The sequence below is a fragment of the Myxocyprinus asiaticus genome, chromosome 45, assembly GCF_019703515.2.
Source record: "Myxocyprinus asiaticus isolate MX2 ecotype Aquarium Trade chromosome 45, UBuf_Myxa_2, whole genome shotgun sequence".
Taxonomy (NCBI): domain Eukaryota; kingdom Metazoa; phylum Chordata; class Actinopteri; order Cypriniformes; family Catostomidae; genus Myxocyprinus; species Myxocyprinus asiaticus.
The window spans coordinates 8,901,854-9,190,211 of NC_059388.1; the positions used below are offsets into that span (position 1 = coordinate 8,901,854).

The window sequence follows — 288,358 nt, forward strand, 5'->3', positions numbered from 1 at the left end:
TCAGCAGAAAAAGAAAGTCAAAAAAATCTGGGATGGCATGAGTTTGAGTAAATCAGAATCAGAATCAGCTTTATTGCCAAGTATGCTTACACATACAAGGAATTTGTCTTGGTGACAGGAGCTTCCAGTGTACAACAATACAAAAACAAAACAAAAACAGCAGCAAGACATAGATAATAATACAATTTTAAAAAGAATTATACACATACGTACGTACACACACACACATACACACATACACATACGTAGTGCAAATCTAATACAAATCTGTTATCTGTTATGCACAGTGCAAATGTTTTTGTTTTTTTCAGAGGAATGAAATGGCAGAAGAGGTTGGATGTGTTAGATAAATATAAAAAAGACTAAACTGTGTATTGCACATAGTTATTGCTCAATGGGGCAATTTAACTGTTCATGAGATGGATAGCCTGAGGGAAAAAACTGTTCCTGTGCCTGATGGTTCTGGTGCTCAGAGCTCTGAAGCGTCAGCCAGAAGGCAACAGTTCAAAAGGTTAATGGGCAGGGTGACCAATAATCCTCTTAGCAGTCCGAACTGTCCTTTGTAGTCTTCTGATGTCTGATTTCGTAGCTGAAACAAACCAGACAGTTATTGAAGTGCAGAGGACAGACTCAATGACTGCTGAGTAGAACTGTATCAGCAGCGCCTGTGGCAGGCTGAACTTCCTCTGCTGGCGAAGGAAGTACAACCTGTGCTGGGCCTTTTTCACAATGGAGTCAATGTGTGTATCCCACTTCAGATCCTGTGAGATGGTAGTGCCCAGGAACCTGAATGACTCCACTGCTGCCACAGTGCTGTTTAGAATGGTGAGGGGGGTCAGTGTTGGGGTGTTCCTCCTAAAGTCCACAATCATCTCCACCGTTTTGAGCGTGTTCAGCTCAAGGTTGTTTTGAATGCACCAGACAGCCAGCTGTTCAACCTCCCTTCTGTATGCAGACTCATCGTCATCTCAGATGAGGCCGATTACAGTGGTGTCGTCTGCAAACTTCAGGAGCTTGACAGAGGGGTCCTTGGCGATGCAGTCATTGGTGTAGAGGGAGAAGAGTAGTGGGGAGAGCACACATCCCTGGGGCACACCAGTGCTGATTGTACAGGTGCTGGAAGTGAGTTTCCCCTGTCTCACAAGCTGCTGCCTGTCTGCCAGAAAGCTGGTAATCCACTGACAGATACACATGGGAACAGAGAGTTGGTGTAATTTATTCTGGAGTATAGCTGGGATGATGGTGTTGAAAGCCGAACTGAAGCCCACAAATAGGATCCTTGCATATGTCCCTGGTCTGTCCAGATGTTGCAGGATATGATGCAATCCCATGTTGACTGCATCATCCACATACCTGTTTTCTCGATAAGCAAATTGAAGGGGATCTAGAAAGGGTCAAGTGATATTCTTCATGAGGTCCAACAGCAGTCTCTCAAATGATTTCATGACAATAGACATCAGGGTGACATGTCTGTAGTCATTAAGTCCTGTGATTTTTGGTTTCTTTGGGACAGGAATAATGATTGAGCATTTGAAGCAGCATGGGACTTCACACTGCTCCAGTGATCTGTTGAAGATCTGTGTGAAGATGGGGGCCAGCTGGTTAGCACAGGATCGAAGACACGCTGGCGAGATGCCATCTGGGCCTGAAGCTTTCCTCATATTTTGTTTCCGAAAGACCCGGCTCACATTATCTTCACAGATCTTAAGTGCAGGTTGAGTAGCAGGAGGGGGGAGGAGGGGGGTTGCAGGAGGTGTTGGTGTTTGTGTGAAGTGAAGGTCAGAGTGGGTGTGGGGTGTGAGATTGGGCCTTTCAGATCTGCAGTAGAACACATCCGGGTTGTCAGCCAGTTGTTGGTCCACCACAGGTTTGGGGGTAGGAGTCCTGTAATTTGTGAGTTGTTTCATGCCAACCCACACTGATGCAGGGTCGTTAGCTGAAAACTTATTTTTCAGCTCCTCAGAGTATCTTCTTTTAGCCACTCTGATTTCCTTGTTCAGTGTGTTCCTGGCCTGATTGTACAAGACTTTATCTCCACCCCTGTAAGCATCCTCTTTGGCCTGACGAAGCTGCCTGAGCTCTGCTGTAAACCACGGTTTGTTGTTGTTGAACTTTAAATAAGTCCTAGTAGGAATGCACATATCCTCACAGAAACTGATATATGATGTAACAATATCTGTGAGCTCGTCCAGGTCTGTGGCTGCAGCCTCAAAAACACTCCAATCCGTGCATCGAAGCAGGCTTGTAGTTCCCGCTCTGCTTCATTGGTCCATCTCTTTACAGTCCTTACTACTGGCTTGGTTGATTTTAATTCTGCCTGTAGTTTGGAAGAAGATGAACCAGAGAGTGATCAGAGAGTCCCAAAGCTGCTCTAGGTACAGAGCGATATGCATCCTTTATTGTTGTGTAGCAATGATCCAGTATGTTCCTGTCTCTGGTGGGGCATGTAATGTGCTGTTTGTATTTGGGTAGTTCATGTGTGAGATTTGCTTTGTTAAAATCCCCAAGAATAATAATAACTGAGTCCAGGTATTGTTGTTCTGTGTCTGTTATTTGATCATTCAGCTGTTGCAGCGCTGTGTTCACACGCGTTTGGCGCGATATACACACTCACCAGAATAAACGAGGGAAACTCCCGCGGCAAGTAGAACGGCTTACAGTTAATAAAGAGCGCTTCCTTTAATGTTGTTACATCTGTACACCAACTTTCACTGATGTAAAAGCATGTTCCACTGCCTCTCGTTTTCCCCGTGAACTCCGCATTGCGATCCGCTCTGAACAGCTGAAAGCCCGGCAGATGTAACTCACTGACCGGAATGGCTTCACTCAGCCAGGTTTCTGTGAAGCACAAGGCAGCAGAGTTTGAAAAGTCCTTGTTTGTATGGGTGAGGAGATGTAGTTCGTCCATTTTGTTAGGGAGAGAGCGGAGATTCGCTAGATTCACTGTTCGAAAGCCACACCGATGGAGCCTGACCAGCGCGCCTGCTCGTCTCCCTTGCCTGCATCTCTCGAACAACACAGCCGCGCCTCCAACTAAAATGTCTGGCAAAACGTCCGAATATTCAAAAACCGGGAAAAGGTTGTCTGGTATATGCTGCCGAATGTTCAGAAGTTCCTCCCTGGTAAAACTGACTGGAAAAATATTACTAAACACAGGACAAACAAACAAAAACAACAAAAGAACTGAAGAGCTACACACCGAGGCGGCCATCTGCGGCACCATCTTGCATATCTAGATAATGAAAGAATGAAGAAAGAATTTTCATTTAAGAGGTTAACTAAAGCATTGTCAGGTAGGTAATGTATGTGCATGTTAAATGGTAAAGTTGCCATTTGAAAGAATGCTATTGGAATTTTTCATTTGGAACTAATTTAAAAATAATTGAACAATAATAATCCTAGAATCAGTTAAGATGGAGGCGAGGGCATGGTCGAACATTCATCTGGGGACAGAGGAAGTGGCAAGGGTTTTTACCTGAGATGAATTGCTGGTAATTGCTGTTTCTATGTTTGCAGTGAGAGATGGGGGAGATAAAAGGTTCCCAGTACATAGAGTGCTCGAGAGAGAAACAGATGACACAAAGACTGTGTGTGTGTGCTTGTGACTGGGGGAGACACCTGAAGCTATTGTGTGTTGGCCATTGCTGTTGTGAAGCTTCACCATTGTGTCTCATGCAAACGTGATGAGAATAAATAGTGACATACCTGAGTTGGAATCACCATCTCCCACTTCCTCATTAATTGAACCTTGTGACACTGGTGCCGAAACCCGGGAAGAATGATACGCTGTCATGGAGTCATCGCCGCTGGAGGAAGTCTTCCGGTCCCTCGCCAGCATCCATCAGGGACAACACCAGGCCCTCATGGATCTTCGGAGAGAGCAGCTACAGCATTTCGAGGTGCTCTTTTGGACCCAGGAGGAGAACCGGAGGGTGCTGCAGAGCTTAGTACCCCAGGAGGGGGCGGCTGCCATGTCCCCGACAGCAGCGCATCCCTATGTGTTGCTCACTAATATGGGGCCTCAAATGGTCCGGAGGCACATCTTGAGCTCTTCGAGCACACCACCGAAACTCGAAGTGGCTGTCGGAACAGTGGGCGGTGCTCCTTCTGCCGCTGCTGACTGGGGAAGCCCAGATCACGGTGCAACAGCTTCCGGTCACCAACCTCCTGGACTACTCGGTGCTGAAAATTTGGCTTACAATGGGTCGGCCACAGCCCAGAAGAACACCGCCAGAGCTTCCGCTCCTTGATGCTGAGCGAGGTTGGCCGCCCGTTTGCCTTTGCTCAGCAGCTCCGTGACGCCTGCTGGCGGTGGGTACTGGCTAAGGAGGACAGCGACACCGATGATGTCATTAACCTGGTGGTGCTAGAGCAGTTCATCTCCCAGCTGTCGAAGTGGAGCAATGCCCGTTAATGGAGGTGGGGGCCTTGATCCGGATCCCCGACACCCCACAGACTGCCTCAGACCGAGCAGGGGCGTACCAAATACCAGTGAGTATTAAGGGGGGTACATACACTATATTGCCAAAAGTATTCGCTCACCCATCCAAATAATTGAATTCAGGTGTTCCAATCACTTCCATGGTCACAGGTGTATAAAATGAAGCACTTAGGCATGCAGACTGCTTCTACAAACATTTGTGAAAGAATGGGCCGCTCTCAGGAGCTCAGTGAATTCCAGCGTGGTACTGTGATAGGATGCCACCTGTGCAACAAGTGCAGTCGTGAAATTTCCTCGCTACTAAATATTCCACAGTCAACTGTCAGTGATATTATAACAAAGTGGAATCGATTGGAAATGACAGTAACTCAGCCACAAAGTGGTAGGCCACGTAAAATGACAGAGCGGGGTCAGCGGATGCTGAGGCGCATAGTGCGCAGAGGTCGCCAACTTTCTGCAGAGTCAGTCGCTACAGACCTCCAAAGTTCATGTGGCCTTCAGATTAGCTCAAGAACAGTGCATAGAGAGCTTCATGGAATGGGTTTTCATGGCCGAGCAGCTGCATCCAAGCCATACATCACCAAGTGCAATGCAAAGCGTCAGATGCAGTGGTGTAAAGCATGCCGCCACTGGACTCTAGAGCAGTGGAGACGCGTTCTCTGGAGTGACGAATCACGCTTCTCCATCTGGCAATCTGATGGATGAGTCTGGGTTTGGTGGTTGCCAGGAGAACGGTACTTGACTGACTGCATTGTGCCAACTGTGAAGTTTGGTGGAGGGGGGATTATGGTGTGGGGTTGTTTTCAGGAGCTGGGCTTGGCCCCTTAGTTCCAGTGAAAGGAACTCTGAATGCTTCAGCATACCAAGAGATTTTGGACAATTCCATGCTCCCAACTTTGTGGAAACAGTTTGGGGATGGCCCCTTCCTGTTCCAACATGACTGCGCATCAGTGCACAAAGCAAGGTCCATAAAGACATGGATGAGCGAGTTTGGTGTGGAAGAACTTGACTGGCCTGCACAGAGTCCTGACCTCAACCCGATAGAGCACCTTTGGGATGAATTAGAGCGAAGACTGCGAGCCAGGCCTTCTTGTCCAACATCAGTGTCTGACCTCACATATGCGCTTCTGGAAGAATGGTCAAAAATTCCCATAAACACACTCCTAAACCTTGTAGAAAGCCTTCCCAGAAGAGTTGAAGCTGTTATAGCTGCAAAGGGTGGGCTGATGTCATATTAAACCCTATGGATTAAGATAGGATGTCACTTAAGTTCATATGCGTCTAAAGGCAGATGAGCGAATACTTTTGGCAATATAGTGTACCAAGCCTTGGTGTATTCAGGTTGTAATTAAACCTCCATTCATCAAAGCTTGGTTCAAACCAGGGCATTGGAGGCAAATAATTGGGTGAGAATGAGGTGTGTGTATAAGGATATTCATGATTATCTTGTAGTGACGGTCACAGTAATGTTCCAGGGACAAAAGCATAATATTGAGGCAGTGGTTAGTCCTTGCCTCACCCATCCGCTAATTTTGGTAACTAATTGGCTGGCTTTTCAATCATTATTGAAGGGGTTGTGTGTGGATGGGTCCTGTGTGAAATTTAATCGGTATGGGATGTGTGAAGTGCTGGCTGGGGAGGCGTGGCCTGGGCCACTTGCGGCTGCTCCACATTAGTATGACGCTGGGGAAGGGGAGGTTTCATCCTCCCCCGCCCTTAGGGAATTCCCGGTAGGGGATTTCCCTCTAGAGCAGTTGTGAGACAAAACCCTGAGGCACGCATTTGACCAAGTGATAGTGATTGATAGTCAATGTCTTCAGCTGGGCATCGCACTCACATATCCATATTCTATAAAAGATTGGTTGTATAGAGTGACACAGGACTCTCAGACAAATGAAAATACAACCCAGCTGTTGATACCAAAGAGCCATCAGGAAATTTTATTCCAGGCAGCTCATCATAGTCCGATGACAGGTCACTTGGGACAGCGGAAAAAACTAAACCGTCTCATGGCCCATTTCATTTGTCAGCTGGTGAATCCGCTGGCTGCTCCAAAAGCACCATTGCACCCCTTCCATTGATGAAGTTACTATTGAACGAATTGGTATGGACCTTATTGGGCCATTAGAACGGACAGCACGCGGGCATCGCTTTGCATTTGTCCTGATAGATTATGCAACACGATATCCAGAAGCAGTGCCGCTGCACAACATCTCAGCACGTAGTGTTGCGGAGGCACTCTTTAAAATTATTTTATGAGTTGGGATTCCAAAAGAAATCCTCACTGATCAGGGCACTACTTTTATGTCATGTACACTATGCGAGCTGTACGAATTATTGGGTATTAAATCGATTCGGACAAGTGTGTACCACCCACAAATGGACGGCTTCGTCAAACGATTTAATCATGCATGAAGATGTTCGGAATTGGGATAAGTGGCTTGAACCACTGTTATTTGCAGTACAAGATGTCCTGCAAGCCTCCATGGGATTTTCCCCTTTTGAATTGTTGTATAGGTGGAAGTCCCATGGCGTGTTAGACATCATGAAAGAAAATTGGGAGGAGGGACCATCACAGAGTAAAAATGAAATTCAATACGTTCTTGACCTAAGAGCAAAACTCCACACCTTGGGGCATCTATCACAGGAGAATTTGCTACAGGCACAAGAACGTCAGTCCCGGCTGTATAACAGGGGAGCTCAGCTACAGGAATTTGAACCGGGAGATAATGTCCTTGTATTGCTGCCCACATCCAGCTCAAAATGACTCGCAAAGTGGCAAGGGCCCTTTGAGGTCACACGGCAAGCTGGGGAAGTCGACTATTAGGTGGTGTGTACGGATGGGGCGGGGCACGTCAGATTTACCACCTTAATCTCCTAAAACCATGGAGAGAGGAGGTCCCCATGTCATTGGCAATGGTAGTTCCGGAGAGGAAGGAGCTCAGACCGGAGGTGAATCTAAAAGCCAATCACTTCACCCTGGTCACTTGTGGAGACCACCTCTCACTGTCGCAACATATGGAAGTTGCCAGTTGCAAAATAATTTCTCTGATGTGTTCTCGCCTCTCCCCAGCTGCACTGATCTCATAAAACACCACATCGAGACAACCCCCAGGGTAGTGGTACGTAGTCATCCCTACCGCTTACTCGAACACAAGAAACAGGTAATACGGTAAGAATTAAAGGCCATGCTTGATATGGGGTTAATAGAAGAATCCCACAGTGATTGGGCCAGCCCGGTGGTTCTGGTACCTAAGAGCATTGGCTTGGTATGGTTCTGTGTGGATTATAGGAAAGTAAACGCAGTGTTGAAATTTGATGCTTATCCAATGCCTCGTATTGATGAACTGTGCTTGGACGCGGCTTGCTTTTATTCTACACTGGATTTGACAAAGGAATATTGGCAGATCCCGTAATCACCGATGTCCTGTGAAAAACAGCCTTCTCCACACCGTTTGGTTTACACCAATTTGTGACCCTTCCGTTTGGTTTGTTGGGGCCCTGGCTACATTTCAGCATCTTATGGAGAGGGTCCTCAGACCGCACGCTGTGTATGCTGCTGCCTATTTGGATGACACCATTATTTATAATAATGATTGGCAGCAGCACATGCAGCATCTGGGGCCTTTCTGAGGTCACTGCGACAAGCGGGGCTCACAGCAAATGTGAAGAAGTGTGCAACTGGGTGGGTGGAGGTACGGTATCTGGGGTTCCACTTGGGTCACGGACAGGTGCATCCCCAAATTGATAAAACTGCAGCGATTGTGACCTGCCTGAAACCCAAGACCAAAAAGGAGGTGAGAACATTCCTAGGGCTGGCTGGCTATTATCGAAGGTTTGTGCCTAATTATTCGGACATCACCATCGGACAGGGGGCTGGGTGCTGTACTGTCCCAGGTGGTGGATGAGGAGGAGCGCCCGGTGCTGTACATTAGTCGGAAGCTCTCTATGAGAGAGAAGAAGTACAGCAACATAGAGAAGGAGTGCTTGGCCATCAAGTGGGTGGTCTTCACTCTCTGCTACTATTTGTTGGGACGAGCATTCACCCTCTGTTCGGATCATTCCCCGCTCCAGCGGCTCCACTGCATGAAGGATGCCAATGCCCGGATCACTCTTTGGTATCTGGCACTCCAGCCGTTTAAGTTTGAGGTGGTCCACAAGCCGGGGAAGTAGATGGCTGACTTCCTCTCCAGAAATGGGGGTAGGGGTAGGCAGACCGGATGATCCCCTGCCCTGAGTCGGGCAGTGGGGGTATGTGGAGGCAAGGACGTGGTCAAGCATTCGTCTGGTGAGAGAGGTAAGGGTTTTCACTTGAGATGAATTGCTGGTAATTGCTGTTTCTATGTTTACAGTGAGAGACGGGGGAGATAAAAGGTGCCCAGTCCATAGAGTGCTCGAGAGAGAAACAGACGCCGCAAAGACTGTGTGTGTGCGTGTAACTGGGGGAGACACCTGAAGCTATTTGTGTGTTTGCCATTGCTGTTGTGAAGTTTCACCATTGCGCCTTATGCAAACATGTTTTTGTTGATGAGAATAAAGAGTGACATACCTGAGTTGGAATTGCTGTCTCCCACTTCCTCATTTATTGAACCTTGTGACAATCCCACTTGATAGGGTCAAAAAAATTATTTTTATTTTTATTTTTCAGAATTTCAGTTCATCCAGTAGGACCTTAAATGCTTTCCTAGTGGATTCATATTTGATCCCATAGGATTGGATCCAAATTCTGATAGAAATTCCATTAACATTCATTTAGAATTTTATGGCAATGGCTGAATGAACAATACCAGGAATCATACTGAAAAGTTGTGGGGTACTAGAACAAGACTGAAAACATGAAAACAGATTTAAAAGCAGTTTTTTTTTAGCCAGGCTTTGGCTGGGAGACTGAATTGCACAAAAACCTTTACACATCACAAGCTCTTTGTTATAACACACTCCTAAAATACATTGTTAAGGCCATTATGTTGGCTACATATAATCAAAAAAATTAAACATTCATTAGAATTAACTGATTCATCCACACAACTTTGACAATGTGCCCATTGCATTTGTAATTAAATACATTGTTTTGACTTGATTTTTTCCATCATCTCAAGCTAACAGAATAATATGACCACTGTGGACTTACAGCAATTCTTGCTCAGTATACTGCAATATTAGTAGAGAAATGACATAAGAAACAAGCATTTCCAAATACGTTCAAGGTATTTTCCACACACATCTCGACTGGTGTAACAGGTGTGACAGTATTTCACTCATGAACACTGTGTTTTGAACTTAGTGGTTCATGATTCTGTGAAAATGTGCTCATTAAATCTTCCCGACAATACCCATTTGTTTCAAATGCTGAATGACACTTATTAACATGCAATTGACCCTCTTTTAACCTGTATATGTGTTGGAGTCAAATCAAATATGAATCAGTTCTACAGGTGTAATAGAGTCTGTGGTAGTTAAATCTGCAGTATCCAGTCAGCGATAAAAGTTTAGGAGCCACTTTTCTCCTCAGATGTAGAAGTAAAATAGCACAAGCTTTCAAGTACTTTCTAAATTATTGTATTACTGAAGCAGTCAGCTGAGATATACAGTACACTGCAGTTATACAGAAATATGAAGTTAAAGGAATAGTTGAAAATTATTATTATTATTTTTTTTATCATTAACTCACTCTCATGTTGTTCCAAACCTTTTATAGAGATGTTTACCTGAATGTTCAACCTGCTCTTTGCCATACAATGAAAGTGGAAGGGGACTTAGGCTGTCAAGCTACAAATAGGACAGAAAGTACCATAAAAGTAATCTGTCTGACTTGTGGAAAATTTCAAGTCTTCTGAAGTCATATAATAGCTTTGTATGATTATTATTATTTATTTATTTATTTATTTATATCTTTATTTATTTTTTGTTGAATGAACTATCCTTTAAGGTAACATCTATGATAGTATGTAATTTACATAATCTCATACAAATGTATTATGTATGTTTGAGATTTGAAAGGAAATTTCAGGCATTTGTGAGCAGCTAAATCTTAGAGGTCCTGGTGCTGGGTAAAAGTGTAACTTTTAGTGTGTTTAAATTCCCTGTGTGAGTGGACTATTTCATATTTGACATCTTTGAAAATAAAAGCTGCTCACTTATGATTTATGCATGTCATGAACAAAAGATAAGTTGAAAATGTAAAACGTATCAAACCTTTATTCAATATCAGTTTAACTTGTTAAACTCTGAAGCAAGTTCTTGACATGCGTTCTTGTCACGTTCACTATAAACCTGACAACTGTCAACAGCCCATTAAAGGGGTCATGTCATGAGTAATCAAATTTTCCTTGATATTTTTACATATAAGAGGTCATTCTACTATAAAAAAAATAAATAAAAAAAAAAATACTGTAAATTCCAGAACTCAAAATTGAATCCCCAATGCAAGAAAAGCATTTTTTAAAACCAAGCTGCCAAAACGCCCCCTTCTCTACTTCTGCGACAACCCTATGTCACTTGGGGTACTCATTAATTCGAGATGGCCTCTACAGTAACAACATCAACGCCTATTTTAAAATCATCACACCCATGGCCCCGCCCACTGGTGCTCACTTGGCTTGTAAAAAGAGACAGAGAGAAGGACAAAAGGCCTACTGTCTATGGCCTAACTACTGAACAGGAAACTACTGAATTGTTTCCAGCGATGTGCACCTCAGTGCAGAATGAAAAACTGGATGAGTGCATCTTATGAAGCAGTCATAAAACGAGTCTATGCCAAGGAATTATACTGAAGTATATGGGACAGTTAAAAACACTATTGGACTTGATCAAAAACGTAAGTAAACATTTCCATTCATTAATATTTCAAATGTCATGATTGTTTATGATGCTGATATGCTGTCTACACTGGGCGCACCTGTTGACGTAACGCAACGCAATGTCTTGAGGCTGTCTACTCCGGGCGTGTCAACGTGAACTTTCTGAAATGTTTCTTTGTGTAGTTGGCAGTAGCATCACCAGCGCAAAATGGAATGGGACACCTGTTTGTTTGCTGTTGGAGTGACGCGCCACAATGGACGCTTCCATGGTAGACAGCATCAGTGATTATAGCATCCGGTGTAGACAAGGTGTGAGTGTTAACAGTTGTTCTTGAGATGAATATTGTAATATATTTGGATGCAATGTGTTGGATGTGCTTTATGTGTAAACCGTGAAATGTACGTTTCTAATGTTTTGGTGCTTGTTTATTCTCTTCTGACTGAGTTTCAAAAAGTGCTGAATTTGAGGGGCTGCACACTGTTAGCCAATCATAATAGAGGGCATTTACGTTGAAGTTTAAAGGAGGAGCTGAGGCAAAAATCCAACTTTTTAGAAAGATTGACAGAGACAGGGCGGAAAATTATCATATATTACAAAATTATGACTGTTTTGGTTAAAAAAACAAAAAACTTTACTAACATTAACAGTGGACCTCAGGGAAGATAATGAAACTATAAAAAAGAGTATTTCATGACCCCTTTAAAGGGAAGGTTTTTTGAGTTAAACATTTCTCACAAGCCATAAACTTGAGATATCTCATGTCAGAAGTGTTTACACCAGCGCTTTGTTTATCCAACACGCTACTGCTGATTCAAATGTGTTTGTCACAGATTATTCTCAGGTGCAATGACTCTGTCACTGTAACTTTCACCTAACTGGACATTAGGGCTGCACAATTAATCGAAAAACTAATCGCGATTATGATTACGGCTGCCACGATTATGTAATCGTGAAAACTGATGGTTACAGCGTTCAATTTAAGTCTGCTCCTGTTGTGTCAATGGTTTCTATTTACAATGTGTTTTTGCAGCAGTTGAGTATTCTAACCAATCACTAACATGTTTTTAATGAGAGCATTCACGAGAGTGCAGAACTTTGTGCGGAGCGTCATCGAGCTCGTGTCGAAATGCAGGTCTCAAACAGTGTAAACCTACAGTGAGTGACTGCAGTCATTGTAATGGGAGGGTTTGTCGCGTTGCTCGATTTCTGTGTACAATTTATTACAAATGTAATAACAGTTTTGTTTTGTCATGTTAATAAGTAGGCCAATATGAATTTGACGGTCCAAAATGCATATTTAGGGTCATCAAAATAATCCACACAACTCCATTCGACGAATAAAGTTCTTTTGAACCCAAACGATTGATTATTTTTAGAAACAAAACAATACTTATATACTTTTTAACTACAAATGTTCGCTTCCGTACTTCTCTGTGACCCGCGCTCATGAGAGGTGTATTCAGGCTCAAATATGTAGGGCTGGGCAAAAAACTCCATCTCCTCTTCTCTTCTAAAATCTAAACCCTCCGACATCGTGTTTGAAATTGTTTTGGACTGTTTTGGTTTGTGAATGACACTTGGTCTGTGGTCTGTGCAAGTTTCTCTTCTAAACAATGATGCGCTTCCTGCCTCCTCCTCCACGCATGACCTTACCAACGAGCTTCATCATCCCTCTCATGAGCATGCATCACAGAGATGTACAGAAGCAAACATTTGTAGTTAAAAAGTATATAATATTGTTTTGTTTCTAAAAATAATCAATCGTTTGGGTTCAGAAGAACTTTATTTGTCGACTGGAGTCGTGTGGATTATTTTGATGCATCCTAAATATGCATTTTGGACGGTCAAAAAAATGGAGTACATTCACTTGCATTGTTTAAAGGAGGAGGCCTGAAATGAAATCCTAAAAATCTTAAATTCTGTTTTGATGAAGAAAGAAACTCATACATCTTGGATGGCCTAAGGGTGAGTAAATTATCAGCAAATTTTCATTTTTGGGTGAACTATTCCTTTAAGCAATAAAACGTCCTTTAGTCACAGATCACAGGTGCATCGATGTGTACAGATGCTGTAGACATCAGGCCTGTGGGGATTCCAGATATATTAAATGTGTTGTACATCAATGGAACTCAGGTCTCTGTGAGGATGAATGTCAGGTTACACTCCCAAAACAAAGCCTGAATCTTCAGACTCTTCGGAGTCCAAAAAACAACATGCTGCTTAATTTCCCGCCAAACCCTTTTATACAACCAATGACTCACAGATGTAGACCAGGACTGTGCAGAACTCCAAATGTTTATGACAGAAAACTGGCTTTTTATTTTTCAATGAGTGTGTTTACATGCACAGTGATGTAATGGCCAATGGTCATACCTTGTTAAGTATTTCCTCTCAGTGTCGTATCCAGACCTTATTGTCAGACTCCTCATCAGTCTCTGCTCCCTCTCTTCCCCGCTCCAACTCTCCCGAGTACTGATTACCACTCTCCACCTTACCAAGGACACTATAAACACTCACCTCTAACTCCCATTCCTTGTCTAGTCTCGTTTGGACTACTCACGTGTGTACCACTCATCCTTGTGACTCTTCCTGAAGAATATCTCCTGTGTTTAAGTTAAGTTATTAGTTTGTTTGACTTCTCCTTTATTTTTGATATCCAGTTCTGTTCTCCGTATATATATATACCCCTGTTTTGTTTGTGTGCTTGAATAAATCTGCATTTGGGTTCATCACTTCTGTTGTCCTCTTCTCTGAGCATAACAGAAGACTAGACCAGCTACAGAATGAACGCAGCAGAAGCAACGTCTCACATCGACCGACTAACCGAACTCAAACATCAGCTTCAGCGACACAAAGGTATGCTTGATGAAATCCGGAGCCTCCTGGAAAGACTAGTGAATATTCCACCCATCACCTCATCTTCCTCTGCTCTGGACACATTCACAGATTCCAGAGCACCCGCAACAGCTCCTCCGCTCCTTCTGTTTTCTCTGGCATTAATCAGCCCAGCCCATTAATCACTGGCAAATTACTCTGGCTCAGCAGAAGAGTGCAGCGGTTTTCTTCACCAGTGTTCCTTGGTGTTCGAGACACAACACCAGTGATTCACCAATGATCGTTCAAAGATCGCTTTTATCATCTCCCACCTCACCGGAAAGGCTCTTCAATGGGGAGACGCGATGTGGAAACAGGGAGGCTCTGTCATGCAATCCATTGGGACTTTCACAACATACTTCCGGGACGTATTTGATCCATTTGCGGGGGATTTTCACACCGGTGAGCAACTTAGCCATTTCAGTCAAAGAAAGTTGTCAGTCCCTGAGTATTCCCTATGTTTCCGCATGTTAGCCTCAGCCAGCCATTGGAATGAATCAGCGCTGATTATCCGCCATCGGCAAGGTTTGAATATGGCTCCTCCCTCCTGGCCTTCCACGGCCTTGCCCTGCTGGCCTACCACGGCTAACTAGCCAATACCTATGCCTGCCACAGCCAATGAGCCAATGCCCATGCCTGCCACAGCCAACGAGCCAACGCCCACGCCTGCCACAGCCAACGAGCCAATGCCTACACCTGCCACGGTCAATGAGCCAGCATTGCAAGTCTCGTCCATCCCAGAGCCCATGTTGCAAGCCTCATCTGCCCCAGAGCCAGTGTTGCAAGCATTGTCAGTCCCAGAGCCAGTGCTCGCTGAGCTGTTAGATCTGGAACTGGTATCCACCCTGTATCCACCCTGAGTACCCTTCCTCCTCCTCTGGTTCCGTCCAGCCCTTCTGCTTCACTGGTTCCATCCAGTATTCTAGCCCTTCCTCCTCCGCTGGTTCTGTCCAGCATGATTGACATTCCTCTTCTGCTGGTTTCGCCCAGGACATTATCTCCTCCTCCTCCTGATCAGCCTGTTATTCCCAAGTCACCAGCTCGACCAGCGCCCCCATGGCATTACAGACAAAAAGGACTTTCAAACCTCTGACTCTGCTTAGGCCCTCCGAGCCCTCGGCTCCACCATGGTCCTCCAGTCTATCGCCTCCACCGGGGTTCCTCGGCCCTCCAGCTCCGCCTTGGTCTGTCGGTCACCTGGCTACAGCTTGGCTCTCCGATCCTCCAGCTATGCCTTGGCTCTCCGATCCTTCATCTCCACCGGGGACCTTCATCCCTACAGCTCCACCTTGGTCCTCAGTCCCACCGGCTCCACCTCAGTCTTCCGATCCCCTAGCTCCGCCTTGGCCCTCCAAGCCTCTGGCTCCACCCACTCCTTCGAGCCTTTGGCTACACTCCAGTCTCCAAGTTCTCCAGCTCTGCCTCCTGAGTCTCCTTTGGCTCCACCTCCCAAATCCTCCTCACCTTCCTCCAAGCCTTTCATCGCCGTCTCCAAACCTGATCCTCCTCCTAAACCTCCTGACCCTCCGCCAACTCTGTCCTGGCCTCCTGATCCTCCTCCTAAACCTCCTGACCCTGCCCCTGCCTTGTGGCCACCTCCCAGGCCTCCTGATCCATGGAACATGGAGCCACATATTAGATTAATTCCTGTCATGGTTTGTGCTGTTGGACTTGTGTTTACATGCATGAGTTTATCACACCAGTTTAAAAAAAACTGAAGCTCACAGGATGTGTTCACAGATGTGTTAAAACCTACTGTTATTTTATATCGGGGTGTTTGATACCACTTTATGACTATATTGAAAGGTGATATTAAAGGAAATCTACCTCTCTAAGACACATGCTTCACCTGGCAATTTACTAAAACAAAACATAAAGATTGTGTAAATTTCATATGCTTGTGATTTATGGAAACACAGTTCTAGGCAACCAAATGATATAATGTCCCTCAGGAATATAAAATGTTTATTGGTGACATTTTAAAATAATAATGATTCAAATTAATTTTGTCCAGCTGTGTTAGCAGATATCAACAGAGACCAAACCTTATAATATTTACAGTTAAAATATTGAATGTTTGATGTGCTTGTTTGTGCTTGTTTTATCAAGTCACTGAAGCCTGCATTGAACTTTTGGAGTAAGCTCCGTGTTGTGGCCAACACAGTGGTTTGCATATATATTTCTGTGTCGGTGTGTCTGCGTTGTTCTGTGTGTACTGCATGGACTAAAAGACATATGATTTTTTTTGCCTGCTGGTGTAACTCAAGGTCTTCAAAAATACAACCAGCTGAAGACATTCAGTGATTCAATTAAAATATCTAATTTTAGTTTAGAAGACTTTGTAGGAGCACAAAAATAATTTTGCTAAGCATATTGTAACGCCAAGAGATTGATTAAAATGTAAAATTAAGTGAGTGTAAGTGTGGGTGAATGAGAGATGAAAGAGAGAAATATAAAAAGTGGCAAAACCCATGTTGTTGTAAACAAACCACAAGACAATGACACTCTTGACTTTCTTTAAAATCCCTCCTCTTGGTTTGTAATCCAAGATGTTGTTTCACACATGAAAAGAGACTGATCTCCCTTATCATGACAAACCTAAATGCTGTATCAATTGCTCTTATAAATCTGCACCTTTGCTCAACAGAGAGAGACTGTGAGACACTCCAGATCTTCATCCTCAAAGGATCTGTAGCGAGATAGAGAAGAACACATAAATACAAATGCAGAGATTAGCAGCTGTCTTCACTGAGAGCTGTACGGCTCATCTACTATCTGTTTTCTCTTGCACCTCTGAGCTTTAGTGCTCTTTGCTTAAAATCCACATCGACTTAAATGCACATGGCGAAAAGCTAGTGGTTTTTAGTGTTAAATACCAGTTAAAGTGTTTCTCTAGGTTTGTGTGGGGGGATCTTTGAATCACACTGTTGCATGTATTGGGAAATGTAAATGAACTGATGGTGTGATGTCAACAGATCGATTTGACTACTAAAATGATAATGTGTCTGGGAAATCCTCCAGTGGGATGCACCAGAAGCATTTTTTGTCACAGCTGATAATACGTTTACTGCAGGCCTTTATTTAGTCTTCATTGACTAAATTGAGGACAACTTCATTGACTAAATAAACTGTCAGTAGGTGGCTCTATATATTATATTAATATATACATGTAATTTATTTTTAAAGGTTCATGTATTGCAAAATAATTGCAAAATTTTGCTAAATTAGCTGCAAAAATAAAGGGCATCTTGTGGAGCACTTGCTTCTGTTTCACACATGACAATAAAAGACTGAGCACAAGCTGGTCCTGAATAAATTATTTAATCAATTACAATAATGACAATAAAAATGTTTACTCTGTGCTTGTGAATTGTGGGATTTAAATGTATCCAAGTGGCTCGATGTGGTGTTTTGACTACAGTATGTTCACCAAAATTTGTTCAGATCCATTTAATGATTTAGTGACCATTTCTGGTGATGCCAGATGGTGGTGACAAATAAGTGTCACTGAATCAACGATCAAAAGTAAATTTTAATCCTTTAAAATTTGTATGTATACAGACCTACAAAGAGACTTTAGTAGAGGTTTTAAGCATTATAAGAACAAAGCAAATCTATAATTTCCCTACAGTTTGTGAGCTACTGAGCATGAATTTTATCAAAAGACCTCATTAATAGTCTTATAATAATTATAGTGAGTTTCAATAACGTCCGTAAGTTTTCATGTATAAAAAGTGGGTCTACATATCTATTCACTTCAGTAAAATGCGGTAAATTGTAATTGTAAGTAAAAAGTGTTCTAAGAATACAGCAGGGGGACAAAAATCACCTTTTTTAAGCATGCAGGGGACGTGTCCCCCACGTCCCCCGCGGCTGCTATGCCCTTGGATGGCACACAGTATATGTGTGTTCTCTGGGCATCTGATTGTCAGTGGTGGAGGCATACTTTGCTTGTCATGTTAAACTTTTAATTAAATTAATGTAGAAACTAGTTTGACACACTAGTGTGAAAATGGCTGTGTTTGTGTGAGTGTTTCTCACATTTTAATTACTGGTTGTTTTACATGAAAACATCTTGCTGGTTTCTGTGTTGGAGCTGCATGTGAAGTGATAAAATCGTTTGAAGAAGAAAGAATGGTTATAGGAATTATATCTCTAAAACATTGCTTGTATTTTAATCGCTACAAAAATACTTTTGTTGTCAGCCTCTTATTAAAGGCAAGTTGCAGTAATTACAGATCATTTAAATGCAAAACATGTGCTTTTTCTGCTTTCAAACCATTCATTGTTGTGAAAAGGGGACCTGAGTTAAGTATTCATGTTTTGTATATAAAAGGCAGTTGTGGTCTATGAGATTTTCCTAGCCAATATTTAGCTACAGGTGTTTCACACATTTATGTGTAATGTATGCCTTAAACTATACTACAAAACAAGTTATCAGCCCTGAATGCTCAGAAGTCTGCTGTGTGTTTGTGGCGGAATGACCCGCTCCACCCTCTCGTCATTGTCGCCCTGCCTCTTAGGGCCGTTCTTCAGCCAGGCTCACAATGGGAGTGGGCTTGAGATGAGGAGAGGCAAAACTTTGAGGCTTGTTTGGTTAGCAGATGATGAGGCACACCTGATGTGAGTGGAGCCTCATCAATGCTAACATAAAAAGGCAGCGCATGCCTCTTCTTGGATCCTTTCATGTCCAGGAGCAGAGCGGGGAGGGTACCAGCTAAATTAGAAGTGCGCCGGACCCACACCCCTGCAGGTTGACATTTTACCCTGCAGTTGGTTGAGGCTGTCATGTTTAACCCATGTTTTCTCTGTTTTCACCCAGGTGCAAGTGAGGTGGTAAGCTGGCCAGGAGAGGTATCCCTATATGCCCACTCAGACCTTTGGGCCTGGTTGAGGAAGTAGCATTTTCATGTGGGTGGCTAAAGAGTGTGCACCTACGGCTCCGGACTCCATGTTCGGATAGGGGCATGGGAGGATGCTTAGGTGGGGGAATATGGTACACAATGCTCCTTTACACCAGGAGGATGCCGAATCCCCCTTTATTTTGAAAACCATTTCCCATGGACACTTTTATTCCCCCTGTTAAATATTTTATGTTTATTATTATTTAAAATAAACGCCTCTCCGAGACCTGATGCCACACCCACTATGTTAGTCTCTTGCTCACCCCGCCACAGTGGCAGAGAATGCGGGCACTTTCGTGAGTGGAGACGGTGCAGATGAACACCAACAGTGATGTCACTTACACTCTTGTTTGCTGGTAAGATGGAAAGCCTGGAGTGGGATGGGGAATCCATGGGGGTGACCTCCCAATCACCGAAAAGTTAGGTGCCACTTAAGCATTTTAACCAGCAGTTGGTTGAGGCTGGCACGTTCTGCCCAGGTGCAAGTGAGGGGGTGAGCTGGCCAGGAGAGGTATCCCCTATGTGCCCACTCCGACCTTAGGGCCGGGTTGAGGAAGTAGCGTTTCCCTGTGGGTGGCTAAAGAGTGTGCACGGCTCCGGACTCCGTGTTTGGGTAGGGGCATGGGAGTTGGTGCCGCCGAAGCGAAACTTAGGTGGGGGAATATGGCAGAACGACCCACCCCTCCCTCTCGTCATCATCGCCCCGTCTTTTAGGGCCATCCTTCAGCCAGGCTCACAATGGGAATGGGCTAGAGACAAGGAGGGGCGCAATTTATGAGCCTCGTTTGGGCAGCAGATGATGAGGCACACCTGATGTGAGTGGAGCCTCATCAATGCTGCCATAAAAATACAGAGTGCACCTCTCCTTGGGCAGCCGGCTTCTATCTCCTTGTGTTCACACACTGGTATCCTTGCATGTTCAGGAGCAGAGCGTTGCAGGTACTGGCCAAGTTAGATGCTCACCAGACCCAAACCTCTGGACGCTTGGTGCAGTGTGCATGGATGCCGGGCTGCCCTTCCCCTCACACCGATACCAAGTGTGTATCTTACTTACTGCTTTATCTATCATTAAACAAGTCACTAGTCAGACATAACTTGGGTGAATAAAGTGATGGAAATAACTGAGTTGTGTTTCAAAAAAAATAAAAAAAATAAATAAAAAAAATCTGGTGGTTTAGTCAAGATTTAAAGTGCCATCAAAATGTTTGAGTTAGCTTACTCAATTTTTCAAGTTAAGAGCAATTAGCATGCTTAAGAAGTAAAAATCAAAACCTGACAGTTCCACTTACTTAAATTTTGAATTTATTAACTTCAAAATAGTATCAAGTAACTCAAATATTCTATAAACAAATGAATCTCCATTGTGATTGGATTAAATCATGTGATTGGTGTATCATTTGTTCATTTCATATTCAATTAGGAATTCAAAATCGGAAAAACAAAAAACGACTTATTTCATTATTCGTTTACAAAACCAATATTAAAAAAACAAATAATTACTTGTTTTTCGTAATTTCGATTTAATGCTCAAGTTAAAAAATATAGGACATTGGAAAAATAGCCACGGGACACTGTGCGTTTTGATTATTTGATTTCACTAATATATGGCTTGAATATTTGATTCGCACATATGGGTGGACCTGAAACGCACCTTTCTTCTGATTGGTCAACCTGCACCATGGTCTTCCTCAATGCTGTGAGACAAAATAAAAGTTCTCTGCTGTTTAATTGTTCAGATGAATATTAAATTCTTTACCATTTATTCTCCAAAACTCGCCACGTTTATTGCAGCTGAGCAATCTCTCTCATCAAGTAGCCAGATTTATCAGACAGCCCTACACATAAACCTGCTGTCTTTGACGTTGCTCTGGTTTGAAAAGGCATGAATGAAGCATATGCCTACATTGTAAAGACATAGGTTTATGTTTAACTGAGGGATAAAGTTAGTTTTAGGTTCAATATTCATTGGATATTCGCCTATGGTGCATAAGGGACCGTCTGAAAACTCCACTCACCGAAATTCCAAAAAATATCTAACCTAAAAATAACTTTACCCCGCTCTGTAAGCTAAGGTGCGAGGGACTTGCTCATCATGGAAATTATGCTAAAGGAAGTTAATGAATGCTCGTCTCTCAAAAGCTCGTCCAGTGAATTTAAAATCAGCATTTACACATAGCCTTCACATTTGTCTGATAATAAAAGGCACACAAAACTGCCACGTATACGACCCAGTAGGTAAAGACTACCCATATTTCCATTCATAAACATGGATGTCAGAAAGATCTGAGCTTGAAATTAGTACTCTTTGCTGCCATGTAAATACTTATTGTCTTATATTAAATATTAAATGTAATAATATCTTCCCATTTATTTGTTATTATTATTATTATTATTATTATTATTATTATTTATCATTTGTAATGTACTCTTGTAGCTGTTATAATTCACTGGCATGAATGCTCATCTGTCTTGGATGCATCCTACATTTAGTCTGTATATTCCTTGAACCGCATCTTGCCTTATTCATTGAACTGCAATATGTAAAAATGAAAATAAACCGGTTCTTTCAATACTCTTTGATGATTGCTTATTTTAAAAATGGACTAAACACTGATGTCAATTTAAAATGCTTATTTAAAGCAATCAAACTATAGCTGCCTTAAGGGCGTTTTCACACCTGGCTCGTTTGGAGTGTTTGATTCGGAACCTGGAGTGTTTTCTCCCTTGGTTCAGTTCATTTAGGCATATATGAACACGGCAATCGCACTCAGATCCGCACCAAAACAATCGATATGAGACCTCCTGAATGATGTGGTCTCGAACTGATTGCAAACAAACTCTGGAGTGGTTTGCTTGTGGTGAGAATGCAATACGACCCAACGGACCAACGCACCAAATAATATTCCTATAAAAACCATGAACATACTTGATGGATCTGCGGAGAAGAAATCTGTCGGTCAGCACATCGCTGTAATTCATAATCAAAATGTGAATAGAACCTTTTGGTGACTATTTTAGACATAATTGCACATTTAAAATAGCAGTTACTTTATAATTCCTGAGGTAAATAGTATAATTGCTTCTTTCTTTGGGATGGCGGCAAAACAAACACCGGTAGGATGACGTTAGAAACTTTATGACAGATGTAAAACATCTTTACTGTACGTAGCTTCACTCTTTCTGATGTGTGTTTGTATGTGTGCACGGGAGAGAGAAAGAGAGCTCTGTGTCCATGAGAACAGGCACTTTTCAATACAGAAATGATGCAAAAGCAGCTAATGACAGATAAAAGTAACCATGATGAAAATTTTACAACTTTACCAATTTTACCATCCGAGTGACAGATTTTATTTGCAGTGCAACCTCTGACTGGAACGCATATTTTGTGTCACGTGGAAGCTTTTTGCATAACCGTGACATAAACAGTAGTCAAAAATTTGTAACAGTTGACAAATTTATGCAGGTATATAATTTTAACCGGTATTTTGGATGTAAGAGCTAAATACCTGTACAGAACACAAACTTTGACCAATAAAAGGACAGTTTGCTCACATGTGACATTTATTAACACAGTTTTGGTCTGTTTTGAAATGTTACCTTGTGAAAGTGAACCGATCCAAGAAAAAAATGCAACATTTTTACAATTTATCCTCTGTTTTGGAACAATTTAAATGAGCTACAGGTCTGAAAATGCCCGTCTCAACTGTAAGTCCACCGTGACGTGGTACCTGACTTGCAAAATCGGGACTGTCCCAGTTTTAAAGTGACGTCTGGTCACCCTAACTGGAATGCCAGCTGATTCTCCAGTGCAGTGTGGACCACCAGTTGCACTGCATCAGCTGCACTGCATGGTACCACTTATAAATGAATAAAACAAGTTGTGTGGCACAAAGAAGGATAAATGTGAAAAGACATTTGGCATACAGAGCAAGGGATTAATCTTAATAAACATCTTAATAATGTGTGTGTGTTTGTGTGTGTGTGTGTGGGCATGTTTAAGTGGTTTACGAGGACTTTTTTTTAGGTAACAAACTGGTAATTACAAGGGTATTATGCTATAAATGTGGTTTACGAGGACATTTCTAGTGTCCCCATAATTCAAATCACTTAAAAAACATACTAAACGATGTTTTATTGAAAATGTAAAAATGCAGAAAGTTTTTTGTGAGGGTTAGGTTTAGGGGTAGGGATAGGGGATAGAATCTATAGTTTGTACAGTATAAAAATCATTATGTCTGTGGAGAGTCCTCATAATGATAGCTGCACCAACATGTCTGTGTGTGTGTGTGTGTGTGTGTGTGTCGCTATTATCAATTGCTTCACAGGCAATGACTGTCCTAATGCTAAATCACATGAAGACGAAACCCTGTCTGCATTCAGTGAACATTTTACGGTTGTGTGTAAGCACTGTGTCTGGCTATTTCATGAGAGAGATTGCTCAGCTGCAATAAACATCGCAAGTTTGGGAGAATAAATGGTAAAGAATTTAATATTAACTGAGACGAATTTATCTGAACAATTAAACAGCAGATAACTTTTATTCTGTCTCACAGCATTGAGGAAGACCATGGTGCAGGTTGACCAATCAGAAGAAAGGGGCGTTTCAGGTCCGCCCATATGTGTGAATCACATATTCAAGCAATATAGTAGTGAAATCAAATAATCAAAACGCACAGTGTCCCATGGCTATTTTTCCAATGTCCTATTTTTAACTTGAGCATTAAATCTAAATTACGAAAAACAAGTCATTATTTGTTTTTAATACTGGTTTTGTAAACGAATAATGAAATAACAAGTCGTTTTTTGTGTTTCCGATTTTGAATTCCTAATTGAATATGAAATAAACGAATGATACACGGATTGGATTAGTCAATGTGAATCCATTTTGAACATTCTTCATATCAAATCTATTCCCCCAATTTAGAAAAACAATGTGGACCATTTATGGGGGCCTTTAGCCCCTGCAACAGTGGGGCTTTTACCCCAAATACTATCCTTTCACTTATTGGACAGTTACAAAAATAAAAAATATTTAAAAAAAAACATTTGGTTTTATGACCTTAAACAAAACTGAAAATTACAAATAAGTATTTTGTCTCTAAATAAATGTGATAATTTAAGGTATTTTATTTATCTACATACATTTATAACATTTAAAAAAAGATGAAATATTATATAAAATTACCTCAAAATCAACTTTTATACATTACATGCAATTTATTGCTATTTAGTGTTTTGGGGAAGAAAAAAAAATCTAAAGTGCCTTTCATCCATGAGTTTGTAATCAGCAGAATTTTATAAAAGAATAAATTAAATGTCATATAAAATAATATAAATGTTGGCACATTTCTTGTTTGTTTAGAATTTTTGGTAATACTTTCTATGAAGTCCATATTCATAATGTGTTGTAAAGGCAATATAATGCATTAGTGATATCTCATAATACACCTTATACTATGTTATAACTTCTCATAAATAACTGCAACCACAATTATACCTATTCATAGTTATACTGTACCTTAGAGTATAATGCATTATAACAAAAGCAACATCCAATTTTATATGTAGAAGTTATAATGTATTATATATATTTGTAATATATATATATATATATATATATAAAACAGTCATCTCGACTCTGTGAAGTATTGGCACTATAGAACCACATGTTCCCTGTCTGTCACTCACTCGACGTTGTGTCGATGTAGTGACACTAGGGGTTCGATCTTGAGAGCCCCAATCACCTTTGCTTAAAATAGAAAAGGCCAATGAAAATTCGCGAGTGGAATTTTCATGCCACTCTCCGCCCCAGACATACGGGTATAAAAGGAGATGGCATGCATCACTCATTCAGATTTTTTCTTCGGAGCCGAATGCATGTGTGTTCATCCTCTCACTCTTTGCTACGCTGCTGGATTCTTACAGCGCATATCAGCAGTCACCCTCACACGGTTTAGTGCTGTGTTTCCCCTGGGCGCTTCGGCAGCCTGAGTCTGCAGGTGCTAAAAGAGTATATTAGACAGAGTATATTTCCTTGTAAAAGAGCACCCATCAGTTCTCGACGGTGAGAAAGCAGACCGAGGCAATTAAACACAACCTGCCGTCTGCTTCTCACCAGAGCTCGTTCCCCGGCTCCTGTACCATCGGAGCCCGCAAGCCGACCTCAGAGAAAAAGATCCTCCCATGGGAAGTCGGCTCCACCTGCCCGTCAGTCGGCCCCCAAGAACTCCAGACGGGCTTCGAGGCGGTCCTGACATGGCCAGCCCAGTGATAAAGTGACCGCTCCTGACCGGTCTGGCCCAGGACATCTCTCCAGCCCCACCATCACCCCTCTGGGCCTCAGCACCCACATGGTCAATAAAAGAGCAGTTTCCTCATTCCCTGGGCCAGCGCACTCAAACTGGCCAGGCAGTGGAAGTCTTTCCGGTCAATCAGGCGAATGCAAGTACTTCCCGTTCCCTCATTCTCTGTCGAGAGACAGCTGGCGAACAGGTAAATGTGCTGGTCTCTGGGGCCGCTCGCCTGCCCCAGTCACCGGCCACCGTTGTGGGCTTGTGGAGCAGCACGTTCCCCCTGCGCTGTCTTCCAGGTGGGGCGCCTGCTCTGCCTTGCCACGAAACACCCTGCCCGGGCCTGGTAAGTCTAGTCGTCCCCCTGGTGCCGCTGTCACGGAGGCTGGAGGCCTGGTTAGAGCTCTCCAGCCCCTCACAGTAGCTCATCAGGACAATGCACCTCGGCTATGCGATCCAGTTCACCAGACGCCCACCCCGGTTCAGTGGCGTCCTTTCCACTACGGTGCAGGGCGAGGGTGCCTCCGTCCTTCGGGCGGAAGTTGCCACCCTTCTGGCGAAGGGAGCAATAAAGCCCGTCCCCATAGCCAAATTGCACAAGGGCTTCTACCGCCCTTATTTTATCGTGCCCAAGAGAGGGGGAGGGTCGCGCCCAATCTTGGACCTGCGTGCCCTGAACAAGGCCTTACAGGATGTTAACGCAGAAGCGCATCCTGGCATCAGTACGACATCAGGATTGGTTCACGGCCATCGACCTGAAGGACACGTATTTTCACGTATCGATCCTTCCTCAACACAGACCCTTTCTTCAGTTTGCTTTCGAGGGACAAGCATACCAGTACGAGCTCCTCCCCTTCGGTCTGTCCCTGTCCCCTCGCATCTTTACCAAGGTCCAGGCCCCGCTAAGGGAGAAGGGCATACGCATTCTCAATTATCTCAATGACTGGCTAATCCTAGCTCACTCGTGAGATCTATTGTGTGCACACAGGGATCTTGTGCTTCAGCATCCTCGACTGAAGCGGGCTTCAGGTCAACTGGGAGAAGAGCAAGCTCTCCCCTGTGCAGAGCATCTCTTTTCTCGGTATGGAGTTGGACTCAGTTGCTCTCAGGGCACGTCTTACGACCGAACGTGCTCAGTCAGTGCTGACCTGCCTGAAGACCTTCAGGCAGAAGGTAGTGGCACCAGTGAAACAATTTCAGAGGCTCCTGGGGCATATGGCATCCTCAGTGGCGGTTCTCCCCCTCGGGTTGATGCATATGAGACCACTTCAGCACTGGCTACAGACTCGAGTCCCGAGGTGGGCATGGCGCCACGGCACCCGGTGTGTGACCATCACGCCACAGTGCCGTCAGACTTTCAGCCCTTGGTCAGACCTGGCGTTTCTATGGGCAGTCCCCCGTTTGAGTCTCCAAGCAGAGGTTGGCCCATTGGATTGTGGATGCCATTTCCCTCGCATACCAGTCTCAGGACTTGCCGTGCCCCTTGGGGATCCGGGCGCACTCCACTAGAGGTGTGGCGTTCTCCTGGGCACTGGCAAAGGGGGCCTCTCTAGCAGACATATGCAGAGCTGCGGGTTGGGCTATGCCCAATACCTTTGCAAAGTTTTATAACCTACGCATAGACCAGGTTTAGACCCGAGTGTTACGTGGTAACAGCAGGTAGACTGGGCGGCCGGTTGGGTGTACTACTTGCATTGCGCCTTTCCCCTTTTTCAAAGGTGATAATGTGCGCTTTTTGTCCACAACAGTTCCCCGTACCGGTGAAGTCCGGACGCCTCTTTAATTCTTTAGCACTGTCCGGTGACGAACTCGGTGGTGGAGTAACGCCACCAGGCCCAGTACTCGTGTTATTCCCCTTTTCAGGTGAGCCTGTGTGCTTGGGCTCAGTGCTCCATGCATGGTGATTCCCCTTTGGTAATACCATATGATGAGTTTCCACTGTTCGGTTTTCCCCTTTGGTGAAACCTGTGTTTCCCCTCGTCAGAGCTTTCTCTGTCTCGGCCACTGTGCTGCATACCCTCTCTGTAGATAGCGTCCTCCTGTGGTATCATTTCATATGTGTACTTCCCCGTTGGTAAGTCCATGTGAGGTATGCTCCACATGTTAACCTCCCTCCAGCAGGATGTGTTTTCCGTAGTGCTCTTCTTCCTGGAGAGGGAAGAGCACTTCCCAGCGCTATTCTAGAAAGTGCTCAGCGGGAGATTGCTTAACAGCAAATTAAGAAAGGCACCGCCGGTAGCCTATTTGGGTAAGTGCCTTCTCCCCCTTTAATGGGACTAGGGAGATGCCTTACCCAACTCGCTGGAAGGTCACGACATGGTTGAGCGCTCGCTGTGAGGCACGCAGCAGCTTGACCTGTGTCCACTCTTCCATGCCTCGTGACACGGTTCAGCGCCTGCAGCGTTTCCTATAGGAACCCCTAGTGAGTGACAGACAGGAAACGTCTTGGTTACTGATGTAACCTCTGTTCCCTGATGGAGGGAATGAGACATTTTGTCCCTCCTGCCATGGCGCTGAACCAGCCGCTGACATGGCCGGGATTCTCTATCGGCTCCTCAGCATAAATCTGAATGAGTGATGCACGCCATCTCCTTTTATACCCGTATGTCTGGGGCGGAAAGTGGCATGCAAATTCCACTCGCCAATTTTCATTGGCCTTTTCTATTTTAAGCAAAGGTGATTGGGGCTCTCAAGATCGAACCCCTAGTGTCACTACATCGGCACAATGTCTCGTTCCCTCCAACAGGGAACAGAGGTTACATCAGTAAACAAGATGTTTTTTGACCATTTCTACAAATGTAATACTTTACCTCTCTAAAAATATACACAGAAACGGGTGAAAACACTGGAGTGCTGGAAATTCAAAACAGGCGAATCGAGGAATATGTCCGCATTCAGGAAAAAGGTGGATTAAACAGCTGATTTCATAAACAAGTGTCATAAACTGACAAAAAATAATTGTATAGCGAAAGTATTAGTATGGTGCTATATAAATAAAACATTATTATTAGTAGTATTATTATTATAAACTGCACATCTTCTAAAGCTGCACTACGGAACTTTGATCTCTCTAGCGTCTAGGTTTTCTGAGAGTGCACACATGTACATACACTGAGTCACTGCACTTTGACAGTAGTTGTCATGTGTGTGTAGGTTGAATGAGTCCAGTGCATTTTCAGTTCTTATTTAAGCAGTTCACTTGATAAGAGGCTGCGGATCAATGGATTTGAACTTTTTTTTACTTTACTGAAAAATTAATTGACCTTGACACGGATTCGACCAATGCATTTGTTTATTGCTGCTTCATGTCTCTGTAGCTCAACCAGTGAGAGCTACTGCTGTTCACTTTCTCATTTCACTCACAGTCAGTTCTGTTGCTCAAAGCTTTTTAATTTAATGCTACTTAACCATTTTGTAATGTGTACATTATGAGTATAAAAGATGGTTATTTGGGCTGCTTTTATGTAAGAACATTTGACCACATTTAGCTCTGTAGAAATGTCCCTGAATCAGATTCACAGGCACCTCAATCTACTGGTGAATAAACATGTTTGCATCAGCTGCACAGTCGCACTGTACCATAGTGTCTTGGTAAAAATATCAATTCCCTGAAGTCTTACTGTGTCATAGTTACTACTTAGATAATATAATATCGGACTAACCATTGAATTATGAATGAGTGTCAAGTGAGTGTGTGTGTGTGCGCGCGTGCGTGCATGTGTGCGTGCACGTGTGTGGATATTTAGGCTCTCCAGCCAAATATCAAAATAGCCCTGGACAGAATCAGCAATCAAATCAAATCAAATCAGACATTCACAATAACAATAATTTTTCCATAACAGCTGGTTAATCTTGTAGACAACAGTATGCTAGAAGTTACACTGAACAAGAACATCTGTCTGCTTACTGAGATGATGTATAACAGCAAAGATTCATATGTTTCAGTGAGACTTCAGTGAGACATCCTTGGATAAAGGATGCTGCACTTCAAAGGCTCAGTTCTGAAAAAAAAAAACAAAACAAAAAAAAAAAAATTTACATTTATTTCCAGAGGTCTCAACTAAACTATGTCTGACGCACTGATATTGTCAAAAAGAGAACAATAAAGGATGTTCCATAAATGTATTTGTTAATATCAGGTGCTGCAAGCTGACACTCTGTCCATTGTTGCTTGTGACACTAATGCTAATATTACAGCAGAGGCTATTTGCACTAAGCGTAAAAAGCAACAAAAAGCATCTTTGCACTAAGTGCAAATAGCGTTAGATGCTATTTGCACTCTAGTGCAAAGAAGATGCTTTTTTAAATACTAATATACAGTATAGTGGCATCACTGCAGCATTTTTATCTTGTCTATTTGAAGTCCCACAGACACCCTACAACAACCCCAATAGTTAACCATGGTTTTACTACAGTAACCATAGTAACACCATGGTATTTTTCTAGTAAAATCATAGTAACCACAAAATTAAACATGGTTACTATTAACTACTGTTAACAACATGTTACTGTAACACCATGGTTAGTACATCAAAACTGTATAGTTTACACCAAAACACATGGTTACTACAATATTACTACAGTAAAACCATGGTTAATTGTATCTGGATCAAATCCTTCTCTCAACTCCCCGACCTTCACTGTGATCAAATCACTGTGAGGAATCTCTTTTATCTATTACTATAAGTAGTAATATAGGAAATATTAAGATTAGAGACATGGGAAAAAGTATGTCAAGGGGTGGGATTCAAACCCAGATCTCCAGCATGACAACACATACCATCATTACACCCTGAGCTACTACAGCTGCATATGGGGTTGTAGTTTGTCATAAAATCCTGTGTTTCCACCAGAATATCGGAGTGCAAATAGTCATTTAGTTATCCAACCTCTTAATCCACTAAATGTCTAACCTGTTAACCAGTTTAATGTCTCTGCCCCATAGCAAAAAATTAAAATGTGCCTGCCTTCATTTGATCAGCAGATGACCCGAAATAAATCTGTCCTGGCTGTCTTGACTTTGGTCTGAGCAGTGGTGGGTGGAGTTAGTGTAAATAGCCTCTGCCAAAAAGATGGGCTATTTGCACTTAGTGTAAACAGACCCTCCGTTATATTACTTCTGGACTGCAGGGGGAGATGTGTCTCTGCTCTGATTACATACTTACATTATAAACTGCACAAATATATATATTTCTTTCTCCTCTGTGTGTGCTTCCCTCTTTTTCCTCTCAGCAGAAATCCTCAAGGGTGTTTTACTAACAATTATTATTCAATTAGAACCCTTTGCACACCCTCAAGGCTGATCTATCATATATGTTTTCATTCATCTCTCAGTCAGCAGGAGGCACATGGTTCACACACATTTGCACAGCTTTTGTGTGCTGATGCCACATGAAAATAGCCTATTTTTCATTTTTATAGCAAACAGGTCTCTGCCTCCGTTTTCTTTTGATCCACAGGTCTAACAATCATCCTAGGACATTAAATCTCTGCCTTTTTGTTTCATAAGAAAAGATCATAAATTCCATCAGGGGTGCAGAAGATCTCGATGGGACGAGAATCTAAATGCATTTCCTGCCCGTTGTAGTTTAGATACTTTCAAACATACAATCAGATAGACTCGCCATTTCTTCTTTTCTCTTTGTCTCCCATCATTTTTACACCCCACCTTCTCTCTCTCTCTGCTCCTTCAAGGGTCTTCACACACTCACTACTCTCCTCTCACTGTGAAGTTTAACCAGCCATGCCAGCAGCTGCAAATTGAGAGTATTATTTGCTGAATGGAGCGTCACTTTGTTCAAAGAGCCACTGCTGGTCTACCCTTCATGAAACAGACTCTAAACAATGACAGATATACAGTACAGAGACGGCCGAGTGCTGTAAAATTAGGATGTAGTGTGTGTGGTAAAAGATCGCCAATGCCACAGGCAGTTATTTACGAGATGAAAAATTGTGAAACTCATTAAATTCATAAAACTGATTTAATGCTCCTGTTTGTTTCAGCACAACGGACAGCAGCCATTAACTTACAGTTGCAGCTCACATTATGAATATGATTCATTATATGAACATTTATGAAATAAACCCTGGCCAGGCACACAAATACAAACACACACACACACACACACACACACACACAATTACACAGCAGCAAATTGCTTCATACCTATTTATGCATGTATACAAAGGGAGTTGGGCACTCTTTTGACTGGCCAAACAATAAAGGATCTCAATGCATTTTACTGAATTAGTCTTTAAACCTCTTTTATAATGTTGTTTGTTGTGAAAGTACACAACAGTCATCTTCTAATGTTTTTGTGTGATGTGTAATAATAATTGTGCTGAAAATACTGAGTCACAGCTCAGCTATAAGATTTGACACATACATGTCTCAAATGCATATCTCATTTTCAATTACATTTAATTTGTCTGAGTTTCATTATTCAATTCAGTTTCACATTCATGCAATTGGAAATTATGTGTGTTAGGAATTAAATTAAACTGTCTGCATGTTTTCATCATTATGTAGGAAAATTAGCGATCTCCAACAATAATACATAGGAAAATGTATAATGGAATTAGCCACGTTCGACCATCATATAAGAATGATAAATGACAAATGGTCAGATTAGAAACCTGAATAAAGATTTTCCACCATTCAAAATGTAATACAACAGGCTTGTTGTACCTGATCACAATTAATATGTAAGGAATTTGCTTAATAAAGGAATTATGATTAATTCACTTATTGAAACAATTTCGATATACGTCTAATCACTCGGCCACGCAGAGTTGATATGACGCAGCTGTTAACTCTTTAGAGTAATACTATTCTCATGGCTATTGAAAATATTATCAAAAATATGTTTAGATATGGTTCGAGCTTCAGAGCACAGATCTTTTAAAAAATCAAGTGACGAGACTATTTATCAAAACATACCACAGTAAAATTATCTTTGAATCCAAACAGGACTTTATTGCTAATCTAAAACATCAAGCTAACTAACACATATAGATAAACATAAACAGGTTGGCGAGTGACACCTAGAACCTTGTAACAGAAGGTGAATGGAAATGATCTGTACAGAGAAAATTGAACTTCATGGAGTCTATAGACGATGCCTTGAGAACCATCGATACTTAATATAGAATAAATACCTTGATTTGCAGTCGGGTTACTCAAATTATATTAAAGAGACACCAGCACTTTCAGCAAAAGTTGGAGATGTACTTGCTTTTCCCTGCATGCTTTGGTTCTTTGTAGAACGTTCTGTTTGTTCCATCGATGTTTTGGACCTCTGTTTAGATCGTGGATTGGAATGATGAGGTGGGGCTTTGAAGCAAGGCCTCCCGCAAGGGAGACTCGTGACTCCCCTTCACGTTGGTGAGTCTTAGCACAGAGAAGAGAAGGGCTTCCTTGGAACTTTTCATTTTGAGCTTTCCTGGACTCTACATTGTGCGGAACCTGGCAGAGGAGTGCCGACGTGAAGCCAGCCGAGGAAGGGCTTAAAGGGAAGAGAACAAGCAAAGTTCATCCTGGGAAGATAGGTTTTGTTGAGTTGAGGTTGGCTGCACCCCAAAGGTGTCTTGAGCCAATCAGAAATGTCTTTTACTGGGTCAGGTGGTCATTTCTGTCCTCCCCTCAAGATAATTAATTTATAGCCCATTGTGTGTGAAGATTTCTGTTTCCCACTCAAAAAGTTAACATATTAATCATGAGTTTCATAGGAAAAAATATAACTGCAAATAACCCAAATATACCTCACAGCATCATTCTGGAAATTAACTATGGACCTCATAGATACCAAACATGAGGGTAATATTAATAATTGCAGTGGTAATAACATGCATGATAAGTGATTAAAAGAGTAATAAGAATAAATCATATGGTTAAAGCAAGGATAACATTACATGAGACATTCTCAAAGGTAGATACTGTATGCATATGAGAAAGACAAGAACAATGTTAGTTCCATGTATTTAAAAGTGCAAAATATTAGTAAACCCAATCTTGAAATTTCAAGGCTCCAGATCTCACTCTCTTGAGTGTAACGTCAAGAAGGAGGGGGGACCCCCTTTGTTCCTAGACTGAGAGCTTCCTAATAGGAAACTAGATGAAAAGATATAATGGTTACTCCATTAACTTTGAGCATGGTTATTCTTGATTATCTTGTAAATTATGTAGTCAGGTTAAGCCTGGTGTATAAAATTATATTGTATGTTTGGTCCAACAGAGAGCATGAGCATCTTGGGTTGAGATGCATAGAGAGTCAAAAGTTCGGTTTCTGCGTGGAAAATTTCAGAAGGTCATACTGAGTCTGCCCTATGTCACTGTCCTTAGGGGTGCCTCCTTGACCAGTGGCCCTTTTGTTTTAAATCATGCGGTTTTGCTGTTTTAGCAGAATGGTTAGTCTCCTGACCAACCATTTGGCACTCGTTAATTATCTCAAACCAAAAACATAAAAGGAGCTCCGGTCTCACAAAAGGGGACTCCCCAAGGGGAGTGCGATCTTTCTGACAATTCTTTTGTTTAGTGATGTGATGCAGGATGGAACTGGGAGAGGGCGCCTCAGACTAAACCAAATGTTTAGATTCACAGTTTTATGGCCTGGAAAGGCCCTACGGTTATTCCTCCAGAAGGTTATGCTTATTGCTTTGTGTGTTCTTGGGAATGTTTTGCTGCCTGGAGCACTTAATAGTCCTACTGGACAGTTTATGTATTTATGCATATTTCACTGTTTAATCAGCTGCAACTTCACAGAATACAAGGCAAAAGATGTAGATTACACACACACACACACACAGAGAGAGAGAGAGAGAGAGAGAGAGAGATAGAGAGAGAGAGAGAGAGAGAGAGAGAGAGAGTTCAGCAGAGAGGGCGATGGAGGCACAAGGGAAAATAAGAGCAGAGAACAGAAATTGACAGAAACACTTTTGTGATTGATCATGAAGCAGGTGTTCTGGAACTGAATCCACATCATACTCAGATGTCAAAGGAGAAATCATGGAATTGCGGGGAGGTGCACTGACTAGCGACTGATTCTAGAGGCTGTAGCCTTTAGCCTCCTCATTAGCATGCCCACCTCCCATGCTGGAGACCCCAGTTCAAATCCCACTCAGAGCAGGTTGAACAGGACTGGTTACAGTGGTGCCGTGACCCAAAAGGGAGTGAGGTTTAGGGGGGTGAGTGTAACATTATCCAGCTGGTTGGTAGATGTGCAGTGTGTAAACCTCACTCCCCTGGCCTCAAGAGGCACACTAGCAACTGACACTAGGGGCTGTTACCTTTAGCCTCCTTGTATGCAGGAGACCCTGGTTCAAATCCTGCTCGGAGTGGGTTGAGCAGGACCGGTTACACATGCAAAAAACTGAGATTCTATTCTTCATATAACCAGATAGTGTCTATTTTGAAAGCATCAACATACTTCATTGCTTTTAATTTAAAAGTGAATCCCATTTCAAATGCAGTGAGGATTCGTACCAATGGGTATTGAGGGCACGAGCATGAGGAACGGACATGTTCTGTCCGATCAGTGGGCCGACAGGGTGGGGGTCCGGCCCCGCACGACAGAACAGCACATCACGGTGCACAAGAGACTCGTGCTGGGCTTCACCATCTCCATCCTCACCCTCATTATCGTCATGGCCATCGCCATCACATTCAGCGTGAGCTGCGAGAGATGCACCGGGGAGAACTCCCACTAATGGCTCCTGTAACAGTAAAGTGAAACAGTCCCGGTACAGGAACAGCAGCAGATACTCAGAGGACAGCCAGCAGCCATGGAGACGTGCGCTTACCGGCCACCCTGCACCCTCGCCACTACGACCTCCAACTGTCCATGTACATGGAGAACTTTCCCTTCTCCGGTGAGGTGAATATTGAGTTTGAATGCATCTGTGCCACTAAGTTGATCGTGGTGCACACAGACAGGTTGGAGATGGAGAAAGTGCTGGTATATTCAGACAGTAAGAAAGCTGCAGGTGCCATGAGGATCTAGTGACGCTTCCATTATCAGCCCATGCAGGTGTATGTGATTGTGCTTCACAGAGAGATGAAGCCCCTCAGAACATAAAAGACCAACATTACATTTCATGCGCCCATTCAACATGAACTCTTGGGAGTTTTCTGCAGCTCATACATGCTGTGTGGGGAGAGAAGGTAATTGTTCATGTATTACATACACTGCAGCAATCCTCAACAATTATTGTCATACGTGATGTTCTACCTTTACTATGCTAATGTTCCCGCCAAACACCTTAATTACTACAGTTAATATTACTTCGGCAAAACAATAATCAAAAACTTTAAAAAGCTCTCAGAATCTCTCTGACACTATTTTTGATGTAGTATTTATTGATGATAGTGGTGGCTAATACAAAGTTGGCATATCTGTTTGTTGAAGCTGGTATTTTGGTTGAAGCTATTACCATGGTTCGTTCATTCATTCACGTTCATTCACCATTGTTAATTTTATTACAGCAACGGGAGTCCATCAAAACAACAACAAACAGCACGGTTTCCAAATATGGTTACAACATTAGCTTTTGTTGTAGTTACGGTTGGATTACGCAGCATTGTTGTCTTCGTGTAACTTTTTAGAAGCCTCAGTCTCAGTAACTTTCCTTGATCTGAATGATCATTTGTTAAACCTCACAGCTTTGTGTCTGATCACTACAGTCAATGACTCATTTACTGTCAGACATTGAAGGTCTTACAATATTACAGAAAGATTTCCAGCACATTGCTGAACTTCCGTAAATCTACACAAATTTTTTTTTACATCAAAATAGGCATTTATTATCTCACAACTATTTATTAATTCCCCAATGCATCAAAATAAACATAAGATTAGACAGTTATATTAAGGTGTTCCATGTGCTCTTGTTTATACTAAGACAACCCATTATGGTTCTAACCTATGGAATCTTCATATCTCCAAGTTTAATCTTACTGTATACAACTATATACGATCAGCTCATGTGTGTATTACATAAGAATGAAGGGTCTTATGTGTATTCCACAGTGTTTTCAGGTTCACCGCACAGAGTATCTACTTAGTTTTTAAGAAATGTTTAAGCCATTGATTTACCCTGAAGGGATCATTTCATGGCCACACTTCATAAATCTTTTGCCCATCTACTAGCTGCCCCTTTTGTCTTTGTAATAATCAGGTAATTGTGCCAACTTTTAGACCTGCTTTCAGTTGGAAACAGCTTGTTCAGTTCTTTTCAAACCAAGATCAGATCATTTGGTCTTCTGGTGATTTAACAGAAGTTTATCACAGAACTTTTTAGTCACCATTTCCTCATCCATCACCCTATTTGTTTGACGTCTTGTTGCATCTCAGTGATGTTATAATGATCTGCTAAAGCAGGGACAGTCCTGTCACAACAGCAGACAACAAACCAACAGGATTTTCACTCTGGTATCCTCTTCCTATGGAATCACCTCCTGTTGGTCTGTTTTCAACATACTGTATGCTGTATACCCTTTGTTCCCTGTCTGTCACTCACTCGAAGTTGTGTCGATGTAGTGACACTAGGGGTCACCCTTGGGAGCCCCAAACACCTCTGATATTTGAGAAACGCAGGGCAGTGGCCCTTCACTGAGGTAAAACAGACACTGCTGAGCCTAGGCGGACGCCTTGTGAACTGAATCACATGGCCGAGTCAGATGGTCCTGGTCAACCACTGGGGTGGCTTTCCCTCTGACGAAGGAAAGCCGCGACCACAACGTGGCCATGATCATGTTCTCGCAGTGAGGACATGACCCGTCCACGAATGCTGTCTCTGCATGGGTAGCGCCCAAGCACGTGAGACAGCGATCGTGGCCGTCGGAAGTGGAGAGGTAACGACCACAACCAGGAATTAAACACAGATGGAAAGGAAACTTTTAAAAGATGCTCTCCATCAGTGCCACTTTTTAGAAGGAAATATATTCTTTTATTGCAAGAATATATACTCTTTTAGTCTGTTGAAGCACCCAGGTGCATTCTCTGCACTCAACCAGTGCATGAGGGGGAGAAGCCGCTGTAATACGCCGTAAATCTAATAGCTTTCTCAGAGGTGAATGGAACGGCAGAGGGATTCAGCTCGCTTAACACAACCATTCGGCTCCGAAGAAAAAATCTGAATGAGTGGTTGCGAGCCAGCTCCTTTTATACCCGTATGTCCGGGGGAGTGGCATGCAAATTCCACTCGCCAATTCCCATTGGCCTTTTCTCAAAGATCAGAGGTGTTTGGGGCTCCCAAGGGTGACCCCAAGTGTCACTGCATTGACACTATGTCTCATTCCCTCCTTCAGGGAACGGAGGTTACGAAAGTAATCAGGACATTTTTTGATCACCCACCAACACCTACTGCCTGAATCTCAACAGTGACCTTTAAATAGTGTGAAAATGTTTAAGATTCAGCATCTTTCAATGGTAAACATGAAGAGGAATTAGACAGATGGGACAACATTTGCTTTTTTTTTATTTTATTTTTTTATCTTGCTGCATGAATGGCTGCCAATGTTAGTATAAAGTTGTCAAGAAAGTTCAAGAGAGAGCACAGTACATCTCCTGCCCTCTGGTGCTCATGTTGTGGGTAGCGGAGGCATAATCACCCTCTAAGATTTGAGTCAGGGTTGGGGTATCCATTAATTCAGCTCACTGGATGAACCTGTAACTGAACTTGTATGTGTGATGTTGAACAGCAGAATTATCACTAAGAATACAGCATACAGTAGTCAAAGCATGTGTCCCACTCTGTCTCCTCCCCTGACCTCTTTTCCTGCTCTATAACTTAACATCTAACGGAACATTTCTACAGTTCTGTGCAGTCAAACTCCAGACTCTGCAGTTATTCATGGGCAGCCTGATTTTGACATCCTAAATGTGTCTGTTTGTAAATTATTAATGTTCCAGTTAAAATGTGCTGCCTTAACCAATCCATTTACATGTAAAGAAACTATTCACTTTGGACAGCTCTATATATTTTTCTTTTCATGTGATTTGGTTCATATTGTCTGTTTGTCTTGACATTGTGCTGTCACAAATAGATTTAATGTGTACAGTTGTGACAGAAGCCTCAAAGACATCCAGATATATCTTTTTTGTGTGGTAGTGCTGCAGCACTCAGTCTCAGGGAATGTGGTATATTGTTGGCATTTGATGTGTAATAAGTGATTTAGTAGAAGCTGCAACAATTGTGTCCATCTTCACAGCAAGAAGCTCATTTATTGGTTTCTGGTGTGATATAAATCCACAGTGATTAGTACAGGGATGTGGTTCACCATTCAGAGCTTAATCTGTATCTGTATTTAGGAAAGTCAATACAGAGAGATTACTGCTTCACTTTAAACTCCTGGCCCACTTAAATGTCTTGGATTTATTAGAGAGGTTTTTTATATCTTATCTGTATTTCTCTCTCTCTCTTATCTGACTCGTTCTGTATTTCTTGCATTATTCTGCAGGTATCTTGCTGTGACGCAGTTCTCACCGACTCACCCCAGAAAGGCGTTCCAGTGTTTCGACGAGCCCATCTATGAAGCCACTTTCAGAGTGAGTTTGAGACACGAGAGCTTGTATCAGTCCATGACCAATGTGGCAGTGGAGGCCTCTACATTTGACCTGGACGGGTGGGTGACCAACCATTTCTCCAGGATGTCCCGCATGTTCACATACTACCTGGACTGGGCCGTGTGCAACTTTACCTACAGAGAAGCAGTCACAGATAATGGAGTTGTGGTGAGTCTCATTTGAAGCTTTCAGATAACATGATCAGAAGCTTTTAAAACTCCATTTATGCCAAAACACAAAGTTAGAGACAGCATACTGAGAATTGTTGATTATACATACAGGTGCATCTCAATAAATTAGAATGTCGTGGAAAAGTTCATTTATTTCAGTAATTCAACTCAAATTGTGAAACTCGTGTATTAAATAAATTCAATGCACACAGACTGAAGTAGTTTAAGTCTTTGGTTCTTTTAATTGTGATGATATTGGCTCACATTTAACAAAAACCCACCAATTCACTATCTCAAAAAATTAGAATATGGTGACATGCCAATCAGCTAGTCAACCCAGAACACCTGCAAAGGTTTCCTGAGCCTTCAAAATGGTCTCTCAGTTTGGTTCACTAGACTACACAATCATGGGGAAGACTGCTGATCTGACAGTTGTCCAGAAGACAATCATTGACACCCTTCACAAGGAGGGTAAGCCACAAACATTCATTGCCAAAGAAGCTGGCTGTTCACAGAGTGCTGTATCCAAGCATGTTAACAGAAAGTTGAGTGGAAGGAAAAAGTGTGGAAGAAAAAGATGCACAACCAACCGAGAGAACTGCAGCCTTACGATTGTCAAGCAAAATCGATTCAAGAATTTGGGTGAACTTCACAAGGAATGGACTGAGGCTGGGGTCAAGGCATCAAGAGCCACCACACACAGACATGTCAAGGAATTTGGCTACAGTTGTTGTATTCCTCTTGTTAAGCCACTCCTGAACCACAGACAACGTCAGAGGCGTCTTACCTGGGCTAAGGAGAAGAAGAACTGGACTGTTACCCAGTGTTCCAAAGTCCTCTTTTCAGATGAGAGCAAGTTTTGTATTTCATTTGGAAACCAAGGTCCTAGAGTCTGGAGGAAGGGTGGAGAAGCTCATAGCCCAAGTTGCTTGAAGTCCAGTGTTAAGTTTCCACAGTCTGTGATGATTTGAGGTGCAATGTCATCTGCTGGTGTTGGTCCATTGTGTTTTTTGAAAACCAAAGTCACTGCACCCATTTACCAAGAAATTTTGGAGCACTTCATGCTTCCTTCTGCTGACCAGCTTTTTAAAGATGCTGATTTCATTTTCCAGCAGGATTTGGCACCTGCCCACACTGCCAAAAGCACCAAAAGTTGGTTAAATGACCATGGTGTTGGTATGCTTGACTGGCCAGCAAACTCACCAGACCTGAACCCCATAGAGAATCTATGGGGTATTGTCAAGAGGAAAATGAGAAACAAGAGACCAAAAAATGCAGATGAGCTGAAGGCCACTGTCAAAGAAACCTGGGCTTCCATACCACCTCAGCAGTGCCACAAACTGATCACTTCCATGCCACGCCGAATTGAGGCAGTAATTAAAGCAAAAGGAGCCCCTACCAAGTATTGAATACATATACAGTAAATGAACATACTTTCCAGAAGGCCAACAATTCACAAAAATGTTTTTTTTTTTATTGGTCTTATGATGTATTCTAATTTTTTGAGATAGTGAATTGGTGGGTTTTTGTTAAATGTGAGCCAAAATCATCACAATTAAAAGAACCAAAGACTTAAACTACTTCAGTCTGTGTGCACTGAATTTATTTAATACACGAGTTTCACAATTTGAGATGAATTACTGAAATAAATGAACTTTTCCACGACATTCTAATTTATTGAGATGCACCTGTATACTTAGTTACATTTAATGCTGAAAAGTATAGATTAAATTTGTTTTACAAGAACTGTTTTGCCCAATATTTGGGAGTGCTATGTATTGTTATGCTTATTAGAGTATTGTGTTGTTAGCTTAGCAACATGCTAACATCAAACTCTATTGGAATCAATTGTGAGTCGAGTCTCACGTGTGAAGCACTTCTGATATATGAGAGTATGATGGTTATATAATGGATAATATATAATTGTCATATTGTCTTATTGTCAATCCAAACCTAAACAGACCATTCAGGTTTTATATAACTTGTAGGAACATGTTTTATATGAAGTTTAGGCAATTAGGTGACTGTAAAGCAGCCAGTAAATTAGAAAACTCAGTGAATCTTTCCATCTAGTTTTGATTGTCTTTGAATCACATTCATCACATGCACTTTAAAGTGTTTTTGAACATTTAATAATTGCCTGTGTAGCTCATATAATCTGTAAGTGCTGTGTGTCATATTAAACACTTCCTCGTGCTTTCTCACTGGCTCTTAATGTGTGACTGGCATCCTCCTCTTATTACTGTAATGAATCTATCTTCTTCAAATCATTTCTGCTATGCTGACTGTAATGTCTGCTACTTTCTAGAGCATTAAGACTCACAGCACGCACTAGTTTCCCCATCAATCATATTATAGTGCAGGGAAGTCCCCTCATGTCATCCATCATAAAGGTTTGTCTGTGTGGAGCAGGAGAAAAGATTGTCTAATTGTCTAATTACAGGTTGTTTTAAAATCATATTGATTTGATTGAGGTTTGAATCATTTCCACAGCTCTAAGTGCAGCTCATTCATCTTTATATCAGAGGCAATCAATACAGCAGCAACATGTGAGGTAAACAACAAATGATTAAATGTGCATTGCTGAAACAATGCCTTTCCTCCTGCTTGTTGTGCACTGTAACTCTGTTCAGCTTGATATGAGGACATTCATTCTAGATGGGGCTCGATCAGAAAGCTGTGCCGTGCATCAGCCTTTGGCTAAAAGAGCTCAGAGATCAATTTTACTGAGGGAATACATTTACCACAAAATGACACATCGAAAGTAGTTGTGTATTCTGATGATATTCTGATTATTTTTAAGCAACATATAAATAAAAAAATGTTTCATATTATTATCATAGTTATGTTATATGGAGGTTATATAATTTTTGGAGGGCTTCCTTTCTCTGATAGCTCCTCACATGTATTAGACTTTGAACCAAACCAAACAGCTCTGAGATTAATTACAACCTTTGATTTTAAGCAAAGGGATTTTTTACTTCTGGAACCCTACTTTTACACTCTATAGGTGACAGTAATACTTATAATATGCCTTGCACACTGGATAAGGGCTAGGGAAAATTGCACTCCAAAATGTACATGCTAGATGAAGGTGTTTGGGAAAGATATTTATCCTCAATTACTCTCAGAGCTTAGTCTTTCCAAACAGTTCTTTATCATTTATCGCCTGACACCCTTTCACTTTTGTTTCTCTCTTCTTGCATTATGTTGTTGTAGATTTGTCTGTATGCCAGACCTAATGCCATCCAGAGTGAATTGGGGGACTACGCTCTTCACCAAGGGACTTTGGCAGTTCTACCAGGATTACTTCAAAGTCAAATATTCCCTCCCCAAGTTAGGTAAGGCGAGCGGTGAAGTGTTTCAGCTTTGAATTGCTTTAGTGATGCATTTGAAATGGCCAATATATGTTCCTCTCATGGGAAAATGGGTGATTATTCATTGTTCAGTTTGTACTGCAGCTGGTTCTGTGTGACTTCCTGCTTTATGCTGGTGTAAAGGAGAAGTCAAGGAGTGTCAGTTGAAACTCTAGTTCTTGTGTTTATTGATCCTAAAAGCATTTTAGACCTATTGTGGTTGTTTTTGGTCTTGGAAATCAAAACACGTGTGTGAAGTTATAGTATAAGTTTGTCTGTGTACTGATGTGTTTGGATACTGTATGCACTGTATATGTGTTTTGTGTGTGTGTGTGTGTGTGTGTGTGTGTGTGTGTGTGAGAGTGTGTGTGATTGTGGTATACTGGCTTACATCAGACACTCTCTGTGTCTCTGTCTCGCTCCATTGGGTTTCTGTCAGTTCTCTGTATTCATTTGAATATACCCAGGGCTCGAGTTGAGGGGGGATGCGAAGGGATGGCATCCTCCTTGTTGCAAGAAATATGAAAAAGCATCCCCCTTGTAAAACCATCATCCCTCCTTACCACCCCCTTCAGATTAATTTTATCATGTATAACCCGGGTTGGGGAGTAACGGAATACATGTAACGGGATTACCAATTTAAAATACAAAATATAAGTAACTGTATTCCACTACAGTTACAATTTAAATCATTGGTATTTAGAATACAGTTTCATTCAAAAAGTATTTTGATTACTGAAGAGATTACTTTGCATTTTATTGTCATTTGTTTCATTTAATATTTTACCTTTCAGATGGAAAACATTTATACATATACTGTAAATGATGCAATCCAAAGAGCATTTGAACAGCGGTGAAACACTTTCTTATAATGTGTTACATTCATACAAGCAGACAGAGAAGTAAGTTTTAAGTAAGTTTGGAGCAGAAGAAATAGAAATAAACCTTGTGTAAATTGTCAGCTTTACATTAAGCTAAAATGCTATTTCTAGCCATTTTACATGCACATGTTACCAGGCACGATCATATTTTTTTTATCAAGAAAATTCATGTTAGATCATAATCTATTTTTTTCTAGTAAGACCTTTGATATTAGGGCAAAAATCATATCCTTGATAATAATTTTTTTATTGTTTTCCTGTAAAAATATCAAAAAATCCTTAAAACAAGATCAATTTGATTTATCTTGTTTTAGAAACAACACTGCATAAGATATTTAGGTTTTTCAGAGAATGTATTTTTAACATGTGTATTTTGTCTTACTGTACTGGCAGAGTTTTTATTGTCAAAACAAGTGAAAAAATCTACCAGTGCTGAAGAAGTAATCCAAAGTATTTAGAATACATTACTGACCTTGAGTAATCTAACGAAATATGTTACAAATTACATTTTACAGCATGTATTCTGTAATCTGTAGTGGAATACGTTTCAAAAGTAACCCTCCAAACCCTGTGTATAACTTAGAACTAATCATGCAAGTAAAATATAAAATGTTCTACATTTGATAAATAACAGACTTTAAATAATTGCGATTTACCAGCCAGAATTAGATTTTGATGTGTAAGTTTCTATAGATTTCTATAAGTGAAATTCCCCAGTCAGATCTTGACACCTGTACAGTTTGGATATATTCTGCCAGGGTGATGCTTTAGTCACGCAATCTGGCAACCTTGAGCTTGCGAGTACTCTCTCCACTGCGAAAAGACGGCGTTTTTTTTTCTGAAAAATGTTCTGGTATGTTGGAGTTTCATTTGTCCTTCCTAGTGTTCACATGAAACTTACGCCACTGAAGGTAATGCAAGTTTTCAAAAGTTTCGCACACTTTCAAAAATGGCCAAGAGAACACTACAAGGAAATATTTTGTTTTTCTTTAAAAAAAAAAAAAAAGGAGAACAGATTGTAAGTTATGACAAGTGTACAGTTACAATGTGTACATGTTTTTAACTCAAACAATTTTCAGGGTTTTGCCCATAAAATGCTTTTGTGTGTAGAACAACTTTTCTACACCACTGTTTAAGTATCCTTCATAGAAACAGCCAAAACTTATTTTATTAGTTCAGTTATTTTAAAAAATGCGTGTCTGTGACAGTGGGCGAGCGATTTAAAAAAATAAAAAAATAAATAAACATTTCCATGATCATAACATGGATTCTTTTCACAAGATTCATCATAAAATACAATAACAGAGGGTAACAGGTGCATATTATGGCCATGTGTCCTAAGGGTCAATGAAGTGATGCTCATTTTTGTTCAGATCTAATCAATTAAAAATACATAACATTTAAATGCAATTCACAGAAACCATTTACTTGAATAAACCTCTTCTATGATGAGCAGATTTTCAATTTCTGATTTTAAAGTCAAACTGATATTTTTTCTGGGGCTTAAAAGTGTCCAGACACACCGTCTCATTAAAGCTGAAATTCATGAAATAATAATAATAATCAGAATAATCAGAATAATCTTTTATTATTATTTCTTAAAAACATAAGCAATGATTTAAAAAAAATAATAAATAAAAAAATGCTTTTGTCCACCAAATCAAAGTTGTGGTGTAACCAACATGTAGGTAGACATTTTGTTGTTTATGTTGACCATAAAAACATAAAACAGAGTGGACACCTTTAGACCCTCAAGACTGAGCACGAAGTTTTAAAAAACATCTGATATTTATTTTGATATTTTTATGACAAGGCACATTTTGTTCAAGTCATGTGGTGTAACCCTGAGAAAACTTGATATTTTTGAGTCAAAAATGCATTATATATATATATATATATATATATATATATATATATATATATATAATGTACCTTGAAAAATTCGTTTGAAAACCTTTTGGAAATTAACGATTAAGTGTATACTCTCATGTATTCAAGGTGCAAATAAATTATTATTATACTTTTTACTTGATGGATACACCACATGACAATTTGGAAGATTTAAATTTTTTTTATAGAAATATTCATAGAATGGTGCAAACTGTGTAAATGCAACATTTTTGAAAATGCTTTCAGAATGTTCATTATCAGTTCAGGGTCACATGCAGAATGATAAAAAACTAGAATGGAAGTCTGTGAAGAATGGAGTGGGTAACGATACTGATTTTCCGATGAATCTTCATTTGAACAATCTCGAAAATCGATTCTTAAATCCCAAGATCGATCTTTTCCTGTATGCGCAACCAAAGTCCTGGTGCAACCCTTTACTACAATGAGAGGAAATCACTCAAATTAGCAACCAAATTTTATGCTATGCGACTACAATTTATATATTTGGCAACTTGTTGGTAAATGTTTAGATTTAGGTATAGTGATGGAGTATTCAGAAGCGAGATCCTTTCACTGCGTGTTGAGAGTAAAAGTTGTTCTGTGTAATGCTTGTCCGTCTGGTGCACAAACATTCAGTAAATTATGTATATCAAACAAGATGCTGCTCGGAGCAAGATGATAAAATGGCCATTAGTTGAAAATAAAGCCTTCTGAGCATGTGATAAGTGAATTGAAGAACTTCAGATACTTGGTTTGAAATTGTATATGCTCAACTCAAACAGGATTCACTTTTGTGTTAAAATTACACATGTATTTATTCTTAGTTACAAGTTGACTTGACAGTTGGTTCAGGATGGTTTCTGTTTGTGTCTACAGTCAATATCAAAATGTCAATATCAAAATTTCTATGAAGACTAATGGAGCACATCGTGTGTTTGGGATGAGAAAAGATACAGTGTTTAAAGTATCATTTAGCATGTGCTTTGAGAGGGAGGTGATGTATTTTAGATATTGATCTACAGTAAGTGTTTCTCAGAGAGAGATCAATGGTTAATCAAAAAAGGCTGACCCGCCCCAGTTTCTTTAACATCTTGAGAGCAGTGTGTGAGTAACATTTATGAACGAAAGCAAAAGGAAATCAGAACAGTCACAAATGTGGACATACTTATCCCTCTATACTGTTGAAAGTGCAGAAAATATCAGTATGTGTCTTTGATGATTTGGATATTGAGAAGAGATTCAGTCCAAGAGAATGCAATCACCAATCAATCAAATCCTCATGTCTGTCATTGGATTAATTGTTGTTCTTTTTTAACTTAAAGTGTTACATATACAGCAGATTATTTTATCCAGAGCTGTAAAGTGTATCAAACACTGTGATCTGATCTTGATCAAGTTAAAAAGTGTTGAGCCCTGAAGAGATACCTGCACTACGGTGTTCATTTTAGGACATTCTCAGACCTCAGCGTCAGTTCTCAGACTTCAGACAGAGCGCCATCGTGCCTCAGACTAAAATGGTTCAAGTCTCAGGAAAAACACTGTCATGCCTAAGGTCTCATAAAATAAGGCAACAGACCAAACGGCCTCAGACTAAAAGACTTCTGATGAAACCGCATCGGATGAAACAGCCTCAGACCAAAAGGTATCAGTCCAAAGGGCATCAGACTAAAAAGCATCAGAATTAAAGGTATCAGACGAAATGGCCTCAGACAAAGCAGTCTCAGAAAAATAATGTAATTATTTTTCAGAGGAAAACACAATTTTATGCTTTGTGTGTAGTCTAAAGACAAAGGTGACATATTTCTATATTATTGTAATGTACAAATGTCGAGTTATATTATTTTACATTTATGTTTACAATTTTTTGTTAATCCTGTGGTTTACTAAAATATAAATGAAGGCAAAAAAAAAAAAAGTCATTATTAAATTCAACTCGTTACATGAAGTTTAACTTCATACACAAACTCTGCCATTAAATTATAAATAAAAAGCTGTCCATAACATCCTAATATTTTATGGGTGCATGGTTGAATGTTGTGAGTAGTGGAGTACTTTTCATCCTTGAAAAGGATGAGTTTTAAGCAGCTCGTCAATGTTGAAGACAAATAATTAAGAAGCGTTATTGTATTTAATCAGTTTAGAGCTGCTGTCTCCTTCAGCCAATATGATTTACAGACTCTTTTCAAAGTTAAACATAATTCATCATAAGTTAATCTGGATCTCCCAGACATCATTAGCAGCAACATTACCTCAGGAGACTACAAAAATAATATAAATGTGTATAAATGACACCTAAAATGACTTATTATTAAATTATAATAAATAAAATAAAATACACTATTTTAAAATATTAAAAGTATGGTAAGAATTTACAAAAAGGTTGTATTTGTTAAAATAGTTAACAGTAGTTAATGAACAATGGACAATACTTTTTCAACATTTACTGTATTAATCTTGATAAATGCTAATGTATACACATGTTATTACATTTTCCACAAGATAGGCATATATGTTAATTAGTTAATTAGCATTAGTTAGTGCATTATGAACAAACAAACAATGAACAACAGTACTTTGACAAATTGACATTAAACATGCACTCAAGGCAAACACAAATGCATTCTATTATTATTAAATGCACATTATTAAATACATCATCATTATTATTATTATTATTATTATTATTATTATTATTATCAACATCATCATCCTATCCTCAGAATGAATGGTCTGATACCTTTTGGTCTGATGTCTTTTGGTCTGATGTCTTTTAGTCTGATGTCTTTTAGTCTGATGTCTTTTAGTCTGATGTCTTTTGGTCCGATGCCTTTTGGTCTGATGTCTTTTAGTCTGATGTCTTTTAGTCTGATGTCTTTTAGTCTGATGTCTTTTGGTCTGATGTCTTTTGGTCTGATGTCTTTTGGTCTGATGCCTTTTGGTCTGATGTCTTTTAGTCTGATGTCTTTTGGTCTGATGTCTTTTAGTCTGATGTCTTTTGGTCTGATGCCTTTTGGTCTGATGCCTTTTGGTCTAATGTCTTTTAGTCTGCATATTAGAATGACTTCTGAAGGATCATGTGACACTGAAGACTGCAGTAATGATGCTGAAAATACAGCTTTGATCACAGGAATAAATTGCATTTTACAATTTATTCAAATATAAAAAATATTTCACAATATCACTGTTTTTGTTGTATTTTGGATCAAATAAATGCAGCCTTGGTGAGCAGAAGAGACTTCTTTTAAAAACATTAAAAAATCTTACAGATCTAAAAACTTATAAAAGTCTTTATGTAAAGAAAATGTATAGTCAGATTACTTCTTTTAACTTAAACTTAATTTTGTGAATAAGCTACAAACAATACATTCAATCATTAAGTCTCCTCACATTCATTCTCTCTCAGGGGAGGGGTCTTTGTCTTCTCAGGTGTGAATCACATCAATATTCATGATCATCCACGCCTCCTCGCATATTGCCTTTCTAACACTAAAAGTGTCTTACAAAAGTTAAATGACTATATTGTTTTGTATGAATGCGTGATCAGGATGGTTTTCACATCATTTCTGTGGCAAAAATTATAGGGTACAAGATCCAGTTCTCAAAAGTCTTGTGAACAAATGTTTAGTATTTTTTATATGACCTTATTTCAGTGACTTAAAATTTTAGTTTTTTCAAAAACCACGCATGAACGTTATTTTCTCAACAATACAAACATGTACATACATGTTGTTCACATATTATTGTAGCCCAGTTTGTGCTGAATACAGTGTTATCAGACTTTAGCCATTAATATGTTTTTAATAACTGAAAAAAGCACAAATGTCAAGGATGGTCAAAACTTCTCCAGGGCCCAAAACACCCTCAGACCCCAGAGGGTTAAGCACAGGTACTCAGAGTTCAGATGTAGCTCATAATCACATGCATTTGACCTTCAGATTCATTACTAGCCCACCACATGATGAGAATGATGACATTTATCATGTTACCTCAGGGTCAGCTCTGCTTTATGAGGAGATTATAGTGGGAAGAGCATTCTGGGATGATCTGCAGTCTGTTGGAGGTTCAGTTGAGCATTCTTGTGAGATCAGAGCTGGAGATCAAACTGTATGTATTAATCTGAGAGAATGAGCATTACAGACTAAAAACAGGTCATCTCAGGACATCTGATGCTCAAGGACAGCAGACACAATATATATCATACTATATATCTTGAGGTGATTTATTTAGAGGTGGATACAATTTTCTTTTTCCTTCACATATTTTTGCAGTTATTGAAATCTTAAAGGTCAACTTTCACTGTGCAATTCTGGCTCTATCATTCACGTCATTATTATTTATTATAAACACAACCTGTGACACTGTCATTGCTTTTTCACTTTACCTCGTCTCGCTCCATTTCCTTTTCTCTCTCTTTCTTTCTCCTTCTTCCCTAACCTATTACAGTCACCACCATCATCTCTCACTATTTAAAAAAAACCTGAAGCATTAGCTGCATATCCAGCTTCTTTTGTGTTACTGCAGCGTGTTGATCACTATTTCTGTCTTCCTCTCTATCAGAATGATTCAGGTTGGGCCCATAATAAAATAAAATAAAAAATCCAAAGGATAATGGTAATCTCTTCTGGAATTTATTATATCTAATCATCAAGGTCAGATGGAGGGGCATTTTGAAAGCAACTCACTATCAATGTGAAAGTGACAATGAAGGTATTGCACTAGGTGAAAAATGAGGCACATTATAAAAGAATCACAAAGCTGCTGCTGCTGTGTGTATGATGAATGTTATCAGAGTGAACGCTCTCAGCTCCCTCTGCTTCTCTGAGGAACAAGTTAAAGAGTTTGTCACAAGTGTTTTCTCAAACATGGTCTTTGACATTTGGATACTAGCATACTATTTACTGCAATGCTGTGCAATATACACTGCATTCTGCCTACTCAGAATAGTACGTATTCTGCAACACTAAACATTCCACACAGTGAAGTTATACCAACTGAGGCATTCTACACAATACTTCTTTCTCACTCCTGTAATCAGAAAAGCAATTGGAAAAAGAGCATTTATGTTTAAGGCTCCCTCTGACTGGAATAACTTACCTTTTAATATACGTTCATTGACATCATTTCAAATGTTTAAAAATGGTTTGTCTTCTTATTTTGAGATACATTGTACATGTTTCAATTGAATTCATACCTATGTCCATATATAATACATAATGTACTGTATGTTCTACGTGTGTATATACATACATATGTGTCTGTGTATGTATTTCTGTATGTACGTATGTTTGCATGTGTATGTATAGGTATATACTGTATATGCATGAACATGTATATTGTGCTGGGCACATAGATGTTCATAGCCTCTCAGTGGCCATTTAGTGGTTGTGTTTACTAATGTACTCATTTTCTGATACTTGTGTGTTGATTGTGTTTTTTTTTTTGTGTGTTTTTTTTTTTTTTTTGTACTGTGTCTGTGAAATGTTAATTATTGTTTTGTTTTGTAGTATGTTAGGACCCCCTCGAAAACGAGATGGTTCATCTCAAGGGGTTTATCCTAATAAATAAAAGTGTCTCAAAAAGTTGGATTTTAATTGACATTTAAAGAGTAAGTCCATTCCTGAGCTTCATGGTTTACATGTAAATAACAGATAACTGTTTATTATAGTACATAACAGCCTCTTCCTCACAGAAACTTATTTAATGAAAATCTTCCAGCACTGACTGACACTTTTATATTGTTTTCCATTATCAGTGTCTCAAAGCCAGAATGTGCTAATAAGATGATTGTGTGGCATGCTTTAGGTTTCTGTTTATCAAAAAGCTGTTATATCACACAAGGTCACATGATCAAAGGTGATATTTTGACACTGATGCTGCAGGTATCAAATATAAGTCATTCTTTTCTGATTTGTGTTAATAAACATTCAGGTGTCTGCAACTTTCTTTATTAATATTACATGAAGTTTGTTCTGTGCATGTACATGAGTATGCATGTGTTTGAGCTGTACGTGTGTGTGTGTGTGTGTGTGTGCATATGAGCAGAATCAATGAGGTATTCCTACAGTAGTGCCAGTCTGTCAGTCTCATCTGTGGTTCTGTGTCTTCACCTGGCAGGAGAAGGACATTTATTCAGACTCCGAGAAGCTGATGGCCCAATCACAGCTCTCTGTCAGCCAGAGACTGTGGTCTGTGGCTAAAACAATGAAGTCTATAATACGCTGCTACAAAAAGCACATCACACACACACAGTGCATCCTGATGAGGGAATGACTGAGCACAGGGACCTCTCACCTTCATCTCCTCTTTAAAATAGACTGAAGATTATCCAATCAGCACACAGTGTAGTGTTACCCTATAATGACATCTGCTCTCAACTGGTTTGAATTACATGTTGCATTCCACCCTAAAGTCAAACGTGGGATATTTTTACTTGAAATCTGCTTTGAAGTTGTACATTTTGACTTTAGAATGCAGTAAATATCCTCTTTCAGTTGATGCTTGAGTCTTGAGAGTTTAACCTCTGTACCTGTACATCAGACCAGATTACATTGAAGACCACTATAATATACTATACTTTACTATAGTGTGTTTATGATTCATGACTATCTGTGTGCCTTGCCAAATTTTACAAAGCACATTAAACTCTTATGAGCCAATGAATAATAAAGACTTTATTTATTTTAAACTGAGCTAATTATATTTTCAGTCCATTAAACATACACCTAAACCTAAAAAACTATTTGCAAATACATTAATCAGTATGCTTATTTGCCATTTGCCAAATTGTTTCTCAGAATCATCAGTCAATTATTTGAGTAAATACTTCAATAGAGTATTTCCATTGCCAGTGTAATTCTGTCTAGACTTTGGTTTAATCTCAGATTTAAATCTGGCTCCAGTATTAAGCAAACTTTCACACTCATAAACTGCATAATTTCATATAAAGATCATCAATAAGCTATGAAATAAGATTGTCTTCTCTTAGATTATCACAAATAATACTTGACCTCTGAAAACCTTGTTTCAACCAAATGAATTCACACCTGCTGTGTGTGTGTGTGTGTGTGTGGGCAGTTCACCTTGATGATGATTTGTTTTGGCTGTAATTAACTATTTCATGCTTGTTTAGCTTGACTGTTGCTTTGGGCTCAAATGTATTTATATGATCATTCTCTCATAGATCACATTTAATGTCTGTAGCACTTTTTAATTCTCCCTGACAGGGCTGTTTATCTGTCTCAGCCTCTTTTTTTCTGTCTGTCTCTCTCTGTCACATAAATTAATACTAGACTGTAGGGCTGGAGCAATTAGAATACAGAAATTATATCTCAATATTCGTCAGCCAATTGATAATATTTGATAAACAGTGCTTTTTCTTCTGCCAAAATTTTAAGCCCCAAAAATCACATAGGTCAGCATAAAAGTAATCCATAAGACTCCAACGGTTAACCCTCTGGGGTCTGAGGGTGTTTTGGACACTGGAGAAGTTTTGACATGCCTTGACATTTGTGCTTTTTTCAGTTGCTTAAAAACATATTAATGGCTAAAGTCTGATAACACTGTATTCAGCACAATCTGGGCTTCAATAATATGTGAACAACATGTATGTACATGTTTGTATTTTTGAGAAAATAATGTTTATGCGTGGTTTTTGAAAAAAAAAAAATTAAGTCACTGAAATAAGGCCATATATCACATACTAAACATTTGTTCACAAGACTTTTGAGAACTGGATCTTATAGCCTAGAGTTTTTGCTACAAAATGATGTGAAAACCATCCTGATCACTCATTCATACAAAACAATATAGTCGTTTAACATTTGTAAGACACTTTTAGTGTTAGAAAGGCCATATGCGAGGAGGCGTGGATGATCATGAATATTGATGTGATTCACACCTGAGGAGACAAAGACACCTCCCCTGAGAGAGAATGAATGTGAGGAGACTTAATGATTGAATGTATTGTTTGTAGTTTAAGTTAAAAGAAGTAATCTGACTATACATTTTCTTTACATAAAGACTTTACTTAAAAACTTTAGACCTACACTACCGTTTAAAAGTTTTAGATCTGTAAGATTTTTTAAAGTTTTTAAAAGAAGTCTCTTCTGCTCACCAAGGCTGCATTTATTTGATCCAAAATACAGCAAAAACAGTGATATTGTGAAATATTTTTACAATTTAAAATAACTTTTATCACAGGAATAAATTGCATTTTACAATATATTCTAATAGAAAAGCTGAATTTTCAGCATCATTACTGCAGTCTTCAGTGTCACATGATCCTTCAGAAATCATTCTAATATGCTGATTTTCTAATATGGGCATATTTACAGCACATTTCACACATTTACACACGAACAGATATTTGCAAGCACAAGCTTCGTTGATGATAATGAGGCAGCATAAACACTAGTTAAAATATAATCTAAACATTCATATTATTTTTATATCATATTACATATCATATTTATATCATACAGCATACAATTTAAATACCTGCTTTAGCCAAAACAACATTTAAATGTAACTAAAACTTGCCTATTAGGGCATATTTCAAATGTCAATACTCTGAATCCTGGCTGGCAAGTCTGGAACTAGTAAAATATGTCCATGTTTATATAAAATAGCATGTCAACCAATATATAAGTAAAACTAAATGACTTACTCAGCCGAAATTGTATCCTCGGCTGGATCAAGTCACTCTTCAAAATGCAAACGTTCCTCGTTGGATTCCCACTCTTCTTCTGAGGAAAACATGAACTCTTCTTCACTATCCAGGAGCTTCCTCACCTGTGTAGCATGCCATCTTCCAAACGCGCAGAAAAGTGAATGAACTTGATGCTTTTTAAGGCATTGTTGGGGGCGTTTACCATTTGCATTGATCGCCTCATCACATTACCATTATAAATCGCGCAGAGGCGCGTGGGTGGGATCGCATTAGTGATAATTAGCTGAGCCAGGAGAAACTGTACATCGCTTTGTTTCATACAGATTACATTTGCAGGAGAATATTTGTTTTAAATTTGAATTGTTTTATTTAAAAGTAGACATTTTAAGCTTTCTTTAGACATATGTTTCATGTTTTTCTGATAAGTATTCACGGAGTTTCAGTTCATTTTTGTGACGTGTTTCAGAAAGATGCTCACGGAGACAGAGACGGCTGAAAGCGCACCCTGTTTATTTTCTTTATTTTACAAAAGCACAAGGTTTTGTAGTTATTGTGAGTGTACACAAATAAAAGTAGACCCTTTATAGTTTGTAATGATGTCTTACACTTATCTGTATGCCCAGAAATGACGGAGTATTTTAAGTTGTTTCCGCTGTTATGAAGAAAAAATCCAGCAGGACGTGCCGGCGCGTCCGTCGACCCCAGAGGGTTAAATCCATATCTTCAGAAGCGATTTGAAAGGTGTGGGTGAGAAACAGATCAATATTTTAGTAATTTTTTACTTTAAATTCTCCTCCCTGCGCAGTCAATCTCCACTTTAACTTTCATATTCTTCTTCTTGTGTTTTTGGTTATTCACATTCTTCACGCATACACCCCCTACTGGCAGGGAGAAGAATTTCTAGCACAAAGGGACTTAAATATAGATCTGTTTCTCACCCACACCTATTATATCCCTTCTGAAGATATGGATTTAACCACTGGAGTCTTGTGGATTACTTTTATGCTGCCTTTATGTGCTTTTTGGAGCGTCAGAATTTTGGCACCCATTCACTTGCATTGTATAGACCTACAGAGCTGAGATATTTTTCTAAAAATCTTCATTTTGTGTTCAGCAGAAGAAATAAAGTCACACACATCGGGATGGCATGAGGGTGAGTACATGAACTATCTCTTTAATAATCACATGCGTATGACCATGTCACAATTCTGATGTTATTTTGATTAACTGTGCAGCCCTGAAAGACTGTGAAATTAGTTTAATGATGCACTCTATAGGAAACATAGTGGCAAAAAAAAAAAATAAAGCACATTAAAATCATTGCGATATTCACAATATTGCTTTTATTGCTCAATTAGTAGCCGTCACATTCATACATCCTCTCTGCCAATCAAAAGATTAAGGATAATTGACCCAACTGCTGCTGGATGGATTCAAGCAATCTAAAAATGTTGTATTTTACAAATATGATTAATTAGTGGTGTTTGCTAAGACAAAAACTTAGGTTATGATCACTTTTTTCAATTTCAGCTTAGAGAGGAGTTATATATAACGTGTTACTAAACTCTGTGTCTCAAGTCTATTACTCAAACACACATGTTGGCTGAGCAAACCAGATACTTATTCATCACTGTCTCTGTGTGCACAGCTTCATGCTTCTGCCATTTTTAAGACTCTCACTCAAATGTTTCTGTCAAGCACTCTCGACCCCTCTCTCTCTCCCCCCATCTCTCTCTTGGATGTCTCCTATTCCTCCTCTGTAATTTCCCTCTCCTCTCTCTTTGTGACTCACTTTTTTGTGTTTTTTTTTTATCTTTATTCTCCTCTTCAAGCCATCTTGTCTTTGTGAGTGGTGTGATCTTGTCTCTGTTCTCTGTGAAGAGTGTCTGCTGATGTATTGAGCTTCAGGTCAGAGAAAAAAGTTTTGTGGTCTTCACTTTAGATATATCCGCCTGTCAGTTTCCCAGGCTCAGGGTCGCTGAGGGTCTCCGGGGGGGTCATCTGGTTTCACTCCTGAGGCTTTTGACAGCTTTACTGTGGTCAGTGCACAAATGTGAAGGGACTCGAGCATTATTCACATCCTTGCTGAAAGTTTAAACAACAACAACAACAACAACAACAACTTCTTAAACAAGCTGGTTTGATGTTGTTAGCTGATTTAAGAGGGGTTTGGCCACTTTTCAGCTTGTCAGGCTGGGAGACCAGCTAAGAATGTTTATTTATTTATTTTTCAGAAGGGATGGACAGACATAATCACGCAGGACCAACATGATGAGTGTTCAAACAGCTCAACAGGCTAGTTGACAGAAAGGTAGTTCTTGTTCCTGTGTGTGTTGTCCGTCTTCTCTTTTTTTTATTTTATCCCTTTTTCTCCCCAATTTTGCATGCCCAGTTCCCACTACTTACTAGGTCCTCATGGTGGCGCGGTTACTCACCTCAATCCGGGTGGCGGAGGACAATTCTCAGTTGCCTCCGCTTCTGAGACAGTCAATCAATGCATCTTATCACGTGGCTCGCTGTGCATGACACCGCAGAGACTCACAGCATGTGGAGGCTCATGCTATTCTCCATGATCCACGCACAACTTACCACGCGCCCCGTTGAGAGCGAGAACCACTAATCGCGACCACGAGGAGGTTACCCCATGTGCCAATTTGGTTGCTTAGGAGACCTGGCTGGAGTTACTCAGCACACCCTGGATTAGAATTCGCGACTCCAGGGGTGGTAGTCAGCGTCAATACTCATTGAGCTACCCAGGCGGTGTTTTGCACTTCTCAACAATAATAGATCTCTCCAGTTCACTCTTGACTCTTCAGGGGATTGTCTGATACGAGCTCTAAAAACAGGCTTCTGTCTCAAGCTGACAATGACGCTCTTCTATCTGTGTCCTTCCTCTCTTCACTCAGTATTTGTCTTGAGTGGTTCAGCAAATATTTATCCTCTGACTCTCAGATGTTTTAATTCCTGTTATTATGAGTTCTCATGTTGTGTCGGCAGAGAGCTCTTGTCATCACTAATTTAACAAGACACAATATCACTGTCTGTTAGATCCAAACTAAGTCTGTGTGCACATGAGCTTTCAGCTCATACATACTTTATTAGCTAGTGTGTCATTATGCTGGTGAAAAACAACTTTGGTTTATGCTGGTAATGACATGCCCTTAAAATACAGATTGGCATCATACTACCATGTTTTCCCTGTTAGGAGATCCAGCTAAAGCCATACAACTTAAGGTGTTATTTTGTTATATAGTTTCTAGCTGGTCATTAACTGTTTCAGCCTGGTTTAGATGGTTTATCAGCTGGACTACCAGTTGGTGGACTTGGTTTTGACTAATAGATCCTCTTGTTCAAGCTGGTTAGAGCTGATGGACCAACCTGGACCAGCCAAAATCTAGCTTGACCATCTTAAGATGGTATGACCTGTTTTTTTTCCAGCAAGCATAAATTCATTTCTATACAGTGTACAGCAGCAATCATCTCTGTTGGATTTTATTGTGATGGATTAAACGAGTGTGTTTGTGTGTGTGTTTGAGACTAACAGCAAGTCATGTCAAAGTGCAGAATCATGACAATACATTCACTCTCTCAGTCAAACAGCTAAAATAGCTTCTTTCCCATCAAATCTCTCATACATATTTAACAAAGAGCCTGACTTTTAGCTGACATGAGCTTGAGCTTGACACTGAAGCTGCTGTTTTTCTTTTTTTCTCTCCTTCCCTTCATTCTTGGGTTTTTTGTTCTTCTACACTTTTGCCTCATTTCTAGGACTTTGTAAAAAATATAGATTTTCTGATGCATCACAATCTTCATCTCAATATCGTTTCTTGAATCCCAAGATTGTTCTTTTATGCTTTGCGCAACTCTCTACATTGTGAGTTAATTACTCGCATATGAGACCAAATTTTGCGCAATACAACTAAAAATTTCTGTGATTAGCCACTGGCTGGTAAACATTCAGATTTTACTCACCAGTGATTGAGTAGCATATTGGCGAAGAAGTTCAGCATCCTTTCACTGTGTGTTTCGAGTTAAATATTGGTTTACGTTTTGACTTATTCTGTGTAATGTGTGTCCAAAAACGAGATCCACACAATCCATTTGTCATTGAATAATTTCTCTTTTAATACCCATTCTGTTCTTTACAGTCAATTGTTGATAAAAAAATAAATAAAAAAAAAGTTAAAACAAAATTACATTTAATTCCTTAAAGAGACAGTACTGATTTTTAGCAAGTGTTCTACAAATCAATGTAAATACTTGTAAATAGTATAAATTATGCATTAAACAATATAAATTTAACAAAATACAATAAATGCAATATAATTTTATATTTATCGATGGAATACATAGATTTGTAAATTTTTAAAAAGCTAAAATGTGACCAAAATGATGGGGGAAAAAAAGAAAATATAATCAGTCAAATTAATATTTTCGAAATTTACCTATTTAGAAGGTCCCCTGTATAATTAACAGTGTTAGAGCCATAATTTGAATAACTAAATCAAGAAAGAAATTATAAAAGAAATGGCTGAAGAAATCTTAATTTTGTAAAGGTGTTTGATATAAAAAAAATGTTTAGATAAATTTTAGATAAATTATTTGTGTATATTTGCTGGAACACCCCCCTTTTTATGCTGTATTGGTTTGCTCCGTTTCCCTATTGAACGGTTATTAAGAACAAGCCATTTTTGAGCTAGAAAGAATGATGGAGAAACAGTTTTTGACTGGAGTTTAATAGAGATTAACAAAGTTTGTATCTGTTTTTGTTTTGTTGTTTTGTAATTCATATACTGTAAGTTTCAGTAAACAGTTTTAACGTAAACAAAGACCCTGTCAATTCTTTGCCCGAAAGAAGAATATTGCTATTACAAACAGCATTAACTCTGAGAGAATCTCTTTCATGTGTAAGCAAAATGGACATTATAACTGAAATATACCCATAGTATAGGCTAATGAGATACCCATAGATATACCCAAGGCTTCAGTGCTCAAACACATGTCTAGTGCACAGACCATCCATCCATCCAGTATCTCACATCTGATCACTGATATTTATACTGTTACCAGGAACCATTTTAAGACCCTGTGTACAGTTTTAAGTGAACTTAAGATATGTAGAACTGAAGCTGAGGCAGAAATGCTACACACACAGTGTGCAAGCAGCAGGTCACATCACAGTCAATCAGTCAAGATGTCCAGATGAAAGACTCATCAGAGCTTCACAGAGAGAAAAAGCCAATGAGAGAGAGAGAGAGACAGGAGAATAATAATAAGTAATAGATTCAATTCAAGCTGAATCAGAATTCTACTCCACATACATTATTCAAGCTGTGCACACTGTAAGAATCCATCCGTGCATCAAACCCCAGTTTCCCATTTCAGTCTCCTGTGTCCGAAATCTCCTCCAGCTGATCTCAGAGCAGCACATGTGACTGATGAAGACAGTGGCTGATCAGTATGCAGTATGCAGTGTTCACTTCATTCTCATTTTGCTGCACATCCTCTGCTGACTGTGCTGCCTTCATCCAAACGACTGTGCTTGTGTTTTAGACCTCAGAGAAACACTTATTCAGCACTGAGATACAACAGACATACTGCACATTACACATTAAATAAATAAAGATTATACAGAGAACAAAGGTCCTACAGGGAAAATCAGCCATATAATAAATTAGGCCATGTGTTCAACACAAACATCTTTTTTCCCATATGAAAACTCATTGTTTGTCTGAGTGTCTTTATCCTAATGGCATCACTTATCAGCTTCAAGAATTCAACAATAAGATGTTTATCCATGTCTGAAATGCCTTTATCCCAACCCTAATGAACAAATGACAGTGTCTGCCAATACCATCAATCGTTTGAATCATCTGCCATATGAATGCTGTAAACAAAGAACAGATTGCCTTATTGAGTGACAGGATACAAGAAAAATAAAAGAATGTGTCATAAATGAAGGGGATTGATCACTTTGCTCAGTTTGTTTATCAAGCATTTGTTCTATTGAGTGAAAGTCCAATAGCAACAGAGAGTGAAGATCAGTTATAACAAGTCAGAACAGTGTTGAAAAAAAGTAGTACGAGCAGCTCAAAAAAGAAACATTTAAAAGTTTTTCACACACTGCATTGGTGTTCACCTCTCTGAAACTTTCCTTTCCTTCAGACCAAACAAAACTCAAAACTCTGATTAGCAGAAGGGTTTATACACCCCTGATTATGTGAGTCTTTATCTAACACTGGCCTTTTTATATGAGTTTAAATGTTGCCCAAACAAAATAGGGCAAAGCAGCCTTTATTCATGTGCCAAAAACTGAATCTCACCATTAGAAATTTGCCAAGAAACATTTATGAAAAGCTTTTCAAAAACAACTCGAGACGTATTTCTTCTTATCTTGCTTTATATTAGCCTGTAACAGTCGTCTTTGTCTTCTGTCAGACTAGCTTTAACTTGTTTGTTTTTATGTATTTATTCTTCATATGTCATGAAAAATTATATCATGTGTTTATAGTTCCTATCTGTCACGCTGTGTCGATTTAGTGACACTAGGGGTCACTCTTGGGAGTCCGAGACACCTCTGGTCTTTGATAAAAGGCCAATGAAAATTGGCGAGTGGTATTTGCATACCACTCCCCCAGACATACAGGTATAAAAGGAGCTGGTATGCAACCACTCATTCAGATTTTCTCTTCGGAGCCGAACGGTCGATGTTCACTGAGCTGACTGTTCATTCACCTCTGCTGGATCTGACGGCACATTTCAGCGGCTTCTCCCTCCTCTGCACTGGTGCACTGCAGAGAACTCCCCTGGGCGCTTCGGCAGAAATAAGAGAGTATATTTTTATAAAAGAGTATATTTCTCTAAAAGAGTGGCAAACACGGAACGTCTTTTTAAAGACGCATCTTTTTAAAGATGCCTTTCCGTTTGTGTGTTATTCCTGGTTGCAGTCGTTATCTCTCAACTTCTGATGGTCACGATCGATGTCTTTCATGTCTGGGCGCGACCCACGCTGAGACAGCATTCGTGGATGGATCATGTACTCATTGCGAGAACATGACCATGGCAACGTTGCAGTCGCGGCTTGCTTTCGTGAGAAAGCGAGCCACCCCAGCGGCTCCCCGCCTCGGTCCTTCTACCTACGGGTATGAGGCCAGCGCGGCTAGCACTGGGGGGCGATTTGGGGACCCCAATGGGACCACCTCCACCGGGTATCCCCCCACGGACCTCCCATTCCCCAGCACGCTCATCTGCCCTGATCGGGCTTCCGGATGAGTCCGCTGGCTCGTCTCAAAGCGAGTTCAACCTCTTCTTTGGAGCCCGTGAAGCTGATGAGCTCTCGAGTGCACCATCAGAGAGCAGGCTCGTCCAGTCAGACGCGGATGCCTCAGCTGGGCTCCCCCCCTCGGGTACGGTCGCCCAGTCACAGGCTGATGTGGAAATGACGGACATGCTTTCCTGGGCAGCTGCGAGCGTTGGGCTAGAGTGGAATCCTCCACTCTCCCCTGAACCCTCACGGCTCGATGATTGGTTCCTGGGCTCGCGGCGCCGCTCAAAGCAGGCATGCCCCGCTCCAGTTCTTTTCTTCCTGGAAGCGCACGAGGAGCTGACAAGGTCATGGGAGGCACCTTTTACTGCTTCAGCTCCCCCACCCTCACTACCCTTGATGACGGGGCAGCCAGGGGCTATTCGGTGGTTCCCCCGATGGATAAGGCGCTCACGGTGCACCTATGCCCGCAGAGTACCGCCACCTGGCGCGGGCGCCCAAATCTCCCGTCCAAGGTCTGTAGGTTTATGTCATCCCTGACGGCCAAAGCCTACAGTGCCGCTGGACAAGCCACCTCCGCCCTGCACACCATGGCTCTCCTGCAAGTCCACCGAGCCAAGGTGCTAAAGGAACCGCACGAGGGTAGTTACGCCCCAGATTTGATGCAGGAGCTGTGCTTGGCGACCGACCTCGCGCTCCGGGCGACGAAGGTCACGGCGCAGACTCTCGGGTGGGCGATGTCCACCTTGGTGGTCCAGGAGTGCCACCTTTGGCTCAACCTGGTCGAGATGGGTGAGGTTTGGAGTTGGACTCAGTCTCATTGACAGCGTGCCTCACGAACGAGCATGCACGGTCGGTGCTGACCTGTTTGAAGACGTTCATACAGAAAACAGCAGTTCCACTGAAACTCATTCAGAGACTCCTGGGGCATATGGCATCCTCAGCAATGGCCACCCCGTTCGGGTTGATGCATATGAGACCGCTTCAGCACTGGCTTCAGACTCTAGTCCCGAGATGGGCATGGCGCCGCGGGACATATCGCGTGGCCATCACGCCGATCTGTCACCGACTCTTGGACCGACCTCATGTTTCTATGGGCAGGCGTTCCCCTAGAGCAGGTCTCCAGGTGCATCGTGGTTATGACAGACACCTCCAAAACAGGTTGGGGCGCTGTATGCAATGGGCACGCAGCCGCCGGCTTATGGATGGGCCCACGGCTGCGTTGGCACATCGACTGCCTCAAGTTGCTGGCAATTCCGCTCGCCCTGCGGATGTTTTGGCCGTTGATCCAGGGCAAGCATGTGTTAGTTCAGACAGACAACACGGCAACAGTAGCATATGTCAACCATCAAGGTGGTCTGCGCTCCCGTTGTATGTCACAACTCGCCTGCCATCTCCTCCTCTGGAGTCAGCAGCACCTCAAGTCGCTGCGAGCCACTCACATCCCGGGTGACCTCAACACTGCATTGGATGCACTGTCATGGCAGATTACCCTCAGGGGAGAGTGGAGACTCCACCCTCAGGTGGTCCAGCTGATTTGGAGTTGATTCGGGCAGGCACAGGTAGACCTGTTCGACCTCCCAAGAATCCTCCCACTGCCCGCTCTGGTACGCCCTGACCGAGGCACCTCTCGGTATAGATGCACTGGCACACAGCTGGCCCCCTGGACTCTGCAAATATGCATTTCTCCCAGAGCCTACTTGCACAGACCCTGTGCAAGGTCAGGGAGGACGAGGAGCAGGTCATCCTGGTAGCGCCCTACTGGCCCACCCAGATGTGGTTCTCAGACCTCACGCTCCTCGTGATAGCCCCCCCTGGCAAATTCCCCTGAGGAAGGACCTTCTTTCTCAGGGATGGGGCACCATCTGGCACCCATGACCAGACCTCTGGAATCTCCATGTCTGGCCCCTGGATGGGACTTGGAAGACTTAAGCGGTCTACCACCCATGGTGATAGACACGATCACTCAGGCTAGGGCCCCCTCTATGAGGCGCCTGTATGCCTTTAAGTGGCATCTGTTCGCTAAGTGGTGTTCTTCCTGACGCGAAGACCCCCAGAGATGCACAGTCGGATCGGTGCTTTCCTTCCTGCAGGAGAGGTTGGAAGGGCAGCTTTCCCTCTCCACCTTGAAGGTGTATGTAGCTGCTATAGCGGCACACCATGACACAGTGGACGGTAAGTCCTTAGGAAAGCACGACCTGATCATCAGTCTCCTGAGAGGCGCCAGGAAGTTGAATCCCTTCAGACCGCGCCTTGTTCCCTCATGGGACCTCTCTGTAGTTCTTCAGGGTCTACAGAGAGCCCCCTTTGAGCCCTTGCAGTCAGCTGTGCTTAAGGCACTCTCTTTGAAGGCTGCCCTCCTGACTGCGCTCACTTCCATCAAGAGGGTAGGAGACCTGCAAGCGTTCTCTGTCAGCGAAACATGCCTGGAGTTCGGTCCAGGCTATTCTCATGTGATCCTGAGACCCCGACCGGGCTATGTGACCAAGGTTCCCATGACCCCTTTTAGGGACCAGGTGGTGAACCTGCAAGTGCTGCCCCAGGAGAAGGCAGACCCAGCCCTGATGTTGCTGTGTCCGGTGCACGCTTTATGCATCTATTTGGATCGCACACAGTTTTAGAGTCTCTGAGCAGCTCTTTGTCTGCTTTGGTGGACAGCGGAAAGGAAGCGCTGTCTCCAAGCAGAGGATCGCCCACTGGCTCAATGATGCCATAACTATGGCATATCACGCTGAGGACGTGCTGCCCCCGATAGGGCTATGGGCCTATTCTACCAGGGGTGTTGCGGCCTCCTGGGCCTTGACCAGTGGCGCCTTTCTAACAGACATTTGCAGAGCAGTGGGCTGGGCAACACCCAACACCTTTGCGAGGTTCTACAATCTCCGGGTGGAACCGGTTTTGTCCCGTGTAGTGGCAGGCACAAGCAGGTAAGTCTGAGACAGCTTGCCGGGTGTATCACTTGCGCATAGCGCCTTTCACCTCCCCTGAGCTGAAGACGTGCGGTGTTGACTCCCAGTAGTGTTCACAAACTGTGTTCCCTGGTTGATTTCCTCCGAGCCCTGTGGCAGACGAGTCTGCGGAGAAACTTGCTGCCGGCTCAGTACACGTGCTAACTAAGCCCTGTACTGGGGTAGGTGCTCCACATGTGGTGGTTCCCCATAGGTAACCCCATGCGAAGTATATCTTCCTCTAATTTGTTTCCCTGTTGGTAAACTGCGTCCTCCTTGGGCAGAGGCCCCTCTGCCCCAGTCACCATGCTTGTAGTAACTCTTCCCCTGTAGGGTAGGACCTCCACATGGCATACTTCCAACAAAGCTCGGCAAGACCATGTGACATATTTCCACTTAAATACCCCCCCACCCCCCCCCCCCCGGGTGGGGTGTGGTTTCCGCGGTGTCTTCCCCTTGGGAGGGACACCCCCCTGACTAGACCTGGTGGCCCCAGTTGGTTAATTCCCTTTTTTTGGGGAGAGGAAAAAAAGGGGATAAGAGGCCATGACTGGGCTAGCCTGTCTCTATCTTTTGGGTAGTCGACTTGTGTACCCAAAGGGCCATTTGACACTCATAACAGTGTTGGGGGAGGTTACATGTCAGCCTGGTGCGCTGGCTACGAGGCACACAGTGGTCTGCCCATCACACACCTCCAGTTCACGTAACACAGTTCAGCCAGTTGCGGCGTGTCGTATAGGGACCCCTAGTGTCACTACATCGACACAATGTAGAGTGAGTGACAGATAGGGAATGTTCTGGTTACTTGCGTAACCTCCGTTCCCTGATGGAGGGAACGAGATGTTGTGTCCCTCCTGCCACAACGCTGATCTACCAGCTGAAATGGCCGGGACCTTGTCTCGGCTCCTCAGCACAAAACCTGAATGAGTGGTTGCATACCAGCTCCTTTTATACCCGTATGTCCGGGGGAGTGGTATGGAAATACCACTTGCCAATTTTCATTGGCCTTTTATCAAAGACCAGAGGTGTCTCGGGCTCTCAAGAGTGACCCCTAGTGTCATTATATTGACACAACGTCTCATTCCCTCCGTCAGGGACGTTTTATATACAGTATTATGGTGTAAATGGAGTTTCAGCTTTGAGTGTCAGTTTTGGTTGGTATATAGGAATAAATCTTTTCCCTTTCTTGTTCATCCTGTTTATCATGAATTTTCTCTCTGTTTTCGCTGTCTGCTCTCACAGTAATGCTGAATGTGTCAGTTTAACAGCATCTGTCAGGAAAGTTTCTCTGCACTGCAGTTTTCCTCACATTCCATTTTTAACAATGTGACATTTTCTAACAGATGTGACAAACAAAACACAGAAATTGATGCTTGGTGGGTGACCAGTCTGTAAACCACAACACAGCAATGGCAAAAAAGCTCACAATCAACAGCTCATACACAACCAAAACACACTAACAAACTGGATATTTTCCTATACTACCCTAATCACCCTTAAACTGCCCTGTTTATACTAAATATTCATTGAGAGAGAAAGAGACAGTTGGTACAAGTTCAGGAGTTTTAAACAGAAATAGAAAAATGCTTCTCACTATTTGTTTTATTTTATTTTTTTTTACCTTTGATGTGAAATGGTGACATTTCAAGATGAAACAGTGTCAGGAAAGACAGGAAAAGAGTGAGTGTGTGTATTGAAGCAGTCTGGTTCATTGTCGGGAGAATTTGCTTTCAAATATAAGAGAGCAAAAGTGAAGATCTCAGTACCTGTGAGACGCTTCAAATACAGTAAGAGTGAGAAATCTCCACTTACACACTGTGACATCTCTTGTTTTTCTTCATGTGTAGATGAGCAGAAGTATCTCTTCTGTGTAAAGAGAGTCTCCATTTAGCAGTTCATCCAGAATGAAAAATCACTGAATCACAAATATACAGCTTGTTGTGACTCAAATGGGTCATATTCTTCACTTTTGTGTTGTAAATGTTGGAGTATACTTTAGATAGTACATCAAACTCTTTTAAAATAGTAAGAAAAAGTCCTCTTTTACATGATACAGCCCCTTTAAGAAATCGATACATCAAGTCTCCAGTATGGATTTTTTTTTTTTTTTTTTCTGTTAGTCTGTTTTTAATACTTTCCTAAAGGAACTAGTGACATATAATCACATTTTTAATACTAAAACAAGTTTATTTCAGTGTTGTCATGATAAATGGCTCTGTGTAGTGTAGCAAATTAGCTTAAAAGGGAATTATTTATAATTAATTATAACTGGTTATAATTAATAATAAATATTTAGATTAGATCTTAGAATTAACTGTAGCAGAATCGATATTACAATTACTTGATCTGTCCGTCCAGCGAGCAGACAATATAATTATTTATCAATTCTAGGACGATTACTTTCCTGGCCAAGGAACAATAGCCTTCCTACTTATACAGTGCTAGCAGTAGTTTAGCATGTAGCAAGGAGCAACATTCAGTGACTTTGAATTGTGAGCGAAACACAGAGACAATCAATTGTGAATATAAGGGATTTAATAAATGAAACTATAACTAACATACAAACAAACTAAGCAAAACATACATATATAGAATGAAGGAAAGTAAGGAAAAGAGAGAGAGAAGAGCACAGAATGGCAATATTTCACGTCAGTTAACCACAACCTAAATGAGAATCATCAGAGGCACAATTCACCTTAAAAGGGGTTCAAACTTAAACACGCATCTAATCAGTTGTAAATGGTTACTTGCATTGGTTTGTTGCTGAATAAGAGTCTTGATGCGGTAGACGAGGTTCTCGATGATTTCTTTAGGAGTGAATTGAAGAAGTCCACAGGAAATCCACAAAGTTACTTGAAGGTAAACACTGCCAGAAGGTTAAACTCAAGAGAGAGTTTTGGAGTGTGTTGGTCTCAAGAAGAAGAAGTTTTTGAGCGATGATTTCTTTGCGCTCTGGAGTTTTGATAGTTCATTGCCGCACCCATTTTGTGGGTGGAGTGGCCAATCAGAGGCATGCATTTTGAGTGGGAGAAACATCCTTTGTCTCCGTTTATGGCCCATTCGCATTTTATTGCTGATCTGGACCGCTAGTGCAGCTTTTAATTCAAAACATAGTAAGAATTGTTCGATGCATTTCACGATCACATGGTGTACATTATTGTGTGAGAAATAAAGGGAAGATCATTTTGATACCAAGAAGGTAACCTCCAGACGATATTAAAGCAGAGATACACTCATACACTTGAATATAGGCATTTAACGTCTAACTAATACAAGTAAAGGGTTTTAACTAAGTTAATATAATAGGGGAATATACATACAACACATGCATATAGCAGATACATTTATAACTGTTTACTATGGCCTAAATAGAGAAAATGTCTTTAGGTGTGTGTGTGACGTGTATTGGAATTACTGGAGACAGACAACTGCTCTGGTGCCTGGCACGGGGGGGGTCACCCCCCTTTCTGTGGAATGTGTTTGAAGCTTGATGGAGACACTTCAGAGGTGACCTGTTTTAGCATCCTTTTGATAGTGATAAAGACCATCTGCAATTTAGCACCCATATAAATGTAAACGTGGAGGCCAGGTCAGTAATTTATATGCAAATGTCAAAAGGCTAAAAGGTTTTTTTTCAAACAAAGTTTTTTTCAAACAAAGTGTAATTAGCCATCACTGATCTTACACAGACGTTACAGTAGATGTGTCATAAGTCTCGTCTCTTCTGTTATCCTCTCTCACAATGAGTGTTTTTCAGTGCTGGAGAATCTCGAGGGTTTGAGAGTCTCTATAATGGCTTGACTGATCTCAGACCTGCTCTTGAGTGAAGCAGCACACACACAAGCACACACATTGCACTTCATGGTTGTTCACACACACACTGTGTAGGTTGCATGGCCAATAGCTCACTTGACATTCACCACGATTAAATGTGAACATGGATCAGCAATAACAGTAATAATAATAAAAAGCTTACAGGACATGCTGAATGGACACAAGTCTCACAGTTTCACAGTTTCTCCTGAATAAATAAACCGTATTAAATGCTGGTGCTGTTGTTGTTGTTGTATCTTGTTTCCTCTAATATTAGCACTGACATTTAGTCAAAGGTCAACAGTGAGGTCAGAGGGGAAACTTGGTAGGGAGTAACTTGTTACCCACCAAGTGTTAATGATGTGTGTGTGCTGCTGTGTCGGGTGGTGTTGAGATCTATGAAACATCCTCTTGCCTTCAAAACAAAAATGATGCGAATGTTGCTGTGTTTATTAGTGGTGTTTGTGAGGCAAGTATCAATATTAATTTTATACGTAGAGTTTAGAGTTCAGAACACACATTTGTGTCTGGTTTGAGAAACAAACAACTGGAGCTGTAATAATGCTAATAGTGAAATTGTAATTGATTGTGTTATCAGTTTGAGAAAAGGGAGCGATGTGGGTTTGATAGAGGGCTGATCAGTGAGAGAGGCAGAGAGTGTGTCTGTGCAGAACACAGTGTTGGGGGTTACACATTACAAGTAACACAAGTTACATAATTAGATTACTTTTTCAAGTAAGAAGTAACCCAACACTTTTTCATCTCCTCAACATGTGCTTTCTACCAAAGCGGCAGATCAACTTCAGCAATGACTACAGGCACTGGACTTTCTTATGGCACTGGCCTGTTCTGTCTTGCAGTGGTGATTCGCTGCAGCAATCCAGATAGGCTTGCTTTTTTATTGGGGATGGAATGGGTAAAGCTCCTCTCTGCCCAACATTTATCACCGTCTGTGGTGTCAAGAGCAACAGCCTTATCCTTGATTGCTTTCACTGTGTCATCGAGATCCTCCACAAAATTTGCATTAAAACAAGGATCCACAAAACAGGAGATGTTTAGCACCCTTTTCATTTGATCTATGTATCTGTCTTATTTTCGCCTTAATATTTTTTGGTAATTGGACTGGCTCTTTCTTGATTGTTGAGTTCTTCACTGTATACAGTATGTGCTCCAGGACTGGCCTCAAGGAAGACTCATCTCTCAGAGGCTATGACATCAGTGAAATCATGGAGAGGGGCTGAGTAGTTTATTTAGAGCCTCTAGGATACTGATGTCATTGTCTTTAGGCATGAAATGCCATGTTCTTCAATTAGCTGCAAGCACAGCACAGATGGCCTGCTGCTGCTCCAAGAATCTAGTGACCATTTCAAATGTTGATCCCCACCAGCTGACCACATCGTGAATCAGAGAATTCTCAGGGATGTTCAAGTCTGCTTGTTTTTGCTTCAGTTCACATTTCTTCTTCTAACTCTGAGAAAACCCTTGTACTAAGTGTCAGCCAGCTTTTATAGCCTGTTCCACCCCCAAAATCTTGAAAACGTCATAAGGTTTGACGTGTTTTGCGTTCTGAGACTGTATTCTGCTCACTTCAATGGTACAGAGTGATTATCTGAGTTACCGTAGCCTTTCTGTCAGCTCCAACCAGTCTGGCCAATCTCCGTTAACCTCTCTCATCAACAAGGCATTTCTGTCCGCAGAACTGCCACATACTGGATGTTTTTTGTTATGACAACAATCAAAATCACTGTGATCACATTTTCCTCACTCTGATGGTTGATGTGAAGATTAACTGAAGTTCCTGACCCGTATCTGTGTGATTTTAGGCATTGCACTGCTGCCACACGATTGGCTGATTAGATAATTGCATGAAAAAGTAGGTGTACAGGTGTACCTAATAAAGTGCCCAGTGAGTGTATATACACAGAGACTAATAGAGTATTAAGACACAGTTGGAAACAATCAGGGAGGGAACCATGAAGGAAGACAGAACAAGGACTAAGAACCAAACTTCCAAATAAGAGTCTTGACAAAACTATAAATCAAAAGCACATGAACACAACACAAAAGATGTCCAAGACTCTGACAGTACGCACAGTGCTCCGACTAAAACATTTAGTTAATCAACTAAAAACAAGCCTGCACTGAGATGACTTCAGTGAAAAATATTAATGTATTCTTTATTATTCATGTTGGCTGGCATTCAAGTGGAAAAACAATTCATGCACAATTCTGTTATTGAATTACTTAATTATAAATATGATGTGAATTGACCTACTGATTGTAGCCATTCTAAATATCTAATGGTTTAGCATGTTGTTTTGTGTAGTACAGAGTTTAGTACAGTAGGTTACTGCCACTGTGAGAAGATAAATCCAGACAGTAACATAAAGCATAATAAAGATGAAGAAAGACAACCTCTGAGCAATAACATTTCCTCTGCATAATACTATTGCTGCAAGAATTTGAGCCCCAAACAGTTTACGACTACGTAATCTTTTTTTTCTTCTTTTTTCTTTTCTTTTATCCCCTTTTGTCCCTAATTTGGCATGCCTGATTCCCACTACTTACTAGGTCCTCATGGTGACGCGGTTACTCACCTCAATCTGGGTGGTGGAGGACAAGTCTCAGCTGCCTCTGCTTCTGAGATAGTCAATCCATGCATCTTATCACGTGGATCGCTGTGCATGACACTGCGGAGACTCACAGCATGTGGAGGCTCATGCTATTCTCCGCGATCCATGCACAACATACCATGCACCCCACTGAGAGCAAGAACCACTTAATTGCGACCACAAGGAGGTTACCCCATGTGACTCTACACTCCCTAGCAACCAGGCCAATTTGGTTGCTTAGGAGACCTGAATGGAATCATTTAGCACACCCTGGATTTGAACTTGCGACTCCAGGGGTGGTACCACAGCTGTCTTGTTGAGGGTACACCAAATATTAACAGACAAATGTTAAAATATGCAGTTCAGATAGTCATAAAATTTAGGTAAAGCAGTGAATTTCTCTTGTCATCTTCAACAAATGTGTTGAAATGAGGTCATTTGGTGAGGTGAAGTGTGTGATATGAAAACATCTGCTTGACCCTCTCTAGAGGCTTTTCTCCTCAGGCTAACAAGTGGGAGCCATGTGGTAGACCCAAAAACACTCCCTCTCTCTCTTCATATTCAGTTTTATCTGCTCCTGATGTTAATAAATGTTACCGTTAAAACAGGACAGACATTTCACTCTTTAATATGAAACATTTCATGACATTGTGTATGAGTGTGTTCTGATATGACATGTGTCTCTGACAACTCCTCTGAGCTGTATTGGGAGTTTAAATTTAATGCGTTTGAAAGGAGTGTCTGTGAATGTGTATTTGTGTGTGTGTGTGTGTGTGTGTGTGTGAGAGAGAGAGAGAGAGAGAGGAAGACTCCTCAAACTACAACACACTGAGCACATTCCCACAAGTAAATCATCCTCTACTGCACATGAACTAGAACAGAAGGAACAACAGTTTCTCTCAGAACTGAGCTCATGAAGTCAAACCAAATTATGGTATTTTATTAATGCCCAATGACATGAACATGGAGTCCAGGTCAAACTAGGAGACACAAACCAATATGAACACAAGAAACCTCAGCATAATTCAGTCTAATAACTCTGTACTCTGTAACTAAATACGATGCTTGGTTAGCCAAAGCTGCAGCAATTATGACAAGCACCAAACTGAGTCTCCACTTGCAGCGTTCTGTCATGTCTGGTTAGGGCACATTATAAACATTAACTAGATCATCAAACTAACTAAAACCAACATTTGGGAAAATTAAACTTAAACATGAAGGACATTAATTGCTTAATTTAAAAACAGAATATGAAGCAGATCATTACCACAATCACAGATTTGACAATCAAAGTTGAAATGTTGCTGCTGAATATGAGAAAATGAAACTAGAGGTGGAAGTGTGTGATGACTCAGTTATCAAAACTATATTTGACAGGGAGAAAAAAGAAAGAAAGAAAATAAAAACAAGACAGGGCTGTTTTAGATGCAGTATATCAGAGTTCACTGGTGTCTGTACATTTCACACATATTAAAGCAGCACATCAGTGTATTTTCAGTGTATTCAGGGTGCATATGTAGGTCACTAATGCACTGTCCACACACACGCACACACACACACACACGCACACACACACACACACACACACACATGCACACCAGCCTTGCTCATGTAAATTGAAAGCTTTTGACTTCAAACACACAAGCCTCAATGCTCATTAAATGCAGTAAGATGAAAAACTTAATTAAAAGTATTTTCAGTGGTTTAAGCTTGTTCCTCGCAGAGCTCTGTTTCTTCTGAAACAAATAAAATGTATTTATGGAGTTGTCCATGCCAGGTTTTTGTGGACAGAAGAGTAGATAAGAGCATTTTTATGCACTGAAAGGCCATTGTCAACTCTAATAAAAGCAGAAATGCCTTTCTTCAGTGTTCCACCAAAATAAAGGCCTGCATAGCTATGCTTCATTCAGGTTAAGAAAATATTAGGTAACACTTTATTTTACAGTGTCCTTGTTATACATATTACATGTAATTACTATAGTAATAACAGTAAATTATGCATAATTACAAGCAACTAACCCTAAACCAAACCCTAATCCCAACCCTAAACCTATAGTATGTTATTAAATAATATTAGTCAGTACTTACAGGTGCATCTCAATAAATTAGAATGTCGTGGAAAAGTTCATTTATTTCAGTAATTCAACTCAAATTGTGAAACTCGTGTATTAAATAAATTCAGTGCACACAGACTGAAGTAGTTTAAGTCTTTGGTTCTTTTAATTGTGATGATTTTGTCTCACATTTAACAAAAACCCACCAATTCACTATCTCAAAAAATTAGAATACATCATAAGACCAATAAAAAAAACATTTTTAGTGAATTGTTGGCCTTCTGGAAAGTATGTTCATTTACTGTATATGTACTCAATACTTGGTAGGGGCTCCTTTTGCTTTAATTACTGCCTCAATTCGGCGTGGCATGGAGGTGATCAGTTTGTGGCACTGCTGAGGTGGTATGGAAGCCCAGGTTTCTTTGACAGTGGCCTTCAGCTCATCCGCATTTTTTGGTCTCTTGTTTCTCATTTTCCTCTTGACAATACCCCATAGATTCTCTATGGGGTTCAGGTCTGGTGAGTTTGCTGGCCAGTCAAGCACACCAACACCATGGTCATTTAACCAACTTTTGGTGCTTTTGGCAGTGTGGGCAGGTGCCAAATCCTGCTGGAAAATGAAATCAGCATCTTTAAAAAGCTGGTCAGCAGAAGGAAGCATGAAGTGCTCCAAAATTTCTTGGTAAACGGGTGCAGTGACTTTGGTTTTCAAAAAACACAATGGACCAACACCAGCAGATGGCATTGCACCCCAAATCATCACAGACTGTGGAAACTTAACACTGGACTTCAAGCAACTTGGCTTATGAGCTTCTCCACCCTTCCTCCAGACTCTAGGACCTTGGTTTCCAAATGAAATACAAAACTTGCTCTCATCTGAAAAGAGGACTTTGGACCACTGGGCAACAGTCCAGTTCTTCTTCTCCTTAGCCCAGGTAAGACGCCTCTGACATTGTCTGTGGTTCAGGAGTGGCTTAACAAGAGGAATACGACAACTGTAGCCAAATTCCTTGACACGTCTGTGTGTGGTGGCTCTTGATGCCTTGACCCCAGCCTCAGTCCATTCCTTGTGAAGTTCACCCAAATTCTTGAATCGATTTTGCTTGACAATTCTCATAAGGCTGCGGTTCTCTCGGTTGGTTGTGCATCTTTTTCTTCCACACTTTTTCCTTCCACTCAACTTTCTGTTAACATGCTTGGATACAGCACTCTGTGAACAGTCAGCTTCTTTGGCAATGAATGTTTGTGGCTTACCCTCCTTGTGAAGGGTGTCAATGATTGTCTTCTGGACAACTGTCAGATCAGCAGTCTTCCCCATGATTGTGTAGCCTAGTGAACCAAACTGAGAGACCATTTTGAAGGATCAGGAAACCTTTGCAGGTGTTTTGAGTTGATTAGCTGATTGGCATGTCACCATATTCTAATTTTTTAAGATAGTGAATTGGTGGGTTTTTGTTAAATGTGAGACAAAATCATCACAATTAAAAGAACCAAAGACTTAAACTACTTCAGTCTGTATGCATTGAATTTATTTAATACACGAGTTTCACAATTTGAGTTGAATTACTGAAATAAATGAACTTTTCCACGACATTCTAATTTATTGAGATGCACCTGTACATGTGTAATTACACTGTAACAAGGACACTGTAAAATAAAGTGTAACCAAATGTTACATGAATATTGTACTGTTTTATAATAATACTAATAATAGTTTTTGTTTTTGTTAATATTATACATAAATATATTTCCATAAAAATAATAAGTTATCTACTAATTTATTATTAGGTTCCGAAAAACAATGATGAAAAGTGGGCTGATACACTATAACAAAGTGTACAAAAACAAGTACAAAGTGAACAGATATTTAATTATAACGATGATGATTATTTTTCTTATTATTTCTATTGGTTTTGATAGTAACATTGTAAATACAAATCTCATTAAGTAGCTTCAATGTAGCTAGCTACTTTTAGTAAATTGTACTGTAGCTAACTACTTTTTTAAAAAGGTAGCTTAAATTAAGCTAAACTACTTTAAATGATGAGCCGTTTGTAGTTTGTCAAACTACAGTTTCAAAGTAGCTTCCGCAACACTGCAACTGTAGTGGTGAATTTTGGTGTGTGTGAGAGTACCAGCTCATTTTCCATATTTAAATCATTGTAGTCCTACTGTTCTCTGACACACTCAGATATATTGAACTTTAACAGAGATGAATACTGTTATTGTTAAGGACAAATGAAAGAGTGTTTTTGCATCCAATGCCTGAAAATTCTCACATATTGAATTCAGCCACACTAGACTCGAGCTGCTGGCCAGTATGTGAAACTGATAGTATTTATATAGGTTTTAATGACAGATCACTTAATGGGATTCTGAAGATGCGGTTGGGTTGTGCTCACTTCTCTGAAACAGCACACAAGAAAGAAAGAAAGAACGAAAGAAAGACATTCATCTTGGGATCCTTTTACATTATGGAAATACTTTTGGTTTTGTTGTCAAAATGTTGAATATTCATGACTGCATAACAATATCACTACATTTTCATAAAATATCAAACAAATCTAAATGTAGGCGTACATGTGACTTAAAGTCAGAAAAGCTGGGAAAACATTAAAAGAGCGACATATACAGATTCATTTTACATTTATATTTACATTTATTAATTTAGCAGACTCTTTTACCCAAAGCGACTTACAAATGAGGAACATAGCAAGCAATTTGTCATACAAAAGTCAGCAATATAAGCAGTACCGCACTGCCAAGTTCTCAGAGTAGCTGGAGTAGTATAGAAGCTAGCACATAAGAGATCATCATTTAATGAGCTGAGACGGTGGGGTCATCTGTCTGGAATGACAGGTAAAGCTGGTAGGAAAAACCTTGTGCCTTTATGATTAGTTCAGAGAGATGTAGTGATATACTGTATATTATAACAGTAAAGTTGAAGTCACGTATGTATGTGAATGTGAGCAGGTGTGTGTGACAGAAAGAAGCTACTGTGAATAAATGTTTATGTTCATTTCCTCCTGCCTTCTGCATCACTTTCTGTTACCCCCCCCCTTAAAGAGAATAATACACACCTCCAAATATACCTGAATTACCTCAGGGTCTTGTGTTTGTGTGTGTGTGTAACAGTGCTGAATAATTGGTTTAATGTAGGTTCTGCTCTCTGAAAACACAGCTGTATGTTGCAACCCGGTGGGCTGCTGGGTAATTTGCAAGTCCTACAGGCAATATAGGCGGCCACCCTGGGCTACAACATGCCCGAACAGACCCCATTACAGAGTGAATATTCAAATAATGTTGTGAGGTGAAGCCAATAGTATGGCTTTTATGCTGAAAAACTGCAAAGACTTTTATTTTGAAATTGCTTTCACATAGTGCCATATATATGCAATAGTTATTTACCTCGAGTGGACCTCATTATTTGACATACAAATCACAACAATGGTGACAAAAAAAAAAAACAAAAAAACACAACATATTAAGTATAAGATGAGCTCTGAATAATCACAAAATGACAAATAACTGAAAATTACAACAAATACAATAACAGCAGCATATATACAATCTGCAAACATTAAAGCTATGAGCAGTACATAGTCATTTGCATAATTTATTCATACAGCAAAGCATTAGTGGGAGCTGAAGTGCGACTTGCTGAATAATGCTCACGCCTGATAAAAAAGTAGAAAATAAGTCATGAAAAATATTACTTCATGGTAATTTGAGTCTTTGAGGCTTACTTTGTTTAAAGGACAGCAGAAACAGTGCTTGTCAAAGTATAGGGCTTTTCTCTTTTTCTCAAGAATATTCTGGGGAAAGAATTAAAACACTGCAGATATAAAGATGCAACAAACTCACATAGAGTGAAAATATGAGCAATTAATCTGCAAAATATCTTTAAGATGTATGTTGTTTTACATATTTTTATATTTGTTTATATTTATATATGTACATATTCTGGCCAACTTTGTTGTAATACAATATGTGTAACTGACATGAAATTTTAAGCATTGTCATCAGTGTCCTACTGTGTGATACTTCCTTCATCTAACTATTTTAAACAACATTTTATGATCTTGTATAGCTATATATACATACACTACCAGTCAAAAGACTGTGACTGTTTTTGAAACACTTGACTGAAATGTTTCTCATGATCTTAAAAATCGTTTAATCTGAAGGCATATGCTTAAATGTTTGAAATTAGTTTTGTAGACAAAAATATAATTGTGCCAACATATTAATTTATTTCATTATAAAACTAAAATGTAATAATAAAAAATAAAAATAAAACAAAAGTTGTTGAAATTGATGACTTGGACCAAATAATAAAGAAAAGCAGCCAATAAGTGCCCAACATAGATGGGAACTCCTTCAATACTGTTTAAAAAGCATCCCAGGGTGATACCTCAAGAAGTTGGTTGAGAAAATGTCAAGAGTACATGTCTGCAAATTCTAGGCAAAGGGTGATTACTTTGAAGATGCTAAAATATAACAGTTTTGATTTATTTTGGATTTTGTTTAGCCACAACATAATTCCCATAGTTCTATTTATGTTATTCCATAGTTTTGATGACTTTACTATTATTCTAAAATGTGAAAAACATTTGACCGGTAGTGTAAATTTTAACCGTTAAATATACGGAAAATCATACTTTTTACATATAAAAAATGTACGTTTTACAACATTATACCATAAAACAACAATACTGTCTTTTTAAATATATATATTTTTTAAAAATGTATATTTTACTGTAATTACTCGTGATTTAGGAGTAATTACCATAAAATATATTTTTATTATTTTTATTTTTTATTAAAAAAAATAAAATAAAAAAATTTAAAGACTAAAAATGCTACAGTAAAAATATATAAATTGGTTTAATTTGTTTTTTTACTGTAGCATTTTTACAGTCTTTTACCATTAAAATGGTAAAATGGACATTTTTTACAGTGTATGATCTAACACAAGACCAAAGTCTATTTTAGGGATGTCAAAAGTACCATTACTTGGGTACCAAGTCCATACTAAAATAAAAAAGATGTCACGATTCCAGTGTTACTGCAGTACCGGTAGTACTGAGAACCGACTTAATTCGATATATGCTTCTGACTGACACATGACTGTTTATTGATAACACCAGAGTTTCCGTTAGCTGGTAATTACCTGTTTTTGACCGTTAAAATGTCCTAATGTACGACAAATTTAAACATTGTCGGACACAATGTTAGGTGAAAATATTAACATGATACCTTAGCTACCCTTTTAGTTGATGCCCCAAGTTTAGGCAACGGTGTGACGCTATGTCAGTGATAACAATGCTTCGCTGCCAAGAAGGTTTAAACTTTCCTGAAGCTTGCGGAGTCCTAATCCGCGGCTACAATGTGTTGTATCCCGCACATTGGCAAAAGCAGCCTGCATTCACGTCTCGCGTGTTTTCTCTTCAGAATCACATTTAAAAAGCCTTGCGTTGCTGCCTTCTGGAGAGATGGACTCTAGGCTTATGTGAATCTCAGGTTGTAGAGAAACACTGGACTCATTTGTCTTCACTTTGGCAGCAATGCTATGACCTAACGATGTGGTATTTATTTATTTATTTATTTATTTATAAACAAAAAGAGATGTGGCAAATTGTAGTTACGTTGTTTTGCCCCCATTGTTGAATTTATATATATATATATATATATATATATATATATATATATATATATAATGAAAGAGCAGCTATAATAAACAAATGTGACTTGATTGTGACATTATTAGCCTATATTACATTATTATGCATATTCCATCCCGTTTAAAACCCATTTCGGTAAATGAGATGACCAAATTATTTTCCAATTTGTCCAGCAAACTTTATCATTACCGGACACGTGGGCCAGCACCAAAATATCTTAGCAGAAAGCTCAATCATTGTGAAGTCCTCAACACATGCAGACTTTATATAATTAAATCGCAGCATAATCATACTGGGCAATGTAGTGAACTGCTTATCTGGAGGTGTAAAGCTTCTGTCAATAACACACGTCAAGAAATGCTAGAAACGTGAAGTTAAAGAAATTACAACATAAATATATTACTGTATAGTACAATGTATAATTCACTGTTATAAAAACTTGGGAAACTTTGAATACATTTGTTTTAATTTATTATTTACCTTGATATTTAACTTGTTAAATAAGCCAATGGAGTGTGTTTAATAGCAGATTACCCATTTTTTTGCTGTGGTATTGAAATTGGTATCGAGAATCTTGGAATTTTACTGGTATTAGTACCAACTACTGAAATGTTGGTATCGTGACAACGCTAGTTTCCATATTTCTAAAGTTAATAATTACAGCACAGTATCTTCACCATTACAGAGAAGTTGCAAAAATTGCATGACTCTGAACGGCAGCTTATCCACTACACAAAGTGACTCAGTGTTTGATGAATTCTGTAATAAGCTCAACATTTTCTATCTTTCATCTAATTAACCCTCTGGGGTCTGAGGGTGTTTTGTGCCCTGGAGAAGTTTTGACATGCCTTGACATTTGTGCTATTTTCAGTTGCTTAAAAACATATTAGTGTCTAAAGTCTGATAACACTGTATTCAGCACAAACTGGGCTACAATAATATGTGAACAACATGTATGTACGTGTTTGTATTTTTGAGAAAATAACGTTTATGCATGTTTTTTTGAAGTCACTGAAATAAGGCCATATAACACATACTAAACATTTGTTCACAAGACTTTTGAGAACTGAATCTTGTAGCCTAGAGTTTTTGTACAAAATGATGTGAAAACCATCCTGATCACTCAGTCATACAAAATCATATAGTCATTTAACTTTTGTAAGACTTTTAGTGTTAGAAAGGCCATATGCGAGGAGGCATTGATGATCATTAATATTGATGTGATTCACACCTGAGGAGACAAAGACCCCTCCCCTGAGAGAGAATGAATGTGAGGAGACTTAATGATTGAATGTATTGTTTGTAGCTTATTCACAAAATCAAGTTTAAGTTAAAATAAGTAATCTGACTATACATTTTCTTTACATAAAGACTTTACTTAAAAACTTTAGACCTACACTACCATTTAAAAGTTTTAGATCTGTAAAATGTTTTAATGTTTTTAAAAGAAGTCTCTTCTGCTCACCAAGGCTGCATTTATTTGATCCAAAATACAGCAAAAACAGTGATATTGTGAAATATTTTTACAATTTAAAATAACTGTTTTCTATTTGAATATATTGTAAAATGCAATTTATTCCTGTGATCAAAGCTGAATTTTCAGCATCATTACTGCAGTCTTCAGTGTCACATGATCCTTCAGAAATCATTCTAATATGCTGATTTTCTAATATGGGCATATTTACAGCACATTTCACACATTTACACCCAAACAGATATTTGCAAGCACAAGCTTCGTTGATGATAATATGGCAGCATAAACACTGGTTAAAATATAATCTAAACATTCATATTATTTTTATATCATATTACAAATCATATTTATATCATACAGCATACAATTTAAATACCTGCTTTAGCCGAAACAACATGTAAATGTAACTAAAACTTGCCTATTAGGACATATTTCAAATTTCAATACTCTGGAAATAGTCCAACTAGTAAAATATGTACATGTTTATATAAAATAGCATGTCAACTAATAAATAAGTAAAACTAAATGACTTACTCATCCGAAATTGTATCCTCGGCTGGATCAAGTCGCTCTTCAAAATGCAAACGTTCATTGTCGGATTCCCGCTCCTCTTCTGAGGAAAATGTGAACACTTCATCACTATCCAGGAGCTTCCTCACCTGTGTAGCGTGCCATCTTCCAAACGCGCAGGAAAGTGAATGAACTTGATGCTTTTTAAGGCACTGTTGGGGGCGTTTACCATTTGCATTGATCGCCTCAGCACATTACCGTATGAATAGCGCGCTCTGCTGGTGGGTGGGATCACATTAGCGATAATTAGCTGAGCCAGGAGAAATTGTACATCGCTTTGTTTCATACAGATTACATTGCAGGAGAATATTTGTTTTAAATTTTAATTGTTTTATTTAAAAGTAGACATTTTAAGCTTTCTTTAGACATGTGTTTCATGTTTGTCTTTAAGTATTCGCAGAGTTTCAGTTCATTTTTGTGACGTGTTTCAGAAAGATGCTTGCGGAGACAGAGACGGCTGAAAGCGTACCCTGTTTATTTTCTTTATTTTACAAAAGCACAAGGTTTTGTTGTTATTGTGAGTATACACAAATAAAAGTAGACCCTTTATAGTTTCTAATGATGTCTTACACTTATCTGTATGCCCAAAAATGACGGAGTATTTTACGTTGTTTCCACTGTTATGAGGAAAATATCCAGCAGGACGCGCCGGTGCGTCCGTCGACCCCAGAGGGTTAAAATGGATTGTCTGGCTCTTGGACAGACAGGTCTTGGTCTTGATCTGGGCTCAAACTCTGACTATCATTGTACTCTTTGATTCTGTATAAAAGCTCAATTAAAAGATCATCAAGTCTCTCACTTACAAAGCACATTATATATGGCCAATTAAACCTGCACTGTCTGCTTCTTTTAACAGCAGTCTCTCATTCTTGCCTTGCTCTTTGCTTTTTTATTCCCTTTTGAAATAATTCAAAAGCCTCCTCTCCTTGCAGGTGACACCATCATCTTTTACAAGTGTGTGTGTGTGCGTGTGTGTGTGTGTGTGTGTGTGTGTGTGGCTGTACAATCCTAAAACAGACTCTTTATTATCAGTGAAGTGTGTGACTGCTGTTCTCATTTAAAGCTGCCTAACTCGCTGTCATCTCCTCCTCGCCGCAGACATGCAGCTGCATCAGTCACCATGACGATTGCAATTTCCCTGTCAAAACTCTGCAGCTGCTTTCAGCTGAACTCAATGCATGCAAATAAGATGCATACATTCAGCCCGACTGATAATCATGTTACAGCTTTAAACTGTTCCTCTTCCTCTTTGACTCATTATAAAATCTGGATTTAACAGCGCCAGAGGTTTATCTGCTTCTTTTCTCATGGACATTTGAATTCTTCCTGTGAAAGGACTGATGGAGGTTTAAAAGTGGTTATTCACCATCTGCTGTACTACTGATGCTTTGACTTGAGTAAAGCAACTGTTTTAAATATGTTTGGAGGGAAATGTGATTATTTGAACTGTGTGTTTTGATGCTTTGCTGTGATTGGTTGATTCTCTCACTGCTTGAAAATTAGAAAAACTGAGTGTATGGTTTTGGGTTTGCGATTCAATGATATTCAATTACAGAAATTATATGATGAATATATCTGATTAAGGACTAATCATCATCACTTGTTATCTATTGGGATTAGAGCTGTGATACTGTACACTGTTCTCTATTACAAAAATAAATAAATAAATAAATAATCGTCTGGCTTAAGTGATAACATCAAATGAGCATTAACATGCAGTGGTATTACATGAAGAATACATTAAATATGTCCTGTTCTTTTAAAGGCTCTGACATTTAAAAATGTGAAAAGGGTGTTTCATATTTAGATTCTCAAGACAGCTAAGATAGTCTCAAGATGCTGTGGACAATCCTGGTCTATTGACCTCTGACCTTCCTCTGTGTGTGCAGATCTACTGGCTGTACCGAAACATCCGTATGCAGCCATGGAGAACTGGTGTCTTAGTTTGTTTGTGGAGCAGAAGATCTTACTGACGTCTCCTCCTCTTCCTATCAGATGGAGCTCACCATGGTTGTGGTGCACGAGATCTGTCACCAGGTAAAACAACCATTTACTTCACATAGTTTGATGGTCACAGCTTCAACTTCATCTTTATGTTGTAAAGGAGTTTACAGCAGCAGTATCATAATGCAATCTGTTAATAATAAATCATAATGGTCTAATTTAGTCCAATCATGTCAGTAGATCAGTCAGGGTGTCTCGTCTGAAATCTACTGTTGTTTGTAACAAGTGCTGCACCTCAATTTAAGATTCACAACTTCAATCAGTCCTGAAAATCAGTCATTCAGATATGTTTGAGAGTCTAATACATGCCTGTTCCTGCAGTGATTTATATACAGTTCAGCAGATATCTCTATAAAACATGATGCTGTTTAACCATCACACACATGAAAAAGCTCTCCTGCGTTAACTCAATATTTCCTGTCAATGCTGTTTATGAGGGTTGAGGTCTGACTCTGAATATGAATATTTAGAAATTAATATGAAACGAATCACCTCTCAGATCTGTGATTGCTGTTTTATCGTCTATTTCCAGAGGACAGACAAATAAACACAGAAAGAGTAAAATTGCAGAAGTCACAGAGTCAATGAGAGAGTGAAGATGGTCAGTTGTTCAGTTTAAGAGCCAAAAGGAACAGATGTAATTGGACATCTGAAGAATTTGAAACTGCTGAGCTCATAGAGAAAGTGTTTGTGTCCATTGGGATAGTGAAAGTTAATATTTCTTTCTTCACTAATCCCTTACTTACCTTCTTTATCTGTCTGTCTCTCTCTCGAGGGCTTCCCTCGTATAGTATCTGTGTGTCTTTATTTTGTTTAATAATCTATTTTTGCATCGTTGCAGACTGTTAGACATAGATCAAACAAGTAGTCAGAGATAAAACATATATATATATATTTATATTATTATTTTTATTTATTTATTTTTTTTTTTTGGTATGAAATGATGTTCATAAAGGGACTTTAACCTCACAAATGCATCATCTTCATTAATTATGAAGGAAACCATGCTAAAATTATTCCATGCATACCCTCATTTTTCAGCAGTGTTTGTTTGCGCCTCTTATGTTGTTGAGAATCGTGTATTTCCATTTGTTCTGGTGGATTATTTATAAGCTTGTTGAAGATGTTCTGCATTCACCAGTACTGTTCTGGATTCATCTTTTGAGTAGTCTTCCTTGTGTGTTGCTGAATCGCAGCTCTGCATTGTGTTATAGCTGGTGTTGCATTAAAAAAAAGCTCAATCAGTGGGTGAAATAGTGGATGCAGACCACCGTTACAGTTATTTTGCTTTTCTATTCGTTTTTTGTTTTGTTTTGTTTTTTGTCTAGTGTTGAAAGACAATTTCCGTCCCTCTCAATCTCATTTCTACAGTAGATAATACAGCTCTATCTGAACTCAGTCAGCTTTATAGTAAAACTACTCTTACAGGGACCATCAAATCAGGATATTGTCTGAGAAACAGTAGTTATGTGCATTTTTGATATTTTTAGAGCTGAAATTAATGAGGATAGTTCAGATCATGCAGTTCTCAGAATAGAAAGTCAGTTTTATGATCAAGAATAATTAAAGAAACAGTGGAGTTTTTAAATAATTACATTGACCAGTGACACTGTTTAGTGTTTTCAGACAGAAAACTGAAATATGTCGACACTGTCCTGCAGTAAATTGACATCTACACTGAATTCACTCCAACACCCAGTACTGTTATCTAAAACAACACACTTGCTGCAAGCTGTTTTACACATTTCCACTTATGTTTGTGTTTTAATTTGTCAACATTTTTCCAACCAAGTTACTTCCTAAGATTCACATCACCACTTCAGATTACAGTTGCAGTCATGTCCATCATTTTCTTATGGAGGTCAATGGCACACTGCTGATTGGTGCAGCAGTCGAGTTAGATAATTAGAGTGAGTGAAACTTGTGTTCATCTGATATCATCTGATATATTGATTGGCTCATTCATTGAGAATGCATTAGAAGAGTCAGAGTGGATGGGGCTTGTGTACATCTGACATATTGATTGGCTCATTCATTGGGATCACGTTAGATAAGCCTCATACAGCTCATATTCTGTCAAAAGCTCTGTCCTTGCACTAATAACTGGTGTCTGAAAAATCACATTTATAGCTCATGACTTGTGTCAGCTGTTGCAGTGAATTGATTAGTGGACAACAGGCTGTTTGTTGCTTGTGACGAGGAGGAGGGCGTGGCCGGGCTGTGAGGATGCACGCTAGGCGCTGAATTGTCCTAATCAGCCGGGAGGGGGATAAAGATGAGCCGGAGGTGCCAGTTCAAGGAAGAGAGAGAAACACGTGGCCGCTGCGTGTGCGTGTCTATGTTTGTTTAAGATCATTAATGTCATTAAAGATATACTGACTGTTCTGTCGGTTCCCGCCTCCTCCTTGCTCATCCTGAACCTCGTTACATTGCTCTACACTGATATTGTACATGTTTATACAGTCTCTCTCTCTCTCTCTCTCTACTGGCTATTTAATGTCATATAACAGCAGATTGTTGGTTAGTTTGCCCCCTGCCAGCGATGTGGCTAATATGTACATTTCAATTAATCACTCTTAATTTCTCGTCTCATTTCAGGATCTCAGAAAAGAATTATTGGGTGGCACTTGCACAGTCCTCCATATGCATTTTTTTAGCCATTCAGTCTACTAGAGACTGATACAGCTGATGTTGAGTTTTCTTATTTTCTCCCAGACTGTCTTGAAGAGAGATGACACTTTGATTCCTCTGACTGTGAATCAATTTGAGAGTGAAGATTCAGTTTGATACATCACATATATCTGTAGCATTAATCATGAAACGTGAGGATAATTGGCTGAGCTTGTGTCAGTCGTGTCCAAATGACTCATTACTGTTGGCTGCTCTTTTAATCTCTACTCATTTATATCAAAAATCTCTTCATTTATTAAATACAGGATCATGTGAAATTGGGGATTTCACACTGTCACTCTGAATACTGACACATAATAATGTATTTATTTATTTATTTTATGTTGATTTTAAATTATTTTATTATGGTTTGTTTTGGACCCCTTTTAGATCTGTATTTAGGGTTGACCACATGTGATTGGATCACCCGAAACTCATCTTAATACAATATGGAAACGCAGTGGCGATTTCTCAGGGCCAGCAAAGCCTTCTCTGCTGGCCTAACATGCCAAATAAATATTTTTCATCCTTTCATTCTCAATCACCTTTTTGCCTATGTATTTTTAATCGCTTTCCACTCTTAATTAATCTACAAACAAATAGAGAAAAATGAAAAGTTTATCCAGTCAGAATTTATTCCTTGATGCTTACAAGCAAAGTGTGACAACTGTTTCACAAATTGCATGACCGATGCCAAGCTCGTTAGCAGAAGCAGCACGTGAGTCTGAGCTCCACCCCCTCAGGCCTTCAGAATTTCTACAGAATCCCTCAACAGTGCAAATGAATGAGCAACTAAAGTCAGATTGTCAGACTCATCAGCCAAACAGATTGATTTATTTATTCTTGGTGGGTGTGATCTTTAGGATATGTCCCAGTCCATGCCTTCTTGCTGGCCTTGAGTGACGCAATCACACTTTAAGTGATGTACGTAATTCAAGAGCGAAAAGCACGCTGACGAGTCGGCTGTCACTGCCACATCACTACTGAGAAGGGCTGATTTTCACTTCAAGTAAATTGGTAAGTGCTTTTTGCATTGTTAAAGCAACATCAGGAGTTTTCTAAGCTTGAATTAGGCTGCTTGAGAATTTAGTGTCAGATCAAGTTTTGAAAAGTAGTGCTGTGTTCCATTCAACTTGGAAAGTCGGATTTTACAACTTCCTACTAGGAAAAGTGCAATGCAATGCATCTTTAATTCAGAATTACAACTTGTAGGCTCATGCAGAAATTCTCAACTCCGATTTCGCCGAGATGCATTGGCATGATCTCACACAAACATGTCGACACTCAGGGAGATATACAAAGTGATAAACATTCACTTTATTAAGTAATATTGATAAATGAGTTCGATCCACATTACATGATATTAAAGCTTGTTTAACAAACGCCTGCAGAAACAGATGTATAAAACATTATAATCTCTTTTGATAATCGTACACCTGAATCACAAATGCTAGTGCTGCAGCATTGTTTATCAGTTGGGTTGCAAGGAGACATCTCTAATGAGAGTCAAACCCCTGCTAAGCTAACAGGAATGTTGCAGTTTTGTTTCCTTAAACGTCATCTTCCAAATATCAGGGAATGGAATGCATTTATGGCCGGAGATATCAAGTAGGAATATCCCACATCCAACTTGAATGGAACACAGCATAACTGAGTACACTGATGAAACAAAATTTATTGCAAGCAACATTTAAATCGCAAATATTATTAGATAGATTTTTTCAGGTATTATAGACCTCCTTGGTAGATTCATATGAAAAATTATGATTTTTGAATGTCTGTTCGGGAGACGTTCATTTCACAAAACAGTCATGCTGCAGTTAAAATTAGGCTTGCTTGAGCATTAAGTGTCCTTTCAAGTTCTGGCTTTTGTGCATGGATGTGTTTTTAAAATGTCAATTGGTATTATTAGTTAGCGACATAATGTATGATGCCCAAAGGCATAGGGTGTCTTATTCATTGTGAAACTGTGTTTTCTTAATGGCATGAATCGCACTGTGGAAACGGGGTCTAAAAGCTGTGCTGATCAGCTGGCCCCATCTTCTCACAGATATTTAACAGATCACTGGAGCAGTGTGAAGTCCCCTTCAGCTTCAAACCCTCCACTATTATCCCTGTCCCAAAGAAAGCCAAGATCACAAGACTTAATGACTACAGACCTGTCACTCTGACATCTGTGGTCTGTGGTCAAGTTATTTGGTGTTGGCCCACCTGAAGGACATCACTGGACTCTTTCTGGATCCCCTGCATTTTGCCTATAGGGCAAACAAGTCTGTGGATGATGCAGTCAACATGGGAATAAATTACATACTGCAACATCTGGACAGACCAGGGATGAATGCAAGGATCCTATTTGTGGACTTAAGTTAGGCATTCAACACCATCATCCCTTCTCTCCTCTGGACTAAATTAACCCAGCAAGCGCAGAGTTTCAAAAATAAGGGAATTTATTTACACAACCAAAAAGGCAACAAAAAAAACAAAAAAAAAAAAAACAAAACAAAACAAAAAACAAAAAAAAAACTCCCACAAGGGGGAAAAAGAAAACATAAACTACCCAGCAGGGAAAAAGGTAATCCAGGCTGGGGCAGAGGGAACAGGACCGACCGGACAAAAACAGGAACCAGGGAGTGTACATAAACACCAACCAGCAGACACACAAGACTGACTGGATCACACAAAACCTACTGGAACAAACAAAATGAACTGGCACTGGACAGCACACATGAGGAGACTAAAATAGGGAGAGAAATCAAACATGTTAACAAGGGACAGGTGAGGCAAATTAACTATTTATCAAACAAGGAGGCAGGGTATGCTGCAAGACAAAGAGATACGCGGCAATACAGAAACAAAACAAAGCCACATGCTCTCACAAGACAACAAAACACCTGAATGGCATGAGCGCTCATTGCCAAGACAATAAGTCTGTGACGAGGAGGAGGGCGTGGCCGGGCCGTGAGGATGCACGCCTGGTGGTGAGTTGCCTAATCAGCAGGAGAGAGATAAAGGAGGAGCCGGGGATGCTAGAAAGAGGGAGAGATGCACACGACCGCTGTGTGTGTGCACATGTCTGTGTGTTTTATGTTATGTTTAAGTTCCTTTGTACCATTAAAGTTTACGTAGACTGCTCAGCCTGTTTCCGCCTCCTCCTTGCACATCTTTGAACTGCGTTACAAAGGCAATATACGTTCATGCCAACTGACAAACAAGATGAGAGAATGCATAGCAACACCAAACAAAGCGATGCCACACATTCCCACACTAAACAAAGGCTGAGCATACATCACAGGGCAAATGGCATGCGATGCACGCAACAGGCGACAAAAACAAGACAGCACACCTGTGCGAGAGTACGGCCACACACAAACCCGAAACCTCAGACCGAAGTGACCGAACCTCAGCACAACGTGATGACAGCTCGCGGTCGCGAGAGACAGAACAAATTATTGACTGAGCGTATCCCGCCAAGGTGACAAGTGTAATGCATTCACGCCAAGACATGGAACATGAGTGTCCGGATCCTGACACAGACTGAAACCGAACCAGACAGGAAGTCAGAATCCCACAAGACCATAGCATCATTGTCCCACAGACATGGGATGATGATGCCATGATGCTGTCAGACAAAAACCCAGACCGACAGAGTGACACTAATGTCTTTGAAGTTCATCTGGATTAACTGCAGAAGTTCACATAGATGCATTGTCCTTTGTTAGTTGACTGATGAAGGCTTTTGTTTGCAATTAATTGATAGTCTGTTTATTCAATTTTAAGAGTGTAGTCCATCATTAGACCAAGGTAATGCAGGCAGAGATCAGAGATCGCAGTTCAACCAGCAGGTCATTTTGGTGAGGTTTATCTTAAGTCCAATGTTCAGGCAGTGGCATATGAAATATCCTATGCCTTATGGTTGGAGCTGCAATCAGTTCATCCCCTGAAGTCCATCGTAATAGACTGAAGTGATGTCTGGCTGGCACCGGCTGCATTTAGTCATCATCACTTAGAGACACGTAGCAGTGGAGTCTGACACCAAGCAGGAATGGAGCAGGATATGAATCATGAAACAAATAGAATAATATTAGTGTAGATGCCATTACATTTTTTGCAGAGTAATAGATAATGATGCATGTTTCTGGTTCCGGCAGACCTAACTAAAGCAGCCTAATTGTGAGATGATGGATAAATTAGATGTATGCCTTGCTAAATAGATGAGTCTTTAGTCTAGACTTGAACTAAGTGAGTGTGTCTGAATCCCGAACAGTGTTAGAGACTATTCCATAGTTTAGTAGCCAAATAGGAAAAGAATCTACCTCCTTTTGTGGATTTTGATATTCTAGGAACTATTAATAGGCCAGAATTTTGCGATCGTAATGAACATGATGGAATATAGTGTGGTAGAAGGTTACTTAAGTACTGCAGAGCTAGACCATTCAAAGCTTTGTACGTAGTTAACAAAATTTTAAAATTAATATGAAATTTAAAAGGCAGCCAATGTAACGATGATAAAATGGGGCTAATATGATCATATTTCTTGATTCTAGTCATCACTCTGTCTGCTGCATTTTGAACAAATTGAAGTTTATTTATTGAACTTGCTGGACATCCTACCAGTAATGCATTGCAATAATCTAGTCTTGAGGTCATGAACGCATGAATTTGTTTTTAGGCATCAGCAACAGAGACCATGTGTCGTAACTTAGCAATATTTCTGAGGTGGAAGAATGCTGTTCTACAAACATTGGAAATTTGATTTTCAAAGGACAGATTGGTATCAAATATAACACCTTTAGTGTTCTTCACTGTAGAAGACGATGTAACAGTACATCCACCGAGAGTCAAATTATATTTTAGCTACTTTTTTTAGAGGTTTTTGGTCCAATAATTAGTACCACTGTTTTGTCAGAATTGAGTAGAATGAAATTTCTGGCCATCCAATCTTTGATTTCATTGATACACTCTGCTCATTTGGAGAATTGTGAAATTTTGTTGGGTTTCGCAGAAATATAAAGTTGGGTATGGTCGGCATAACAGTGGAAACTTATTATACGATTCCTGATCATATCTCCCAGGGGAAGCATATATAAGGAGAAAAGCAGAGGTCCTAAAACTGATCCCAGTGGCACTCCATACTTAGCTTTTGTTTGATTTGACAATTCCTTGTTTACACAGACAAAGTGGTAGTAGTCTGCTAAATAGGACATAAACCATGCTAATGCAAGTCCACAAATGGCAACATAATTCTCAACTGATTCAAGAGAATGTTGTGATCTATGGTGTCGAAGGCAGCACTGAGATCTAAAAGCACTAGAAGAGAAATGAAGCCACGATCAGATGATAAGTGCAGTCTCTGTACTGAGATGGTGCCTAAGTCCTGACTTAAATTGTTCATAAATACTATTTCTCTGTAGAAATAAAATGGATTACCAACTTTCTAAAGGATAGGCAGCTGCTAGTGTGACTGGGGAAATTTACTTCTCAGTCAAAACAAACTGGAGCTGATCACACTCAAAACAGTGAAAATGAACTCCCCCAGCACTTAGTACTCATTGAGTCTGTCCTCTGAACTTCAGTAACTGCCTTGTTTTGTTCAGCTACAAAATCGGACATCAGAAGACTACAAAGGACAGTTCGGACTGCAGAATGGATTATTGGTTCCCCCCTGCCCTCCCTCGAAGAACTGTACACATCCAGAATGAGGAAAGGGCTGGAAAAATCCCTCTGGACCCCACTCACCCAGCCCACTACCATTTTGAAATGCCAGGCACAAGAACAGTTATTTTCCTTCTGTCCATCCATCATGTGCAATACCCAGCTAACTCTATTTATTTTTATTTAACATATCCTACCTCTTTCTGCACATTACATTGCCTTACACACAACTGTGCATCTGTACATAACATAATTGTATTTGTAAATACGTTATTTATTTTTTTGGCATATTGTGTATTGTTATGTATACTGTATATTTTATATTCACTTATTTTATATTCACTTGTTGTTGTATTGTTTGTGCACTGGAAGCTTCTGTCACCAAGACAAATTCCTTGTATGTGAAAGCATACATGACAATAAAGCTCATTCAGATTCAGGATGCTGCCTTAGAAGGGAGCTGCCTATGTAGAGAGTAGACTGCAATGCAGCTGGCTATTTTAAAGAACAGAGACATCATAACACTACCTGCCTGAACTAATAAAAAAAAATGTATTTGTATTTTAGCTGTAAAAATGTGAATAATAAACAGACACACAAACAAGAAGACAGTCCAAAGAAAATACTCAAAAAATTGTCAAAAAAGAAAAAAAAAAAAAGAAACAGAAAAAAGAAAAACATCAATTAATTACATACACACCATTTAAACTGTCTCTCTCCACTGTTCCTCACTGGCATCCCTCCAAGAAGTCCAAATAAGTGCCCCACTTCTTCAAGCTTCCCAGCTGTCTATATGACATCTTTTCATAGGCCGCCACTGTGCCCAATTCGGTGCACCACTCATGAAATGAGGGTGCACCAGCTGACTTCCATCCCCCAAGGATCACTTTCCTGCCTATCATCACACTAGTAAGGACCCAGTTTTTAATATGTGTATTCCCTAAGTTAACCCCCGCCCCATCACCTAAAATACAAAGTCTGGGGCAGAACGAAATCTGAGTGCCCAGGATCTCACAGACATAACTCTGAACCCTCGACCAAAACTCTTGAATCTTAGCACAATACCAAAAAACGTGGGCTATGTCCCCATCCTCTGATTGGCATCGCCAACAGGTGGGTGCATCTTTAAGACCAAGCCTATGCAATTTAGAGGGAGTCCAATAAAAATTATGCAGAATCTTAAATTGAATGAGGCACATCCTTGCATCCCTAGACATAGACTTTTTTTTTTAAATCCTACCCCATTCTTCATCCTCCAGTACTAAATTCAAGTCTTTCTCCCATAACTTCTTGAGAGATGTCAAAACCCCGTCCCCTAGACTCTGAATTAGCCAGGAATAGTATGCTGAAGACTTGTGACCCTTCACTTTTATCATCTTCATTAAAAGCCTGCAATTAGATCCAGCATCTCCCGTCTCATCTCAGCAACGACATGTTACAGAAAAACTGACCAACATGGATCTAGTGGCTGTCAGAATTCTTCTGCTCAAGCAAGGGGACTGTCCAGTTGAGGATCACGTCCGTGAGTTTTTAGAACTAACGAATTTAGTGCACTATCCTGACCGCTCTCTGGTGGTTTTCTTCTGGACCGGTCTGAATAGTGCACTGAAGGAACTAATGCCTCCGGCTGATCCTCACTGGCCACTCTGTGAGTATGTGGAGAAGACTCTGGAACTTTGCGATTCCCTTTACACAGTGGATTTTGGCGGGAACCCCGGGCCAAAACCTGCATCCATGGACCATTGCTCCAAGCCTCCCACAGCTCTTTGCTCCAAGCCTTCCATGGCTCCTTGCTCTAAGCCTCCCACGGCTCCTTGCTCCAAGTCTCCCATGGCTCCATGATCCAAGCCTCCCACGGCTCCTTCATCCAAGCCTCCCACGGCTCCTTCGTCCAAGCCTCCCACGGCTCCTTCGTCCAACACCCACGCCTACCACAGCCAATGAGCCAGCACCCATGCCTGCCATGGCCAACGAACCATCGTTGCCTGCCTCGTCCATCCCAGAGCCAGCGTTGCCAGCCTTGTTCATCCCAGAGCCAGCGTTCATGCCTGTTTCAGCCCTAGTGGAATTTTCAGGGGGGGCCACCACAGCTCCACCCTTCGAGCCTCCCACAGCTGTGCTCATGGTAGTACGGAAGCGGAGGAGGAGAAGAAGGGCTCCTGCTCCCCAGACACTGCCCATGCTCACGACCATGGAGGTCATTCCCCAGTCCCTGCCAGTGCTCTCGACCATGGAGGTCAGTTCCAAGTCGCTAACGGCTCCGCCCTCAGAGTCTTCCACGGCTCCGCCCTCAGAATCTTCCACGGTTCCATCCCTCAGGCCTCTCCTGGCTTCACCTTCCTTGGCTCCGCCCCTTGAGCCTCCCTCGGCTCCACCTGCCTTTGACGAGCCTCTCTCGGCTCCACCCTCAGACTCTTCCATGTCTCTGCCCTCACTCCCTGAAACTCCACCTCCTACAGTTCAGCCCGCTCTGCCACTATCTCTACCTCCTGAGTCTCAAATCCCTGATCCTCCAGCAGCTCCACCTCTTGACCCTCAAACTCCGGCTCTTCCTGCGGCTCCGCCCGCTCTTCATCCTGAGGCTCCTCCTCTGACTGCTCCACCTGCTCCGTCTATGGATCCACTTATGGCTCTGCCCCCTTCCTATAGCTGCCTCCCAAACCTCCTGTCCCTGCTCTGTGGCCGCCTCCTAGACCTTCTGACCTGGTCCCTGCTCTGTGGCTGCCTCCCAGGCCTCCTGACCTGGTCCCTGCTCTGTGGCCGCCTCCCAGGCCTCCTAACCATAGCCAATGTCACAGGGACCACCTCCCTCCACAATTTTAGGAGGTTGAGGTGAGGTGACCTTATAATCGAGATCCCCCATTCGTCGTGTGACCTCAAAGCCTCGTGTTGAACCAAGCGTTGGTGAATAGTGGTTTGATTACAACCCATATCCACCAATGCTTGGTGAGTACCCCCCTTGACACTTACCAGTATCCGGTACGCTCCGGCCTTATCGGGGGCATCCTGCGGAGTGTTGGGGATCCGAACCACCGTTCCCAGCTCCATCACAGGGCATTGATCCCAGAAGTGTCCTGGATCCCCACAACTCCAGCAGACTGGCCCAGGCACCATGCCCGTACCTGCATCGGCAGACAATTCCACCTGAGGGGGAGAGCGGCAGGGCACTGTCGCTGTTGTGGGCTATGCAACACCCCGGGCGCGGGAAACTGGCTTCAGTGGCGGGACTCCTTGCCTCCGTGTGGCAGAAACGGGCTCTGGGGAGAGAGCAGAGTGAGAGAGAAGAGGGGAGGGGGAAGAGAACGGGGAAAACACAGGGGGAGGGGAGAGAGAGTGGGAGGGCTCTTCCGCCCTCTGGTATGCTGCCATATGGTCCTCCACCAATTAAACAGCCTCCTCCAGCGATGCCAGGCAGTGGCACTGGACCAATTCTGCCATTCCTCGCAGTAGCCGATGGACGAGCTGCTCCAATACCACCTGATCGATTATTCCCTCAATGTCGCAATCCCCCACCAGCAGCCATCTCTGGCAGGTGTCTCGGAGCCGTTGGATGAAGGCAAACAGGCGGCCGGTCGTCTCCAACTTCATTGACCGGAAGAACTGGCGATGCTGCTCCGGACTGCAGTCAACCCGCTGCAGGATGGTCTTCTTCAGGTCCTCATAAGAGGTTCACCACCGGCAGTTGTTGTGCTGTGAGCTGGGCTTCCCCGGACAGCAACGGGAGGAGCCTGGCTGCCCACTGATCACGCGGCCAGCTCCATATCTCAGCGGTCCGTTCAAACAAGTTGAGGAAGGCTTCCGGGTCGTCCTCAGCCCACATCTTCAGAAGCAGGGGCTGTGGTTGTCTGGGGAGGTGGCCGGGGCTCTTTCCTGGCTGAGAAGGCTCCGGATCGCATACCAGTCCTCCACTTGAGCCCGAAAGAATCTCAAAGAACCGGCGATCTTGATCTTGCCAGAGCTCAAGCAGGGATTGTTGGTGGGACTGGTGTAAGCCAGTGAGGGATTTGAGGATCTCTGCCAACTGGGAGGGCTCCATGGGGCGTACTTCAAGATACCGGGTTTTGGCACCAGTGTAACAGCTCACAAACAGAAGGGAAGGAGAACACAGGGAAGCAGGTTTTTCCAGGCTCAGGTAGGACTTTTAATCGGCCACTTCAATGCTTAACAACTTCACAAACTCGTCAGCTTCACAGGCACATAGACTTAAATTCATTAGCTTCACAGGCACATAGTAACTTAAACACATCAGCTTCACAAACATAACAGATTAAACGTAGCAGCTTCAGGAGCACCGTGACCTTCCTTGTGCCAGACTCTCTCTCCCTCTCTGCTGGTGGCGTGGCTGCTTATATGCCGCTCTCCCCATGCTCACTGGAATTAGAGACAGGTGTTACACATAATCTACCTCAGATGCAAGCGCCATTACAGCTTTCTCTCTAGACAGACACTTGACCACGCCTCCGCTGCTACAATATTATGGATGAGTAAAGAATAATTTGGTCCTGCTGTTTTAATGGTTATTATAAGCTTACTTGTAGTTTGACTTCATGTGTAGAAATCATCCATTTATTTACAGATCTGTTGTCGCACAAACCGGTGCATATGCCATCATGTTTTACTGTGTTTTAATGAAACTTACAGTACGTCTATTTATAGTCATCTTCTGATGTTCAATTAATGAAGAAATGTCAGAAGAGAGCAACTGAGAACACTGTAAGAGCACTGTAATATTACAGAGCCATAGATAGATTATCATTTTGATCATAATACATTCTGAACAACATCAATGTGTTGATGCACACTTACCTGTGTGTCACGAAATTTGTTACAATGATTTTAATGGAACAAGAAGTAATGAGAACATATGCCAGGCAGAGACAAACTATGTTGATAGTGCCACAAAATTACTCCTTCAAAATCATATAATTTAAAGAACATTTCTGTGACTCTGTCTCAACAAATCTACATCTTAAGCTTCACAGAGCTGGAATTTATGGCAAGACTGCCATTCTAAAACCACTTGTATCCAAGACAAAACACACAGAGACACAAAACCTACAGAACACAATCTAAACCTCTAGAGAATTTAAGTGAAAATTAAATATGTCTAGACCAATGACCTCATTTTTTGCATCCAGATGGTGTCACGTTTGGAGAAACACAAAGCATGCCTTCAGTTCTTAATGTTCAGTCAACTCACATGAGTCAGATGGTTCAGTGATTGCTCTGCATGGTTTATAACAGCCAAATATCATTAGGCCATTTGATCAGATCAAGTCTGCCGTATACTGCCAACTCCATCAACTCCTATGTAGCAGGATGATAACACACACATACACTCTGATGAACAAATCCAGGAGGGATTCATGAACACCATGATGAAGTCAAACACATTTCATGGCTTTAGTCACCATCATCTGAACATTATTAATGTTTTATGGGGATTTCTGGAGCTCAGAGTAAGATGAGAACAGGACATTAAACTTTTTCCCTCAAAAAAACAATTCTATTTGAAGAATGATGCAACATCACAATGCACACAGCTCAGTTACTTCCCCAAACTTTCCCAAAAACATTTAAGTGCTCTGTATGAACATATCACTTATATTTCTTTTGTAAAATCCACCTTTAGATCTATTACAGAAAAACAGCTTCATGAAATGATCTGAGAACAAACAGTTATTCCTCTAGAGCAGCTTTTGTTTGAGTGTAATGGTGCTAGCAATTAGCATAATGCTATTCTAGTCCAGACAAAATGCCCATCTGCTTGAGTGACCCATAATACAGCTGTTTTGAAGAAAACACTTGAAGCTCCACTAGTAAAATTAAATAAGTATGCAGATCATCAGCATAACAAAGCATAACACAGTTCTCAGATGTCACTGGTGGTCTTTACTGTGAATTTGCAGTTGTGCAGATTGAATTGTATCTAATGTAAAATGGGAAACTGATGTGCCCTCGACTGAAGACAGTGTACATTAAGGGCAGAGTACACATGGGGCGGTATATGCTAAAAGTATTTTATACCTCTCTGCTTAAAAATGGGACATCAGTCAAGCAGAGAACACTATTTAGGGAATGTCATTTCAGGAGTGATTGTGTCTTTCACGTCTGGCGAGTTTTGATGGAAAATCTTCAGCAGCACGCTGATCAGATGGCTGTAACCGTTTCCCTACCTCAATATGGATGATTGCTGCTTTAAAAGGGGTAGGACTCTAAAACAGGACTGAAAACATGGAGAAATATACTAATGTTGTGTTTCCTCTGCAAAAACCTGCCAAAGGATTGAAATGCTGGGTTTCCTATCCGTCACTCACTCAACGTTGTGTCGATGTAGTGACACTAGGGGTCACTCTTGGGAGCCCGAAACACCTCTGGTCTTTGAAAAAAGGCCAATGAAAATTGGCAAGTGGTATTTGCATACCACTCCCCCGAACATACAGGTATAAAAGGAGCTGGTATGCAACCACTCATTCAGATTTTCTCTTCGGAGCTGAACGGTCGATGCTCACTGAGCTGAATTCCCATGGCTGTTCATTCACCTCTGCTGGATCTGACAGCGCATTTCAGCGGCTTCTCCCCCCTCTGCACTGGTGCACTGCAGAGAACGCCCCTGGGCACTTCGGCAGAAATAAAAGAGTATATTCTAAAAAAGAGTATATTTCTCTAAAAGAGCGGCACACTCGGAACGTCTTTTTAAAGACGCGTCTTTTTAAAGATGCCTTCCGTTTGTGTGTTATTCCTAGTTGCGCTTGTTATCTCTCGCCTTCTGACGGTCATGATCGCTGTCTTTTGTGTCTGGGCACTGCCCACACGGAAATAGCATTCATGGATGGGTCATGTACTCATTGCGAGAACATGTCCATGGCAAAGATGCGGTCGCGGCTTGCCTTTGTAAGAAAGCAAGCCACCCCAGCAGCTCCCCGCCCCGGTCCTTCTACCCACGGGTATGAGGCCGGCACGGCTAGCACTGGGGGCGATTTGGGGACCCCAATGGGACCACCTCCGCCGGGTATCCCCCCACGGACCTCCCATTCCCCAGCATGCTCGTCTACCCCGATTGGGCTTCCGGATGAGTTCACCGGCTCGTCTCATGGTGAGTTCGACCTCTTATTCAGAGCCCATGAAGGTGATGAGCTCTTGAGCGCAACATCGGAGAGCGGGCTCGTCCAGTCGGTTGCGGAAGCCTCAGCTGGGCTCCTCCCCTCGGGTGCGGTCGCCCAGTCACAAGCTGACGCGGAGATGACGGAAATGCTTTCCTCCTCTCTCCCCTGAACCCTTGTGGCTCAATGATTGGTTCCTGGGCTCGCGGCGCCGCTCACAGTCACGCCCCGCCCCAGTTCCTTTCTTCCCGGAAGTGCACGAGGAGCTGACAAGGTAGTGGGAGGCACCTTTTACTGCCTGGTCCCGATCTTTCAGCTCCCCCGCCCTCACTACCCTCGATGGTGGGGCGGCCAAGGGCTATTCGGCGATTCCCCCCAGTGGATAAGGCGCACGCAGTGCACCTATGCCCACAAAGTGCCGCCACCTGGCGTGGGCACCCAAAGCTCCCATCCAAGGCCTGTAGGTTAACGTCGTCCCTGACGGCCAAAGCCTATGGTGCTGTTGGACAAGCCGCCTCCGCCCTACACACCATGGCTCTCCTGCAAGTCCACCAAGCCAAGGCGCTAAAGGAACTGCACAAGGGTAGTTCCGCCCCGGGATTGATGCAGGAGCTGCGCGGTGACTGACCTCGCTCTCCGGGTGACGACGGTGCGGTCTCTCGGGTGGGCGATGTCCACCTTGGTGGTCCAGGAGTGCCAGCTTTGGCTCAACCTGGTCGAGATGAGAGAGGCCGACAAGGCACGGTTCCTTGGCGCCCCCATTTCCCATGTTGGCCTGATCGGCGACACTGTTGAGGACTTTGCCCAGCAGTTCTCGGCGGTGAAGCAGCAGAAGGAGGCTATCCAGCACATCCTGCCCTGGCACGGCTCAAGATCCCGCAACCCGTCTGCTCGTCGCCAAGGGCGTCCCCCTGCTGTGACTGCACCAGCTCCGCCGCAGCCCGCCCCTGCGGCCCGGCCCCAGCGTGGAGCCCACCACAGCAAGCAGATGCCACCCGTCTCACGGCCGCTGCCAAGAACCCACGAAAGGGTTAGTTAACCCTGAGACGGGTGACCAGGGATGATGAAACCTGCTACTCTGGAGCTGGTAAGCAGACTACTCCAGCCCCTGGTGGAGGGCTGGGAGGAGAATCTTTTGTTACCTTTTCATTTAATTTTGCCGCATGCCCAAGTGACTGTGGTACCCAAGAGTTCAGCAAGAGTGGTTTCCTTGTTCCCTGGGTCACATACCCGGTGCGCATGGCCGTCATCACGATCACGTCCACCATTCCATTTTGGCAGGTTTGGCGCTCTCTCCGCCCCTGCACGCCCAGCTGTGGCACAAATCCGCCCCCGATGTGACGGTCTCCAGGGGTCACGAGGACAGGCCTCTTCCTTCCCTGTCCCTGACTGTTCCAGGGGTGGTCACAAAGATCCAGGTAAGTGCTTCGATGTCCCTGAACTCAGCACGGCCACGACACGGCGTGGCACCTCAGGTTCCGCCCCACCGCAAGGCCCCACCCACCTGTACATCCGATGAGATTGTCCCCTTGGTCCACCTCGCCCGGAGCTTGGACGCGTGGCTTGTGCTTTCCAACCCGTCAAGATGGCTGGTCCGGACCATCCGACTCAGCCACGCGATTCAGTTCACCAGGCGTCCGCCCAGGGTCAGCGGCATCCACTTCACCTTGATGAAGGGCGAGAACACTGCTACCTTGCGCAGAAATCGTTTTCCTCCTACAGAAGGGTGCGATAGAGTCTGTGCCCTCCGGCCGAGATGAAGCCAGGGTTTTACAGCCCCTACTTCATTGTACCGAAGAAAGGCGGTGGGTTGCGGCCAATCTTGGACCTGCGAGTACTGAACCGGGCTTTATACAGACTCACGTTCAAGATGCTGACGCAAAAACCCATTCTAGCGAGCGTCCGGCATCAATATTGGTTCGCAGCGGTAGATCTAAAGGTCACGTACTTCCACGTCTCGATTCTACCTCGACACAGACCCTTCCTGTGGTTTGCATTCGAGGGTCGGGCGTATCAGTACAAGGTCCTCCCTTTCAGCCTGTCCTTGTCCTCTCGCATCTTCACAAAGGTCACAGAGGCAGCCCTTGCCCTGTTAAGGGAAGTGGGCACTCGCATCCTCAACTATCTCAATGATTGGCTAATCCTAGCTCACTCTCGGGATGTGTTGTGTGCACACAGGGACCGCGTGCTCTCACACCTCAGCCGACTAGGGCTTTGGGTCAACCGGGGAAAGAGCAAGCTCCTCCCAGTTCAGAGCATCTCTTCTCTCAGCTTGGAGTTGGACTCAGTCTCGATGAGGGCACACCTCACGAATGAGCGCGCACAGTCGGTGCTGACCTGTTTGAAGGCGTTCAGAGAGAAGACAGCGGTTCCACTGAAACTGTTTCAGAGGATCCTGGGGCATATGGCATCCTCAGTGGTGGCCACTCCGCTCGGGTTGATGCATTCATGGATGGGTCATGTACTCATTGCGAGAACATGTCCATGGCAACGATGTGGTCATGGCTTGCTTCAGCACTGGCTCCAGACTCAAGTCCCGAGATGGGCATGGCGCCGCGGGACACATCACGTGGCCATCACGCCAGTCTGTCACCTCCTCTTCAGCCCTTGGACCGACCTCATATTTCTACAGGCAGGCGTTCCCCTAAAGCAGGTTTCCAGGTGCACCGTGGTTATGATAGACACCTCCAAAACGGGCTGGGGCTCTGTATGCAATGGGCACGCAGCTGCTGGCTCCTGGACGGGCCCGCGGCAACATTGGCACATCAACTGCCATGAGTTGCTGGCAATTCTGCTTGCCCTGTGGAGGTTTTGGCCGTTGATCCAGGGCAAGCATGTGTTAGTTCGGACAGACAACACGGCAATGGTAGCATATATCAACCATCAAGGTGGTTTACACTCCCGTTGTATGTCACACCTCACCCGCTGTCTCCTCCACTGGAGTCAGCAGCACCTTAAGTTACTGCGAGCCACTCGCATCCTGGGTGACCTCAACACTGCAGCAGACGTGCTGTCACGACAGGTTACCCTCAGGGGAGAATGGAGGCTCCACCCTCAGGTGGTCTAGCTGATTTGGAGTCGATTCGGGCAGGCACAGGTAGACCTGTTCTCTTCCCAAGAATCCTCCCACTGCCTGCTCTGGTACGCCCTGACCGAGGCACCTCTCGTTATAGACGTGCTGGCACACAGCTGGCCCCCTGGACTGCGCAAATATGCATTTCCCCAGTGAGCCTACTTGCACAAACCCTGTGCAAGGTCAGGGAGGACGAGGAGCAGGTCATTCTGGTAGCACCCTACTGGCCCACCCAGATGTGGTTCTCGGACCTCACACTCCTCGCGACAGACCCCCGGCTAATTCCCCTGAGGAAGGACATTCTTTCTCAGGGATGGGGCACCATCTGGCACCCGCGACCAAACCTCTGGAATCTCCATGTCTGGCCCCTGGACGGGATGCGGAAGACTTATGTGGCCTACCACCCACGGTGGTAGACATGATCACTCAGGCTAGGGCCCCCTCTACGAGGCGTCTGTATGCCTTGAAGTGGCGTCTGTTCACTAAGTGGTGTTCTTCCCGACGCAAAGACCCCCAGAGATGCGCAGTCGGATCGGTGCTTTCCTTCCTGCAGGAGAGGTTGGAAGGGCGGCTTTCCCCCCTCCCCACCTTGAAGGTGTATGTAGCTCTCTGTAGTTCTTCAGGGTCTACAGAGAGCCCCCTTTGAGCCCCTGCAGTCAGCTGAGCTTAAGGCACTCTCTTTGAAGACTGCCCTCCTGACTGTGCTCACTTCATCAAGAGGGTAGGAGACCTGCAAGCATTCTTTGTCAGCGAATCGTGCCTAGATTTCGGTCCGGGCTACTCTCACGTGATCTGAGACCCTGACCGGGCTATGTGCCCAAGGTTCCCACAACCCCTTTTAGGGATCAGGTGGTGAACCTGCAAGCGCTGCCCCAGAAGGAGGGCATTTGTTCACGTTTGGAGTTATGGTTTTTTGGGTATTACATTTGTAAATAAAACTGCACTTGGGTTCATCACACATCATTGTCTCTTCAGCCACGTTACAATCAGTTTGTATCTCTGGATCTTCACAGACTTTCAGCTGTATTTGCAGGGTTTGAATATGTTGGATGTTAATAAGCAGGATCTAAATGAAGGATCACTGGATGTAAAAACCTTACTGAGTTCAGCACATATGGGCCAGATGGAAGCTCTTCTCAGTGCACTCATTTTATAGCGCACATTACGTGACGCACAAAAAATCAGCTCAACCTCACCAGCTGCTGTGTAGCTCTCTCACTCTCACTCTCTCTCTCTTTCTCTCTCTCTCTCTCTCTCTCTCTCTCTCTCTCTCTCTCTCTCTTTCTCTCTCTCTCTTTCTCTCTAATTTTCTTATTCTTTCTCATTATATTAAAATTTGACATATGGGGGCTCGTCCGGGATCTGAACCTGGGACCTCTTGCGTTGTAACAGTGCTCAAATTTGGAAAACAGAAGCAATTAAAGTGAATGGAGCCTGAGACTGACATACTGTGCAAATGATGACAGACTTTCGTATTTGGGTGAACAATCCCTTTAACTGTGCATAATGGGTTCTTGTTTTGTTTGGTCTGTATTTTTGAAAGTTTGCTCACCTTATTATATTGACATAAAAACTTTGAACAGTTTTGATTAACATCATTTCTGTACATTGTTTGTTTGAACCTAAATCATTTGATTAAAATATCCTGTTCTGCTGGATTAATGTCCTAAATATGATTTGTAATTAAGCTGACCAAGCTTAAATGAACAAGGATTATTCATAATGGCTTTTATAAAGCATTTACTGTAGGTGTCAAACTAAAACTTCATTATAACACCTTATGTTTGCTAGCTTTGTCTTAGTTATCTATATTTAAATAATACATAGACGAGCAAGTCATAAAATAATAAAATCTTAATGAAGCTTCTTTTCAAAACGACATTATAAATTTGGTCAGTCAGCACAGGGATTTTGCTGGAGGGCCCATTATGAAGACATTTAGAAAATGAACTTGCAGTGTAATGCTTTAATATATAATACATGTGATTCATATTTAATCAGTTTGTATATACAGTTACTGGCATACTGCCACTATTATATGAATAACAGGAAAACAATGTGACTTCAGAAACATATTTCAAGTAATTATGTAGAAGTGTGGTACAACAATGATGGTATATTTAGCTAATTTTATCTTGACATATTTAGAAAGGAGAAGTTTTTCTACAAAACTGTAGCAGTTGATTGTCAGTCTATTAAAATGTTTAATATGAACATTAATATGGTCTCTCTTTCTTACAGGAGAAGCAGAGGTTTCTCACTGATGTTGATCTCTCAACAAGTGTTTGAAGCCACAGACATCGATAGAGAGTTTGACTGGATTGCATATAAGAAGGCAATATCTTTTCTTATTATCTTCTGTAGGGGTTATCTGTATCTTGAAAATTATTACGAATCTTGATAAAATAATAATAATAATAAAGATGACACTGATGTAAACTTTTTTGATAAATATACCCAAAATTGTACATAAATAAAGGTTCATCCATATTCCACTACACTTTTTTATTATTGCAAGCCAGTAGTAGTGAAAATAATTACTTTTCAGAACATCAGTGAGTCTAAAACACTGATTTATGTTATGAATTCACTGGTGAAAAGTTATCTTTTATTGAGTCCAGTAAATACCGTATTTAATGAGCTTTTTCCAGATGCAGAAAAAAATCGCTTTACTCCTAAACTTGAATCCTTCATTCATCCACGGCCTTGTCAGCTGTCAATCAACCCAGAGCTTGTTTGTGATTGGTTCTTGCATAGGGACTTCAAACTCCTCCCTCTTTGTCTTACAGGTTCTGTGGTCTTTTTAACTCAGTCAGTCATTGTGACACTCAGTGTCACTCATCACTTCCTCCTGACACTCTTAACACTGATATCAGACATCACATCACATTATTGAGTGCTTTAAAAAAAAGAGATAGAGCTTAACATTTCTGCTTTTAAACCCTCTGGAATGCCTTGCCCCATAGACTTCCATTGTAAATGATTTCCTGTGGTAATCGACAGCATGTAAAAGATTCTGTCCATAGAGATTAGCTTGTTTTAAACCTACAACATTTCTGGCATTTAAAACTCTGCATTTATATGTTCAGTTTTGTCTTTCTGTGAACCATAGAAATGACTACACTGGCTCAGGGATATTTGTGTCTGTGTAAACATAAGTTGTGTGTAGAGCAGGTACAGTATAAATGTGAGTCTGTTGTTGAATGTGTGTTTACTGTGTGTGTGTGCAGAGTGCTGCTTTGATCCGTATTCTGGCTAATGTCATGGGACAGCTGCTATTTCAGAGAGGACTCAGTGTAAGTCAATAGTTGCCCCTCTTTCACAATCTAAGTATTTTTTTTTTTCTCTTTTCTCTTTATAGTCACACAGACGCTTTTACACTGCATGTATGTACACAGGTTTTCCTCCTTGTCTCCTGGTGTGTTATGAATATGCTTATAAGGCTGTATGTATGAATTAAACACTATGCTTAATAATTACACCTTTAACCCTTTAAGCTCGGATGGGCCAGCGAGGAAAAAATTCATCAAAATATTAACAACTACAGTCTTGAACAACACAAAATAGGTATCGTTTGAAAGTTTAAAAGCTCTACTTTCCAATGCATCAGGCATTATTACAAGTGCTTTTAAATTTTCAGACAAATCAGAAATGTTCCTATTTGATAGTAAAAAACACAAAAAAAAAAAAATTGCACAGATCAAATAGCCAAGTGTCATATGTTGTTGGAAAGCTCTCAAAGAATAGAATACAACCAGCCTATTTGTTTTACTCAAGTAAACGGTAAGTATATGTATATGACAATTATGTTGGTGTTGCTTGTATGCCATGTTTTCACTTATAACTTTACGAAAAATAAATGGAACATTAAATATCACATATCATTATTTAGAAGAGGTGATTATCTTTCAAACAAGCCCACACACAAGGTAATTGGATACATAGATGGTTAGATAATCCACACAAAGCACAATGTTACATATGGCCACCAGCAGATGGCGCCAAGTACATGGCACAGGCTCAATGATGAATCAAATGGCACAGAATGAAACTCATTCTGTGAAATCTCATCACTAAAATCATGTCTCCATGCTATGCAAACTTTTAGTCATTGTTGTGTTTGCATGTGTAATTAGTCTTTTATGTACAATTTAGTGCTGTCGAAGTTAACGCGTTATTAACGTGGTAATGCAAAATTCGAATAACACCACAAATTTTTTAACACATTCGTTGCCATTGGGAAAACAGATGGTGGGAGACATTATACTAAGACCTGTGCCAAGCATTTTATCAATGTAGCACAACAGTAGAACATGCCTGCAATGGCGGCAAGACAGCAGCCATTTGAAAACCTGCCTTGCACTGCGAGGCGCAGTGCTAGCGCAAAGTGAAAGTGTGAGCGCTAGGCAATCGTCTGTGTTCCGCGACTGCTACCGGGTCCTTGATTAACGTATAACGTGTAAGTAAGGGCAGCTAGTGGAGTTTCTGGTGCCCCCCTAGCAAACTGCATAATATGCTAATAGGGAGTGGTGGTACTGATTACCGGCAAACAGAAACCCTGCTGCTCTCTCCAAGGTTCTGTCACAGTATCTCTGTTTGATAGTGCACTTGCCAATGCAGAAGTTGGAGACATTGCTGGAACCCTACAGGTAATCTACACTGTCATTTAATCCCACCGGTTACAATTGTGACCAGGGTCTAAAAGGAGTTTTTTGATATATTTTGCACAGAATCAATTGTAAATGACAGTGCAGACTTTTTTGCATTTCTGTCAAAACTCCATAAAAAGAAGTGAATAAATCCTATCATAATACACTTACAACTACCATATTTTGTACATAATTTGAATTGAGTTGTGCTTGTTCAACTCTGTTGGTGGGGTAGGTTTTGTGTGGATGACTGAAAAATACATCTGGATGAAGCATATTTTGTCCACTCATGTTTATAAAGATATTGCGATAAATCACAATTAACTACCAAAAAATCATGCGATTAATCACGATTAAATATTTTAATCGTTTGACAGCCCTAGTACAATTATTATGTTTTATTTGTTTGGAGAGGCTTTTGGACACATGGAGACATTTTTGGACACTATGATAAATTATTTTTGTAATGCTATAACGTTTGATTGTGTGAATGTTTTTCTCTGATACAGTTGATTGGGAACAAAACAAAAGCATTTTTTTATTTTGTTAAATAAGAAAAATAAGATAAAAAGTTAATTTTTGTATATATATATATATATATATGGTGATTTCTTAGGCTGAGAGTCTCAGAATTAATCATAATCTATATCATTAAAACATTTGAAAAGTTTCCTTTAACTGAAACAGGAAATCTTTAAAAACACCTTCAGAGCTTAATGAGTTAATAGGATTGTGACATAATATCTACAATACTTTCCAATCCAATTCCAGCTTCTAAATTTTGTTCTAAAGCTCTGTCTTTGTTTCATCCTGTAATGAACATATTCAGGAGAGCTGAATGTGTTACAACTAAATCTCACCATTTAAAACATCATGGTTACTTTGTCTCTGTTCCCTGATGGAGGGAACGAGACATTGTGTCGATGTAGTGACACTAGGGGTCACTCTTGGGAGCCCCAAACACCTCTGTTATTTTTTTAAAAGGCCAGTGAGAATTGGCAAGTGTAATTTGCATGCCACTCCCCCAGACATATGGGTATAAAAGGAGCTGGTATGCAACCACTCATTCAGGTTTTGTGCTGAGGAGCCGAGATAAGGTCCCGGCCATTTCAGCAGGTAGTTCAGCATTGTGGCAAGAGGGACATAAATTAACCATGATGTTCCCTATCTGTCACTCACTCGACGTTGTGTCGATGTAGTGACACTAGGGGTCCCTATACAAAATGCCACAACTAACTGAACTGTGTTACATGAACTGGCAGTGTATGAAAGGCAGACTGCTGTGTGCCTCATAGCCAGTGCACCAGGCCGTCACGTAACCTCCCCCAACTTACTTTATGAGTGTCGAACAGTCTTTCAGGAACAAGTCGACTACCCAACGAATAGGTGGACAGGCTTGCCCAGCCGAAGCCTCTTTTCCTTCTCTTTTCTCCCCAAAAAGAGTGGAATTTGTTAACTGACTGGGAGCCCTAAGTGTCTACATTGGGAGGGTGTCACTCACAAGGTGAAGACACCACGGAGACCACACCCCGCCCAAAAAAGGAGGGGGTATTTTGAGTGGAAATACATCACATGGTCTTACCGAGCCTTGTCGGAAGTATGTCATGTGGAGAGGTCCCATGGTAGGTCCTACCCAAAGGGGGAGGAGTTTCTACAAAGCATGGCAACTGGGGGCAGAGGGGCCCCTGCCCAAGGAAGATGCAGTTTACCGACAGGGAAATGATTTTGCGGAAAATATCACATCGCAAAGTCGGCTGAGGTGCAGAAGCACGTGGTCCCTGTGTGTGAACAGTAACTCTCGAGAGTGAGCTAGGATCAGCCAGTCATCGAGATTGTTGAGGATGCGGATGCCGACTTCTCTTAGCAGGGCAAGGGCTGCCTCTGCGTCCTTCGTGAAGACGTGAGGGGACAGGGACAGGCCGAAGGGGAGGACCTTGTACTGGTATGCCTGGCCTTCGAAGGCAAACCGAAGGAAGGGTCTGTGTCGAGGTAAGACTGAGACGTGGAAGTACGCGTCCTTCAGGTCTACCACCGTGAACCAATCGTGATGCCGGACGCTTGCTAGAATGTGCTTTTGCGTCAGCATCTTGAACGGGAGTCTGTGCAAAGCATGGTTCAGTACTCGCAGGTCCTGAATTTGTCGCAACCCACCGCCTTTCTTTGGTACGATGAAGTAAGGGCTGTAGAACCCTTTCTTCATCTCGGCTGGAGGGACAGGCTCCATCGCGCCCTTGCACAGAAGGGTAGCGATATCCGCAGGCAAGGTAGCGGTGTTCACGCCATTCACCGAGGTGAAGCGGGCACCGCTGAACCTGGGCGGGCGCCTGGCGAACTGAATCACGAAGCCGAGTCGGACGGTCGGACCAGCCAACATGATGGGTTGGAAAGCGCGAGCCACGCGCCCAAACTCCGAGCGAGGGGGACCAAGAGAATGATCACATCGGGCGTACCGGCGGGTGGGGCCTCGCGGCAGGGCAGAGCTCGAGGTGCCATGTCGAGGGTATCCGAGCCCTGTGGCCATGCTGAGTCCAGGGACATCGAAGCACTTACCTGGCTCCTGCTGCCTAACATGAGATTGGCCGAAGGGGGTGGAGGAGGAGTCTCGTCCCCGTAGTCCACCGGACCCAATCTCGTGTGGGCATGTTTATGCCACAGCTGGGTGCACAGGGGCAGGGGAACCGCCGCTTAAGCACCATACCTGCAAAGATGGGACGGTGGACGGTGGTCGTGTTGAAGGCGGTGCACACCGGACATGTGACCCAGGGAACATTTTTGGGTACCGCAGCCTCTTAGGCATGTGGTGAAATTAAATGAAAATGAAACAAAAGATTCTCCCCCCCGGCCCTCCACCGGGGGATGGAGTGGTCTGCTCACCAGCTCCAGTGTAGCAGGTCTCCTTGCCCCTGGGTCGCCCATCTCATTCAAAGCCTTCCTTGGGTTCTTAGTGGCCGGCCACGAGACAGGTGGCATCTGCTTCCTGCGCTGGGCTCTACGCCGATTGGTTCACAGGCCGTTGCTGCTGCAAGAGGACGCCCTTGGTGATAAGCAGACGGGGTGCAGGGTCTTGCGCCGTGCCGGGGCAGGATGTGACGTATGGCCTCCGTCTGCTGCTTCACCACCGAGAACTACTGGGCAAAGTCCTTGGCAGTGTCGCCAAATAGGCCAGCCTGGGAGATGGGGGTGTCAAGGAACCGTGCCTTGTCAGCCTCTCGCATCTCAACCAATTTGATCCAAAGGTGGCACTCGTCTGCCCGATAGAACGCGCCGTGACCTTCGTCGCCTTGAGAGCGAGGTCGGTTGCCGAGCGCAGTTCCTGCATCAATCCCGGGTCAGAAATACCCTTGTGCAGTTCTTTTAGAGCCTTGGCCTTGTGTACTTGCAGGAGAGCCATGGCGTGCAGGGCGGAGGCGGCTTGTCCAGCGGAACCGTAGGCCTTAGCCGTCAGGGACGACGTAAACCTACAGGCCCTGGACGGGAGTTCCGGGCGCCTGCGTCAGGTGGCAGCGCTCTGCGGACATAAGTGCACTGCGAGCGCCTTATCCACCTGGGGATCATCAAATACCCCCTGGCCGCTCTGCCATTGAGGGTAGCGAGAGTGGGGGAGCTGAAAGATTGGGACCGGGCAGTAAAAGGTGCCTCCCACGATCATGTCATCTCCTCATGCACTTCCGGGAAGAAAGGAACGGGGGCGGGGCACGGCTGTGAGTGGCGTCCTGAGCCTAGGAACTAATCACTGAGCCATGAGGGTTCAGGGGAGAGTGGAGGGTTCCACTCTAGCCTGACGATCGCGGCCGCCTGGGAAAGCATGTCCATCATTTCTGCGTCAGCCTGGGACTGGGCGACCATTCCCGAAGGAGGAAGCCCAGTCAAAGCCTCTGCGTCTGACTGGATGAGCCCACTCTCCGATGCTGCGCTCAATAACTCGTCCTTTTCCCGGGCTCCGAACGAGAGGTCGAACTCTCCCCGAGACGAGCCGGCGATCTCGCCCGAGCGTGCGACCGGGGCAAGCGAGCATGCTGGGGAATGGGAGGTCCATGGGGGGATACCCGGTGGAGGTGGTCCCATTGAGGTCCCCAAATAGCCCCCAGCACTAACCGACATGGCCTCAAACCTGTAGGTAGAAGGACCGGTGCGGGGAGCCGCTGGGGTGGCTTGCTTTCTTACAAATGCAAGCCGCGACCGCAACGTTGCCATGGTCATGTTCTCGCAATGAGGACATGATCCATCCATGAACGATGTCTCCGCGTGAGCAGCGCCCAGACACGTAAGACAGCGATCGTGGCTGTCGGAATCGGAGAGATAACAACCACAACCAGGAATAACACACAAATGGAAAGGCATCTTTAAAAAGACACGTCTTTAAAAAGACGTTCCGTTTGTGCCGCTCTTTTAGAAAGAAAATATACTCTATTAGAATATACTCTTTTTAAATGCTCTGCCCAGGGGCGTTCTCTGCAAACCACAGATGCAGAGGGGGAGAAGCCGCTGAAATGTGCTGTAAGATCCAGCAGAGAGAGGTGAATGAACTCAGCGGATGAATTCAGCTCAATTAATAGAAACGCTCGGCTCCGAAGAGAAAATCTGAATGAGTGGTTGCATACCAGCACCTTTTATACCCGTATGTCCGGGGAAGTGGCATGCAAATTCCACTTGCCAATTCTCATTGGCCTTTTTAAAAAAAAAGATCAGAGGTGTTTGGGGCTCCCAAGAGTGACCCCTAGTGTCACTACATCGACACAACATTGAGTGAATGACAGATAGGGAACATGAATATCTCAGCAAATTCCCAAGCTCTCTCAGGTTGTTCTGAGGGTTGTAGGGCCTTGGCCCACTCAAAATGGTAGCAGAGACCGCATGGCCCTTTGTTCTATGATCAAAGGAGAGACACTGAACTCAGTTTCCCAGGATCCTTCACAAATTCACAACTGGATGCGAAGTCCCGCCCATGGACCCAGTCTCAAACGGCATTGGTCAAAAGCAGCCTATGACCGATGACGTCATCTTGTCAATAAAACCAGTGGACAGATGTATTTCGGCCTCTCTGTGCTAAGCTCTGCCTGACTATTAAGGGACATCACTGTGCACGTACTGAAGGAGTTTTCCCTCCGTTTTGGACTGAGAACAAAGAGACCACGTTTTTCTAACCTCACCATTTGGCCACGGTAGAGTAAGATTAACTTAGCTTTGTTCAAGTCTTATAGTATACTTATAACAACCGGTTCAGTTTCACTGTAAAGCAACAGTGAATTTATTTTGAAAAATGGAAAGACGACCAGTTTCCCTTCTCCCTCTTTTTCATTCAACATTGACTACTTTCTGCATTCTTCTCCATCGCTGGATCCGAAGAATAAAGCAGAGACGCGTCTTTTCGCTGACGAGCGTAAGACAAGGGACCATCCAGAAAGTTTCTCCTGACCGCTCAATGCAACAGGAATTCCAACGGACAACCCTACTGAAATCACACAGGATTTCCCAAGTAAGGCTTGATATCTGGGCAGATTTAGTTTAGAAACTGTGATTTTTCTTGTGAAACTTAATCGTATTTTTGATTCTAAATGCTGATGTTTTGAGTATATTTGTATGTTAAACTCTGCTCGCTGTTTCGAGTTGGGAGATTTGTATTTAGTTTTCTTTTGGGGTTACATTTGTTTTGTTGAGTGATCTGAACTAGTAATTCAGTCCCGCTGTTACGAGCGGTTAACCTTAATTAAATTGCATGCACTTTTCCTCTCTCTCTCGCTCTCATTCTCTCTCTCTCACTGATATTCATTGAGTGAGTGGCGCCACGGTTTATGTTCGACTCAGGCTGGTGAACCAAATTCTCCCGCCTGTTTCGTCAGTTCCTTTGTGTGTCCGCTCATTTCCACCCTCACGTGGTATCAGCTCCATTTTGGATCGAACCATCCATTTTGAACCTGATCCTTCATTTTGATTCCTTTGTTACCGCATCTGGACACACACACACACACACACACACACACACACACACACACACACACACTAGCATATAGCTCCACTGTTAGTTGAGGATTTCCTTGATTTATTTTTGGATTATATTCGGATAGTATTGGCTGTGTTCACTACTGCTTGATTATAATAAATCTTGTTATATTATAATAAGTACTCCTGTTTGTTTTTGTTTGAATATTGTGTTGAAGCCAATCTCTGCCATGTGAAGAACTCCCAAGTTACCTCAGAGTACTGTTATTTTATTGGTGTTAGAAACTAACTGTAACTAGATTACTATTAGATATGTATAGCAATAATTTAACTAGTTTTTCCCCTTTTTATTATTTTTGATTAACAATTAAGATACTCAACCTACAGGGTAGATTTTGTTTTGTTAGACTCAATCAGTAACTTGCTATCATTTTTCTCTTTTCAAAGAGTGGTGCATAGAATAGAATTAAATGAGTTAAATTCTATTTAATTATTATTTAATTGTTATTTAATTATTCCATAATTAATAACAATTAATTATTGATTATTTCTGATAGTAAAACTGATTTAAACAACCAATAGCACCTACATAATTATTGGTGCCCCGTGTGAGGAGTGATAATTGTTGGCTTCCTCCAATATTCTTGCAGATAACTCCTAAATATTTTAGAGTAGCCAAAGGTTTCCCCTCTTGGCTTCCTTTTTCTACAGGAAGTTCAAACTGCTAAGACACAAGGCCGGTTGTGGTTGTGAGTCATTGCAAGTGTTGTGTTAGTGGTTGCTAGTTTGGTACTAACTCATTACTCCTTCTGTTTGTGTTTGAGAGATTCAGTCACTAGATACTACCAAAGTTGTCTGATGTGCTGATAGTCATACTGTGATTATTAACACCTAAATCAGCAGCTCATGGAACAGTTAATAATACAAAGCAGTTGCTCGTGAGTGACAGGTAAGTGGTTCCCCCTGTGCATTCTTTCCTCAGGATAACGACTGGTGTGTCAGTGATTTCCACAGAGCAACAGGTGTCGTAAGTCGCCACCCTCAAAACTCAGCTAAGGTTTCAGAATTGTGAACTCATAAAGAGTTCCTATAGGGGTCCACTGGACATCACCCTCTCACCTGTCAAACCAGGGAGATATGAGTAGCCAGTCCCCATCAGCGTCCGGAGCTGAAGCTCCCAGGTCAGGTGAGGAAACCTCACTGTCCAACTGGGTCGCTGACCTCCTCCTTGTCTCTAGAGAAGAAAGGGAGGAGCTTAACAGCTACACACCATCTCAGTGTGATGCTGAAATGGCCGCCGTGGTAAATAATGCACACGATCCTCAAGGGAAGGTAACCACTATCCAGGAGGTAGTTGGTAGGCTGTTTCTACTTTACCTCGCCCTTGAGTGTTGCTATTTGCAATTGGGCCTTGTGGTGGTAAAGACACTTACAGCCCAGTGTAGTCGGCTTGATGCAAGCAATCGCGCTTTACAGCGAGACCTCCAGACTAAAAATACTATGCTGGAGGAATGTGTAGAAAGACTACAGTCGGCTGAAAAAGAAAGCTGAGAGTTCGCTGATGACCAAGTCTGGCAAGAGAGTCGAGACATATGGGCTAAAGCTCAAGAAGCACTCCGCTACCCCATCTTTGACCAGAGTAGGGCAGAGGATTCAGAGGATGGCGCTACGGCGAAATACCCTACCCCTGGTTCAGGTAGTATTTCAAAACCATTGCTCCAACTCCCGGAGTTAGAGCGCATCCCTGTTTGGGACGTGAGTCCACCACGTTTCGGGGGCAAGGCCACATTTCGGCAATCTTCCCCTCAGGCATCTTTTAGGCCCCGCCCCAGCAGGACACCTTCCTCACCACAAGGAGGAAGTGGTCTCACCCAACGCCATGGCAATGGGGGCAGGCACTGGTACTCATCCTCTGATGAATCAGATGGATACAAGCGGGACCAAGACACAGGTCTACACATGCGCCAGCTTGACTTCTTTGCGAAGGACATAGAACATTTCGACCCAGCAAGCCGAGATTCAAATGTCAACAATTACCTTATTGCCTTGGTGCGTGAGAAGTTAAAACACATCTGGAAAACAACTTCCAGAAGCGTCCACGCTTTCGTCGAGACTCAACCGCCACGCATTCGTGACAGCTATCCGAGGCTTTGCAGGGTTCTGTGCGAGGAGTACTTGCCATATACTGATGAAACATCAGCCACCCTCAGTGCCATCCGCATCCAACAGAAGTGGTTGGAGCCTCCTAGGGAGTACTATAGGCATTTAAGAAATGCATACTTCCAAGGAAGTAATAAGCCAGGTCTGGAAGAAGAGCGAGGGTTCAGATCTCTCTTCCTCCATAACCTCCACCCCTGCGTGCGAACCCACGTTACACTGATGTGTAAACAGGGTAGACCGACCATGCAGGGAATTAGGAAGATGGCCTAAATGACTTGGGAAACAGTCGTGCGTCCGACTGATAAACCAGAAGACGATGTCAGAGTCCTAGACATCCAGTCTTCAGAGAGGGCAGAGTTAGGGCTTGAGGGCTATGAAATACCTCAACCTAGAGTAAGCTGCGAAGCGGCAGCCCCAAAACGTTTGCCCAACCACCCACAGGGGGGTTGGAGAAACCAAGGGAATGACCACAAGGGTCCCTCCCAGGGTCAGAAAAAACATAAAAAACAGAATTCCTCTCCAAAGAAAAGGAATGTCGGGTTTGTGAAAAGCCCCAGACAGTGGAATGGAAATAAAGGGAATCATTCGGAAAGAGTGATCTGAAGCGTCAGCTCAGCCTCATCCAGAAAAGCCTAGTGGATGTGACAAAGCACATCGAAGGGTCAGACGATGGCCACAAAAAACCAGATGGTGACAGTCCGTCAGCGTGACTAGCCCATGCACTTCCCTCCTCTTTCCCCAAAGTCTACTTTGTAGGCTGGGAGAAGAACACAGGGAAGACCCAGACGCACCCGGTGGCAGTCATGCCCAATACCCATGCTCTGCTTTTTAAATTTTTGGGAGACCTTGTCCACAAGGGTAATGCCAGACGCATATACACCTCAGTGTCGGTAGGAAGGTGTATAGACATCCATGCGTTACTGGACACTGGGTCTGAAATCAGCCTAATGTGTGAGGAGACTTTTGCAGAAGTCACCAGGGCAATGCTCTCTCTTGGTAAACCACTGCAGACAGAGTCCTGTGATGTGAGCCTTGTTAGCTACACACAAAACAGAGCCCCCATCACAAAACGCGCTTGGCTTGATATCACCTTCCATGAGACGACCCTCAATCATCCCATTTACATCTGTGCTTTTGACACAGAACAACTTCTTATCAGCCATGACCTGCTGGACTGACTGGCCCCGCTGATCAACTGCCTTCGCGGGCACATGTGGGCCCAGGTCGCAACCCCGAATCCGGTCCATCTAGCCCACAGCTGTCATGCTTCAGACGACCATGTCACTTATATCCAAGAGTCAGGAGAGACCACTTGTGACACTGTTCTTGAGTCAGCGCTTTGTCATTACCCAGACATCCAGACTCATCTTGGCTCTGAGCCTCTTGAGTTATCTGTGACTCCACCGATACCGCAGCTTGGTGGACCCGTGAGCACCCACGAATCATTCCTTTGCTCACTAGAAAACTCAAACCCAGCTTTGTACAGCCCCTGCATGGCTGGAGGCGTGCATGCTAACGGTATCTTGGTACCTGATGTGCTTGTCGCACTCTGGTCTGAAAAGTCTGCCGTTAGTCAAGTTTTGTATGACAAGCTGTGTCAGAACAGCTCCTCTCTGTCTTTCATGCGCAAAAGTCACCGCCTTCTTTCTGCAGAGTCACCGCAGAGGCCCATCAAGGCTATTGGGATATGTGCCCTTTCCATTCAAATTGGAAAGAAGAGGTTTACACACTTCATTAGTGTGAGTCCCCAACTTGACCCCTCACTCCTCATGGGGGCCGATATCCTTGTTAGGTTAGGCACTCTACTGGACACTGTCAACCAGGTCCTATGGTCTCAGGCAAGCATTGAAAACCATCCGGCAGCGGTTGATCCAGAACACATGTTGTCTGATCAGACCATCCCTCGGGCATGTCAGGCAGCGAGCGAGTTTGACCTGACTATCCCAGCTAGAACTGCAGGTGCCCCTGTCCGCCTCATGATCCTCAAGGGACAGATGATACCTGGTTCACAGGCATTCTTCCAACCCTTGCCATACTTCTGGGAACTCAGCCTGACCATCTGTGGTACACCTCTGCTTGAGCTCAACAACCGCTCAGCTTACTTGCTTGTCCAGAACCTAACAAACATACCAATTGTTGTGACGGCACGTAGACCTTTAGGGTTGCTGATCGACAGCTCGTTTCATGACTTCGAGCTGACAGTGCCCGTGATTGGAGAGCTGCCTCCATCCTTGACGAGGGGGGAGAACCTTGAACCCCTCCTTCTCACCTTCCCAAACAAAATGATCACAGTTGCTTGTCATGAGGGCCTACACAATAAAGAAGTCTGCAGTACTGCCTTGGGCACGGAAACGGACATGATTGTGTATGCCCTCACTGCTCACTCGGGTGACATGATTTCAACTGGTGACGAAGCCGGTTCCCCACCAGAGGAACCTTATCCGGGATTCGAGGATGAAATAGCACAACAACTCACTAAGGCAGACGCCTTATCGACAGAAAGTCAAAGACAAGAACTGCGGAAGTTGTTTCACGACTTCCAACAGATCTTTTCAAGGGATTCCAATGACTGTGGAATCACCGAATTCCATACAGTTCATATCCCAACTGACCCAAATGCACCACCCACATTCGTACGCAAGTACAGAATTCTTTTAGCTGCCTACGAGTCAATCCAAGAGATACTTGACACGTTGCTGAGGAAACGCATTATTCGGGAGTGTAACTCCACATACAACTCACCATTGTGGCCGGTGTTGAAGCCAAATGGAAAGTGGCACTTGACAATTGACTATCAACAACTGAACAAACAGGTCCCTCTTTCACGATGGCCCATGATCCACCTGGATCAGGAGCTTGCGAAAGTGAAAAGAGCCTGTTTCTTTTCGACCGTCGATGTGTCCAATGGGTTTTGGACAATGACAGTCAACCCAGTAGATCAGTACAAGCTGGCTTTCTCTTTTGGCAATCGACAGTTCACTTGGAACCGATGCCCATTCGGATATTCAAACTCTCCAGCTGAGTTTAATATTTTCTTGCACAAAGCCATGAGTGATGCTGCTGCCCGTGGCAACCTGATCTATGTGGATGACATCCTCATGCAAAGTCAGACATTTGAAGAACATCTGACCGAAATACGATATGTGCTCAGCCAGCTTTCCAGCGCAGGAGCCAAGCTGGCCCTCTCCAAGGGTCAATGGTGCTGCACCAAAGTTGAGTACGTGGGCTTGTTGGTGGGTGCCAATGGCATTGAACCCCAAGCAGGGAGAGTTCAAGCCATCCAAAACATCAAAGCCCCAACCGACTTGTCAGGACTCAGGAGCTTCTTGGGCATCTGCAACTACTCCAGACAGTTCATCGAGGACTATGCGGAGATAGCCAGGCCCCTTACTGAGCTCCTCCGGAAAGACAAGGTCTTTGAATGGGGAGACCCTCAAGAGCAGGCTTTCGGAGAACTGAAAGCAAAGCTCTGTTCAGCCCCTTGTCTTGCCTACCCAGACAAGGATAAGGAGTTTCATTTAGAGGCGAGCTTCTCCTCCCACTGCCTCAGCGCCGCCCTGGCACAGAGGTATGACAAAGAGAACAGAGTCGTTGCCTACGCAAGCCGACCTCTAAGCAGTGTAGAGCTGAAGTTCTCTGACTGTGAGAGAGCCCTCCTAGCCACAGTCTGGGCTATGGAACACTTTCGCAGCTACATCGGGGGTCAGAAGGTAATCATTGAAACTTGCCACCAGCCTGTCTCCTTCCTCAATAGCCAGCGGCTAAGAGAAGGACGAGTGTTCAACAGTCGCATCACGTCATGGATGATGGCACTACAAGGCTATGACATTGAAGTCAGGTATGCTCAGAACCACAAGATGGCTTTGGGTCAGGGCCTGGCCGAGTGCCATCATTGTGACTGCGAAGGACAGACAGGTTCCCCGCCCTTACTTGTTACCACTCCTTCTCTTCCCTCAAATCATCATTACTATGATGAGACTGTCTGTCAAGACCTCCTGAAGGTATATGTGAATGGCTGCTCTTTTCACCATGAGAGCCAGACCCAAGCTGGAGTGGGCATAGTCTGGGTCAGTTACATCGTTCATGCGCCAGACAATTGTCAACTTGGTGCAAAGACTAGCCAGTATGCGGAAATTGCCACAGCACTCATTGTGTTGCAACAAGCCACTAGATCGGCTATTGTGCAGTTGGTAGTCTGCTCCGACTCTAACTACGCCCACCACAGTTTCGTCTCGCACTTCCCCACGTTGAAAGAAAATGGCATGAAGAATGCCAGAGGTAAAGAGATCAAACACTCTGAACTTTTCCTGGCTTGTGACCAACTCGTGACTGACCAAGGGATGACTGTGTATTGGAAGAAGGTCAAAGGTCATTCACAAACTCTTGGCCCTGACAAAGAGAGCAACGATGAAAGTAATCGTTTAGCTGAGTGAGGTGCAGTAGAAGGCCTGCTATGGGAATTCAAGGAGGAGTGGCTCCCAAAACCACTATCTTGCTCGGCGAATGCTCTCACCCGTAGACAGGCAAGAGAGAACAGGGAAAATCCCCAAAACTGCTTGCAGACTGTGAACCTGGGTCGACAACCGGGCGACACAGACTTGAGTGCCATGCAGGAACGGGACCTGGTGATCCAGGCAATCCGGCAGCGGTTGATGGAACCTCAAACACAACGGGTCCTACCATCCTCTTTACAGGACTCAAAAGAACTAAAAGCTCTTTGTCAGGTACAACATCACCTGAAACTTGAGAAAGGCCTGTTGGTCTATGTTCCCGATGGTCCAGGTCCACCCCGGTGGGTCGTTCCGACCGACCATAGGGGGGTGATGCTAATACATGCCCACGATGCTCCCATTGGAGGTCACAGGAGCTACAAAGCTACCTACTGCACCCTCCAACAGGTTGCGTACTGGCCATTTATGCTCAAAGACACTAATGCCTATGTAAAGGGATGTTTGATCTGTTGTCAGTTCCATCCTTCCCGGCTACTGAATCGAGCTCCACTGCAGGTCAAGGGAATCACGTTTCCTTGGTCCAGTCTGCAGATGGATTGGATCGGACCAGTACCCAAGTCGGAGTGAGGCAACAAATACCTCCTCACTGTCACCTGTGCATTTACAAAATGGGTGGAGTGTTTGCCAGCACCCAATGATACGGCTGAAACCACAGCACTCATGCCGATGAACCATGTGTTCAGCCGTTGGGGGCTACCTCTCTCAATTGACTCGGACAGAGGCACTTGTTTCACGGCAGCTGTGATGAAAACAATGTGGGAAATGTTGGGTGTGGAAGCCAAATTCCACATTGCATACCACCCCCAGTCATCAGGTCAGGTTGAGCGAACCAACCGTACCATTGTCAGCATGCTCAAGAAGTATGTCAACAGCAATGGCAAAGATTGGGACGCAAAACCCTACAGGGTACCATACTCACTGTAAACATGCACTCAGCAATTCTAAATAACACTTTGCATGCTCTGGATGCCTTGTCAGAAGTTGTGAGATCAGACATAACATATGTGCGAATGGTTAGAGATCTAATGCATGACCTTGTAAGGGAAATTAGCATGTCAGTTAACAGCCTGAGTGGGGGAAAGATCCCATCCTACCTAGTTCCCCTAAACATGGTTGAACAAATCCTTAGATCGGCCACTACCACCGTTGTGCAAACTTCTCAGATACATCTGGCATACAGCCTTGGCAATGCAATCCCCATCCATGTAAATCCTCAGAACCTAGAGATAGGATTTATCCTTAACTTACCCATTATAGAGAAACAGAACATTTACCGACTGAAATCCATATTGAATGTTGGGTTTTGGAAGAATAATGTACAAACATATCAAAACACCACCGGTGATTGCCTACCACGATGATGACCCCTCTCTCTACCTTATTCCAAATCTGAACATGTGTACGAACACCAAGGACATACATTGGGTTTGCCCCAGCGACCCCTTTATCAGAGATATAACTGACCACCTGTGCGTTCTGAGGGCTGACACCCCAGAGTAAAAATGCCAGACTAGTATGTCTGTTAAAGATGAAGGGACAGAATCTAGGGTAGAAAGAGCTGGTAGTCGATGGCTTGTCAGTACCCCTGCCACCGAGATCCTACTGTCATACGACCGTCATGACACAAACACTAAATTAACAATCCCAAACCAAACGGTGTTCTTGAAAATCCCACAAGGGGCCACGGTACATATAGCCGACATTATCCTCCACCATCTCAGTCCAGAGAGACACGATTCAGAGATTGAGATGATGGACGCATTCAGAGGCCACAACCTCACTATTGACGAAACCCTTCAACAACAGCTTCTAGCTGAAGGGACCAAATTAGTTAAGTTCAGTCTCAAATCGACTGGGCTCACAACTACATTTTTCAATCATATAGGAAAATTATCGGCTTATTAAGAACACCCCATCAGTTTGACTGCCCTTGGGCTCCTCCTTAGTGGTTGGATCATCACGGCAGGTATCGCATACGCCATGCACAGACACATCCAAACACTACACACTAGACTGGATGCAATGACACTCATTCCACAGCGTTTCAAGCTCCTGTCTACCCCTCTACCACTAACTGCTCCTAACTCTGCCCAGGAACAGTTATACTAACTGTAACAATCTTTCCCATTTCCCTTTTCATAATCATTGAAAACTCAAGGATAACAAAGGGTTGTTGCAATATTTGATGTGTTTTATCAATGTGAAGTGCTGTTTTGATAGAAATTATGTTAGTTAGCCTAGTTAGAATTCATCTGCCCAGATGTTACCTACTATGACTGCCCAGGTATCAAAAGCCTTTATGAACTGTTAATGTTTCCAGGAACTAAGCTCATGCAAACCCAGGACACATGGACTGTACAACTTTTGGGTTGTCCTCAAGGACTGAACTGTTCAACTTTTGGGTTGCTCTCAAGGACTGTGGCAGGAACCCCAACCTTAAGACCAAAGGGGGGAGGTGTAGGGCCTTGGCCCACTCAAAATGGCAGCAGAGACCGCATGGCCCTTTGTTCTATAATCAAAGGAGAGACATTGAACTCAGTTTCCCAAGATCCTTCACAAATTCACAACTGGATGCGATGTCCCGCCCATGGAACCAGTCTCAAACGCCATTGGTCAAAAGCGGCCTACGACCGATGACGTCATCTTGTCAATAAAACCAGCGGACAGATGTATTTCGGCCTCTCTGTGCTAAGCTCTGCCTGGCTGTTAAGGGACATCTGTACTGTGCACGTACTGAAGGAGTTTTCCCTCCGTTTTGGACTGAGAACAAATTGACCATGTTTTTCTAACCTCACCATTTGGCCACGGTAGAGTAAGATTAACTTAGCTTTGTTCAAGTCTTATAGTATACTTATAACAACCGGTTCAGTTTCACTGTAAAGCAACAGTGAATTTATTTTGAAAAACGGAAAGGCGACCAGTTTCCCTTCTCCCTCTTTTTCATTCAACATTGACTACTTTCTGCATTCTTCTCCATCGCTGGATCCGAAAAATAAAGCAGAGACGCGTCTTTTCGCTGACGAGCGTAAGACAAGGGACCATCCAGACCGTTTCTCCTGACCACTCAATGCAACAGGAATTCCAACGGACAACCCTACTGAAATCACACAGGATTTCCCAAGTAAGGCTTGATATCTGGGCAGATTTAGTTTAGAAACTGTGATTTTTCTTGTGAAACTTAATCGTATTTTTGATTCTAAATGCTGATGTTTTGAGTATATTTGTATGTTAAACTCTGCTCGCTGTTTTGAGTTGGGAGATTTGTATTTAGTTTTCTTTTGGGGTTACGTTTGTTTTGTTGAGTGATCTGAACTAGTAATTCAGTCCTGCTGTTACGAGCGGTTAACCTTAATTAAATTGCATGCACTTTTCCTCTCTCTCTCGCTCTCATTCTCTCTCTCTCACTGATATTCATTGAGTGAGTGGCGCCATGGTTTATGTTCTACTGGTGAACCAAATTCTCCCGCCTGTTTCGTCAGTTCCTTTGTGTGTCTGCTCATTTCCACCCTCACGTGGTATCAGCTCCATTTTGGATCGAACCCTCCATTTTGAACCTGATCCTTCATTTTGATTCCTTTGTTACCGCATCTGGACACACACACACACACACACACACACACACACACACACACACACACTAGCATATAGCTCCACTGTTAGTTGAGGATTTCCTTGATTTATTTTTGGATTATATTCGGATAGTATTGGCTGTGTTCACTACTGCTTGATTATAATAAATCTTGTTATATTATAATGAGTACTCCTGTTTGTTTTTGTTTGAATATTGTGTTGAAGCCAACCTCTGCCATGTGAAGAACTCCCAAGTTACCTCAGAGTACTGTTATTTTATTGGTGTTAGAAACTAACTGTAACTAGATTACTATTAGATATGTATAGCAATAATTTAACTAGTTTTTCCTCTTTTTTTAATCATTTTTGATTAACAATTAAGATACTCAACCTACAGGGTAGATTTTGTTTTGTGAGACTCAATCAGTAACTTGCTATCATTTTTTTCTTTTCAAAGAGTGGTGCCCCGAGAATAGAATTTAATGAGTTAAATTCTATTTCATTATTATTTGATTATTATTTAATTGTTATTTAATTATTCCATAATTAATAACAATTAATTATTGATTATTTCTGATAGTAAAACTGATTTAAACAACCAGTAGCACCAACAGTGTCTTATGCGGTTTTGCTTCAAGCGTTTGGGAGACTATGCCGCCGTCTCAGTTACATGCATTTCTTATCATTAGAGCTGCAACAGCTTGTCATTGTGTCACATGCTATCAGCACGCTTGAGGTGAAAGGCACACTATCACACGCAGTCGAATGTTTCATTTAATTTTCAAAGGGTTTACAGTGATGGCTTTGTCAAGCTGTTATAAAAGCAGTTTTGTGTGTGTAGTTCCTCTAATCTATTGTGTTTTTGTTATAGCTACTCTGATGAAACAAATCAGTCAACGCAAACAGCTGCGTTAAAGCACATACTCTGTGTAACAATGTGTAGATGTGTTAATGTCAGTAAGTGGATGTTCAGGGCTGCAGTATAAGCATGGAGATTTTGGTGTACATGACCATCTGCTTCAGCAGAAGTGTTTATGAGGCTCTTCCTGTTTCACATCTATCAGGGTCTCGTTTTCCATGATTTATCTTAGCGTTTAGCAACATTTTCTACAAGCAATTTTAAGAATGTTTGTTATTTTTTTATGTGTGATTTCCAAAACTGCACTTAACAAGAACATACGTTCACTGCTCTTAACTAATTGGGAGATGCTGTCCGAAGTGCTGAAATGTTGTGAAGCCTACAGCGATTGGATTTAAAGAAAGGTCAAGAATGAAATAATCACCATGGTATCCTAAAGCAATATCACACGAGCAAGAGTGCTGTATGTTCAGCTAGCAGCACGGCTGTGATTCAGCTGTAGGCATAAGACTGCAGGTAATCACAGCCATGCTGATAGATGGACAATACAGCATAATTGCAAGTGTGATATTATTTTATACAACAGTTCAACGTAAAATTAAATAAATAAGTAGGGGAAAATGTGTACTCTTGTGTACGGAACTACTTTCCTATGCCACAGATTCAGGATCTGCCATAGCTAGTTTGAAAGGTGCGCCAAGCCTCTGTTACTAATTCAAAACCACTCTTTAGAACTTGGGCTGTTTCTAACAGGTTTTTGTAAAAACAAGCACGAGTGTGTGTGGGTATGCGAGAGAGAGAGAGAGAGAGAGAGAGAGACTGAGCATGTAATTACCTTGCAGTGATGAACATGTTGCAGCAGTTTGTTTAATTCTATTCCTCGGCTGTAGTGTGATAGTAATCTGCTCCAATCTTGGAGTGATGCCGCCATACATGCTATCTGAATTATCCTACAAGTATTTCAGTCATGTTCAAATGTTCTGTTGTCAGAGAGAAAACATGGAGAATGCCAGTTTCATTCTTGTAAATTTCTTGTGGAACTCTTATTTTGACAGATTTACATCTTATCCCAACTCAGAAACGTGTATCAGGTAGGTGCCCTGATCATGTTTGATTACTCAGTCTGTCGTGACTCTCAGCTGAGATCAGCAGAAATGCAGAAGCTGTTAGTTTAACTGTATTTCTCAACTATAGTGTAACAGCAATCTAAGCAAGCATGGAGTGAGAGACAATTCTGGATGATTTCAAAGAAACTCATGCACTGACTGACACGGTTTGTCAACATCAGCTCAACTTGCTCATAGCACACACAAGACGGTATTTTGTTGCCACCTGCTGGCTCAAATCTTTAATGTCACAAGGATGAATGAAAATTCACACATATAGCTGCTCTTACACATCTACACTGTTCTTACACATGTGGAATGCCACAAACACAAGCAGAGTGATACAAAAATTAAAGTGCAAGAGGCCAATCTCCGTCAAGTGTCCTTTTTTGAAGCCAGACTTATGTCTGTCATGTAGGTTGTTCTGGGAAAGAAAAGTTGTCAACTTGTTGAATACAACCCTCTCAAGAGTTTTAGCTAGAAAAGGTAGGAGAGTGACTGGTCTGTAGTCGTCAACTACTGAGGGATTATGTGTTGTTTTTTAGCAGTGGGGTTACTTGATCCTGCTTGAATGTGTTGGGAAAGTTCCCAACTGTAAGAGATGATGTGTGTTAGTGCGGGCACAATTCATTGAGAGGCAGCTTACAGAAGAAAGGTGAAAATAGGGTCAAAGGGTCAGGTGGAAGGATGGTTAGAAATACACACTTTGGAGATCTCAGTCTCAGAAAGAGAAGAAAAAAACAAAAACAGAGGATGGGATGTCGGAAGAGAGTGGTTGTGGTTGTGTGGTATAGAGAACTGGCTGCTGATGCTCGCTAGAAGTCATTAGCAGTCAGAGAAGTAGTGAGAGGAGGTGGCAGAGGATAGAGAAGAAAAAATTGAAAACAGTTTATGGGAAACTGAAGTGTTACTGATCTTATTCCGTTAATAATCAATCTTAGCAGCAGAAACATTAGTGGAAAAAAGAGGAGACACAATTTATGTTTTGAATTAGGTCTTTGTTGAAAACCCCACATGTAAATGATGTCTCAAATAAAGATGTCAAGTCTAAGCTAACAGCCTAGAAAAGTAATATTTTTCACAATACTTAAGCATCTAAACTTAAACTTATATCAATTTATTCTTTGTTGCCTACTGTATATTCTGAACAAATAGACCTTGGTTCAGGAGGAGCAAGGTCATTTGATCCAACCAATCACATTGCCAGAGTAAGCGTATATAAACAGCCGCTGACCTTAACATGGCTTCAAGTCTTCCGGCATTACGCCCCACCCACACTCGAAGATGTCTCAGGAACTCGAACTGTTTCCTTCCAACTATTACATTTCAATCGCTCCAGACTCCCCACAACAGCCCATCTCTCCCAACGGCGTTCCTCAACTTCTAGCAGCAATTCGAGGCCACTAAGCTTCACGCTCGGATACCTCTTCTCCTAGGCGCCGCTGCCAGATTATTTCTTCTCCCCCTCCCTCAAGAGCTTCACATACCTCCTCATCTAATGCTTCTTCCACGTCCGATTGCCATTTCATCCCCAGTATAGCCAAATGGACCATCAACGGATTAAGACACCCTCTCACAGTCGCAGACATCACGTACCCTCAGTGTGCAAACAAAGCTCAGCTCCATGATTTGCTCGCCGCCTCTAAACACGGCGACTCACCCGCCCCTCCAACTTCTCCACCTGTTAAACTCTCAAAATCGACAGTCTTCAACCAAAAATCATCCAGCTCCAGTGGTCATTTTGACCCCGAGGTAAACACAGAAGTTAGGTAAGCAGAACTTCCAGTCGTGAAGCATGCATTACATCCCCTCCCCCACTGAATTCCCTCTGCCTCCTTCTCTTCCTCTCCAAGCTACCACAACAAATCTTCACTCAATAACATATTTCTCAACAATCCCATCTCCCTATATGCAGCAAGCCCACCATCCATCCTCTGAAATTTCTACCATTCACACAGGCTGTTTCGCTCATTCTCCAATGACAACCATTCCAAATGCCTCTGTTTTTCCAACACAGTTCATTCCTCGTGCTAACATCCTCCCCCCCGAACTTCTTCCTATCCATGGGCCAATGGAGTGGATTCCCGTGTGAGGCTGCCTCCACCTGTGAACTCCGCCCCAGACCCATTCCTCTCCTCACTTTACCCCCTCCTTCCTACCTTCCTTTTCTCCCCTACCCTGGAACTGTTCCTCATGCGAGGCTGCCTCAGCAAGCTAATCCGTTCCAGAATCCTTCTCAGTCAGCCCAGGTTTTCCAGCTCGCCCTCCCTCATTCAACCTCCAGATTGCCATACCTCTCTCTATTCCCTCAAACACCGCAGCCTCAGAACCCCCGACAGTCTCCAGTCACCTCTGCTCTTAAATCCTTGCAGGTGCTGACATAGATCTCTCCTCTTTACTGACAACAATCCCACACAGCACCACCATTAGAACCATAGACTGCAGGGGGCATGGGTAGGTCAGTGGTAAAAGAAGCCTGCTACCACCCCTGGGGTTCGCTAGTTCGAATCCCAGGGCATGCTGAGTGACTCCAGCCAGGTCTCCTAAGCAACCAAATTGGCCCGGTTGCTAGGGAGGGTAGAGTCACATGGGGTAACCTCCTCGTGGTTGCCATAATGTGGTTCGCTCTTGGTGGGGTGCGAGTTGTGTGTGGATGCCGCGGAGAATAACGTGAAGCCTCCACACGCGCCATGTCTCCGCGGTAACATGCTCAACAAGCCACGCGATAAGATGCGTGGATTGATGATCTCAGATGTGGAGGCAACTGAGATTCGTTCTATGCCACAGTAGAGTCACTACACCACCACGAGGACTTAGAGAGCGCATTGGGAATTGGGCATTCCAAATTGGGGAGAAAAAAGGGGAGAAAATCATAAAAAAGACAGAGAGAGAGAGAGTGTATCGTGTCATCACAGGAATAGGCTGGCACAAGTCAGTGCCTCCCTAAGGGATAGCATCAACTCACTGGAGATACTGATTAATGGAACAGTTCACCTAAAAATGAAAATTCTCTCATCATTTACTCACCCTCATGCCATCCCAGATGTGTTTGACTGTCTGTCATGTTTAAATGTGTTTTTGTTCATGTTTTGTTTTCCTGCCTTTTATTTTGAAATTAGGTTAGTTCCTGTCCCTTTTTATGGTCATGTGTCCTTGTCATGTCGTTTCCTGTTCCCCTCATTTGTTCCTGTCATGTGAGTGTCTGGTTTTATGTGTCTTGTTATCTTATTATCAGTTCTGTTTTATTATTGGTTCCTGTTTATTAGTCTTGTTATCATGTTCATTAGTTTAGTCTCATCATTGGTTGTCTATTTCATGTGGTTACCCATGTCCATGTATTTAAGCCCTCATGTTTGCCATTGTCCTTTGTCAAGTATTGTGTTAATGTAACGTTGTTCGGTTTGGTTCTCATTGTTTTACTTTCATAGTCATGGTTCTTGTTTTTTGTTCATGGTTTTTGTTTTGTTTTGAATACTTTCATGTTTTTAATTAATAAACTGCATTTGGGTTCTTCTTCATCTCGTCATCATCTTCATCATTATTGTCCTGCTCACCTGCCTACATGTTGCACTGTCTTCAGCAGAACACAAACAAAGATTTTAAAAGAATATCTCAGCTCTGTAGGTCCATAAAATGCAAGCGAATGTGTGCCAAATTTTTTAAGCTCCAAAAAGCACAGATAGCTATCATAAAAGTAATCCATACAATTCCAGTGGATTAATGTCTTCTGAAGCGAAATACTAGGTGTAAGAAATATATATATTTTTTAATAAAGTTGTTTGCTTCTGACCAGCTTGTTGATGAGGGTAGAGTTCAAACTGCCTCTCTGGTGACATAAGCGTGTAAGCCTTCTCTGCATAGATATTCATACGTAGATGCCTTACTGGCAGTTGTTTCTATGGACCGCGGTACTGTTTTCACACAAAAGCATTTTATGCAGCGGTCTAAGGCAGCTCCTCCATTCACTTCCATTCAAAATGATTCAATCAGCTCTCCTTGTTGACAGTTACAAGATGGCGCAGCAGTTGATGTATCCAAATCAGCCGAATGAGGTGTCTATGTATAAAAATCTATGCTCCACTGTTGTAAAAAACACTGCGCTTCCGTTTATTTTGTTTCATGAATTTTTAGTAAAAAAAGTTTTAAATATTGATCAATTGACAGAGGATAGTCACATCCACACCAGACTCCCCTTCTAATTCCACACTCAGTTCTCTCTCCCCGGACTACTAATCACTCACACCTGATCCCAATCCATCATAAAATCACATTCCCTCTATAAATACTCACCCCTCGCCACCCTATCTTTGTCTAGTTTCTGCAAGGAACACTCAGACTTACCTGCTGACTTCCAGTTATATTTACGTGAACCTACATTCGACTCCTCGAATTCCTTCACCACGATTCCCCAAGCACTCCTCTTCCTCCTATGATTTCCTCGTGTGACGCTCCTTCTGCAGTCTCCCTGGAAACAACAAAAACTCTATCATTACAAGCTAAGTTACCAAATCATTCAACTACTGTTGACTTAACTGAAAAGTTGCCATCTTCAATAAAGCTCTTGCTACTGGGCTCAACTGTCCATCCGTGTCTGTGTTGTGTCATGACAGATATGCCCTGGGGCCCTATCTTTTTACTCCTGTGGCCAACTCCCAAATTTGAGAACAAGGACAGGTATACCAAGGCTGTGTGGCCAGAAGTGTTGTGGAGTGAACGATCGGGCAGTGTAAGTTGTGCTAACAAAATGTTGCAAAGTTATTGCAGTAACTACAGTGCTGCACAATATTGAACCTGGTGTTTGTGAAGAGGGGGTAGAGGAAGAAGCATATGAGGAGGATGGTTATCAAGATGGCAAGGGAAGACTGCACCATGAACCCCAACATGTTTGATATATGGCTGGTTTTGAGGCACGCTGTGATGTAATAAATATATATACCTGCCTGAGCATTCATTATTTTATTACTTTTCAATGATTTTTTTTTTTTTTGTGGATTTCATTTATGTACAGTAGTTTACCAAATCCATCACCCCATCACATTTGTCTGTAACAAACACTGTGACTTAAAATACCTTAGCCCCAACTGAAACTTTAACTGCTTATGTCCCAAAATTATAAGTCCTTAGATGTCAGTAGTCTGTTTCTATTAGGTCTAACTTCACACAGTTACCACAATATTACAAGTGAGAGGCCTGATATGTAAACACGGGCTATAAAGCCATTAATATTTATGAAGAAATGTGCCTAGAATTGCATGTGATAATTGTGTAGGTTCTGGGTTGTGTTTAAGATACACTTAGAGATCTGCGACCGCTTCAGACCACTCGTAAATCTGTAAGCATTTTTTGAGTACTAAAGTTACGATGGCTTTGGGAAACGGACCAGAAAACTAAGATGAATCGTAAGATGGATTCTACAATCTAGGTTTACGATGTTTTTGGGAAATGAGGCCAATGTGCGCATATATTAGAAGGTATAATGTGGTAAATGCAGGCGGGTGGTGTCTTTTATAACCGAATGGTTGGAGTCATGAATGAGTGTGTAGGGGTTTGAAAGCTCATACAGCTGGCTGGAGGTGAAGCCGCTGTGATAAAGCACTTCTGTCTCATTTACACACACTGATCACTTTCAAACACACTTTCACAGGTATCATGGAAAGAAATGTAGGAAATATTCATTCCTGCTGGAAACGTGAAATGGTTAACCTATGAATATCAGAGGACAAGTGCACTGTTGCACTGGAGAAATAAACTTCATCGTCATTGTCTGGATGTGATGTGGAGCTGCAGGAAGTTTCTTCTGTGGATTTAGTGCTTAATTGTCGTGTTTGTCAGAGCTTAGCAGGTTCCTGTCAGCCTGTGAGATCCCTGCAGCTTTTGTGGGCCAGTAATTTGTTGTGAACACAGATGAAATAATCAGATACCCCTCCCTTCAATTTCAGAACAATCTGACAGACAGAGAAGAGTGTGTCTGAGATTATATTTTTTATTTTCTTTTTCAGTTTTCCTCTTCTTGTTTTGCTTTCTCAGTAGAGTCTTCTGGTTTGTCTTTTCTGTCTTAATATAACTGTGTTTGGCTGCTTCTGTCTCACTTCTTCTTTGTTTATCTGTTTGTCTTTCTCTCTCTCACTCTCACTCTCACTCGGATTGATCGGAAGAGCAGGTAAACAACACCTTACCAACAATCTACCTTCATTGACACAAAATTACTTTCATCTGCACAAAAATTGTACAAATATATATCCTTATATAGCTTCTGAGAGAACACATTAAGTAGGATGAATAATGAATTATTTATGATCTGCTTTGACTGATGTGGTAGTGGAGATTTCAGAAAACTCTTGTTTTAGCTCTAAGGCACTTGCATACAGAAAACGATCCATCTTTTGGTGCCCTTTGTTAGTAATTATATTTGCAGCATCATAAACTTAATCAAAATGTGGTTGCATTTTATGATTATGCAGCATTCAAGGTCTGTTTTTATTATGAGTGTCATTCTATTAACTAGTCTCTTCTAATTACAGTGTAAATAAATTACATACACAACTATTCCAGTGGAAATTTTTTAGTTATGAAGCGAGTCTTTGTCTTGTTTTCACTGTCTATGTGGTTTTTCACACTCAGGCCAAGCAGACTGGAAATGTCAAAACAAACATAAAATGGCTCTGTGTGCCTACTCACTGCTATGCAGATTTCTGCAAATAGGCATAATGGATATTTTGTACTGTGACAGACTTTGAGTACAGATTCCATGAATAGTTTATTCACCTAAATGAAGTCAGTTAATTTATGTTTACATATATTTAGCACAATATGTGTGCAAATTACCTTTTATTTAATTTTATTTAATTTTAATTTGGGTATTTAATATATTTAATTTTATTAATTTTCCTCTTGCTGTGGCAGTGACTGCTTAATGGTTTCTCAATGCAATTTTCTCTGACTTCTCTGCATGACCTCTGTCCACGTTTGAACAAATATGAGACTAAGGCTAAAATGATTGCCTTGTTAAAGGGACAGTTCATTAAAATACACAAAAATCTGTCATCTATTTACCTTCATGTAGCTCCAAAACTGTATGATTATTTTCTGAAAATGTTGCCCTCTACCATACAGTAGCTCTCAAATTTCATTTAGTGCATCATGAATAATGCAAAAACCAAAGTGTATTTGCACCGTCTTCTCCATTTTATCCGTATATGTTGTCACTTTGTTTGCATCATGATTTATACAGGCAAATGGCAAGATTTTCAGTGCATAATAAATTACATTTGGGACTGTTCCTGGTGGTTTTTGGGTTGTTTGGAGCTTGAAAGCCCCAGTCCCCATCCACATTTATTGTATGAACAAAAGCATTATGAACATTATGCATTATTAACACTCAAATGGAAAATAAGGTCATATGGGTTTGGAACAACATGATGATGAGTGAATGATGATTTTTTGTTTGTTTGTTTGTTTTTTTGTTTTTTTTGTGAATTATCCCTTTAAGACAGTGACACAAAAGAAGGATGTTAGAAATAGTGGTGAAGAATGGTAGTGTTCTGTGTTGTATTTTATCAGCATGGGCTTCTAACTATCAACAGAGAGCGAATTACAGTTGACGAGTTTATCGCTCACAGTCACTCGAGATTTATCAAGGAATCTTGTACAGCAGGAAAAGATTCTCTTATCAGATACATTTAAATGTGACTCTTTCTTCACCTGTATCACTGAGACTATAGAACATACACACTAATAATGTACCTGCGCTGCCTTTGTTCAACACATTCAGTCTTTATCAGTAAGTGATGCAGCTTAAGTAGTACAGGAGATACAGAATTTCTCTGCCTACTTGTCTATGCTTGATGTGGAGGCACTTAAGGTGCGGTCACATTTACCATTGCATGGCAAAATTCTGCGGTCGAAGAAGGCATGGGCAGATGTGAAATCAGCGAAAACTAATTGCCAAACAGCCTCTTTTTAATGCAGAAATTAATATTCACTGAGAGTAAAGTTAAAAATAAACTTGCCGCTAAAATTATATCCTTGTCCATTGTGAATTTTCAGTGTAGTTTTAAGTAAATGCATTTGTTTGAATGATTTCTAGATATTTTTAAAGGGGTCACGGCATGAAGAATCACATTCTCTTTTGACATATAAAAGGGTCATTGTTCTATAAAACATACTGTAAGTTTCAGAACTTTCTCCTTACTGCAAAAAGAGCATTTGTTAAAACCAAGCTGCCATCATGACTTGTTCTTTACTTCCTCCACATTTTGATGTCACACTTTGGTAGACATTTGTATCTGACCACCTCCACATCAACACATCAAAGTCTAATTTACCTAACACTTTCGTAGCCCACCTAGTAGTGGCAAGAATAAATCCTGTCAGCCAAGAGCAGAAATCCAATCATAACAGTGGGCAATTACTGTCAAGTCTTAAAGAAGCAGAAACCAAAACCAAACATTTCTGACAGAGGGTCTGTGACGTCATCCTCAATGACTTCATGTCCACCTTTTCATTCATAATTGTATAAAAGCACCCTCTGTCTGCTTGTATCAATGTAACACATACTAAAGTGTTTTACTGCTGTTCAAATTCTCCTCAGAATGCATAATTTATATGGAAAAATGTTTTCCAACTGAATAGACTTAATATTAAATGAAACAAATGACAATAAAATGCAGAGTAAACTCTTAAGGAATCAAACTACTTTTTTTAATGTAACTATTCTGATTACAAATATTTAAAATATTACTGTAATGTAGTAAAGACCAATTCCGTCAAATGAATACTAACTTGAATACTGAATGAATATTATTATATATATTATTTAATTTAAGCATCTGTTGATGTTGGCGGTATGATTCAGTGTTGTAATATTTCTGCTGGATCTGTTCTGTTCTGCCTTTTAGAAAAACTAAAAGGCAAAGCTGCTATTCAAGATGTGTAGCTGGGGATGGAGAAGGGTGTTAAGTGCAGCTTGCATCCATGCAATGGAAAGACAGCTCAAGCAATGAATTAATGGAGGACTTATATAGAACTGCTCTGGTAAGCATCTGAATTGTATTGGTAGACGTCATGATCAGATGAGCATCAGCTGATTGCAAGCTGACTAACGTGACCTGCCTGAACTGATGCTATGCTTGATTTCAGTTAGGACCACTTCCTTCAAATGAATAATAACTTGAATATTTAATGAATACTTTATTGACTGCACACAATTTAAGCATCTGTTGGTGTTGATGGTATTGTTCTGCTGTGGGCAAACTCCCCACCCATCCATGCAGCAATGAATTTACTGGGGGAAGCATGCATCCTGTGCGGCAGTGGAGATATACACTAGCTTAGCAACGAGCATATTGCCATAACCTGGAAGTTAATTAAAACAAGCAGCATATTTCTATAACAATGCTGAGGAATTTATTGGGGGAAGCACACACCCCATGCAGCAGCAGAGACATACACTTAACAACAAACAAGTTGCTATTACCCAAAAATAAAGCAAGTGTCTTGTCCTATTATCCAATATGGCTGCACATTTAGACCAATGAAAATTCTAATTATTCAACTGATATGTAATAGAAGCTGATTTCTGAATACAGAGAATACATACACATACTTATTATGTGGAGCCTAGCATGTCTGCAAAGGCTACTCATTCAAATGCTGGCCCTTTGAGCAAAACAAACTGTTATTCAAAATGTGAGTACATTATGCACAGAAGGAAGCAACGAACATGTCTGCAATTGCAGTGGCTAGTCATGTAACCAAATATATTATGTGGCATGACGTGAGTAGACCTAAATGTAACACTGTTATTGACACTTAAAGAGCACATACCTATGCAGCTGTAAACAAACTTTGATTAATGGTGTAGCCTCAGATTATGTTAGAGACTACCAATTTACCTTAGCACAAAAACTTGAATATTGTAAGAGTACAAATGACCCTTGAGTAAATTAAGACCTAATTAGGAGGGCATAAAACCCAAGCAGTATGAGTAAAGGCAGTGGTGTCTGTAGGCAACAAGCATGTTGCTAAGGAGCACTGATAAGATGAATCCGGTTAATACACACATTGCAGCAAAGATCCAAGCAGTTAAACTTTGAGTTTGAATATACTGTAGTATTGGCATACTGTAGAGCATTTATATTAGGGCTATCTAATCTGCTCCTGGAGGGTCACTACCAGGGTATGAAATGAATACCCACCACCTGCCAAATGCGGGTAATTCAAGCACATTGGCGGGTACTTTTTGCTCATCTACCCGCCACTGTCACGGGCGACCTGTAGAACTTCTCGGAGTGACATACAGCAAGAAATGCAGTTAGACACAAATACACTGTACATGCTTGAAAAAACACACTAGATTATATTTTGAAGAACAGATAAAAGAAAAGCTGACAATGCACATTTCTGAATTGCTATGTATTAAGAGTGTCATGGGTGCTTAGATGCTCACGAGTTATCACTATTTCTTCTGTCAATCATCTCGGAACAGTTAATAAGAATAGTTTCATCTATGAACATTGTATATGATCTCAGACAATATCAGGATACATACAAATGACATGCAACAACACTGTGACTACAGGTGAATGTGTCATAATTTAGTACAGCCTCAGAAATGGTTCTTGAACAAGATGTTTTCCTTCTGTGCTTTTCTACTCTTTAGCCTCCATTTGTATGCTGCAAAATTCTTATTATGATAATAATAATAGCATATGGTGTTATGTTATATTTTTATACAGTACGTTATGTTTTATATTCTAAAATAACATTAACATTTTATATATATATATATATATATATATATATATATATATATATATATATATATATATATATATTGTAGGGCTTATGGGCAGAAGAATGAACAATTTCTATGCATAACAACTAAAATCCAGGATTTACCCTGACACTTTCTTCAAAGTTATAAAAAATAAGACACAGAGGCCCACAGTTTGCACTGGAATTCCTCACGGCAATACTTTTAAAGACAGCACACTAAAGTCTGAATAAACCCTCTGGAAATTAGATGACATGCACAACTACCTAACCTTAACCGTCTTAAGGGAGCTTGTCCAGGATAGCACAAAACTTTCTTTTACACCAACTTCTAGTTCCTGTGGTAAGACCAGAAAAACCTCATGTTAATGGCCGTAACATAACTGACACAGCCATCTCTGCCTTCTCAGTAAGGAGACCTCTCACCCCTATAGGGCAGAGGTGACGGTCAGTAGAAGACATAGAGCTAAACAGACTCTCCCAAGAAACCCCCATCTGTTTCATAACCAATTTCTATGCTTAAAATTAAACTAAGAGGAATCATGAGACATCCTCTCAATTGCTGGACTCACTCAAATCTGACTTTACACTTCACAATGCACATAACCAACTTTTATATGCTAACATGCATCACATGATGCCTAACTGTGGTCAGAATCATAGAATGCATTATTCTGACCTTGTGCATACATGATGCACACTTATACAATGTATAATAATGTATATTAAAATTTTAATGTGTAGTGAAGTAACCACAAAGAGAAAGTATGTCATGTTTCATATGTAAATGCTTGTCTGTTTACGTAGAGAATGTTGATGTTAACAAATGTCATGTCTCTTGCACTGATTTCATTATATAAATGTCAGGATAATAGTATGCTCTTTTTCTGAGCGGGAAAACTGTGGAAACTTAGAATTAAGAGTCATAAATAACTTATGTTGAGGTAAGGACAGGCCCTCTGAAAAGCCACCCCTGATTGGCTTGGAGCCTCTTCGGGGTGTGACCAAACAGAAATGGTTAAAAGACCAGCCTGTACAACTCTTCTTCACACTCTCTTCTCTGTTCTATGACTTGCACACACTTGACGGGGAGTTGCGGGTCTCCCTTGCGGGAGGCCTCGCTTCAAATCCCTGCTTGATCATTACAGCACCGAACTATCCAGCATCCACGATCTTACAAAGGTCCAAAACATTGACAGAGCACAACCAGAACTTTCTAAGGACCCAGACAAAAAAGCAAAGCAATGCAATGAAATGCAACGGAATGCAAGGACACCACCAGCCTTTTGCTAGAAAGTGCTGGTGTTTTATTTAAATACATCGGGTAACCCGATTGCAAATTGAGGTATACTGTATGAAGTATCGATGAAGATCGACAGCACACTCACCAACCTGTTTTTATGTTTGTCAGTGTGTGTTAGTTTAGTTTGATGTTGTAGATTAGCAATAAATTCTTGTTTAAGATAATTTGACTGTGGTATATTTTGATTAATCTCATCAAATGGTTCTTAAGATCTAAGCTCTGTGCTCGAACAATATTTCAATATATGTGTGATATACTATTTCCAATTGCTATTAGAATAGAATTACTCAAAAGAGTTAACAGATGCATCATATCAACTTAACGTGTCCAAGTGATTAGACGTACACCTTAATTCTTTCAATAGTCCCCGGATTAATCATAATTCCCTTCTTGAGCTAAAATTCCTTACATATAAATGGTGAGCAGATACAACAAGCCTGTTGTATTACATATTTAATGGTGGAGAATTTTTATTCAGATTTCTAATCTGATCATTTGTCAGTTATCTTTCATATAATGGTGGTCGAACACAGCCAGGATTCTTAAACTAATTATTTACATATAAAACCCTACATATTACTGGTGAAGATATGTGGGCAGTTTAATTCAAATTGTGATTTAAAATGTAAAAATTTTGCTCTTATGGAAAGAAATTGGTACTTTTATTCACCAAAGTGGCATTCAAATGATCACAATGTGTCAGTCATATACAATATAGTCAGGACATTAATAACATGAAACATTATTATAAAAATTTGGAAAAAAAATTCAGAACAACTTAAACTATTTCAAATAGATCTCATAAAAAATCCTCCACATGCAACAATGACAGCTTTGCATATCCTTGGCATTCTAGCTGTTAGTTTGTCCAGATTCTCAGGTGACATTTCACCCCACGCTTCCTGTAGCACTTGCCATAGATATGGCTGTCTTGTTGGGCACTTCTCACGCACCTTACAGTCTAGCAAATGGGGTTAAGATCCATAACACTCTTTTCCAATTATCTGTTGTCTAGTGTGTTTCTTTGCCCAATCTAACCTTTTCTTTTTGTTTTTCTGTTTCAAAAGTGGCTTTTTCTTTGCAATTCTTCCCATAAGGCCTGCACCCCTGAGTCTTCTCTATACTGTTGTACATTAAATTGGTGTTGAGCAGGTAGAATTCAATGAAGCTGTCAGCTGAGGATAAGTGAGGTGTCTATTTCTCAAACTAGAGACTCAGATGTACTTATCCTCTTGTTTAGTTGTACATCTGGGCCTTCCACATCTCTTTCTGTCCTTGTTAGAGCCAGTTGTCCTTTGTCTTTGAAGAGAGTAGTGTACACCTTTTTATGAAACCTAACCCCTAACCCTAATCTTTTTTTTTTTTTTTTTTTTGTAAATTTCAGTCATTTTATAGCCTTCATTCTTCAAAACAATGATTGACTGACAAGTTTATAGAGAAAACTGTTTCTTTTTTGCCATTTTTTACCTAATATTGACCTTAAGACATGCCAGTCTATTGCATTCTGTGGCAACTCAAAAACAAACACAAAGACAATGTTAAGCTTCATTTAACAAACCAAATAGCTTTCAGCTGTGTTTGATATAATGGAAAGTGATTTTCTAGTACCAAATTAGCAATTTAGCATGACTACTCAAGGATAAGGTGTTGGAGTGATGGCTGCTGGAAATGGGGCCTGTCTAGATAGTGATGGTGCTGTTTTTTTTTTTTTTTTACATCAGTAATGTCCTGACTATATTTTACGATCAGCTGAATGCCACTTAGGTGAATTAAAGTACCAATTTCCTACCGAAAAAGCAAATATGTACATTATTCCAAACTTTTGGCCGCCAGTGTAAGTGCCGGGTCTCGAATATGTAAGAGTGTTTGTGAAAATTACCATGCATTTAAGGGTTAAAACAGAGCAATCAAACAAATCATTTCCTAATGGAGGATAGCCAAGCTTTAGCCAGATCCTACTGCTTGAGCAACAAAATTTCCTTAATTGCAGGATGAATTTAACATTGTTGGTATGCAACAGAAGAATATCGACCAAGACATTGAAGGTGTTGTGATAGCAGTTGCTGCTGTTGTCGCTGTTCCAGTGTGACAGAGTGAGCCTGCATGAGGTCATAATTTAGGAATCAGGGCTGGCAAATGGTGGAGATGGGCAGCAAACCAGGATCCAAGCCTCTGGCTTCTCTCCTCTGTGATGAATATCACCAGGGCATGCATGAGTTTGAAAACTCATATCAGGACATGGAACCCAAACAAAAATCAGTATTTGTAAGAGCAAAACACATATTTAGTCCCAATACATTTCATCTACCCACACACATTTGTTGTACCATAAATGTCCAGAGGAGATTTCTGACAAAGTGAGGTCGTATAAATGCATCACAATTAAGTATAATCAATTCCAGATAAAAAAATAAATGTAAAAAAAAAAAATAATAATAAAAAAAAAACCTTAGGTGTGCAAAGACAGCTTCTTATTTGAGTCCACGAGGGAATTAACACATCCAATTGAATGGGAGTTTATTAGGAAACCTATTGCCTTGTTTGTTGATGCAGTATAGGCACAGACAGTTAGATGCCAAACATGCTGCAGACAGATTCATTCAAGAATCTAAATGAACTGAATGCCTGACCTGACTTAATGGAGGAAGGCTACATTATATGAGACGAGTGACAATGCATAATAAACTGCATATAGGGCCTACTATTAAAATTACATCAAGCACAAAATGCAAAATAGAGCAAATGTGGAGCTGAAAAAGTTTAAAGTTTCTAAGGAGATTTAGCCAGAATGGACTCTTTCTGTATATCTGTGTCGTATTATGGGAGCAGCAGTAAAGACAAATTAAATGCAAAAGCCTTTACTTGATTATTATAAAAGGAAATGCTATATTATCAACACATGGATCAAAGTAAAGTTTGTATGCAGTCTGAATATGAATTTAATTCAAAACCTTTGGCTGCTAAATAGAGGCATTCAGAAGAAAATAATCGAGATATAGCAAGGTCCAATTAATTATCCCCAATAAGTCAAGGCACCTCTTATCTGAATAACTTTCATCGTCATCCACTTTACCTGCCGCTGGAGCCTGAGGAAATGGCTTCTAGATGTGTGAAAAAGATGGGTACAGAGAGCAGCACCAGCATGGTGACCAGAACAGATGCTCTAATGCCAGATCAACACAGCTGACCCTTTAAATATATAAATATACATGCTGCTTTGCATGAGAAAAGCTTAGTATATTTGTAAAGCATGCTGCTGTAGGTCATGTATTACATCTACAATATAAGCGTACAATAGGGCTCTTAAATTATTCTTCGATCTGCTAAAGCCCATATCTTGACAGTATTTACCCACATAAGAAAACAATGTCGAATCGGAGAACAAACTGATTTGCTGATATTCGGGATGTGAACACAGACACACATCTGTATATAGAACCAAACATAGTCAGGAGATATGCATGTATGCAGGTTAAGTGGCACTGCACATTATCACTTCAGACGAGCACTACAGACCCTGAACAGATGAGACATGCCAGATTAACATGTGAAGCATGAAGAATTAAAGCAAACTTTTCTGTGCATTTTCATTTCATTTCATCAATTTCTCTTGTTGAGTAAGATGTGCATATGGGCAGACGCCACTTCTTTTATAACTGCTGTGATACTATAATTTACATTTGTAGATTTGAACACACTCCGCACCGCAGCTTAATACATTGACTGAATACAACGCTAACTGTGTTGGTTCATGTTTTGGAAGCATTGTGACTGAGCTTTGCCAGAAAACATAAACAGGTGTACTCCAGTTCAGATTTGTGTGTCGACTGACAACAGCTAAAATGTTGTTGCACATGTTGTTGAGTGTTGTTAAACTCACAGATGCGGAGAGTTTAACTACTGCGGTTAAGCCAAATACATTTCTTTAACGGGCTGGATGTGGCACGAGGGCAGCAAATTGAATAGCCTTGATGTAAAATATACCCATACATGCCACAGAAAGCCATTTAAAGCACAACAGAATTATTTCACCAAAGCTGACATTACCTGTGAGGATCTAAGAGTGTGACTGGGGAGAATGGCAGCTGAAAGTGTTTATCAATGCAAGCCAGAGGTGCTGCTTTGAGGTCTACAGAAGACAACGGAGACCGTGGAAGAAGCGTGGGTCTTGGAGAGTTTAGGCTAGGGAACAATGGAAGGTCTCTTGGTGATTCATCTTCAGATATGGTGCAGTGGTTGAACTGTGATGGTTTCCAATGTTGGTGGTCTTTTCAGTCCGGATGGTGGGGGAGTCGATGTAATTGTACAATGTTCGGGACGCTTGCCAAGCAAGTTTTAATTCTAAAGCTGAAAAGTTTAATGTTGAGGCTGAAATAACAGAATGCTCTGCATGCCAGTCAATACATCGAGAAAGTTTGTTGTCTGAACAATAACGCAAACTTCTCCAGATACAACTGTTTTTTTAGAATATCAGTATTACCCAGGAAGAGATGCACTTCATTTGAGTCTAGCGTGTCTGTGGTGAGATGATGAAAATAATGTTTTAAAGCAGTATTCTTATGCCAGTTAGCATAAGAGTGTTGTTATTAAGTAGCTTGTCAGTCAGCAGAGCGTCAGCTGACTGCAAGTAGACTAACATGACAAGCTTGAAATGATGCAACGCTTGGTTGAAATACAGCTTCAAATGTTTTGTATTTTAAATACGTAACACTGTTACACATAATATGTGCAACACTGTTGCACATATTCCACTACTCCCCAAACCTGTTCATAATAGAGCCTAATAAGAAGATACCGAGGACTCCAGGTATTTCTCTTAGAGAACTTAGTGATAGATTCGTTTCCCTTGGCGTAAGCCCCGCCCTAAAGCTCAGCGTCAGGATTCTCACTCGAACCATCAGATCCTGCCGGAAGGCGATGAAGGCAGGGGAGAGGAGCTTATACCTTACAGCAGGATGGGACCTAATCTGGTGGTGTTGTGGTGGCAGTGGGTGAAAGCAATGCAGCGTACGAATGATGAGAGACAACTGTGGTACCTTATAAGCCATAGGCTTGATCATGATTGGATGAGATGCCAGAATTGAATGAATGGATAACATAATGCTAATACGAGTCCTCTAAGAGAATTATTGCATAGGCTTCAATTACCATGGATTTTTGGTCATGTTACCATAACATTATGATTAAATTCTTTGAAAAACCTTGAAGCAACATGTAAATACTGTGGTATATGAATATGCTAAACAGAAAGTACCATGATATATATCAAAATACCATAATGTCTGATAAATTCACTGTACCATGGTACCACCACAGTACCTTTTTTTAAGTGTATGTTTCTTTTATATGTAAAATTTGTAGTGGCTCTTATGAAGCTGTTTTTCTGTTGTTAATTTGTCAAAATTTATGGTGTTTTGTTTCATGTAGTTATTTTGGTAGTGTCTTTTTTGTCACACCGCCTTTCTTCTTAAAGAAACTGTTGTAAAATTTTGTAGTATGGTTGTATCTGAATTATTATTTGAGATGCTGATGCAGCATTAAGTTAAACATCATAATCAGCCTCTAATTGGCCTCCTTCTGGTCCTCCTTGAACTGATAGTCAATCACTCCCAAACAGCTGCTACTAATTTGCATATATAGTCTTCTTTAAATGGAGAGGATTAGTAATGTTAATGTTTGAGTTTATTCAGCTGCCCAAGTTCTTCATTCCTGAGCGGTTTTCAAAAACCTGCTTGTTTATTTTCCAGTGTTTGAACTTTAAAGGTGCACTCAGTATTTTTTTCCCTCATTAAAAAAGTTTAACTAAAGACATGAATTTTAATTTTGCAATATATGTAGGAAATCATGACTACTCACATTAAAATGAAGACTCCAGTCATATCAGTATTCTTATAAAAGCTGTTTTATTCTACATGGAGAGGGTCCGCACATGGAGGCTGCCATGTTAGGATCACATGACCATCCAAATACTACTCGCTTAATCTCAGTTACCATCGTGTTATTTGACACTTTCACTAATTGATTAAAATAATCATGGCTGACTGTGAATACTGGATTTATACAATGGCATCTGAGACTGAAAACATCCCGGTTACTTTCGTAACCTCCATTCCCTGATGGAGGGAACGAGATGTTGTGTCGATGTAGTGATACTAGAGGTTGCCCTTGGGAGCCCCAAACAGCTCTGATCTTTGAGAAAAGACCAACAGGAATTGGCGAGTGGAATTTGCATGCCACTCCGGACATATGGATATAAAAGGAGCTAGCTCACAACCACTCATTTAGGTTTTGTGCTGAGGAGTCGAGACAGGGTCCCGGCCATTTCAGCAGGAAGTTCAGTGTTGTGGCAGGAGGGACACAACGTCTCGTTCCCTCCATCAGGGAATGGAGGTTAAGAACGTAACCAGGACGTTCCCTATCTGTCACTCACTCAACGTTGTGTCGATGTAGTGACACTAGGGGACCCTATATGAAATGCCACAACTAGCTGAACTGTGTTACGTGGACTGGCGGTGCTAGATGGGCAAACCATTGCGTGCCTCGTAGCCAGCGCACCTGGCTGTCACGTAACTTCCCCCAATGCTCCTACGAGCATCGTACAGTCCCCCGCACCTCAGGCACAAGTCGACTGCCCAAAATGGGGACAGGCCACCCCAGCTGTGGCCTCTTCTCTTCTTTTTTCTCCCCAAAAAAGAGTGGAAATCATTCAGATGGGGGCCATAAGTGTCCGTGTCGGGAGGTGTCCTTTCACAAGGGGAAGACACCCTGAGAGATCACACCCTGCCCGAAGGGGAGGCATTTGTGTTGAAATATGTCATATGGTCTTACCGAGTCTTGTCGGCAGTGTCGCATGTGGAGAAGTTCCCGTGGTAGGTCCTGTCCAGAGGGGATGGAGCTCTACAAACTCGGCAACCGGTGGCAGAGGGGGACTCTTCCCAATGAAGACGTGGGTTTACCAATGGAGAAACCGTCTCGTGGAAGATACATCACATGGTGTTACATAGAGGCAACCAGCATATGTGGAACACCTACTCCAGTACAGGGCCTATTAGCACACGTACTGGGCCGGCATTGAATTTCTCTGAACTTGCCTGCCACAGGGCTAAGGAGGAAGAACATCCAGGGCCCACGAACTCTTGAACATGGTTGGGGGTAAAAAGTGCATGTCTCCCCCTCCAGGAGGGGAAAGGCACTGTATGCAAGCAGTACACCCGGCCAGTTGTCCCGCAAACTTACCTGTTCGTACCTGACAACAAACAGGATGAAACCAGCTCAATCCGGAGATTGTAGAACCTCGCAAATGTATTGGGTGTTGCCCAGCCCGCTGCTCTACAGATGTCTGCTAAAAAGGCGCCATTGGTCAGGGCCCAGGAGGCCGCCAGACTCCTGGTAGAGTGTGCTTGTAGCCCCAAGGGGGGCAGCACACCCTGGGTGTGATAAGCCAAAGCGATGGCATCAATTACCCAGTGGACGAGCCTCTGGATGGAGACAGTGCTCCCTTTCTGCTGTCCTCCAAAGCAGACAAAGAGCTGCTCAGCGCATCTAAAGCTCTGCGTACGATCCAAATAAATGCGCAAAGCACGCAATGGACACAGCAACGAAAAGGCTGGGTCTGCCTCCTCCTGGGGCAGCACTTGCAGGTTCACCACCTGATCCCAAAACGGGGTTGTGGGAACCTTGGGCACAAAGCCCCATCTCAGGACCACGTGAGAATATTCTGGACCGAACTCCAGGCACATGTCGCTGACAGAGAATGCCTGCAGGTCCCCTGCCCTCTTGATGGACGTGAGCGCATTCAGGAGGGCAGTATTCAAAGAGACCACCTTTAGCTCAACTGACTCCAGGTGCTCAAACGGGTCTCCCCACAGGCCCCGCAGGACCACAGAGAGATCACATGAGGGAATGAGGCACGGTATGGGAGGATTCAACCTCCTCGTGCCTCTAAGGAACCTGATGATCAGGTCGTGCTTCCCAAGAGACCTACCGTCAACTGCATCGTGGTGTGCCACAATAGCAGCCACGTACACCTTCAAGGTGTAGGGGGACAGCCGCCCCTCCAGCCTCTCCCTGCAGGAAGGAAAGCACCGACCCGATTGCGCATCTTTGGGGGTCTTCGTGTCGGGAAGAACACCACTTAGCGAACAGATGCCACTTCAAGGCATACAGGTGCCTCATAGAGGGAGCCCTAGCCTGAGTGATCGTGTCTACCACTGCGGGCGGTAGGCCACTTAGTTCTTTCGCGTCCCATTCAAGGGCCAGACGTGGAGATTCCAGAGGTCTGGTCGCAGGTGCCAGATGGTGCCTGTCCCTGAGAGAGGAGATCCCTCCTCAGGGGAATTCGCCAGGGAGGGGCTGTCACGAGGAATGTGAGGTCCGAGAACCAAGTCTGGGTGGGCCAGTAGGGTGCTAATAGGATGACCTGCTCCTCGTTCTCCCTGACCTTGCACAGGGTCTGTGCAAGTAGTCTCACTGGGGGGAATGCATACTTGCGCAGCCCCCAGGGCCAGCTGTGTGCCAGTGCATCTGTGCCGAGGGGAGCCTCAGTAAGGGCATACCAGAGTGGGCAGAGGGAGGATTCCCGGGAAGTGAACAGGTCTATCTGCACTTGACCGAATCGACTCCAAGTCAGCTGGACCACCTGGGGGTGGAGTCTCCACTCTCCTCTGAGCGTGACCTGCCACGGCAGCGCATCTAAAATGCGTTTCTTGAACGGGAATCTGTGCAAGGCCCGGTCAGTACTCGCTGGTCCAAGATTGGCCGCAACCCACCGCCTTTCTTGGGCACGGTGAAGTAAGGGCTGTAGAACCCCTTCTTCATCTCGTCTGGAGGGACAGGCTCTATCGCGTCCTTCTGCAGAAGGGTCGCGATCTCCGCATGCAGGTCAGCAGCGTTCTCGTCCTTCACTGAGGTAAAACGGAACCTGGGCTGGCACCTGGTGAACTGAATCGCATAGCCGAGTCGGACTGTCCTGGTCAGCCATCGCGACAGGTTGGGGAGCGCAAGCCATGCCTCCAAGCTCCGGGCGAGGGGGACCAAGAGGACAATCGCATCGGACGTACCGGCAGGTGGGGCCTCGTGGTGGGGTGGAGCCAGAGGTGCCACATTGATGGGGCTCAAACCCCGAGCTCATGGCCATGCTGAGTCTGGGGATATCGAAGCACTTGGCTCCAGGTACCCACCATAGGACCGGTCAGCGATGGGGGAGGAGGAGAACCGTCCTCCACCCGGGCGTGGGTGTGTTTGTGCCACAGCTGGGCGCACAGGGGCGGGGGGCCGCCTCCGCAGCACCGTGCCTGCCATAATTGTGCGGTATCCGGCGATCATGATAACGATGGCCGTAAACACTGGGTGTGTGACCCAGGGAATGAGGAAACCGCTCTTTTTCTGAAAATGTGTGTATCGCAGCCCCTCGGGCATGCGGCAAAATCAAAAGAAAAGGCAACAAAAGATTCTCCTCCCGGCCCTCCACTGGGGGATGGAGTGGTCTGCTTACCACCTCCAGGCCTGTAGTGGGTCAACACGTCCCTGGGTTTCCCATCTCAGGGGTGCTTAGAAGCCTTCCTCGGGTTCTTGGTGGGCGTCTGCTTCCTGCAGGGGGCTCTATGCCGGGGCTGGGCTGCTGGCCCGGGCTGCAGTGGAGCCGGTGTCATTGCCGCAGGGGGACACCCCTGGTGACGAGCAGACAGGGTGCAGGATCTTGATCCGTGCCGGTGCAGGATATGCTGGATGGCCTCCGTCTGCTTCGTAACCACTGAGAACTGCTGCGCAAAGTCCTCGGCGGTGTTGCCGAATAGGCCAACCCAGGAGACGGGGGTGTCAATGAACCGTACCTTGTCAGCCTCCCTCATCTCGACCAAGTTGAGCCATAGGTGGTGCTTCTGGACCACCAGGGTGGACATTGCCTGCCCGAGAGTCTGCGGAGTGACCTTCGTCGCCCGGAGGACGAGACCGGTCGCCGAGCGCAGCTCCTGCATCAATCCTGGGTAAGAACTACCCTCATGCAGTTCTCTCAATGCCTTGGTGCACCTGCAGGAGAGCCATGGCGTGCAGGGTGGAGGCGGCCTGTCCAGCGGCACTGTAAGCCTTAGTGATGACGTAAACCTACAGGCCCTGGACGGGAGTCTCAGACAGTTCCACCAGGTGGCGGTGTTTTATGGGCACAGGTGTACCACAACTGCCTTATCCACCTGGGGAATCCCCGAGTACTCCCTGGCAGCCCCACCATCGAGAGTAGTGAGAGCGGAGGAGCTCAGAGATCGGTCCGGGCAGTGAAAGGTGCCCACTATGACCTCGTGAGCTCCTCATGCACCTCCGGGAAGAAAGGGACTGGGGCGGGGCGCGGCCATGAGCCAAGGAACCAATCATCAAGCCACGAGGGCTCAGGGCGGGATGGAGGGTTCCACTCCAGCCCGAAACTTGCAGCCGCCTGGGCAAGCATGGCCACCAGCTCCGCGTCGGCCTGTGACTGGGCGACCACACCCGAAGGTGGGAGCCCAGTCAAGTCCTCGGCATCAGACTGGACCAGCCTGCTCTCCGATGCTGCTATCGACAGCTCATCCTCTTCGCAAGCCCCGAATGAGGCTGCGAACTTGCCCTGAGACGAGCTGGCGGTCTCATCCCAGAACTCAACCAAGGCGAACGAGTGTGCTGCGGAATGGGAGGTCCTTGGGGGTTACCCGGCGGAGGGGCACCCATTGGGGTCGCCACACTGGGGGTGACCCCAGTGCTAACCGACATGGCCTCATACCTGTAGGAAGAAGGACCGAGGTGGGGAGCCACTGGGGTGGCTTTCCCTCTGACAAAGGAAAGCCTTGACCGCAACTTTGCCATGGTCATGTTCTCACAGTGAGGACATGACCCATCTATGAACACTGCCTCCACGTGGGCACTGCCTAAGCAAGCAAGACAGTGATTGTGGCCATCAGAAGTGGAGAGGTAATGACCGCAACCAGAAATTAAACACAGACGGAAAGTCATCTTAAAAAGATGCTCTCAGTCAGTGCCACTCTTTTAGTAGGAAAATATACTCTTTTATTGGAAGAGTAAATCCAACAGCTTTCTATCAGAGATGAATGGAATGGCAGAGGGATTCAGCTCGCTGGACACAACCGCTCGGCACCGAAGAAAAAATCTGAATGAGTAGTTGTGAGCCAGCTCCTTTTATACCCATATATCTGGGGGAGTGGCATGCAAATTCCACTTGCTAATTTCCATTGGCCTTTTTTCAAAGATCAGAGGTGTTTGGAGCTCCCAAGGGTGACCCCTAGTGTCACTATATTAACACAACGTCGAGTGAGTGACAGATAGGGATCTATTAATTTTAAATTATGCTGAATCAAGCTGCTAGGTGTCAATATAAGTCCAAGGTGACATAAAGACAAAAGTTACTTAGTGCACCTTTAAAAAAAAAAAAAAAAAAATACAAAAAATAATAGAAAATGTGTAATGATGGTCTCTTCATTGCATCACTGTCTGTTTGCAGGATTACTTGATGATGCACTTGTATGGGAATGCGGCGAGAGGCGACTTGTGGAACATATTGTCTGAGGTTCAGATTTGACATACAGTATACATCTTTTGTTGTGCTCACTATCTTCTGTGTGTAAGACCTCTGTCCACCTCTACCATCACTGTGGTCAGTGAGTTAAAGTTGTGTGTATAAAACCTGATTAAAGGGATAATTCCCCCAAACTGAAAATTCTCTCATAATTTACTCACCCCCATGCCATCCCAGATATATATGACTTTCTCCTGCTGAACACAAAGAAATATATATATATATATATATATATTATAATTTTTTTTTTCTTTTTTCTTTTTCACCCAATTTGTAATGCCCAATTCCCAGTGCGCTTTTTAAGTCCTCGTGATCACGTAGTGATTTGCCTCAATCCGGGTGGTGGAGGATGAATCCCAGTTGCCTCCGTGTCTAAGACCATCAACCCACGCATCTTATCACGTGGCTTGCTGAGCGTGTTGTCACGGAGACATAGCGCGCGGAGGCTTCACGCCATCCACCGCGGCATCCGCGCTCAACTCACCACGTGCCCCACCGAGAATGAACCACATTATAGTGACCACCATTTAAAGGAACAGCTAGTTTTTTGTCATTTGCATCACTCTCTGTAATGTTGGGTGATGTCTTTCATTGTCTCTTTCAGAAGAGAAAGGATTTGAAGGTTAATTTATTTGAAGTGGTCTGATCAGGAGCACTGTATCCTCTCTCCCTCTCTCTCTCTCTCTCTCTCTCTCTCTCTCTCTCTCTCTCTCTCTCTCTGTTTGTGTGTTTATGTGTGTGTAACACATTAACACTGTGTGTGTGTGTGTGTGTGTGTGTGTGTGTGTGTGTGTGTGTGTGTAACACATTAACAGTGCGTGACGGCCCATCATCTAATGAATACTGATATGTGCTGTGTTCATCATCTATTCGAGAAATCTAATTGCTGATTACTGCTGCCAGTGCTTAATGCCCACAAAGCCCTTTGTCAATCTCACGACCCATTGCTGGACTGGCTTCACTTTCTTTAAATATTTTTGCCAGGGCAAGGACACAGCAGCTTCCTGAAAGTCGTCCACAGAAAAAGATTCATAATGTAGGACCATTAACTGCATCATCAGCCTCTGCAGATCCTCTTCTTCTGTATTCACACAGTGAGTCATCAACAGATGAGAGAAGTCCATCTTTGATGTGTTTCATGTGTGGCATTCTGTGTAATATCCTGGGGCCTCATGTATAAAACTTGGCATGGATTGCATAATAAAAGTGTGTGTACACACAAAAGTCAGATTTTGCACGTGAATAGATGCTGCTGCCAAAAATCATGTCTTAGTCTTAGTATCTTAGTGTAAAAATATCTAAACATCCTTTAAACAAGATGAATTTTCCTGAGAAACAAGAAGACTTGTTTACAGAGAATATATCTTATGTTTCGAATATCTCTAGAATATAGAAAATATCACCATTGTTTTTTTTTGTTTGTTTTTTTAAAGTGTAGTAAGCATAAACCTAACCAAACTTTTCTTCTCAGGTAATTTTCTAAAATATTTTTAGGATGTTTTTTATAGATCTTTAAAAGTTAAAAGGAAAAACCAAGATAGTGATTAAGAAAAAAAGTTTTGCATTGTAAACCACTATCCGACATCATCAGATCTCAACCTTTTTTTTATATATATAAATAAAATGTGTAAGAGTCAAGTGCACATCACAAATTAGATTTATTTAAATGTTGTCTTTTACGTAATTAATTTCTGTAATTGATCACAATTACAAGAGGTTAAAAATATCACGAGCCAAGAAATCATCGCTGTCTTTTAAAGAACTCCTCACTGCCAGTTCAGTCTCAGATTTCAAAACTCACAATTGGGAGGCTATCCTTTCAGGGAAAGACTTTTTCACCAGCTCATAAAAATGAGTAAAAACGCTCCTTATACATACAGTACAGAGAGCCATTTAACACAGTTTATACTGAAACCTGCAAGTTGTCCATTGTGCCCAGTCATTTATAGTAATATTTTCACAGGATAAGGATGAACAGTGTGTGGAATATATTTCCCTCAGGGACAGAACACCATAACATTACACATGCTCCTCATTAATGGCCCATGAGATTCAATTTAATGTCTTAGTTCTTTTAAATAGGAAGAGACACTTTTTGTGAAGAAAATCAGACTAATAAATCTAATTCTGCTCCTTTACAAGCCTCACTCCTGTATAGAGATGTTAGATAACTGGAAATATATGACTCGTGATCGTCCCACATGTGTAATTAAAGAGAAAAGTTTAATCGCCTTTTTTAATTAAATGTTCTGGTCAGCGTTTTATTTACTCCTATTTTTGTTTTAGGATTTTGTGTGGATAACAAAGAAAACCAAATCAGTTCAAATATGTGTATAATAATCCATTAAAGGCATCAAGTCAGAATTTGTTTATAAATACAGTATGAATGCACAGCTGCTCTAGACTGAATCTGACAGATTTGAAGATGAAGTTTTGGCTCAAGCAGTGAAATGAAAGTGTCAGAGATTGAGTTCTGGTTTACTGTAAAGTGTTGTTCTGTTTAGAGAACACAAGCATTCAGAGTCTGAGAGTGTTCACTGGACCAACAACACAACTCACTTCCACTGACACTATTTACACACAATCCCTCTACTGTGAGCAGTAAAGATGCTCTTCATGCTGATATGAAGACAGTGATACATGTGTATGATGTTTTGATGTGTGATGTTTGTGTTACAGGTCATGCAGAGGGAGGGGGAGGACATCAACATCATGGTGTTCATGGACCACTGGACTCAGATGGGATACCCTGTCATCACCATCAATAAGAATGACAGTCATGACAACATCGTCTCCATCTCCCAAGAGCACTTTGTCTATGACAAAGATCCACCATCCTGAGCTGTTCAACAAAAGGTAATGTACCAAATCTCAAACGTGATGGTTGTGACATGAAATGAACACACTATCAGTCATTTGACCATTTGACATTTATTCCCTCATGACTGACAGCTCATGCAATTGAAGAAAATCCAGCTTATAATAATACTGTCTCTTTCAGAGTCTGAACACTGTGATGGTGAATTGGGTATAAAGCCACACAGTCAGTGATTATCCTCCCAGAATGCTCTGATGTTTCCTTTGATCAGGTCAAACTTAGACAGAAACAGACAGTACAGTAGTTCAGCAGCTCAAGAGATGTTAGAAGAAACCCTTTTTATTAAAAATAAGATTAGATAATGAGTTATAAACACAGTAAGAAGGTATTAAACTGTTTTTTTTTTTCTTTCAGTAGGAACAGTAAAGAGTAACACAAACCTGGTCATACAAATGAGAACTCTCGACTTGTTCACTCATACAAGCTCTCAAGCTCCTAAGTGAGCATGTCATTTTTTATTACCAAATCATGCTAACCCTTCACCTACACATGCTGTCATCCACCCATCTGCATCGTCATGGAAAACTGCACCTGTCACTGGCAGATAGATTAGTTTAATTCTTCATTAGAGTGAGATGAATAATTCAACAGTGCCTCTGATTCATTTTAGAAATCCTCCTGCTTTTGTTTTGGATCAGACACCACTATTTTTGAATTTGAATTTTTGAATTTGAATTTAATTTTTATGCATTTTTATTTTTAATTTTTTTTTTTATGCTGTTTCTCTTCAAGTGTTCATAGTGAGCTTGTTGTTTAGCAATGTTATCCTATTTAGACCTTGACAAAGTTTTCTAAATCATGCGCAATACCAATGACAAGATATTGTGTTGACACTGCAAATGAGATGTGGCCATATGTGTCCATGACCATCTCTGAAAGAGGTTCGAGATTACAAGATGTTTTGGACTTTATACCTGCATTTAGCACTGTTTAATAGTGTTCGAATGCAGAACAATCTCATCTTCTTCTGTCCAGTTCCTTATGGTCTCAGTGCTTTAGAACAATATAACTGACTTAAAGTCTAATGCAAATATACAGAGCACAAATGAAAACAACAGCTCAAATTCAGTCCATTATGGTGGACATTCATTGACAGTTTCAGATGAAGATAAGCTGTCCTGCTAGTGTTGGTTAAAAGGGTTGTGAGAATCTTCCAGCATATAACACATGTTGAGCTGAATGGCTCCTAGTAGTTCATTATAGATTGCTATAGCCATCAGTTCCTGGAGAGATATCACATCCACACAAACACACAGTGAATTTTAAATGTAGACATTTCATCGAACAAAGCTTTTGCTTTTTTTTTTTTCCAGTAGTGAAATAGTGTTCAAGGCTTAGGCATTTCTTAAATATTTGTTGCAATTTATAGATTGCCTGAAGTTTTACTCTTTAGAAATTGAATTGAATCGATTGAATTCTTTATTAATGCAGCAGGTTGCTTGGCAGCCATAAAGAGTCAAAAGTAAGGATAATGAACTATATTACTTGGAAGAAGAATTGTTTATCACTATTTCTGTTGCTCAGACAAATTTTTACCTGGAGGACAATAAAACAGGAGACAAAATAAAACAAAGTATAGACTTACGTACATTTAGGAGGGTCCCGAGTCATATACTGTATAGGGACCAGAATGTTATAGACAATTGAGAATGCACTATTTTGATTTTGGCCAGTAAACAACCCATCAGAACACCTTAGCAACTGCATAGCAAAGCGCTGGCAACCACCCTTGCATTGAGGCAGCAGGTTTTGCATGGACATACACCACTCAATTTTCTTTTTAGAACACTTAAGACAGGATAGCAAAATCGATTCGCAATTCACTCTGAATTGTTTGGACAGCTCATTCAGGCATGTAGATCTCACTCAGTAAAACAGTAACATGATACTTTAAAACACAGAGAACAAACATAAAGCTGGATGAAGGGGATATTTAACTACAAATAGTTTAAAAAGGCTGCTTTTTTAAAAGGCAAATTTTAATAGTGTTGGCATGTCTTATTTGCAGCCCCTATATATTAATGCTTCAAATACTCAAGAAAATGTAAAAGTCTGTCTCTAAATCTCACCTTATTTAAATTATTTGATGTTGTTCTAGCAAAAAAAAACAAAAAACAAAACAACAACAACAACAACAACAAAAACTCGAGGAGCAAAACCCAGACCACACTTCACAAAAAGGGAATACTTCTTGGTCATGTATCTACAGAATGTGTACCCCGTGAATTCCTCACACATACTCACTTTAAGTTAATATTAGTGCAAAAACATGAATATCCTTAAGTTCAGTCAGGAAACTCAATAGCACAAGCTGATAGATTCTTCCTAGCAAACATAGTAGCCAATCAACTTGTATTCACCTATTACATCAAACATGTAAATAGTCTATATTTAAATAAAACTATTTAACTATTTAAATAAACTTTAAATAGTCTCAGTCAGTTACCAGCAAGCTGGTTTCACTGCACCACTCTATAAGAGCTTTCCTTACGTTTAATCTCCTCCACCCCAGCAACAACTGTCTAGATCTGCTTTACAGTTGTTTCTTAACATTTTGTTTCAGCTGCAGCAGCATGTATTGCATGCTTGTTGTATCTTGGTTGTGTTTTTAGCAGTAGGAAGTCTTCACACTTGCTCTGCAGCAGCGGTGTAAGCAGTTCTAGTCCTCCACGACCAAGCCTACTAACTGTCATATTTATTTTAAACATCTTTTAAAAAATCTTTCTGACAGTTATCATTACTAACATGCGAATAACATTTCGAGTCATCACACATAAAATATGGAGCACTAACATGTTCTAGCAATGGTTTAAAGTAAAACAAAACTGACTTTCTATTTCTCATCTGAACATTACATGGTGTTATATTAACAAAGTTTTGGAGGAGCAAGTTCATTTAATCCGACCAATCACACAGCCAGAGTAAGAGTATATAAACAGCTGCTTACCTCTATGTAGCATTGAGAGTTTCCGGCATTCAGCCCCGACCATTGCCCACGAACAGAGCCATGCAAGTGACTCAGATTGTCGCACTGCAACTCCTCTGCAAAGCATTCACCTTCATCAGAACAGCTCTTCCATCTAAATCATCTAGTTTCTACAGAAGTTGCCACAGCAGCTCATTCGTTTCACAGCATCGACTGCTACCACTTAAGTGCTACTTTTACTGTCTTTCCTCCTAATCTATTCTTTCCACCCAGGGTGGTCTGTTCTTGCGAAGCTGCTTCCACAAATCGTCTACTTCGGTGCCTCATACACGTGAAACCACTCTCTATGATGCGTGAGAGGGCGCTGTTCTGGCTTCACACTATGCAAGCTCTACTACAGCTCCATTCGAATGAGTGAAACAAAGATTAACTCCCCAGCTTTTAAATCTGGTTCTCCCGCACAGGTGATTCCTGTCAGCCTCATTACCTCACCGCGCAGCTCGTTTAGGGCGTGATCCATTCAGCAATTCTGTTTCTGTTTTGAAGTCATCTTCCAACATGAATATCACGATTGTTCTCTCTTCAAAGTGCCCTTCGGAGTGTGATTTATCCAATTCGGAACTCAGGGGCAATCATGCAACAAACAAACTCTTTCCAAATTATGCTAATCTAATTACAACATCTTCTCTAATCAACGCAGATATTTTTAGCGTGAGCTCACTGCCACAGCAGCAGCCATTCTGACAAACGTTTCACCTCCTCGCAGCACCCGAGCTCGTCAGAGAAAACTCCTCATGCACCGGAGTTTGAGGAGCTCAGCGTGAAAGCTGGAGGAGCTGAAAACGCAGCACCAGCCCTTGCCTGGGCTCCAATTCTCCGGGGGTGGAGTGGAGCATTCCCTCCTCACAAAATTATTGCTTTGTGACACTTCACATATGCAAGACGTACATCATACAGTAGGTGGTGGTAATACTCCTTAGGAAAGAATGGCCACAAGCGAATCCTTCAATAATAACTGATCGCAAGTCCATTCCTCCCACATTCCATAGGCAATGCAGAGCCAAAACCTGTTTATTCTAATGACTTTTCTCTGCCGTCATTCACTTAATTTCTAAGCAGTAAAAGTCTCTCTAATTACAATAACTCTAATTCCAACAACTTCTCAAATCAACACAGACATTTTAGCACAAACTCGCTCCCGCTATGACCACTCTACAGCTCACTATAGCTATACACAGCCTATGTCCAAACAGACTAAAAGCTGATTTTGGCCCCGCAAGAGGCAGATCGCGCACCATGTCACACTCATTCATAAAACATTCGACAAACGCATCTTGCCTCACAGCATTCAAGCTCGCCTCGCAGCCCCGATACACGAAGCAAGCACTTCTACAACTATCATTTCATTTACAGACAGTCTTCTACTTTCGGGCCGTGCAAATAAACTTCCCACTACATTGAAAACAGCGCAAACGCGCTGTCCAAACGCCGCAAATGTGGCATCTTTCGGGTCATGTGACAAACTCCCACTGCACTGCAAACAGCGCAATGCACCGTCAAAGCACCTCAACTGTAGCGTCATTTGGGCTATGCGACAAACTCCCACTACACTGCAACCAGTGCAATGCACCGTACAAGCATCTCCCGTTTGGACGCAGTGTGTGCCTACGCAATTTGGCCTCAGGTTCTCCCATTCGAATCATAGTGTGTGCCCTCCTGTTTCAACGCTATGCAGGCTTCCCATTTGAAGTGCAGCATGGGCTCTCCCATTTGAAGTGCAGCGTGGGCCCTCCCGTTCGAACACAGTGCAGGCTCTCCCATTGGAATTGCAGTGTGGGCTCTCCCATTCGAATGCAGTGTGAGAATTCACGTCATTCACTCCGTGGGCTCTCCCATCCGAAACGCAGTATGAACTCTCCCATTCGAGTGCAGTGGTGGTGCAGTAATCTTAAGAGCCTCTTAGCATTTCCTGTTAGTCTTTGCATCAGCTTTTCTTTCGCCTTTTGCTTTCCTTACAGGCATGTATAATGTAATAAGCCACCTGTGCCCCACTTGATACCAACACAGCAGTGCCCCACTTGGTACTGCCGCAGCAATACTCCACTTGATTATGTGCCGTAGTGCCCGCCCACACTCGATACTGCCACAGTAGTACCTCTTTTGCATTTTGATACTGCCGCAGTAGTGCCCTGCCATGACAACCACTACACTGCAAACAGTGTGTAGCACCATCCAAGCGCCACAACTATGGCTTCTTTCAGGCCACGCAACAAAATCCTACCATACTGTAAACAGCACAATGCGCCATTCACGGGCCACAACTGCGGCACATCTTTTAAGCTATGCGTCTAAGCATCCACGTCCCCATTACCTATAACGTGTCACTCATACCAAACAAACCATTACCACCTAGTGATCGACACAATTGAGCCGTTTCAGGTCATCCCTAAACATTTCACCATAAGCCCGCATCTCTGCACCAATCAATTTAATACAAAAATAGCCTACCGTATGCCCTCACGTCGAATGCCGTGCTTGACTACTCCACCTATTCATTTTGCAGAGTGAATTCTCGTATATACGCAGCATAACATTTTTGCATAAAACACAGGCTCCTCTGGTTAAATGCTGCATGGTCCCATGCTCTAGGATTCAGCCTGTTTTGTTTCACATAGGGAGCTCTTTAAAATTCAGCATTTATTCACTATTTCAAGAATCAATTGTTCTACCGTCGAATGCTGCACAGGTCCACTCCTGCGGACCCAGCTGCCTCTCAGCTCAGAGTGAGCTCGGACATAATACAGCTAAAATATTTCCATGAATCGTATGCTGTCTCTTCGAACGCAGTGAGGTCCCGCACCGAGTATCTGCCTGTTCATATCACAAATGCACATTCAAGCTTGCATCCCGACATTGATTCACATACGTTCCAGTCACTTAATCTCGCATACCAATTAAGCCTAAGGCATCCACAGATGCCACGCTTACCACATCTCTCTCAACAAGTGCATTTGCAGGTGTCTTGCAACAACCAAGCACAGGGGAATTCGAAAAGACATCTCCCACGGGGCTTGCATCATTTGCCGCATGAGCCCTTCCATCAAACCAAGCCAGGAGGGAGACTTAAGGCCAGTCTGGGCGGCCAGGATTCATGCCTCCATCCAGGGCGACCCTGCCCTTGCTCAGGGGTGCCCCCCACATTAGGGCATAACAATCCCTCCTGCGCACAATAGCTCTCCGCGAGCTCATTTCTCTGTGGCTGATAGGTGTTTCAGCCTAAATTTCACTCCCTAATTCCTCCCTATCCTATACCTATTGGTCTATCCACCAAGTGGAACCTAGCATGAGGCTGCCTCTGCAAGCGGTTCTGTTCTTTCTATCTTCCTTGGCACCTCTGTCCATCTTGCACACAAGGCTAGTTAAGCACCCCCCTTCCCTTCCAGTACATCATTTCAGGTTCCATTCTTTTTTGGGGGGGAAAGACATTGCCGTTAAAATCAATCGGTTCCTCTTATTCTTCCTACACATCACTTCTGCATCTCACAAAGCTACGATGCCAGCGACTTGCTGTTCCATTTCTTGGCTTATTTTGGGGGGCATTCGAGCTCAGGTCAAGTCTTGAGCCTCGAGCCCTCCACCTGGGATAGCAAGCCACATACTGTATGTTTATGCTATCCTCACTGCAGGGTTACATTAACTTGCGAACTACTGAAATGGTGATTTATTAACAAAGTTCAGGAAAAGCAAGTTCATTTAATTCGACCAGTCACATAACCAGTGTAAAAGTATATAAACAGCTGCTTATCTCTACGTAGTATTGAGACTTTCCAGTATCCCACCACCTCCCCATCTCCTATCTATTCCATCAATACTAATCCAGTCTGGGGTGGGGCATTCAAGCTCAGGTCAAGTCTCGAGCCTCGAGCCCTCCATCAGGGACAGCAAGCCACATATGTTTACGCTATCCTCACTGCAGGATCACATTAACTTGCGAACTACTGAATTCTCTAAAGTAAATGAAACTAGAAGTGAGTGTGGTGCTACTTGGATTCACAACATAAATTCAAGCAGTAACACATATTACGTGCCATTCTGTGTTTGCGGCCTTCTTCTTTTTTGTTAATAAGGTTGGCTAAAACCCAATTTCCTGTGCTCCTATGGTTTAGCATGAGATTCTCTGAGTCAGAGATTTTTCTATGAGGTCTTTTTTACAAGATGTGTTATTTACATGTTCTGTGCATCCAGTATGATAAAATTAATTATACATGTTTTTTTCATGCCAGTCATTATATTCCATAATTTTTTTTTTATTATTAACAATTTTTATCGATTCCAATCAACAAATTAAATAAACATAACAGAAAATGTGGAATCAAATTATATCAAATTAAACCCTTCCCCCCGAACATCCCCCCCGACCAACACAAACACGCACCCCAGTGGTAATAAATATTTAGAAACATAACACAAAACACACACACAAAAATAACAAAACATAAAAAGTATACTTTCAAAAAACAATTAAATTGCACACACACATTTAAAACTAGAGATCCCTCTCCACTACCCCTCCCCAAGAGCCCTCCAAAAAGGCCAAATATCTGCCCCACTTCCCATCAAACAACCCCAGATTGCCCAGCCTTCTACATGACATCTCCTCAAATGCCACCACCATGCCCATCTCCATGCACCACTCTCGAAATGAGGGTGCTCCAGCCGACTTCCATCCCCTGAGTATAACCCATCTGCTGATCATAACACTGGCCAGGACCCAATTCTTTATGTACTTATCCCCTATATTAATGACCGCCGCATCAGTTAAAATAGAGTCTGGGGCAACATTAAATTTGAGTTCCCAATACGTCACACATAAAACTCTGAACCCTCAACTAAAATTCTTGAATCTTAAGACACCACCAAAAAAAAAAAAGGGTTGCATCCCCATTTTCTGATTGGCATCGCTAGCAGGTGGGTGTGTCTTTAAGACCGAGCCTATACAATCTAAAGGGGGTCCAAAAGAATCAATGTAAAATCTTAAATTGCATAAGGCGCCCCTTTGCATCTCTAGATGTAGACTTGATGTTTTTTTAGAATCCTAGCTCACACTCCCTCCTCCAATACCAAGTTGAAATATTTTCCCATAATCTCTTGAGAGAAGCCAAAGCTCCATCCCCTAGACTCTGAATTAGCAGGGAGTAATACACTGATGCCTCATGACCTTTTCCAAAAGCAGTAATCACCACTCCCAAAGTATCTGCCACTTTAGGGGGGTGTATGCTACTCCCAAAAATAGAACAGAGCAGGTGGCGCAGCTGTAAATACCTAAAGGACATGGGAATCCCAAAATGTTGAACCATATTTTCAATGGATCTCAACACTCCACTCTCATATAGGTCACCGAGCGTATTAACCTCCCTCACAATCCACTCTGTCCAGCAGAAAGGGGACTTATTAATACATAATTTTGGGTTCAGCCATATGCTCGAGGCAACATTTAAATAAATGTCCGAATTAAACACTCTGGACGCTTTTGTCCATACCGGGTGCAAAAGCGAGATAACAGGGTGTAAGTTCTCCAGTTAGTTTGATAGAAAGGCTTTGTAATGGCAAATATTGGCACAAACGTCCTGTTCAATACAAAACCAGGGAGGGGCTCTCTCAGGTGGGAGCGACCAATGAGCCAAATGTTAAAGACCGAATGCATAATAATAAAACAAAATCTTGGGAAGGCCTAGCCCACCTTTGTCAATCGGCCTATGTGATTTACTGAAATGTAATCTGGGACGTTTACCATTCCGAATGAAGGACTTCGCTATGCTATCAAATTGCTTGAAATAAGAGAGGGGGATGTCTATAGGGAGAGATTGTAGCAGGTAGTTGAATTTTGGAATACAATTCATTTTAATAAATTAACCCTACCAATCATAGATAAATGTAATGAAGCCCACCTGCCCACTTCCCTTTTTATTAAAGGGTCAAAATTAAATCTAACTAAATCACACAAATTTGCTGGGAATAAAATACCCAAATACTTAATGCCCTGTTTGGGCCACTGGAAGGTGCCTGGCTGAAAAGCCATTACCGGGCAGTACGCTGTCAGAGCCAAAGCTTCAGATTTAGACCAATTCACTCTGTTTTCTGAGAACTTAGAAAAGGAATTAATAATTCTGTGGAGTCAAGATGTAGTAGGGTCAGAGACAAATAATACAATTTCATCTGCGTAAAACAACAGCTTATGCGCCAAGCCTCCCGCCACCACCCCTGGAAAATCCTCCTCCTTTCTTATCGCTGCTGCTAATGGTTCCAGGGACAACATTAAGGGGGAAAGAGGGCAACCCTGCTGGCTGCCCCTATCCAGAGTAAAATAATCTGAAATTAATCCATTCGTTTGAATCGCCGCAACCGGATGTCTATAAAGTAACTTAATCCCCCCAATAAAAGTATTCCCGAACTCATACATTTCCAAAATCTTAAAAAGATAATCCCATTTTACCACATCAAACACCTTTTTGGCATCAAGTGAGATGGCAGTGACCAGAGTCTGATTGATCGCCACTGCCCACATGACATTAATGAAGTGCCTAATGTTATCAGAAGAGTTACGGCCCCGAATAAACCCCATCTGCTCTATATGTATCAGAGATGTCATAACTTTACTTAATCGGTTAGCCAATAGTTTTGACAATATTTTAACGTCTAGCTGGATCAGGGAAATTGGATGGTAACTCTTACACTTGCTTGGATCTTTGTCCTTTTTAAGAATCAGACTGATCTTGGCTTGTATCATGGTTGGCAGAAGCTTTCCATTCTTTGATGATTCCGTATAAACTTCTAGCAAAAATGGAGACAGTTCTGTAGCATAAGATCTAAAAAACTCAGCGGGAAAGTCATCTGGCCCTGGAGGCTTGCCTGTAGGCAAGGCCTTAATTACCTCGCCAAACTCTTCAAGGATATCTCAAAATCAAGAGAATTCCTTTGCTCAGTCATCAGTTTAGGAAGTTCTAATGGTTTCACAAAGTTTCTAATATCCTCATCAGAAGACGAAGACGTGGAACTATAGAGATCAAGATAGAATTCTTTAAAAGCATTAATAATATCAGTGGCTGAGGTAAATATTTCATCACCAGCAGATTTCACTGAGGGAATGGTTGAAAAAGACTCTCTCTGTTTTATATATCTACCCAGAAGCTTCCCTGCTTTTTCCCCCGACTCAAAGTATGACTATCTTGCCCTGAATAGCCAAAACTCCACTTTCCGTGACAAAATAGAATTATATCTGTATTTAAATTGGGTCAATTCCCTGAGGCCATTAGACGACATTCAGCACTTCAGCTCTGCCTCGGCACTTTTAATATTCTCTTCAATTTCCACAAGTTCTTGTGCTTTGTATTTTTTGGTGAATGAGGCATACTGTATGATCCGACCCCTAAGAACCACCTTAAGTGCCTCCCAAGCCATGCCAACAGAGGATACTGAGGACCAGTCGGTCTCCAAATAGACATTGATTTCAATCTTTAGCATTTGTTGGAATTAAGGATTTTGCAAAAGGAATACATTAAAGTGCCAACTATATTATTTATTTTTCTCCGTATGTGGCAACACCTCTAAACACACCAGGGCGTGATCTGAGACTAAAATGTTTCCAATTGTTTCCAATTGAGCAATCAACAACAGATGAAATGAGGGACTTGGATATAAAAAACAAACATTTATTCTAGAGTAAATCTTATGGACTGATGAAAAAATGTATAGTCCCTACCAGATGGGTTCAAAATCTATGATCAAGGACTGAGTCCATCAAAAGATTAAAGTCTCCTCCCACTATTATATCATAAGGGGTGCCAGCGGCTTGCAGCATCCCTTCAAGATCTATAAAAAAGCCCTGATCATTAACGTTAGGTGCATAAATATTAGCCAGATTAAGACTTTGTCCCTGAATTTCAGCTAAAACAATAATGAGTCTTCCTAATTTATTTTTACTCTGTTTGAGACATTTGAATTGTAGATGTTTACTTATCAGTGTAATGACTCCCCTGCTCTTACCCGAGCCAGCACTATAAAAAAATGCCCACCCCATATCATTCCAAATTTTTTAGCTTCCTTAGGAGAAAGGTGCATTCCTTGAAGAAACACTATATCATATTTCTTATGCTTAAGAAGAGAAATAACCTTTTTATGGGGTGCCCCAACCCATTCACATTCCATGTGGAAAGAGACAATCCACTCATATTAACATTTGACATTTTGACATATAAGAAAAAATAGACCACTCTCCAACATTGGTTCAACCATTAAAACCCGAACTTCCCCTAGAACAAAACAAACAGAAAAAAAGAAAAACGTGCGCATTAACCCCACGCATGACAGCGCCAACTAGCATCCATCCCTACAAACTCAAACAGTCCATGCACACCTGTGAGAGCCTCCGTGACAATTTTGAGGTCGGATTACTCAAGTCCGGTGTTTCTATACAAATTTTGTGAGACAGAATTACACAGCAAAAGATAATCTATAAAAGAAACTCTAGCCAATATGCAGAATAAACACAAAGAGCGTGTAGATTCATCCATAAAACTGTCCTGAGGGTGTGTTACTCTACAAAATAAGCTCCAGCCGCTAGGCGGAACCAGCATAAAAAAAGCACACAGATTCTCCAAACAGTCAAACAAATGTTCAGTGAGCCGGTCCACTCGGCTGCAACATGAGTGCAGGCAAATTACTTAATCACTCCAATGTCTTTGCAAGAAATACTCATAAAATAAAGAAATAAAACAAACTCCAGCCAATAGGAGCAATAAGTACAAAGAGCATGTAGGTTCATCCATAAAACTGTCGTGAAGGTGTGTAGTATTCATTGCTAGACTTGTGCTGTTTGTTTACTGGCTTGAACTCACGTCACGTGTGCAGGTGTGTGTGCTATATTGTTTTGACTTGTCCCAGGGTATTCACTGATAGATTTAGAGTTGTTTGTCCAGTGTAAAACCATCATTGTTTTTAGTGTCTATAAACAGTGCTTCACTTGTTTTAGAGTTATTTATTGCTAAAGTGTAGCATAATTTATTTGCGGTGTACTGAAGTCGTGTTTGTTCCCACGTTATTCACCTTGCGCAACCCATAGTTTCGGTTGCCCATGTGACTAGCTTTGTGCTAAGTAGCATTAAGTCCTGCTTTTTTCACTGTACGGCTCATTAGCATTGTGTATATATTTGACATGAATGCTGATGCAGAAGCGGCAGCGGAAGTGGTAGCCCTCGTGTAAAGCTCTCCTCGTGTGAAGACTTACTTGTGTAAAGACCAGTGAGTCTACCTGTGCGAGTCCACCGAGCAAGGACACAGACAAGGTGCCACTCACCATAGCACTTAAGTATCTTTTAATTTTATCTCTTTTCTTATTTTCCTTGTACATACTAACATGTCTACTTCACTAATAACATATACCTTCAAGCACATCCCTGTTATCTTTTACAGACCGTTTACACAATATAGATGCAAGACAAAACGCAACCCACACAACCTACGGCCACTTTGCACTTCTGCACCTGCTCCGCTCTCTTTCTCAGTGGGACTCTGGAACTGCCAGTCAGCTGTGAACAAAGCTGACTTCATTCCAGCCTTTGCCACACAGTCCACCCTCAGCATCCCTGCACTGACAGAAACATGGATATGTCCAGAGGATACAGCAACACCTGCTGCTCTCTCCGACAACTTCTCCTTCTCTCACACCCCTCAACACACCGGTAGGTGTGGGGGAACAGGTTTGCTCATTCATAACAACTTGATTTTTTCACCACACTCTTCTCTATGTAACAATACTACTTTTGAATTCCATTCTATTACTACAATGCAACCCACAAAAATACATGTTGTTGTCATTTATCGCCCTCCAGGTCAGCTGACAAACTTTCTTGAGGGGTTGGATGTCCTGCTGTCCTCCTTCCCGGAGGATGGTAAGCCATATGTGGTTCTTGGTGATTTTAACATACACAAAGACAAGCCCCAGGCCACTGAACTGAATGCTCTTCTGGCCCCATTTCACTTGGAAAGACTAAGCACCACAGCAACTCACAGATCGGGCAACCAGCTGGACCTAATTTTTACATGTAACTGTACCAACGCAAATATTCTTGTTACTCCTTTACATGTCTCTGATCACTACTTTGTTCAATTTAACATGACTCTCCCATCTACATTAAAACAGACTCCACCTTTGGTTTCCTTTCACCGTAACCGCCGTTCTCTTTCACCCTCTTGCCTTTCCACTACTGTCTCTACCTCTCTTCCCACACAAAATGTATTTTCCACCCTTGATGTAAACACTGCCACAGACACACTAAGCTCAACTTTAACAACCTGTGTAGACAACATCTGTCCTCTCTCCTCAAGGCCAGCATGTACTACACCACCCAGCCCCTGGCTCTCTGACGTCCTTTGTGAACATCGGACTGACCTCAGGGCAGCTGAAAGGAGATGGCGGAAATCTAAAGATCCAGAAGATCTAGGTAAGTATCAGTCTCTGCTTGCAACTTTTTCAGATAATGTTAAATCTGCAAAAACTTCCTACTACCAGAACAGGATCAACAGCACCACAGACACTCGCAGCTTGTTTAGAACATTCAACACACTTCTCTGTCCTCCCCCTCCACAGCCTGACACATCAATGACAGCAGATATCTTCGCCACATTTTTTACTAATAAGGTTACAATCATCAGCAATACATACTCAGCACCTCACCCTGTCAAACACCCATTTCCTGTATGCAACTCATCTGTCTCTATGTTCTCTCCTCTGACTGACACTGAGGTCTCTAAACTCCTCCTCTCCAACCACCCCACCACCTGTTCCCTTGACCCCATTTCTTCTCACCTTCACCAGGCCATCTCTCCGTCCATCTTACCTGCACTCACTCACATAATTAACACATCTCTATTTACAGGCACTTCTCCTACTACATTTAAGCAGGCTCGAGTAACCTCGCTGCTGAAGAAACCCGCACTTAACCCCACACAAATAGAACACTACACCGCCTATCTCTCACAGAACAAGCTGCTGGATGACAATCAGTCAGGCTTCAAAAGTGGACACTCCACCAAGACTGCCCTGCTGTCTGTCACTTAGTTGCTGAGTCAGGCAAAAGCTGAATCCAGATCATCCATCCTGATTCTACTGGACCTCTCTGCAGCCTTCGACACAGTCAACCATCAGATCTTACTCTCCACCCTCTCTTTGCTGGGCATCACAGGAACTGTGCTTGACTGGTTTCATTCCTATCTCTCAGGTAGGTCCTTCAAGGTAGCCTGGAGATGTAAGGTGTCCAAGTCACATCAGATACTTACTGGGGTACCTCAGTGCTCAGTGCTTGGGCCACTTCTCTTCTCTATATACACAACATCACTGGGACCCATCATTCAGACACATGGTTCTTCTTACCACTGCTACGCTGATGACATGCAACTCTACTTGTCTTTCCAGCCCAACAACACCACAGTGGCTGCTCGAATCTCTGCCTGCTTGGCAGACATCTCGGCCTGGATGAAGGAACACCACTTGCAACTTACCCAGCCAAGACTGAACTCCTTGTCTTTCCAGCCAACCCTGCTGTTGAACACAACATCACCATGCAGCTGGGTGCAACTACAATAACGCCTTCCAAAACAGTCAGAAATTTAGGGGTGACCATTGATAACAAACTAAATTTCACAGACCACATCTCAAAGACCGAAAAATAATGTAGATTTACACTCTACAATATCAGGAATATCCTCTCTGAACATGACACACAACTTCTTGTTCAGTCACTTGCCATAACTAGGCTGGACTACTGTAACGCTCTCATTTCAGGGCTCGCTGCATGTGCAATTAGACCCCTGCAAATAATCCAGAATGCAGCAGCACGTCTGGTCTTTAATCAACCAAAGAGAGTGCATGTTACACCAGTCCTTGTCTCTCTTCACTGGCTGCAAGTTGATGCACGTATTAAGTCTAAGGCTCTGATGCTGGCATACAAAACAGTCACTGGGTCTGCTCCAGCATACCTAAAATAATTTCTGCAGAGCTACGCGCCTACTAGAAGCCTGTGGTTGGCTAAGGAATGTCGCCTTGTTGTACCAACACAAAGACGCACCAAAACACTTTCCCGGACTTTCGGCTTCATCATACCACATTGGTGGAATGACCTTCCCAACTCCATCCGTGAAGCTGACTCACTTTCTGTCTTCAAAAAAAAAAAAATGGCTAAAAACACATCTTTTCCATGAGCACTTAACCAGTCCAAAAAAAAAAAAAAATAATTTCCTTGTTGAACTTTAATCTGTTTTGAATGCTATTCTGATGCTAGTGAAACTTTGTAATATGGCACTTTTCATACCGCTGTCTCCTTAAGATGATTCGCTTATGTGTTCTTCTTTTTTAAGTCGTTTTGGATAAAAGCATCTGCCAAATGAATAAATGTAAATATCCTGTCCTTCTTCGCCCTCAGGAATTCCAATGAAACAGACGTTATTCCACCGGCTACGGTTATCCATGTCCTCCAACTTCTCCCAGACACGTTCCAAATCCACCTTGGTCGCTAGTGGATTAGCAGATAATTCCCTCTCCGATGACTCCAGATAATCAGTCCATTTCTCAACATCCCCCACTCTTTTAACCATTTCAGTGGATTTCGCTTCCATGTCAGTGATCGATCGACGTATCACAGCAAGATCCTCCAAGTCAGCAACGACCTTCGTCAGCACGTTGCAGACACGTTCAGCATCTCCCGCGGCATTTCCCGCACTTCTCCGACTATATTTACTCCCTGGCTCGCGGCCTTCTCGGGGCATCAACTTGAGCACGTAAGTGTCTTTTAATGTCTCCAGAGCCCGAGGATTTTGAATTCTTTGATATATTGTCCTCCTAGAACAGTTATGGAACAGAATGTATCGAATCTCACTGGTTTATGTCATTAAAAGTGTTAAAACTAGCAAAGTGCACAGAGCTCGCCGTTCACATGTCCGATCCTCGCATGCCGTCACGTCACCTGCTATTCCATACATTTTTAATTAGCTTGCATACATTGAGCTGTAGATACCAACAAAGTTATGTCTTTCTGCATGGCATAATACAGTTAACCGCATACACTTAAAAGGAAGCTCCACCTTGTTTAAAGTTATTTTAATTATCTCTCATTTTAATTAGGCCTAAATGACTCTCAAGAAAATGTGAGGCTTGAATATAAAAATATATAAAGTTTTAGAGACACTTTAGTTAACAGCAGTGCATTATTGAGCAAGAAGATGTGAATTCAGCAGATATGTCATGTTGCCACCATAATGCCGATTATTGCATAATGCAGTAGCCTTTTTGTTTCCCATTCAAATTCCTCCTTATTTTGTAGTTGTACTTTGTATGAATCCTAAAAGTGTTTGCAAATGTTGCAGGAAAATGTGGACTCTCCACAATGCAAGTTTTAGAGAGATGCCATAGTTTGGTCACTTGTCTTCTTGTCATCCATATTCACAGGTGAGAGTTCTCCAAGTTTTAACTTTGGTACGCAGCAGAATGAGAAATGTCTTCACATGAGCTTGCATCCTGCATTCAGATGGAACAAATGCAGTGTGAAGTGTAGTGTGACCATGGCTTAAGGGCCCCAATATCAATCAGCTAGTATAGAAGTGAAGACTTTACATTTATGTATTTTACCCCGTTATGAAGTAACGGAGCCACACTAGTTAAATTTGCCAAGAAAAAGTACATTTATTAATTCTGTTAGTTATCAGACATAGGAGAGAAAGTGACATTTTAATTATAATGATGTTATGTGATGGTCTTCGTTTTTTCTTTCCAATCTTTCTCTTTTTCTTCCTCATCTTTCTCGGTCTCCCTTAGTCTTTCTCATCTTTCTCTGAAGAGTAGTCTTTCTCATCTTTCTCTGAATAAAGTACATTTGCATGGTGTATTTAAGCATACCCTAGCAGTTTAAAATAACTTCCCCTCCCCTCATAATGGAAAACACATGTCTCAACTTACACATGCAACACATGCGACTAATGTACAACCTATATAAAGCTTACACATGGCTGTAAGAATGCATACATGATGTAAAAGCACATATGCGACCTATTTAAAGCTTACATATGCAACCTTGACTTACACTAGGCTTTAGACATGCATTGACTTAAACAACATAACATAAAGACATAAGTTTAATAATATGACACAAATGATCAATAATGCTACTAAATGATTATGAATACTAATAATGATTAATAATACTGATCAGCATGAAAATTTTAATCTACAAGAAGTATTTGGAAAAGACGTTTGAAAACAATGTTTATTTTTTTTTAAATTTTATTTGGTGGCGCTAGTGGCACAGAAATTACACACTTCAGAATACATTGACATTAGACACAAATGGAAGACGTATATGCTGAGTGGATTTTTATTTTTTTTATTTTGCACATATTTATTTATTTTTTGCACAGCAAACCTTTTTGTTTTGCACAGAAGACATTTTTTCTTTTGCTCAGAGGGCCATAAAAACTGTCTACATGCCAATATGCCGATCAGAACCTCCAGACAATCACTTTAGTGGTCTGATACGGCACATAACGGTTCTTGCATCGCTATCTGGCTGCTTTTGGGGTTGATGGAAGTTCTGTTGGCACCAATAGTGGACTCTATAGTGGTTCTTAACTTGTTTTGCTTTGGTACCCATATTTTTCGATGGACATCAAGTGGCGACCCAACAGTAAATAAAATGTAACGTCTTGGTTACTGATGTAACCTCTGTTCCCTGATGGAGGGAACGAGATGATTTGTCGATGTAGTGACACTAGGGGTTCGATCTTGAGAGCCCCAATCACCTTTGCTTAAAATAGAAAAGGCCAATGAGAATTGGCGAGTGGAATTTGCATGCCATTCTCCGCCCCGTACATATGGGTATAAAAGGAGATGGCGTGCGACACTCATTCAGATTTATGCTGAGGAGCCGATAGAGAGTCCCGGCCATGTCAGCGGCCAGTTCCATGCCACGGCAGGAGGGACACAACATCTCGTTCCCTCCATCAGGGAACAGAGGTTACATCAGTAACCAAGACGTTCCCTGTCTGTCACTCACTCAACGTTGTGTCGATGTAGTGACACTAGGGGTTCCTATAGGAAACTCCGTAAGGCGCTGAACCGTGTCACGAGGTACGGAAGAGTGGACATGTGCAAGCTGCTGCGTGCCTCACAGCGAGTGCTCAACCACGTAGTGACATTCCAGTGAGTTAGGTAAGGTGTCTCCCTAGTCCTGTTAAGGGGGGAGGAGGCACTTACCCAAGGAGGCTACCGGCGGAGCCTTACCTGATTGCTGTTAAGCAATTACCGCTGAGCACTTTCTAGAATAGCGCTGGGAAGTGCTCTTCCCTCTCCAGGAGGGAGAGCACTATGGAGACCACATCCTACTGGATGGAGGTTAACATGTGGAGAATAGCCCACATGGACTTACCAACGGGGAAGTTCACATATGGAATGATACCACCGGAGGACCCTATCTACAGAGAGGGTACGCAGCAACAGTGGCTGAGGCAGAGAAAGCTCTGGTGAGGGGAAACACAGGGTTCACCTACGGGGAAACCGAACAGTGGAAACTCATCATACAGGATTATCAAGGGGAACCACCACGTATGGAGCATTGAGCACGATCACACGGGCTCACCTGAAAAGGGGCATACCATGAGTACTGGGCCTGGTGCCAAAATTCCTCCGCTGAGTTCCTCACCGAACAGTGCTTAAGAATTAAAGAGGTGTCCGGGGTTCACCGGATACGGGGAACTGTTGTGGACAAAAGGCGTACATTATCACCTTTGAAAAAGGGGAAGGGCACAATGCAAGCGATACACCCAACTGGCCACCCGGCCTACCTACTGTTACCATGTAACACTCAGGTTGAAACCGGCTCTATGCGTAAGTTGTAAAACCTTGCAAAGGTATTGGGTGTAGCCCAACCTGCAGCTCTGCATATGTCTGCTAGAGAGGCCCCCCTTGTCAGTGCCCAGGAGGATGCAACACCTCTAGTGGAGTGCGCCCGGACTCCCAAAGGGCACAGCAAATCCTGCAATTGATATGCGAGGAAAATCGCATCCACAATCCAATGGGCCAGCCTCTGCTTGGAGACAGCTTTCCCCTTCTGCTGCCCTCCAAAGCAGACAAAGAGCTGCTCCGAGTGTCTAAAGCTCTGCGTGCGGTCCAGATAGATTTGCAGGGCATGAACTGGACACAGCAACAACAAGTCCGGGTCTTCCTCCTCTGAAGGGAGCGCTTGCAGGTTCACCACCTGGTCCCAAAAGGAGTGGTGGGAACTTTGGGCACGTAACCGGGCTGGGGTCTCAAGATCACGTGAGAGTGTGCCGGTCCAAACTCCAGGCGTTTGCTGGTAACAGAGAGCACCTGCAAGTCCCCCACCCTCTTGATGGAAGTGAGCGCCACCAGGAGGGCTGTTTTCAGAGACAAAGTGCTGAGCTCAGCCTGCTCCAGGGGCTCAAAGGGGGCTCTCTGTAGGGCAGGTTGGACCACAGAGAGATCCCAAGAGAGAATTAGGCGCGGTCTATGAGGATTCAACCTCCTCGTGCCCTTGAGGAACCTGTTGATCAGGTCGTGCTGTCATGAGGGTCTCCCATCCAGTGTATCGTGGTGAGCTGCTATGGCAGCCATGTACACTTTCAGGGTAGAGGGAGACAGCCGTCTCTCCAGCCCCTCCTGAAGGAAAGACAGCACAGTCCCAATGGCGCATCTCTGTGGGTCTTCTCCACGGGAAAAACACCAGTTCACAAAGAGATCCCACTTTAAGAACTGAGTGATCGTGTTTACCTGCCAGGTCTTCCATGTCCCATCCAGGAGCCAGATGTGGAGGTTCCAGAGGTCCGGCCATGGGTGCTAGACCATGCCCTGCCCCTGAGTGAGAAGATCCTGCCTCAGGGGAATGCGCCATGGAGGTGCCACTGCCAGGAGCATCAGATCTGAGAACCAAGTCCGGTTGGGCCAGTACGGTGCAACAAACAGGACTTGCTGCTCGTCCTCCCTGACTTTGCACAGAGTCTGTGCAATGAGGCTCATAGGAGGAAACGCATACTTGCGTAGGGAGTACCAAAGGGGGCAGTGAGAGGACTCTTGGGAGGCAAACAGGTCTACCTGTGCCTCCACAAATCTCTCCCAAATCAGGTGGACTGTGTGGGGGTGGAGTCTCCACTCCCCGCGGAGCGTTACCTGCCATGAGAGCGCGTCTGCCACATGGTTTAGGATGCCCAGGAGGTGAGTGGCTCGCAGAGACTTTAACGTCTGCTGACTCCAAAGGAGGAGGCGGCGGGCGAGTTGCGACCTGCGACGTGAGCGTACGCCGCCTTGGTGGTTTATGTACGCTACAGTTGCTGTTTTGTCGGTCCAGACCAACACATGCTTGCCGAATCAACGGCCGAAGCATTCTCATGGCCAGCAATACCGCCAGCAACTCTAAGCAGTTGATGTGCCATTGGAGTCAGGGCCCCGTCCAGAGCCCCGACACTGCCTGCCCATTGCACACGGCTCCCCAGCCAGAGTTCAAGGTGTCTGTCGTGACTACAATGCGCATTGGGACATGCTCTAGGGGAACATCTGCCCAAAGAAATGCCAGGTCCGACAAAGGGCTGAAAGTCTGACAGCACTGTGGCGTGATGGTCACACGCGGGGTGCCATGGTGCCATGCCCACCTCGGGACTCGAGTCTGTATCCAGTGCTGAAGCGATCTCATATGCATCAATCCGAGGGGGAGAACCACTGCTGAGGATGCCATATGCTCCAGGAGCATCTGAAATTGTGTCACTGGTGCTGCTACCTACTGGATGAAGGTCTTCAGGCAGGTCAGCACTGACTGAGCACGTTTGGTCGTAAGACATGCCTTGAGAGTGACCGAGTCCAACTCCATACCGAGAAAAGAGATGCTCTGCACAGGAGAGAGCTTGCTCTTATCCCAGTTGACCTGAAGCCCGAGTCGGTCAAGGTGCTGAAGCACAAGGTCCCTGCATGCACACAATAGATCGTGCGAGTGAGCTAGGATTAGCCAGTCATTGAGATAATTGAGAATGCGTATGCCCTTCTCCCTCAGCCGAGTCGTGCCATGACAAGATGTGCTTAGTCGCCTCGGTCTGCTTTCTCACCATCGAGAACTGATGGGTGAAATCCTTGATGGTGTCACCAAAAAGCCCCCCTTGGGAGATGGGTGCATCAAGAAAGCGACCTTTCTCGGCGTCACGCATCTCCGCAAGGTTGAACCACAGGTGCCGCTCTTGGACCACAAGAATGGACATTGTCCAGCCCAGAGTGTGGCCGTGACTTTCGTCACCCGTATGGTGAGGTTGGTCACAGTATGGAGTTCTTGCATCAGCCCTGGGTTGGTTCTACTCTCATGCAGATCTTTCAGCACCCTGGCCTGGTGGACCTGCAGGATGGCCATGGTGTGCAGGGTGGAACGGCCTGACCCGCAGCCTTGTAAGCCTTCATCATTAATGAAGGAGAGAACTTACAGGCCTTGGAAGGGAATCTTGGTCAGTCACGCCAGGTGGCTGCACCCTGCAGGCATAAATGCACCACTACGGCGCGCTCTACCTGGGGAAGCTTAACATATCCCTTAGCTGCTCTGCCGTCGAGGGTAGTCAGAGTGGACAAGCCCGCGAAGCACGTATGGGCAGAAAAAGGTGCCTTCCATGACTTCGTTAGCTCCTCGTACACTTCCGGGAAAAAAGGCACCGGCCGTGAGTCGCGCTCCGAGCCCAGAAACCAATCATCTATCCGCGAACGCTCAGGGAAGTGTGTAAGGTTCCACTTCAGCACGGCTGCCATCTCAGCATCCGCCTCATCCTGTGCTCTACCGCCCGTGGCCGGGAGCTCAGAAGATTCATCCGCTTCCGATAGCAGAAGCCCACCCTCTGATGCTGCGACCGAAAGCTCATCCTCGTCGCGAGTGACACATTAAACCTGCCCTGAGGCGGACCGCCTGTATCGCTCGACAGCTCTTCTGGATAGAACGAGCGTGCTGGGAATGAGAGGTCTGCGGGGGCTGAGCCGGTGGAAACGCTCCCATGCCCACATCCAGATCGCCTGCAGTGCTTGCTGACCCGGTCAGCTGAGCGTCAGCCCAGGACGGACTAGGTTGGGGAGCAGCTGTGGTGGCTTCTTGCTTCATGAAGAAGGAAGTGAGCCACGACCACAACGTTCTCATGGGCAAGTACTTGCAATGATAACATGACCCTTCCATGAAAGCTGCCTCGGCGTGCTGGCGCCCCAAGCACTCGAGACAGATTTCATGGGGATCCGGAGGGGAGAGATAATGGCCACATCCAGTAGCGCAAACGCGGAAGGACATCTTTAATAAGATGCCAAGCGTTTGTGCAAGCTCTTTTAGAAGAAAATATATTCTTTTGAATATACTCTTTTAGCACCCGCAGACTCAGCTGCTGAAGTGCCCAGGGGAAGCACAACACTCGACCGTGCGAGGGTGACCGCTGATATGCGCCGTAAGAATCCAGCAGCGTAGCAAAAGGTGAGAGGACAAACACAACATGCATTCGGCTCCGAAGAAAAAATCTGAATGAGTGGTGCATGCCATCTCCTTTTATACCCGTATGTCTGGGGCGGAGAGTGGCATGCAAATTCCACTTGCCAATTCTTATTGGCCTTTTCTATTTTAAGCAAAGGTGATTGGGGCTCTCAAGATCGAACCCCTAGTGTCACTACATCGACATAACGTCAAGTGAGTGACAGACAGGGAACCTGTATTTAATGTAGCCTGGGTCACATTTTCTTTTTTTTTCTCTTTTCCTGCTCAGTGCTGTTTAGTATGTCTGGACTGTTTACTTTTTTAGAGATTTGACTAGCTCCATAACCCTTTTAACTACAAAATTCTCACTAGAATTTAAATTGGTCACATCAGTTTTGTGGTCTTCCCTGCTATATCGATGGAAGCCCAGTTGATTCGCATGTGTTCCAGAGATACAGTAGATTAGAGCAGAGCAGATCACTGGCACCAGTAGTTGCAGTGATGGCTTGCGCCATGCTAAAGTGAAAACCAGGCTTCAATTGCACAGCGAAAATATTGTGTTGCAGAAGAGAAACATATTTAGTGCGTATAAATACCAAATACGAGATTAACATTAAGTTAACTGTCTTGGCGGCAGAAAATTTTGCTTGGGTGGCCAATCAAAAATGTTCTATGGAAGAATAACCCTGGCATTGTTCTTTCCCTGCTGTCCGCAACCATATACAAACAGACATGTGACCCACTTTTGTGTAGCAACACACCAGATCTATATCACACCTTGAGCAGCTGTCATCATCAATTTTGTGCTGCCCGGCCTGTAGACCTCTGGGTTGTCCACGACCATGGGCACTACCTTGTTAAACCCAAGGTTGCGCACAGGACCTGAGAAGGAACCTGCCTTCTTCTTTCTACCCATTTTCATTAAATGATGATCTATCAGTCTGTAGTTCTAACTCTCAGAATACTCTAATTAAACAGTATTGAGAGATTCTAGAAACACAGCTCCAGTAGAGGTACTATTGTGATGTCATAAAGAACACATTGCTGAGTTCGGTTTAATTGTGCCTTTCATTTGACTAAATAAATAATATAAAACATTGTTGAGAGAGTATGAGGGCACATGATATGTTATTTCAGTAACTATTATGATTATAAGGAGATGTGAAATTAACACCCATTCACTTATATAGATGAACTCAATTAAACTTTCACATTTTATTTGAAATAAAATCAGACAAATTCCTCAGTTCTTTGGATAATGGTTACGGTATTTAGAGTACATTTCAAAGTGTTCAAAAAGTATTTTAAAATATTAACTAATCAATATAAAATATTGATCAGTTTCTCACCCACACCTATCATATTGCTTCTGAAGATATGGATTTAACAACTAGAGTCATACATAAAGAAAGTCATACACATCTGGGATGACATGATGAGAGAATTTTCATTTTTGTGTGAACTATTTCTTTAAAGTCTGAGCCATAACACAAAGTTCCTGAAGTAAATAATGCTGATGATAACAGACAAATGCAGCCATAAATGAACATACACATAAGTCACTAAATTACCAGAAGTCTGTGTAGAACTTGCATTTGCTTTTGTTTTATTCTCTTGTTCATTCTCACTGATGAAAGCAGATTTATGTAAATGTATCAGTGTGATTCAGTTTGTACAAATTTATATTATCACTGGAATTAATAAGTATTGTTATCATCTAGCACATAATCTCTCTCTCTGTTGACCTGTTTCAGTGATGCCGCATTTTCCCGCAGCCGCCATATTTGTGACCATCAGCGGGAAGAAACAATTGCTGTGAATGGAAAAGCATCCGTAAATTGATATCAAGGAAAACCTCAACAAATGCTTTTGATCCATGCAAAGTCCCAAGAAAGGTGTATACAGGTCTGAGGTCAACACAAATATTTCCAAATTTGACATTTGCGGATATTTAAATATATTTTATCCATGGTTTATCTCTGTCTCTGTATGCTGGTGAGTCTGTTGTGTGACCAGCGAGTACACACGCCTACTGGTACATCATCCTAGTGTTCTCCAGTGTCTGCTGTTTAGAGCTTATGTTAAACAGCTGAAATTTAAAGTTGCCCTTGAAAATCGTTCAAATCGCATGTTTAGACATAATTTAGGCATATTAAGTAAGACTGTTGGTGTACTGTGGGTCACTTTTAGGTTGTCTGGGGTAATTTACACTGGCAAACAGCAGGTCCCATCCACCAGGGTGTCATTTACATGTAGACAGTCTTTTAGAGGATTAATAATCCAGTGTGACATCTGTCAGTCAGAGTTTCACTAGATTTGTACTCAGACCTACAGATGATTGCAACACACTGGAGAGAACAAACACACTTACAGATGAATCAACACCGAGACAAATAGAGAGGATGAATGTGTCATTGAGCTTTGACTCTGGTCAGTTTCCTCTGAACTTCACAATCATCTGATATGTGTGACTCAGTTTCATGGTCTTCTGCTGTTGAGACAGAGAAGATATCGTTTGAATGTATCCCACAATCCCATTACAATGTGGGAGTTGTATACATTATATATGTATTATCATACAGTATATGTGACACGTACAGCTGTGCATGTTAATCTGTGTAAATGAGATCAGATAGAATCCTTTCATGTTGTTTTTGTCTTTGTCTCAATTCAGCTTCCAGTAGCAAATTCCCCTGATGCTCACAGTGGGAAACTCCAGTCACATATCAAGAGACAATCATCTGGCTCTCCCTCCATGATGCAGCTCCCAATAGTTTATTTATGTAAATGCTTCTCTTTACAAAACATTTCAGCACTTTTCTACTGTAAAACAAAAATTCTAGTAATGGCATCATGTCTACCATCATTATATTTCATTTTATTCCTCTGGGATGAAGAGGCAGATCTTGACTTAATAGAGCCAAAGCGAGTCAAATTCCAAGAGGTGGAATTCAATTTGCTCCGTGAGTGATTTGTGCGGTTCAGAGCTCAGAGTTTCCATTCAACAGCCTCTGTATTTTCTGCTCCCCTTTCCTGACAAACAGCTCTTAATAGGGTACAATGCAGATGACACAGCAGGGCACTCAAGAGTGAACTGGATACAATGACTCATGAAGGAAACAGAGAATGTAACATAGAGACTCCATTTATATGCCTTAACTCACAGACCTGACACTTGCAGTCTGGCCACTGATGGCTGGATGCACCCTGATCATAATACACTCGAAATCAGTTGAGTCTTCGGAGTGCTCTAAAACACTTAGCAAGTGCATTTGTTTCCCATGAAAAACCACAAGTTCTGCCTATAATATTACAACATATGAATGTAGCAAACACATTTAAAGACGTCATATATTACTAAACATCAACTGTTTTATATGCTTCATGTATTCTTTTCATGTGTAGGACTGCTTCAGTAGATAATGAATAGTGCTAACCATTTTAATTGTTCTTGGGCATAAATAGTTTTGGAAGTGTGCCTAGGCAGAACACGTCAGTCCATGTGAGCTGTAATTGTCAGTGACCTGTCAGTTTAATTTTCAGTTTAAGTTTTTCTGTTATATTCAATGAAAAGAGAAGTGTTTCATCTCTCTTTATCAAAATACATGAGAGCAGCTTCATTAGACATGCAGTCAAGACACAGTTCTATGGAAACATTTGGAACTGTTCAGAGCCTGAACCTATCAACGGTCTTAATAGAGATCTATTAAACTTCCTTCAGACTCATTCAGAGACACTCTGGACTATTCAGTTCAAATCTGCTTAAGTTGCATAGTCATTTTTATTGCCACTGTAATAGTTATAAAGCAGCATTTCAGGTTGTCTGCTCACCTACCAGTCACAATTACAAAGTGACATGGGTGAGAAATCTTTTGAGGGCTTATTCAGGAAATATGAGTAGAGTGGATTTCTGTGTAACTTGTTTCTTGAACCATTTTGAGTTCAGTTCAATTCAACAGATTGCGTAGGAGAGGTGGAGGAATAGCTGCTCTATTTAAAGATGTCTTTCAATGAATGCAAGTGTCATTTGGTGATTACTTGTCCCTTGAATATCTAAGTATTGCACTAAAAATTGCTCCACGCATTCTATTCATAATTATTTATAGGCCCAAAATTATTTGAATGATTTCCCCCTTACACGGCTCATATGGGGGTCATTTTTTTACATTTACAAAGGTAACAATTTTTTTAGCCTTATGACTGCGTCATTCTTTTGTCAAATATTTAATTAAAAAAATGTATAACATTTTAAAATGGCCTGTTTCAATAATTACAAAATTGCTTGATCTCTACATTGCATATCGTGCATTGTTACTGAAAAAAAAAAAAAATTCTCTTCTCATTCACATATTTTCCAATAATTTGGCTATTAGATTAACAGCCTTGCACCGACACTGAGGAAAAGATGACAGCATTTCTCCAGATTTGGAATGAGGAGCTTATAAAATATACTTAGCAACTCCTCCAAGCCAATTTAATAAAACAACAGACATTAGTCAGAAATATGATTCACACACCAAAATGTGGTTAATGTTCTGTAAAATTATCATTGTATCATAAATAACATTTTATTTAACATCAAGGCTATTTAACACATCCAGATATAATTATTGTTCATATTATTATTAACTACATTGTAGCATTAGGTATTTTTAGCGTGGGAGCACGACACCAAACTGATGCGGAGCGTGAAAAGCACAGTGCCCGTCTGAGCTCGTTAGTGGCGCGGGCATCCACCACTGATTCGGCAACATCTGCACAAAACAAATAATGTTCAGTGAAAATTCAAATGAAGAATGTGATGGATATATTATTTTGGAACTATATCAGATTGCAGGGGAATTTTCTTTGCCCAGAGCCTCCGTTGATTTTTCCGACCCTGGATGGAAATAGAGATGGAGATGAGAGATGTAACAGGTGTTTAAGCATCTCTCTTCACTATGCAGCTGGTACATTACACAAAGCATTTTTGCTATTTCTTCCTTTTTTGAAAATGTGCTGCATTATGACTGATGAGGGAGCGCCAAGATATGAAAGGCGCATGCGCTTGCAACGTTAACAGCTTTGGTGATTATAAACAGGAACGATATAGTTTTATTGCTTTGCTCTTTTACGGAGACGTAGCCATTTGCATGTCGAATTAACAGGTTTAGAAAGGTTTATACATCTGTAACATCTTAAGTTCAGTAACTATGCAATAAAGCGCTTCCTCACTGTGTGCGCTTGCACTTTTGACACTGCTGACAGCAGCACATGAGAGAAAGTGAAAGACAGAGTGGATTTACTTGCGCATCTTCTGGAATTACAGTTTGATACAAAAACAAGTTTATTGATTTGATTTGTTCATCTGTATCTATTGGTTTACTAATTCACAGCTGCACTCTAAAGTGAATAAAAATGTGAGGGAATTAGTCATTGACGATATTAACAGTTGAATGTGCCAAAACTTCCTTCAATAAAATAACGAAGACAGAGGTCATTGTATTTGGGAAGAAAGTCAAAATTTCCAAAGTGTAAACATACCGTGACTCCATGGGTCTAAAAGACAAAAAAACCAAGCCAGGAATCTTGTTGTCATTTTGGAGCTAGACCTTATTTCAATAGTCATATTAAAGCAATAATTAAATCAGCCTACTATCATCTCAAAAATATAGCGAGAATTAGATGTTTTGTATCCAGGAAAGACTTTCTTGAAAACTTGTTCATGCATTCAGCACCAGTAGGGTCGACTGCAGAAATGGACATCTCACCTGCCTTCCCAAAAAGACAATTAGACAGCTGCAGCTCATTTAGAATGCTGCTGCCTGGATTCTGACCCAAACCAAAAAAAAAAAAAAAAAAAAAAAAAAATTGAGCAAATCATTTCAGTCCTCATTTTGAATTGATTTAAAGTACTATTTTATAAATCACTCAATGGCCTAGGACCTTGCAGATATGCTTGTTAAATATATACCTAACAGATCTCTCAGGTCATTGGGATCAAGAAAGTTAGAAATACCAAGGGTTCACTCAAAACAAGGTGAAACAGCATTTAGTTATTATGCCACCTGCAGTTGGAACCAGGTTTCAGAAAACGCTAGATGTGCTCCAGCATTAGTCACATTCAAATCCAGAATGAAAACGCATCTGTTTAGCTGTGCATTTATATATCTATATATATATATATATATATATATATATATATATATATATATATATATATACACTATATTGCCAAAAGTATTCACTCACCCATCCAAATAATTGAATTCAGGTGTTCCAATCACTTCCATGGCCACAGGTGTATAAAATGAAGCACCTAGGCATGCAGACTGCTTCTACAAACATTTGTGAAAGTATGGGCCGCTCTCAGGAGCTCAGTGAATTCCAGCGTGGTACTGTGATAGGATGCCACCTGTGCAACAAGTCCAGTCGTGAAATTTCCTCGCTAATAAATATTCCACAGTCAACTGTCAGTGGTATTATAACAAAGTGGAAGCGATTGGGAATGACAGCAACTCAGCCACGAAGTGGTAGGCCACGTAAAATGACAGAGCGGGGTCAGCGGATGCTGAGGTGCATAGTGCGCAGAGGTCACCAACTTTCTGCAGAGTCAATCGCTACAGACCTCCAAAGTTCATGTAGCCTTCAGATTAGCTCAAGAACAGTGCGTAGAGAGCTTCATGGAATGGGTTTCCATGGCTGAGCAGCTGCATCCAAGCCATGCATCACCAAGTGCAATGCAAAGCGTCGGATGCAGTGGTGTAAAGCACGCCGCCACTGGACTCTAGAGCAGTGGAGACGCGTTCTCTGGAGTGACGAATCACGCTTCTCCATCTGGCAATCTGATGGACGAGTCTGGGTTTGGTGGTTGCCAGGAGAACGGTACTTGTCTGACTGCATTGTGCCAACTGTGAAGTTTGGTGGAGGAGGGATTATGGTGTGGGGTTGTTTTTCAGGAGCTGGGCTTGGCCCCTTAGTTCCAGTGAAAGGAACTCTGAATGCTTCAGCATACCAAGAGATTTTGGACAATTCCATGCTCCCAACTTTGTGGGAACAGTTTGGGGATGGCCCCTTCCTGTTCCAACATGACTGCACACCAGTGCACAAAGCAAGGTCCATAAAGACATGGATGAGTGAGTTTGGTGTGGAAGAACTTGACTGGCCTGCACAGAGTCCTGACCTCAACCCGATAGAGCACCTTTGGGATGAATTTGAGCGAAGACTGCGAGCCAGGCCTTCTCGTCCAACATCAGTGTCTGACCTCACAAATGCGTTTCTGGAAGAATGGTCAAAAAGTCCCATAAACACACTCCTAAACCTTGTGGAAAGCCTTCCCAGAATAGTTGAAGCTGTTATAGCTGCAAAGGGTGGGCCGACGTCATATTAAACCCTATGGATTAAGAATGGGATGTCACTTAAGTTCATATGCGTCTAAAGGCAGGTGAGCGAATACTTTTGGCAATATAGTGTATATAATTTAATTATTTTGTATTCTCATTTCTTGTTCTTAATTGGTCAATTGGTAATTGATTTTTATGTATCTTGTACAGCACTTTGAATTAACATTGTGGATGAAATGTGCAATATAAATAGACTTGCATTGCCTTTATTACTAGCTGGAGTCTCACACAGATACATTGCTGAATGTGAGAGGAGGGATAGAGAGAAAGATATAGTAGGGGAGGAAACATAGTGGACAGAGAGAACAGAGTCATTCCAAAAGCAATCTTCTCAGATATAGTTTCCTCTGAGGAGTTTTAATGTCACAGACTGCCAAGCTGTTATTAGTCCCTTCAGGAACAACTGCTCTCCTTCTAGTGCTCTCTGTTTAATACTCAAAACTCTCAAAATTCTGCTTAATGAAGGTAAGCCTGCAGAAATATTCAATAATTCGTAGCTAGGTGCTAAAATCTGACTGAATTAATTTTTGAAGTCTGAATTAGGATTTCAATTGAGCTATATCACACAAACAGGAGTGTTGTTGTACTGAAGATTATCATGGCTGTAATTCGGCTGCAGGCACATGGCCACAGGAAATGGGAGAGCTCTTCTTGACTACAGGCCTATGATACTCCTTAATACAGACTGTAAAATATATTTATTGTGGACTGTGATTTTTACACTCCCACCAAACTTATTGAAGAAGCTGTCAGATGCTGTGTCTTTTTCTGATCTGCTAGCATTAGCAGCAATGTTTATCGCACTGAAACGACAGACTCATCTGCCAGCGCTGTGCGGCTTGTGTTGAACTTCAGCAGTCATGTAGAGAATTGTGTTTTTATAGACAAGGGTGCCACATGGCCACAGCTGTTTTCTGAGCATGACAATTTAATTAACTGATGACAAATCCACAGGGAAAGATGAGCTTAGTGCTGTCACGCTGGGCTGAGAATTGAAACCTGTTTCCTCTGTGTTGTAGTGTGCCATATTTATTTAGCCTCTTTATTCACCAGGGCCTTATTTTCTAAAGAGAACTGGATAATTGAAACTGAACATGACTGAAGGCAAATAATTTTGTCCCTGAGTTTTTATTTCAGTCTTTTTTTTAATTTATTTATTTTTACTCAAATTGTTACTTGTGTTGTTTACTGCTAAGATTAATAAAACATCGAGCAGACATTAACAGGCTGCCTTATTCAGCCTCGGGGCTCAAATCTGTGGAGCTGTTTATTGACTATTGTGTACCTGAGACGTAAAATTGCAGACCTGCATATTAAAAATGTCATTCTTGTTAGTCACACTGTGTAAAATGTTGTGTTGATAAAGAGTATCCAGGTGGCTGTGGATACAGAATTGCCATTGCTGCATTTGTAATATTATCTAATTAAATGCCCCTGGAGATCATGGGAATTACTCACTCAATAACACTGACTCTTTATTGTTATTATGAATGAATGGATCAAGAGAGGGGAAAGAAGGGAGTGCATCCCAGTTCATACATGCATTATTGATATTATTGCATTATTGAAGATTATACATGCATTATTAATTGATGAAAGTATCGCTTGGATTAATTTAATTGTTTTTACATCTTCTGTAAAAAAAAAAAAAATAAATAAAAATAAACACATTTAAAGCAAAGGTATACTGTAATCTTCTCTGAAGTGTCAACTCTGCAGAGCTTTTGGTTAAACACAAAAGTTGTTAAGAAATATCCAGGTCATATTTCAAACGTTTTAATGTTTGCAACACATTATTGCGTTAAAAAATATCACTGTCAAAAAGCTTTTGCTGGGAATTTGCTGTAGTCCTGATGAACTAGAATGTTATGTAAGGTAAATCCAAATTTAGGTAATTAACAGTTGTTGTTAACAGCTCACAGTAATTACTGTAATCGATAGCGGCTTCTTCTGAATTTTCATAGAAATGCTGATCTATTTCTAAATTAATATCAGCATCACTCTGGCGGAGTAAGCTGGTGCCATTGAGACAGAAGAACATTTTGTTTGTGGCATTTGTGGAATATCATGAGACCTGACAACGAATATATCCTATTATACAAAAGCAAGAAAGAATTAATGAATTTTCCTCCGATTCAATAAATTTATGCAAACAGTGAGCTCTCTTTTGACTTGGAGTCTCAGTGATGGAGCCTCTTAATAGATCTATTAGAAATGTTCTGCTGAAGCTCTGTGTAAAAGTGCTACAATTATAGGCCAATTTAGAAGTCAATGACATATTCAGGAGGCTGTTAAGTTGCTCTTAGTATTCTCATGAGTTCAAAATGTATTTACATTTTAGAGATTTTCATTTTTCAGTCTCATCTTTATCTTCTTGACCTCGAATTCAAATATGTGCAGCCATCTCCTGCACCTGGGTCATTAATCTAACTTTATCTTTAACTGCTCTTAGCTCTCATGCACTCCTCTGCCGAAATTTTTTTTCTGTACAACATGTTCAGATATGTCCTATCTACAGTAACATTAGTGGTGGTTCTAGCTTGTATTGTGCCCTGGGTGAACCCACCATTAAGCACCCCCTTTAAGGATCCATTAATCCCTGAACTTCAAATATTAAAGGCAGTTTGAAGACTCCTGTTGTTTCTTTAGTTCAGTATATGAACAGCCTGTTTTAAGGCACAAGAACACCGTTCCTGTTCTTAATTAGACACAAACCTCATGTAACACTTTTTTTTTTTTTTTTTTTTTTAACACAGAATTATTTATTTACTTTGCTTGATATCTTAAAAAATGTTTGTGAAATGGTATGTTTTTTTTTTTGTTTTTGTTTTTTTGCTAATGTTAATGCATTGCAAATCAGTTTCTCAGGAAACTGCAAATGTGTTTCTCTGTTAAAACCCTCCTTGGGTAAAAGTAGGTGTCTGTGAGTAACTGTGATTAATGTCTCAATTAAATTTGTGTTTGGTGAGCCTTTCCTCAGAAATTTAATGAGTCAGTTTCCAAGACTGATCACTTCCCTTTTTACCTGACCTCTGATACTGAGTGCTTATGCACCCTGAATGAAATTATGATGAATGAAGGTTAATTTCATGCATTAGAAGCCAGAGGTAGGCCGAAAAACACAGCACAGCACAGGTGAGGAATGTAATGCAAGATAAATTACATTTTCTGAAAAATATGTGATTTGTGCATGCCTGGCACAACTCACCACTACAATGCTGGGGTGTTCTGGGTGGTTACGTACTGGTACAAGTCAAAAGAGCCCACCCCCAAGTATTTATGATATTGCTATCTCTATACTCTCAGAAAAAAGCTACTGTTTAAGGTATAAATGCATCACCCGGATGGTACCCCTGTTTTGGTTACATATTAAAATGTATATATACATTTAGTCATTTAACAGACAATTTTATCCAAAATGAAAAAGATATTTGTCATAAAAAGTCAACTATCTCTGCAGTATCATACTGCCAAGTTCCACGAGTTGCTAGAGTAGTATAGAAGCTATCGCAGAAGAAAGAGACAGACAAGCAAGGGTTTTTTATTTTATTTTATTTTAAGTAAGTGCCATTTAGTGTGGACTAGTTAAGTGCTTATGGAAGAAATGGGTTTTCAGCTGTTTCCTGAATGCTGAGATGGTTTTAGCAAATCGGGTGGAGGTTGGAAGCTCATTCCACCGCATGTGAAAGACTGCTGGGAATAATTGTGTTCTAGAAACACAGTGTCATTTGACCAGAGCACAAGATATATGTGAGATACATCATTCATGGTTTAATCTGTGCTGCTGTAAATGACAGTAAATGGGGTTTGACCTTTGTGGTTAGTGCTCCAGATCTGAAGTTGTATTATGGATTTATGCCAAGTGAACATGACTGCAGCTGTAAAGGAGAAGGTTTTTTATTGTCTTTCAGCACATTATGATTCACAACACAAAGCAGAATGCCTGCAGTTATTCTAAACAAATAATGATGAACAAAACATAATCAAATGTTAACAATCTGTCTACCAAAGGGGAATATGCATAAATATGCATGCAAATATATACATTACATTTGATGCCCTAAATCAACTGATTTACCATGTCTGTGTCAAAATGCCATTACAGTAATTTATTGCTTGCAACTGATTTCAGTGATCCTCTCTCTCTCTCTCTGTCTCTCTCTCTCTCTCTCACTCTCTCTCTCTCTCGTTGTTCTAGAGCAGGGTATCTTCCTCAAAATGTCCCCCTGCAGATAATCTTATACTTGTCTCAGGAGAGTGAGTTTGATTTCGCATCAGGTTCAGTGTTTGTTTAATCGGAGTGTGATCTCGCATCAATTCAGTATCTGTTTAGTGTGAGTGTGATCTCACATCAGTTCAGTAGCCCAGTTTCCATCCACTTTTCACACTATTTTGTTATCGACAAAGTGAAAATGCATAAAAAAAGTTTGGGAAATTTGCCGTCTTCTGCCTGTTTCCATTCAAATGTCCTTTTATCGATAAAAATGGTGTGCGTGATGACGTCATGCCTAAAAAACCACTTTGTCTCATACATTTTGGTATATCGCAAAAGAAATCTGCCCTACACAGAAATGTGTGTTTATCACTAATTGTGCACCTTTCACCTCCCAGATGTTCCTAATTTTTTCCTCCGAAGTTTTGGTAAAATGGGGAGAGTATTGAGACAATTCATTGAAATTAGACAGCTTACTGTCATTTTAATTTCACAAATAAAAGCAATCAGAAGACGGGATTGCAATCAAAAGGGAGCTGTTGCCCTTCTGATATTGGTCCTGATGTTGCTCCTATCGTAGGTTTCCACCGGTTCCAACCCGAAAGCGAATCATCATGGCCCTGTTCAAGCTGGCAACCTGCACCAAGTAGTGGGGAAACTTTCAGTCTTAGTATAAGGATCATCCATCGATGTGTATATGCTGTGTGCACAGCTATTAAAGAAAAACTGATGCGGTGTAATATCAGGGTTTACATATGATACATTCCTGATATTCAGTAGGCTATTTTGAACAACCATCTAATCTAAAGCATTGCCATCACAACTGCATTATGTCCCGCATATTTGTCCAGCAACTTTTAACGACCAACTGAACTTGATTGTCATCTAAAATTAATTTTAGCATCATAATGCAATTTACATTTTCTGAAGAAGCTCAGCAAATGCAATCTGAGGTAAAGAGGGTTAGATTTAAAATCTTTAAAAGTTTTTAAATGTTCAAAAGCTTGAGAGTCGTGTGGTGCCACGCGAGGGTCAGACGTGTGAATGGCGAGCTCTGCGCACTTTGAGAGTTTTAATACTTTTTGTGTCATAAACCGATGAGATTCGATACACCCTGATCCATAACTGTTCATGAAGACAGTATGTCAAAGAATTCAAAATCCTCGGGCTCTGGAGACATTAAAAGACACTTACGTGCTCAAGCTGAATGACAGGGCCACAGACCGGGCACTCAGTTTGGACGGTGTGGCGGGAGAGATTCAGCATCAACTGTCGAGCATGTCGGCAATTCTAGCGAAGGTCATTGCACACTTGGATGATCTTGCTGTAATACATTGATTGATCACTGCCATGGAGACTAAATTCTCTGACTTGGTTACAAGAATGGGATACGTCGAGAAATGGATCGATTATCTGGAGTTATCGGAGAGGGAATTAGCTGCTAATCCACTAGCAACCAAGACAGACTTGGAATTCCTGAGAACGAAGAAGGCAGAGATATGGTGAAATTCCTGGACGGGCTCTTTCTGAGTCTGCTCAACATAACAGGCCATAAGCTGGAAATCAAGCGAGCTCACAGGGTTCCGGCTTGGAGATCCGCGGAAGGAGATCAATTCTGGCCAAATTTCTGAGATCATCCGATAAACATCTTGTGTTACGCGAGGAGTAACGGAAGGCTTTCTTGGAAGAACCACAACATTTTCTTGTTCCCAGACTTTGAGAATTCGATGAGAGGAACATGATCGATTCAAGGAATGCAAGAAACTCGTACATCAGTGGAAGGTTGCTTTTGCACTGATGTTCCTGGACAAATTAAGAATAGATACTAAGGATGGCCGCAAAATATTTACATGCCCACAGCAAGCATTGTCCTTCATAAAGTCAAAGACTGAGTAAGTTATTGTGTGATGCTCTTGAGCCAAGTGGACCTGACTCACTGAACATTCACTTGACCGCCCGAGGAAACTGGGCACCTTCTTTGTTTCTTTATGTGTTGGTTCCGCCTAGCGGCAGGAGTTTGTTTTGTGGAATAACACTCCTTCGGGACAGTTTGTGGATGTATCTGCACGTTCTTTGTACTTATGCCTCCTATTGGATGGAATATTTCTTGCAAATCATTAGAGTGATTAGGGCATCTGTTCCACTCATGTAACGGCCGAATGTGCCCACTGAACATTCGTTTGACTGTTCGAGGAAACTGAACAGCCCTTTTGTTATGTGTTTTTTAATTTATATATATACACACACACACACACACACACACACACACACACACACACACACACACACACACTACCATTCAAAAGTTTTGAAACACTTACACATTCTTTATTATAATTTTTTTTTCTTCACATTTTAGAATAATAGTAAAGTCATCAAAACTATGGAATAAAATAAATGGAACTATGGGAATTATGTTGTGACTAAACAAAATCCAAAATAAATCAAAACTGTGTTATATTTTAGCATCTTCAAAGTAGTCACCCTTTGCCTAGAATTTGCAGACATGTACTCTTGACATTTTCTTAACCAATTTATTGAGGTATCACCCTGGGATGCTTTTTAAACAGTATTGAAGGAGTTCTCATCTATGTTGGGCACTTAATTGGCTGCTTTTATTTATTATTTAGTCCAAGTCATCAATTTAAAAAACTTTGTTTTTAAATTACATTTTTGTTTTATAATGAAATAAATTAATATGGTGGCACAAATATATTTTTGTCTACAAAACTAATTTCAAATATTTAAGCTATGCCTTCAGATCAAAAGATTTTTAAGATCATGAGAAACATTTCAGTCAAGTGTTTCAAAACTTTTGACCGGTAGTGTGTGTGTGTGTGTGTGTGTGTGTGTGTGTGTGTGTATGTGTATATATATATATATATATATATATATATATATATATATATATATATATATATATATATTGTGCTGGTTCCGCTAGAGGCTGGAGTTTGTTTTGTGGAGGAACACACCTTCAGGGCAGTTATATGGATGAATCTACACATTCTTTGTGTTTATCCCACATAATGGCTGGAGTTTGTTTTGTAGATTATCTTCTGTTATGTAATTCTGTTTTACAAATTTTGTATAGCAACACCGGACTTGAGCAATCCGACGACAATGTTGTCGCGGGGGCTCTCGTAGGCATACATAGACAGTTTGAGTTGTGCACAGTGTTAATGCTCACATTTTTCTTTTTTCTGTTTTTTTTTTTTTTTTTCTGGGGAAATTTCAGGGGTTGATTGTTGCACCAATGTTGGAATGTGGTCTTTATAATAATAATAATTTTATTTTTGACACACAATCTATTTTTTCCAATATGTCAAAATGGCAGATGTTAATATGAGTGGATCGCCTCTCTCCACGTGGAATTTGAATGGGTTGGGGCACCCCATAAAAAGAAGGAAGGTTATTTCTTTTCTGAAATGTAAGAAATATGATATAGTGTTTCTTCAAGAAACACATCTTTCCCAGCAGGAAGCTGAACATTTTGGGAAGATATGGGGTGGACATATTTTCTTTATTGCTGGCTCAAGTAAGAGCAGGGGAATCATTACATTGATAAGTAAACATCAACAATTAAAATGTCTCAAACAGATTAAAGATAAATTAGGAAGGGTCATTATTGTTTTAGCAGAAATTCAGGGGCAAAGTTTGATTTTGGCTAATATTTACATACCTAACGCTGATGATCAGGGCTGTTTTATAGATCTTGAAGGGATGTTACAAGCCACTGGCACCCATCATGATATAATATTGGGAGGAGACTTTAATTTATTGATGGACTCTGTCCTTGATCATAGTAAAGCAAAAGTGTGTAAGCCCCCTAGAGCAACATTGATGCTTCATAGGATGTATAAAAATCTTGATCTTACAGATATTTGGAGACTTTTGAACCCATCTGGTAGGGACAATACATTTTTGTCATCAGTCCATAAGATTTATTCTAGAATAGATTTTTTATTTATATATATATATATATATATATATATATATATATATATATATATATATATATATATATATATCTAAGTCCCTCATTTCATCTGTTGTTGATTGCTCAATTGGAAACATTTTAGTCTCAGATCATGCCCTGGTGAGTTTAGAGGTGTTATGAAGAAATATAAATCAAGTAGTTGGCGCTTTAATGTATCCCTATTGTAAAATCCTGAATTCCAACAAATGCTAAAGGCTGAAATCAGTGTCTATATGGAGACCAACTGGTCCTCAGTATCCTCTGTGGGTGTGGCTTGGGAGGCACTTAAGGTGGTTCTTAGGGGTCGGATCATACAGTATGCCTCATTCATCAAAAAATCCAAAGCACGGGAAATCGTGGAGTTGGAAGGGAATATTAAAAGTGCCAAGGCAGATTTGAAATGCCGAATCTCTTCTGATGGCCTCAGAGAATTGACCTGATTGAAACACAGATATAATACTATTCTGTCATGGAAGGTGGAGTTTTGGCTATTCAGGGCAAGACAGTCATATTTTGAGTTGGGGGACAAAGCAGGAAAGCTTTTGGCTAGATATATAAAGCAGAGAGAGTTTTTTTCTACCATTCCCTCAGTGAAATCTGCTGGTGGTGAAATATTTACCTCAGCCATTGATATTAACAGTGCTTTTAAAGAATTCTATCTTGATCTCTATAGTTCCACATCTTTGTCTACTGATGAAGACATTAGAAACTTTGTGGAACCATTAGAATTCCCTAAATTGATGAATGAGCAAAAAAATTATCTTGATTCTGAGATAACCTTGGAAGAGCTTGGCAAGGTAATTAAGGCCTTGCCTACAGGCAAGGCTCCGGGGCCAGATGGTTTTGCCACTGAATTTGTTAGATCTTATGCTACAGATTTGGCTCCACTAAAGAATGGAAAGCTTCCACTAACCATGACACAAGCCCGGATCAGTCTGATTCTTAAAAAGGACAAAGATCCAAGCGAGTGTAAGACTTACCTCCAATTTCCCTGATCCAGCTAGATGTAAAAATATTGTCAAAAATTTTGGTTAACCGATTAAGTAAAGTTATGACATCCCTATACATATAGATCAGGTGGGGTTTATTCGGGGCCGCATATTATGTGGTCAGTGGTGAATGATCAGACTCCGGTCACGGCCATCTCACTTGACAATGGAAAGGCATTTGATATGGTAGAATGGGATTATCTTTTAAAGATTTTGGAAATATACGGGTTCGGGAATACTTTTATTGGACGGATTAAGTTACTTTATAGACACCCGGTAGTGGTGGTACAAATGAATGGATTAATGTCAGATTATTTTACTCTGGATATTTTACTCTGGATAGACGGCAGGGTTGCCCTCTTTCCCCATTATTGTTCTGTCTTGTCCTGGAACCATTAGCATCTGCGATCAGAAGGGAAGATGATTTTCAAGGGTTGGTGGTGGGAGGTGTGGCACATATGCTTTTGCTTTACGCAGATTATATTTTACTCTTCATCTCTGACCCCATTAGATCTATGCCTTGCCTCCATAGAATTATTAATTCCTTTTCTAAATTCTCAGAATACAGAGTCAATTGGTCTAAATCCGAAGCTTTGGCTCTGACAGCGTACTGCCCAGTAACGGCTTTCCAGCTGGGTGTCTTCCAATGGCCCAAACAGGGCATTAAGTATTTGGGCATTTTATTCCCAGCAAGTTTGTCTGATTTAGTTAGAGTTAATTTTGACCCCTTAATAAAAAGGTTTTTGAGCAATGTGGGCAGGTGGGCTTCATTACATTTATCTATTATTGGGAAGGTTAATGTTATTAAAATGAATTGTATTCCAAAATTCAACTACCTGCTAAAATCTCTCCCTGTAGATGTCCCCCTCTCTTATTTCAAGCAATTTGATAGCATAGCGAAGTCCCTCATTTGGAATGGTAAGCATCCTAGATTGCATTTTAATAAGTTACATAGGCCGATTGACAAAGGTGGGCTAGGCCTACCCAAGATTTTGTTTTATTATTATGCATTCAGTCTCAGACATTTGGCTCATTGGTTGCTTCCACCTGAAAGAGCCCCTCCCTGGTTTGGTATTGAACAGGAAGTTCTTGCCCCTATTTTGCCATTGCAAAGCCTTTCTATTAAACTAATCTGAGAAGTTATCTCGCATTTGCACTCGGTATGGACAAAAGTGTCCAGAGTGTTTAATTCGGACATTTATTTAAATGTTGCCTCAAGCATATGGTTTAACCTTAAATTATGTATTAATAAGTCCCCTTTCTGCTGGTCAGAGTGGATTGGGAGGGGGGGGTTACTACACTCGGTGCCCTGTATGAGAGTGGAGTGTTGAGATCTTTTGAAAATTTGGTTCAACATTTTAGGATTCCCAGATCTCAGTTCTGTAGGTATTTACAGCTGCACCACCTGCTCTGTATTGTTTTTGGGAGCAGCACACACCCCCCTAAAGTGGAAGATACTCTGGGAGAGGTGATTACTGCTTTTGGAAAAGGTCATGAGGCATCAGTGTATTACTCCCTGCTAATTCAGAGTCTGGGGGACGGAGCTTCAACTTCTCTCAAGAGATTATGGGAGAAAGATTTAAATTTGGTATTGGAGGAGGGAGTGTGCGCTAGGATTCTAAAAAATGTCAAGTCTGCATTTAGAGATGCAAGGGTTCACCTTATGCAATTTAAGATTTTACATAAATTCTATTGGACCCCCTCTAGCTTGTATAGGCTTGGTCTTAAAGACACACCCACCTGCTGGTGATGCCAATCACAAGGTGGAGACACAACACATGTCTTTTGGGGGTGTGTTAAGATCCAAGAATTTTGGTTGAAGGTTCAGAGTTGTTTGTGTGACATTTTGGGCACTCAAATTTTACTTCGCCCCAGACTCTGTATTTTGGGCAATGGGGCGGTCATAAAAAAAAGTTTTATAAACATAAAAAATTGGGTTCTGACCAGTATCATGATTGGCAGACAAATTTGTATTTCCGGAGTGGTGTGCGGAGATGGGGAGATGGCAAGTAGAAGGCTGGGGTTTGGGGACTTGTTTGTTTGGAAATGGGGTAATTATTTAGCATTTTTGGGGATTCTCGGGGAGGGGATGGGGAGAGAGAAGTCCAGTTTAATTATGTACTCTATGTTTTTATATATATATATATATACACACACAGTTGTGTTCAAAAGTTAGCATACCCTGGCAGAAATTGTGAAATTGTGGCTTTGATATTGAAAATATGACTGATCATGCAAAAAAAACTGTCTTTTATTTAAGGATAGTGATCATATGAAGCCATTTATTATCACATAGTTGTTTGGCTTTTTTTTAAATCATAATGATAACAGAAATCACCCAAATGGCCCTGATCAAAAGTTTACATACCCTTGAATGTTTGGCCTTGTTACAGACACACAAGGTGACACACACAGGTTTAAATGGCAATTAAAGGTTAATTTCCCACATCTGTGGCTTTTTAAATTGCAATTAGTGTCTGTTTATAAATAGTCAATGAGTTTGTAAGGTCTCACGTGGATGCACTGAGCAGGCTAGAAACTGAGCCATGGGGAGCAGAAAAGAACTGTCAAAAGACCTGTGTAACAAGGTAATGGAACTTTATAAAGATGGACAAGGTTATAAAAATATATCCAAAGCCTTGAAAATGCCAGTCAGTACTGTTCAATCACTTATTAAGAAGTGGAAAATTCGGGGATCTCTTGATACCAAGCCAAGGTCAGGTAGACCAAGAAAGATTTCAGCCACAACTGAAAAACCCACAGATAACCTCAGGAGAAATACAGGCTGCTCTGGAAAAAGACGGTGTGATTGTTTCAAGGAGCACATTTTTTGAAAGTGAACTCTGCATTGGAAAAATAGTTCTGATAGTTTATAGTCTTGAAAAAAGTGTAGAACATTCTGAGAATGTCATTCAGCCGACTTTTTTCATTTACAGAACAGGGTAAGGCTAATTTAAGTTTGTGTAAATAAAAGGCACAGGCCTATATAGGTCTAAAAATATTATTTTTTCCCTTTGGTAATTAATTATTTTATTTAATGCTTTATTCATTTGGTAGGTTCATTTATTTAATTTAATATAGGGAATTTTTACGTCATTTTTTCAAAAGCAATCTAGACAATAATTTACTAGAACTGTGTTTCAAAAAAGCACACAGATGCTTTTCTCCTAGTATTGTGTATTTATTTTTAATTTAATACATCTTTGTGCACAGAAATGATATGTTTTGTTTGTATTATGGGCTAATTCCATGACTGCTGTCTATTATTTTGAATGGTGTGGAAAAGCAACTTTAATAAATTAATGGATGGCTACCATGATTAAATTTATCGCAAACAGTGGCCAATAATTTGTGCACTTGTCGATGTGCATGATTCAAGATATTTGTGTTGGCACTCCTGGAAGTGTCGTGTTTGCAGCATTGGATCTGTGCTATGCTGTTAAGATCAATCCATAATCACGTACAATCCTTGGCTTTCAAGGATGTATACCTTGTCGTCATGATTAACACAGACGATTGGGGTAAATTATGTCACGTGACACTACAGTTTTGCGTTAATGCCAATTTTCTCGACAAAAAGTGTTTCCAAACCAGTTTCTCACAACATTTGAAGTATCGACATAGAGTTTATGTGCTAGAGTTAAATGGAAAAATATTATGTCGACACTTTACAATTTTTTTGCCTTACCATCAGCTTTATTTTGATGCGCTAACATGTTTTCCGCAAAACATCCTTGGATGGAAACATAGTTAGTTTCTGCTGAGTCTGAATGTGATTGCATATCAGTTCAGTGTCTGTATAGTGTGAGTCTGATCTCATATCAGTCCAGTGTCTCTTTAGTGTGAGTCTGATCTCACATCAGTTTAGTGTCTGCTTAGTGTGAGTCTGACCTCACATCAGTTCAGTGTCTGTTTAACATAAGACTGATCTCACATCAGTTCAGTGTCTGTTTAACCCTTTAAAGCCTGATCCCAAAATTCCAAAAATTTCATTCTGTGCCAGAATATGATATTCATATCCAAATTCATATTATATTCATATAACATCACACATATATACCATATTGAAGAGAAGATCTAGGGCTTTCAAATGATACAAATATATGTATGATTATTTAAGGCTAATCGTCCTTTATCAATATGATTTCACACAGCAATTTTTACAAAAATCTTCTCTGGCCGCCATACTTCATCAGACAACTGCATTTTCAACCATTTTAGAGGGAAACTTAGAGTGTATGAAATATACATAATTTTGTGGGCAATGTAGAATAGCAGATTAGAAATATAATCTATTGTTTAAAAGTTATGACCATTCTAGTGATTAGTGGGAAAACGGAATAAAACAAACATTTAGAATGTTAAGATACATTTCACATGACCACTCCTCAAATACTCCTTTTGAGCACCTGCAATAATAAATTGAGATTGCATCTGAAATTGAAGGACACAAACACTGAAATATACATTTTATGTGTTCAATAAAACACACACTTTATTTAATTTGAACATTAGAATTACACACAAATTACACAGCAAAACATACAAAATCAAACTTTCGAACTATCTACAGTAAATACATTTTTAATAAAGAGGGCAGGAACAGAATATATATATAAATTCATAAATATTCAACAACTGCAATACCTGTGGAGAGAAGAGAGGGAGAAAAGAGGGGAGGGGGAGGACGACAACACCAGTAAACACAGCCCAACCTAGGCCTCTTCACAAAACTGGTCACACTCAGCTGAGTGCCAAGACTGAAAACAGTTCCTATCGCGAACCAAGCAAAGTCTTTGCCACTACATTCTGGCATGCAACAAGCTACTTTAGTTTTATTTTCAGTCCTACTTTTCCAATAGCATAGCCAACATCTCTTAGAGGACTCTTCAAATTTAGGGACATGGGCTGTGTGGAGTGATGATGAAGGAGGGACTACAGGCTTTAGTGTATGCAAAGGGAAACTTGCATGAATATCGATACCTCCCAGCTGACGAGCCAGGTTTTCTCTGAAATCTATCAGGGTTAAATTCACCAGTCTATGCTCATCCATCCGTACCGGAGCCTGCAAGCTATAAACTAACTTAGATGTAAACCAAAACAATGAACTAAGTCCCCGGTTAATGACATAGTGACATTTGATTGGTCAACAACAAATACTTATTATTCTATGGAATTAACTTGTATAACTTTAACTAAAACATAACCCATAACAATACGACACGCATCATTATACCTACTTCTTTCAGCTGTAACCTGGAATCATGCAAGTGGATTAATCACTCAACTTTGTGCCTCAACAATCTATTTAGAAGCTTCGGACAACAAAAACTGGACTGCTAAACAGTGGCAGTACCTGCGAGTACTCCATTGCTCATAAATTATGACTGACGTATATTTTTTTTTTCTTCCTGACTTTTGTTTTTTGGGACTGAATTGTTTGAATTTTTCTACATAATTGTGAATATATTTTTTCTTTGTTGAAACTGTAAAGGAACTGAACTTTTGTTGAAATTGTATGTATTTTGGGACATTTATTATATATTTTGGGACATTTAATGAACTGAAGAATATTATTTTGTGAACCTTTTATGGAGAAAATACACAGAGTGAAATTTATTTTCTTGAGTCTGATGGTTGTTTATGTTTGAAAAGAGAGTGGGTATAAGCGTGACTTATCTTTCTAACAAGTCAAAAGGTTAATGTTATTTCTTGGATGAATTTGTGTATGCATGAAACCTTTGTAAGTTTTCTTATGGTAAAGACTTGACTAACCATACGAAACAACTTAAAAACAAAACTTAAATAACAGTAAACCTGTCTGGCACCCCAGCAACGAAAGAAAACAATTGCCTTCATTGTAAGAAAACGTTACACAGTGTCAGTTGAGAGCGAGTATGATCACACATCAGTTCAGTGTCTGTTTAGCGTAAGTCTGATCTCACATCAGTTCAGTGTCTGTTTATGTGTATGTGTCTGTTCAGCATGAGTGTTATATCTAGCAGCACAGCTGGCACACACCACAGCCAGATCAGATTCTAAGAATTCCTCTGATCCTCATCCAACAGCCCAAACCCCCAGACACAATTGCTGTTTGGAAACTTGTATGCACACACAAATACATACAAACATATACAAACACACACACCCTCAGTTCAGATGAGTCATATCATTTCCTCCTCTGTAATGGATGGCTCTTTAGTGTCAGGAGTTAATGGCTGATGATTTTGATAGCATCTTTTTCTCTCTCTCTCTCTCTCTCTCTCTCTCTTAGTAATGTGTTAACTGCGTCAGATGTTTAGAATGTAAAGACAGCTCTGCTGAAAAGACCAGCCTTACTGGTCACCAGCTTATGGTATGTGGAATGCTGGTGTGCTGGTGACCCCACCAGGCTTTTACTAGCTTAACCAGCTTAATAAGAAATACCATACTGGTTGACCATCTTAACCAGCTAGGTTCTGCTGGTGAGAGGCATGACTATGCTGGTCCACTTGCTAGACCAGTGCCAAAACAGCACTAATCAGCATAAACCAGCCTAGACCAGCATGGGAACTGCATGCTGGTTAAGGTGGTCTTTTCAGCAGGGAGGAAACAGCTCGAGCTGGTTAGTAAGTTGACTTCAATTTATGTGACCAGGTGTCACATTGTCTGTCCAAGTCCTTTTGTGTGTGTGTTTGTGTGTGTGTGTGTGTGTGTGTGTGTGTGTGTGTGTGTTTGACAAGCATAGTGTAGGTCTTTTGCCTCAAGCAGCATCACTAATTGTCCAGATGAGGTTAATCTATTAGCAAAACAGCAACGCATCACTCAATGGCTATAATAATAGCTGGATAAACACTCAACACCTGACTGGCCGTACCACCCACAAGGATGTAGAAAACAGTGTTATTAGTGTGTGCATATGTGCTTTTAACTGAACTCTATAATTGCGACCTAGCAGGTCTAATTAGAATCATTTAAATGATTTAAATCTGTGCCTCTTAAAAGTGCCAAATTCTACAAATTTGAAGCATTTTTTGAACACGAAATTCAAATGTTATGTTAGTTACCTTTCAAGTCAATCACTTCGATGCTGCATCAGTAGCTGATGATGTGGGAGCTCCTCTAAGGGGCATTGACCTTGAAGCCCTATATCATCAGACCAATTTGATTGGCTGGTGGTGGTTGGTGCTCTACCCCATGCACGTCGTGGGCATGTAAACCAGAGAACAGCCCCACACCATCAGCATTTTCCTCTTTCAGGTTGTGTAGAAATATATTGTGCTCTGGAATCCTTAAACAATGCATTGCTGTTCTAATCTGCACCTGGTCAGAGAGTAGAACTCTCAAGCAAAAAGTGTATCCATCCTTAAAACACTTCTGTGTTAGCAAGTGCTTCTACAAACTTCTATTCATCTCTAGACTATAACATGACATTCTCTCCTCCCACCCAGGACAAACGTTTCACGCAGGTGAAATCAATCCATCATTTAAATTTTACAGACAAGTCATCTCTACTTTTGCCTGATTCATTGGATTACAAACTCTTAACAAGCTTGACCATAGAATCTAATTGCTGAATGACTTTAAAGTGTTTCAACAATCTGTCATAAACTTGCTCTCCACTCAAGCTTAAAGTAACAGGTTGAAATCAGGGCCGGATGATTCATTTTGTTTCATCCTCACAATATTTCAATTTTGCTGTAGAATTTATTACAAGATATCAATATAAATAAGTTGTATTTATTCATCACACTACTGCAAAATGGTGCCCATATAGTATCTATTAAATTCCATTATTAGGCACAAACTTCAAATGATTTTGTACATCCTCATCAAAACAAGTCATATTGGAGGACAATCTACAAAGCTCCAAACCATACGCGTAAGTTAAATAAATATCAGACTACGGTATTCATCTTGGTACTTAGTTTCAGGTGCCTTGCAATTTAATGACAAATCACAACTTTATAGATGTTGTACATATGTGCAAGCATGTACATCCTGACATCATTTTACAAATGTTCCAGAAATTTAATCTAGCAAACAATTAAGTTTAAGGTGTCTGCAGACGCTACGTTTAATTATGTCTCCCTCAACAAGCGTCTGTGCAAGCATGTTCGCAGGTGTCTTGCAACACCTAATCGTGAAAAAACTAAAAACAAACTAAAAGTTAGAAAAAACGTTCATAGAAGTGCTTTTACAGGGGATCCCCTATCATGGAAATTCTCCACCTGGAATTCACACGAGTGAGTGGTGTTCCAAACACACAGGACACAGTGCAGTCTTTTCTCAGCTTTATTTGTTCTCACGGCCGGGGAAGAAGCTTCAGTGTCTTCCAACACCCTTACACTTGTGTCAGGCTTACAGTATATTGGATGTGCTTACATAAGCTGGAAAGTTTATTTCCTTATTTTTTGAGTAAACAAGTTCTTAGAATAGATAATTTCACAATACCACTCCTCCCCTGAGATCTGACCACAGCAGAATTTTTGTTGAAAACAGGAAGTGAGGCATTATCTTTTTACTTAAAGGCAGATGGGTGACTTGAAAAACAGGATGGACACTCGAAAAACAGGATGGACATCAGCACCAACTTACCATCAGCACAATGTACAGCTCCTCTTATACTGCAGTTTCTAGAGCAAGTTCACAGCATGAATCATAACATTTTTTAATGCACATAACTATCATAATTTCTTTCACACTTTCCCCCTTTGATTAATTTTGTTAATCACAATCAGATAGCATTCGCTGTTTTTTTGCTAACATATTTCGAGCAAACATGGGGCTTTGGTTCATATTATATCATCATGAGTAAATAAAATCTCACACTCCTTCATGCATGCCTCATGTCTAACAAGCAGTTCGCCCTAACATTCTTCACCAGGGTAGATACACTGGACTCCTAATGATATTCCAGCCCCTAACCCCTGAGCTGGCTTCCCGCAATGAGCAATCAGCATAGCATAACTCTTTTAAGTTATACACCATTCTCACTCCATTCCTCTGTGAATGGCAGTTGCCATTCTTTTTCCTTTCCATCCTTAATCCTTAATGTTCACCTGTTGGTGTTGTATCAGAGAAAATTGTCCAGTTACTATTCTTCCTAGTCATCAATGTATCGTCGCTCTCGCACAGGCTAGGGCACATGGCAGAAACACAGGACAAGGCCCAACACCACAATCATTGGCAGGAAGACCAGCGCTATAAGTGGGCCCCAAGGCCAAAAGTTTTCTATTAGCCTTTTATTAAAGCTAAACCCTGCAGATTCAGATGGGCCAAATGCATCCTTAATTTTCTCTAGGGCTGTTATCACATTAGTGATATTATCCGAATTGTCTGGTATCAGCGTTAAACATGCATCTCCTTTGAGGTTCAGTGTTACACACAATCCTCCATTTCTGGCCATAAGGTAAACTAATGCCATTTCAGGCTTGAGCAGTGTGTGTCAATGGGACTTATCGTTGTCTTCCAGAAAGCGGAATTCATTTATAGTTTCATTAGCGAATACTGCCATAGTGTAGGTGATATTGTCTATGTGGTCCGCAAGGAATATTACTCCATACCACAGAAAAATCCCTAATCGCCATTTTTCTCCTAAAGATATTCGCCAATGGAACGACTCTATTTTTCAAATTGGGCCATGGCTCACTTTAACCAGAGGTGGGTAGAGTAGCCAAAAACTGTTCTCAAGTAAAAGTACAATTACTTACAAAAAAATTACTCAAGTAGAAGTAAAAGTACTAACATAAATAATTACTTGAGTAAGAGTAAGAAAGTATCCAATTAAAAGAGTACTCAAGTAGTGAGTAACTCGTTACTTTCACAAATGACATAATAGATGTTTACTCCCCTATATTCCATAACATAATACACACTGAACATGTACTACAGAATTATTATTATTATTATTATTAATGAAAATTCTGTCATCATTCACCATCATATTGTTCCAAACCCATATGATTTTCTTTCTTCCATGCAACACAATAAGGAGATATTAGATAGAATGTTTGCCTGAGTCACTATTTACTTGCTGTAGCAAATTAGCTTAAAAAGGGAATTATTTATAATTAATTATAACTGGTTATAATTAATAATAAATATTTAGATTAGATCTTAGAATTAACTGTAGCAGAATCGATATTACAATTATTTGATCTGTCCGTCCACCGAGCAGACAATATAATTATTTATCAATTCTAGGAAGATTACTTTCCTGGCCAAGGAACAATAGCCTTCCTACTTATACAGTGCTAGCAGTAGTTTAGCATGTAGCAAGGAGCAACATTCAGTGACTTTGAATTGTGAGCGGAACACAGAGACAATCAATTGTGAATATAAGGGATTTAATAAATGAAACTATAACTAACATACAAACAAACTAAGCAAAACATACATATATAGAAGAAGGAAAGTAAGGAAAGGAGAGAGAGAGCAAAGAATGGCAGTATTTCACATCAATTAACCACAACCTAAATGAGAATCATCAGAGGCACAATTCACCTTAAAAGGGGTTCAAACTTAAACCCGCATCTAATCAGTTGTAAATGGTTACTTGCATTGGTTTGTTGCTGAATAAGAGTCTTGATGTGGTAGACGAGGTTCTCGACGATTTCTTTAGGAGTGAGTTGAAGAAGTCCACAGCAAATCCACAAAGTTACTTGAAGGTAAACACTGCCAGAAGGTTAAACTCAAGAGGAGAGTTTTTGGAGTGTGTTGGTCTCAAGAAGAAGAGTTTTGAGCGATGATTAGTCTGCGTTCTGGAGTTTTAATAGTTCATTGCCGCACCCATTTTGTGGGTTGAGTGGCCAATCAGAGGCATGCATTTTGAGCGGGAGAGACATCCTTTGTCTCCGTTTATGGCCCATTCACATTTTATTGCTGATCTGGACCGCTAGTGCAGCTTTTAATTCAAAACATAGTAAGAATTGTTCGATGCATTTCACGATCACATGGTGTACATTATTGTGTGAGAAATAAAGAGAAGATCATTTTGATACCAAGAAGGTAACCTCCAGACGATATTAAAGCAGAGATACACTCATACACTTGAATATAGGCATTTAACGTCTAACTAATACAAGTAAAGGGTTTTAACTAAGTTAATATAATAGGGGAATATACATACGACACATGCATATAGCAGATACATTTATAACTGCTTACTATGGCCTAAATAGAGAAAATGTCTTTAGGTGTGTGTGTGACGTGTATTGGAATTACTGGAGACAGACAACTGCTCTGGTGCCTGGCACGGGGGTCACCCCCCTTTCTGTGGAATGTGTTTGAAGCTTGATGGAGACACTCCAGAGGCGACCTGTTTTAGCATCCTTTTGATAGTGATAAAGACCATCTGCAATTTAGCACCCATATAAATGTAAACGCGGAGGCTAGGTCAGTAATTTATATGCAAATGTCAAAAGGCTAAAAGGGTTTTTTTTTTAAACAAAGTGTACTTAGCCATCACTGATCTTACACAGACGTTACACTTGCAGTGAATGTTTTTTTTTCTTTTTTTTCCTGTATATTTTGAAAGTGAATGGTGAATGAGAATGTCAGTCCCTAACTGTCAGAATGTCAGTCTAACATATTTTGTGTTCCACATAATACAAAGCATCACACTGGTTTGGAACAACATGAGGGTAGAGAAATGATGACAGAATATTAAATTATAGCTATCACTTTAATGAGATAGTTTACCCAAAAATGTAAATTATCTCATCATTTACTCACTCTCATGCCATCCCAGATATGTATGACTTCCTTTCTTCTGCAGAACACAAATTAAGATTTTTTAAAAGAATATTTTAGCTCTGTAGGCCAAAATTTTGATGCTCCAAAAAGCAAATAAAGGCAGCATAAAAGTAATCCATAGGACTCCAGTGGTTAAATCCATGTCTTCAGAAGTGATATGATAGGTGTGGGTGAGAAACAGATCAATATTTGTCATTTTTTGCTAGAAAGCAGGGGGCGATATGCAGAGAAGAATGTGAATCACCAAAAACACAAGAAGAAGAATGCAAAGGTGATTTGTTTCTCTGTTTCTCATCCACACCTATCACATCACTTCTGACGATACTGATTTAACCACTGGAATCATATGGATTACGTTTATGCTGACTTATGTGATTTTGTTTAGCTTTAAAATGTTGCCACACATTCACTTGCATTAGAAGTTAGCGCCAAAACTTACCTCAGCGTTCTGCCTTAAGTTGGAGCTGTGATTTTAATCTTGAAATATGGGAGGCCAGCAGCCACTGAATCTAATTTGGAGAAAAAATATGCTACTGGTCTAAGTTTCCCACCATGTTCTTGCAGGAGGACGGATGTCATGAATCCCCCTTTGCATACAGTCTAAGTGAAAGGCTTATTTGGATCGGATAGAGCCAGTGTAGGTGCTGCAGTCAGAGCTTGCTTAAGTGTCGCAAAACTACTGCGTCCTTCATCCGTCCATGTCAGTTTGTCATTCAGTCGTAGAACATGGTCATGTGTCATGCTCTGCAGAGATTGTTCTATCTGTGCATAATCAGAGATCCACTGTCTACAGTAGCCTGTCATGCCCAGTAATGCCATCATTTGTTTTTTTAGTAATTTGTTTCATATTTTTAGGATGGCTTGTATTCTGTCATCTGAAAGCTGCTTAACATGTTTAGAAATAAAATGGCCAAGGAAGGTTACTTCCTGTTAAACTGCAATTTAGAGAGACTGGATTTACGGCCTTGTGCTGCTAAATATTGTAGCAGTCTCACAGGCCTGTTCATTTTTGAAGCAAAGCTGCAAATCATCAGCATACTGAATTAGTGTGCTTCTGCGTGGCTGGTCAAATCCCTCTAAAATCTCATGTAGGGCCACAAAAAAAGATATTGCAAATCAGGATGCACTGGAATGCTGAAAAATGCATTGGCCAAATCTGCTACAGAAAACGTACTATCACCAGATACCTGAGTTAAGATATGGGGATCTGGGACTTGTGCATAAACTGCATCATTTACTGCTTTCAGATCTTGGACAAACCTCCAAGCTCTGGACTGCCCTCCATCTGAGAGACAGAAGAACATTGACCAAGTACCAAGTCTCACTACAGGAGACTACTGCAACAGCATGTTCGGAATCCCTATACCAGGGATATAACTATAGCGACAAGGTTTAGCTCTGGTGAGCAAACCTTCTATTCAAGTTTCGTGCATCTGCGTGTTCCAAATGATGAATCTTGCACCGACATAAGGGCTGTATATCTGCATGTCCCAGATTGCAAGAACCCTCTCTGTGCTTCCAGGAGATCAGTATTCCTCAGCTCCTTCATGTCCAAGGCTGCTAAAATGGAATCCAGCTCTTTCCCCTCTGTAATGTGGCCCTGAGCCCCAGTGGAAGATGTCGCCATCACTGAATTCATCGATCGATCAAGGAGAACTCTTTTGAAATATTTTTTTTTTATCCCCTTTCCTCCCAATTTGGAATGCCCAATTCCCACTACTTAGTAGGTCCTCATAGCAGCGTGGTTACTCACCTCAGTCCGGGTGGAGGAGGACAAGTCTCATTTGCCTCCACTTCTGAGACAGTCAAACCACGCACCTTATCACGTGCATGACACTGCGGAGACTCACAGCACAGCATATAGAGGCTCATGCTACTCTCTGCTATCCACGCACAACTTTCCGCACGCCCCATTGAGAGCAAGAACCCCTAATTGTTACCACGAGGAGGTTAACCATTGTGACTCTTCCCTCCCTAGCAACCGGGCCAATTTGGTTGCTTAGGAGACCTGGCTGGAATCACTCAGCACGCCCTGGATTCGAACTCGTGACTCCAGGGGTGGTAATCAGTGTCAATACTTGCTGAGCTACCCAGGCCCTTTTCCAGAAACCTTGGCATTAGTGTATACTATCAGTTTATGATTTTCCAATGTTCTTGAGATTGCATAACCATGTGTATCAAATGTCTATTTTTTAAATGGAAATAACAGAGAAACAACAATTTGTCTTTCCATAAGATAATAGTCATACTTTACCATTGCTACATCCAGTTCAACCATTTACATCTTTCCATCCTATGCATTTTATTTACCTGTTCAGTTATATTATTCTTTTAGCATATTAGCACCATTTTGTATTTTTTACTAGCCATTTTGTATCTTTTTGTAAATAAAACTAATTTTATTACAGCTGTGTGTTCCTTGTGTTGATGATACAGAAGAGTTCTAAAGGTAGGCCAAATTTGACAAATCCTTCAGATTAATCAGATGACCAACTCCAATTTACATATTTCTAATTTATTGAATGGTACATTTGGATCATTCTTTTACAGTTAAGGTGAAACTCCTTAACTGGTGCCCCAAGAATGGAGGGAGGGGCTGTCTGATAATTAATAAACACACACACATACACACCTTAAGTGACGTGTGATCAAAACTCACCTCCTACTTTGGTGTCTTGTGTGAGGTCCAGTTCATTTCAATTGGTGCCAGTGTGATTCTCACTACAGCAACTTTAATCATTTCATTTGAATGCAGCACGGGCTCTCCCATTTGAATTGCAGTGAGTGCTCTTCCGTTCGAATGCAGGGGGACCCCCATTCGATTGCAGGCTGGACTTACCCGTTCGAATTGCCATGCGAACCTTACGTCAGTAGGATGCATGTTTTGTGTCATTCTGTGTTATCCAAATGTCATGGTGCCGGTTCCCTAAATGAAATGTTTTGAATTCACCTAGCCTTCTTTTCTCCACCAGTCAGAAACAAGACATCACCTTCACAGGTACGGCAATTTCAGTCTATACGCTCCAATTGGATTTGATATAATGTTATATGCTACGGGTGGTTCAGTTCAGTTTTTCTACATCAAAACTCCCAGAGGCTCTGATGGCTCATTCAGAATCAGCAGGTCTTTATTGCACTCTGTTTAAGCAAATAAAAAGTTCAGTGACTGTAATGCTGTGGCTCCTGCAGGGGTTTAATGTTATTTCTTCTTGTAGGAATATTACATGCATCACTTCATAACTCTCTTTAGATGGCTAAGAGCTTGCTTCTCTCTATTGTACCTCTACTGTAGACTTATTATTTTCTGAACTGTTACCAGATTATATCACAGGTTCATAGATCTCTGATTTATGACCTGTATATCTGAGGCATACTGTGTGACTATATATTACACTGTGCTTCTTAGCAGGGCTGTAACCACAATATACACTGTATCCCAACCAATAATCAGATATGGCCAGAGTGCCCCCCGCCCCCCGCCAATAATTTATATCCTTGTTGCTGTTCTGCTGCAGTCCATTATGCACCGCTGTCTAATTGTAATTAAGTTGTTGCAGGAATAACACGTTTAGTTTTTTTTAAAGTGTAATTTTTTAGTGTGTTCTGTAGTCTAACAATGCTTGTCAATATCATTTGAAATAGCCTATGAAATGATGAAGGCGGGACTCAAGTTTAAGAAGCTAAGCGGCAACCTAGTGGATTATTTATATTCCAGCACCATGCATCAGTAAGCAGTTCAGGTTAAGAGTGTTAGTGTCATGTAAAATGTAAGTATCTAACTAAACATGCAATGTTTGCCCACTGTTTTATGATTGAAGTGGTGTACCGACTGACAGTAATTTCCAAGTGTGCAGACTATATTCATCATTTGGTGAAATTCACCATTTTGAATTGAAAATATGTCATTACAGTACACAATTCATATGTCATTCTTAATATGTATGTGAAAACATTAACAGAGCCATTTTAAGCATATCACTCTTAAGGGAATATTTCACCCAAAAATCCAAATTTGCTGATAATTTACTCACCCTCAGGCCATCCAAGATGTATCTGAGTTTCTTTCTTCATCAAAACAGAATTTAAGATTTTTAGGATTTCATTTCAGGCCTCCTCCTTTAAACAATGCAAGTGAATGTACTCCATTTTTTGATGGTCCAAAATACATATTTTGGGTGCATCAAAATAATCCACACAACTCCAGTCGACAAATAAAGTTCTTCTGAACCCAAACGATTGATTATTTTTAGAAACAAAATGTATATACTTTTTAACTACAAATGTTCACTTAGGTACATCTCTGTGACGTACGCTCATGAGACGGATGACGTAAGCTTGTTGGTAAGGTCATGTGTCACATGGAGGAGGAGGCAGGAAACTCGTCATTGTTTACAAGAGAAACTTGCACAGACCACCAAGCGCTGTTCTCAACCAACACAGTCCAAAACAATTTAAAAACAATATAAAATAATAATAAAAAAATAAATAAAAATTTGCAAATAATAATTAAAAAAACATTACTGCAGTCAATAACCATCCTTTATTTTGGAGCAATGCCATTGCGTTATCTACTTGTTAGGAATTCAAGCCACACAAGATGTAGTTAGTGAAACCAAGTGCAAGAGCGTTTATTGAGATTCACAGGATTTACAGAGTTTACACAGTGAGATCAATGGTACAGGTGATATCACACAGCAGAGTAAGCACTAAACAGATATCGACGAAGAGAAAGAGCAAATACAGACAGGAAAATAAACACTGCGTGAGAGTAGTGTGGTCAAACTAGAGTCCTTTGTGTGAGACTTGACAGTGAAGTGGCGTGAAGGTGAGTTATTTATGCAGGCAGTGATGAGCGAGTGAATTGAGTGCAGGTGCAGTGAATTAGAAATCGGGTGATGAGGAGCGGAGCGCTGAGGGAGGCGTGACAATGACAAAGTTTTCACACATACCTGAGTTCGCTGGAAAAACAGCATGGGCACAGCTGATGAATTCAGATATCGACCCATTGTTTTTTCGATGGTCTGAAATCCTCAAATGTTCACTGCACACCCTACAATATTTGAGAGAATGTAGGGGTGTACTGATATCCAGGTTCAGCGTGATAAGCCAGAGCTTCTATCGCTCGTGATCATGTATAGGCAATCGATGAAGTTAATATTTTTCCCGGCATGCATTTTCTTTGGGGTTTCTGAAGGTTGAAGCATCCAGGATACACACACCAAACTAACATTTTGAACAATACAATTATACAAATACAAATCTACAGCAAAGACAATTAAACTTTTGTACAGAGCTCCTTCTCTTGTAAACAATGACGTGCTTCCTGCCTCCTCCTCCACGTGACGCGTGACCTTGCCAACAAGCTTACGTCATCCCTCTCATGAGCGTTCATCACAGAGATGTACGGAAGTGAACATTTGTAGTAATAAGTATATAAGTATTGTTTTGTTTCTAAAAATAATCAATCGTTTGGGTTCAGAAGAACTTTATTTGTTGACTGGAGTTGTGTGGATTATTTTGATATTTGATACACCCTAAATATGCATTTTGGACTGTCAAAAAATTACATGAAAGAGTACATTCACTTGCATTGTTTAAAGGAGGAGGACTGAAATGAAAACCTAAAAATCTTAAATTCTGTTTTGATGAAGAAAGAAACTCTTGGATGGCCTGAGGGTGAGTGAATTATCAGCAAATTTGCATTTTTGGGTGAACTATTCCTTTAAGATAAAGAGTGAATGTGTATATATTGTAAAGGCATTGAATAAATGTGGTAATCCGGCAGGCTTTGAAGTAGCTTTTTAGAAAATTCCCTTGACATTGTCTTAACATAATGAACTATAAAACACAAAGTAGAGTGATATGGCCCACAGGTTAGAACTAGAACATAAGACCTGCGACTTGTGGTTTCCACTGAGTTTTTAGGTTATGGCAGAGACAGTGTCATATATTTTTAAAGCAAATATTATTAGGTAATAATTTACAATCAATTTAAGATTTTCTAAATAATTTCTTTATCTTTAATTGATTCAAAATTTTCACCACTTACATTCTGACCTTGAATAAAGTTGGTGTTTAAAGGTCTTAGATTATATCAGCTCAGAGTTATCAAGAAAATGTTCCACTGTGGCAGAAAGTCCTTTGTGATGTTGATCTAAACCCAAATGGTGAAAAGATGGCTTGTGATTTCTGACGGCAGAAGACCACTTGAGAAGGAGCAATGAAAAGTGGTTCGGTTTGAATTTACAAGCCTTGAGAATTTTATTGGATAATTTGAAAACTGTTTTTTATGTATATGCTCTTACTACTTTGATCACGACACACTAGTGAGCATTTTAGGGTATTTTCAAGAAGAAATATTCTAGCATGTGCATACAAATAGAAACACATAGAAATACATTTACAGACTCATAACACTAGTTATTCCAGAGGTTGAGATGCAGACTTTTGACATGCATTTTAATTTGATTTGTTGATCATAATGGCAGTTATTTAATTTTGTCATGCTGTGCTGCATGCCATTGAGAATTGGGTATAAATATATGGATCCCAAAATAAAATTTATGAAAAACAATTCTGAGGAATCCAAATAATCTGCAAACACCCCCATATTTATACTGTATATATGGTAATATATGTGTCTCTTTCTCTGAGTATTACCTAAATTCTAAAAATTAACCTCTGCATTAACGTAAAATAAAATGACAAATTCTTTGTCTGTTTTTGGCTCCATTAATTCAGATGTAAATGTTAAATATTAGTGTTTCAGTGATTGTGGAGGTTTGCATTAATGTTTCAGAATCAGAATCAGAATGAGCTTTATTGCCAAGTATGCTTACACACACACAAGGAATTTGTCGTGGTCACAGAAGCTTCCAATGCAAGAGAATGCAACGTATATACGTACATACTGTACAAACATGTACATGTAAACATATATAAATAAAGTGACATAAAATAATAATAATAATAAAATATAAAAAAATACAATATAACGGTAAAAAAAGAAAATATACAATAGCGCAATAATGTTGTTCGAATATTTTATATACAGATATACAGTTATTTGCAGGTGATATTGAAGAAGAGGTAGGATATGTTAAAGAATATAAATGAAGTATGGATATAAGTAGGAATGGATGGATTGAATATTGCACATGGTTGGATTGACCAAAGGAAAGTATTTGGGGGCAGTTTTAACTGTTCATGAGATGGATGGCCTGAGGGAAAAAACTGTTCCTGTAACTGGCTGTTCTGGTGATCAGTGCTCTGTACCGCTGGCCAGAGGGCAGCAGTTCGAAAAGGAAGTGTGCTGGGTGAATGAGGTCAAGAGTGATTTTACCAGCCCTTTCTGTCACTCTGGATGTGTACAGTTCTAGCAGGGTGGATAGGGGAGCGCTAATAATCCTCTCAGCAGTCCGAACTATCCTTTGAAGTCTTCTGATGTCTAACTTGGTAGCTGAGACAAACCAGAGAGTTATAGAAGTGCAAAGGACAAACTGCTGCTGAGCAGAACCTTATCAGCAGTGCCTGTGGCAGGTTGAACTTCTTCAACTGATGAAGGAAGTACAACCTCTGCTGGGTCTTTTTCAAAATGGAGTCAATGTGGGTCTCCCACTTCAGGTCCTGTGAGATGGTAGTACCCAGGAACTTGAATGACTCCACTGCTGCCACAGTGCTGTTCAGAATGGTGAGTTGGGTTAATGCTGGTGTGTTCCTCCTAAAGTCCACTATCATCTCCACTGTTTTAAGCTTGTTCAGCTCCATGTTGTTTTGGTTGCACCAGACGGCCAGCTGTTCAACCTCCCTTCTGTATGCAGACTCATCGTCATCTTGGATGAGGCCGATGACTGTAGTGTCGTCTGCAAACTTCAGGAGCTTAACAGAGGGGTCCTTGGAAATGCAGTCATTTGTGTAGAGGGAGAAGAGTAGTGGGGAGAGCACACATCCCTGGGGGGCACCAGTGCTGATTGTACATGTGCTGGAGGTGAATTTCCCCATTCTCACTAGCTGCTGCCTGTCTGTCAGAAAGCTGGTGATCCACTGACAGATAGAGCTGGGAACAGAGAGCTAGGTTCATTTAGTCCATAGGAGAGCGGGGTTGATGTTGTTAAAAGCCGAAAAGAAGTCAACAAATAGTATCCTTGCATAAGTCCCTGGTCTGTCTAGATGTTGAAGTATGTAATGCAGTCCCATATTGACTGCATCATCCACAGACCTGTTTGCTCTATAAGCAAATTGAAGGGGATCCAGAAAGGGTTCAGTGATGTCCTTCAGGTGGGCCAACACAAGTCTCTCAAATGACTTCATGACCACAGACATCAGAGCGATGGGTCTGTAGTCATTAAGTCCTTTGATCTTGGGTTTCTTTGGAACAGGGATTATTGTGGGGCATTTGAAGCAGCAGGGAACTTCACACTGCTCCAGTGATCTGTTGAAGATGTGTGTGAAGATGGGGGCCAGCTGGTCAGCACAGGATTTTAGACAAGTGGGTGAAACACCATCTTGGCCCTGTGCTTTTCTTTCCTTCTCTTTCTGGAAGGCCTGGCACACATCATCTTCACAGGTCTTAAGTGCATGTTGAGTAGCAGGAGAGGGGAGGAGGGTGATGGCAGGAGGTGTAAATGTTTGTGTGCTGTGAAGGTCAGAGCAGGTGTGGGGTGTGTGACTAGGATTTTCAAATCTACAGTAAAACACATTCAGGTCATTAGCCAGTTATTGATTCCCTACAGTGCTGGGGGATGATGTCTTGTAGTTGGTGGTCTTTCAGGCCTCTCCACACTCTTACCTGCAGATATTTTCCACCTTCATATAAAAGTTATTTTCAATGTTCTGTCCTCCAGTATTCCACCCAACATGTGGGACATTGTATACTGCTCAGGTGTTTCTCTGATGGACGAGGATGTATGGGAGTTTATCTGGATGAAATTCCACTCCTCCACTGTTGTCTCTGAGAAGTTTGTTCTGGAGGCCTTGACCTGCAGTGACAACATCTTCCTGCTCAACAGGGCAGCTGACATTCTTACACCTCATTGAAAAGTCTCAAATGCCATGATGAAGCAAACAAATCCAAATAACAAACAATCAATAGATCAATCAACCTTGGGTGAAAGTTGATGAGCAAAAAATACAGGTTGATCTGGGCAGACATTAGAGTTCAGCTCCCAGCTTCTCAAATAATTTCTTATAAATGATGGAAAATCTTTGACTTGTGTGTACCATTCACCAACCTTTGCATGTCAGATGCACTTTTTTAGTGTATTAGATTAAAACCTGGGTTTGAACCCTACTATCCTATTAGTGAAACTGCTCAAGGTGTCTGGAGCATAAGTGCTAAACACTAAGGCACAGTTCCAGCAATATCTTACTTGTTTGGTAATAGTCTATCTCATGAGGCATTTTGATTCATGCCTCATCCTGTTTTTCATACTGTCAATCACACCAGTACTTCATACTCCACTCACTCCTCTGATGGGCCACCAAAGACAATGGCTGGTGTAGGAGCTTTTGTGCCAAGTCTCCATGGTGCCTTTAATCCTCTCCAGCTCAATAGTAGGATCAGAACAGTGATGGAATACACCCTGTCCAGCCCAGATGAGGCGATCCCAGAGCCCACACATATTATGAAGCAGATATTTTAGGACACACTGGGGGTTTGACGTCTCCATTTATTCTCCTTCATTTGGATGGCTGTTTTATGGATGCACTGTGAGAGAAACTTGGCCATATAAACAGAGCCACTATGACCTATCTCTGCAATGAACGTTCTGTATACTCAACAGACTGATAGTGACAATACTGATAGAGACGATGTAGAGCAACAAACATATGCACATATTTCAGTGCTCTGCATCCAGGATTCTTCATTTTCATGATAAGATCCTCTTCATAATATAGCAGTAGTCAGTGAGGGACCTGACTGGTAATTGTGGTAACTGCATTTCTTGAAGGTAAAATCAATAAGCCTTACATGCTCTATCCATGATTTGGCTGTAATATACAATACACCTTGAAGGGTCTGACGCATGTCAGGAATGCAGTAGCAGTGCTTGCTCATTTTTACAGACAATCACTGCAACCTAGATACCTCATCTCATAGTAAGAGAAACTGTACAGTGAGTACAGTATTCACGTAATAGAGAACAAACATATAGGTAGAGGCTATGAAGAAACCTCCAGCATTCTCATCCAAAACAAACCTTTCCTGCAGGACCACCCTGATTAGGATGGTGGGGAATGTGATTATGTTCAGGGATCAACATCCTTGTTGCTCCACAAAATATTTCTTTCAACCCTCCAATCAGACTTTAGGGATAGGGTAAACAGTAGGGTTAGGCTCGGGGCTCAGGGTTAGGAGCTTGTTCGACAGTCTTATAAACCTTTAACTTCCTTCTGATTTTAGGGGTTGTTCATGGTTTGGGTTAGTGATATAATTAAGATGTTTCTTTAATAGGAATGTTGTTCCAGCACCAACACAAGATGTTGATCCAGGAAGACATCTTACTTTGCCAAATCACGGCCACCTTTTAACTGTAGTTGGTTTTACATGGTTTCTAGCTGGTCAAAGTTGGTAATTTATGGCCATAAGCTGGTTAAGGTGGTTAATGAGGTGAACTACCATCTGATGAGCTCAAGGTCAACCTGGTCAGAGCTGGTAGGCCATATTGAATATGCTTGTTTGGATCTGGTTAACCTGACTAAAGTTTCAAAACACATCTTGAACTGGTTAACCAGTGTGACCAATCTAGACAGGTATGTTCTGCTCCTACCATTGAGCAAATGATAGGCAACTGGAGCTGCAATAGTGATGTGGTGTTATATAGAAGTGGCAGACATCACTGTTATAAAAACCCAAGCAATAGCAATAATTGTGTGTTAATGAGACACTAGTGGCTGCTGCTACAGTGCATTTCATTAGCATGCTGTGATAACCACGCTGACTACCATGTGATGTGAACAACTGAATAGATATCAGCTAGCTGTTAATTCCACTCTGGAAGTTTATCAACAGTGTCTCAAGTTTGATAGCTGCAGCTCTGCACTGATTTCATTTAATTAATTAATTACCAAGAAGTAAAAAAAAAATTTGGTATCTCTGTTCAGTTTGCAGGTAATGTCTGATGAGTCATAAAAATGAAGCACATCATCTTGTATAAGTCTCAGAGTTAAAACCACAGTTTGATCCATGATGATTCACACATCTTGTCCAGAGAGTATTTGGTGTTGCTTTTTTATGCCTCAAATATCTCTCATTACTGAGATTTATATAAGTGTCAAACAATTAAGATCTTATTTAGGCACGTTGCCTATTGCCACAGAAAATAATTTCAACTCTTCTCTCAGTGTGTATATATGATCAGGAAACATGTTTACAGTAGATACGTTTAATATGGAAGCTAAGCAGTGAAGTGAGTCTGAGAGTTTAAAAACAGAAATGTGAGCATGTCATACTAAAGCCCAAAGTATACTGTGGTTTTGATGCTAATACTTAGCGTATGCATACGTTGAACACTCAGCCTTTCAAAGTATACTCCATTTGACTCTGCACGCATACACAGGCGGTTGGTATAAATAGATCATGGTGGAAATTGTACAACTCAGTCCGTCAGAGTAACAGATAAAGATTTTGTTCTAGTGCAACCTCTGAACATGATGCCACACACAAACATCTCTAATAATTTCATCTTAGCACAGAAAACACCACTAAAACGTGCACATCTATGTCAAAAAGCTCAACTGACCATGAAAGCAAACCACATATAGGCAAATATTCAAAAACTGTGCAAATTATCTCACTAAAATGAACAGCGTGACAACACTAATCAAAACGAAAGACTCTGAATGTTTTGCAGTAATTGTAATCTATTACAAACCAGTGCATCAACAACACCTCAAAGCAATGAGTTACACTTAACTGAAATGATGAGCGGTATGCTTTAACTAAGCCAACCAGCAACACATTAGAATAAAATTAGCTTTTAAAACGTATTAATGAAGTTCACAACATAGGTTTGCACTCAAGAGCGGTAACTTTCGAGGACCATATTAGCCTGACATATAAGTGATCAAAGCTTTTGATTGGCTAATGGGCAAAGGCACATATGCCCCACAGGCTATCATTGAACACTTGTTGCACATGCGGATGACGTTCTTCAGATCTCCGTTGATGGGCTAGCCCCATGCATAGCAAATGAGAATGATTAAACGTACTGTAATCTACTGTTGTCTTGTGTAATTGTTATAAAACAAGTTTAAGATGTGGAAAATATACAGTATTATTCCTTAAAATAAATGTATGATTATGCCACGCATTTTGCACCACACCGCCACATCTGGTGAGGTACAGCCCCACCTGCCCCTAATATAGAGACCCCACTGGCACTACAACTGTAATGGGATACTGGACTATTTCTCTTCAGAAGTTTGTACCCATAAAGATGTCTTCATAGTCCTTCAGACTCGAGTTATATAAATGCAGGCAGTAATGTTCTCCCTACTCACAAACTATGCAAGTTGCGTAGGGCCCCCACACTGTCAAAGAGATTATAAGTAGCCTAGTACTGGTATTTATTTTCATGCAAACATTAACATAATGGTAAAAAAAATAATAATAAAAGAAATAAACTTAGGCCTTTAGGTTGCTGATTTTGCCTTTCTGCAAAATAAATCTTATTCGACCTGCAAATTTTGTCTCAGACTGTCAAATCATGGCAAAACCCCTGCAGTGTTCAAACCAATTCACTTTAGCTTTAAAATTGTAGAAATGTTCCCTTTAAGGTCAGAATATTTTTTTTTTTAGACATTAGGTTGACAAAAGCATATTCCATTTAATGTATACACTGGAACCCTACTTTAACCCTTAAATGCATACCTCGGGTCTTTAGAGACCCGGAACCTCATTTCAACCCCTGTACTTCATCCATCTTTTGGATTTGTGCCCACACTTTTTTAGTATTCTACAATCTTTCTCTCTTAGAAATATTAACACACACATCCTTATGAATACCCCTAAACCTAACCCTCACAAAAACTTTCTGCATTTTTACATTTTCAAAAACAAAACAAAACAAAAAAAAAAAAACACACACACACACAAAATATAATGGTTAAAAAAATAAATAAAAAAATACCAAAAGTGTGGGGTCATTAGTGACCCAAGGTATGTAAGAGTGTCATTTTTTTATTTTATTAAAAAAAATTGTTTATTTATTCATTTATTTTGCACTTCCATAAATTATATTTGTATGATTATTTCATATCTATTTAAGTTTACTTTCATGGGATATCTATTTCTTTCTTTATTACAAGAGAAATGAGTACTATATTCATATAAATAAATACTATATCACGTTGATTTTCTGTGCAAAAATGAATTAACAAAAATGGTGATTTATCAGTATTCTATATGCGTGTACACATACACATTTTACATTTATTCATTTAGCAGACACTTTTATCCAAAGCAACTTACAAATGAGGAAAACAATCATGCTAAATGAGACAGTAGGAAGCAATGTGCTGTAATACAAGTTTCAAAGTTGCTTGGAGACAGAGGTAGAAGAATGAAATTTTTATTATTATTTTTTTTTTTTTTTTTTTTTTTTATGTAGCTTTAGTAGGGTAGGGTCAAGTGCTCGAGAAAGAGCTGTGCCTATAGGTGTTTTTTGAAAGAGGCTAGAGAAACAGCATACATACATGTCTACATGTTATTTTTTACTCAAAGTGGCAATGTTGTTTCAGTAATTGACTTGTTTTACATTTGACATTGCTATTTGATGAAACTATATATTAGATATACTGACGAAACAACATGGAAGTAAACTATAGCAAGTATAACACATGAATCAGAATCAGCTTTATTGCCAAGTATGCTTACACATACAAGGAATTTGTCTTGGTGACAGGAGCTTCCAGTGTACAACAATACAAAAACAATACAAAAACAGCAGCAAGACATAGATAATAATAAAAAATAAAAAATAATTATACACATATGTACATACACACACAGACACACACATACATACATACATACATACACTACCGGTCAAAAGTTACAAGGGGTACAAATGTACTAGTGTACTGCTTTCTGAACACAGTGCATTATACACTGCTTATTGCCTACTTATGTGTATATATATATATATATATATATATATATATATACACACACAGCTCTGGAAAAAATTAAGAGACCACTGCAAAATTATCAGTTCCCTATCTGTCACTCACTCGACGTTGTGTCGATGTAGTGACACTAGAGGTCGCTCTTTGGAGCCTCAAACACCTCTGATCTTTGAGAAAAGGCCAATGGGAATTGGCGAGTGGAATTTGCATGCCACTCCCCAGGACATACGGGTATAAAAGGAGCTGGCTTGCAACCACTCATTCAGATTTTTTCTTCGGAGCCGAGTGGTGTTGATGTATTCCACTGCCAATCCATTCTCCTCTGTAGAAAACAAGCGATCTCCGCGGCTGTTGGATTTCATGGCGCATCACAGCGGTTTCTCCCCCTCTCGCACAGATAAGTGCGGAGAACGCCCCTGAGCACTTTGACAGCCCTAAAAGAGTATATATTCCCTAAAAGAGTGGGCACTGACGGAAAGCGTCTTTTTAAAGATGCCTTTCCGGTTATGTGCAGTTCCTGGTTGTGGTCGTTATCTCTCCACTTCTGATGGTTGCTGCCTTAGGTGTCTGGGCTCCAGACACACTGAGACAGTGTTCCTGGATGGTTCATGTCCGCACTGTGAGAGCATGACCATGGCTAAGTTGTGATCACAGCTTTACTTCCTCAGAGGGAAAGCCACTCCAGCCCCTCCCCACCCCGGTTAACACTGGGGACGATTTGGGGACTTCAGTGGGAGTAACTCCGTCGGGTGAATCCCCTTGGACCTCCCATTCCCCAGCACGCTCGTGCGCCCCGGTTGAGTTCTGGGATGAGTCAGGTGGCCCGCCTCACAGCTGGTTTGACCTCTCATTCGGTGCTCAGGAGGAGGATGAGATCTTGATAGCAGCATCAGAGAGCAGGCTGCTTCAGTCTGATGCAGACTGGGCATGTAGGTTTGCGTCGTCACTGGCGACTAAGGCCTACGGTGCCGATGGACAAGCCACCTCCGCCCTGCACGCCATGGCTCTCCTGCATGTGCACCAAGCCAAGGTGCTGAGAGAACTGCACGAAGGTAGTTCTGACCCAGGAGGGGCATCCCCCTGCAGCAATGGCACCGGCTCCGCCGTGGCCAGGCCCCAGCATAGTGCCCCCCGCAGGAAGCAGACGCCCCCCGTCTCACGGCCTACCACCAAGAACCCAAGGAAGGCTTCTAGGCGCACCTGAGATGGGCAACCGAGCACGTGGAGACCCGCTGCAGGCCTAGAGATAGTAAGCAGTCCACTCCATCCCCCGGTGGAGGGCCGGGAGGAGAATCCTTTGTTGCCTTTTATTTGAGAGCAGGGATTTGAGTTTCAGGAGGAAGAGGCGGAGTGGATGGAACCGCTGGAGGATCAGGGATTAGAGACTCAGGAGGTGGAGCCAGAGGCAGGCGGAGCCGCAGAAGGTTTAAGGAATTGAGTCTCTGGAGGCGGAGCCACAGGGTTTGGAGCAGTAGGCTGCTCAGGAGATGTTGGAGGAGTATCAGAAGAGGCGGAAGACGTCTCGGGAGAAAGAGCAGGCGGAACCGCTGGAGGAAGAGTTTCAGAAGAGGCGGACGGAGCCGCTGGAAGATGAATCTCAGGAGGAGCGGACGGAACCTCTGGAGGAGGAGTCTCTTGAGGAGTGGGCAGGAGTCGTTATGGTCAGGAGCGCTGGCAGTGACTGGGAAACGGCCTCTGTGGCCATGGGTACTGGCATTGACAGAGAAATTACCTCTGTGGTCGTAAACACGGGCAGTGACAGGGGAACAACCTCCGTGGCTGTGAGCATTGGCAGTGACAGCGGAACGACCTCCGTGGTTGTAAGCACTGGCAGTGACAGGGGAACGACCTCTGTGGTCGTAAGCACAGGCAGTGACAGACTTTGCGTATAAATGTCTTTTGCCATTTACCTTATCCAAACTCACTTACAGTGCATATAGAGTATGGTATACTTTTTATCGGTACCCGTGTTCCCTTGTAACCGAACCCATGTCCTTGGCATTGAGTATAAATGTCTTGAATTTTGGCAGATAAATAATATGTCAAGAAAGAGAAGTTAACAATTGTGGTCAGTTTTACTTACAGTTAATTTGTCACACTGGAAACGGAAAGTCAGATTTCAGAATTACAAACTGCATCTGAATAGCAAACTACATGTGAAAGTGAGAAATTGTTGGAGAGTTATCACAGCAAAATAATACTGTTCTGCAAGGCTTGTTCCATAGAGGAATCCGAATATTTGTGGGATTTGTAAACTGTGAAGCTGCAATCTACACAAAGATGTGAGCTTTGTCACTTGCCAATAATTTCCAGTGTGTTCATATTATGGTACAAGTGACTCGACAAACAAAAGTTCTGGAGTTCAAACCAGAACAGCAGATGAACAGAAATGACCCAAACCACAGTGAAGCGATTAACTTCTCATGTAATTTCAAATTGAAAACTCGCTCACCTTGGCAGTGTCCTTATGTGTAACAACTAATTTCCTGTTTCTGCCTTTTATTTGTCTACTTGACATTTTGCACCAATTTGAATCAAATGAGTCTGTCTGTGTTTGATTTGGGCTTCTCAGATTAATTACTTTTTGAAGAAGTTGACACTATTGAAAACATGTTTTGAATAATCGTGTTTTGTTGTGGCTGAAAACAGGAAAGAAAAATGTGATTTTAAGCACTTTCATATCAGATTTAATGAAGTGTAAAACTAGTATAAAATGAGCTTTGAAATTGATTAAAATAACATAATTAGTACAGACATGAAAATATTAATATTTGTTAAATAGAAGATATTTACCTGTTTTGTATCTCAGTCCCAAATCTTCCTGGCAAGGAAGCATGTCATTTATTTTCAGATTATCTTGCAGTGTTTAATTTTTTATTGTGATTGGTAGGCACACGTTCCAAGGGTGTTTATTAATTTCCTATAACTGAATGACTATGAAGTAAGTCCAGGTTTGTAGACTGTATTACAGTTGCATATCACCACATTTTTCCAAATTGTTAAATTAATTTTTTTCTGCTTCTCATTACACTACCAATTCTAGACACATTACCAATTAATTTTCAGTAATTCAGTGGTCCATCATCAAGTATTCCTTTATTTATAGCCAGTCCAACACTGAATCTGTGCCTGCAGAACTCTGGACATTGGAAAGTCCATCCTTCATAAAGTTTTACACCTTTCTGGCCATCGGTTATTCATTACATATTTTGACTAATTTAATAATGCCTTCAGCTACCAATAAGATTGTGAAAATCTTTAGAGGTCTGGCAAAAATGTTTTACAAAGTTTAAATCCATGCCTCTGAGCCGGGATCAAGATATGATTGATGTCATCACACATGTGGGCCGCAATCCGATCGGAAGACATTTAGCATGGAGATATTTCAGAGAGAAGTGGGACATATTGAATTCCAGGTAAATCTAGCAGATAGAGCCTCTTCATTCATCTATCTGTTTATTTGTGACTTTTACCTTCAATCCCTGATATGAATTTAACATTCGCTTTCACACTGTCATTAGATATTTAATGGTGAATCTGATTTACTTGTTTGTGTGTGGAGAGGCAGAGAGCATTATGAGAAATATTTATTGGCGTTTGTTTGCTGGGCTCATTAGAATGGTGTGGTGTGATATATAAACACCAGTGTATTTAATAACTGCATCTCTCTCATTCACAGGTATGGTGAAGCCTTATTTATGAACTCCAAATTAATCAGCGGTGTGACAGAGTTTCTCAACACTGAGGCCGAGTTGAATAAGGTGAGTCTGGGCTTATACACACCCTGAGACAAGCTGAGTCTAATCAAACTAAACTGATAATCAACAACTGATGACTTTTCATGAAACATTAATGCTTTGAAAGAAAAGCAGCAAAAATAGACTTTGCAGATTAGAAAATTGTGCTGTGGACTTTTTCATGCCATTATATCCTCATTGTAATTTCTTATCCTGATTACAGGAAATGTGAAGTGTATTCACTTATTTAAATTTGTTCAGCTTCAATACCAGAGGGTTCAGGCTGCTGTTGCTTCTCACTGCAGCACATAATTCTCATATAGCTGACTTCCTCTTCACAATTTATAATTCCGACAGAGATAATACAAACCCCCTCAGTGTTTTCTTAAACAGAGCATTACCGTACTGTCATTGACAATTAACTGCTTCTGGAGCACTTCAGTTTATGTGGAGCAGAACTGTACGACAGACAAAAAAAAAACAGATTTGTTGAACAATCAGCGGTACATGTAATAGTGTTGGTGCATTATCATGATGTACGTGTTAATTTATGTACATCTCATGACCCAAGGTATTGTGAGTTGTTTTCATAATGTGTTATTTGATCAATTAAGGTTTCTGATATAAAAAATAAAAAAAAAAAAAAATTTACTGCCATTAATTGGTGCTGGAGGTTAGCAGGGCTTTTTAGATAGTTCTTCCCTTCTAGAAAAACAACAAAAACACAAATAATTCTGTTTACTTCAACACTTCAAAATGGCGGCGGCCATAACGTGGGACTCCGGCTCGGCGGCGGCCATGACGTGGGACTCCGGCTCGGCGGCGGCCTCCCCCACAGTGAACGTAGAACCAGTGATCTGCAGGGCAAGGTCGATATACTGAGCGAGGGTGAGGGTACTCTTACCGCCTGGCATCAGAGAAGAGATGGGCTCATAAAGTCCATATCGGAAACAGTCCTTGAGGGCCACCCCATTAAAATCCACCCGGTAGGCCAGAGCGCAAAAGTCCTCCACCTAGTCCTCCAGGGGATGATTCCCCTGACGTAGGTGGAGGAGCTGGATTTCTGGGTTCATAGTTGGTCAAGTATTCTGTAACGTTGTAGCTGGCGTAAGCAATAACAATGACGATGAAGTAAGAACCCAAGTGCAAACATGAAATCCAAAACCCTAACAACACGTGAACTAAACTAAATATAAACAGGGCTTGCCTTAAACGTGGCTTGCCTTAAACGTGGCTTGCCTTAAACGTGGCTTGCCTTAAACGTCTACAATCACATTCAGTACTTGACAATTGACAATGGAAAACATGAGGGCTTAAATACAAGACATGGGAGAACATAAACCAATGAACAAACAGAACTCTAACAAGATAATTAAACAATATACCAATGAAAACATGACACATGAACATGGAGGGAAAACATGAAATCACATGACAAGGGAACAGGAACTAAACGTTTCAAAATAAAAGACATAAATCAACATAATACACATGACAACCAGTCTGGCTTCATGGATTTAAAATGTGTCCATCACAGCGACCACAAACAAACATTTATCACACTGAGCATTTTGATTATTTGTTGATATTTTTCTGAAAGAAATTAAATAAAAATATATAGTTACTTTAAATTAAACATGAAAACAGCCAAAGATTTTTATGGCTGGACTGTTTTGGATGTTGAACTCCTACATTGTAAGTAGAGCTAAGGATGTTGAACTTGAAGCGTCTTTCATCATGCCGTTTAACCTGTGACTGCTATCAAAACAGCAAAATGAAGTCCATTTAAATATTAAGTCAGCCTTGTTTTATTCTCGTTCAAGTCACTTGGCAAACTTTCCCTGATTTCTTTTATCTGGTTTGAAAGTTACCCCATAATGGGATGAAAGGATTAAAAACAAATTTTCTTGTGCATCTATTTTGTATTAATTTATATAATCAGCAAACAGGATAACAAGTAATTTTCCAGAGCAGAAGCTGTTTTCATAAACATATTGATACTGTGAGGCAATTAAAGAGCATATCCAAACTTCAATGCCTTCTTACTAGTGCCTACTAGCAAAAGCCAAATAAATTAATTTTCTTCTGAGGGCTTTGCTTTTCACACCAGGCCCCTTGAAAAATGATTTGTGATTAATTTATGGCAAATCTGTAGAAAATGGCAACAATAAACAGTTTGCCACTACAATAGTTCTTCAGCATCACGTAAGACAACAAACTTGTTTTGGCACATCAGTTAAAATCAATGCAGTGTGAGTGGTATGAGGAATATGAAAAGCTCGTGAACATTATATGGCGTTTCACACCTGACACTGCAAATGGAACCAGCATGTGTTCCCCTCATTAAAGCTCCACTGGGAACAAGTGAAAGAGGAACTAGTTTTACCAATAAACAACAAAAGGCAAAAGCAGGGAACGCATTTAGAAACATCATAATTTTATATACAATATTAAAGATACTAAAATATGATGTATTAAATATTATGCAAAAACAAGAATATAAATAGTAAAATAATGAATAACAATAATTAAATTAAATAGTGTCAATGAAACAATAACTAAAACTGTCCCATTAAGTTTATTTGCACCTTTGGGTTATCAGTTTGACCTTAGTTTGACACTAAAGGTATGTCCCAAACCGCGCACTTCTGCACTATTCTATGCTATTTTGTAGTGTAAGTAGTGCAAGTAATGTAAGCACAGCGTAGTTCTAGCGGGAAGACTAGCAGCTGTACATCATCGCACCGTTAGCTAGGTAACTCCTAGCCAATCACATGTAAGCCAATGCTTTATAAGTCTGCACACAATCTGTCACATTGCGTTTCATTGTGCTAACACGGCAACCTCCACCACCCCACCACCACCAGTTGAGTCCCGTCCTGCACGGGGGTAGGCTCCTCGCCCCTGCCTCCTATCTCCGGCAGGATATGACGGTTCCGAGTACAACTTCTTCGGACCGCCAGATGGGGCTTACGCCAAAGAGAGACATTACATTTCTGTTTTATATTCATCAAATAAATGTCATCTTAAATTTCACTCAAGTCTGCAAGTCTTCCTGATAGAAGTATGTTTACTCTGAAAATGCAACAAAAAGAAGTGTACTACGAGTACCCAGATATTGTATTTCTTCAACTGTCATAACAGAATGTGGAATGTTAGACACTTTATGCACACAGCGCCCGCGGCTTGCCGTACGTAGCAGAATATGCAGAGCTATCTGGCTGTGTTGCTGGTCTTACAAAACAATTGTGAAAATTGGAAAATGTAGCAACTAGTGAAACATCAGTAAGGACCTTACAAGCATCTTAAAAGTGTGAATTGAATACTTTACCATCACCCCACACTGTGTTCATTATTTAAGATATAATTGTTAAGCTGAGTGGCAAAATATCATGTCATTTCCATCAGCTGTTTTTTTGTAGTAAAAAAAAAAAAAAAAAAAACATAACCCTGTAAAGCCTGACATATGAAATAATTGTCATAAAAGTATTTTATTTTTTTGACATTAAACTGTTTTAGTACCATTAGACAAACTATAAAAAAAATAAAAAATTTTCTTTTTCTTTTTTTTTTTATGTATCATATTTGATACATTAGGCTTTAACGGTCATTATCCTCCTGAGGCCCAGCAATACATTTTTGTGAAGGACATTTGTTATTTAAGTTTATCTTAGCCCACACATGCTACAGTGGTAAATCTCCCTGGGCTTTTCAGAGATACCAAATGTTTGAGAGTTTGGCCATGACAACTTCCTCTCCTTGGTCTATAAATATGGATTGAAATGTATCATAGTTCAGTTCATCACATCAAACACAATATGAATAAAATATTCCTTTCTCAATAAATAATTTTTTTTTATCATATGTATTTTATGCACCAAACACTATATTGACATTTAAAAAAGAGATATTGTAAAACTTTTAACTGGGTCTCAGGAACTTATGGTAAGATGACATCATAACAGCTTGTAATGTAAAATAATGAGATTTTTATAATGACAGAGCAGGCTGCATATATGAAAATACACAGAGACATTAGTTCACACTTCAAATATATCTTATAAAATGTACAGTATATGTCATACTATGATATTGTTTTTTTTTTTTTTTTTTTTTTTTTTTGGGCATGAATGGAATGTAATGGTGATTGAGAGATTTACATCAAAGGCCTAGTGTATCATATTTGATACATGGATTTCTAAGGGGGGTTTTCAATAAAATAATTTTTGAAATTTTAACCAAACACAAGTTGCTTATATTCAGCAAATACTCATTTTAAAATATCAGTAACAATATAATCATTACTGTTACTTTTACTTTATTAAAATAAGCTGTCATTTATCCCAACATAAGAGTGACTTTTTGGGCAAGTCCGCTGCTATTTTAAATAGATCGATATAAACATTGATACTACTTTTTCACAAATAACCACTAGATAGTGCCATAAACATGTGAAACTTAAATACTATTGGTTGTTTGGCTCGTCAGCTTGAACAGAGAGTGAAACAGGAGCCATCAAATGTTGTTTCATATTTGATACAAACGACTTTATATGGTTAAGCCTCGTTCTTTATAGTGATATCAATCCTAATATAGAGAATATTTTGTGTAAGCCAACTTGTTTTAATGGCTTCTTAAAAAAATTAAATAAAGAAATATATATATATATATATATATATATATATATATATATATATATATATATATATATATATATATATATATGTTTGTTTGTTTATTTGATTATCAATTAAATGACAAAGCATACCAACAGCAGTATTTATTTTACTAGTATTACCATTAGGGAAATTCAGTTAACAGTGACAACGAGCAGAAATATTACACATAACCAGTTATGAAAAATCGGCATTCTGTATTGCCAGAAAAAATCCTGATTGGAGCATCCCTATTTTTTAATTGAATGCCTGTCACATTGAATATGTAAATTTCAGTACATTCTTTTAAAGCCGCAGTGTGATTGGTTGACTCACAGCACTGGAGTCCTGGCTGCTCGACCAACCAATTTCACAGACTGTCAAAACTCTCCACAGGTAAACTTGATATATATATTTTTAATATGTCGCTAAAACTTTATAACCATTAGTAGTTTAGCTGAAAATTTTTGCAATTGACCATACACGCAAATAAAAAATGATTAATACATTTAAATAAAATAATAATAATAATAATAATAATAATAATAATAATAATAATAATAATAACATAACAATGCTTGTTGCCCTCTAATCTCTGCCTTGGCTAGTACTTTTCTGATGTAATTTCAACTTTGTAATGCAGCACTTTTTGTAATACGGTCTCCTTAAGATAAATCGGTTATGTTGTATCCGATATAATATAAAACTAATTTTGTAAGTCGCTTTGGATAAAAGCGTCTGCTAAATGAATAAATGTCAAATGTGAATATAAAGATATCAGGTACTACAAATCCCATGGGCTCAGTTTAATGGGAGTCAGGGTTTGCTTATTTCTCTCACGCTTTATTCGCTGTTTTTGAAAGTGAAAGCACAGCGAACTTAATGTTTACAATGTATCGTAAGTGTGTTGTTTGGGAGCACACATTTTATCAAGAGATTGACCAAATTTGAAGTCATGATTGGTAGCACATTTATAACACTTTTGGTTAACTGTTTGTGTTGGAAAGATTGAATTTTTTAATCTCATTCACATCATCAAAATCCAAGACAAATAGATGGTAAACTGTATGGCGGACTTTCCCCAAGCTGTTACTATTTTAAGCATTTGCAAAATCAATTTTCTTGTTGCAATATTGCCCTTTAAGCATTCAATAATTATAAATAATTTTACTCAGAGCATTTTAACTTTTACATTTAGAGATGTAGGCCAACTTAGTCCAAATAAAATTTCACCCAGTTATTTTTTGCAAATATATTTAATAATCCTGAAGTAAATTCATGAAGTTAGAACCTAGAGCTAATGACATCATCTACCTGGTTTCTTACCCATAAGATATATATATATATATATATATATATATATATATATATATATATATATATATATATATATATATTATAAATCTCTACCAGAACATGCAAGTGTGACCAACTCAAGAGAAGAACTGTCATTTTGTCAATACTTACCTTATGTACTGAAAAAGAAGGTAATATTTTGGATTTTATTTGTGATTTCAGGTATCTAAACCACCCGCAGTATGAGTCATTGTCTGCTCTGATAACAGCATATGTCTACCTTAAAGCTTTGAGATTATGCGAGTTTTAAGTACTCTTTTTTTATCTGTCTTTATATTTTATCTATTTTTGCCATGTATTTATACACTGTAATTAGTTAAAACAATGTAATTTCTAGGTGTCATAGGCTACAGTTAAAAAGCAGCTAAACTATGCCTTTCACATGTGTTCGGTGTGGATCCTTCTCTCTGCTTGACTGAATTTGTGATCCATTTAGAATTTTGTAATGTTTCAATTATTTACTTAAAAAAAAAATAAATAAAAAAAAAAAAAGCTTGCATCATTTAGCACCAAAAAAGATGTTACAAGCCAAAGAACCCTTATCTATCACTATTTAGAACAATTTTTCTAACTATGAATGGTAACATTTTTGTCATGCTTTTAAAAGACTTTTCTGCTTAAAGACCACCCAGATGGTGAATGTACTGTAACCTGTTTAGTAGGTGTAATCATGTTCTGTTTTAGATCTCCCTCATGGTGTTGCACATAGAGGCCATGACTTATTGATTAAAGGGGTGATAAATCATTAAACAAAGACTGCTTTACATATGCTTACTAAGTGTTCTCAGGAATAGCAGATGTATGGATTGTATAACCCTTTTAAAGCCTATAAGAGATTATATATTTTAGGCAACCACTTGTTGGGGAGTAGCTAACTACAAGTAGCAAAGCAAATAACATAAGTACATTTTCAGTAGCTTGACATTAGCTCAGCTGCTTTTAAAACAATGTAGCTTTTCCAGTAGCTAACTACTTATTCAAGCAAGGAGCGGTGTAGCGCGACCAAATGCTACATCGTGTTTTGGTCAGATTAAAACTATTAGCCTTCTTTATTGTGTAGAAACCAAACTTCTACTGGCAAAATGTCTGACGGACTTGCAGTGTATTCTGGCTGCTACTCAGAATCTGACAGCGTCTTTCTTTTTCTTTTGTAATGGCATATCACAAACTAAAATAGTGTATTGCCGCTTGGTCGAGCCCCGAATGATTTTGTTGGAATTGCAGGTGATTGAGTGGAACTGAAGTGGGAGTTAATTAAAAGTTGGTTATTGCAGCGGTTTTCCTGCTGTAGTGAGAATCACCCTGGCACCACTTGAAATGAACTGGGCCTCACACAAGACATCAAAATATGTGGTGAGTTTGATCACACTTCATTAAGGTGTATGTGTGTGTGATTAATATCAGATGGCCCCTCCCTCCATCCTTGGGGCACCAGCTAAGGAGTTTCACCTTAACAGTAAAAGAAATATGTAAATTGGAGGGAGTCGGTCATCTGATTAATCTGAAGGATTCGTAAAATTCTGCCTAACCCTTTAGAGCTCTTCTGTATCATCAAAGCAAGGAACACACAGTTGTAATAAAATGTGTTTTATTTACAAAAAGATAAACAAGAATAACTAACAAAAACTACAAAATGGCACTAATATGCTAAAAGATCAAATAAATGAATAGGTAAATAAAGTGCATAGGATGGAAAGATGTAAGTGGTTGAATTGGATGTAGCAATGGTAAAGTATGACTATTATATTATGGAAAGATAAATAGCTGTTTCTCTGTTAATTAATAATTAATATCGTATAAACGTATAGTATACACTAATGCTAATAGTAGTGATATTTACGTTCTCCTTGATCGATGAGTTCGGTGATGGCGATGTTTTCCACTGGGGCTCAGGGCCACGTTACAGTGGGGAAGGAGCTGGATTCCATTTCAACAGCCTTGGACACAAATAAGCTGAGGAATGCTGATCTCCTGGTAGAACCGAAAGGTTCTTGCAATCTGGAACATGCGGATATACAGCCCTTATATCGGTGCAAGATTCATCATCTGGAACATGCAGATGCACAAAACTTGAAGAGAAGGTTTGCTCGCCAGAGCTAAACCTTTTCGCTGTTGTTATCTCCCTGGTACAGGGATTCAGAACTTGCCATTGCAATAGTTTCTTGTAAACTGGTACTTGCTAGATCTTCTGTCTCTCGGATGGACACTAAGAACGTTGGGTGATCTGTTATCCTCTCTCTGTGAAGCGGAGATTTAGCATGTTGGATGGTTTGTATCCTGTTACATCTCCTACCACTAAGGCCAGAGATTCAGAATGTTCATTATACTTTTATTGCTCCCGAACTCGAACAGCCGGGAACTCAGAATGTTGATTATTATTCTGTTATTGACTCTCTCTTGTAGACTGAGACCAGAACCACACCACAGAGGTGTGGTCATCTGGAGGATAGTTTTATACTTTCCTGATGAGGAGGAGAATTCAGTTTAGCGCCTTCCTGTTTTAGGGTTATGACTGGCTGCTAACATCGGAGGGGGCCCACACAGTGTGGCTCACCCTCCCTTCTCTATATGGAACATTTTCATATTTTAAAGTACATAGTTTGAACAATGTCTTTAAATTCTCATCTATGCATTGTTCATTTTCCAAACCTCTTCAAAAACATTATTGGCATTTTTCTGAAGATATATAGACCAAACATGATATTAAAAGATTAAATATTATGCATACATTCACATTTACCTTAATAGTTCAAATTATGTGAACTATTGTGTTAATCAATCAACTGCAATTTACATAACATTAAAGCTTTGTGTGTAAAGATTTGTCTTTGTGGCTTCTTTGTTTCAACTTTTGCCACATGGAAAGTTAATGCTGTTTCGAGAGGTCTTGAAGATATGTATGGTCTTTATCTCAACTCTGGACTTGGGGCAAACCTTTGGAGGGGGGGTTTGAGAGGTTGCTAAGAAACCTCTCGTTGACCAATGATAAGTCTTTTCCAACGTATTGGAAGATCTTTCTTGCCTTATGAGTTTGTCTGGCAGTTGTCCGAGCAGCTTATCCGATGGCTGTACTTGGCATTTATTTGTGTTAGTCCTGCCACAATCCAATCAAAATGGAGCCACTCTTCTTTGCCTTGTTAGGAAGGGGCTCTGCCATAAACTGGCTCCTGGAATGTCATCTGGTCCGATTGTTCTCCACACTGCAAATGTAATGATATTAATTTGGCATTAGATGCACTAAATATGCTATTTCATCTGAAACAAGCATGATTCAAGCCTGGGTGTTGCGCGAGCCCTCTGCTCTATCCTACTGTATTTCTGGAGTGCGAGCGTAGTCTGGGCATCCCTTATTATCTTGGTGGCAGTGCTTAACACAAAACTATTGCGACCCATTTGAATGCTACTCAGAATTGTCTAGTTTAAAATGCTATGGAGGTCCATGTCTAGAAGGGATCCTTCTCATGTCAAGTTCATGTACATGCACATTCAATTATGATGCTTTCGCTTGTGCTTTTCCCACTCGCCTCTCAGCGTGTTAATGATGGAGAGCATGACTTCAATAATATCAATAATATAACTTTGATTATTTGCACTAGGTATAAATAGAAACATATTTGCACTAAGTGGAAATAGTGTTAGATTCTATTTGCACCCCTAATTAAATACTAACTGGGCATAACTGCATTGTGTTTATTTACCATACACCAAGCCCCAACTCTAACCTTCCCTTACAAAAATTAACCATGGTTTTACTACAGTAACCATAATATCACCATGGTATTTTATAGTAACCACAAAATTAAACATGGTTACTATGTTAACACTATATCACTGTAGTAACACCATGGTTAATTGCATTAAAACTATGGTTTCCTCCAAAAAACATGGTTGCTACAATACTACTATAGTAAAACCATGGTTAATTTGAACCGGATCATCCTTTCTCTCAACTCAATGACCTTCATTGTGACCAAATCGCTGCTAGGAAATCAACATTTATATTAATTTTATTTATTCATATATATTCATTTATTATAATTAGTATTAAAGAAAAATACAGACAGGAACAGGATGGGGAAAACTGGGGATGGGGATAGAACCAGGGTTGTCCACATGGAAAAAGCACATCCATACTGTCTTTACAGACTAAGCCGTTACTTCAACACTTGTTTAAAGACATGAATCTCTTTTAGAACTGCAACATTTAAAACACACCTTGTGGGGATTTTGTTTGTAAACATTTTAAAATTGTTATGATTATTAATAATACATAACATTTGAGTTATTTATTATTGATTGGTTACTTGAATTTATGATTGATTATTGTAGGACAACCCCATCACTGCCGTTACCAGTTCTTGGCATGAGTATTTATTTCTGTTTACAGGCCTGTTTTATTAGTAGCAAGTCAAGTAGTCTAATTATGTGTAATACGTTCATCAGTTGACTGTGTTTATTAAAAGAATGACATATAAAGTTAAAGATCATATCAAGATGGCTAGCAAAATAACAACGGCATGCTTATGAACTGCTTTTAATATTAAAAACGTTAACATCTTCGTTGCTGTGCGACTCTAAATTAATTCCGGGTAATAATCTCATGAGATTGGCCTGAGAGGGATCCCTTCTAGAAATGACTCCATCCATGGTCTTACCTATGCTTATGGTATTGCACTGTAAATATAAGGGCAAGTAAATAAAGCACTAGACTGGACCTCCAAGATGTATGGAAAAATTGTGGACAACGTTTTCCTCCTGTGTAATGTTCTGTATGATTGATGTTTAATAAATAAACTGGCCTTGTTTTTTTCTTCAAATATTCCTGAAGATTACTGAAACATTAAGATCCTGATGAAAGGAAAACAATATATGTTACAGAGTAGGCAAAAACCTTTTCACTAGCACAGTCCCAATTCAGTAAAGTCGTCTACTCTTGGGTACAGTCAAAACATTATTCTAGCCTCATAACTAATCTCATAGAAATACGGTTGTAAAGGGGTTATAAGGGAAAGGAGGAGGTGAGAACCGGCTTGACAATATAAATAAAGTTTAATGATAAACTTAAACAAAAACACACAAACATAAACACATACAGGGCAGCTGCCCATAGTTCTCTCTCTCTCTCAAACTGCCATCTCCGGTCGCCTTTATCCCTTGCTCGCCTCATCAGGCTGATTGGGGTCCGGACATGCATCATTCCGGCCTGACCCCGCCCTCCTCTGCGCTACAACGTTGTTAATTAAATTTAGTTTGATTTCATATAGCACCTTAAAGTATAAAAATCTGTAAGAAATTTGAAATGTTACAGATGATTTGATGATGGCAAATAACTCAGAGTACTAAAATACTTCAGATACCTTAGAATATCATTTAATACTCTAGAGCAGATGTCCCCAACCCCCCGGGTCGCGACCCAGTACCGTGGAAGAGTTGCTACCGGGTCCTGAGGACGTTCTGGGAAGAATTTCTGTGCAGCACTGATATACGCCCTTTGCCCTTTATGAGGCACTATCCAAATTTACATAAAAGGCGTGATTTCAGAAAACATCAATTCCACTCTTCCTATCCACCTTTTTCCTGACTTCTCCATGGGTGGTGCCATTATGGTGAGAGACTTCCTCTCAGATGCTCCACACTTCCTCTTAGTTGTTGTTATCAGTTAGACTAACGTTACTGGTGATTGCGAGTAGCGGAGGCTCTGGATGAATATGCGCTGTTAAAGGGTGTTATAACAACTACAGGTGGCTTAAAATCTACTGTAAAATGAATGTCACAACATAAGCCCCCACAAAGGCTGCCAATGCTGAAACATTTCGAGTCAAACCAGATGTAATAAGCAGAGGTTGCATTAAACTAATTCTCTGTCACTTGTCTATTTTTTAAAACATTGACAGATAATTCCAAATAATGTCCATCATTTTGGAAGATAACAAAGACGAAAAACATTTAAACCAAGCTCCTTGTTGTTGTTTTTATTAATCATCTTTACGAGGTTCATATCTCATGTCGTGCTGTGAGTGTATGTGAATGAGGGAGAGTGCGTGAGAAGGCGGCACCTGTTAATGCAGAAATAATGCCATAAATCGTAAGATTTTTAAATGGAACCTATGATGACCATACACCTTTTCATGGACATGTCCTCTTTTTTGAACCTTAATAAAGCATCCGGTTGGATTTCTAGATTCCCTAAATGTCCGGGATTTGGCTGTATTCATATTGAAGTGCGCAACAAGAAATGTAATGAAATCTAGAGCATCATATTCGTGTATTCTCTCTCTGTGTGTGTGCTGTATGTCTGAGTCTCTCTCTGTTTCACACACACACATACATACAGGGCACAGGCAGCGAGCACTAGAGTCCAGTAAATTTACCATGCAAATGTGTGTGTGATTGTGTTCTCATCTATTCGGGATTGCCGTCAAAACCTAATGTCCATACGCAGACATTGGTGAGAAAGTGATTTACGTTAAGTAAACACATACTGTTCTTCCGTTTTTGACTGTTGTTAGTGATAGGCTATTATAGTGCTTGGTAATGGGAATAAATTGCAAAGCGGAAGCCTGTTGCATCCACATTGGAAGAATGCGCTAAGCATAATGGTTAATTTAGCTGCCTGTGGAAAAAGGTGGATAGATGAAGTTACTGTTTACAAATAAATGCTCTGCCCGCCCTTTCCTGGTTCTTTTGGTAGCCAAGAGAAGAACTGCTGTCTATGGGCGCTTCGCACAAATTGCGCTGAAACTGCCCGAAAAGTACTGTTTTTGGGGTTGAAACACCCCGTCTTCTTTAAATTTCCACAAGACTGATGCATCAGGAAAAACATTGATGCATCATTTTACATAAATGATGATAATTCATGGGTCACTGTCATTGTTATCGCGTCTGCTCTATTAGATGCAACTGACCCGCAGCAGCTGTTGGTGTATATTAACTTTTTTATGAAGAAATCACGCAAACTTTGATCGTTTTTCATTTCCAGAGTGCTGTCGCTGTGACCGATATGAGGTCAAATATGATCTAATGATTATATGATTAAGACCACCATATACGATATAACAGGAGGTATGGGACCCATCTCTACCACCGCAGAACATGGACTACTGTATCAGAAAGGATAAGTGAATAAATATAATGTCTTGCTGAGAAAATTAAATCTTTGCATTTATTTTGAATGCAGTAAATAATATTGTTCAATCGAAATGGCTGTTATTAAGTTTTTATATGGAATATGTTCATACTGAAGTAAGAATATTATTATTTATTGTATGTGGGTAATTAATATAAGCAGTTAAGACACATGTTGTATGTCTGATGGTAGTTTTCATTTCTAAGTACCCAAATTCTTAGGTTTTAGAAGTGTGTTAAACGTGTAAGGATGTGTATTCATCAACCTGTTACATGTCCGACATGATCATACAGGCTCACTGAAACAAGTTTAAACTTGTTTTGCCGATATTTCAGTAAAGAACCCACATACTTGCTTCACTGTAAACCATAGATATTACTTTATAATAACTTTTATTAACATTAAAATAGATTTTTACATTCTATTAAGCTTAAAAGATTATTTAAACTGCAGCGCTGCCTATTTCCACCATTGAAATCTGCTGCTCATAAGAACCCAGAAACGGGGTTTCCTGCGATGTAACGTCAGAGTAATTTTATCTATAGCCAATGTTAAAATGAGTGTGAAACTAATGTAACAACCCCCCCCAAAGTAGCTTCCCCAACACTGCAACCAGGAAAATCTTTTCTAAGGACTGGTGTTGCTTTTGATCTGAAATATCTGATGTGAATTTGTGGATGTCCTTCTCAAGAGAAAATAAATCTCTTATATAGAGCCTGTTTGACTCACCTGCTTTAATTTTCCTTTGACTGTGAAACACAACAAGTGTGTCAGTGGTCTGCTGACATATACTAGGGGATAAGAGACTTGTAAGGACTCGGATAATCAAAGATTACTAAAGCATCAAAGAAACAAACTGGAGTGATGGGCATCGACACAGAACACTTAAAGATCAAATCAGAAAAGGAGCTCTCAAACACTCACAGCTTATTTAGACAAGTTATTTAGTGTTCATAAGACACTCTGGGTTTGCTCTGGAAATACTGTATAAATGTACTATAGTTGCTGCTGGGATCACCTTTCAAAACAGTATCTGCTCTCACTAGCCTACATGTATCCTCTATCATAATTGTATTTTTCTTTCTTTCTTTCTTTCTTTTGTGCAGAGAACCCAGAAGCAGACAATTAAAAACTCAAAGTCTTTAGGGGAAAAAATACAAAAGCACAATTACAAGACGTAAAAAACCAAACACACAAGGCCCAGACAGTTGCCAACAGGGCAGTAAACTTAAACTACCATCAGAAGGCAAAACTGAGAAAAGCAATAAACAAACAAACTAACAAATAAAACAAACAAGATAACAAAATAGAAAGCAGTAAGGAAACAGTGCAAAGCCAAAAAAAAAAAAAAAAAAAGGAGAGGACAACTCCAATACAGGACATAACAAATAAGGGAAATATAAAGGGAAGAACATTTACCAATAATTAGATAACAGGGCAAAAGAGGGGGACTGGGGTCATGACATGAGACAGAGAGCACATGGAGAGAAAAACACAACACCAAAACACAAGTAGAACACAGGTGACAGAATCCCGAAACTAATTAAAAACTCAACAAGAGTGTTCAATAAGGGATCCCGACCTATGGTTGTTCAGCAGAAAAGTAGACTGGATTAGATTGACATCTCCTGTCATCTCTGTCCTGGCAAACCAGAACACACGTTACTTTTACAGTTAATCCAGTGAGGAGTGATGATATTTCTTGGACCTACTGTACTCCATGAACAATACATAAAAAAATAAAAAATAAATAAATAAATAATCTTAAACAGTATCTTTGTCTCATTCCTAATACACATATCTAAACATCTTTAAAACAAGATACATTTAACTGACAGGCAAACTCGCATTAGATATTTACCCTAGTTTTCAAAAAACTGTATCTTACATGTCAGTATATTTAGTCTTATTACATTGGAAGATTTTTTCACTTGTCTTAAAGATCCAGTGAAATGAAAATGAGGATTTCATGGCTTCAAGTCCATGTGTGTTAGCTTTTAGGCTATTGATATGCTAATTATTTGTATAGGTTGACAACATTAGCCTAACCTTTAGTGCAATAAAATACTCATTAGATTGAGAAGACATTCTTTTTCAAATACCACCTGCCACTGACTACACTGTAAAAAAAATCCCGTAAAATTTATGGTAAAAAACTGGCAGCTGTGGTTGCCAGAAATCTACCGTAAAGAATATGATCGAAATGTTCTTCTGTTTACGGTATACCTAAAAGTGAACTGTAAAATTCACGGTAAAAAACTGGCAGCTGTGGTTGCCAGAAATCTACCGTAAAGAATTCGGTCGAAATATTCTTCTGTTTACGGTATACCTAAAAGTGAACTAACATTTACGGTAAAAACTTGCAGTTTTGGTTGCCATTAAAAAAAAACATTCAGAACTGGTATGAAAAGCAAATACACTTTTTTTATTTAAATACCACAAACATAGTAAATACATACTTTGGACAACCATATTCTTCTCCTTAAACCAGCAGTAAAAGAATGTACTCCCTGTTCGCTTCAACTTGCAGAACAAACATTTTGAATAATTGCAATCTTTACCAGAAAGCCACACATTCAATATCCTGAACAAGACAGCACACCATTCTATTAACAGAATGGATTAATCATGAACCAAATGCTTGGAAAGCATTAACATACAGCTTTTTACAATCTCAGATGCACAAAACAAAACTTCCTGTAGGAAAACTTAAATGTATAAATTGAAAGGACATGAAAAGCATAACTATAATAAAATAAAAAAAATAAATAAATAAAAAAAAAGTGACATTTTATTTTAGGACACAATGTTTTGTTGGCTGCTCAAATCATTACTGGTATAGTACCATACGTACCCTAAGTACAAAACAGTATAGCTTTCTAAGAGGACAGGACTCACATTTAAGTAGTTTTCTACATTCAAAGTTCAAGCATCTTTCAGTGTAAATCCAGATAACACAAAGTTGTAAAACATTCTCAGTGCCAACGTAATCTTCAAACATCTGTCAAAAAGGTTTTGTCCAACCTTAATCTGCTCTCCATTCATGATCAGCAAGGTCTGCTATGAGTGTAAGGACTCGGGGGTTCACTGGGAGCTGTGTTTTGTTTTTCCTCGGTTCAACTTTGGTGCCCTTCTCTGGGTTTATGCTGAAGAAGCACCTTAAAAAGAGAACTGAATGACTGAATTTGTTGCTCACAAATATACACTGATTAAAGGGTTAGTTCACCAAAAAATTAAAATTATGTCATCATTTACTCACCCTCAGTTTGTTCCAAACCTGTATGAATTTCTTTCTTCTGTTGAACATGTGGGTAACCGAACAGTTACTGGTGCCCATTGACTTCCATAGTATGGGAAAAAAAAATATTGTGGAAGACAATAGGGACTAGAAACGTCATGGTTACTGGTGTAACCTCCGTTCCCTGATGGAGGGAACGAGACGTTGGTGTCGATGTAGTGACACTAGGGGTCACTCTTGGGAGCCCGAGACACCTCTGGTCTTTGATAAAAGGCCAATGAAAATTGGCGAGTGGTATTTGCATGCCACTCCCCCGAACATACGGGTATAAAAGAAGCTGGTATGCAACCACTCATTCAGGTTTTACGCTGAGGAGCCGATATAAGGTCCGGCCATTTCAGCGGGTAGTTCAGCGTTGTGGCAGGAGGGACCAACGTCTCGTTCCCTCCATCAGGGAACGGAGGTTACACCAGTAACCATGACGTTCCCTATCTGTCACTCACTCGACGCTGGTGTCGATGTAGTGACACTAGGGGTCCCTATACAAAACGCCACAAGGCTGAACTGTGTTACGTGAACTGGCGGTGTGTGGTGGGCAGACTTGCTGTGTGCCTCATAGCCAGCACACCAGGTCGACACGTAACCTCCCCCAACACAGTTATGAGTGTCGAACGGCCCTTTTTGGGGACAAGTCGACTACCCAGAGATAGAGACAGGCTTAACCCAGTCATGGCCTCTTTCCCCTTCTCTTTTTCCACTCCCTAAAAAGGGGGATTATCCGACTGGGCCGCCAGGTCTAGTCGGGGGGTGTCCCTCCCAAGGGGAGGACACCGCGGAGACCACACCTCGCCCCAAGAGAGGGGGGATATTTAAGTGGAAGAATACATCACATGGTCTTTCCAACCATGTGGAGAGCCTTCAAGGTAGATCCTACCCAATGGGGGAGGAGTTACTACAACATGGAGACTGAGGGGCTCTGCCCAAGGAAGACGCAGTTTGCCAGTAGGGAAACGAACTAGCAGAAGATATCGATCGCATGGGGTTAGCCTTACAGGGAACCGCCACATGCGGAGCACCTACCCCAGAACCGGGCTCTTAGTTAGCGCGTGTACTGGGCCGGCAGCGAGTCTCTCCGAAAACTCGACTGCCAAAGGGCTCGGAGGAAGTCAACCAGGGAACAACCTTTGTGAACACTACTGGGAATTAACAGCGCACGTCTTCAGCTCAAAAGGAGGTGGAAGGCGCTATGTGCAAGCGATACACCCGGCCGGCTATCCCGGGCTTATCCGCTTGTGTTGCGTGCCACTACCTGGGACGAAACCGGTTCCACCCGGAGGTTGTAGAACCTTGCAAAGGTGTTGGGTGTTGCCCAGCCCGCTGCTCTGCAATGTCTGTTAGAGAGACACCTCTGGCCAGGGCCCAAGAAGCCGCTACACCACGAGTAGAATGGGCTCGTAGCCCTACCGGGGGCGGCATGTTTTGGGCGAGACATGCCATAGTTATGGCGTCAATGAGCCAGTGGGCGATCCTCTGCTTGGAGACAGCGCTTCCTTTCCGCTGTGCACCGAAGCAGACAAAGAGCTGCTCAGAGAGTCTAAAGCTCTGCGTGCGATCCAAATAGATGCGCAAAGCGCGCACCGGACACAGCAACGCCAGGGCTGGGTCTGCCTCCTCCTGGGGCAGCGCTTGCAGGTTCACCACCTGGTCTCTAAAAGGAGTGGTGGGAACCTTGGGCACATAGCCCGGTCGGGGGTCTCAGGATCACGTGAGAATAGCCCGGACCGAACTCCAGGCACGTTTCGCTGACAGAGAACGCTTGCAGGTCACCTACCCTCTTGATGGAAGTGAGCGCAGTCAGGAGGGCAGTCTTCAAGGAGAGTGCCTTAAGCCCGGCTGACTGCAAAACTCAAAGGGGGCTCTCTGTAGACCCTGAAAAACTACAGAGGTCCGATGAGGGAACAAGGCGTAGCCTGGAGGGATTCAGCCTCCTGGCGCCTCTTAGGAACCTGATGATCAGATCATGCTTCCCTAAGGACTCACCGTCGACTGCGTCATGGTGTGCTGCTATGGCAGCAACGTACACCTTCAAGGTGGAAGGGGACAGCCTCCCTTCCAACCTCTCTTGCAGGAAGGAAAGCACTGATCTGACTGCGCACCTCTGGGGGTCTTCCTGATGGGAAGAACACCACTTAGCGAACAGACACCACTTAAAGGCATACAGGCGCCTCGTAGAGGGAGCCCTAGCCTGAGTGAATGTGTCTACCAACGCAGGTGGGAGACGGCTTAGGTCTTCCGCGTCCCGTCCAGGGGCCAGACATGGAGATTCCAGAGGTCTGGGCGCAGGTGCCGGATGGTGCCCCTTCCCTGAGAAAGAAGGGCCTTTCTCAGGGGAATTTGCCCGGGGGGAGCTGTCACGAGGAGCGTGAGGTCCGAGCACCACGTCTGGGCGGGCCAGTAGGGTGCTTACCAGGACGACCTTCTCCTCGTCCTCCCTGACCTTGCACAGGGTCTGTGCGAGCAGGCTCACTGGGGAAAACGCATATTTGCGAATGCCAGGGGACCAGCTGTGTGCCAGCGCGCCTATGCCGAGGAAGGCCTCGGTGAGGGCGTACCAGAGCGGGCAGTGGGAGGATTCTTGGGAGGCAAACAGGTGCACCTGTGCCTGACTGAATCGACTCCAAATCAGCTGGACCACCTGAAGGTGGAGTCTCCACTCTCCCTTGAGGGTAACCTGTTGTTACGGCGCGTCCGCCGAAGTGTTGAGGTTGCCCGGGATGTGAGTGGCTTGCAGCGACTTGGTGCTGCTAACTCCGTTGGAGGAGACGGCGGGCGAGTTATGACATACAGCGGGAGCACAGACCGCCTTGGCGGTTGACATATGCTACCGCTGCCGTGCTGTCTGTCCGAACTAGCACGTGCTTGCCCTGGATCAACGGCCGGAACCTCCGCAGGGCGAGCAGAATTGCCAGTAACTCGAGGCAGTTGATGTGCCAACGCAGCTGCGGACCCGTCTAGAGGCCGGCAGCTGCGTGCCCGTTGCCAACAGCGCCCCAGCCCATTTTAGTATTTTCTTTCAGGAAAGAAAATACTATGGGAGTCAATGGTGCCCCACAACTGTTTGGTTACAAACATTCTTCAAAATGTCTTCCTTTGTGTTCAGCAGAACAAAGACATTTATACAGGTTTGGAACAAAATGAGGGTGAGTAAATGACAGAATTTAAATTTTTGGGTGAACTATCCCTTTAAATTTTTGAATGTGACACTAAATTTTATTCATTCAAACTTACCACAAACAATGATGCAGGGTGTTGCTGGTAACTCGTCTACCTCCACATCTTTGACAAGGCAAGACTCTTCCACATAATGAAACACCACCTCTTCCTTTTCATCAAAGTAGGCAAGCAGAAGAAGCACCACATCTTTCAAATCTTCACTGCATCCCTCAGTTTGACACCTCGTAACTTCTAGTTTTGCAGCAGCTTGCAGTACTTTTGTCTTCTTTTCTGCACCAACTGTTTTAAGAAAGTTCAGGAGCCGCTGTCCTTTTTTATCCAAGCTTTTAAGGAACATCTCCTTCAGATCAATTCCGGTTAGCTGCTTGAAGTGTACACACATACCAACCTCTTGAAATAGAAAAGGCCAGTTCTCACAAAGCTGTTGTTTATATCTTTGCGTTGAGAGTAGTATGTTGCTTTCAGATGGTTGCCAACTTCTTCTGGGTCAACATTTGTTGTTTTAGACATGATCTTCATCCGTTCTTGTTTATCCAACTGGCTCTCTTTAGTCTCATTGTGCGGCATAAATTTTAAATCCCAATTCACACAGCCATAAGTGTCTTGAACCGCTGCCCTTTTTTCAGCAGAAATCTCCTCTATGTCAGATTCTTCTGTTCTGTTGCGTTTTCTGATTTTCGGCACGTTGGGTCTCTTCACATTTTTCATCCTGCAAGGATGCAGTGTATTTGGCCACAATCTTTTTGGCAATGGCTGTAGAGCTTTGTTTACTGGGACAGTCACATACCTTCATCATTTCAGACACGACAATTCTGACAATATCTCGTCGCAATCTTGGATTTGGTCTTTTCTTCCTTTCTAAACATTGAGTCTCACAACTTCTGGAAACTTCTGCCATGGAATTTTAAAACTGACGGCCCAGTCCAAAACAACTCTGGAAGCCTTGCCACATGATGGGGATGATGAACATGAAGCACTGCTGCTCTCTCTAGAACTTGACAAGCTATCAGCACTTTGTTCAAAAAAGACAAAGAGGTAAAAAAATGACATTTATTTGATCACTTATTAAACCAGATTATTTAGGAAAACTTAAATTTTTATACATTATGAAATCATAAGATGAAATGTACTTACTGATCTGGCTCCAGGCAGATACAAGTTTTCTGGCCTGAATGGGTCGTAATACTGGCAGGAGATCTGATTCCTGAACATATTGAAAATCTTCAGGTGATGTTACTCCAAGTGAATTCAGTGTCTCCACAACTGATTGAAGCACCGAGGATGAAAGATCTTTGAGTAACTCAGCAATTGCACTGGTTACATTGCTTTGCTCTGATTCATCCATGACTAAAACAGAGAAAAATCATCAATTTGGTGTCTAAAATGTATTAAAGGTATAGTTGTCCCAAAAATGAAATTTCTGTCATCATTTACACACCATCAAGCTGTTACAAACCTGTACGAGTTTCTTCTGTTGAGCATAAAAGAAGATATTTTGAAGAATGTAACCAAACAGTTACTGGTGCCCATTGACTTTCACAGTATTTTTTTCATACTATGTTTGGTTACACACATTCTTCAAAATATCTTCTTTTATGTCCAATAGAAGAAAGAAACTCATACAGGTTTGTAACAGCTTGATGGTGTGTAAATAATGACAGAAATTTCATTTTTGGGTCAACTATACCTTCAGTATATGGGGTATGTTCAGCTGTACAAACAACAAACAGTGAAATGTTATGATGCAAAAAATATCACATTTTGGTTTGTATTATTTTAGTTTTAGTATCGATTATCAATACAATCCAAATGTTACCTAATGAGACACTACGCTGTGTTTCAGTTGAACTACCCTACATCCTTGCAACATGTACGACGTCAATGCTCTCAACAGTGTGTAGTGGACCACATACATTTGGGTCAACACTCTGGAATTCCTCTTTAGTAATTAGACAGTACCTGCAAAAATAGCTGGACTGACTAAAATTTTCAGTGAATCCACCAATGCAGTGGGATCCCAAATTGTCTCCAGCAATGCAGTAAATAGTGTCTTTTATAACAGATTGATCTGACAAAGTAATTCCATTTTCCTCAAGGTCTTTCAGGTCTGCTACTAGCTCTGAGAAAACACTTTCATGGCCGAAGTCTTTAAAGTCTTTCTCTCTGCACAACATAACCAGCTGCATATGTTCTGTGTTTGACCTGAGATGAGCTGGCAAATTAACAAGAGAGAGCTATACAGCCAAAATTTTGTGTTTCTTTCGTGCAGAACCTAAAGGGTTAACCACCTCAAAAGCATCCTGATAGAGTAGTAGCTGGAGGCTTGGGTTGCACTTCAGTATTTGGCCATCTGTGCAATCACAAAGTACATCAGTAGATTTTGTTTCAGGCAGGTTCATCGAAATGCAATTCCTCCCAACCTCTGAATTTAACAGACACTTCAATGTCTCTTTCACAGGTACATAGTATGCAAATTGCTCTGTTCGATTCTCATCTCTACCTAAAAGTATTCATTTTGGTTCAACATATTTGAATACTTTTTTAAAGGTCTGACTCCTTGAGTACTCTGTTTGCATAGGTCCCTTATGACAAACAGAAAACAAGTCTGATTCCTTCACAGTAGTAAGTAGTAAATCATAAGTCCAATAGCTTAGAAAGGTAATATCAACTCTCCTCAATATGCTGCATGATTTGAGGCATCATTGATGTTTGTAGCACAAATGTGCAGAACAAGAGTTTTAATAATTAGGTTTAGGTGTTTGTTAAAATCCCTAACAATAAGTTTGAGCAATAGTATAAGTTATGCTTGCCTTACAAACACCACAACTATTTAGAATGGGTGATAATTCATTCATTTTTACATTCATTGCTAGCACATATAGTATAAGTACACATGTAGAGGACACTCTACCATATGGTCTTGCACTGATTTGAGCAAAGTATCTTCACCAGTGGTTGTTTTACTTGTAATATCTGTGTACATTCACACTGTAATTTCACATTGCTCTTGAGAAAGGATTTCACCTTCAGTTAGCAATCTCACCATGAAGTCAAAGAGAGCTGATTTGGGAACAGAAGCACAGATTCAAAAATGTTCTTGTGAGCCACTTAGTCACAGCAGGTCTTCATAATCATTAGCCGTAAGAATCCAAAGAGATGACTGTTTACAGAGCAACAAAACAATGACACTTTGCTAAGAGCCCTTTGCTGCTTCCAATTACCTTGCAACAAGAACAGCTGTCGGTATAAACTCTGAACAAGAGATCATCAGATAAACTGGGTGGGTTTGAAAGTGTTTGTCAGTCCTGTAGGAGCATCTAGGTGACCAATAACAAACACGCCATGACCTGAAGCCTATGCATTTCAATGCAGCAAGTGACTGGGATTGGGCACCCGAACATTAAAGACCTTGTCTATAGAAGATAAGATTTCCGTTATCCTTGACCAGAGCACTTGATCAATGAGCACCTGATCCATTTACCTTGAATCCCAGAGACTCCACAATCCACCATAAAATATTTACCTATTCAACTTTCATCACTGCTGTGCAGAATAAACGCCCCCTGGGGAAATATCACTTAATATTTGTCTACAGTCCACTTTTCTTGAGTCACCCTTGACAGATCAAATAGGAGGGCTTTCACTCTTACAAAGTTAGCATCTAAAACATTCTCTGAACAACTTGCAGTTAGAATATCAATCGTCTTATATTCAAACCTCAGTTCAAATCCTCAGGGTCGGTCTACCGTATATTCCCCGCATTTTGACAGACAGCGTGTTGGTGCAAACCAATTTGTCACGACATCCAAGCAACCACCAACAACCCTCTACAGTAGCATTTTCATGAAAAGTTTTCCACAAGCAAATGCCATTTACATAAAAAAAAAAAAAAAAAAAAAATCTGCTTACATTGTTGATGACGATAAATCTGCTTACATTGTTTGTTTGTTTTTTTTTTTTATCATGCAAGCTTTCAGTTAATGACGTGTTATATAAAATGGCTGTTCATGTTTGGGCCCATCACAGTTAACAGATTATTTTCCTCTAAGGCTCCAAAATAAAATTAATACAGAATATGACTATAATACCACACTCAATCATCATATTTCATATCTTCCTACAAATTATGTGACATTATTAAACCCACAAAACATCAGCACCATCATGCACAGAGCTTTAATCTTCATAACTACAAGTTAGTTAGTACAGGTTAGTTGAGGTCTATAATGTCACCCATTCGTCACCATTAAATAAGCTCATAGCAGTCACGTTAAGTTTGTTCCTGAAGTGAATCCTCCCTGCTAAGGGTAAGAGGAGATTAAATACTAAAAAGTTTGAAAGGACTATAGATGAATCAGAAAGAATTCGGCCTGCAGTTATTACAGTTCATTTTACACATGCCTTAAGATTGTTTCCCATCATGCAATGGTGCTGCATGAAATGCAGCTCTGAGTCACTCCTACACTGTCAAAAGTACACTGCAGATAATTTACACACTCAATAGGCTTGTTTATTCATTTCCAGCTTCGTCTAAGGGAAATATCAGTATTAATCTGATGTATTCTTCCATCCTTATTCACAGTTTCAGTTGCACTGTATTGATTATTCAGAATATGCACACTGACGCGACATTTCATTTTAAGGCACACACAGGCATACAGCCTTATGGGACCACTCATGTATATACAATATATTTAAAACAAGCAAATGCAATTTGAAATGTAATATGTCCTGTAGCTGCTGAGTGTTATTAAACTAACCCTGTATGTGTAATTGTAACCCCCGAGGACCTCTTGTAAAGCAATAATTCAAATATGTTTTCAGGTAAGTAAGCTCTGATTAAAATCCTGCGCCTAATAGATTTTTTTCCTTCTTTGTTTTCTTCTTTCAGTTCAATGAAGTGCATCAGGAATGATTAAACAGCCATTAGAGGACATCTCGAGCCAAGATATCATAATTTTAAAAGAACAGTTCACTCAGAAAACACCACAAAAGTACCATAAAAGAAGTCAATAAGATTTATATATTCTGTACTTGTTTTCTGTTGTCTTCTGAAGCCATACAATAGAGCTTTGTGTGAAGAAAAAAAAAAAAAAAGCATCCCTTCTTTTGTAATTTTCAAGTCTCATTTATGTCAAGGTACATAATAAAGACATGCAAAGACATTCCATGCAAGGTTTAAAATGACTGATCACAAGACACACTACAACCAGTGACATTCAGCATCAATCGTGTCATTTCAAATATGAATATGTGCATGTGATTTGACAGCTACTGTATGATGGAGGGGAAGGTTTTCAGAGAATAAAAACTTAAATTTCATTGTATGGCTTTCATTGTAAGCTATTGTATACAGCTTTAGAACACATACAGCATATGGGTTGTATGGACTACTTTTATGGTGCTTAATAGTCATTTTTGGAGCTACATTTTTGTGTTCCATGGAGCAAAGAAAGTTATACGTGTTTGAATTGATATGAGGGTGAGTAAGTAAAATGATTGTCCATTTTTGTGTGACCTAGTTCTTTAAAGCTACACTCAATGTTTTCCATACATAAAGCCATTATAGTGGATTTCCATGTCATCTATCTTGGTTTAATTACTTGTTATACTGAGATATTTCTCTTTTTTATTTCATAAGACTAATTGAATTCCATTCTACCAGAGGCTCCTCCAGTTATAAATCAGGTAATAATCACCTCAGAGGTTACAGAGAATCTTTTTTCAAATTAGAAATGCAAGCATAAAAGAGCAGAAAAACAAGAAACCCGTCCGACGTACCTGTTGTGCCTCTGTTTGCAGAATTAAGAGAATATAAGGCATAAAATATGAATGACCAGTGGCAGAGAGGCTTCTGTTCTCTGAAAACAAGCCACAGATTCCCAAATGCTAAATCAACTAAATCAAAAACCCGTTTAAAGCTATCCCACTTTGGGTATAAGAAGCTTAATCTATTTTCGTTGAACTGTAAAGAAAGCACATGTAGGTTTTGTACTCGTCATTCAACAACGTTTGAAGTGTGCGGTCTTAGCACTGACTCATTTCACTATTAGAGTCAACAAGAAACAGGTTTGCACCCAATTTTACCTCCATTATTTGATATATTTAAGAGTGAAACTGAGGGACATTTAGTGAGGGAGAAAACATCTAGGGTGAGACTTGATTTTATCCATAGGGAATTGATTGGATTGGATGTTACATACAAGAATACTGCCAGATGGTTGGAGAGGAGGGGTTGATAACAGGGATTGGTGATGTCATGATGTCTCCATTTACATCCATTTAACCTCGTGCAACCCCACATCCACATGCATGGACGTTGTATTTTGCCATATGCAACACATCATTTCATTTTATTTAAACTGACTGATCTCAGTTCAGGAGATTCTGTGCTGTCAGTAAAGGGTTAAATTTTCAACGCACGGAGTCATGTGACCAAACATCATGATGTCGATCACAGTGGAGTTTGTGTTTGGTTGAAACACCAACAAAACTACATCTGGTAAGAAACTTAATTAAGTTTTTACATTTAAACCTGTTTGAGTTAAAAGATTAGAGTCTCAAGCTTCATACGGTACGCCATTTTTAAAATTGGAGTAATTTAAGACGAAACGGAACTCTGTTAAACACAGTGACATCAAACATGGACTGTATATGCAGTTTCATTTAAAGTATCCTTTATTCACTGTGCATTATCACATTAAGAATTAATGGATGCATCCAAAAGCTGGAAAATGTTGCTTTTTAGAGGCTGTATACAGAGTTAGAATGAAAGTTATGCAGATAAGCGCATTCAATCCAAACTTCCTATTTAAAGTTTAGTTTCAGGCTGCAGATGTGGTTTGAACCACTCATCATGTTTGGCAGACATGAGACAATGGTAATCAGTACATAGATTCAGAATTTATTATGTATAATTTTACTTTAACATGATTGGCAGTGATTGGAGGATGCTGGCCATTACTTTGAATCAGAATTATTTATGCTAATTTCTGATGTAATTTCTCAAAAACATGAATAACCTAACACTTCTGGAAACACGATAAACAATTTGATTTCTATAGATTGGTATTATTTAAAATGTCACAACTTAGTCCCACTGTCCACATACACTATATGGCAAAAAGTTTGTGGACACACCCTTCTAATTAACGAATTTGGTTACTCCATTAAATCCAGTAAAGAAAATTCTTAATGTTTCTTTATGTAATGGCTTGGGCTTTGTGTGCTTCCAAATTTGTGGCAACTGTTTGGGGATAGCCCTTTTCTGTTCCAGCATGACAATGCCCCTGTGAACAAAGTGAGGTCCATAAAGAAATGGTTTACTGTGTCTGGCGAGGAAGAAATTGACTGGCCTGCACAAAGTCCAGATCCGAAACCCACTGATCACTTTTGGGGTGAACTGGAACAACAACTGTAAGTCAGGCCCCATCGACCAACATCAGTTCCTGACCTCACTGATAGCCTTGTGTCTGAATGAGAGCAAATCCCTGCAGCCATGTTACTACATACAGTATAGTGGAAAGCCTTCCCAAAAGAGTTGAAGCTCTTATTACAGCAAAGGGAGATATTGCTGCCTAAGATTTTGGAATCAAATGTTCATCAAGCACATATGGTGTCCACAAACTTTTGGCCATATAGTGTATGTGGACATCAATTTTTAGGAAAACTATTTGGTCTCTCTCTCTCTCTCTCTCTCTCTCTCTCTCTATATATATATATATATTATTTTATTATTATTTTGTTTTTGTTTTTTTCATATTTCTTAGGGGCTACTAGCTACAAATAATAAAAAAAATGGAATAGAAACTGCACACAGCAGTCATGCTTGGGTCTCAGGAGGCTTCTCACAAAATAACATTTTTGCAAGCATTATCTAAAAGATTTAATTATAATAGATGTTTTGCAGATCATTTTTATTTGGAGCAATTTATTACATTTTGATGAAAGATTATGACGAAAATTAGAAGGGCAACTTTTGATTTCATGTTGACCTTTAATCAAAGTGAATCAATAATCTCCCCTAATTAGGCAATAATATCTCTAATTTACACTAATCCGTTTAAAATTTGTTACATTTTAATAACTGTCATTCATATAAACCATCAAACTAAACCACACACGGTGTATTTCACAGCTCTTAACGCACATGCTAATGTATGTCAGATGAGTAAAGCTTCATTCTAATAAGAATCAATATGCCGAGAGCAAGACTCTAGTGTGATGCGTCTGGTAGGAAGGAAGATAACTGGAGAATATTAAAAGTGTGGAACAAACAAGCTTATAGCTTCATATGGCATAATGCAAATGCTCTAAAAACTCCTGAAGGGGATCAGCTGTTCATGCCATTTGCTTGCACTTCCTAGCTGTGCATTCATCTGGAAAGTACATTTAACCAGGACGACCTTATGAAGTCTGGAGTAGTTCTCTTATACATCTTTATAAGTCTACATATGGGGCTTCTTTTTGCTTAGATAATCTAACTGGGAATTTGTCAGTGATAATTAAGCAGCAACAGGACTGAGGTAGATACTTATAGAAATTAACATATTGGTTTTATAGCTTTGGAGTTAGTAATTTATCACCCCTACTTTTGAGGGGTTAAAAATTAAACAAATGCAAATTAACATTAAAATGCAGTTTTCCTTCAAAATTGCAAATTAAGGCAACCTCACACAATATAAGAGAGACAATGTGCGTCAGTTTCCTTTGATTTTGATTGATGTTACACTCTCAAACAGCAGCACTGATAATGATTCTCTGTTCTTCTCCAAGGAACCATATTAATCATTAACCAGTTACCTGTTGAGGATCACTAGCATTAATTTTTTATCACAGCACATTTGCCAAGTCTCAAGTCAGTTAAACAATTTTCTCTATAATGCTTCACTGATAATAACTCATGCCTAATTAGAGCTACCATTCATCAAAATTCACAAATTATGATTATTTTACCCCACAAACCACCGGAATTTATGAAGTATACATAATCATTAATCATTTGTTACAGATGAGACCATATTAAGTTATTCTTGTAATCAGAAAATGCATTTGGCTCATTAGAGCTCTATTGTGTTTATGATGCAGGAGGATCCAGGAAACATAAATCTAGAGTCAAACATCGAACCAGACAAAGAGGTCTGGTTTAATTGCATTCATAAAGAATTACAAACTAGTTTCTATAGCTCTGTTAAATCACCTAGTGTGCTTCCTACCTAGACAGCATTGTAAGGCATCATGGGGTACTCTTGATGCAAAGGATGTTCCAAAAGGTGAGCAGCAACATTATGCTAACTTCTAAAGGGGGTTGCACACTGGAGACATTCAAATTAATTGTTTAATAAGAATGTACGAACAGCGCTGCTGCCTGCTAATGTCAAGCTCTAACATGCTGACATGCTTTCTGCTGAAAAGACAAAAGATATCATTGGAGGACTATGAAAGCTCTTTTATAGCAGGTTAAATCTTTGCTTGAGGATGTCAACAAGCCAGAAGAGCTGGATATTGTTTCTGTTACATCGATACCGAGAAGCAGGCTCCATATCAGATATTCTCACCTGTTTCACCGATAGTTTCCACCTTTGCTCAGAGAAACTGAATAATTTCCATTCAGCTGGGAGAGTGGGATTGGTTTATTTGTTTGTTGATATGATTGTGTATGTGGCTGTCAGCAGAGGGGCTGGGATGTTTGTGCTTTTGTAAACAGCAGATGTTGGCTATGAATTATGTTGAGGTAAATGACCCACGAGGAGGAGAACATTGTTCGCTCTGTGAAGCGAGACTGGACATTGGACATACTGATGAGATTTTGATGGACGATATGCAGAATTGTGGCTCGATGAGTTTTGTTTAAAGTAGATGGTGAATCAGGGTCACCAAGTTACGGTTACTGGTTTTTAAATGCACAAATCTTGATAATCGAGTCATAAGAATATTGTAGTATGTTGACAGAACAGAAACATAAATTTCAGGAAACACAAGCAAATTTTAAACATTTCTTTTTGCACAAATCACCTCTCATTCCCCTCAAAGCCTCAGTGCAGGAATGTTTAATTTGACATGTGGCTCTTCTCATCAATAACTTTTCTCAGAATATCACACAGATGGAACTGATTGCTCCACTTTACCTCATAACGCTCTGAGAAATTACACATGAAACCTGAATACATTTAATCCAAATCAACCACACATATGCTTGATTAATGCATTTAAAGGAGGTTGTTATTTTTTCCAGGAACTTTGAAAAAACATAGGTATGTGTATGTAAAAAAATAAAAATAAAAATAAAAAAAAAACTCTGATGCATCATGCTAGTGAACATTAGCGGCTAAATTCAGTTTTAGCATTCATTTCATGTCAGTGTCTCCTAAATAATGAAAGCCCCTGGCAAAAATCTTTTTTATTTTTGACAAACTTTTATCTCATTTGTGGTGTAGGATTAATGGCAAATGATCAGTTTAAAAATCTGTTTAAAAATTCTCAACCATTAAATATAAGACCTCAGGCTGAACTTGCCTGTGTGTCTTTACCAAAATATGTTGGGGATTTAGCAACGCTGGGACTTCTGACTGTTTTATTCACCCTTATATGTAAAAATGCAATGAATTTTGCTCAAGGAGGGAATTATGATTAATTCCCTGGAATATTGAAAATAATTAATGTTTACATCCGATCAACCAACTCTGAGTTGATGTGACGTAAATATTAACAATATTACTCTCATGGCTATTGAAAATAACATCACATATATTGAAATACTATTTATAATCGCGTAGCTTGGGACCTTTTAGAGTTCAAGGAACCATTTATTTTTTTAATTCACCACAGTCAACTTCTCTTTTGAATACAAATAAACTTTATTTACAAATCTACAACATAAAACTAAACTAACACATATAGAAAACCATGAACACAAGGTAATGAATGGGTTTTGACAGGAAATGAGTGGAAATTATCTGTAACAGAGGAAAATTAATATATGTTGAGTCTATAGACTTTTGCCTTGAACAACCCCCACAATACTTAATTTAATACACTTGATTTGGGATCTGGTTACTCAAATTATACATTAAAGAACCAGATTTCAGCAAAAGTCTTGAGGTTATTTGTGCTTGCGTTACATTGCATTGTGTTGAAGTCATTGGGTTTGATCTTGTATTTTGTCTGACCTCTAATAAATTCTCCATTTGTGAGGCCCTAACTTGAGCTTCCAGTTTGAAAACATCAAACAATTCTCTCGAAGTAAAGTATGAATGCTGAGGTTCATTAGTCTTTCTGAGTTTTTACAGAGAGTGTTGAACTTGAGTGCTGTGAGTTTATCAAGATGTCTGAGAGGAAGCAGGACATGCTCATTTACTCTAGTATTCGCTCAACTCAAACCTCTCCAAATAATTCAACTCTACCTGCTGCTTCTTTTATTTCCCTCTCTCTTACTGTTGCTATTGGCAACAGTACCTGGAATTATTAACAGAGTGTTTATTATGGCATTCAGCAATGACAGATCTGCATTTATATATTCAGTCAATTTAATGGTTACACTTGTGTTGGCCGCAGTCTTTATAGGCTTTTTATAATAATTATTATTATTATTATTATTTTCAACAATTAATGTGCTCCTCATTGTGATTTCATTTGAAAACTGAAAAATATAATTTTATTGAAATGTTATAAGTATGTGTTTTTTTAATTTAATTTTATTTTTATTTATTTTTTTATTTATTTTTTACTATTTAATTATTGATATTTTAATAATCAGTTGAATGTTTTAATGGAAAAGTTGAATGCATTCATTGAAAATTAAAAAGTTAATTTGCCTGTAGCTCTGTAAACAATTGTTGGCTGTTTACAGTTGCCAAGCAACACAGCAAATTGGTGTATTGATATAGTATTCAGTTTACGTGCAGCTGTGATGTTGATTGGCTATTTTACAGGAGATTTGAACAAGACTCATCCAGTCTGATTTTAGCGTTGGAACTGCTTGAATAGGATGATTTGCAGTATGTTAATAAAATGGTCAAAAACAGCCATGTAAAATACACAATATAGTAACAGTTATGACGTGAAACATGTTCATTTAATTATTAATTTAGCCTAGTCTGAAAGTTTAAAACAGTCTGAAGTTTAATTTTAAGTAAAGGTTATATATGCTAATATAAGCTGTATACAGTAGTTTGAATACTTGGCAAGTTTGAAGCAACATCTGATGTTTGAAGATTATATAAGCCTTGTGTAGTTTGAAAACTATGAAAACTATTGTTATATATGAAGCCAAAAAAAAAGAAAAACCCAAAACATTTGTGCAAAAAAAGTGTGTTGGATTTGTCAAGCTACCATAACAAATATAATTTCACAAGTTTGGCTGCCGATATAATCTTTGTGCGGTAAAGGGTAAAACGTATGTGTCTTGCTGTCCACAATGGAGGGGCTCGAGGATGAGGCTCAACTCGAGCTCTGAATTTACCCCCCAAAGGGACTACTTAATATATGGAGGAAGGTATAAGGCAAGAACTCTTGAAAGATTGAGGATAAAGATGGGCCTGACACCTAGTGGCCTGGATGTAGCATTATTCAAACATAATAGTTTTAAGTTATCAATGCCATTGTAGAAATTCACTATTCACAGTCAGCCTTAATTAATGTAATCCATGAGTGAAATTGTCCAATAACAGGGTGGTTACTGAGATTAAGCGAGTAGTATTTGGCTGGTCATGTGATCCTAACATGGCTGCCCCCATGAGGTGACCCTCTCCATATAGATTTAAAAAGCTTGTATAAGGTTACTGATATGATTGGAGTCTCATGTGAGTACTCATGATTTTATACATATGTGTCAAAATTACTATTGATTTCTTTAGTAGTAAAACTTTTTTAATGAGGAAAAAAATACTGAGTGCACCTTTAAAGTACTGCTTTGGTAGTGGAGTTGAGTATTTGAGAGCATAGTGAAGGAGCTCCTGTGACAGCTAGGACTTATCTGAAGAGGGCAAATGCTTTGCAGCAGAGTAGCATCCAAGTCTCTCACTGAATAGCTCTGTCACGGATAAGTAAGTGGGTGGGGCCAGATGCTGGAGGTAAGTGGTGGCTTATAAACTCTACAGCCTGCAGGTTGATTGGCAGATAAGATGAGCAAGCTCCTCCTGAACCTTTGTTTTTAGAACTCCATTTGGTGCTCTTATTTCACAGTGGCCATGATACAGTGTAAATTTGCTACAGAAAAGAGCTGCAGGTGATGTTTTATTGTGTAGAAATCAATTGACTAACAGTCAGGCAGTAACACCAACAAGCAGATACAAGCCTTTTGTGACAGCAAGATTTCACAGTGTTGCTCAGTTTGACATTCTCAACAAAGCACTGCTTAATTGTGTCAGGAAAGTCTTACTTTTCAATGTAAATATTGTAAAGTGTTTGTGTGTTGTGACCAGACCAGTAACATGTCTGGAAAAGTCTGTGATCATGTCCGCTATCTATACCATGATTCATCTAACAAAAACATCCAAAACAGAAGACAGAATATATTTTTGCATTCAGTGTGACAGCTGGAGATATAAAGTTTGGAAGCAATTAATTGTTCTTCTTTATTCAAGAAACTAAAAGTACATTAAAAGCCTGAGGCCTCCATCCTTCAGTTGCTGTAAGTCAATGTGAAATATTCTTGTTCTTAGACATAAATTGGATTGTTTTATGCCATTGAATGTCTGCAGGGAACAAAGAGAGGAAAAGGCACGAAGTTATTGAACAAAAAGTAAAAAAACAAAGGTAGGAAATATGAATATATATATATATATATATATATATATATATATATATATATATATATATATATATATATATTTACTTAATTTGCAGCCCTCATGGTTTGATAACTGCACTGGGTCATATCGCGATTTTGCTTTTATTTTGATTAATTGTTCAGCCCTACCTGTAGATGTTGCCAAAATCAAGCATGAATTGGCACTACAGATGTAATAGAGTCTGTGTTAGTTAAACATGCAGTCATAGAAACCACATCATCTCATTCTAACATAATTCATTACTGAAACAGTCAGCTGAAATGGCAACAAATTCAGCAGTGATTGTCTGTTACTGCTAATGTAAATATACTTATCACACATGTGTTACATACATAATGTTATTCTGCCATTGAAACAGCATCTCAAGAAAGAGCAACATGTGGGTTAAATTTGCTTGTATTAAATTTATTTATTTTTTCATTTAAAACAGAAAATTCTCTCTCCTATTGCAGTTTTTTTCTATATGTTATATCTTAATTTCTTCATTTTATCTGCTGTCAGGGTATTTTGAGGAAGGACCCAAGATGCAGAGGCAATGAAAGATGTTTTATTAAAAAGAAACAAAACCCTACGAGGGAGAAACAAAAACAAATGGAACAAAAATAAACCAACTAATAAAACTGAACTAAACAGAAAACAAGACAGAAAGAGAGAAATAATCAACAAGACAAAAATAGAACTAAAAACAAACAGACAGGAACAGCTCAGCTCAACTCAACTCAGCTCAGCTCAGCTCAGCTCAGCTCAGCTCAGCTCAGCTCAGCTGGAGACTAAACACAACACAATAAACTGACAGGAAAGACAAGACAAAGGAGAGAATATAAAGGGAAGGAAGGATTGAAACCAGGTGCTGCCCATAAACAGAAGCAGCACTAATCAGCGCTGCCATGGCAAAGCTGACTGCGCTGCTGAGCAGCACCTGGGGAAACACGAGGGAGAGAAGAAAACACAAGCACATGGGACAACCTGAGTGCTTGGTGGAGGAAACTGTCACAACCCCGCCAAAACAAGAATAAGACAAGATCAAAATGGCAGGATCATGACATCTGCAGCATAAACATATAGTATAAAAATCTGAAAATAGCCCCTTTTTCTAATAAAAGTTGTTGAAATAAGTCAACTGTTCTACACCCTAAATATAAACTCTTACATAAGATGCTTGGCTGAGTCATAGTGATTTTGAATGTTTCTTTTGATTTTAAAACATTACTTCTAGATCAGAGAGGAATAAATATAATGGTTGCCAATGGCCTTTTTTGATTTACAGAGAGAGCTGAAGATGCTGATGGTACTCCACATTAATTTAGCTATTCAGCTGTTAGGAAAACCATGTAAAATCCATTGAATTTTACTGTGAACTCCACTTTCAAGAAGAGTTTCTATATAACTTCAGTCACCCACAGGAATATATATATATATATATATATATATATATATATTGTTCTAAGTCCTTTTCTCAAACACAGTGGTGGCCTGTCAAGAAAAGCAAAAGCAAAGTGTCTTTCATGTTTCAGTCTGTGTTTTGCTCATCCCTGAACAGCAAGAAAAAGTACTCAAGAATCTGATTCATTTCTGCTTGCAGGAATGTTAATACTCAGTGTGCATATGTGCTGTTTCATCTGTGAGATTGAGATACATTTGAATATCCGGTGTCAGATTTGTCAGTGTGTTGAATGACAAGTGTCCTGTGAGGGTCGTCAGTCTGTCTATAGACTCATTAACATTTCAAACAGCTGCATCTCCTGCTTTCACATATCTGCATCTCTGCAGGACACCAATTCTTGTTTGTGTTAGTCTCGACCATCTACATTAATGCAGGTTAACTCCAGTACACAGTCACCTTTGGCCCTTTCCCACTGCAGATACTAAAGTCCGTTTTAGGTACTTTTCCTCAGGACTAGTACTTTTTGTTGCTTTCGCACCTGAGGAGCTATAGTTCTGCCAAAAACTCAAGGATTCTGCAGCCGCCATTTGTAAACAAACTTTTAGCTGCTAGCCTGCTACTCAGAGGATTGTGCTAATTTTAAATTCCCTTATAAGAAATAACATATAACAAACAAAGTATCAAAAGAGGATCACCCATTTTACATATGTGACTCCATCAGGAGACACGCTTTGAGTTGTCATCCCATCTGTAGTGTTTGTACAGTGTGACTATACAGAAAATAAAGTGATTTCTGGATTACTACATCAAATTTTTCCTGGGATGACAGATATAAATAATCAGATGTTTATCAAGAATGTGTAATTGAACCCTATTATAAACTAAACAGTCATGAAATCTAGTTTACATGAGGGAAGTATTGCATGCCAGTTACTGTGTGGTTAACTTGCATCAAGAGGTCTTTAAGTAAATGAGTGAGTATTTCAGTATTTAATGTTGAGTCATAAAACCCTTTATTGTTAAAGATTTTGTTGATAAATGACCAAAGTTCAGCATTGCAACTCTATGTGGTGCAAGCTGCTAAGTTGTTTGACTTGTTATCTGTTTGCCAGTCGGCTCCCTCACATGTGACATGTTAAGCCAATCGGCTCGCATGGAATAAGCTTATTGGTTCTCTGACTTGTTATCGGGTAGCCAATCATCTTGCGTCTCTCTCTCCTTGTGTTTATTTAAATGGCTCAATTTGCAGTTAAGCTGGTTTCTCTGAAGTGTGCTGTGAGTTGTTTTTTTTTTTTTTCTCCTTCTTACCTAGCTGGTATACACTCAGTGTACATGGCTCCTCAGAGCTGCAACAGTATATATGTCTTGGCGACAGATCTTCTTTGTTGGGGGGGGGGGTTGTGTTTGTGTTATGTGTTTGTGCAGCTTCCCTGCTTTGTTGGGCAATTGTTTGTCTTATTGTGCAGCAGCATGTTCACATGTTAACTCGGTATGCATGCTTTATTCTAGCAGTAGCAAGTTTCTGTACTTGCTTTGTAGCAGCAGCGTAGCAGATCTAGTCCACTAAGACCAGTATCCTACCAAAATGTCATAACCACATTCACATACTATATCTTTCTGAGAGTTGGCATGACTGAAATAGGTTTAAAGTGCATTTTCAACATGTTGTCCTATGAGTTCAGTGTGTGCTGCATCTCTCCTTTCACTCCAGCTGCAACACCGCACGCACGACTCATGCGCCAAACTGTAAACTAAAGACACAGGCTGCGTCCAAAAACTGGAAAATGCTGCCTTTGGAGGCTGTAAAATGAGGTAGGATGAAATAAGGTGCTTTTTAAACTGTTCAGAGACCAGTTTACTTTAAGAGTTTCATTCATCCAAAAATGCTGTCGTTTAAACCATTAACTTATTAGGCAGCAAGGCAGCTGCTTACATTTTCAGATGCAGCCAAAGTTTGTATAAAACTGCCATAACAAAAGTGTAAATCCGATCCTGGCATCCTCCGGTGTTGTTTCTGTTGTTGCTATTGAATTGTGCATGCCAGAAACATCAGAAGAAAAATGGTCGATACTAGATGTTGTCACAGCAGGGGTTACTTTGTGAATGTGAATACAAAAGAGGAAATGTCTTCTCGGGTGTGCCGTTCCTCGTACGAGTTATGTAGAAAGTTACTAAGGGAAAAGTACCGGTACTCTAGGTGGGAAAGGGCCTCTTGAGAGAAGCTACCTACCTAAACAGGTTCCTGTTATTTAACGGAATTGGGTGATTGAACTATTCCTTTACGTTGTTATTTAGTGTAACATCTACTGTATGGTACTGTATAATTTACTAAATTTCTAACAAATGTGGTGAAAATATTTAAGATTTGAAGGGAAATTTCAGGCATATGTGTGCAGCTAAATCTTGTATCAAGTGTCTGGCCCTGGTGCTGTGTAAAAGCGTATATCATAACTATACCTATAGTGTGTCTGAATTCCCTGTGTAAGTGCTATTTAATATTTGACATCTTTGGAAAGGAAAGCGGCTCACTTATGATTTATGCATGCCAGTAAATAGAAGATACTGTAGGAAGTGGAAAATTGAAAACGCATCAAAGCTGAACGTTTTCTGCCTGACTGTTTTGCATGAGTGAGTGCTGTGTGATTGAGAATAAAAGCATTTGTGTCCAGCACAGTGTGGCCTGCCTCTGCATACAGGGGGAGAAAAACTTTAATCAGAAGTTGAACCTGAAGAAAGTTCATGATATGCACTGTAAAGTTCAGTCAATAGCTGACAACAGCTGATCGGGACATGTGCTTCGATTAAACATTTCTCAAAAGCCATTAACTTCACACTTTTCATGTCAGAAGTGTTTAAATCAGAGCTTTGTTTATCCAACACGCTACAGCTCATTCATGTGTGTTTGTCACAGATTATGCTCTGGTGCAATGACTCTGTCACTAGTAAATTTCACCTGACTGGACATGAATAGCAGTTATTCAAATGAGTTAACACTGTTTAAGTTCTGCTATAAAAAATAAACGGCATTCATCTTTGTTCTCCACCTGTCTCTTAGTTGCCTTTATTCTTAACTGCTCCTCTCTGAAGTTCTTGACTTCTGCGTATGAGACTTACTCTCACCTGAACCTGATTAATGTAAACATTTAAATGCTGCTCTTGTGTTTGGCAGCTGGATGGAATAACTCCACACACACACACACACTTCTGTTTTAAATTATAATTGTTTTTATATATGTGCATACAGTTGTAATTCTCTATGACATGTTCTCACTCCTGTCTCAGACATTTCCATGTGTTCTCTCATGGTTATTTTTGTAGAGTTTGATCTGAAAGCATTATAGAGGTGTATAATCTCCACTCCTTACCCCTTTGCCTCATGTTTATAACAGTACATGACAAATACTGTAGCTGATGCAGCCTTCCATTTTACTGCCTTTACATTTATTGCATATGTCAGACCTACTGCTTTCATTTAGTGAGTCTTGTGTTTGTATCTTTAAGGTCACATACATTAATCTGACTGAGAGTAAAACAAGTTTTCTATGACTTAATTAATCAGTCTAATTCTACAGACCATTTCAATGTTATGCAATAGTCCCCTATTGTTTAATATCTCTTCTTAATGTTGTATTCAGACCATTGGTGGTGCTGGGCTACCAGGGCTTAAGCCACAAATGTTTTTCATAAAGCCCTGAATGTTTTTATCATCTTGTAGTGATGTCAAAAGTACCAGTGCTTCAGTATCAAATTGATCAAAGGATGACCCCATATGTATTCACAGAGGTCTGTGCTAAACCCTGAATATCCACTAACACTAAAAACGCCCCTGATCCAGACCCCAGCCATTTATGTATAAATGGAAAAACAGATTTCAAGTGACCAATTCTTTTAAATCACATACCACAGTCAACTTCTTTGAATACAAACAAGATTTTATTGACTAATCTGTGTGGTGAACAATCAGACCAGATAACATTCCAGGAGCCAATTTATGGCAGAGCCCCTCCCAAACTGTCAAGGAAAAGAAGAGTGGCTCCATTTTTATTAGATCATGGCAGGACCAACACAAACAAATGTCAAGCACAGCCATCAGATAAGCTGCTTGGACAACTACCAGATACTTTAGAAAGTCCCCCAGTCCTTCCATCTTATTGGAAGAGACTTCTCATTGGTCCATGAGTGGTTTCTTAGCAACCTCTCAAACCCCTCATCCTAAGGTTTTCCCTAAGAAGTGAGAAGGACCATAAATATTCTTCAAGACCTCTCGAAGCAGCATTAACTTGCCGTTAGTGATGCACTGAAATGTATTTTTCACTGGAACACCGAAATTAAAGTTTTCATTTAGCCGAAATGGAAAAAGTTTGGGTAATTACTGATTGATCATTTATGTGGCAATGTGTTTAATTTAGTCAATGAATTTGCTTCTGAGTTTCTCAATGAGAAAATTACTAAATACAGTACAACTGTGAAAAGTGGATTTTATTTCTGAACTGTGCACTTCATAACAGATTTAATTATTTAGGCCTCAAATATAAACAAAAAAAAACCTCCATAAATAAAGATAATTATCTATATTAAAATAAATGTAATTTAATAAAATAAATTTGCCTTTATATGTTCTACGAATGTCTTTCCACTACCTTGTGAAAAAGAATACATGGATAATATTTGAAGGCCTTACAAAACAAAACTCATAGGTATCATTTGCCTTTTAGTTAGCATAATAACTCAATGTTCTTCTACTTCAGGAAAAGTGGCAAGTTCTTTTTCAGAAACATTAACTTCTCTGCTTTCTCACAGGAGAGGCTGTTCCTTTTCTCATCAATGGCACGAGATGCTGCACTAAACAGTCTCTCACTGTCCATGCTTGTGCTGGGGTCAGACAAAAATCTGCGTGCCATCCGTGCCAAGTGTGGGAAGCGGCCTTGATTTGCTCTCTAATGCTCGAGCGCTATCGCTTCTGGGGATGGGGGGGGTTCCGCAATATAGCAATCAAATTGTTGCGCGGTAGCACTCTGAGTCAGTCTGGTATTTGGGTTGCTCTCTTATGATTTCGTCGAACATGTCATACAGCATTGGTGGTGTGAGGCCTTTTTGAACATCAGAGAAGTCTCTGTGTTGTGCGCACTGTATCCATTATCCTCAACCGGCAGTCCACTGAGTCCCATGTCTTTGGTCTCAATCAAATCAATTTCAGTTTTGATCATTTCACGTGCCCACTGCTTTATACCAGAGTCAAAGTAATGATCTTTGATTTGCAGATCAAGTACAGTAGCGATGCAGTACAAGGGTTTGGATTCTGTCTGATTAAATTGCCTGCTGACAGCCTTCAAGAGTGTGTGTTTTGCCGTTTTTACTCTGTGGTCTGTTTCAAGCAGATGCTTTAGTGCCATAACCAAGGGGATGACTTAAGCAACAGATGCATCAGATGAGCTTATCTCCTTTTGTTAACTGCTCAAAGAGGGCAAGAATGGAGATTACATTTTCAATCAACGCCCACTGGTGGGCACTGTACTGTGCGGGAAGATCATAATCAGCTACACTACCAGTCAAAAGTTTTGAAACACTTTTATAATTTTTTTTTTTTTACATTTTAGAATAATAGTAAAGTCATCAAAACTATGGAATAACATAAATGGAACTATGGGAATTATGTTGTGACTAAACAAAATCCAAAATAAATCAAAACTGTTATATTTTAGCATCTTCAAAGTAGTCACCCTTTGCCTAGAATTTGCAGACATGTACTCTGACATTTTCTCAACCACCAACTTGAGGTATCACCCTGGGATGCTTTTTAAACAGTATTGAAGGAGTTCCCATCTATGTTGTGCACTTATTGGCTGCTTTTCTTTATTATTTGGTCCAAGTCATCAATTATAAAAAGTTTTATAATGAAATAAATTTAATATGGTGGCACAATTATATTTTTGTCTACAAAACTAATTTCAAACGTTTAAGCATACGCCTTCAGATCAAAAGATTTTTAAGATCATGAGAAACATTTCAGTCAAGCTTTTGACTGGTAGTGTATGTATGCAGCCAGGACTGTCTTTTGCTCAAATAGGCTTTCCAGCATATAATATGTACTATTATATCTTATTGTGACAACTTGCTGAAGCCTTTTTGTTGACAATGCCAACTGTTTTTGTAAATCTGCTAAGCACAAGTATGCAAGAGCGGAATGTTTGAAGTGGCCCACAATTTTTCTCCCTGTAGCTATCACATCTGCTATACTGCGCTGACTCAGCACTCCCTCACTGACCACTAACTGAAGAGTATGTGCCATGCAGGGTAGGCTCTTCAGATCGAGGTCCTCCATAGCTTTCACCATGTTCCTTGCATTGTCCCTGAGTAAGACGTGCACTTTTGATTGATCAATTTGCCAAGTTTGTAGCATACTGCAAAATGCCTCTGAAATGGCTGCTGCTGAGTGTGACCCCCAAACTCATGTGTGTGAAGCAGAACCTTCTGCAATTTCAAATCGTTGTCTAGCCATTGAGCTGTTAGACTTGGCATACCAGTGGGGCTGACGTCGGACCTCAATGTCAGTAGTAAAACTAATGGCTGTGATGTCTGCAGTCAGGAGCTCCTGGATGTGATTCGCAACAATGCTGTAAATTTCTGGCACAAATCTGAGACACACATCTGAGAAGTAACGTCTACTCTGAATTGTATAACGGGGCTCAATCTGTTCGATCAACTTGCGAAACCCTATGTTTTCGACTACTGAGAAGGGCTGATCATCCATGGTAATAAATTCCATTATTTTCTTAGTGGTGTCTTTTGCTTTGGCGTTGTCATTGGTCTTTTTTATTTTTTTCCCTTTTCAAAAACATCAGCTACAGATGGAGTCTGTGTGCTGGGGCCAGGGAGATTTTTCTTTGCCATTGTTTTGGTGAACTCTGTATGTTGTTCAGGGTGTCATGTTCTCAGGCGATAAATCAAACTGGTCGTATAAAGTTCTTCAGCAACAAGCCGCCTCTCGATATTTCAGCTGAACAAATTTTACATTTTGCTATTTTAGCATCCTTTTTGGTCACGGTGAAGTGCTTCCACACTGCAGAGATGTTTACCAGTTGTAGCTTAACCAAGCTGTGTGCACAAAATGGGAGTAGACACTGTCAAAACGCATCATCAGAGAAGCGCTAATTAAACGTCACAGTTATACTCCTAATATGGACACCAACTGAAACACATCCACTCAATGTTTGTTCACAGAATTGTTTATGTAAATTGCAGTTGTACAATTAGCACGATAGTTCCCACAAACTGAACTTTGGTGGTATAAATTAATGCATGCGTAATATTTAATCTTTCAATATCATGTTTGGTTTCTATACCTTCAGAAAAATGGCGAGTATTTTTGAAGAGGTTTGGAAAAGGAACAATGCATAGATGAAACTTTAAAGACATTGCATATTTCAAAATACATAGTTAAAACAATGTTCCACACAGAGAAGGGAGGGTGAGCCACACTGTGTGGGCCCCCTCTGATGTCAGCAGCTAATCAAAACCCTGAAACAGGAAGGTGCCAAACTGAAAACTCCTCATAAGGAAAGTATAAAACTATCCTCCGGATGACCACATCTTTGTCCTGAGTCCCTGTCCATAGGGTCATTAAGAGGATACACTTCTAATACCCCTTTGTCCTGATTCCCCATCCAGAGGGTCAATAACAGGATACACTTCTATAAAACTTCTCCGTTTGAGTTCCCGGCTGTTCGAGTTTGGGAGCAATAACAGAATAATCAACATTCTGAATCTCTGGCCTGAATAGTAGGAGATGTAACAGGATTCAAACCATCCAACGTGCTAAGTCTCTGCTTCACAGAGAGAAAGAGAGGATAATGGATCACCCAGTGTTCTTCGTGTCCATCCCAGAGACAGTAGATCAACCAAGTACCAAGTCTCACTTCAAGAGACTATTGCAACGGCAAGTTCGGAAACCCTACAGTGACTAGGTTTGGCTCTGGCGAGCAAACCCTCTCCAAGTTTTGTGCATCTGCATGTTCCAGATTGCAAGAACCCTCTCTGTGCTACCATGAGATCAGCATTCCTCAGCTCCTTTGTGTCCAAGGCTGTTGAAATGGAATCCAGCTCCTTCCCCACTGTAACATGGCCCTGAGCCCCAGTGGAAGAAGTCGCCATCACCAAACTCATCAAGGAGAATGTAAATATCACTACTAAACCTCTTTCCTGAGACCTTGGCATTAGTGTATACTATCAGTTTATGATTTTCTAATGTTCTTTAGATTACATAACCTGTGTATCAAATGTCTTGCAAATAATCTTTGAGTTATTTGTTTAAATGGAAATAAGGTTTTCACCTTATTAATTAACAGAGAAACAGCAATTTTTCTTTCCATAATGTAATGGTCATACTTTACCATTGCTACATCCAATTCAACCACTTACATCTTTCCATCCATTGTCCATTTACCTATTCATTTATTTTATTTTAGCATATTAGTACCATTTTTGTAGTTTTTGTTAGTTATTTTTGTTTATCTTTTTGTAAATAAAACAAATTTTATTACAACTGTGTGTTCCTTGCTTTGATACAGAAGAGCTCTAAATGGTTAGGCCGAATTTTACGATTCCTTTAGATTAATCAGATGACCGACTCCAATTTACTTTTACTGTTAAGATTAAACTCCTTTGCTGGTGCCCCGAGGATGGAGGGAGGGGGCATCTGATATTAATAATCACACACACCTTATGTGAAGTGTAATAAAATCGCCACATACTTTGGTGTCTTGTGTGAGGCCCAGTTCATTTCTTTTGGTGCCAGGGTGATTCACACTACATCTATAACATATAAAACTGATCTAACAAATATAGACAAGCACAAACACAGGTTAATAAATTAACAGAAATGATCTGTAACAGGAAAATGAGCTTATATTGATTTGATATGGGGTCTGTAGACCATGCCTTGAATTAACCATCAGAACTTAAATTAATACACCATGATTTGAGATTGAGCTACCCACATTATATAAAAAAACACCAGATTTAGCTGTCTGGAGATTTGTTGTAACTGCATGTTATGCTGCGTTATGTTGAAGTCCTTTGGCTTGGCTCAGGGAAGTCTTTTTTTTTTTTTTTATTTATTTTTTTTTATTTATTTATTTATTTTATTTTTTATTTTTTTATTTTTTTTTGCTGGGTCGATGGTCTGGAGTTCTGATGAAGAAAGGAGTAAAAAAAAAGTGAGCATGCCATATGGGTGATGAAATGACCAGGCGAAGCCTCGGAGGTGGCTGCAGAAAAAAAATATAACTTGGACATTTTTTATTACTTAGAGGAACTCCGACTACGAGGACTCCCGCAATGGGCAAACTCGTGGAAATTAAGAACTCTGAAAACGAGGCAAGGGAGTCCTTCGGAACTGCTCGGACTACATGGAACTCTGAACTGCCAGTTCATTCAAGGCATGAAATTTAACCTTTCTGTTTGGCCGCACCCCAAAGAAGTTTTAAGCCTATCAGAAGTTACATTTGCAATATCATGTGATCATCTGTATTGCTTCTGTATTCTGTATTATTTCTCTGTCTTGGGAATGCAAAGTTCTAGGGAGGATTCCTGTACCAGGCCTGTGATAGCCAGATGGTTGGGTGTATTTGATCTGACTGAATGTCCGAGGAGTTTTATTTTTTATTTTTTATTATTTAGTCAAACATCAATATCAATACCATATCAGTGACAACAGTAAAAGATACATGGCAGCACTTGTCAAATTAGTTGAACTGATGAGATACTAAGTTGTAATAACAAGATACTAAGTCATAACAACTATAATAGTCTATATAATGAGAAACAATCAAAATAACAACTTGCTAAATTGAGATACAAGGTATCTTGTTAGTTGAATGACATACTACATCAAAATAAGTTATTATAATAAGATACTAAGTCAAAATAACAAATTAAGTTGAAATAACGAGACAGGCACCTTTTACTTCCCGGTCCCGATCTTTCAGCTCCCCCACCCTCACTACCCTCGGTGGTGGGGCGGCCAAGGCTATTCGGTGATCCCCCCCCCCCCCCCGGTGGATAAGGTGCTTGCGGTGCACATATGCCCGCAGAGCGCTGCAACCTGGCGCGGGCGCCCAAAGCTCCCGGCCAAGGCCTGTAGGTTTACATCATCCCTGACGGCCAAAGCCTACGGTGCCACTGGACAAGCTGCCTCCGCCCTGCACGCCATGGCTCTCCTGCAAGTCCACCAAGCCAAGGCACTAAAGGAAATGCACGAGGGTAGTTCCGCCCCGGGATTGATGCAGGAGCTGCACTCGGCGATCGACCTCGCTCTCCAGGTGACGAAGGTCATGACGCTGTCTCTCAGGTGGGCGAGGTCCACCTTGGTGGTCCAGGATCGCCACCTTTGTCTCAACCTCTTCGAGAGGGGAGAGGCTGACAAGGCACTGTTCCTTGCTGCCCCATTTACCAGTTTGGCCTGTTCGGCGACACCGTCGAGGACTTTGCCCAGCAGTTCTCGGTGGTGAAGCAGCAGACGGAGGCTATCCGGCACATCCTGCCCCAGCGTGGCTCAAGATCCCGCACCCCATCTGCTCGTCGCCAAGAGCGTCCCCCTGCGGTGACTGCACCGGCTCCGCCGCAGCCTGCCCCTGCAGCCCAGCCCCGGTGTGGAGCCCACCGTAGGAAGCAGACGCCACTCGTCTCGCGGCCGGCTGCCAAGAACCCGCGAAAGGCTTCGAAGCGCCCCTGAGACGGGCGACCCAGGGATGACGAAACCCGCTGCTCTGGAGCTGGTAAGCAGACCACCGCCGGGAGAAGAATCTTTTGTTACCTTTTCATTTAATTTCGCTGCATGTCCAAGTGGCTGCGGTACCTAAGAGTTCAGAAAAAGAGTGGTTTCCTTGTTCCCTGGGTCACATACCCGGTGTGCACGGCCATCATCACAACCACCGTCCACCATTCCATTTTGACGGTCTCCCCGCCCCTGCGCGCCCAGCTGTGGTACAAATCTGCCCCCGATGTGACTGTCTCCACGGGTCACGAGGACAGGCCTCTTCCTCCCCATCCCAGGCTGTTCCGGGGGTGGTCGCAAGGAGCCAGTTAAGTGCTTCGATGTCCCTGAACTCAGCACGGCCACGACACAGCATGGCACCTCAGGCCCCGCCATGAGGCCCCACCCGTCGGTACATCCGACGAGATTGTCCCCTTGGTCCCCCTAGCCCGGAGCTTGGACACGTGGCTTGCGCTTTCCAACCCATCGCGATGGCTGGTCCGGATTGTCCGACTCGGCTACACGATTCAATTCGCCAGGCATCCGCCCAGGTTCAGCGGCGTCCACTTCAACTCGGTGAAGGGCGAGAACACAGCTACCTTGCGTGCGGAAATCACTACCCTCCTACGGAAGGGTGTGATAGAGACTGTCCCTCTGGGCGAGATGAAGGGGTTTTACAGCCCCTACTTCAATGTACCGAAGAAAAGCGTTGGGTTGCGGTCAATCTCGGACCTGTGAGTATTGAACCGGGCTTTACACAGACTCCCATTCAAGATGCTGACACAAAAACGCATTCTAGCGAGCGTCCAGCATCAAGATTGGTTCACGGTGGTAGACCTGAAGGATGCGTACATCCATGTCTCTATTCTACCTCGACACAGACCCTTCCTGCGGGGTCGGGCATTTTCAGTATAAGGTCCTCCCTTTCGGCCTGTCCTTGTCCCCTCACGTCTTCACAAAGGTCGCAGAGGCAGTCCTTGCCCCGTTAATGGAAGTGGGCATTCGCATCCTCAACTATCTTGGTGATTGGCTAATCCTTGCTCACTCTTGGGATGTGTTGTGTGCACACAGGGACCTGGTGCTCTTGCACCTCAGCCAACTAGGGCTTCGGGTCAACTGGGGAAAGAGCAAGCTCCTCCCGGTTCAGAGCATCCCTTTTCTCAGCTTGGAGTTGGACTCGGTCTCGATGACGGCATGCCTCATGGACGAGCATGCACAGTCGGTGCTGACCTGTTTGAAGGTGTTCAGACAGAAGACAGCGGTTCCACTGAAACTGTTTCAGAGGCTCCTGGGGCATATGGCATCCTCAGCGGTGGCCACTCCGCTTGGGTTGATGCATTTGAGACCGCTTCAGCACTGACTCCAGACTCGAGTCCCGAGATGGGCATGGCGCCGCGGGACACATCGTGTGGCCATCACGCCGGTCTGTCACCGCCTCTTCAGCTCTTGGACCGACCTCACATTTCTACGGGCAGGCATTCCCCTAGAGCATGTCTCCAGGCGCATCGTGGTTACGACAGATGCCTCCAAAACGGGCTGGGGTGCTGTATGCAGAAGAGAGGTGGTGGTGTTCACAGGGGAGTGATTAGTTGCTTTTGAAGTATGTGATATGTTAAGCCCCTGCCACATACTTCTTGCGTCGGTGGTGTTGAACTGTGCTTCCACTTGTTTTTGTATAGTTGTTTGGCTGCCTTGATTGTTTTGCGGAGAGTATGACTGGCATGTTTTTACTCTGTGTTCCCAGAATTAAAAGCGGAGGTCCGCGCATTAAGTGCTGCACCAACATCGCTATTAATCCACGTTTTCTGGTTCGGGTAGATCTGCACAACATCTATGCACTTCCTGATGAAACACATTGCGGTATCAGCGTAGACCTCGATGTCGCCATCGGAGGCGGATCGGAACATCTCCCAGTCTGCGTGATCAAAACAGTCCTATAGATTAGAATCTGATTGGTCCGACCAGAACTGGATCGTTCTGAGGACAGAACAAGGTCCTGTTTCAGTTTCTGCCTGTAAGTGTGCAGAAGCAGAACGGAAGAGTAGTCCGATTTGCTGAAAAGTCGGGCAGAGGAGGGATTTGTAAGCATCCCGGAAGGGAGAGTAGCAGTGATCTAAAACCCGGTCCCCTCGTGTTGCATCTGATGTGTTGGTATTATTTAGGAGAGATTGTCTTGAGATTGGCTTTGTTAAAGTCCCCTGTAACAATGAATGTGGCCTCAGGGTGCGTGGTTTCCTGCTCACTTATACTCCCAAACAGTTCCTTTAGCACTTGCTCTGTGTCGGCTTGTGGGGGAATGGACACGGCTGTGATGATGACTGAAGTGAATTCCCTCGGTAGCCAGAATGGTCGACACAGTAGCGTGAGGTATTCCAGATCAGGGGAGCAAAAAGACTTGATAGTGTACATTCCTTCGATCACACCATGAATCATTGATAATAAAACATACGCTCCCTCCTCTGCTTTTCCCCGAGAGATCTTTAGTTCTGTCCGCGCAATGCACGGAGAACCCCATAGGCTTGATTGCTTGTATGTGTGTGTGTGTGTGTGTGTGTGTGTGTGTGTGTGTATATATATATATATATATATATATATATATATATATATATATATATATATATATATATATATACACACTCAGAATAAATAGAATATTTTGGCTCAGTCAGGAAGTTCAAATGGTTCCACAAAGTTTCTAATCTCATCTTCAGTAGATAAAGACGTGGAACTATAAAGATCAAGATAGAATTCTTTAAAAGCATTATTAATATCAGTGGCTGAGGTAAATATTTCACCACCAGCAGATTTCACTGAGGGAATGGTAGAAAAAGACTCTCTCTGTTTTATATATCTATAAAACCTACTTTGTCCCCCGACTCAAAGTATGACTGTCTTGCCCTGAATAGCCAAAACTCCACCTTCCGTGACAAAATAGTATTATATCTGTATTTCAGTTGGGTCAATTCTCTGAGGCCATTAAATGACAGTTGGTGTTTCAGCTCTGCCTCTGCACTTTTAATATTCCCTTCCAATTCCACAAGTTCTTGTGCTTTTGGATTTGTTGGTGAATGCAGCATACTGTATGATCCAGCCCCTAAAAACCACCTTAAGTGCCTCCCAAGCCACGCCCACAGAGGATACTGCAGACCTGATTTCAGCCTTTAATATTTGTTGGAATTCAGGAATTTGCAAAAGAGATATGTTAAAGTGCCAACTATATGATTTCCTTTTCTTCATATGTGGCAACACCTCTAAACACACCAAGGCATGATCTGAGACTAAAATGTTTCCAATTGAATAATCAACAACAGATGGAATGAGGGGCTTGGATATATATATAAAAAAAAAAATCTATTCTAGAGTAAATCTTACGGACTGATGGAAAATAATTTATAGTCTCTCCCAGATGGGTTCAGAAGTCTTCAAATATCTGTAAGACCAAGAATTTTACATGTCCTGTGAAGTGTCAGTGTTGCTCTAGGGGGCTTGCACACTTGCTTCACTATGATCAAGGACTGAGTCCATCAAAAGATTAAATTCTGCTCCCAATATTATATCATGTGGGGTGTCAGCAGCTTGCAACATCCCTTCAAGATCTTTAAAAAAGCCCTGATCATCAACATTAGGTGCATACATATTAGTCAAAATAAGACTTTGCCCCTGAATTTCAGCTAAAACAATGACTTCCTAATTTATCTTTAAGCTGTTTGAGACATTTGAATTGTAGATGTTTACTTATCAGCGTAATGACTCCCCTGCTATTACTGGAGCCAGCACTTAAAGAAAGCATGCCCACCCCATTTCCTCCCAATTTTTTCAGCTTCCTGCAGAGAAAGATGCGTTTCTTGAAGAAACACTATATCAAATTTCTTAAGCTTAAGAGAAATGACCTTATATATATATAGTGCCCCAACCCATTCACATTCTACATAGAGAGAGACAAACCACTTATTAACATGTGACATTTTGACATAAGAAACAATAGATTGTGGGTCAAAAACAAGATTATAAAGACCACATTCCAACATTAGTGCATCCCTCAAACCCAAACATCCCCCAGAACCAAACAAACAGAAAAAATTAAAACGTGCACATTAACCCCGCGTGCTCCCGCAACAGTTCATGCACACCTACGAGAACCCCTGTGTCAACTTTGCCATCGGATTACTCAAGTCCGTTTGTTTCTATACAAATTTTGTGAGACAGAATTACATGGCAAAAGATAATCTATAAAACAAACTCCAGCCAATAGGTGGAACCAGCACAAGAAGAGCACGCAGAACCCCCAAACAGTCAAGGATGTTCTGTGAGCCGGTCCACTCTGCTACAACATGAGTACCACAAGATGGCTTACTCCATTGACTTTATGAAGGACATTGCTTGCTGTGGGCAAGTGAATTTTTTACGCCCATCCTTAGCATCTATTCTCAATTTGTCCATGAATTTCAGTGCAAAAGTGACCTTCCGTTGATGTAAAAGTTTCTGCATTCCTTGAATTGATCATTTTTCTCTCGTCGAATTCGCAAAGTCTGGGAACAAGAAAATGCTGTGGTTTTTCCAAGAAAGCCTTCCTTTACTCTTCATCTTGCGTAACACAAGATCTTTATCAGATGATCTCAGAGATTTGGCCAGAATTGGTCGGGGCCTGTCTCCCTCTACGGATCTCCGAGAAGGAACCCTATGAGCTCGCTCAATTTCCAGCTTATGGCTTATGTCGAGCAGATTTGGAAGGAGCCCATCTAGAAATTTCAACATATTCTGACCCTCTTCGGCCTCAGGAATTCTGGCAATGTGGACGTTATTCTAGCTACGGTTCTCCATGTCCACCAACTTCTGCCAGACATGCTCCAGATCTGCCTTGGTCACAAGTGGATTAGCAGATAATTCCCTCTCTGATGACTCCAGATAATTTATCCATTTCTCAACATCCCCCACTCTTGTAACCACCTCAGTGAACAGCAAGATCCTCCAAGTCAGCAAAGACCTTCGTCAAAATTGTTGATATGTTCAGCATCTCTCACCGCATTTCCCACACCTCTCCAACTAAATAGACTCCCAGGCTTGCGGCCTGCTCGGGGGTGTTAGCTTGAGCACGTAAGTGTCTTTTAATGTCTCCAGAGCCCAATGATTTTGAATTCTTTGACATATTGTCCTCCTAGAACAGTTATGGAACAGTGTATAGAATCTCACCAGTTTAAGTGTTAAAACTAGCAAAGTGTGCAGAGCTTGCCGTTCACACATATGAATACGTTTATAATATTTTTCATGATTTCCAATCACTGAGGGACACGGATTTTTGATAGGTTATTTCTGAGGGCCTAATGATAATGCATTCGAAGCCCCCAGGTCTTGGCACCAAATTTAAGGCTGTCCACGAAACCCCTATGGAATTGCATTTTAGTTTTATTGGCAAGTGGGACGTCTAGAAAAGAGGGTTCCAAAGGCCACAGGACCTTGAAATTTGTAGATCCCAACCCTCTCTAGTTGTCTCTAATCATTCAAGAGGCTCTGTCAAGCTGTGAGAGCAAGAAGCCTGTGTGAGAGAATCTTACATAAACTAAAAAAAAAAAAATACTTTTTTCTTTTTCTCTAGAACCTCATGCTCTCTATGTCTTTCGAGGGACATCGGGCTACCACTGTGTGAAATTTGGGACTGCGGGACCTTCCTAGAAAAATCCCACCTGCAACTTATTCCATTCATTTTTGGTAAGTGGTTGGTGGACAGTGCTCAGAAAGGTCCAAACGCCCCGAAATTGACACATGTGTCTCATTAGGGTGCTCTTAGGCTGTGTCCAGAGTTCTGTGACCCTTTGGCCTTTTTTTTTTCTTTTTTTTTAAACACTTAATTGGCCCAATTAGGGATGTTGTCCACTGGCCCTTTACGAAAAATGCGTTGGTTTAATGGGCAAGTGGGATGTCTAGAAAGGAGGGGTCAAAAGGTCACAGGCTCTTGAAATTCAAGATCCTCAACCAACAGGGACCCCCGAATCAGATTCTAGAATATGGAGGTCATAGGTGCTTGCTAAGTATTAAAGTATCTGATGAATGTACTGCTGCACATGGGCCTACATGGGCTGTCTCATTGATTCCTATGACAAGCAGGGAGATGTACTGAAAATAATAAAAAATGCTTTTCTGCATTCTAGGCCTTGGTCCTTAATATGGTGGCGAGGGGCAATCGATGTGTCACCATGTGAAATTTGGGGTCTGTCGGACCTCTGGGCACCTAGGCCTAAGCCCACGTACAATTGAAACCATTCATTACTGTAGTCTGTTTATGGACACCGCTCAGAAAGCTCCTAATGACTCCAATTTGAAATCTATAGATTCTCAAGGGTCCTTTTAGACAGTGTGCAAAGTTTGAAGTCTGAATGTATTCGTTAAGTGCTTAATTAGCTGACTTGTGTACCTAAAATAAAAAAAAATATATATAATATATAGTATACTGTCATTTTAAGAATTTCCCAATCGGTGAGAGACACTGATTTTTAATACATTGTTTATGAGGGTCCAACGACAAAGTTTTCGAAGCCCCCAAGTCTTAGCATCAAATTTAAGGTTATTTTCACCAAGTCACACAGGAAGTGTCCACATGTAATCTATTTCAAGGACGCCAAATAGGTGGCCCATGGACAGTAAGTTTTTTGCTTATACATTTTTAAAAGTTGCAAGTTACATAAATGCATTTATAGGAGTGCCCTGAGTGTTATACATGCTGTTTGGTAATATTACATGCAAATAGCAAGAAAAGCAATAAACATGATTGTCCACAGACCACCTATTTACTGCACTTCAAATAAATTGCATGGGGGCACTTGCTGTGTTTTTGCTTAGTCATGCAAGAAGTGCCCACGTACAACTTATTTTGGTTCATGGACAGTCATTTAAGCTAATTACACTTTAAAGTTGTAAGTTACATAAGTGCATTTATAGGAGTGTCCTGAGTTACGTACATGATTTTTTATTGATAATATTTAATATAAATGATAATAAAGTCATATAAATAAAAAGTGTGGCAATTTTTCCTCAATTTTAAGTCCAAAAGGAAGGTCCCATCTGCAGCTTATTTAATGGATGCAAATACATGGTTCGTGGACAGTCATTTTAAAAGCATATTATACACATTTGAGTTATAAATTGCATAGATGTTACATTTAGTATGTTGAGTCCTGAACAGGTGGTTTCATGAATATCACATACAAATACTAATAAATGTCCTAAAACATGATTGTCCACAGACCACCTATTTGTCGCCCATAAAATAGATTGTATCTGGAATGATCCCATGTTTAATATGTGATGAAGTCCATGATCAATTTATGAATTAAATTATATTTGGGTGACTATATGACTCCCTCTGAACAACATACACCCTTTAAAACCTCAAAAATAGACCATCCACACAGAATATATGTATGAATGGTATAGATTGTGTGGGATCTCCATAACTCCAGACTGGGACAACTTATACACTTCAAACCTGTACTCTTGTGCTCATTTTAGCCTCTTCTCTCTATGTTGTGAATTTCGAGAGGATCAGAGAAAGTCGAACATTTTGTCCAAAAAACAAAAGTTTTTTTTTTTTTTTTTTGGCATGACATTTTTGACTTTCTCTGATCATCATGAAATTCACACCATGGATAGAGGTGGTTGAGATGAGCACATAAGTACCAGTTTAAACTTCCTAGCTCAATCCAGAGCTGAGATATGCAGATACCACATGAAATTTATCTTGTTCAAAATTTTTGGTGGTTTGTGGACAGTCAAATTGAGGTTTCAAAGGGTGTATGTTGTTCAGGGGGTGTCATACAGTCACCTTAATATGATATTAAGTGAATTCCTGTATCCCACACATTAAAAAAATAGATGCCCACCAAGTCACTATTTTAGGCAATGCAAATAAACTGCCTGTGGACCGTCCCAGTTACAATCTATCTAAAAGGATAAAATAGGTGTTTGGTGGACATCGTGTTTTTTATAAGCTCCAGGATCAAATTTATGACTCAATCACATTTAGGTGATACTTTGACTAACTCTGAACAACATACACCCTTCAAAACCTCAAAATTTGACTGTCCACGAACCACCTAAAATTTTGAATGGGATAAATTGTATGTAGGATCTGCATATCTCAGCTCTGGGAAGACTTGCAAAGCTGAAACCTATACTCCTGTGCTCATCTCTGTCTATGGTGTGAATTCTGAGAAGATCAGAGAAAGTCGAAAATTTCATCCGAAAAAAACAAAAGGTTTTTTGCAATGGATTTTTTACTTTCTCCGATCCTTTTGAAATTCACAACATCGATAGAGGAGGGTGAGATATAGGATAGTTTCAACTTCCTAGCTCCACACAGAGCTGAGATAGGGCAATCCCACAAACAATTTATCCCATTCAAAAATGTATGCGGTTCGTGGACAGTGGAATTTTGAGTTCAAAGTGGATGCAATGTGTTCCACTGAGAGTGCTGAGTGCCAAACAAGTGCTCCTATCAAAATTAATCCAAGTAAATCAAATATCTACCAACCAACTATCCGGTGCCATTCAAATACATTGTAGGTGGACAGCCCATGTGCAATCTGTTCAATTGCCACAAAGTTGGTTGGTGGAAATTTGTTTTAGATGATGCATTCTTGTCCTTTCGTGGACTCCAAGGGACAAAGTCCTATAATATAGTGGGTACATGGACAAATAGTGTGTTTGTGGTCAGCCCTGCCCCCTCCCAGACACTACAATCAAAGGCTCGCTTCCGTGGGCACTTTCCCCAGAATAGCTGGGAAGGGGATGTTTAGTAGCTCCTTGGGATGTGGGGGCAGTCCTTAGCCCCCCAAGGAGGAAGTGATGCAATATAGTGTGTATTTGGATGGATGGGGTTTTCATGGTCAGCCCCCACCTTCCCCAAAAAAGAGCCCATCTGTGGTTTATTTGAATGGAGAGGGAGCCCATTGCAATAAGCCTGCGGTTGGATGTGGTGGCGCCACCCAGTGGTCGGCTGCAGAACTGCAAGAAAAACTAACAGTTTTTGACTGCTTGTAGCGTGGCAACACTGGGGCGCAGCCGCTCTGGGACACCTCTGGTCGTCTTCGGAGGACCCAACGGTCGACGCAGAAATGCGCTGTGTGTTTGCAAACCACAAACCAGCGTCCACGGAGCTACCGAATAAGCACTCCGAAGACCTTATGGCCTTTCTACTTCCCTACTGCAAGAGAGAGAAAGAGTTCCTCTTTCACTTGTCCTCTCACTTTTTCTCTTTCTGTCGCTCATTCTCTCTGTCTCTCTCTCTCTCTCTCTCTCTCTCTCTCTTTCAGACACATAAGTTGAAAACAGGAATGATAACATGGTAGAATGAACGTCTATGAAGAATCACAGCTGAATGTGATTGCATCCATAATAATTGTCATCCATTTTGTTTTCAGTGTGCTCTTATTATATCAACAAGTTACCTCAGCAGCAAGACTTAAACTGTGTGATGCTTTTGGGAGTTGTTGCTAGGATGCTCTTTAGCTTCTGCTGAACAGAGAAATTAATAAATAAATAGAAGTCAACTGTAGTGGTGCACTGATCAAGAAATTTGAGGCCGATACCGATCTCCAATTTTTAACACTAAGATCGGTGATACCGACACCAATTTTTTGCAAGTTATATTGTGCAGTTATATGTTTATGCCCCATACAGATACATTACGGTAACACTTTACAAAAAGGTTCTATTTGTTAACATTATTTAACAACATTACTGTAGTTAACATGAACTAATGAACTTAATGTTAGTTAAAACATATACTATTATATGTTTAAAATCAAAAGTTGTACTAGTTAACATTAGTTAATACACTGAACTAAAATGAACTAACAATGAATGATTGTAATTTTATTAACTAACATTACAATTAATAAAGGCTGAAAATATATTGTTCATTGTTTGTTCATGATACCTAATGCATTAACTAATGTAAATTAATGGAACCTTTTTTGAAGTCACCATTTAAATTACATTAATTGTGAATTGCTAACATTTATTTGTTTTTAAACTGTTATGAATAGTTCTGTTGTCCATATCAAAATGTCATTGTGGCATACTGATAAGCAGTAAAAGCCATGACAGAGTCAGACACAGCAGAGATATCTTCAAAAATAAGAAAAATATATCCATTACAAGCTCTAGAATTGCTCCAATGAGAAATCATTGATATCTATGATTTGTTTACTGTCTTTGGCATTTTGCTGTAACACATCATTAATTATTAAGCAAATACGTGAAGATGCGGTGCTGTTATGGTTAAAATGTAATTGCTGTGATTAGTGGCAATGTGACTAACATTAATCTGATTTAAATTGGGATCCTCGCAGAATAGCGCTAAGATGAGTGACTGATGAGATATTGAGAGCGCACATGTTTGATTGACACTGTGAGTGAGCATATTGAACGGAGTGAAGCTGAAAGTGCTCATGATCGCACAAACTGTCTCTATCACTCAACACAACGTCTGATTGTCACGACTCACGTTACATCACGTATACTCAAATTTGTTTACGCATGTTTATTTGTGGTTTAATTTGTGTTTATACCATTTACAGTCTCTTTATCCTCTCCGTGCTTACAATGCAGCGAGTCAGAATTACTACCGTAATGACTCTAGAAAATGGGCAACTTAATATTCATACACGTGTAATTCTTAGACATTTGTAAAAACACACGTGCATATTCATCTGAATAACAGCTAAATAACATGTCTGAAAGTTCAAATTCGTAAATACTTAGAAATGCCAACAATTCACCCTCCAGAGGCCACACTGTCATGCATCAAGGGCTGAGAAAGCACTCATTCAATAGAGTAGCAGTGTATATGTGATTCCCTGCATGCTGCAAAAAAGATATGACCTGATTTTAGGCATGATCGGCCGATCAGCGATCATAGACTTAAGACGAAGATTGGCCGATTTAGATCGGTGGCAGATCGATCGGTGTACCCCTAGTCAATAGTGATCATTTGCAGCCTTTTTTTTATTTTTAATTTCACCCTCATAAATTGGAGTGCTACAACATGTCAGACAGCGAACTCTCAGACTGCATTTAGTTCTAGAGAGAACTGGATCCTTTTTCACCATCTGGTGGTCAAACATTCATTCAGTACCCAGATAGCACACATGCATCTCTGAGATGTCTGTTTTAGATCTTTTCATCTAGAAAGCATCACAATCTAACTACAATCTGCTAAACATCTTAACAAGGTTTATCAGATTTACAAACATTCTGAATCATAAACATCTCAAAGACATCTGCTGAATGTCTCATTGACATCCGAGACATCATTTTTGACTTACATCATATAGATGTATTGCTGATGAGCAAACAACGTAAAAAAAATAAATAAAACAGATGTAAACGCGCACATCAAACAGATATCTTGGTGATGTCTGTGTGTCCTATCAGGGTTCTTAAAAATAAAACCCTGCAATAAGCAAATTGAAGAACTTCAGAAACTTGGTCTCAAAATGTAATTATCCATTCAAGCTTCAGTTTCACTGCATAATAGTTACGCCCCAAATGTATTGAGTCACAAATACAAATTGACTTGACAGTTGGTTCAGGATATGTTTTCGGTTTATGTTTACAGTCAATATTAAAAAGTGATTTATATGAAGATTCTAATGGAGCACATCATGTGTTTAGTCAAGAGAAAAGAGACAGTGTGAGTGTTTAGAATAGCTCTTATGTGCTTTGAGAGGGAGGTGATGTGTTTTAGACATTGATCTATGGTAAGTGCTTCTCAGAGAGAGATCATTGGTCAATCAAAAAAGGCCGAGGTGCTCCAGTCTCCTCTTCATCTTGATAGTGATGTGTGAGTGACAGATATGAAGGATTGCAAAATGAAACTGAAGACATGACACACATGGACAGATTAATCTCTTTATAATGTTAAAAGTGAAGAAAAGAGTAGTACTATTTGTTTGTGATGAACTGGACATTAAGAAGAGATTTAGTCCAAGAGAACTCCATTGCCAAATAATTAAACCTACCAAACTCCTGTGGTGTTCATTGCACTGGTTCATATTCCTTTGAAACTTTTTCAATGTTACATACAGAAAATAAAATGTAATTGGTTGATTATACTCTTGTTTCAGGACCAAAAAATATGTTGATCAGAATAAGTCTTACTGGGGTACATGACAGTAAGCAAAGGTACCCAGAATATTAGATGTAGCTCATAATCACATGCATTTGACCTTCAGATTTATTTCTAACCTACCGCATGATGGGAATGATGACATTTATCATGGCCACCTCTGGATGAGCTCTGCTTTATGAGGTGATTATAGTGAAAGGAACATTCTGGGATGATCTGCAGTCTGGTGGAGTTTCAGCGGAGCAATCTTGTGTGATCAGAGCTGGAGAGCAAACTGTATGTATTAATCTGAGAGAATGCGATATTATAGATATTATATTAGAACATGTACTATGCTCGGGTGCAGCTGTCACACTTTCTGTTTCTGTCCACTGATGCCATTTATATAGTATATACTGTAAATATATAGATAGATAGATAGATACAACTGCAAAAAATGAGTGAGGAAAAAGACTCATTCAAAATGGATATAAAGATAGCTCCACCTTATTAAATTACCTAATATATATTTAATAATGTATAATATAATATATAATTATACACACTGGCAGCCAAAAGTTTGGAATAATGTACAGAATTTGCTGTTTCGGAAGGAAATTAGTACTTTAATTCACCAAAGTGGCATTCAGCTGATCACAAAGTATAGTCAGGACATTACTGCTGTAAAAAACAGCACCATCACTATTTGAAAAAAAGTAATTTTTGATCAAATCTAGACACGCACCATTTCCAGCAGCCATCATTCCAACACCTTATCCTTGAGTAATCATACTAAATTGCTAATTTGGTACTAGAAAATCACTTGCCATTATATCAAACACTGCTAAAAGCTATTTGGTTCATTAAATGATGCTTAACATTATCTTTGAGTTTGTTTTTAATTCGCCACAGTATGCAATGAACTGGCATGTCTTAAGGTCAATATTAAGTAAAAAATGGCAAAAAAGAAACAGCTTTCTCTAGAAACTCGACAGTCAGTCATTATTTTGAGGAATGAAGGCTGTACAATGGTTGAAATGGCCAAAAAAACTGAATATTTCATACAAAGGTGTACACTACAGTCTTCAGAGTCAAAGGACAACTGGCTCTAACAAGGACAGAAAGAGATGTGGAAGGCCCAGATACAACTAAACAAAAGGATCATCAGAGTACATCAGAGTCTCTAGTTTGAAAAATAGACTGCTTACATGTCCTCAGCTGACAGCTTCATTGAATTCTACCTGCTCAACACCAGTTTCATGTACAACAGTAAAGAGAAGACTCAGGGGTGCAGGCCTTATGGGAAGAAATGCAAAGAAAAAGCCACTTTTGAAACAGAAAAACAAGAAGAAATGGTTAGAGTGGGCAAAGAAACACAGACATTGGACAACAGATAATTTGAAAAGAGTGTTATGGATTTTAACCCCATTGAGCATTTGTGGGATTAGCTAGACTGTAAGGTGCATGAGAAGTGTCCGACAAGACAGCCACATCTATGGCAAGTGCTACAGGAAGCGTGGGGTGAAATGTCACCTGAGTATCTGGACAAACTGACAGCTAGAATGCCAAGGATCTGCAAAGCTGTCATTGCTGCATGATTTTTTGATGAGAACTCTTCGAAGTAGTTTAATAAGTTCTGAAATTTATTTATTTATTTTTCAAATTGTAATAGTAATTTTCACGTTATTAATGTCCTGACTTTACATTGTGATCAGCTGAATGCCACTTTGGTGAATAAAAGTACCAGTTTCTTTCCATAAGAGCAAAATGTGTACATTATTCCAAACTGTTGATGAATGTTATCAAAGGGAATGCTCTCCACTCTCTCTGCCTCTCTGAGGAACAAGACAAAAAGTTTGTGACAAGTTCTTTCTCAAAAATAACCTTTGACCCTTGCCTTGTAAAAGGTCTTTTAAGGGTTGGGCAATGTCTTGAAAGCAAGTCTATTTTTGGAATTGAAGACTAGTATACTACTTACTGCAATGATGTACAATATACACTGCATACTGCCTACTCAATATAGTATGTTCTATTCAACAATAAATATTCCACACATTAAAGTTGAATATTAAGTTGAATTTATTTTAAGAGAAATTCCATCCATGAGCTTCATAGTTTATAAGTTTATCCTGTTTTTAACAGATCAATCTTAATTGAAATACATAACAGCCTCTTTCAGCACTGAATTATCAGCATCTCAAAGTCAGAGCTCATTCAGAATGTGCTAATAAAATGATTGTGTGGTCTGATTTATGTTTTTGTTTATCAGAGAAAGCTATTAGCTGACAGTTTAAAACTGCTGCTGCAGGTATCAGCTATCACATGTGCTAAAACATTAATTTCTGAATTGTGCTAATAAACATTCAGGTGTCTGCAGCTTTCTCGATTAATATTGCATGAGGTTTGCTTTGCATTTCAATACAAGTTAGAATCCAGCATTGTGTAGATATACAAGCATATAAGCACTGAATTAAAAGCACTGCTTTAACATGCACAGTATTTTTGATTCTTATTAGAGTACATTGTTGTTAGCATAGCAACATGCTAAAGTCAAGCTCTGTTTCAATCAATAATGCAAAGTTCTTGTGCTATTTGTGCTACGCGTGCAGTGTGGTTGCGGCTTATGTAGATAATTCCAAATCAGTCACTCAGTTCGGTTAGGATGCTGCCTTAGAAGGTAGCTGCCTATGTAGAAAGTAGACAGCGAGGCTGGTCACTTGGTTTGTGGTATAGAGCTTATCATGATGTGCTTTAAATGTAGTTTCCTACACAGTATAATTTAGTAAGATATCTGCTTGATACATGTCAGGTATCTGAGTTGGTACAAAATAGCTGCTGAATGTAGTAAACACTTTACACAGCAATTATTATGAAAAAAAATAAAAAATAAAAAAATAAAAAAACAGGCCATTTTATATGTATATATATGTCCCTATTCTCACTTTTCAGCACTTGTGGTGAGTTATTTTTCACTCTGCTTTCCAAGCCTTGACAGCAGCATTGTGGCTGTATTCAGTGCAAACACAGTGACCTTTAATGTGCGTGCGCGTGCATGTGTGTGTGTGTGTGTGTGTGTCTCTCTTCATCTATTAGCCTTTTACAGAGCTCTGTCTGCTCACATGCTGCTCTGTCCATTGACACCACAATCTATGTTTCCTCCTGCTAAGACTAAAACCAGAAACCAGCCAGAAGAGATTCAGAACAGTAAGAGAGAAATGGTGCTGTTTCCTGTTAAAAGATTAAAAGTATTGTTGATAGCTGAGGGTATCCAGATATCAGACTATACTGATAAAAATACCACAGAGGAACATAACTGTGATGTTTCTGTTGGCTTGCGATGTTTGGTGTGTGAGATGCCACATATCATCTTTTCTCCTATGTGAGCGTCTGTCCCATGATCCTCAGCTGTGACTAGGAGTGATACATTCTGATCATACTGCAGGTCTTTAGCTGTTTATCAGTGACTGTCTGACTCAAACTGGACGTAAAGTTGTGCTCAAAAGTTTGCATACCCTGGCAGAAATTGTGAAATTTTGGCATTGATTTTGAAAATATGACTGATCATGCAAAAAGAATGTCTTTTATTTAAGGATTGTGATCATATGAAGCCATTTATTATCACATAGTTGTTTGGCTCCTTTTTAAATCATAATGATAACAGAAATCACCCAAATGGCCCTGATCAAAAGTTTACATACCCTTGAATGTTTGGCCTTGTTACAGACACACAAGGTGAAACACACACAGGTTTAAATGGCAATTAAAGGTTAATTTCCCACACCTGTGGCTTTTTCAATTGCAATTAGTGTCTGTGTATAAATAGTCAATGAGTTTGTTAGCTCTCACGTGGATGCACTGAGCAGGCTAGATACTGAGCCATGGGGAGCAGAAAAGAACTGTCAAAAGACCTGTCTAACAAGGTAAAGGAACTTTATAAAGATGGAAAAGGATATAAAAAGATATCCAAAGCCTTGAAAATGCCAGTCAGTACTGTTTAATCACTTATTAAGAAGTGGAAAATTTGGGGATCTCTTGAAACCAAGCCAAGGTCAGGTAGACCAAGAAAGATTTCAGCCACAACTGCCAGAAGAATTGTTCAGGATACAAAGAAAAACCCACAGGTAAACTCAGGAGAAATACAGGCTGCTCTGGAAAAAGACGGTGTGGTTGTTTCAAGGAGCACAATACGACGATACTTGAACAAAAATGAGCTGCATGGTCGAGTTGCCAGAAAGAAGCCAATGCCACAAAAAAGTCTGGTTACAATATGCCCGACAACACCTTGACACGCATCACAGCTTCTGGCACACTGTAATTTGGAGTGACGAGACCCAAATAGAGCTTTATGGTCACAACCATAAGCGCTATGTTTGGAGAGGGGTTTTGCAGGTCTGTACAATTCAGTAATATATATATATATATATATATATATATATATATATATATATATATATGATAGAAGTACTACAGCATTACCCTTTGATACCATTTACCATGGTAATTATTACTTAATTTAGTTCAAATGTATTATTTGCACACAACATAGCCAACACCCTACTGAGTGTATGCTAATTATACTGAACCATCACTCTGAGTTCAGTGCAAGCGGTACTATAGTCACTTCACATGTTTGCCATTGGAAGCAGTTTTGAAAGGCGAGGAAAACAGTTTTTTTGGTGTGCCCCCCCCCCCCCCCTTGTCAGAGAAAATAATTCTGTCATCGAGTTCCGTCAGAAATCCACTCTCTGATAACACATGTACATAACCTAGATGTCTATTTGATGTGTGTGTTTACATCTGGAAGATTTATTATTTTGGTTGTTTGCAATCTGCAATACATCTAAAAGATGTTTCCTCTCGGATGTCAATAAGACATTCAGTAGATTTCTTTGAGACATTTATGATTAAGAATGTTTGTAAATCTGATCTTTTTAAGATGTTTAGCAGATGTTATTTAGAATGTGATGCTTTCTGATGAAAAGATCTAAAACAGACATCTCGGAGACATGCGTGTGCTTTCTGGGCTGGAACCCTTTTCATCACCTGTGAGACAGCTGATGACTCGTGCTGATTGGACATTTATGGGGAGACTCACACACTAGTTTTATTCAGATGGAACGAATTTTAAAGTATGTAGCCAATATTTTGACCCTTCTCTTCAGTCACTACAGTCACCATTCTATGTATTTGTGTAGGGTGACCAGATTTCTGCTTGTGGAAAACGGGGCAACCCCCTCCCAGCAAAGATCTAATTGACGTATCCTTATTTAGGCACAGATCATTGCAAAGTAGAGGGTGCATCCTGATCTGTAACTGTTGTCACCTTGTACTTTTCCATGACAGCAAATTTTCACAGTGTGTGCTTGTATTTCAATTGATTATCATAAAATGCAGAGCAGTCCAGTCCACGAAAAGACATATGAAAAGCATTGGCTTCATGACAATTACACTGAGTCGAGATTTATCCGGTGTCCATGCTGCATTCATTAATGAGAACACACGCTCCACAGATGCAGATGTCCCAGGCAGGCATAAATCAAACTCCACGACCTTGGCTAAGACTCCGAAGTTGATGGTCTTTCTCTCCAGCTCACGAAAAACGTCTGTCCATCTCTCAGACACGGCCATCTTGTTCATGTTCCACTCAGTGATGCGGTGAGTGACAATGTTTTGCGCGCAAGCCCACTCATCAAAGACCGTGGTTTTGTCAATCAAACTGAGAGTGGGGATTCTGGAATAGAAGTGTTCAAGGCTGCTCTGAATGTATTTCTACTCTTGATGTCTCTCAGTGGGGTCCACTCAAGTTTTTCCTGTGTTCTCCAATGAGCGGCTCCAATTTTGGAGGTAATCCACCGATGCTGAATAAATGTCTCTCTCTGCACAGAAGAAATAATCCGCTCCCATGTCACTAGTTTCAACCAGGGCATCCAATTGCTTTTTAATGTCAGAGGGTATGAATGATTCCTCCAGCCTGGCCTGCAAGACTTTTCTCAGGTCATGAATGTGCAAAGCCACTTCTTTGGCTGATATGTGGTCTTGCTCTACTATCTCCAGTGCATGATTAAAAATGGCTGTTTGCTTGAGTGCGAAGCCAATCCAAAGTTTAGTGCAAGGATCACTGAAAATGTCTCTTAGAAACTTTGGGCATTTTTCTTGAGAATGAAAGTATGCAAGCAGACCATTGAAAATGTATAGTATTCTTTCAAGAGCTGGACCAAGAGAGAGGAAACGTGTGTTGCCATGCTGCAGTCATTTCTGATAATCCAGCTGCACAAAAGCGAGTACGTTGCATATGACAACTTCAGATTTGGTGCGGGCAGAAGAAAATTTCAGATCATACAATTTATTGATCAATTTCGCAATGCAGTCAACCGACTGAAAACTATGGCCATGCACAACAGAATGATAAGCAAAAAGTCCTTCACTTGCGTGCACCTTGTCAGATTCACAACTTTGTTTCACAAAAAAAATCACTAAAACTTGGTGTGGCACACTTACTTTTAGCAGCATCCACATGCTTGTTTGTATGAACATGCTGCACAATGACAGTGTGGCCTCCATGGGCGATGGAAAAGCTCCACAAATCTCACACCTCACTTTACTAGGCTCTGTCTGTGACTCCTTTTTTAGAAATTTAAACTCTTAGTGGATAAGAGTTGGATAGTTTAATCCAATCATGTACTTCAAATAACACGATGTGATTTTATTGGTTTTACAAGCTGTATCCTTGTCTACCTCAAATCAAAAAATCAAATCACTTTTTTTTGTCACACAGCCATATACACAAGTGCAATGGTGTGTGAAATTCTTGGGTGCAGTTCTGATCAACATAGCAGTCGTGACAGTGATGAGACATATACCAATTTACAATAACATCAAATTAACAACACAATTTAAAGTCTAATATACACATAATTACACACAACATAATATACAAATAATAACATACACTGTACAGTATACAATACACACAATATAGATACACATTATTAAAAAAAAAGTATATATAGAATGTACAGTAGGTTGTATTTTACTGTATTGACATTCAGGCTGTTGGTTGATAGTAAGTTGTTAAGAGAGAATATAATATAATAATAATATAATTTATGACAGTCCGGTGTGAGATATAGAGTAAGAGTAATAAAGTGCAGTGCTGATGTATTTTGATCGTGGGAGATCAAGAGTTCAAAAGTCTGATTGCTTGGGGCAAGAAGCTATCATGAAGCTGGCTGGTGCGGGTCCTGATGCTGCGATACCGCCTGCCTGATGGTAGCAGTGAGAACAGCCCATGGCTCGGGTGGCTGGAGTCTCTGATGATCATCCGTGCTTTTTTCACACACCGCCTGGTATATATGTCCTGGAGGGAGGGAAGCTCACCTCCGATGATGTGTCTGGCAGTTCGCACCACCCTTTGCAGTGCTTTGCGGTTGTGGGCGGTGCTATTGCCATACCAGGCGGAGATGCAGCCAGTCAGGATGCGCTCTACAGTGCAGGTGTAGAACCGTGTGAGGATGTGGCGGTTCATTCCAAACTTCCCCAGCCATCTCAGGAAGAAGAGGCGCTGATGAGCCTTCTTCATAATGGCTTCAGTGTGGATGGACCATGTGAGTTCCTCAGTGATGTGGACACCCAGGAACTTGAAGCTGCTGACTCTCTCCACTGGTGCTCCATTGATGGTGATGGGACTGTGTTCTCTATCTCTTCTCCTGAAGTCCACCACAAACTCCTTGTCTTACTGATGTTGAGGGAGAGGTTGTGCTCCTGACACCAGTGTGTGAGAGTGTGCACCTCCTCTCTGTAGGCTGTTTCATCATTGTCAGTAATCAGACCTACCACCGTTGTGTCATCAGCAAACTTGATGGCATTGGAGCTGTGTGTTGCCACACAGTCGTGTGTACAAGAAATACAAGAGTGGGCTGAGAACACAGCCTTGTGGGGCTCCAGTGTTTAGGGTCAGTGATGAAAAGTTGCTGCCTATTCTAACCACCTGGCGTCTGCTTGACAGGAAGTCCAGGATCCAGCTGCACAGCGAGCTGTTTAAGCCCAGAGCCCGGAGTTTCTCATCAAGCTTGGAGGGCACTATGGTGTTGAATGCTGAGCTGTAGTCTACAAACAACATTCTCACATAAGTATTCTTTTTTTCCAGGTGGGAGAGAGCAGTGTGTATTGTAGATGGAATGGCATCATCAGTGGAGCGGTTGTTGCGGTAAGCAAACTGCAATCGGTCTAGAGAGAGAGGCAGCACAGAGCAGATGTAATCTCTGATTAGTCTCTCAAAGCATTTGCTGATGATGGGGGTCAGAGCAACAGGACGCCAGTCATTTAAGCAAGTGATTTTTGATTGCTTTGGAACAGGCGGAACAGGCACAATGGTGGACATTTTAAAGCATGTGGGGACCACAGACAAGGAGAGGGAAAGGTTGAAAATATCCATAAAAACACCAGCCAGCTGGTTCGCACACGCTCTGATGACGTGGCCCGGAATGCCGTCTGAACCCGTGGCTTTGCGGATATTCACCCGTCGGAAGGATCGGGTTACATCCGCTACAGAGACGGCGAGTGAACTAACCTCTGTAGCTTCGGCCGCGAGATCTCTCTCTGCGAGGGCGGTGTTATTTCCCTCAAAATGAGCATAAAAAGTATTTAGCTGATCCGGGAGAGAGGCAACGGTGTTCATGGCGGAGTTTAACTATTGCGGTTAAACCGAACTATTGCGGTTAAACCGAACTATTGCGGTTAAACCTAACCCTTTAAAGTCCGTGATGATGTTAATTCCCTGCCACATGCTTCTAGAGTTGGTGGTGTTAATCTGTCCTTCAATCTTGTTCCTGTACTGGCATTTTGCTGTTCTGATAACTGGCTTGTTTATGCTCCTCCTTGTTCCCGGAATTAAAAGCAGAGGTCCGCACATTAAATGCCGCGCGAACATCGCTATTAATCCATGGCTTCTGGTTTGGATAGATCCGTATTGTTCTGGTCGGAACGACGTCCTCTATGCACTTTCTGATGAAACACATTATGCTATCAGCGTAAAGCTCGATGTCGTCATCAGAGGTGGACCGGAACATCTCCCAGTCCGTGTGATCAAAACAGTCTTGTAGCGTAGAATCTGATTGGTCCGACCAGCACTGGATCGGTCTGAGGGCGGGTGCTTCCTGTTTCAGTTTCTGCCTGTAAGCTGGCAGAAGCAGAATGGAAGAGTGGTCCAATTTGCCAAATGGTGGGCGGGGGAGGGATTTGTAGCCATACCGGAATGGAGAGTAGCAATGGTCCAAAACCCGGTCCCCTCGTGTGTTGAAACTAATGTGTTGGTGGTATTTTGGTGTGACTGATTTGAAACTGGCTTTATTGCAGTCCCGGTCACAATGAACGCAGCCTCAGGGTGCGTGGTTTCCTGTCTGCTTATAATCCCATACAGTCCCTTGAGTGCCCGGTCTGTGTCGACTTGTGGGGGGATGTACACAGCAGTGATAATGACCGCTGTGAATTCCCTCGGTAGCCAGAATGGTCGACACAGAAGCATGAGAAATTCCAGTTCAGGAGAGCAGAAAGACTTGATAGAATGTACGTTCCTCTGATCACACCAGGATTTGTTGATCATAAAACATACACCACCACCTCTGCTTTTACCTGAGAGGTCTTTCACTCTGTCCACTCGGTGCACGGAGAACCCCGCGGGTTCAATGGCTGAGTCTGGAATCTCCGCAGATATCCAAGTTTCCGTAAGGCAGATAATGCAGCAGTCCCTCGTCTCTCGTTGGAAAGAGATCCGCGCTTTCAGCTCGCAGAGCTTGTTGTCCAGAGACTGAACATTTGCCAGTAGAATACTGGGTAGCGGGGGTCGATTTGCACGGCGTCTTACTCTGATGAGAACGCCGGCTCTGTTTCCCCTTTTCCTCCTGCGTTTCCGCAGCCGGGCAGTCCAGACAAAGGGCTCCGCTTGCGTGTTTGTAAACAGCGGGTCGGCATTGAGGAATTTGAAGTCCAGTTTACGGTGTGTAATTGCTGAACCAGTGTCCAAAAGTGTTTGTCTGTCGTAGACAATAAGGCAGACAACATCCAAGACAAAAAACACAAGAATTGTAAACAAAACAAACAAAACACTACCATGTTGTGTCGGAGCTCGCAACGCAGCAGCCATACTTGGCGCCATCTTGAGTGCAATACCTTTGATTAGAATTCTCACATGATTGAGAAAGCCGCATAGGCGATAGCGAAATTTTAGGAGAGGGGAAATACGGGACAAAACACGATTTTTTCAGAATGAGTTGGGACACTAGAAAAAGTGCTTAAATACGGGACTATCCCAGGAAAAACAGGATGTCTGGCCACCCTATGTTTGTGTAACCCAGGTTACTTAGGGTTAAAGAAATGAGCATGCATTAAAATAAATAAATAATTATAATGAATTGCTACATTGAACATAACACTCTATAGTATTCATATATAATTGAAATATTCCTGATCTGAAATATATGTGTTGAATAACTTAAGAATTAAGTGAGCTACTGATTTAGGAGCCGTTTACACGACAACGTTTAACGGAAAACTTTTTATGCGTTTTGGCTGTTCGTTTACACGACAACTGTATTTTGGGGCCTGAAAATGCAAACTTTTGAAAACGGGTTTCAAAGTGAAAGTTTTTGAAAACGATGCCTTATCGTCTCCGTGTAAACATACAAAAACGCGAATTTGTGAAAACAATGAAGTCATGCACACGCGTATTACATGTTCAGTCTATAGGCATGTGCGCCAGACATTCAAAACTACAATGGCAGACTACAGGACTGTGTTTGTGCTGCTCAAGATTTTGAGTTTATTGATGCTTCTCCAGCAAAGTGTAGATTTACTGCATCACTACTACGACCAACGTATCGCCATCTTTGTTTGTATTCACCGCTCTGTGGAAGAATGCTTATGTGCGCAGGCGCATAGTGTTTCTTTACAAAATCAGCATCTACTGGCCTGGCATGCATAATACAGCCTTTTTAGTCGTATTCGCGGATCCGTGTGAACGAGGATCGTTTTGACAACATTGTCGTCTGTACGCAAAACTTTTCAAAAACGCAAAGGAAAAATGTTTCCGTTTTTAGTACATCGTTGTTGTGTAAACATACCCTTAGCTAATCAGGGTGCTGATTTGTTGACTCCGCCCACTCATTGCACTGAGAGAGTCTTGCAGGATGCAGAGAGTGAAGTTGAGAGACAACAGGAGAAAAATAGTTGCTGAACTTGATCGTTAGAGGAAGAAACAACTAATAACGCTCAGAGAAAAGTATTTAAAACTCTTTAAATTACTTAATGCTACTGAATGGTTTCCTCTTAAGGAGAACTTTGCACATATGACAACTGATGGCTTAATCACATCTATTGAATACTGAAGGGTCAAAAGTTGACATGGTGAGTTTATTTAATTTACATATTGAGTTATAACATTGAATTAAATACACAACACCTGTTTCATGTGAAAGATTGTTGTCAGATGATTTATTTGATTGTATAGATTGATCAAATATGATTTATTTGCTATGTAGGAGTGGTGTTGGTGTAGTGGACTAAAGCACTGAACTGGTAAGCAGAAGGTAGTTGGTTCAATCCCCACAGCCACCACCATTGTGTCCTTGAGCAAGGCACTTAACTCCAGGCTGCTCCAGGGGGATTGTCCCTGTAATAAGGGCACTGTAAGTCGCTTTGGATAAAAGTGTCTGCCAAATGCATAAATGTAAATGTTGTAAGAGTTTATTGTTGTGGGTACGATCATAGTTATATTGCATGATTGGTCGCACGTGTACGCCATTGTGAGTTACACGTGTCTGCAAAAGAGGTATAATTTGTCACTGTTACCAAATCATCCTTTTGTATGTGTTTTACTTGCTGGATTGTTTAGATGTTTCATGAATGTGACATTTGTATTTGACTAAATGCATTACATTCTGTGGCCTTCTAAACAGGGAAGAAAAGGACTGATTTCTGTATTTGATATTGGAACTTTAAATTGAACTTTGAATAACCTTTGAATTGATTTTTGAACTAA

At 40.9% G+C, this 288,358-nt stretch overlaps 1 pseudogene; it reads left to right on the forward strand.

Annotated features, from left to right (window-relative positions):
- Window positions 1–34,793: 34,793 nt before the first annotated feature.
- Window positions 34,794–218,917, forward strand: LOC127434915 (thyrotropin-releasing hormone-degrading ectoenzyme-like; annotated as a pseudogene).
- The last annotated feature ends 69,441 nt before the right edge of the window (window positions 218,918–288,358 follow it).